This window comes from Homo sapiens, chromosome 2 (assembly GCF_000001405.40).
Source record: "Homo sapiens chromosome 2, GRCh38.p14 Primary Assembly".
In the NCBI taxonomy this organism is placed as follows: Eukaryota; Metazoa; Chordata; class Mammalia; order Primates; family Hominidae; genus Homo; species Homo sapiens.
The window spans coordinates 227949828-228238185 of NC_000002.12; the positions used below are offsets into that span (position 1 = coordinate 227949828).

The 288358-nt window shown below is 38.2% G+C and overlaps 1 protein-coding gene, 2 long non-coding RNA genes and 1 pseudogene across 8 annotated transcripts, besides 2 other annotated features; 2 read left to right on the forward strand and 2 right to left on the reverse strand.

The window, feature by feature from the left end:
* The first annotated feature begins 12774 nt into the window (after positions 1-12774).
* LOC105373918 (uncharacterized) lies at positions 12775-92267 on the forward strand. The gene is made up of 3 exons (XR_001739908.2): positions 12775-12920; positions 77154-77292; positions 92181-92267. It is a non-coding gene; the product is annotated as an uncharacterized LOC105373918 (long non-coding RNA).
* SPHKAP (SPHK1 interactor, AKAP domain containing) lies at positions 30128-231860 on the reverse strand. 6 transcript variants are annotated; one of them, XM_011511925.3, is made up of 14 exons: positions 231740-231860; positions 222567-222685; positions 198827-198905; positions 182153-182258; positions 159005-159112; positions 77657-77716; positions 75567-75701; positions 71884-72139; positions 66579-70329; positions 45682-45867; positions 43707-43793; positions 41447-41499; positions 41173-41357; positions 30128-32033 (listed from the first exon to the last, which is right to left on the reverse strand). In XM_011511925.3, the coding sequence occupies exons 3-14, from the start codon at positions 198901-198903 to the stop codon at positions 31890-31892; spliced, it is 5148 nt and encodes a 1715-aa protein (XP_011510227.1). In that variant the 5' UTR covers positions 198904-198905; positions 222567-222685; positions 231740-231860; the 3' UTR covers positions 30128-31889. The 6 variants fall into 6 exon arrangements, with proteins under 6 accessions (XP_011510227.1, XP_006712840.1, XP_005246927.1 ...); XM_006712777.4 differs by lacking the exon at positions 222567-222685; XM_005246870.5 differs by lacking the exon at positions 198827-198905.
* Positions 79752-80371: an enhancer, noted in NCBI's record as "OCT4-NANOG hESC enhancer chr2:228894295-228894914 (GRCh37/hg19 assembly coordinates)". NCBI's record gives its function as "activates a minimal SCP1, AML or CMV promoter by ChIP-STARR-seq in primed H9 embryonic stem cells {active_cell/tissue: H9 hESC(primed)}" and the evidence as "EXISTENCE:reporter gene assay evidence [ECO:0000049][PMID:30033119]".
* Positions 153165-153344: an enhancer, noted in NCBI's record as "active region_17204". NCBI's record gives its function as "activates an Ori minimal core promoter by ATAC-STARR-seq in GM12878 lymphoblastoid cells {active_cell/tissue: GM12878}" and the evidence as "EXISTENCE:reporter gene assay evidence [ECO:0000049][PMID:35858748]".
* On the reverse strand, positions 212140-219774 carry LOC107985993 (uncharacterized). Its single transcript, XR_001739909.2, has 2 exons — positions 213919-219774; positions 212140-212451 (listed from the first exon to the last, which is right to left on the reverse strand). It is a non-coding gene; the product is annotated as an uncharacterized LOC107985993 (long non-coding RNA).
* RNU6-624P (RNA, U6 small nuclear 624, pseudogene) lies at positions 219916-220022 on the forward strand (annotated as a pseudogene).
* Positions 231861-288358: the final 56498 nt, after the last annotated feature.

A 288358-nucleotide genomic window follows, 5' to 3' on the forward strand; every position in this document is an offset into this window, starting at 1 on the left:
GGCCCACACACAGAATCCCTACTGGGACACTGCCTAGTGGAGCTGTGAGAAGAGGGCCACCATCCTTCAGACCCCAGATGGTAGATCCACTGACAGCTTGCACTGTGCACCTGGAAAAGCCAGAAACACTCAATGCTAGCCTGTGAAAGCAGTGAAAAAGGGGGCTATACACTGCAAAGCCACAGGGGTGGAGCTGCCCAAGGCCATAGGAGCCCACCTCTTGCATCAGTGTGACCTCGAAGTGAGATGTGGAGTCAAAGGAGATCATTTCAGAGCTTTAACATTTGACTACCCCACTGGATTTCGGACTTGCCTGTAGCCCCTTTGTTTTGGTCAATTTGTCCTATTTGGAACAGCTGTATTTAACCAATGCCTGTAGCCCCATTGTATCTAGGAGGTAACTAACTTGCTTTTGATTTTACAGGCTCATAGGTGGAAGAGACTTGCCTCATCTCAGATGAGACTTTGCACTTGGACTTTTGGGTTAATGCTGGAATGAATTAAGACTTTAAGGCCAGGTGCAGTGGGTCATGCCTGTAATCCCAGCACTTTGGGAGGCCAAGACAGGCAGATTACTTGAGTCAGGAATCAAGACAAGCCTGACCAACATGGTGAAACCCCATCCATACAAAAATACAGAAAATTAGCTGGGTGTGGTGGTGCATGCTTGTAATCCCAGCTGCTTGGGAGGCTGAGGCAGGAGAATCACCTGCAGCTAGGAGGCAGATGTTGCAGTGAGCCAAGATCATGCCACTGCACTCTAGCCTGGGCAACAGAGCAAAACTCCATCTCAAAAAAAAAAAAAAAAACCAAAAAAAACCCAAAAAACAAAAAAAAACTTAGGAGGACTGTTGGGAAGGCATGATTGGTTTTGAAATGTGAAAGGGACATGAGATTTGGGAGGGTCCAGGGGCAGGTGGAATGATATGGTTAGGCTTTCTTTCCCCACCCAAATCTCAGGGGGGTTGTTTCCCCTATGCTGTTCTCTGATAGTGAGTGAGTTCTTATGAGATCTGATGGTTTTATAATAGGCTCTTCCCTCCTTTGCTCAGCACCCCTTCCTGCTGCCTTGTGAAGAAGGTGCCTTGCTTTCTTTTTGCCTTCTGCCATAATCGTAAGTTTCCTGAGACCTATCCAGCCATGCTGAACTGTGAGTCCATTAAACCTCTTGCCTTTATAAATTACCCAGTCTTGGGTGGTTCTTTATTGCAGTATGAAAATGGACTTTTCATTACCTAAAGTGGATTCCAATTTGAAACTTGCCATGTTGATGCTGAATACTCATTTCCAGTGATGCTAGGTAAGCACCAGAATGTAGTTACTGCTGGGATAAATAAGTGCACTGTAGTTCTAGGAAGATATGCTTTGTGGAGCATATTTCCACAAGTAATTATTAGTAAATATGTCCAAACTGGTCAGGATGAAAATATAGGAGAGCATTACATTTGCATTTTAGCATGTATGTCTTTTCTAAATAATAAAAATTTGTCATTTATGCTTACCACATTTATATTAAAAAAGGTTTAGCAGGAGGGAGGTGAGGGTTGAAAAATTACCTGTTGGGTACAATGTTCACTATTGGGGTGACAGGTACACTAAAAGTCCAGGCTCCATCACTACACAATATATGCGTGTAAGAAACCTGCACTTGTACCCCCTACATCTGCTTTTAAAAAAATAATCTGAGAATAATCTACTTTGGGAATAGGAGAGAATTATCCTTTTCCTTTTTAATTAAATTAGAACAAAATTTATTAGTTAATTATCTCAGGTTTGTTTGCTTCAATTTTGGAATGGTGTGACCAAATAAATCAATGCTCCTGGACTGTTGCATTGGTTTTCTAAAAATGGAGTGAAGAGAAGTAAGAGGACTTACATTTCTATTGCTTTAATTTTTTATGCAATAGTGATGTTGATTTTTCAGAGCATGTCTCCTCAAAATAGTCCAGATTTTCTGTCATTACAATCCTAATTGGAGAAAACTTAGAGTTTAAACATCTTTTTAAGTTTTTGATTCTGAGTGATATGGTTTGGCTGTGTCCCCACCAAAATCTCATCTTGAATTCCCAAGTGTTGTGGAAGGGACCTGGTGGGAGGTAACTGAATCATGGGGGCAAGTCTTTCCTGTGCTGTTCTCATGATCCTGAATAAGTCTCATGAGATCTGATGGTTTCAAAAAGAGAAGTTCTCCTGCACAAGTTTTCTCTCTTTGCCTGCTGCCATCCGTGTAAGATATGACTTGCTCCTCCTTGCCTTCTGCCATGATTGAGGCTTACCCAGCCACGTGAAACTATAAGTCCAATTAAACCTCTTTTTTTTTTTGTTGTAAATTGCCCAGTCTTGGGTATGTCTTTATCAGCAGCATGAAAACAGGCTAATACACTGAGGAAAGGGAGAAGTAAAGATATTTACATTTGCCTTTAAATGTCTAATATGTGGCAAGTGGTTTGTAAAGGTTATCACTTTTAAACTTCGCAGACTGTCTGGAATTTAAGAACCTAGCTAACCAACCCTAAATGACCCAACTAGTGATGACAGAGCACAGATTTGAACCCTGAAATGTCTGCCTTAAAATCTTATACACTTTCCAATATGCTGTACTACCTCCACTAGTTAAGAATCACCCCTCATGTTGAAATTTAATATAGATGGCCTTGAGATGCCAAAAATGAGATATCTATAACTATGTCTATATCTATAGTTTTTTAGTGTTTAATACATTTTTTCTTAATCTTACAACTTCTTGAGGATAGAGTCAATATTTCATGCTCTTTATGTCTGCTGCAAACATTGATTAGACTTGTCAGGAGCACAGTGCCTTGATGGTATCTGATAGACTAATTGCTTACAGTTCATTGTTAATCCCCAGGCTTCTTCATTTCCTTAGTTCAAATAAGGTCAATGTTAATAATAATTGCTCAAATTCCACTGCCTTCTTATCTTCACTTGTATTCTGAAGGATCTCAATTTAAAATCTCTCCTAATGATTTCTAGGGGCCCCTGGAGATGTTTCATGTCAATGCAGAGTTTAGTTAAGATGTTTAGTTCTAGACTGCCTTGATTATGTCCTTGGACTGAATCTGAGAAATACCACTCACCCTGTGATATGGTTTGGCTCTGTGTCCCCACCCAAATCTCATCTTGAATTATACTCCCATAATTCCCATGTGTTGTGGGAGGGGCCAAATGGGAGGTAATTGAGTCATGGGGACTGGTCTTTCCCATGCTATTCTTGTAATAGCAAATAAGTCTCATGAGATCTGATGGTTTTAATAAGGGGAGTTTCCTTGCACAAGATCTCTCTTCTCTTATCTGCTGCCATGTGAGACGTGCCTTTCACTTTCTGCCATGATTGTGAGATCTCTCCAGCCACATGCAACTCTTAAGTCCATTAAAACCTCTTTTTCTTCCCAGTCTCAGGTATGTCTTTTTCAGCAGTGTGAAAACTGACTAATACACTCTGCAAATCATTCAGTCACCTGGTATTTTAAATTTTTTTTTCTTTTTGATCCACCACTAAGAGTCATGGCAGCCAGTATTTGCATGTGTGTTTTTTCTTTTTCTTTATTTTATTTTATTTTATTTTTGAGACAAAGTCTCACGCTGTCACCCAGGCTGGAGTGCAGTGGCACGATCTCAGCTCACTGAAACCTCTGGCTCATGGGTTAAAGCAATTCTCCTGTCTCAGTTTCTGGAGTAGCTGGGATTACAGGCAAGCATCATCACATCCAGCTAATTTTTTGTATTTTTAGTAGAGATGGGGTTTCACCATGTTTGCCAGGCTGGTCTTGAACTCCTGACCTCAAGTGATCCACCCACCTCGGCCTCCCAAAGTGCTGGGATTACAGGCATGAGACACCATGCCCAGCTGCAGCCAGTATTTTTTAATGCCTCCATAGTATGTGATACAGGTACCAGTTACTGGGAATGGGTAAAGGGTAGGTTTTCCAGAGTTTCCAAAGCTGCAAGTCCTGATAAGTGGCCTTTTCCTTATACTCCTGTGTCTCATGAAACATGAACGTAGCTTCTTCAGCTTTTATCTACAACCTGCCCTCTTCAGGGCTTAAATACCTGTTTGTGAGAGGTAGAGTAAGGAGCAAGTATTTTACTATCCTCTATAAATTCCTCACTCCTTGCAAATCATCTCCACTAAAACTTCACCATTGCATCAGGTACTCTCAGACATGCTTCAGTCTCTAGGTACCTTGGTATCTAGGTTTTAGATATCTAGTATATTAGATCTAGATATCCAGGTATGTAGATATCTAATGTATTGCAAAGGAAAGGTTTCAACATGTTTGACTTGGGGCACCATATTGTTTTATACAATTAAGTTGGCATATGTTTTAATTCCCCCAACTCTCATTTAATATTCCTATCCAGCTTTACAATGTATCTGCCTTCTTCCTATTCAAAGTTTAGCATTGCCTTCATCTAGGAGCTTGTTAAAAATACAGAAATTTGGTCACTACTCCAGGCCTACTGAATTGGAATCTGAATTACTGTTGTCAATTCCACTAGTTAACATCAAAGTAATTCGTATTCATGTTAAAGTTAAGAGGTTATGATCTTTATTAGTCTACCATGCCCTGAACTTATTAGGTAACGATGAGCTAGGTAGTTTGAACAAAACCTCCAATGAAACAACTAAAATGAACTGGATAAAATATAAAATTATCTTAAGGAGGTCTCAGACTGAAAGATTTCTCATGTGCCTGGCAGAAGCAAACAAAAATTGCCACAAGAGAATGGTTTCATCATCACAGGACTAAAATTACTTGTATAGATAGTTTTTTTTTTTTTTTTAAATGTGAGCCTTTTATTAAAATAAAGAAATAAAACTTTACTAAATAAATGGAAATATCTTTCTAGATAAAGTTGTACAACACTTCAAAATGCAGAATTACCTTATTTGATTTATATTTTATAAACTTGCTTTGTATTTTTCAATGTAAAAAGGAAAAACAAACATGTAAACCAGTTCACACTCTCCCTGGCGGAACAGATTGGTCCAGGGATAATTGCTGATTATACTGGAACGAATAATTGTAAATACATTTCACTTTGCTAGAGATAGCAAGAAACCCAATATACTAACAGAATAATATGCTACAACCAAACAAATTATAACATAATGAAAGAAAAGTAATAAATATTAATCTAAAGAAAGTTAGAAAAAAATTAAGGTAAAAACACACCATAAATAATAACAAAAAATATTCATATTGTCAATAAAACACCCCAGCTTTTAAAAGCTTTATATTAAGCATATTTCTATATTTCTATCTAAAATGAGGTTTTTTTAATCTTATAAGATAGTTTATTCAGTTTATAAAAGAGAAATAGGCAAAATATATTTGTATGACAAATAACATTTATATGATTATTTCAGCACTTGGAATTGATTCAATAAAAGCTAAAGCCCTTTCCTCATTAAAAAAATTTCATTTAAAAATTAGATATGAAGCATTGTAAGTTTAACAGAATAATGATCACTATTAGCTGTTAAAACGGTCAGCTAACTGCTATACTAAGACGTTTGGATAGCAAAGGATTAAGCTTGGTCTCTGAAGATAGACACTGATCCTTTCCTTCTCACGTTCTACCATGGACCAGTTGGGTAAGCCTTAGCAAATTACCATATTGCAGTTCCTTCATCAGAAATATGTTCATAAAAACAGTACCTCCTCTAAGGGTTTTCTCCAGGATTAAATAAGTTAATAAATATAATGCTCTTAGGATAATCCTTGCTACATATTAAGTTATCTATAAATGCAAGCTTTTAGTATTACTATACTTAAATATAGAACTATCAGAGGTATTGCAGTAAAAATAGGAAAGAAAAAATTTTACTGTTACTGCTATAATTATCATACTGCTCACAGTCTATGATACTACAAATTTTAATTAAAGCTTTCAATTGAATAGGTTTTTGTTAAAACCACAATCACATTAAATGTATATAACAACTATAAGATTTCACCTATATTTCAAAAGTGTTAAAGTATAAGAAAGTACGTTAGGATGTAAATAATATGTTAATATTGGCCTGAAAATGTAGCAGGTTATAAAAAAATTGAATTGAAAGAATACATAATTGTTATTCTACGTCATATAAATTCATGTCTAGTATCCCAAGAAGACTAATTTAAAAAATGCGAATTAATAAGAGATAAGCAAATAGGAAAGTATATATTTGTAAAAATAAAAACATTTATAATAACTATCAGGCAACTATTAAAATCACATTTAAAATGCATTCATTCAATTAATATACTTTCCCATTATTATTTATTCATGCATTGTTTTATATAGACATATGTGTGTGTATATATGTATATATATATATATTTGTATTCATTTGACATTCTCTTACTTTACTAATACCTTTAGATCTGAATTTCAATTTTCTTTTTTTTTTTTTGAGTTGCACAAAATTTTTATTTTTTTTATTTTTTATTTTTTATTTTTTATTTTTATTTTTTTTAATTTTTTTTATTATACTTTAAGTTTTAGGGTACATGTGCACATTGTGCAGGTTAGTTATAGTTTTTAAAGTAGATATCTAACATGCTATCAAAGATACCAGATGCTCAGAGAACATAGGGGACATGAATGAGGTCCAGCAAAACAACAGGCCACAGCAATAGACTTTAGATCAAGAAATTATTAGACACAAACCAAAAGACAACTGACTATGCTTATTTGAAGAAATATTTAAAATATCTAAACTTGGGTTCAGCCTCCATGAGTCAAATCTGTAATCTCAGTACTTTGGGAGGCTGAGGCAGGCAGATCACTTGAGGTCAGGAGTTCGACACCAGCCTGCCCAACATGGTGAAACCCTGTTTGTACTGAAAATACAAAAATTAGCTGAGTGTGGTGGCGCACACCTGTAGTGCCAGCTACTCAGAGGTTGCAGTGTGCTGAGATCATGCCACTGTACTCTAGTCTGGGCAACAAAGGGAGACTCTGTCTCAAAAAAAAAATCTATACTTGGAAATGTATTTAGTGAATAGAGAGCTGTAATAAAAAGTGACATAATAGATTTTTTAAAGGACCAAATAGAACTTCTACAACTGAAAAACAGTAACTGAAATTTAGACACAATTGATGAGTTTAACAGCAGGCTAAGCTGAAGAGAGAATGTGTGAACTGAAAAATGGTCAGAAGAAATTATCTAGCATGGAGAGATACTAGAAGGGTGGATGAAACACTGTGGAAAAATCTGCCATGTTTAATTGGAGACATGGAAAGGAAGGAGAGAGTGAGAAGGGTACAGAAATGGCTGAGAATTTTCCAGAACTATTTAAGAAGCTAACCACAGATTCAAAAAGTTTATTAAATCCTAAGTATAATTTTAAAAAACCATATCTACACACATAGTAGCTGAAACGTATCAAAGAAAAATCTTGAAATCTATTCTTGAAGAGGAATAAAGGCAAATATTCCTGTTACTATGTGGCATAACACACCACTGAAAACATAATGGCACAAAAAAACAACCTTATGCTAACAAATTCTGTGGCTTAGGAATTTAGATAAGACAGAGCAGGGTTAGTTTATCTCTGATCAATGGCATGTGTGAGTGGGATGGATGACTTGAAAGACAGGCTTTCCTGTTTACAGTCCTAGCGAGCCTACTTGGTTTCTCCAACATGGTAGTTTCAGGCTGATCTGTTTGGTTTTGTTTTTTAAAACATGGCAGATGGATTCTTTCATGGTGAACACCCAAGAGCAACAGGCAGAAGATGTACTGTGTTTGATGACCTAGCTTTAGGAGACACATTACCTCACTTCAACCAAACACTTGTGTGTGAAGAAGTCAGAACCCCACCTAAATTCAAGCTTAGCGGACATAGACACTAGTCAATTGGAGAAGTGTCGAAAAATCAGCTGCATTAAAAAAAATCACCTTGGGCTGGGCACAGTGGCTCACACCTGTAATTTCAGCACTTTGGGAGGCTGAGGCATGTGGATCATTTGAGCCTAGGAGTTTGAGATCAGCCTGAGCAACATGGTGAGACTCCCTCTCTAAATAAAATAAAATAAAAATAAAAAAATCACCTTATCAAAACTAGGAAAAGCTGTATGCACACTAAGGACAAATCTCCTTAGTAGCATGAATTACTGCAATAACTTAACCAAGTTGTCTGATATGATTTTCATGGTGCTTTATTGAACACCTATTTTAATAGATTTATGGAGCTACCGGTTACTAGAGGAGATATCCCTGGCTTATGCAAATTTCATTCCGCAGCAAAATACCAAGACTTCTTGGAGAGACTTTTAATCACTTTAACTTAAGCTCCAATATTAGTTGAACTATATAAACAGATGGTCAGAATGATCTTCCCAATATTTAGAAAGAAATACATTTTAGTCCCAGGAAACCCTAATTCAATAGAACCATGTGAAATGCCACAAATACTTAGTGAACAAGTTAGAAAAATGGAAAATAAAAATAAAGAAAAAAGCCCATTTATCCTGACCAATCAATTTAATTAGACCACAATAGTCAACAAAATCTAGCCCAACCCTCTAGATTTGGTCATATGTTCACTGTTAAATCAACCCCTTGTCCAAAGAAATATAATGCAGTGACTGGTCTAATCTAGGTACATATCTACCCCTCTAGGCTGGAAAGCCATTAGTTTCCCTCTTAAGCAAGCAGATACATAGATGAAAATTAGCAGTCATTGGGATGTGACAAATAGACGCAAGTAGAGTCACCTTCAAGTGTCCATGATAGGAGAAGGTGTATTCCAGGCAGAGAAACAGCTTATGTAAAGTTCTGCAAGATCATTGATCATTTGGGGGAAAATGGCAAGGAAGTGTTATGACTGGAGTAAATAATATCTAACATCCTTGGCCACTGAAATCACAGGAACCAGACTATAATTATGTCACACTAAAAGGAGATTACCTAATTGTTTCATTAACAACACATTTTCAAAATAAACCAGAGACCTGTATTCTTATGGAACTGAGATAGGAGAAATCTCATAAATATTCTCTGGAAAAATATAGAGAATGAGAGGGTACAATACAACGTATTATATAAAGGCTTAACTCTTAAAAACCTTATTTATGTTATCTAAGATCTTAGTAACTCAGCTTCAAGCTAACGTTGACTACCCTCAATTATAGACTCTATTCATGGGTCCATGAACCTGACACTTGAAAGCTTCCCTTGAAAATTACCTGTCAAAAATATGCTTTATCCAAGTGAAAACTAGGTTTATAAATACTTCAGCCTGTTTTTAACTCTGTCTCTTTAGACTAATATGTCCTTTTCTGAGCAGACATCATTTAGGGTGACCTTTTCAAAATAGAGTCAAGGGTTCAGGAATCACACTGGCTTTGCACCTTGCTGCTTACAAAGTGTGTTTGGGAATGTTGTTGTATTGATTACTTACAACAACCCTGTAATTGAGGTATACTGATACCCCTTTTACAGAAGGATAAACTGAGGCTCAGGAAGGTCAGTAATTTTCTCAAAGATACACAGATGGTCAGTGACATATGAGGATCAAGGTCACATTTCCTACCCCAAGTCCAGCACTCCTTTGGCAGGTGCTGTTTCCTGTCATCAGTAAAGCAGATGTTAGCCAGGCATGGTTGCTTACACTTGTAGTCCTCAGCACTTTGGGAGGCCGAGGCAGGTGGACTGCTTGAGACCAGGGGTTCGAGACCAGCCTGGGCAACATGGCAAACCCCATCTCTACAAAACATAGAAAAATTAGCTGGGTGTGGCAGTGCATGACTGTGGTCCCAGCTACTTGGGAGGCTGGGGCAGGAGGATCACTTGAGCCTAGGAGGCAGATGTTGCAGTGAGCTGAGATTGTGCCACTGTACTCCAGCCTGGGTGACAGAGTGAGACTCTGTCTCAAAAAATAAAGCAGACATCACTAGAGCTTCTCATTTATCAAAGTACAATTTGAATCACAGAACCCACATCATATATTAAGCTACTCTATGTAACTGGAATTATGGCAATAGTTTGTCTATACCTAGAATACTAGAATAATAAAAAATACACATTACCTATTTTTATTGTATAATTGACCCTTGAACAATTCATGAGTCACCAGTGCTGACCCCCAGGACAGTCAAAAATCCATGTATAATTTTTGACTCCCCAAAAACTTTACTAATAGCATACAGTTGACCAGAAGCCTAACAATAACATAGTCGATTAACACCTATTTTGCACAGTATATGTATTATATATGGTATTCTCATAATAAAGGAAGCTAGGGAAAAGAGACTGTTGTAAGATAATCATAAGGAGACTTCACAGCCTTTAGAACTGTAAGAAATAAAGCTCTGTTCTTTAAAAATTAAATAAAAAGAAAATTATAAGGAAGATAAAATACATTTACAGTATTGTGCCATACTTTTTGATACAATATGTTTATGCAATCTGTTTATAAGATGAATTGTCTGTCTGAAATAGTGGGCAACCACAGTTGTAGACCTCCATCTATGACACATATCAAGAAATTCAACTTTTTCTTGTAATGTTATGACTTTTCTCTACTTTTTGCAACCACTTCCAGCATCACTAGTGGCACTTTATATGAGTCCCATGCTGTTAGTGAAGGTTTACAGTACTGAATTAAATACAATGAAAAATCTAAGAGAGATCATTTTTTACTGTGCTTTGCAATTTGCTGGAGAGATGAACTGCTCACACAGAGATGATTGGCATCACACGGCTTTTTAAGAGGCTACTTGCCACACTTGAGCTATTTCAATAACAACAGGAGGTGAACACAAAATTGTTATGGTAGCACAATAAATACTACGGTTATTTTTATGCGGTTATGATTCAATACTGCATCTTTATGTTTGTTTACATTTTTCTTGATGGTGAATGACATCACGTACAATCTGTGTGCGTAAGTTTTGATAAATTTTTTATAATAGGTTTGTGTATATTTTATGCTAACAAATGATATAACAAGCTAGTATTTATATATATTTTATGCATTCATAACATACCTGACTTCTTAATTGTGTCCATATTTCTAGGTTATGCAGTTTGCACGCTTTTTCAAATTGTAGCAAAACTCCAAAATAAATATATTTTCCAATATTTTTATCGCATGGGTCCCCGTATAAGCGGACCCATGCAATTTGAACCTGTGTTATTTGAGTCAACTGTAATTTTTAGTTGAACACTATAGTTTCAATAAAGAAAATTATCAAAACACATACAAAAAGCAAAGCAAAACAAAAACCACACAAGTGTGAATAAAACACTGCATTGTATGGATGGATCCTACGTTCTTAGCTGTTTGTTCAAGGCTGCCTACATTTAGACTCCAAGCACTTCTGAATCATGAGTCTTCCCATTCTCCCACTCTCTGTGTCCTATATTGTCTCAGCTTTGAGTCCCCCTACTGTGACTTACACTCTTTCTTTTGTATCTTCGCTACACCTCTTCCATTTCTGATTTCCTACATCTGACTTGAGCTTTCAGGCTCTAGTCATTAATAGACTCTAACAGTAACTAATAATAGACTCTAACAGTCATTATTCCCCACTAATCCCTCAGACTATCTCACTGTAACTCTATTTATGTCTAATCTTTGTCTCAGAATGTGTATGTGATGAGAGCAAGGCAGATGGCAGCTTCATGGTTTCTCTGGCGTAATTCATAAATTACCTTTTTATTTGTCTTCAAACCAAGCTTCTTGGCTTAGGTTGCAGAAGTAAGTCCAGCACTGCCAACCAGGCCAGATGATTCTTAATTGGTTAAATGTAACTTTCTATAAGAGGTATAAAGTTATTTGTTTACATATCTTAATAATGCTGCCAAAATGTCCCCCAAAGCTTTAGCATTCTGCATTTCCATCAGCATTGCATGAGAGTGCTTGTTTCCCTCTACCTTTGCTAGCACTGAATGTTATCAATGATTTAAATTGTTGCTAATCATATCTTAGTTTTATTTTTATTTGCATATTCCTGATGGCTGAAGAAGCAGATAATTTTTCTGCATGCTTTTTGGTCTTTTTCTTTCACTATTTATTAATTGTCATTATTATCTTCTGTCCAGTTACTGTGGAGATTTTTTTATTTATCAGTTGTAGAGCATTAAATAGCATGATTTGTTTTTGTACAATATGATATACATTATAAATATAGTGTTTTGTTACACAGTTTATAACATATTAACTAAATTTACCTAACTATACAATTTAACTGAATTTATTTAGTTAAATATGTGCTTATTCTCTTGTATCATTTAACAGGAGTACCTCTGACAATATAACTCAAATTTAAACAATAACTTCCATTACTTTAAAGATATTTGAAATATTTACATTTTATTCAATATTTTTCATTTTTTATGGATAACTGTGATTTGGTTATCAATTGCTGAGTAACATACTGTTTTACCCCCAAACTTAATGGCTTTAAATAACACCATTTATTTTTTCTCATGATTTGGTGGATGAGGAATTTGAGCAAGGCTCAGCTGATTAGTTCTTCTGCTCCATGTGGTATCAGCTGGTCACTGTGTTGGCAGCATTCAGCTGACAACTGGGCTGGACTGGGATGGAAGATACAAGAATGAGTCCCTCCCATATTTGTCACCTCGGTGCTCCTTCCCATGACCTCTTTTTTCACGTGACCAGCTTGGGCTTCCTCATAGTATGGTGGTCTCAGGATAGTAATACTGTTACAGTAGGTAGTCAGACAGAAGCAGGGCAGGAGACAGCCCCCCTCCCCCCACCCGACAACTCCAAGGGATGTCTGGCAACCATCAGGTGATGGTCAGGTGGTCGTTAAACTGCCTCTCTGAAATAATAGTTGGGTCACAGCTGGTGCCAGGGAAAGGTAGTCTCCCAATAGATAGAAACACCAGGAACGGATGATCAGCAGCTTCCAGATAAGATCTCAGGAAATGGGTGAGTAGGCTCAAGCATATGCACTAAGAGACAAAATGGCGGAGTTTAACTGGTAACTGGTAACTTGACTGGTAAGGGAAAAATGCCTCAAGGGAACACGTGCATAACTTCAGCAAGCACTGTGCACGAGGCCCCTCCCAAGTGCTAGAAGGCCACAGTGCATGTGGACAGCCCACCCTAAGGGGAGAGGCAGGGGAGAAGAGATGCAACCCCCTGCACCCATGCCAAGGTATAAACCACATGTCAAAGGTCAAACCGTGCACTTGATCTCTCAGGTTGCCCGCTTGGCCCTGTTCCAAGAATACTTTACTCCCTTTGATTCCTGCTCTAAAGCTTTTTAATAAACTTTCACTCCCACTTTAAAACTTGCCTCAGTCTCTCACTCTGCCTTATGCCCCTTGGTCAAATTCTTTCTTCTGAGATGGCAAGAATTAACGTTGCTGCAAACCCGTGTGGATTCACCGCTGCTGACATACTTTGGTGCTGCGTAACTCGGATACATTTCCCTAGTGCTAACAATACTTATATTGCTGCTAGTTTTCCCCAAGAGAATATGAAGATTGGCAGGCCTTTTGCAGGCCACAATCAGAACTGTGTAACATCATTTCCATTGAATTCAAAAAGTTACCTCACTGAACTGGTAAGCGAGGGACGAATAAACTTACATTACTTTGAGGTTCATTTTTTAGAGTAGTTAATGATACTAAAATATATGTATTTCTACTTATAAAACAATAATGAAGACTTTTATGATTTTATATAGGTAGACATAGGGCAGCTCTGAGCAGGGTAAGTTGAGGGTTTAGATCTGATCCTCTGTAGTTTTCTCAGCAGTACCCGTCCCCAAATTTTCAGTCTTGACCCCCTCTACGTACCCACTCATGCCCAGAGGAAACTGTTTAAAGGCATTTTGTTCTTTCTTGTCTTCCTTGTAGTTTGTAGATGAGCTGATAAATTATCTAAAATGTTATCACAAGTTGCATTTCTTAAATGTGGATATTGTCCTCAAACTGATTTCATGCATTTATAATTGGGTTTATTAAGCAATATGAACTCTGCAGGCTACAAACATACAAGTATTTAATTGTTGTCCACTTACCTTTCCAAACCAATTTTAAATACCTGTCTTACTGCCTCCTCTTATCACTCAGGTTTGATTATGGCCTGAAGGAACTATAAGGAGAAGAGGGCATGGTTTTATTTGTTCCTTTACTTTTCCACAGGCTTCATGGGTGTGCTGCCCGTGTAGCCACCTAGGCCCTACACTTTGTGAAATCATGCACTTGGTTTAATGCTTTGCTGTTGCCATCTTGAAATTCTTAATAATTTTAGAAAAAGGGGCCCTACACTTTCATTTTACACTGGGGCTTGCTGATTATGTAGCTGTGCTGTTTTCTTGGTTTTAAATTTCTCCAACAGGTTGGAGGGAAAGGGAGGCAGAAGAAAAAAGAACAAAATTCTACTTATCTAGCCAATTTTGAAACACTCTGTGTCACGGTTGTCACTGTTTCTCTGACCATTGACAGTCTTCTCTGAACATTGATCCTGTCGACCTAAGAAAGAAACTAAGGCAAAATTAATATAAGTAGAGGGTTTATTTGGGCCAAATCTGAGGACCACAACACAGGAGAAACAGACTCAAATTGCCCTGAATATATTGTCCAATTAGCAGCAGTTACAAGTGGGTGTTTAAAGGAAAAAATAAGGGACAGTTCTCACATTGATTCATTAAAATAGCATAAGCTATTGATTGGCTATACACTGTTCTTTGTATCACAAATTTCAGGAACATGAAGATAATGGGTGAGGGTCACTTTATGCAACTCTAAGACAATAAACAACAAATGCCTTTAAACAATTGACCCTAGGCATAGGTGTGTATGTGGAGCGGGTCGAGATTCAAGTCTCTTACTTATGCCACTCTGGGCATGATACATTTCTCATACCTCATGTAGCTCAGACTGCTTTGAGCTAATTTTCTTTTCTTTTTTTTTAATTTATTATACTTTAAGTTCTAGGGTACATGTGCACAACATGTAGGCTTGTTACATAGATATACACGTGCCATGTTGGTTTGCTGCACTAATTAACTCATCATTTACATTAGGTATTTCTTCTAATGCTATCCCACTCCTTGCCCCCACCCCACGACAGGCCCTGGGGTGTGATGTTCCCCACCCTGTGTCCAAGTGTTCTCATTGTTCAATTCCCACCTATGAGTGAGAACATGCGGTGTCTGGTTTTCTGTCCTTGTGATAGTTTGCTCAGAATGATGGTTTCCAGCTGTATCCATATTGCTACAAAGGACATGAACTCATCCTTTTTTATGGCTGCATAGTATTCCATGGTGTATATGTGCCACATTTTCTTAATCCAGTCTATCATTGTTGGACATTTGGGTTGGTTCCAAGTCTTTGCTATTGTGAATAGTGCCACAACAAACATATGTGTGCATGTGTCTTTATAGTAGCATGATTTATAATCCTTTGGGTATATACCCAGTAATGGGATCTCTGGGTCAAATGATGTTTCTAGTTCTAGATCCTTGAGGAATCGCCACACTGTCTTTCACAACGGTTGGACTAATTTACGCTCCCACCAACAGTGTAAAAGCATTCCTATTTCTCCACATCCTCTCCAGCATCTGTTGTTTCCTGACTTTTTAATGATCGCCATTCTAACTGGTGTGAGATGGTATCTCATCGTGGTTTTGATTTGCATTTCTCTGATGACCAGTGATGATGAGCATTTTTTCATGTGTCTGTTGCCTGCATAAATGTCTTCTTTTGAAAAGTGTCTGTTCATATCTTTTGCCCACTTTTTGATGGGGTTATTTGTTTTTTTCTTGTAAATTTGTTTATGTTCTTTGTAGATTCTGGATATTAGCCCTTTGTCAGATGGGTAGATTGCCAAAATTTTCTCCCATTCTGTAGGTTGCCTGTTCACTCTGATGCAGTTTCTTTTGCTGTGCAGAAGCTCTTTAGTTTAACTGGATCCCATTTGTCAGTTTTGGCTTTTGTTGCCATTGCTTTTGGTGTTTTAGTCATGAAGTCCTTGCCCATGCCTATGTCCTGAATGGTATTGCCTAGGTTTTCTTCTAGGGTTTTTATGGTTTTAGGTCTGACATTTAAGTCTTTAATCCATCTTGAATTAATTTTTGTATAAGGTGTAAGGAAGGGATCCAGTTTTAGCTTTCTACATATGGCTAGCCAGTTTTCCCAGCACCATTTATTAAATAGGGGTCCTTTCCCCATTTCTTGTTTTGGTCAGGTTTGTCAAAGATCAGATGGTTGTAGATGTGTGGTGTTATTTCTGAGGACTCTGTCCTATTCCATTGGTGTATATCTCTGTTTTGGTACCAGCACCATGCTGTTTTGGTTACTGTAGCCTTGTAGTGTAGTTTGAAGTCAGGTAGTGTGATGCCTCCAGCTTTGTTCTTTGTGCTTAGGATTGTCTTGGCAATGCGGGCTCTTTTTTGGTTCCATATGAACTTTAAAGTAGATTTTTCCAGTTCTGTGAAGAAAGTCATTGGTAGCTGGATTGGGATGGTATTGAATCTATAAATTACCTTGGGCAGTATGGCCATTTTCACGATATTGAGTCGTCTTATCCATGAGCATGGAATGTTCTTCCATTTGTTTGTGTCCTCTTTTATTTCATTGAGCAGTGGTTTATAGTTCTCCTTGAAGAGGTCCTTCACATCCCTTGTAAGCTGGATTCCTAGGTATTTTATTCTCTTTGTAGCAATTGTGAATGGGAGTTCACTCATGATTTGGCTGTCTGTTATTGGTGTGTAAGAATGCTTGTGATTTTTGCACATTGATTTTGTAACCTGAGACTTTGCTGAAGTTGCTTATCAGCTTAAGGAGATTTTGGGCTGAGACAATGGAGTTTTCTAGATATACAATCATGTCATCTGCAAACAGGGACAATTTGACTTCCTCTTTTCCTAATTGAATACCCTTTATTTCTTTCTTTTGCCTGATTGCCCTAGCTAGAACTTCCAACACTATGTTGAATAGGAGTGGAGAGAGAGGGCATCCTTGTTTTGTGCCAGTTTTCAAAGGGAATGCTTCCAGTTTTTGCCCATACAGTATGATATTGGCTGTGGGTTTGTTATAAATAGCTCTTATTATTTTGAGCTACGTTCCATGAATACCTAGTTTATTGAGAGTTTTTAGCACAAAGGGCTACTGAATTTTGTTGAAGGTCTTTTCTGCATCTATTGAAATAATCATGTGGTTTTTGTTGTTGGTTCTGTTTATGTGAATGATTTTGTTTATTGATTTGCATATGTCAAACCAGCCTTGGATCCCAGGGATGAAGCCCACTTGATCGTGGTGGATAAGCTTTTTGATGTGCTGCTGGATTCGGTTTGCCAGTATTTCATTGAGGATTTTTGCATCGATGTTCATCAGGGATATTGGTCTAAAATTCTCTTTTTTTGTTGTGTCTCTGCCAGGCTTTGGTATCAGGATGATGCTGGCCTCATAAAATGAGTTAGGGGGGAGTCTATCTTTTACTATTGATCGGAATAGTTTCAGAAGGAATGGAACCAGCTCCTCTTTGTACCTCTGGTAGAATTTGGCTGTGAATCCATCTGGTTCTGGACTTTTTTTGGTTGGTAGGCTATTAATTATTGCCTCAATTTCAGAGCCCGTTATTGGTCTATTTAGAGATTCAACTTCTTCCTGGTTTAGTCTTGGGAGGGTGTATGTGTCGAGGAATTTATCCATTTCTTCTAGATTTTCTAGTTTATTTGTGTAGAGGTGTATATAGTATTGTCTGATGGTAGTTTGTATTTCTGTGGGATTGGTGGTGATATCCCCTTTATCATTTATTATTGCGTCTATTTGATTCTTCTCTTTTTCTTCTTTATTAGTCTTGCTAGTGGTTCTATCAATTTTGTTGATCTTTTAAAAAAAATCAGCTCCTGGATTCATTGATTTTATGAAGGGTTTTTTGTGTCTCTATTTCCTTCAGTTCTGCTCTGATCTTAGTTATTTCTTGCCTTCTGCTAGCTTTTGAATGTGTTTGCTCTTGCTTCTCTAGTTTTTTTAATTGTGATGTTAGAGTGTCAATTTTAGATCTTTCTTACTTTCTTTTGTGGACATTTTGTGCTATAAATTTCCCTTTACACACTGCTTTAAATGTGTCCCAGAGATTCTGGTATGTTGTGTCTTTGTTCTCATTGGTTTCAAAGAACATCTTTATTTCTGCCTTCATTTTGTTATTTAACCGGTAGTCATTCAGGAGCAGGTTGTTCAGTTTCCATGTAGTTGTGTGGTTTTGAGTGAATTTCTTAATCCTGAGTTCTAATTTGATTGCACTGTGGTCTGAGAGACAGTTTGTTAAGAATTCTATTCTTTTACATTTGCTGAGGAGTGCTTTACTTCCAACTATGTGGTCAATTTTGGAATAAGTGCAATGTGGTGCTGAGAAGAAAGTATATTCTGTTGATTTGGGGTGGAGACTTCTGTAGATGTCTATTAGGTCCACTTGATGCAGAGCTGAGTTCAAGTCCTGGGTATCCTTGTTAACTTTTCTGTCTCGTTGATCTGTCTAATGTTGACAGTGGGGTGTTAAAGTCTCTCATTATTATTGTGTGGCAGTCTAAGTCTCTTTGTAGGTCTCTAAGGACTTGCTTTGTGAATCTGGGTGCTCCTGTATTGGGTGCACATATATTTAGGATATTTAGTTCTTGTTGAATTGATCCCTTTCCCATTATGTAATGGCCTTCTTTGTCTCTTTTGATCTTTGTTGGTTTAAAGTCTGTTTTATCAGAGACTAGGATTGTAACCCCTGCTTTTTTTTTTACTTTCTATTTGCTTGGTAGATCTTCCTCCATCCCTTTATTTTGAGTCTATGTGTGTCTTTGCACGTGAGATGGGTCTCCTGAATACAGCACACTGATGGTTCTTGACTCTATCCAATTTGCCATTCTGTATTTTAATTGGAGCATTTAGCCCATTTACATTTAAGGTTAATATTGTCATGTGTGAATTTGATCTGGTCATTATGATGTTAGCTGGTTATTTTGCTCGTTAGTTGATGCAGTTTCTTCCTAGCATCAATGGTCTTTACAATTTGGCATGTTTTTGCAGTGGCTGGTACCGGTTGTTCCTTTCCATGTTTAGTGCTTCCTTCAGGAGCTCTTGTAAGGCAGGCCTGGTGGTGATGGAATCAGTCTAAACAACATCTCAGAAAGCCAATCTTAGATTCTACAATAGTGATGTTATCTACAGGAACAACTGGGGAATTTACAAACCATGTGACCAAAGCCACATGACTCCTGAGACTACAGAAACTATGCCTACATTTTAGCAGAATTCAGGCCCCTTCCATAAATCTAATCTTGTGGCCTTTCACTAGTCTTACAAAAGCAATTCAGACCAGGCATGGTGGCTCACACCTGTAATCCCAGCACTTTGGGAGACCAAGGCGGGAGGCATCACTTGAGCCTTGGAGTTCAAGACCAACCTGGGCAACACAGTAGGACCCTGTCTCTCCAAAAAGAAAAAAGAAAGCCAGTCATGGTGGCACACATCTGTAGTCCCAGCTACTTAGGAGGCTGAGGTGGGAGAATTGCTTGAGCCCAGGAGATCAAGGCTGCAGTGAGGTGTGATAGCGCCACTGTACTCTGCCCTGGGTGAGAGAGTGAGTCTCTATCTCAAAAATAAATACATAAAAAATAAAAGGTGATTCCAGCCCTGGAAAAGGGAGGTAAATTTTTTTTAGGGAGGGACTTTATTATTCTTGATTCAAAGTTATACTATAAATTCCTCCCAAAGTTAGCTGGGCCTATGACCAAGAATGACCAAGGACAGCTTGGTGGTCAGAAGCAAGATAGAGTCAGCTATGTCAGATATGTCTGTCATAATTTTGCATAGGTGATTTCAAGAAAATGGATATCTTTCCATTCCTTCACCTTTTTGTTCTATTCAGGCCCTAAATGGATTGGGTGATGCCTGCTCACATTGGTGAGGTGGATCTTCATTATGCAGTCTGCTGATTACAATGCATATCTTTTCCAGAAACACTGTGGCAGACACATGAGAAATGATGTTTTCCCTATCTGCATATCCCTTAATCCAGTCAAACTGACACATAAAATTAACCATCACACTGTGCTTGAGAAGTTTTGTGGGTATCCTGCCCAAGAGGGCTGCCTATTGGGTATTGGGGGAAATGGGAGATGGGGATTGCTGGGTCATCAGCTGCAGGGATAAGGGGTAAAGCTGGAGTTGGGGTAGTGTCTCCCACATCAGAGAAATGGTAAAAAAGTGACCCCACAGAGCCCTCCACAAAATGCATACACATATTCATGAGATGGCAGACATTTCGCTTTCCGTCCCAAGGAGAACATAGCCAGCAATTGTATTAACCAGGGAAGCAATAATGGCTATCAGAGAATTGCAGTTGCACTTCCAGATAAAGAAAGAAATATTTGCTCTATTTCCCTTCTGTCCCCCCAGTGCCCAATACCAGTGGAAATAGAACTAGAGAAGGCAGGAGAAGAACAAAACCACAGACACCGCCCCTCTTCCTATTTCGAGCTCCTCAAGCCAAAGCCAGCCAGGTGCTTAGGAAAGGGAGACAAGAGCGATAAGCTGCTTGCAAAAGCCAAGTCTATAAATTGGATTAGACTGACTGAAGATTTTAGTAATGCAAGTGACCAGAAGATATGGGATCTGCCATAGATTCATAATACAATGGCAGAAAAGAGATTTGACAGAATACAGTTGGCCTTATAGTTGGTGAGATTTAAAAATGCATCATATTTTTGTCTGCCTCACATAATTCGAGTTGTTTAATAAACCATTTACATTTGCAAGCTGACTGCTGAGGAAATGATTCCCTGTTCAGTATTCCCAGGGAGTTGGAGCAAGAGGGGAAACAGAGAGAGAGAAACACAGAGAGAGAGAGAAAGAGTGAAAGAAACAGAGAGAGACAAAGAGAGAGAGAGGGAGAAAGAGCAAGAACCTTCTGTATGATTTCTTCCCTTCAGATCGGGGCAATTTAGGTCCTATGTCTATTTCTGGGCTAAATGCTCTGATAAGGGAAGACTCTGGTGGGCTTGGTCCAGCCTGCATCCACCCTGGGAGTTGGGATACAGTCAGCTTCTCTTGCATCACATAGGTTATGTGCAGGAAGGTGGATGCCTACCAAAAAAAAAAAAAAAAACGGTAAAAAGGAGAGAGAGAAGGCATGCTGCTGACTAGGGGACAAAAAGCCTCTACTACACGGTGTCACTGTATGTGATAATCATCTGCTTCCACTTTGGCCATGACCCATGTGGCCCTTGGCAGTGTAACCAATTTTCTTTGGATTGCTTCACGCCAAAGATCCCCTCCATCACTCACAGTCACTATGAATGCCCAGATTGGGACAGGACAGTTGTCATTTTCAGTGTATAATTAGTGACCAACAGGTCTGTGTACTGTGGTGACGTTGTGCATACCCTCTTTCCATCGGCCTGTCTAAAGGGAAGATTCCTCTAACTCCTAGACGTGTAATGAATTCACGTTGGCATTTGTTACTTTGAAAAATAACCTCCTGTTACTTTTTCTCTTTTCTCGTTGCCTCCTGGAGTCAAGTTTAAAAGGAGAATTTGAAAGTCATCTCCCAGTGTGTTTAGGATTCGTTCATTCTTCCCATGCTGAGTGTTTGGCTCGCGCACGCTCCCTCTGCGATCCACTGAAAAATTCTGCTTTTTGGTTTGCTGCTTAATTTTCCATTTTGAACAGACGAATGGCACAGCATTATTCATTGAGTATTTAATATAATATAGCGTTTTAAAGGATACATATAATATAGCATTTTAAAAATACTTCTAAAAGCATTATGAGGGAAGCCAAACATTTTTTTTTGGTGCCTTATGAAGAAACTTTTATTTTAAATTGTAAATTTCAAAGTTTTGGATAACATAACCTGGTGTTCTTCCAGATTGTGGGCATCTTTACATGTTGCGGTTAAATGCAGTGTTTGCCTGGAGGCAGCTTATATGAATGGTCTAGAAGTAGAGGCTCCTCCCCAGGGATGCTCTCAAACAGTCAACCCAACCATATAAATAGCCATCAGCTCCACTTTCCCAGCCTTAATTGTGCTCAATGTCAAGTAAATAACACAGTTTTATTCACTGTTCTCTCTTCTTACTTTAGAAGAGTCACGGTGGCTGAGAAAATACATAATACAATCGAGAAAGAATGATTTGTGGGTTATGACTCTGCTTCTTTTTCTCTCTGCATTGTCCGTCCTCTGACCTCCCTTGCTTTTCATGCCTCCAACTTATGCCAATTAACAACCTTGCAGCAGAAGCTAAGAGTGCAGCCTCTGAGGCTCATCTGCCTGGGATCGATCCTGCTCTGCCTGTTTCTGGCTCTGTGACCTTAAGCAAGCCACTTATTCTCTTTGTGCTCCAAGTTTTTCAGTAACGAAGTGGTAATAATAATACCTATTTCAGGGAGTTATGGCGGAGAGTAAATCAGTCAATGCACGTACAGCACTTCAAATCATGTCTGGAACATGGAGCAAGTGCTCACATAAATGCTAGTTGTTGTTGTCTCTGCTTCCTTGCTCAGGTCCTCTCAAATCTCTGCATCTTGATTTGCTTACCTATAAAATTACATTCAATTTTTTCCCCCACATTCAAATAAGTACGTGGACCTGAACAAGGAGCACAGAGGAAGAAATCATTAATAAAACACTGGCTAATTAGCATTGGTAAGCTTCTTGTCAAGGCTGTCCTGCTTTCCAGAACTATTAGAAGTTGACCCTTCTCGGACTTCTGTGAGATACTCATTAGCGGATGTCACTGTCTTAACTGAAGGGCTGGCCAAAACCTCCATGCTGAGTCAGGAAACTTCATTTTCTTCCATGAATAAATTTATTTATTTATTTATTTATTATTTTTTTGAGATGCAGTTTTACTTTTGTTTCCCAGGCTGGAGTGCAATGGTGTGGATTCGGCTCACTGCAATCTCTGCCTCCCGGGTTCAAGCGATTCTCCTGCCTCAGCCTCCCCAGTAGCTGGGATTACAGACACCCGCCACCATGCCCAGCTAATTTTTGTATTTTTAGTAGAGACAGCGTTTTACCATGTTGGCCAGAGTGGTCTTGACCTCCTGACCTCAGGTGATCCACCTGCCTTGGCCTCCCAAAGGGCTGGGACTACAGAGTGAGCCACTGTGCCTGGCCAAATTTGTTTATTTTAAAATGATGTTTATTCATCAGTCAGGGTAGTTCCAGCGATGATGGTATTGCCCTTGACATTCTGAAGGATGAGACCCCATGACTCAGGCAACCTGCGCTTCTGTGTCACCCACCCATGTGGCAGCGCAGGACAAACGAATGCAGCATGCAGGGACAGAACGTGCTGGAGACAGCTGGAAAATGTCAGGAGAGAATAAAGGTGGGAAAAATACATCACCAAAGAGACATGGGGCTGAGAGGAAAAACTGTCCAAAGAATAGAGATGTATTGGCTCCGTGTACACTACTGTCCTTTGATATATAGTTTACTCTTTCAACCCCGCTTCCAGCATTGTTCTCACGGTTATAACAAGCAAGCACAGACCCTCTCAGTTGATGAGGTGCAGGCAATAGCTGGCTTTCTCACCACCTCTTTACTTGGTACCAATAATCGCATGCTGAGATTGACTAGTGAGTCAGTCCTCAGGGACCATCTCAAGTGTCACTCTTTGACTTCTTCAAAAACTTTCACATTTACTCAAAGGCCCTTGGAACCACTGAGGGGAGGCATGACCTAAATGAACACTTTTCACTACCCTTTAAACCTTACTCTGCTTTTAAATTAAAGTTTTTTTTCTAGCATTTTTTATTGTTGCTATATGCCCAACTAAGTTTTATATATTATTAATATATTTTTGTTATGGCTCATCATTTATGTCCTTTACTAGAGTGGAAATTCTCAAATGTTGAAAACCCTCTCTGCTCTCCATTGCATTTCTTTGTGTCATCTAGAACAGTGCTCAGCATGCTTGGTGTTGAATAAGTATTGGTGGAACGAGTAGCTAATGAATGGAATGAGTTTTTCTCCACAACCTTGCCAGCATCTATTATTTTCTGACTTTTTTATTTTTATTTTTTTGAGATGGAGTCTCACCTTGTCACCCAGGCTAGAGTGCAGTGGTGCAATCTCGGCTCACTGCAACTTTTGTCTCCTGAGTTCAAGCAATTCTCCTGCCTCAGCCTCCCAAGTAGCTGGAATTACAGGCACGCTCCACCACACCCAACTAATTTTTGTATTTTTAGTAGAAACAGGGTTTCACCATGTTGTCCAGGTTGGTCTTGAATTCCTGACCTCAAGTGATCTGCCTGCCTCAGCCTCCCAAAGTGCTGGGATTACAGGCCTGAGCCACCATGCCCAGCCCTGACTTTTTAATAATAGCCATTCTGACTGGTGGTATCTCATTGTGGTTTTAATTTGCATTTCTGTAATGATCTTCATGAGAACATGCTCTACACACACCAAAAAACAAAAACCTTTAAAGTAGCATTACTTCTGGTCAGAATCTGAGTTTTTTGATCTGCCGTCCTCATAAATGAGGGTGGGTTTTCTTCAAACAAATAAGAATTGACGATAGGAACCAGAGGCAGGGTCTGGAAGGTGAAAGCAAATGAAGAAGACATGAGCCCTACTATTCAGAAACTAGAACCGAGTTATGTAGAAGGCTTGAACAGCTCCCTGAAGTTCTACCAATAACCCCTAAATTTTGTGTATTTGCAGCTTTCCTCAGGTTTTCAAAAGAGCCTTGATATGGTTTGGCTGTGTCCCCTCCCAGATAATCTTGAATTATAGCTCCCATAATCTCCATGTGTTGTAGGAGGGACCTGGTGGGAGGTAATTGAATCATGGGGGCAGTTACCTCCATGCTGTTCTCATGATAGTGAGTGAGTTCTCACGAGATCTGATGGTTTTATAAAGGGCTTGTCCCTGCTACTTCACTCTACGCATCTCCTTGCTGCTGCCATGTGAAGAAGGATGGGTTCTTCACCCATGAAGGATGGGTTCCACCATGATTGTAAGTTTCTTGAAGCCTCCCCAGCCCTGCGGAACTGAGAGTAAAACTTCTTTCCTTTATAAATTACCCAGTCTCAGGTATGTCCTTATAGCAGCATGAGAAAGGACTAACACAAGCCTATGCCATAAAAATGTTAAGAATTATAGCTACATTTTTTCTTTGTCTCACTCAACACTCTCAGAGTTTTCCTCACCTCTTTGGGAATAGTTGTTCAAAATTTGATTTCTCTGCCTCTTGCCAGAGGCATTTAGAAAACAAAGAAACAAACTGTTCCTGGATGTTTAGGAGCAAGCTTCTTCTAACCTTCACGTTGTTTAGACACCGCACCCCAGACAATTGCTTTGTTCCTTCCTTGGTATCATCTCTCTGCTAGACAGCAATATACAAAATGTTCAGTTAGAAATGGTCTTATATATCAGATTATTCACGACTTGTTATATTAAAACATACATTAAAAAATGAAGTATCAAAAGCATTTGGTAAATATATTGGAGAGCCGGAGAGCCTAGAACTCTCCAATACTATATACCTGCAATGAATATTTAAAATAAGATTCTGCTGTCAAAAATGCAGAGGGTAATGACTGATCTAATTCAGTGAGGTGGGTTTTTTTTTTTTTTTTTTTGGCATTTCCGTGCATTTCATAAAAGGTCATCATGTGGTCTACTGCCCTGATTAGTAAAAATATTGCTAGGTTTAAAATAATTGGGTCCTGTTGCTTGACACAGTCGGCAAGAGTATCCTTCACAAATGTCACACATGGGCCTGGAGAAGGATCCATGGCACTTAAAGCTAGAGGCTGTCTTGGTTTCATCCGCCTTTATTCTGTCTCAACAAAGAGCCATTAATTCTACTTTTCTCTGTAAGAACAGAAACTCTTGTTTCTGTTTTATCTGTCCTGCATGTTGTTGTTTGTGACATACTAATAGAGAGACAGGTTGTGTGTGTATAAATATTTGGGCCAGATGTTCAGCCCAAGGACATCACGATTTGCCATAAAACAATCTTTGCACCTGGGTTTTGAGTGCTCAGAGCATCATTGTAAAATCCGGAGTCCCTACCATGTTCTAGATCAGAAACTGGCAGAATGAAGGGTATAGTAATGGGATGGAGTTCAACAAAGTGGTGGGAATCTTCCAAAAAGGAATAAAAACATGTTGATAATTGTTTAATGGAAGGCCATCTCCAAGGAATGGAAGGGCTTCCCTTAGCTTTTTGCAGAAAGGAGCTGTGAACACTGAACAGAAGAATGGGAAATTAGAGGACTTTCAAGAGGGCATTTTTGAAGGAACTATTCAGGAAAAATTTAGTTGGTTAAAGGATCTTTGCAACAATAAAAATAGATTAACATTTTGTGCACAAACAAGTTTTGCTGGGAGCAAGGGAGGCTCAAAGAATGTTTTTCTTCCTCTGTTAGTTTCATTCGAACCTGCCTGCACTTGATTGGATTCCAAGTTCTGCTGGTAATGTCCTGGATATCACTTAAATTCATTCTAATACCTCTAAAATAGTCTCAGTTTTGTGGTATTAAAATATTTTACGTCAAACATTCTTATACAATTCCAACAACATGCAAATGTTTGTAGAACGCTTCACTTGCCTGAATCCAAAAGTAATTTCATAAGAAATTCTGAGCAGCTTTATATGCCAGGTAGCAGTCTCTAATAAGCTAAGAAGAGCATAAAAATAAAACTGTAGTTTTAGAATTAATGGCTGAACTTTATCAGATATAAACCAAGGCCTCAGTTCCCCAAGGTCTATTAGTTTTCCAGGTCTACATAACATCCGCTATTGTGCTAGGGACTATGGCAGAATTCATAGACGAGTAAAATGTGGTTTCATCCTCCAGGAATTCACAATCAGCAACAGAGACCACCTGTACGCAATGTGCCATGCTAGAAGGCAGATGGTGATAAGTGCTTGGGCAGGAAAGGGTTAACTCATGATGCCTGGGTTGTTTCAACCCTGCACATTCCCCAGAGAGGTCTATTTCCAGGACTGACTTTTGGCTGGTTCCTAAGAGCTAAGCATTGAGCCTTGGGAATGTTCTGCCTGGTAAGAGTGTTTTGCATGCCTGAGGCCTTGGGCCATGCTGTACCACTTTGGCCACATAATTTACTCTAATAATGGGATGTATCATAAACATCCATTTTTGGTGTGTAGTGGGGGCTGGAGCATGAGTAGCCAAGGTCCGTCACGTGGGTGCTGCATGCCTACATGACTGACCTCCAGTACCAAACCCGGACACTAAGGCTTCCCTGGTTGGCGACACTTCGCGTGTGTTGTCATGTATCATTATTGAAGAGTTAAGTGCATCCTGTGCAACTCTACTGGGAAGGGACACCTGGAAGCTTGTATTTATTTCTCCCGGACTTTGCTCTATGTGCCCTTTTCCCTTGCTGAGCTTAATTCATTCCTTTTTGCTGTGATAAATCATAACCATGGATACATGGCTTCTGAGTCCTGTGGGTCCTTCCAGCATATCATTGAGTCTGAGGTTGGTCTTGGAGACCCCGGATGCAGAGTGCTGTATGAGAAGAAGAAATCATATCATAGAACTGTGGGGAACCCCTCTACCCATGAACATGCCCATGAACAAAGCTGTCTTCCATGGCATTGTCTCAAATGTAAGATAAAACTCAGTGGCCCACACATGTATTCACATATATAATTTTTCTTACATGTACATCTGATTTTCTATCTCCTTTGATTAAAAGGATTCGTGCTCAAATAATACATTTTGGGACAAATAGAGGGGCTTATGCTTGTACTCTCTGCACTTTGGGAGGCTAAGGCAGGAGGATTGCTTGAGGCCAGGTGTTTAAGACCAGCCTGGGCGACATAGCAAGACCCTGTCTCTATGGGGGAAAAAAAAAGAATATATTTTGGACTCCTTTGCATAGATGGGGAGCCTCTTAAAATGTGGCTTTGATTTCTATTCCCAGCTTCACACCTGGTGACTCCCTCAGCTCATAGCTGTGTTACAATTACATCAAATTTCCAGCCGTGTCTCAGGCTGCATATCCAGACTGCTGCTAATTATCTTTCTGCTCTGAATGTCTTCTCTTCAGCAGTTTGGGGTCTCTTCTCCCTACTTATTAAATGACTCCTTCATACCCCAAAAGCTGAGCTGAAATATTTTCTCCACCACATAGCAATGAATATTCCCCAGTGTTCCCTGCCTTGCCAGTCCATATAGAGTTGCATTATAGCCATTATTATATTGTTCTGTTAGACTTTGATGTGTACATTTCCCCTATAGTCTGTGAGCTCCTAAGTGCCATGCCGCGTGATTCAGCTCTTCATTCCAACTGTCTAGCATGGTGCCCAGCACCCAGTAGTTCCTAGGAAAATGTTTATTAAATGAAGGGACATGCGCTTACACTGTGAAAGGAAGACAGTGGGCCCCAAGAAGATGTCAAGGACAATGGTTTCCTAAGGACTATCTGCTGAGTCTTTGATATGGACAACTGAGATGCTGGTAAACAGCCATGGTTAGGGAAATTCCCCCAACCAGTATGTTCTAGAAATAGCTTAGTGCAAGGAATGATCTTTCCACAGACGACTTAAGACTCGTGGATCACTCTCTGGTTTACTTCTAACAAGGCCAGACACAGACCCTCCAAATTTTCGTTTTTTATCTCATAATTAGCCAAGCTGTATCTATTGACCAACTGGAACAAAGGTTTGTAACTAAACTTTAGTTAAGCTTCTCTCCCTTCCTTGGTTCCCTGAACTTTGGCCCCTTCTCAGTATAAGAAGAGACCCCTCCTGAGACCAGGCTGATCTCAGGATAAAACATTCTCTAATCTACTGTGCGATCACTGGCTCACCCTGTGCATCCCATTCCCCACACCTGGTTCATTGTAGCCTTATTTACTCCTCTTTCTAACAAAACAAAACAAACAAACAAAAAACTCCTTTTTGCCTAACCCTTAACACATTTGCAGATCTTGTGGTTGGAGCATTCTTGTTATTGCAATAGTTCTATTCTCCATTGAAAGAGTCCCCCAACCCCGCTTGCCATAACAAGAGACCCCTCCTGAGACCAGGCTGATCTCAGGATAAAACATTCTCTAATCTACTGTGTGATCACGCCACCTCACTGGCTCACCCTGTCCATCCCATTCCCCACACCTGGTTCATTCTAGCCTTATTTACTCCTCTTTCTAACAAAACAAAACAAACAAACAAACAAACACAAAACTCCTTTTTGCCTAACCCTTAACACATTTGCAGATCTTGTGGTTGGAGCATTCTTGTTATTGGAATAGTTCCATCCTCCACTGAAAGAGTTCCCCAACCCCGCTTGCCATAATCTGTTTAAATAAAGCCTCTCTTTGCCAATGTCCAGAGTTTGTTTTTATTTAACAATATCCCCTGACTGACTGGAGAATTCAAAGCATGTTCATGCCTCCTTATTAGTGAATAAAACAAAGTGCCCATGATTCTCAATGTTCTATTTGCATATATTCTAATAGTTTATTTCCTGAATTCAAAGAGCATCATCCACTTACCTCTATCCCTGATGAGTTTACTTTGAGTTTACTTGAGTCTAGGTTAGTTGATCCCCAGGTTTGTAGACTCCTTGTCTGTCTTGTGCCTCTTTCTCCTATTCCCCAGATTTAAGGTAAAAGCCACACTCCATGGGCCTTGGGTAGGGAAATGCCCGGTTTTCAGGCTCCTTATGGGGATTCCCTAGGCGGCTGAAGGCACGTCCTCCTTTAACACCTCATAGAGACTCAGGCCCTGGTCCTTCAATGCATTCTTGACAACAGTGGTCCTCAACCAGTGATGATTTTGGCCTCCAGGGGACATTTGGCAAGGCTGGGAATATTTTTGGTTATCACACCTGTGAGGGGTTAGTTACTAGCATCTAGTGGGTAGAGGCCAGGGATGTTGCTAAACATCTCACAATATTCAGGATAACCCTCTGCAACAAAGAATGAGGTGGTCCCAAATGTCAATAGTGCCAAGTTTGAGAAACTGATTTCCATGAATATTACTGATTTTAACAAATTAAGCCAAGAACATTTACTTTTTCAAAAAAATGAAAGCAGGACAACAAAACTTTTCTAAGGGATATATAGGCCTTTATACAATTGTACTGGGACTGTTTTTTCTATGAGGTGCTTAAAGCTCTTCCAGAAAAAATAATCAACAATCTGACAACAGAGATTTATTGATTAATTTGCAATGTTAGGTACAACATAGATAACTTCATCACATGGTTACAATCCAGTATTTGAGCTTTGTAAGATAAGTAAACATTTATTTGAGCACAACAAAAGTCTACACACAGTATTCTGGGATTGTTTAAAAAATAAGTGTATTCTATTCCATTTGATAGCACAAAGAAGCACATTTCAGCGTGAATTGATGGATATATTTTAAAACTGGGCATTTAGTTAATGTGTCAAATTAAGCATAATAACCTAAATTTGGACTATCTGAATAAGAAATGCCTAATGAGCACTGGGCAAGTATCCTAGGATGGGAGTGGGGAAGGAAGTATGGCTTACAAGGGAGCTTTCTTTGCATTTCAAAATGTGGATGATAGAGAAGGTGAGGCCAGCATTCATGGTATGGGAACCTGTTCACATTTAAAATTACTTTGTGATCTTTAAAAATAGAGTAAAAGTATAGTTATCCAGAAGTCCTTAATAAACACCTCTTTGATCAAGAAAATAAAAGTCCGTGTAGGTCATTTAGTTGGAAGGAAAGAAGACTTATTAGGGAGACATTAGATACCTTTATTTTTCAAAAGAGTAAATCTCTGTTATTAAAATAACTAAAATGTGTCAAAGTCTTCTTTTCCCCCAATTCAAGGCTAATATCTACGAGTCAGGGAAAGTCTATGATCCTAACTGATCATGTCAAACACAAGACCATTACCCTGCTTCTGTCATTATAAATGTCACTGGAGCGGCATGTCTGCTGTACAGGTAGCAGCACATACGTGATGAAACAGGCCACTGAGCTCAATGTCAATATGTGACTTTAGACAACAATCTCTTCATATTTTAGGAAGCTTGAAGCTAACTCAATATATTATTTAAGACAATAATCTCTTTATAATTTACAATAAAATAAAGTGAAAGTTTGTATTTCATATTATTCAAGACACAAGCAGATTTTATCTGAAAAGACTTTTTTTTAAATATGAAAGCTTTCTCTTAGGATAAGAATTATGTAATCATGTTACACAAGTAATACAGTGATGGAAACAAGACAATCTTTTATCTTCCTCTTCTTCAGTTGAATGACAATAGTTTTCTGCTTAGCTGGGAGTCCACATACTATTTGGGAGAAGTGAGATATTTATCAGTGGGCTGCAGGGAATAAATGAAATCACCTCAGTAGAGGATGCTGCTATACTTTTATCAATGTCTACTGACATTGATTTGAAAGTGGAAATCTTTTGTATAAAAGTCTGGGGATTTCTCACCCATATCTTAAGTATTTCTCCGGGCTGGCAGCCCCTTAATATAATCAGAAAAGTAAAATATAGGTTACGGAATACTCTTAAAAATTATTTTGACCACTGAGTTTGTTTCTAGTTGATTCATCTAATTAGAGACATTACAAATCATTTTATATGATTAAACTTATGTGAGTGTTGTTTTCCTGGAGATTGGGTCTCATTATAAGCATTCTAATTTGGGCCCCATTGAATTCTCTCTTTGTCCAGCCCTTCTAATCCAAGCTCTTTGGAACTCACCCACAAGTTGTATGAATTTGGACAGACCTATATTTTGCTTTTCCTCTGACTTATTCTGTATGCAGTGGATCTGAGTAGCAGATTTTTTTTTATAGTTCTGCTAATGTGATGTGATGTTTTGAGAATGTTTAGAGCATTTAGAACAAACCACTGTAATCTAAGTTGGAATAAAGGGAAGGAATGATCTATACGGCAGACTGCCTTATTATCCCAGTTCCAAGAGCCAGTCAAAGAGACTCAGTCTCCCATCCTTCTGCTCCTCATGCATTTTGCAGTACTGGACAACTGCATGGAAGATATCACCCACTTTCCAGGACTTCCGATGAACCAGCTGCACGACATCTAGAAACTAAAATAAAACGGAGAGTTAGGGCTCACAGAGCACAGAGGGTCCTCAAAGCCACCTCATTCAACCACCCTCGCGAAGCCAATGGCTCTCCAGTCTCTGTTTAAATGTCTCTAGTGTCAGAGGACTGTTTTCCGGGATAATCTATTTTCTTTTTAAGAATTTCAGATTATTACCGAACTTCATCAAGTGAATTTTTTTTTTTTTTTTTTCACAGCAGTTTGCCATTCATTGACTGCAGAGGATTAGGTGGAATGAGACTAATTCTTTTTTTTTTAAGAGCCAGTCTTTTAGATATTTAGTGTTTTCTTGGGTCTGCTTTTTTCTCAGTTAGACTTTCTGTAATAGGATTGTGTATTACAGCTCCCAGTCCCTTCTATTTCTATCACAAATAAGATCTCATTGGGTGTGTAAATTTAGGCCAAATAAATCAAGTGGTAAACTTTGATGCAGGACCACCTATTGATTCTTCATTCCATCCTGAGAAGCAACTCCCTCACCCTCCAGGCTAAAATCAAGGATCAAGAAAGCCTGGCTTTCCACAGCCACAGGATCAGGAAAGATGGAGGAAACACCTTAGATTTGTCACCTGGGTATTGGTACCAGTTCTATTGGCCACAGCCTAGAGAGAAAGTCTGGACTGCAAGTGAAATTGAGGGCTTGAAGGGAGGAAAAATGGAGAAATAATTATAAGTCATTCTCTTCATGGAACTGATGAAGTCCAGTGTGAAGGACTCTCTAACTCCTTAGGTACTTTTTTGAGGAAAGATGTAATGAAAGCCAGGAACTGTAGGAAATATTTTAACACATGTAACCTCATTCAATTCTGTCACAACTCTATGATGTGAGCATTTGCAATGAAAAAGATGTGGGCTTGAAAGATGAAAAATTGTCAGTAGGATCATGGTCTTCTAACACTTCCGTACAATGCTCTTTCTATCACCGCACCTTTCTGCATTTTGGTGGCAAAAGAACTATGCCTGCACATAGTAGGGGCTCCATGCATATTTGCTGAACGACAGAAGGGTTGCAAGACCAAGCGTGAGTCAAATACATTCAAAGATCTCAAGAAGACTGTTGGGAATATGGATAAGTAAATTCTATGTTCTTGATATTTACTTGGAGCACTGGGAGAAAAAATAGGCTGGAAATTTGGCATTGTTTTAGGAGGAGGAGAGCCTTAGTTGCTAAAAAGATGAGGATTGTGGTTCAGTTACTATTTCTTCAATTTTTTTTCTAGGATTTTTTAAAATTAATTAATTATTATTATTTTTTGGTATTTGTTTGCTCAGACTTCAGAGATCAGCCAGGAACTGGAATGCTAATTTCTTTCCAGTTTGAGTATGTTAATTCACTTCAGTTACTGAGAAGTTGTCTCATAGAGATCCGCTGTTAAATGATGTTTCTTCTCCCAGCTGTGATGGTACCAACTATTTGCACAGTTACAGTAATCAGTGCTTTATTGTACTCATTTGGCTTGTATTGGCTGAATCAAAATAAAGCAATTTCCTAGGCTGGAAAATGACATCCTTAACTTTTAATACCTGGAAATATAAACATTGTCTTAAAGAGTGTTAGGATGTTGTGAAAAGGGAGACAGATGGGAGGCAGATGGCAACCATAGACAGCAATCTCCCAGCAGAAGGACATCTTAGCCATCTTTTCATATCTCGTGCCTGCACATAGTAGGTGCTCCATGCATATTTGCTGAATGACAGAAGGGATGCAAGACCAAGCGTGAGTCAAATACATTCAAAGATCTCAAGAAGACTGTTTGGAATGTGGATAAACATTTAGCATCATTGAGGACGAACTTTCACTAAGTATTCATTCTTGAGTTTTAGGTAATGTATTTTCGCATATATAATTTCAACAGGCATATCTTGAGGCTGTTGCTCGATAATTTTCTACTGCAGGAGTGCTCCTTGAAAATGACTGGAGGTTATAGATCTAGGAAAAGGCTGAACAGAGCCTGGAGTAGGAGAGTGGTGGGCAAGCAGCAAAATAAAAGCTGGTCATGGGGCACGTTTCTTATCACGTGGTGACTGAGTGGGAATATACGTTGTGGGGGTGAGATGTGGGGCTGCTTCATGCTCATGGTAACAGCCACGGTGGGCCAGCTCATTCACTCCCATCAGTCTCAGTGTTAGAATTTCAGAGAGGCTGGGTTCGGTGGCTCACGCCTGTAATCCTGGCACTTTGGGAGGCTGAGGCAGGCTGATCACGAGGTCAGGAATTCGAGACCAGCCTGACCAATGTGGTGAAAACCACGTCTCTACTAAAAATACAAAAATTAACCGGGCGTCGTGGCATGCACCTGTAATCACAGCTACTCAGGAGGCTGAGGCAGGAGAATCGCTTGAACCTAGGAGGCGGAAGTTGCAGTGAGCTGAGATTTCACCACTGCACTTCAGCCTGGGTGACAGAGTGAGACTCCATCTCAAAAAAAAAAAAAAAAAAAGAAAGAAAGAAAAAAATTTTCAAAGAAAGTATTCATTGCCTGGGACCTCTCACCACCCTTCTTAGCTTCTTGTCTACCTGATTCTTGACATTTTAGGAACAGACTACAAACCCTTTAGGTTAAGGCTTTGCTAATGAGGAAAATACTCTTGGGAAGGGGAACATTTCAAGCAGCTATTAGTGATTTATGGAGATACATAAAAATAATTTTGTGAGCTGTTACTTATATCTAAGAGTGTATGTAAGATCCAAGCCATGATTTTGATTGAACAAAGGGATGATGACATGCGGCTTCGGAATAGCGGTCTTGAAGGGAATGAAGGGGAGAAAGGCTAAAATGACAGCTTTTGTATGATTCCACTAAGCAGGCTTTTCCTCACTCTCCAGCTCTTACTGGAAATCTAGAAAGTAGAGTTCCTGGTGCAGAAGGCCTGGACATTGAGTTTCTGAGGTCTCACTGGGAGAGGCTCACAGGTTGTTGATTTGTTTCTCGAGACTTCTCTAAGGTATCCCCAGTAGTCTTGGTGCCTCCTTTCACTTAGCAAGTCTGTAAAGATTCCACTGATGGAAACATGACATTTGCCTTGGCTCCTTTCTGTAAACCGTGGCTTACGGGACCACCACCTTATCCCCAACTTTTATCTCTGAGTCATTTTCTGGGTGGGGGAAGAATCAAAGCTCTGGAGCAGATGCCAATATTTGCTAAACTCTTCCCAGAATTCTCTCTGCCTCATACCTTTCTGGAAGCCCTAACACCAGCTTCTTTCCATCTATTTGGGGCCTGTGAAGGAGAGTCTCTCCAAAGTTGTCAAAATAACTCACCAGCTAGGCCACTCTGTGTATAGTTTGTGGTGTGGTCACAAGCTGGAATCTGTCATAATTTCTAAGTCCAGGCTGATATCCCAGTAAAGTGGCATTTAAAAATGGTCTGGCCCCACTAAATAGAGCATGCTCTGAGGCCGTGACGACTTAATCTTGGATATTGAGACCTGGAAACATCTTTGGGGCTGATGAGCAAGAAGAACTCTTCTTTTCTTTTCTTCCATTAAAAAAAGGTAAGAATGAAAAAAGATTGTGAAGAAGTCAGAAAAGGACATTCTAGTTCTTTACCGGGCTTTTAAAACCATGTTTTATTTAGCAGAAAGTCCTAGAGCTCTCACTGTGCCTGTTCATGCTATTGCCTGGGTATTTTCACAATCAGCTTTAGCAAGTCACGATCTGAGTTTTTCTTTCCGCTGCATTGAAAAATAAAAATGAAAATAATTTCATTTTCTGCCATTTCACAATCAGTAATAATTAGGTTCCCTACCCATAGATCATAGTTGGCATTTCTTTGAGCAAATATTTTGTCTTAAGAAACTATATGATGGTATATCATCTGTAGACTCATTTGAAGAAAAGTATAAGATAGGAGATAACTTTTATATTCTTAGGTGCATTTAATAAATTAGATTAATTGTTTACAAAACTATATCATGAAATCTATGGGAGTTGTTGCAAGTTGTGCAATTTTTTGGAAACAGTCAACTTAGATTTCTGAAAGCAACTACCTTCTTTTGCTCCAAGGCAGAATTAGATTGCATTAAGCATAAGTGAGTTGGTCCCTATATTGCTCTGCAATTAAGGCCTGTAGAGCTATCAGTCTGAGCCTTGGCTGCACTCTGGAACCCCAGGCACCTTTACAAAACCCTGATGCCTGGGCAGCATCCCCAGAGAAGATTCTGATCTAATTGGTTTGAGCATTGGAGTTCGTAAAACCTCCCCACGTGACTCTAACGTGCACTAAATCTGACTAAAGGACTCAGTTTTAAGGCACTTTCCTATGATTACAGATGAAGCGCCTCAGTATCAAATTCTTCTAATTTTCCCCTTCCTTTCCAATGAGTTTCTTTGAAGCTGATAACCTTAACTGTAGTTTTTTTGTCTTTGTATTTGCAAAGGTAAGTCAAAAGTCAATACCATCAAATTGGAGACTATTATTCTAAGTTAAGTAACTCAGGAATGGAAAACCTAACATCGTATGTTCTCACTCATAAGTGGGAGCTAAGCCATGAGAATGCAAAGGCATATGAATGATATTATGGACTTTGGAGACTTGGGGCAAAGGGTTGGAGGCAGGTGAGGGATAAGAGACTACAAATTGGGTTCAATGTATACTGGTCGGGTGATGGGTGCACCAAAGTCTCACAAATCACCACTAGGGAACTTACTCATATAACCAAATACCACCTGTTCCCCAAAAACCTATGGAAGTAAAAAAATTTGTTAAAGTCAATACCATCAACATTTTCTCCTTCATTTTTCTTCCACCACTTTGTATGTAAAATAGAATAAGAAATTAGAGGGAGGCACTCCTCTTCTGACGCCCACTTTCTTAGGAAGGTAAGCACATACCCATTTCCTCCTTGGGCACATTCCTTTCTCTGCACTGCCCCCATAGAAAGGAAATAATTCTCAATGCAGGCTCAAAGATGAGAAAAATACCAATTTACTGTGAGAGGCAAGTCATCAGCTACCCCAGCTCAGAGAAGCTCACTGAATTCAAACAGAGAAGAGCTGGAGAGCAATGATCTTTGGATCTAAAAAACCAGGACCATTAGCCATGTGCGTGTCTTTTATTGGCCTTGGATTAATTACATTCAAGTTAACTGATGTCAAGGTTTACAAAGTGTTTTAAATTATTGGATGTAGGATTTTCAGCAATCTTTCCCCTGGGATTTAGGATACTTTAAGGCCACCTCAAATTCTGCTGCTTGTCTAAGATATTTCTCTGGAAGGAGGTCTCAAACTTCAGTGTTTATCAGAATCACATCACTTGTGGGAAATTGTTAAAAATGCATATTTCTAGGCTCCACTACCAGAAAGTGATCAGGTCCTAGAAGGGATCTAGCAATCCAATTTGTGAATAAATGTCTGTCCCACATGACTGTTTCATGCCCACATGGCTCATGGTAACAGTTTGAGAAATACTGTTCTCCGTGTGCTTCTTATTTCCCTTGTCCAGAAAAAGTCCCCATCGTATCTCAAGGTTGCTATTTACAATCTGAGCTTCTCTCCGTTTATATTCTTCTTACCTTTGGTCTGTTCTAAATTAGAATGTAAAATCTAAGAGGGTAGGAAGTGATGTCTCTTGCTCACTGTATCTCCAGGGTGTATAACAGTGCCTGGCATTTGTAGATGCTTAAGACCTGATGAATGTTCTGAATGTACGATTTTCAGGTGCATTTAGCTTTTTAATAATTAGATAAAACACAAGTGAAAGGGAAAATTTGAAAATGAAGTACCATTTGTCACGAGAGGAGTATATTGGGCACTCAGAATGTTTGGAATTTGCCTTTTAAGTTGAACAAAGGATGGAATTAGTGGTGAGTTGCCTTTAGGTGCCCCCAACTCCAAGGCCAAGTTCCTGGGCAGTGGTGGGAAAGATGAGCTGTTTCATTATGAATTCCTGAGACCCTGTTCCCTAGCACATACCTCCCTTTTCACAAGGCAAGAAGGTTAGTAAATTGGGAACACAGTAAAATAAAACACATAGACTAATTAGCCCAAAAAAATTTTAGGATTCACACAAATTAGGAACTCAGGGATTCATCTGTGAATATTGTCCAATACCCTAGTGACAGTGGGAAGATGACATTTTCTGGACTTTGTAGAGACTTTTCTTTAACCTTATCTAAGCTGATGAGAAGCTAATGAGACACTGCTGTTCTCGTATGACACAGCCTCCATGGAAGACGAGCTCTCTTTCGTACACCACTTGAAAATGGCCATTTAACTACCTGGCTAATTCAATAACATCCAGAATAAGGTCCCCAAAAGTACTATTGATAAAAGAAAGATTATCAAAATGTTGCTTAAGGGTTTTTTTTCTTTAACCAGTTCAGTCACAGACAACAAATGGTACTCGTATTCGTGGAAAAGCCACTATGTGCAGAGAGTCTTAGATGACTCAAAAGAAAAATTAGGAGATTTTGTTCCTAAGATTACATTATTTAGAATTAAGTTTCTTGAGCTGGTGCTAATTGAATGAGTGAAATATCATTTAATATCCTTCTTGATAACATTAGCGGAATGTCTATTTTCTCAGAAAAATAGTTGTATCCAAAAACAAGCATTCTCTTTGAGAATCGAAAATCAGGTCGGGATAAACAAATACCAAGTCAGGGCATGATTTGTGTAACTCAGGTGTTTGTGAGACACCTCTTACCCTTGTACCGAATGGGGATTTATGAGACATATATTCACATAACATTGTTTCTTCAAGAAGATACATTGTACAAACATCTATTCCATTCAGATACCACCTGAAAATCTACCATGTCATGCTCTTATTCAGGGAGTGGCAGGAGATAGAGTTGGAACCAGCTCCTCTTTCATTTTCCCATGAGCCTGGGAATGTATTCCTGAGAATGTTTTTCCCTCCTCTACATAGCAAGGGGTCTTTGGGACAGTGTATGGCATGGGGGTAGGGTCACACATGATTATGCTTTTTTATTGCACCCTTTGCTGCTGAGTTGTAAGGTCAGAGGAGAATTTATCAAATAGTGAACCGCTCAACACCTTGTAAATGAAAGTATGACAAGTATAGGAAGGTGCCTAGAATAATTTTGGGTAGAACAGCAGGCAGACATAGGCATGAAGGGAAGTGTTAATTACCAGTTGGAAAAAGGTTGAAGTGAGAAAGGGTATGAAAAATGAATTAGGTCTCCTTTTCAATTTTTCCTGTAGTCGATCCCATGGACTAGTGATGCAGAAATAGAGAAGCTGTTCTAACTACTGTAAGCAGGGACAAGAAGGTAAAGAACATTTCATTTCAGGCTGCTAGATTTTGGCACTGAGAATTAAAATGCAATTACACAGTTAAAAAAATCCAGATTGTAAGCCCAAGGTCATTTAACTTGAGAAAGATCCTTTTAAAATAAAGAACTACTGGGAAGTATTTTATGGAGAAAACAGGGCACAGGGGCTTGGCCTGGGAAATCGCTCATGTACCCGATTTGCTCCTAGTCAAAAAGGGACAATAATATCTGTTCTGTTTTTTCACAGGCTTGTTGAGAAGCAAGTAGGATGAGGCACATGGAGGCACTTTGTGACAATAAGACATGAAAATCCTACCTGGTGGCTTGATAGGCAGGATCCTAAAACAGTACTCAAGGTTTTTCACCCTAATCCCTGGGACCATGAATAGGATGCGATATCATGCCCTTATTACGCTACCTTATATGGCAAAAAGGATTTATCAGTTACCTTTGAGTTAATCAGAAACCTATCAGGTGATTATAATCTAATCACACTTATTCTTTTTTGAGACAATGTCTGACTCTGCCACCCAGGATGGAGTGCAGTGGTGGAATCTCGGCTCACTGCAACCTCCACTTCCTGGGTTCAAGCGATTCTCCTGTCTCAGCCTCCCGAGTAGCCAGGATTACAGGTGCCTGCCACCATGCCTGGCTAATTTTTGTTTTTTTTTTTTTTTTTAAGTAGAGATGGGGTTTCACCATGTTGGTCAGGCTGGTCTTGAACTCCTGACCTCAGGTGATCTGCCCACCTTGGCCTCCCAAAGGACTGGGATTATAGGCATGAGCCACTGCACCTGGCCTAATCACACAAACTCTTTAAAGACAGAGCTTTTTCTGGCTGGTGGCTGAAGGTATCAGGGAGATTGACACCAAAAGGACATAAAGGAGCCATGTGACAGAGAATGTAGGTGGCCTCTGGGCACTGAGAGCAGCCCTCTGCTGACAGCCAGCAGGGAAACAGGACCTCAGTCCTACAACCACATGGAACTGAATTAGCACAACAATCTGAACAAGCTTGGACTCTTTCTCTTCCCCGGAACTTTTGGATAAGTGCCCAGTCAGGCTAATGCCTTAATTTCCACCTTGTAAAACCTAAAGCAAAGATTACAGTAGAACTCACCCTAACTTTGGACCTACAGAGCTGAGTGCTGTTTTAAGCTGGTAAATTTGTGACAGTTTGTTACACAGCAATAGAAAACTAGTATGTTATTATTAATTTGAAATCTTTTAAAACGAGTCTACTTTTAAATTATGGAAAATTGAGCTTGAAGACATTGGGAGACAGATTCATGCCTTACTCTTAATAGCTAAGATTCTACCGCAGTTAATGGTAGGTCTTAGAGATATAGAATTAGAGTGATAGTTACTATTAATTTTGATGTTGGCCAAGGATCTCTTCCCTAGCTTTATATTTCTGGTAGGTGGAGAATAATAAATAAAAAGTCTTCCTAACACGAACCTGTTTGGAAGGGAATTAAAAATGCCTTCTCTTGGCCTGTTTTAGATGTCAGTGTGGCCTCACTTTGGTTTCTGTTATATATCAGGTTCTTCTTTCTTTCTTTTATTTAAAGGATCACTATCAAGAAGTTTGTCCCAGAGCAAGAAAACACCAAAAAAATAACAGACTCTAAAAAAGTTCCCATCCCCTCAATTTACTTTTCTCACTACCACCTACTAGCCAAGACAAAGTAAGGATCAAAGAAACGCTAAGTATATTATATTTACACAGGTGGAAGATTTCAATGTTCTAGCCGCAATTTTAAGATCAAGAACAGTCAGGATCAAATAATTCAAATGGACAGGGGTTTACTGAGCATTTACTGAGTTTCCAGTGGTGATGAAAACACAAAGCTTTCTTGTTTTCCAAACCTGGTACATGATACCTTTTCAATTCTGTTTTCCTGAGATTTCTTAAAGTAGATGGTGGGAATCCCCAGTTCAGAGGCAGCTATCCACTGCAGAGTGGCTCGGAGCTCGGCATCTGGACACTCTGGCTCCAGGTCAAAGTTGATCACCAGCAGGCTCCTCTGGGGGCTGGCTGTTCCCGTAGGCGGTCCAGATGCAGGTGCTGAGAACAGACACAACCACAGCCTTATCCTTCTTTCCAAAGGGACAGCCCAGGCAATTGTGTGTCAAAAGTATGGGAAGGTGGCTTACCCTCTGTGCTTTCTGACTGTCCTTTAAGAATCTTCTTTTCTTCTACTAATTCACTTTGGGAGAAAACAACAGTATATGGTTGGTAATGTTTAGAAGAATAAGCTGTAAATGAAAGATGAGGCGATGGGTCTTACTGATCTAAAAGCTTCTGAAGTTCATTCTGGATTTATTGTTTTTGTAGAGTAGAGTAATGCTGGGAAAACACCAATGTGGCTATTATGTAAGATCACTGGGTCTGCAATAAATGTCCTCCTCCAACAACAACAACAGGCCAGATAACTCAAGTTACTTTAGTTAGGATAGCTGGTGTGGGAGACTGAGAGATGCAACCTTCTCTTCAACCTCCTTACCATAAACTTTCATAGGTTTAAACAATGAAAGAGAGATTTTGTGGGTAACTAGTTCTGATTTGGAGATTTATTCTTTTGCATTTTACTTTCATCTTAATGAATCATATGTTCCCATCTTGTCACAATTTTTTTTCTATACTACAATAGCAACATAGCTTTTATTTTATTTAAAAAATAATTTTACATGTATATGGTTATTTGATCTGAAATAAGAAAAAAGACAACCAACAAACTGCAGAACTTAAATTTGACAGCAAAATATCACAATTAAAGTTTTTCTTTTTCTTTCTTCTTATTGGGGAAGTGTAGCAGGCTGGGTGGTTTAGAATGAGGGACTCATAACTGAAGTATTTCATTAGATATGGTAGAGTTTAATATTGGAGGTGTTTTCATATGGTGTGTACTTATTACAGAACCTTGCATGTAGTGGGAGGACTTGGTAAATGTTTCTAAAGTAAGAACATATGGCCAGCAGCTGAAAGGAAGTGGCTATCCTGGGAAGCCTGTGGTTGTCCTATATTTTTGTCGTGTCTAGAAATTAGAGTACAGGAGCCCTCAAAAATGTGTTGTTTGACGATAGATGATTCTCTCATTCTGCTACTGCTAAGATATGGCTGAAAAATTCCATTGTGTTCCTGATGTTGAGAGAAAGAGTATAGTAATTCTTTCATTCATACTTATTTATTTGCAGAAATGCTAATTTTTCAAGGATCTAGATTTTCTTCTAGATCTCTATGCAAGTGACATAGGGGGTATGACAAATGGGAGGCACAGTTTCTGCTGTTTTGGAGCTGCAGGATGCTGACCATGGAGGTGATTGCTTGGCTTCCTCAGAATACAGATTTTCCCTGGGGTTGTAGGGTCATAGGCTCATATTGCAGAGAAAGTTGGGAAAAGTAGCTAAATAAATGTTTCCTGAAAGAGAAAAATAAATTTACCCCAAGGTAGTTTTTGTTTGTTTTGGTTTTTGGTTTCTCCTTAAAACAAAAGAAAAGAAAACAAAACAAAACAAAAAAACAAGATAATGTGTATGCTCATCTCTACTTGTGAATAATGGCTGTGTGGAGCCACAAAGGAACCACTGTCACCCTCAATCACTGAGGAGCACAACTAGTTAAATGGTGAAATAAAAGTGCTGTAGTTATAGATAGTGATTGAGAAAATAGGTCAGGGAACAACTTTAGCCTATACTTATTTATCATTGCTCTGAAATTTCAGAAATCTCCAAATCATAAGCTAAATCACAATGGTCAAAAATAGATTTCAATCATTTTAATTTTCCAGAATAACCACATATTCTAGAAGTAGTCCCGACCTCATGCTGCCCTCTCTTTTTGCGCCATATTTTAGGATGTATGTACTTCCTAAAAGTACCTGTCCTTCTCTAAGTCCTTTTTTCCTTCTTAAGGAAGTCCCCATATTGTGGAGAGCATAGTCACGGGGTGGGAATGACACATATCCATCATGACAACCATGTAATATTAGACACATTTAGTAGTGATAATCCCAGGTTTCTACATGTAAAGGAAAAGCCATTCACATTTGATTTTATTGAAATGATTATGTTTTATAGTGAAGACTATTGAGTAGTCCTCTTTAGATGGCATGGTATAATTTAAATGGGTTCTTGCTTCTGTTTCTAGGTAGGTAAAATGACATACACTTCAGATTATATTGATAAGTTTTATCTGAAATGATTATTTCACAGGGGGCAGATTTGAAACCCAGAAAGCAGGTGGTGGTAGGGCAGGGCCTATTCTAGGCTTGAATTCTTCCTCCAGTGACATGGAACCACAGCAGTACAGACATGATGAGGTCAGTGGTTGGGCACAACCTGAATGATCAAAATGGATTGCCAGATGGAATTGGAGTAGTGGTCTCACAATCACTGCATCTCAGTGGCTACTTACTTAATCATGGGAGAAGATGGCATGCTTTCCTGATAAATGTCCAGATCCATAATGCCAAGACTGCTAGTGGCACTACTGTTGCCATTGCTGACAAAGCAAAAGTTTACATATTAATGCCCGTCTCCACCCTCTAACATGCTGCTGACAGTGATGTTCCATTGTTGTACAAGCTCCTTCCTTTGGTCCCCAGAAAAATATCGCTTTGTGCCTAGGACACCTCAATTCATATTTATTTCTGAACAAATTAAGAGAAATCATAATGAGACATAGGCCTAACCAGCTCAGCAGATAATAATAATACTACTAATAATTTGTGAATAATAATAAGTTGTGATACCACTTTCTGAAGTGGTATCACAACTGGTAGATCACACCTAGGGGGTAACAATCAGTCTGCCTCTTTTCTTCATTCTAGTTACGGTGAAGGTATTTATCTATCGGCAAGAGATTTCTTGCTGCTGGGGACACCTGCAGAGATGAAGGAACTTCTGAAAACATGGGCTGGCAGGAACCAGTTTTGACAGAAACCAGTGGACTCATGTTCTCCCTTTGACATTTGGGGGATTTTCTCAGGGACATTCCATAGGATTTCATAGGCTGAGCATCTGGCTTGCTATTTTCCCATGAGACTACAGAACCATAAGTACAAAGCTGGGCAATGTCAATGTTTTATCACTCCTTTATCTTACAATCTTCAAGAAAGAGCAACACCTGGTACCTTTTTTACTGTAGAGAGGGAGGACCACAGATTGCATCATGTTCATAGGCTGCACAGTCAACATATGGTCTAGTTACTAGCCTGGAACTTACTGACTGAAACACAGCAAAGTTGAGCCAATTTTTAGGCTCTGTTTGTGCTTGTGAAATGAAATATATCCAATTTTACCAAACCACTCAGTCTCCTCACACCTTCTCTGTTTCCAGTGATGTCTCTTTCAAGCAAGTCTTCCAAAGGGTGAGTGGTGGTGCGTCGTGTAGTGGGACGGCTTTCTCCTGGATATACCAAGAGTAGATGGTACTCTAAAAGTAGAAAATATCAACTGGATGCCCTCGAATTTAAATTCTTGTCTTAGCTTTTGAGGGGGGCACCAGGCATATTCATGTATTGAAACCTGATGGCTCAAAATTGCACTGGAGATAATCAACCCTATAAACCTTATTGTTGAGTCCAAAGATTCGAGTTCTCTTTGCTTTTTGTTTCTATCTTGTAATACTTTCCGCTAGTTTTAGAAGTTTTGACAAACTCTTTAACATTGTGAAATGTTAAGTCTAAACAGACTAAACTCCCAGAAATAAAACTTTCCAAGAGTCATACATACACCCAGATGCTGATCCCATTTTCCATTTGGCCTCTGTGCAAAGTTTGTGGTTCAGTATCAAATGAGATTTTGGGCAGAAACACAGGGAGTCTTTTAGAGGTTCCACCTCAGCAAGGAATAGATTTTAGTTAATGTCTCCTGACTGGCTTGAGCCCTTCCAAATCTGATGTCTCTTAATCTCCTCTCTAGCTTTTTGGGAGGAACAATACAGAGGGCAGGGGAGATAGAGGGAGGAACAGTCAGGCCAAACAATACAACACAGTGTGGAAACACTTGCCTCGTGTAAACCCAGCCTGTGTTGCATCTGAAATACAAATGAACCAGAGACAGAGTATCAAACACACCAGGTGTAAAAGCAGCTCACCATTTAAAAACATTTACAGTTGTCATCATTGAATGTTCTAGCTGGGGCTTGCAGGGAAGGGAACACAGCTCATTCTTAATCACGGCCAAAGTAATTTAAGCCATAACTGGATATTAAGATACCTCTCAGCACAAATCATGACAGGCAGGCCCCTCGACATAGTGGGAACTTTCCTTTTTTTGTTCTCTCCTTCTCTCTTTATTAGGGACCCTTTGCAGAGAACCATTAAAATGCATTTTTAGAATCTGTGTTGAGACCAATTTCCCTGGGAATTCAAGGGAAGAGCAGGTACCTCATGGATCGCTCACTGAGCTGGAGAAAGCTACTTGTGTCATCTGGGTTGTCTTCCTCATTGGCAAGCTGGGTCCAGCTGCCTGTGCTCTCCTCGCTGCTGCTTGGAGGGTTGGGGGCCTCATCGGGGGCTCTGGCTTCTGTGGAGGCTTCAGCCTCTGGTACATCTCTGGTATCAAGGCTGTCACTGTAGAGGGCAAGATATTATTACCAAGAGAGGCAGCACACACACACACACACAGAAACTTCACAGAGCCACTTTGTAGAGTCCCAATAAACAGGATGTCACTGGACACAGGCAGAGTCTCCCTGGGCTGATCCTTCTGCTGGTGCCCTAGGTCCCATTTGCCTTTTCAGGATTACTCCCCATCAGCCAGCTTTTCCATCTCTTCTATTAATCTCTTTCTACTGACTCCCTCCAATCATTTGAAAAACAGGTTGAATGTATGTAGCCTGGCCTACACACAAAAGAATTATTGAGGGACAATGATGTTTAAAAAGAAGATACACAAAGCATTCACCCGAGAGATTATGATTCAGTGTTTCTGGAAGGAGGTCCACAAATCTGCATTTTTATCAATCACTCCTGGTTGATTCTAATGCAAGAGGATCATTAGAAAAATACCTACCCCGTTTCTGGTGCTTTTTACCAAGTCATTTTGCACTGACTTGGTAAAAAGCAAGACGCCTCTATATTTTGATATGCATGCCTCTGTATTTTGCACTTGCACTATATTTTGTGCTGTATTTTACCCTATCTCCTCCCTCTGAAACCCCTGATTTATATCAGCACCACTCTTCTGGATGAGCACTTGCATTTTTAGACCAAGGAGCTCTCCAGAGCATTTAACCCTTGATCTGACAGGCCTTTGTTCTTGAAGCTTCTCCTCCCTGGCCTCCTGTGAATTTCTGTCTCTCTGGTCCCTTCTTGCCTGGAACCCAGTTGTCTGTTTTTCCTTTAAGTGTAGCTATAGCTGGCTCTGATTGATTTCCTGTCCTCCTTTCCACAGTCGGTTCCTAAGCAATCTCATCCACTTGCCTGTCTGTGAAAATAGCTTCCAAGTCTGGATCCCAGCCAGGACCCTTCTTCTGGATTCTGGGCTCCTTTACAAGCGGGTCTTCTGCATATCTCATTAACATCTCAAAATCAATACATCTAAAACGAATTCTAATTGCCTTCCCACCCTCTTCCTGGGCTTCTTATTTCCATTGACTTTTCTGTGTGCCTAGGCTTAAAATCTTGCAGTCTTCCAATTTCTCCTCTTTGCCCTTTACATTCAATAAATTTCTTTGTTCATTCAGTTCCAACTCAAAAGCTTTCACAATTACTTTTAATGGCAAAACCCTCAATTACTGTTACACCAACATACTTTAATTTGTCTTTCTAAATTGCTATAATTCCAGATTTGGAAGGAAGATTTCCTGTAGATGAAGATCCAGAAGCCCAGTGAGATTGGAGGGCTTATCCTGAAACAGGAGTTGGTACTAGACATTTAGACCTTGTGTGCTTGCCTGGACTATAGTGCACCAGCCTTCCAACGGTTGTGCTTCAACTAGTCATCCACTTTCAAAACCTTCTTAACCCTGGTGCCAGATTAAAGTACCTAAAGCATATTGTTGGTTGCTCTTGTCAGGAGCCTTCAGGAACTTCCTGAAGCCAAACTCTATCCGTTGTGGGCTCCCCCTGCTTATCAAGTTTCATGTGCCTCAACCCTAATCACTATTTAACAAACAAAACTATCTACTGTTTTTCAAAACTGCAGGGATTTCTTGCCTCCCAGCCTTTGCCTAGTTGAGTCTTCTGACCAAATGGTGGAGAAGTGTGTGCTTCGAGCATACATTCTGCCATCCAACTGCTGTAGATTCCTGTTCCACGACTTGTCACCTGTTCAACTTAAGTTAATAAATCTCTCCAAGAAAAGTAACAACATCTCATAAAGGTTTTTGGAAGACATAAATTAGAAAAAAAATCATTTAATGCATTTAGCTTAGTGCCTGTATATAAGTATCCAATAAGTATTCTTCTTTATTAATAAATTATATAATTCATTAAGTCTAATAACATGCTTTTGTTAAGAATCACGTCTAATAACACGCTGTTTTGATCTTTGCTTCTCACTACCCCTCAAGCCTCAGCCAAGACACTCCCACCTCCCCAAGGCCTTTCTTAATCTTTTTAGCTGGAGCTCTCTCCCTTGAATGGTTGAAGCAATCTATTTTTCTTTCTTTTTGGTGAAATGGAAGGCTTCCTGAGTCACATTCTAGTACATATAGTTATTTGTGTATATAATATTCGTTATTAAGAGTGTTTGCACTTGTTTGTATTTTAAGAACAGAGCTGTGAACACATAAACTATTCTTCAGATGAATATGTTATTGCTAAAAGTGTCTAGTTTCATAAGCAGAGCCACACTCTTAGTCTAGAGAGCTCCACTTGTTAAGTTGTAAACTGTGAAAGATCTGAGATGTGGCACTACTTGCAAGCTGGTAGTTTTTTGTTTGTTTGTTTGTTTGTTTGAGACAAAGTCTTGCTTTGATGCCCAGGCTGAAGTGCAGTAGCATGATCTCAGCTCACTGCAACCTCCGTCTCCCAGATATAAGCAACTCCCCTGCCTCGGCCTCCCAAGTAGCTGGGATTACAGGCATGTGTCACCATGCCTGGCTAATTTTTTTATTTTTAGTAGAGATAGGATTTGCCATGTTGGCTGGGCTGGTCTCGAACTCAAGTGACCTGCACTCCTGGGCCTCCCAAAGTGCTGGGATTACAGGCATGAGCCACTGCGCCCGGCCTTTAGGGTTAATATTCAATCACCCTTTAATTCAGGTATGAGTGCCCTTTGCTCAGGAAACTCTGATGTACAGAAATGTAAACGTGTTCATGGAAATTTGTCTGCAGACTACTTACAAGGTCATCAAAAACTAACAGTATTTATGTTTTTGACATTAACAGACATAAATGACTACAAACAAAAAGCAACAGCATATTTTGCTATTGACAGTAAAAACAGTCACTTGATCTAGTAGATGCTGGATTGTTTTACTTCAGGCCATGGTACCCTGACTGTGGAGAATACAGGCTGCTGACTGTACACACTGGGAATTACCCTCAGTGAAGGAATTGCCTTGCCAAGGTTAGACCCTTTCCCGGTGAGGATCCTAATGTCTGGCTAACATAGAGATACAAAATCCCACTCCTTGCTTCCATTTGCATCAAAACTGACAGACCATCCCATCTTCCGGGTTTCCTGCAGGATGTGCCGAGGCCTCAGTTGCAGACACACTTGGGAAGGACCTCTCCTCTTGGCCAATCCTGCCTTTCCCACTTCCTTACATGGGTATGCATATATTTCTGCAGAGAACTCCCTGACAAATTATCTGCCTGCAGCTCTCCCTCTCAGAGTCTGTTCCCAGGGAATACAACCTAAGACAGGTGGCCTCTTTCATTTAAAGTAAAATATTGGCTGCAGAAAGGTCTATGTAATTTTCCTCAATCTTAGAATTAGTACTGTTATCCGTTCTCTGAGAATGGTTATATTTTAAAAATTTAAAAAAGTTCTCATATAGAGAGCAGAGTTTCAAATGCATAACTTTTTGAGTGTGATTAAAAATCTCCTTTTTGATGTGTGAACTTGTCACCTAAGGAATTTTACAAAAGGCTTTGGATGCTTGATCCTGACAGTCCTTCTCACAGTGTTCTGGGTAGGTTTGGCATTGAGGTGTGGTTATTTCCAGTATGCTATGCTGCTAACACTTTGTGAAAGAAGGTCCTTGCTTGGTTTTTCTTGTTGAAATATTGAGATTTTTCCAAATCATGTAGGGAGGAAGGAGGAGAATGGTGCAGCCAAAGAGGCAGCATGGACTTAAATTCAAATGAAAAAAAAGTTCATTGATGACAAATGGAAATAATACATATATCCCCAACACAGTGCAAATGAGCCAAGAACCAGATACAAAGGAGAAGATTCCCAAACCATTCACTTGCCTAGGTAAAAAGTCATTTCCTGGACCAATTTCTTATTAAGTTAGAATCTCATGTTATTAGAAACATTTATTCCAGGCTATTTCTTACTAAAGAAGTTAAATCTCAGTGATTGACATCCAACATCCTTATTAAAAAATGAGTCTGTCAGTGTATTTTACTTTATCTCAACTTCATGCTCTATTTAAAGTAAATCTCACATTCCATGTCACATAACTAGGAGTTCAGAATGAATAATCATTATCCACAACACTAGTTTTCATTTTGAGAGAAATTGAAATTTACAGTTCTGCTCATTTATTTATGAATAATGCACAGAGGTGTTGTGCAGATGCATGCAGATGGCTTCCCCCTTCTTATCTTACATGTCATCCACAGAGATTCAGAAGACTATGTCATATCAAATTCCATCATAGAATCTAATCTCTCAGTTGGCAGAGATTTTAGAGACCATCTAGCCTGTAATTTCCATTAGGGTTCACTCTTGATGTTGCATGTTCTATATAGGCTTTGACAAATGTATAATGACTAATATCATACAGTATAAGTTCACTGCCCTAAAAATCCTCTGTGCTCTACCTGTTCAACCCTCCTGCCCTCTAACCTCTGACAACCACTGATCTTTTTATTGTCTCCATAGTTTTGCCTTTCTTGAGACTGTCATATAGTTGGAATCATATAGCATGTAGCGTCTTAAGATTGGCAACGTTTGGCCAGGAGCGGTGGCTCACGCCTGTAATCCCAGCACTTTGGGAGGCCAAGGCGGGTGGATCACCTGAGGTCAGGAGTTCAAGACCAGCCTAGCCAACATGGTGAAACACTGTCTCTACTAAAAATACAAAAATTAGTCGGCCGGGCACGGTGGCTCACGTCTGTAATCCCAGCACTTTGGGAGGCCAAGGTGGGTGGATCACGAGGTCAGGAGATGGAGACCATCGTGGCTAACATGGTGAAACCCCATCTCTACTAAATATACAAAAAATTAGCCGGGCATGGTGGTGGGCGCCTGTAGTCCCAGCTACTCGGGAGGCTGAGGCAGGAGAATCGCTTGAACCCATGAGGTGGAGGTTGCAGTGAGCCAAGATGGCGCCACTGCACTCCAGCCTGGGAGACAGTAAGACTCCATCTAAAAAAAATAATAATAATAAAAATAAAATAAAATAAAATACATAAAAGATTGACAACATTTAATAATATGCACTTAAGGTTCCTCTGTATCTTTTCATGGCTTGACAGTTCTTTTTTGTTAGTGCTGAATAAAATTCTATTGTTTGGATGTACCACAATTTATCCATTTACCTACTGAAGAATCCCCTGTTGCTTCTAAGTTTTGGCAATTCTAACTAAAGCTAGTATAAACATCTGTGTGCAGGTTTTTATATGGGCATAAGTTTTCAACGTGTTTGGGTAAATACCAAGGAACAGGATTGCTGGGTCGTATGGTAAGAGTATCTTTAGTTTTGTAAAACACTCCCCAAATGTCTTCAAAAGTGGCTGCTCCATTCTGTATTCCAATCAGTAATGAATGAGTTTCTGTTGCTCCACATCTTTGCCAGCATCTGGTTTTGTCAGTATTTTGAATTTTGGGATTCTAATATGTATGTGGTGGTATCTGATTGTTTTGATTTGCAAGTCCATAATGACATAATGTTGAACATCTTTTTATATGCTTATATGCTATCCATACATGTTCTTTGGTGAAGTGTCTCTTCAGGCCTTTTGATCATTTTTCTTTTATATAAACATATATATATATATATATACACACACACACACATATATAAATATATCTATACATATATCTATACATATAAATATATCTATACATATATAAATATATATACATATATAAATATATATACACATATATAAATATATACACACATAAATATATATACACATATATAAATATATATACATAAATATATATAAATATATACATATATAAATATATATATGTATATATACGAATATATACGTATATATAAAAATATATATACGTATATATAAGTATATATACGTATATATAAGAATATATATACATATATATAAAAATATACATATATATAAAAATATATATACACACATATATATTTATTATACTTTAAGTTCTAGGGTACATGTGCACAATGTGCAGGTTTGTTACATATGTATACATGTGCCATGTTGGTGTGCTGCACCCATTAACTCGTCATTTACATTAGGTATATCTCCTAATGCTATCCCTCCCCGCTCCCCGCAGCCCACAACAGGCCCTGGTGTGTGATGTTCCCCTTCCTGTGTCCATGTGTTCTCATTGTTCAATTCCCACCTATGAGTGAGAACGTGAAGTGTTTGGTTTTTTTTCCTTGCAATAGTTTGCTGAGAATGATGGTTTCCAGCTTCATCCATGTCCCTACAAAGGACATGAACTCTTCATTTTTTATGGCTGCATAGTATTCCATAGTGTATATGTGCCACATTTTCTTAATCCAGTCTATCATTGTTGGATATTTGGATTGGTTCCAAGTCTTTGCTATTGTGAGTAGTGCCACAATAAACATACGTGTGCATGTGTTTTTATAGCAGCATGATTTATAATCCTTTGGGTATATACCCAGTAATGGGATGGCTGGGTCAAATGGTATTTCTAGTTCTAGATCCCTGAGGAATCGCCACACTGACTTCCACAATGGTTGAACTAGTTTACAGTCCCACCAACAGTGTAAAAGTGTTCCTGTTTCTCCACATCCTCTCCAGCACCTGTTGTTTCCTGACTTTTTAATGATTGCCATTCTAACTGCTGTGAGATGATATCTCATTGTGGTTTTGATTTGCATTTCTCTGATGGCCAGTGATGATAAGCATTTTTTCACGTGTCTGTTGGCTGCATAAATGTCTTCTTTTGAGAAGTGTCTGCTCATCTCCTTCACCCACTTTTTGATGAGGTTGTTTTTTTTCCTGTAAATTTGTTTGTGTTCTTTGTAGATTCTGGATATTAGCCCTTTGTCAGATGAGTAGATTGCAAAAATTTTCTCCCATTTTGTAGGTTGCCTGTTCACTCTGATGGTAGTTTCTTTTGCTGTGCAGAAGCTCTTTAGTTTAATTAGATCCCATTTGTCTATGTTGGCTTCTGTTGCCATTGCTTTTGGTGTTTTAGACATGAAGTCCTTGCCCATGCCTATGTCCTGAATGGTATTGCCTAGGTTTTCTTCTAGGGTTTCTATGGTTTTAGGTCTAACATGTAAGTCTTTAATCCATCTTGAATTAATTTTTGTATAAGGTGTAAGGAAGGGATCCAGTTTCAGCTTTCTACATATGGCTAGCCAGTTTTCCCAGCACCATTTGTTAAATAGGGAATCCTTTCCCCATTTCTTGTTTTCATCAGGTTTGTTAAAGATCAGATGGTTGTAGATGTGTGGTATTATTTCTGAGGGCTCTGTTCTGTTCCATTCGTCTATACCTCTGTTTTGGTACCAGTACCATGCTGTTTTGGTTACTGTAGCCTTGTAGTATAGTTTGAAGTCAGGCAGCGTGATGCCTCCAGCTTTGTTCTTTTGGCTTAGGATTGACTTGGCAATGCGGGCTCTTTTTTGGTTCCATGTGAACTTTAAAGTAGTTTTTTCCAATCTGTGAAGAAAGTCATTGGTAGCTTGATGGGGATGGCATTGAATCTATAAATTACCTTGGGCAGTATGGCTATTTTCACGACATTGATTCTTCCTACCTATGAGCATGGAATGTTCTTCCATTTGTTTGTGTCCTCTTTTATTTCGTTGAGCAGTGGTTTGTAGTTCTCCTTGAAGAGGTCCTTCACATCCCTTGTAAGTTGGATTCCTAGGTATTTTATTCTCTTTGAAGCAATTGTGAATGGGAGTTCACTCATGATTTGGCTGTTTGTCTGTTATTGGTGTATAAGAATGCTTGTGATTTTTGCACATTGATTTTGTATCCTGAGACTTTGCTGAAGTTGCTTATCAGCTTAAGGAGATTTTGAGCTGAAACGATGGGGTTTTCTAAATACACAATCATGTCATCTGCAAACAGGGACAATTTGACTTCCTCTTTTCCTAATTGAATACCTTTATTTCTTTCCCCTGCCCGATTGCCCTGTCCAGAACTTCCAAAACTATGTTGGATAGGAGTGGTGAGAAAGGGCATCCCTGTCTTGTGCCAGTTTTCAAAGGGAATACTTCCAGTTTTTGCCCATTCAGTATGATATTGGCTGTGAGTTTGTCATAAATAGCCCTTATTATTTTTAGATACATCCCATCAATACCTAATTTATTGAGAGTTTTTAGCATGAAGGGCTCTTGAATTTTGTCAAAGGACTTTTCTGCATTTTTGAGATAATCATGTGGTTTTTGTCTTTGGTTCTGTTTACATACCTGATTACATTTATTGATTTGCGTATGTTGAACCAGCCTTGCATCCCAGGGATGAAGCCCACTTGATCATGGTGATAAGCTTTTTGATGTGCTGCTGGATTTGGTTTGCCAGTATTTTAGTGAGGACTTTTGCATCGATGTTCATCAGGGATATTGGTCTAAAATTCTCTTTTTTCATTATGTCTCTGCCAGGCTTTGGTATCAGGATGATGCTGGCCTCATAAAATGAGTTAGGGAGGATGCCCTCTTTTTCAATTGATTGGAATAGTTTCAAAAAGATTGGTACCAGCTCCTCCTTGTACCTCTGGTAGAATTCGGCTGTGAATCCATCTGGTCCTGGGCTTTTTTTGGTTGGTAGGCTATTAATTATTGCCTCAATTTCAGAGCCTGTTATTGGTCTATTCAGAGATTCAACTTCTTCCTGGTTTAGTCTTGAGAGGGTGTATGTGTTGAGGAATTTATCCGTTTCTTCTAGATTTTCTAGTTTATTTGCGTAGAGGTGTTTATAGTATTCTCTGATGGTAGTTTGCATTTCTGTGGGATGGGTGGTGATATCCCCTTTATCATTTTTTATTATGTCTATTCGATTCTTCTCTGTTCTTTATTAGTCTTGCTAGCGGTCTATCAATTTTGTTGATCTTTTCAAAAAATCAGCTCCTGGATTCATTGATTTTATGAAGGGTTTTTTGTGTCTCTATCTCCTTCAGTTCTGCTCTGATCTTAGTTATTTCTTGCCTTCTGCTATCTTTTGCATGTGTTTGCTCTTGCTTCTCTAGTTCTTTTAATTGTGATGTTAGGGTGTCAATTTTAGGTCTTTCGTGCTTTCTCTTGTGGGCATTTAGTGGTATAAATTTTCCTCTACACACTGCTTTAAATCTGTCCCAGAGATTCTGGTATGTTGTGTCTTTGTTCTCGTTGGTTTCAAAGAACATCTTTATTTCTGCCTTCATTTTGTTATGTACCCAGTAGTCATTCAGTAGCACGTTGTTCAGTTTCCATGTAGTTGATTGGTTTTGAGTGAGTTTCTTAATCCTGAGTTCTAGTTTGATTGCAATTTGCTCTGAGAGACAGTTTGTTATAATTTCTGTTCTTTTACATTTGCTGAGGAGTGCTTTACTTCCAACTATGTGAATTTTGGAATAGATGCGGTGTGGTTCTGAGAAGAATGTATATTCTGTTGATTTGGGGTGGAGAGTTCTCTAGATGTCTATTAGGTCCACTTGGTGCAGAGCTGTATTCAATTCCTGGATATCCTTGTTAACTTTCTGTCTCGTTGATCTGTCTAATGTTGACAGTGGGGTGTTAAAGTCTCCCACTATTATTGTATGGGTGTCTAAGACTGCCTGTAGGTCTCTAAGGACTTGCTTTATGAATCTGGGTGCTCCTGTATTGGTTGCATATATATTTAGGATAGTTAGCTCTTCTTGTTGAATTGATCCCTTTACCATTATGTAATGGCCTTCGTCTCTTTTGATCTTTGTTGGTTTAAAGTCTGTTTTATCAGAGACTAGGATTGTAACCCCTGCCTTTTTTTGTTTTCCATTTGCTTGGTAGATCTTCCTCCATTCCTTTATTTTGAGCCTATGTGTCTCTGCATGTGAGATGGGTTTCCTGAATACAGCACACTGATGGGTCTTGACTCTTTATCCAATTTGCCAGTCTGTGTCTTTTAATTGGAGCATTTAGCCCATTTACATTTAAGGTTAATATTGTTATGTGGGATTTTGATCATGTCTTTATGATGTTAGCTGGTTGTTTTGCTCGTTAGTTGATGCAGTTTATTCCTAGCATTGATGGTCTTTACAATTTGGCATGTTTTTGCAGTGGCTGGTACCAGTTGTTCCTTTCCATGTTTAGTGCTTCCTTCAGGAGCTCTTGTAGGGCAGGCCTGGTGGTGACACAATCTCTCAGCATTTGCTTGTCTGTAAAGTATTTTATTTCTCCTTCACTTATGAAGCTTAGTTTGGCTGGATATGAAATTCTGGGTTGAAAATTCTTTTCTTTAAGAATGTTGAATATTGGCCCCCACTCTGTAGAGTTTCTGCCTAGAGATCAGCTGTTAGTCTGATGGGCTTCCTTTTGTGGGTAACCCGACCTTTCTCTTTGGCTGCCCTTAACATTTTTTCCTTCATTTCTTCTTTGATGAATGTGACAATTATGTGTCTTGGAGTTGCTCTTCTCGAGGAGTATCTTTGTGGCGTTCTCTGTATTTCCTGAATTTGAATGTTGGCCTGCCTTGCTAGGTTGGGGAAGTTCTCCTGGATAATATTCTGCAGAGTGTTTTCCAAGTCGGTTCCATTCTCCCCATCACTTTCAGGTACACCAATCCGATGTAGATTTGTTCTTTTCACACAGTCCCATATTTTTTGGAGGCTTTGTTCATTTCTCTTTATTCTTTTTTCTCTAAATTTCTCTTCTTGCTTCATTTCATTCATTTGATCTTCAGTCACTGATACCCTTTCTTCCAGTTGATCGAATCGGCTACTGAAGCTTGTGCATTCATCATGTAATTCTCGTGCCACGGTTTTCAGCTTCATCAGGTCCTTTAAGGACTTTTCTGCATTGGTTTTTCTAGTTAGCCTTTTGTCTAATCTTTTTTCAAGGTTTTTAACTTCTTTGCCATGGTTTCAAACTTCCTCCTTTAGCTCGGAGAAGTTTGATCGTCTGAAGCCTTCTTCTCTCATCTCGTCAAAGTCATTCTCCGTCCAGCTTTGTTCTGTTGCTGGTGAGGAGGTGCGTTCCTTTGGAGGAGGAGAGGCGCTCTGATTTTTAGAATTTTCAGTTTTTCTGTTCTGTCTTTTCCCCATCTCTGTGGTTTTATCTACCTTTGGTCTTTGATGATGGTGATGTACAGATGGGGTTTTGGTGTGGATGTCTTTTCTGTTTGTTAGTTTTCCTTTTAACAGTCAGGACCCTCAGCTGCAGGTCTGTTGGAGTTTGCTGGAGGTCCACTCCAGACCCTGTTTGCCTGGGTATAGCAGTGGAGGCTGCAGAACAGTGAATATTGCTGAACAGCAAATGCTGCTGTCTGATTGTTCCTCTGGAGGTTTCGTCTCAGAGGGGTACTCAGCCGTGTGAGGTGTCAGTCTTCCCCTACTGCGGGATGCCTCCCAGATAGGCTACTCGGGGGTCAGGGACCTACTTGAGGAGGCAGTCTGTCCATTCTCATATCTCCAACTCTATGCTGGGAGAACCACTACTCTCTTCAAAGCTCAGTTGGAAATGCAGAAATCATCTGTCTTCTGCATCGCTCACGCTGGGAACTGCAGACTGGAGCTGTTCCTATTCAGCCATCTTGGAACTGCTTTTGATCATTTTTCAAGTTTTGTACTATCCTTAATGGACAAATAATAATTACATCCATTTATGGGGTACGATACAATAATTTGATATATGTATATACTGTGGAATGATTAAATTGGGGTAATAAGAATATCCATCATGCCAAATATTTATATTTTTGATGAGAACATTTAAAACCTTCTCTTTTAGCTATTTTGAGATATATCATACATTATTATTAACTGTAGTCACCTTTCTGTGCAATAGAGCACCAGAACATGTTCTGTCTAACTATAGCTTTTTACCTATTGACTAGAATTTTCCTTTCTCTGTCCACCTCCCCCAGTCCCCAGCCTCTGGAAATCATCATTTTACTCTCTCCTTCTATGAGTTTGACTTTTTAAGATTCCATACGTGAGATCAGACTGTATTTGTCTCTCAGTGCTTGGCGTATCTCATTTAACATAACATCCTCTAGGTTCATTCATGTTGTCACAAATGACAGAATTTCCTGATTTCAAAATATATTACAAAGCAATAGTAATTAAAACAGGATGGCAATGGCATAAAAACAGACACATTGACCAGTGTAATAGGATAGAGATTCCAGAAAGAAACCCACATATCTATGATCAACTGATTTTTGACAAAGGTGCCAAAAACACATAATGAAGAAAGGATAGTCTCATCAATAAATGGTGTAGGAAAACTGGATAGCCACATAGAGAAGACTAAAAATGGACCCTTTTCTCACCTCTTATATAAAAATCAACTAAAAATGGATTAAATACTTAAATGTAAGGACTAAAAGTATAAAACTACTAGAAGAAAACATAGCTGAAAAACTCCTTGACTTAAACTGATTTAAAAATGAGTTTTTAAAGTTTTTATCTTTATGTTGTTGAGTTTTAAGAGTTCTTTGTATATTTCAGGTAATAGTCCTTTATTAGATATGTATTTTAGAAATATTTTCTCCCAATCTGTGGCTTATCTCTTCTCATTCTCTTGTCAGTGTCTTTCACAGAGCAAAAGTTTTTAATTTTAATAAAGTCTATTTTATCAAGCCTTTCTTTTATAGATTGTGCCTTTGGTGTATCAAAAATGTCATTGCCATACCCACAATCCATCTAGATTTTTCTCCTACATTATCTTCTAGGAGTTTTTTTTTTTTTTTTTCCTGCGAGAGAGTCTTGCTCTGTCACCCAGGCTGGAGTGAAGTGGTGCAATCTCAGCTCACTGCAAACTCTACCTCTCAGGTTCAAGAGATTCTCCTGTCTCAGCCTCCCAAGTAGCTGGGATTATAGGCACACCATCACACCCAACTAATTTTTGTATTTTTAGTAGAGACAGCATTTCACCATGTTGGCCAGGCTGGTCTCAAACTCCTGACCTCAGGTGATCCACCCACCTTGGCCTCCCAAAGTGCTGGGATTATAGGCTTAAGCCACTGCTCCCAGCCATTCCAGGAGTTATATAGCTTTGTGTTTACATTTAGGTCTGTGATCCATTCGTGTTATTTTTTCAAATGGTGTAATGTGTCTGGATTCATTTTTTTTTTTTTGCATGTAAATGTCCAGTTGTTTCTGTACTGTTTATTGAAGAGACTATCTTCTCTTCAATATATTGCCTTTGTTTCTTTGTCAAAGATCCATTGACTCTATTTGTGGGTGTCTATTATTGGGCTCTCTATTCTGTTCCATTGCTTGATTTTGCCAATACCACACTCTCTTGACTACTATAGCTGTAGAGTAAATCATCATGTCAGGTAGTCTCAATCCTCTAACTTTGTTCTTCCTCTTCAATCTTGTGTTCAATATTCTTGGTCTTTTGGTCTCCATACAAACTTTGGAATTAGTTTGTTGATATCTGCAAAATAACTTGCTGGGATTTTGATTGGGATTGTAATGAATCTATAGATTCAACTGGGAAGAACTGACATCATGAAAATATTGAATCTTCCTATTAACGAATAGCCTTTATTTTTGAAGGAATTTTTGCTGGATAAAGTATACTAGGCTGACAGTTTTTTTCTCCTTCAGCATAGTATAGTTGTCATACTTTGTCTTTTATCTTACATTGTTTCTGATAAGAAATCTGCAGTTTTATTTGTGCTTCTTAGTATATAATGTTTCTTTTTCTCTGGGCTGCTTTTAAGACAATTTCTTTATGATTTGCTTTTAATAATTTGATTATCATGTGCCTTGATGTGATTTTCTTTCTGTTGATCCTGCTTAGAGTTATATTTCTTAATTTGTGAGTTTATAACTTTCATCAAGTCTTACATTCGTGTGTACCTTTAAATCTTTTGGCATATTTATAAGAGATATTTAATTTCTTTATCATGTTTGTTTCCCTTCGTTCAAAGTCCTTGTCTGCTAATTTCATCTTCTCTGTAATTTCTGGATATGTTTCTTTTGATGATTATACTCCTTATAATGAGTGATATTTTTCTTCTTCTTTGTGTAGCATTTTTTGCTTGGATGTTACATTGCAAGTTTATGTTGTTGAGTACTAGATTTTGTTGTCTTTTCTTTAAACAATGTTGAACTTTATTCCAGGTTAAATTAGTTTCAGTTCAGCTTGATATTTTTGATGCTTGCTTTTAAGTTGTGTTAGAACAAGTGTAGATTAGCCTTTATTTTTAGGGCTAGTTTAGCTTTAATTCTATGATGTGATGTTTTTAGGGTCTCTACTAAGTACTGTGTGTATGTAACATGGATTCTTCACTCTGGCTAGTTGGGACTAAACATCTTCCAGTACTATGCGAGCTTGTGGCATTGTCCAGCTTACAATTCTCTAGCGTCATGGGGCTGTACCTATAGATTCATGCCTCAGTGTCCAGCAACAGGTCAAGAGGCTTCCTGTGCAGATTCCTCTTCTTTCTCTGCATATCTCCCTCTAGTCTGTGTCTCCTCACCTCATTGTGCCCACTGAACTCTGCTCAGGATTTCCCTCTTGGCATTATTGTCTGAAAAGGCAATCCAGATACAAAGTGAGGGCAATTATAGGGCTAATCACGTTTGTTTCCCTTCGCTCAATGTGCTGCTTGTTGTACAATGTATGAAATCAGTTGTTTAATTCTGACCATTAAAAAAATTATTCATGGATGGGCCAGGCACAGTGGCTTATGCTTATAATCGCAGCATTTTGGGAGGCAGAGGCAGGTGGATCACCTGAGGTCAGGAGTTCAAGACCAGCCTGGCCAACATGGTGAAACCCCGTCTCTACTAAAAATACGAAAGAAAAATTAGCTGGGTGTGGTGGCATGTGCCTGTAGTCCCAGCTACTCGGGAGGCTGAGGCAGGAGAATCGCTTGCAGCTGGGAGGCAGAGATTGCAGTGAGCCGAGATCGCACCACTGCACTCTAGCCTGGGTGACAGAGCGAAACTCCATCTCAAAAACAAAAGAAAACAATTGTTCACGGATGGAGGGCAAGTTGAGTTTCAATAACTTCATTGTGAGTAGAAACAGAAGACCTTTCACATTTATCTTTAAAGCTCTCTCTGTAGGTATGCCATTGTGGTTTTGATTTCAATAATTAATACGTTTTTCTATCTAGTGGTTTTTAATTTCATTATACTTTTCGTCTTTGTGGTAGTATTTTATTGATTTTTATATCTACCTTATTCTATTCTGATGGTAGTTTGTTTCTTGCTCCTATTTTGTATGTCTCATTTTTTCCAAATATTAAACATAAGTACTTTACATTCTGTATTTAATAATTCCAGTGTCTGAGAACTTCGATAGGGCTAATTCTGCCTCTTCATGTTTGTGCTGAGTCTTTCTTACAGTGCCTTGATTCCTTGTGTGTCTTTCAGTTTAAGACTCTGAGCTTATACTTGATGGGGCTTTATTTGTTGAAATCCTTTAAGACTGGGCTTAACTCTCCAGAGATTTTACTTTTGTCTCTGCCAAGCTCTCACAGGGTTGTTAACCTGAGATTGCTTTAAGGTAACTTACCAGCTTGGGATTTCCTGGACCACAAGTATAATGCAAATTAGAATGACAAAAATGCATTAGGGTAAGCTGTGGTTATAAATTCTCAAGGGGATTGTTTTCTCCTCGTATCCAGAGCTTGAACCCTCAAAGATGCCTTTTTTTTTTTTTTTTAATCAGTTCACTCTTCTGGTGGGTGAACTTTTTCCATAGTTCACACCTTTACTGAGGTTGTAACCCTTCAGGATGTGGAAGTCTGCCTCAGTTCCAAGTCTTCACCATTCGCAGACCCTCATTTCCTGGTTTCCACTAGCCTTTAGAAAATGAATTTTTAGGCTACAGAGACTGGTAGATGCCCTCAAGGGCAAGCACAGAGTCAGCTTTAATTTACTACCTTTTCAAATTCTTTCCTTTTTTAACCTCTGAAATTTCTATAATTACTATTGTTAAGATTAGCCTTGCAAATAAGGGTAAATAAAATAATTCCTGAGAATATAGAAATGAGGGTAAATCATAAATGGCAGACAGCATTCTGTTTCCATCTCTCCAGATAAGGGTTCTTAGGGGCTGCTGTTTTAGACAGGGGTACCAAACATCCAAATCCATGGGGAATATATCACACTTGCTTGTCAATTTTTTTAATTGACAGTAATTGTATCTATTATACGGGGTATACTGTGATGTTTTCATATAGTTTTACTTTGTGGAATGATTAAGTCATGCTAATTAAAAAATCTAGCACCTCACATACTTATATTTTGTTGTGGTGAAAATATTTAATATCTAATCTTTTAACAGTTTTGAAATATACAGGCCAGGCCCAGTGGCTCACACCTGTACTACCAGCACTTTGGGAGGCTGAGGTGGCAGGATCACTTGAGCCCAGGAGTCTGAGACCAGCCTGGGCAACAGAATGACATCTCCATCTCCACAAAAAAATTAAAAAATTGGGCAGGCATGGTGGTGCACACCTATAGTCTCAGCTGCTTGAAAGGCTGAGAAGGAAGGATTGCTTGAGCCCTGGAGGTTGGGGCTGCGGTGAGCCATGGTTGCACCACAGCACTCCAGCCTGGGTGACAGAGACTCTACCTCAAAAAAAAAAAAAAAAAAAAAAAAAGAAAGAAAGAAAGAAATATACAATGCATTGTTATTTATTACATTCACCATTCTGGGCAATAGATCACTAAAGCTTATTTGCTTGTCTTCCTTGCTTGTCTTCCTTTAAAAAAAAAGATCAGCTTCATACCTAAAAGGATGTTTATTATACTTAATCCAGGATTTCTAGGTGATTCATAGTGGGAACATTTTTCGGGCTGGCTAGATCACCATAATGCTTAAAATGCAAGTCTTTCACTCTAGTTCTTCTCACGGCTGGCACCTTCTCTTCGTTTAGGTCTCATCTCAATGCCAACATCCTATCTAAGTAGCCACTTTCCCTACCAGTCATTTGCTACCACATTATTTTTTATTTTTTCTCATCACACTGTACAATAATATTTTTTTGAAAGGTTTTCCTATGTACTCTCCCTGTCTCTCCCACTAGTGTGTAAGAACTATGAGAGTAGATATCAAGTCTTTCTATTTTCTTCTGTGTTTTCAGCCCCAAGGCCAACTGCTTGTCAGAATAAGCACTCAAATATTTGTTGGATGAATAATTTTTTTTCTTGAAGCAAATATAAATGGATACAGCACCTAAAATATGTTTCTAAAACTTAAGATTATGTCAGTAAGTATAGCATGTGAATGCTCAGAATTGTCAGTTTGTTGTTTATACTTTGTGGTCTCAACTTATCAAGAAGTCCAATAAATTCTGAAGTTGTTATTCTTTTATCAAAAAAGTAAGAAAGTGATTTTTATTTCAGTATATTGAGCGTAAATAACTTTTTTTAAAGTAAGAATCATGAAAACATGCCTAAAGAAAGTAGCCTAAAATTATTTTCAGGACATGACACCTCCCCATCTCCAAACAAAATTAAGAGTGCATATGCCACTTACCTTGTTTGTGTATAAGGGAGTAGAACTGTTTCACAGAGAAGTGAGTTTTGTACTTAGCTATTTGACTAATCAAATCCCATAACATCTCTGAGCTTAGAAAATGTAATCTAAATATGGTTAATTTTCCCTCTAGCAAATCCTGGAAATCCTCGTTTTAATAAAATCTTCACAGTGTTTGTAAGATATTCCTTTTTCTTTTTTTTGAGACAGAGTCTTGCCCCGTCACCCAGGCTGGAGTGCAGAGGCACGATCTCGGCTCACTGCAACCTCCACCTCCCAGGTTCAAGCAATTCTCTGTCTCAGCCCCCCAAGTAGCTGGGAAGGTGCCCTCCACCACACCTGGCTAATTTTTGTATTTTTAGTAGAGACAGGGTTTCACCACCTTGGCCAGGCTGGTCTTGAACTCCTGACCTCGTGATCCATCTGCCTCGGCCTCCCAAAGTGCTTGGATTATAGGCGTGAGCCACCATGCCCAGCTTTTAAGATACTTCTTTCGGAAAAAATTTCCTGGAATAAGGGTAATCATATACCCTAACTCCAAACAGCAATGACAACAACCAAAAAGCAAGCATTTATTACAACAGGCGAGGCCCTGAGTTGAGAGATTTATGTGCATTTCCTTATTAAAACCTTAAAGATCCTCTTATAAGATAATTATTATTCCTACCTATAGGTGAGTAAACCTTGGTAAACAGAGAAGTTGCTCATAGTTACAAGGTTAGTGAAATCCATGTTCTTTAATAATTCTTTATATTGTTCCACAAAGAAAAGCATTTTCAATATTTAGTCCTTATGTTTTGGAAGCAGATGTAGGTCTTGAATTTCTAGGGTGGATGACTCCACATTCTTTCCTGTTTTATTGGTGGAAAACCAAACCAGAAATCATGATTTGAGAGGGTGTGTTCTTGGGCCATTCTATGTAATACAAACCTAAGTCATTTGGGGACTTTATTCATACATATTTCCAGTATATTTTGGAAAAAGCATTGAATTGTACCTATTTTAAGGATAATATCAGTGACATTTAATTCATAATTGTATTATGAATTTTATTCAACTTCAGTGACAATTGCTATTTGATCTCAGCCTACAATCATAAATCTTGTTGAACTACTATTTCATGAACATTCCCTAACTAGCCACTCTTTGGTTAAAAATCTTAGCTGGGTTTAAGATATCTGTGTTAAAGAAGACTCCAAGTCAGGCATCTGGATTCTCTAAGAAGGGTTTTCCATTTTCTTGTATTTCAGGTTAAGGGAATTCTAAAGAATTACACATGAGCTAATTTGTTTTTTTAACTCTGATCACTTTAAAAAATTTGTAATTCTCCAAACGACCTAGATAAAATGCTTTGATAAATATTGTCTATAACTGGAGAACTACTGATGTATAAAAATGTGTCTTTTTGGTTAGCTCTGCCTACCTCATTTGATTTAGCTTTGTGTTCTTTTGCTTTTACGTTTTCATGCTTTCTCCTTATTCTTCCAGGATTTCATCCAATTGGAAAGTTAAGTTCTTAGTACTGAGTGGCTAAAAAAGAAATATTTAAATCCACCTAGACACTATGTACCAAATACACTCAACCATAACCACACCAGTAATGATGTCCTCTAATGGGGAGCACTGGTACCTGAGGATGAATCCCTTCTCCTTCCCTGGTGGAAGTGGAAAAGTATCAAGAATTTTCAGAAAGCTGCTGAAATTTGATGAAGGCTGTGTTCAACTTGTTGGCTGCCACTCTTGGTAAATAATAAACAATATAGGCATATGTCTCTGAAAAGACTTCTCCAACTTAGGTTTTCCAAGCCCAGTAGCTTAATTTTTTATTTTGTTTTCCTGTTTTTTAAATTTAATTTTATTATTATTATCATACTTTAAGTTTTAGGGTACATGTGCACAAAGTGCAGGTTAGTTACATATGTATACACGTGCCATGCTGGTGTGCTGCACCCATTAACTTGTCATTTAGCATTAGGTATATCTCCTAATGCTATCCCTCCCCCTCCCCCCTCCCCCACAACAGTCCCCAGAGTGTGATGTTCCCCTTCCTGTGTCCATGTGTTCTCATTGTTTAATTCCCACCTATGAGTGAGAACATGCAGTGTTTGGTTTTTTGTCCTTGCGATAGTTTACTGAGAATGATGATTTCCAATTTCATCCATGTCCCTACAAAGGACATGAACTCATCATTTTTTTATGGCTGCATAGTATTCCATGGTGTATATGTGCCACATTTTCTTAATCCAGTCTATCATTGTTGGACATTTGGGTTGGTTCCAAGTCTTTGCTATTGTGAATAGTGCTGCAATAAACATACGTGTTCATGTGTCTTTATAGCAGCATGATTTATAGTCCTTTGGGTATATACCCAGTAATGGGATGGCTGGGTCAAATGGTATTTCTAGTTCTAGATCCTGTTTTGTTTAACTACAAACCAAAGCTAAAGAAATGATACAATGGTCTCATATTCAAGAATCTTATAAATTTTCTACAGAAAATATAAGGTGTAAAAGGAATGGAGAGTTCTTTAAGCAGCCTCAGAGAAATTATTACCTTGCGTCAAATTCAAAATGGATTGTCAACTATGTCATAATTTTCTGGAAAAAGCTGTTTAAATAACAATACTTCAGTGTTGCTTTGCATTTACACTGCTAGAATTATACCAGGCATCTAAAGGGCAGCCCTTCTAGGACACAGTGTCCTTGGCAAGATCTTTAGAAAAAGACAAAAAACAAAAACAGAAAGCAAAACTTGAAAGGAGAGACTCTATGGAGAAGAAAAATGAGAGGAGAGAAAAATGATGCCAAAATATTTAATGTCAAATGCCAAAACTAATATTTATTTGACTGTTTTCAAATGAATAAGTTGCATCATTTATTATTAATATTATTGCATCATATACTATTAATATTATTATTTGCTTAAAAATTGCCATGAATGAATTTTAAAAGGTAGGAAACCGTAGGAGATTAATTTTAATGGGAGGAATGATATCTTACTTCTTTGGTTATATAGATGAGTTTAGTTAGTTTTGGAGATTTTAAGAAGAGATTTACTTTCAACTCTCTATCATAAATGCATATTAACCTAGGAGATCATTTTTTTTTTATTACACTTTAAATTTTAGGGCACATGTGCACAACGTGCATGTTTGTTACATATGTATACATGTGCCATGTTGGTGTGCTGCACTCATTAACTCATTTTTTTTTTTTTTGGTCTTGAAAATTTAGTTCTTGCACCAATCAAATCCTTTATGTCTAAAATTTAGACTAAACACTGATTAAGACGCAAACTCCAGTCACATGCACCCTATGTAGTCTGAGACGATTCACTCACCTATGGATTTGACAAGCGCTCACGGCTGTGTCTCCACCTCTCACCACATCTGGGATGTTTTTGTCATTCGAATGCCCTTCTGCTTCCTCTAGGAGGCTGCTTTTGGAAAGGAAGGGTTCAGGTTCCCCAGCACAGGCTTCTCTCTGATCTGTTTCAATCTGAATCAAAGGCACTTCCCTCGAGCAAAGTGATCGCCTTTTGTGGTTTATTGGTACAGGGTCCTGGCACGAGGAAGTTTCTTTTTTAGAATCTAAAGGGCTGTGGTTTGTAAGAGAAGCAGTTTTGCTCAAAGATGACACTGGGGGCTGTTTACATTCGGTAACAGAGTCTTTCCTCGGGCAATCGAGAGACTCCTGAACAAGCAGAGTTGGCCCACTGCACATCCTGCTCGCAGCTAATCTATTTGCACACTTCTCTGCTTGCGAGGGAGAGCCACCAGAAACAGGCTCAGTGTCAGCTTCCTCTGCATCATCCACAATGATTTTGTTCTTGCGCATGAGAGCCTCAATGGAGCTAGCCCACGTTTCATGAATTAACATGTTGGTGATGTGGTCAGTCCCACCTCTCCGATACAAGCAAGAGTCAGATTTGCAGAGACCGGATGAGGACGCGCTACTGACCGGCTGCACGCTTAGGAAATCTTGTGGGCAGTTCTGAGCAAAGCCATCTAAAGAGTTGGCTTTGATGGGCACATTCACTGTCAGCCTGGAGCATGGGGATCTGCTGTCTGGCATGGACGACTGTCTGTGGCACACTGGGGATCGCAGAGAAGGAGACAGCAGGCCGGCTGTCCAATCCTGGCTGCTCCGTCTGGAGGAGGCACTTTCTCTGCTGTCTCTTTCGATGTCCCTCAGCATGTACCTGTAGAACTCCTCAGTGATGCTCTCTGTGCTGGACTGCTTAGAGGGACAGCTAGGCCTCACACTGAGGTGGTCACTTTTCCGGCACGCCTGTTGCATGGCTGAGTTCAGAATGCTGCTGGCGTTCTTGCCAGCATAGTAATCCAGCAGTAACTCAAATCCTCTCCCTTCATTTTCCATCTGGTTCACCATGAACCTGGAAAACTCATCGGTGATGCTCTCACAGCTCGACTGCTTGGAGACAGAGCTGGCCCTGCTGACCGGCTGGCTCAGCGTGCTCATTAAGCCCAGGCTGTTGACATAGGCCCTGGCCTCGGAGTCTTCCTCAGGAATGCTTTCGCAGCTGGAGGCCTTCAGCCGGCTCCACCTGTCGCCACTCAGTAACCGATTCCGGGGATAGCCCTGCGCCTGCCACATGCCGTCCACCATAGAGAACTCCGTTAGGTTCATGATCTTGGCTGCCACTTCATTGGCAAAAAGATTGACAGAATCTGGGACATCTTCAAGGTTCATGGACTCATCCACAACCCTGTTCATCAGCTTTTCTTTAAGCTCAGGGTGCTCGTCCGTCTTCCTCTTGATCTCACTGAGCCGGGGAGGCTTGTGTTTCCTCACAGCGGTCCCGCTCCCCTGGCTCTCTTTCTTCCTCTTCAAGGATCGGCAGGGTACGTTGGGTGTCATCAGAAACTCACTCCCTCTTTTCCATGCACAAAACCAGGGTTGTTTTCCACTGGAGTTGTCAAGGCAAATCGCTGCAATTTCAGTTGCCATGGAGACGACCGTGTCTGCTAATTCTTCCGCAAAGTCTGTAATGCAGTAGATGTCTGGATGCTTTGTTTGAAGCGTGGATTGAGCAGGAAGCAGCAGGTCATCCCCTAACAAGGACAGGTTGACTTGAACTTCGTTGATGCGAGATGTGGCACAGTTGTACTTTTCTTGGGTGTTTGGGTGGATACTCTCCTCAGCCTCCTGGGAACCACTTCTGGACTGGCTGACCGTTGGGGACCTTTGTCCTTCGGAAGAGGCTCTGCATTCATTCTCACTGTGATGAGGGCTTTTTGTATCCTCTCCTGCTATTCCTTTCAGATATATTTCCTTGGAGGATGTTGTAGCAGTTGAAGAATCGGGCACTCTGTGACTACGTGATAATTGTGACTGCAGCGTGGGGTTCTTGAAGAGGCCTGGCCTCACTCCACCCTTGTCTTGTTTTGAATACATGCCATCCACAAGATTGTTGATGACAAGACTCGTGTTGTGTGAATTGCTAAGTGGAGAGCTGCTGGAGGATTCAGTGGCTTTTGTCCAAGCTTGACTAGCACCCGGATCAGATGGCTGGCAGCTTGGTTCTGTCTCCCTCCTTCTGATGGTCTCCTTAGAAAGGACAGCAGGACATTCACCAAGCCGTACAATATGACTCATCTTCTTGAACGTGAAGCATATCACATCTAAAAGCAGTTGATTTGTACTTTCCATTAAGGTGTCCAGAATTTCAGATGAATGCCTGTTGTCATTGGGGTCGATTATCATATTTTTGTGGTGAACTTCATCAATGGAATGCCTCAGGATAACATTGGACAGGGTATGTGCCAGTTCATTCCTGACGACATTTTCTGAGCACAGGGTCTGAGACTTTGAAGCAGTTTCCATGATTCTCCTGTTCATGGAGTCCAGAAAGTCTCCAATGCTGCTGTAGGTATTAGGCCTTGTTAAAACCAGAGCAGCCTCCTTGAGCAATCCCTTGGCAATGGCTTCCTTGCCAAGCTCCATGCTTGCTAAACCACAAAGTGGGGGCATGGCTTCAGAAGCCTCAGCTGCAGGCGGGAGGCTACCACTTGGAGCCACTGAGCATGTCACCTCTTCTCTTTCACCCAGACCACAGACAGCCACGGCACTGGCCACCTGAGTCATGCCACACAAAGCAGATGGAAAGGAGTACTCATTGATGGAAGGTTCCTTGAGTCCTTGGGGTGCTTGAGTTTGCAGTGCACCACTGCTCCCTGGGGGAAAGTTCGAGACCACTTGCTCCATTTTGAGTCTTTCTGTGGCCTGTGGACTGGAAATAGTTCCAATCACAGTGGCTGCACAAGCTAACGCCACTTCTAGAGCACTCTGGGGTTGTCTGCTGGAGTTCTCTCCAGAGAGGATGCTTGAGGTTTCAACAGAGACTTCCATCTCAGGCCAGGAGGAGATGCCTGGCTGTGGGGCAGCATCACTGCCATCTGGACTCTGAACAACGACGATTTTGGGGAGCTCATTCCATGACCGAGAAACCACTGTATCTTTTGTGGAATAGCAACTGGGAAGCAGAGAACTTCCTACAGAAACACTGACTGCAGATTCCTGGGGTAATGTGGACTGAGATTGAGATAATCTAATAAATGCATCCTGCAGCACGGATTCTGCTAAATTTGTAGCATACTTGCCAGTGGTGACTTCTCCATCTTGTCTAGGAGGGAGAGCGTTTCTTGTGTCTTCATGGTCTCCTGGGTTTAGGTTGCTTCTCTGCTCTGCCACAGCACATGCAGAAGGTACATCTTTATCCATCATGGAGAAATAAGCATCTTTTGGAATATACAGTGCCTGTGATTTTTCCATTTGACCTTTAAAAGCTTCTGAATGATAATAATGTGTGGCTTGTCTCCCATTCCCCACAGCTTCTCTTTTCCACTGTGATGGCTTGGCTGAGGGATCTAGACTCTGCAAGGCTGTGTTCTTTGTTAGGTTTTCTGGAGATCGTTCTGTTTTAATCAATGGTGTGGGATATTTGTTGATGTATTTGTCTTCCAAAGCATAAAGCCACTTTTCCTTGTTGCAATTCCATTCCACCTGGGTGGCTCCCTTTAGCTGTTTACTTTCCAAAACATTGGCTGAGACATTTATATTTTCATAATCTAGTGAGGAGAAAATGAGGGGCACTATTACTTTTTGGATAGCAGGTTACCATAAGTCTTAAGTAATAATTACTTTCTAAAAATAAAACATCAATAAAGACACATGCACACATATGTTTATTGCAGCACTATTCACAATAGCAAAGACTTGGAACCAACCCAAATGTCCATCAATGATAGACTGGATTAAGAAAATGTGGTACATATACACCATGGAATACTATGCAGCCATAAAAAAAGGATGAGTTCATGTCATTTGTAGGGACATGGATGAAGCCGGAAACCATTATTCTGAGCAAAGTATCACAAGGACAGAAAACCAAACACCGCATGTTCTCACTCATAGGTGGGAATTGAACAATAAGAACACTTGGATGCAGGGTGGGGAACATCACACACTAGGGCCTGTTGTTGGCGGGGGGAGTGGGGAGGGCTAGCATTAGGAGATATACCTAATGTAAATGACAAGTTAATGGGTACAGCACACCAACATGGCACATGTATACATATGTAACAAACCTGCATGTTGTGCACATGTAGCCTAGAACTTAAAGTATAATAAAAATAAAATAAATAAATAAAAATAAAGCATTGACTTTTTTTCCCCCTTCAAGAATAACAGTTTGAATGGTTTTCCTCAAGAAAAATGAATCTGAAAAGGCTTTCAAATTTCATGATAGAATGCCACCCAACAAAATGGCTTTCCATATGGGATACAAATGCAAGTAGGAGATGTTTGAGGGCTGAGGGCTGCCACCATTTTTCAGGGGAAAGCAACCCAGACAGTTGCATCTTAGAGCTTCCCAGTGGGTACAGAAGGAGAAGGGAGGATGTTTACGGCAACCTCAGTAGTGGGACTTGCTGCAAAGATTTGTTCTAAAGTTTGCATGAGACTTGTCCCAGGGACAGTGGCAACAACATCTGGGGTACCCCTTCCTCTGTGGCTAAAAGTGGGGAGGAGGAACGCATTGTTCATTGAGCTCTGTGAATGGGTCAACAGGAAGAGCTGAATAAATGGGTACTAAGCACTTTCCTGGATTATCTCTTTCTGTCTTCACAAAAATCATTAGCTATAGGCATGATCGTACTCCCAAATTAGACAAACAAACTAGGCTAGGAAAGATTAGATAACTGGCGCCAGATCTCACAGCCTCAATGTGGCAGTGCTGGGATTCAAATCCAGGCTGGTCCAACTTGGCTTCAACTAATATATGGCTTTTATGGAAGTCTTAGGGAAGTTAACTTTCCTCCCAGTGATAGCCTCCATCTCTTGGCAGGCAGGAGGATTTTCCTTTAAAGTACACAAATTCCCTTCAGTATGCCTAAGGCATCTTTTGGGAGTCTGGATCCATCCAACCATTAAGTCCGCTAAGTGAGTTTGTCAGTATCTTCACCAGTGTTCTCATATCCTCCTTCCTTCCTTCCTTAAAATTCAGCAAGTAAAGACTGTGATGTGTCAGCCAAACTGATGTGGCCTGGAACTTTTCTGAAATCTCACCAAGACATTTTTATACGGGGACTAATTTCAGGAGGCACTAATTGGAAAGTTCTCACCGTTCCTAGATTCATCCACCTCGCTTTCCTCCTCCAAGTGCTCAGAAGCGGTGAGAAAGTCTTCCTCGATTGAAGATAAGGAACAGTTCGTGTCATCCTCCAGTTTCAAGATGTTTGTTTCCAGGTGGAGCTGTCGCTCCTGCACCAGTTCCAGACCAATCAGAAATTTGTTGATTTCAAAGATGATGCAGTTGGTACTGTTTGGTCTGTTCCCTCTTGCACATTGGACCAAGCAGATATCTGGCAGCCAAGGGCACTAAAAGTGGAGAGAAAAGAAGGCATTTATTCAAAAGGGAAAATAAAAGACTATTGCCTCTGAGCTTTCCTTTTCCACCAAGCTCTCCTGTTAATAGGAGTGGGGACCTTTAAAATATTTGAAATGTCTTCTGGAATTATATTAATAAACTGCTTGAAAAAAATTCAAGTGATGTTTGGAACACAAGGTACCTAGGAGAAAGCCTGACTTAGGGAAAAATAGATCGGCTGTATCACATATTTTAATTTCCCTTGGTCAAAGCAAAAATTCAACTGGGTAAAGTTAAACAGGCAAAGAAGATTTTTATTTGAGGCTATTAAAATAGGGAAGAGAGGCCAGAATTAAGTTGGACCACAACTCCACTGAAACAAAAGGCAATAGGGTTTTTAAGGGCTAGAGTGATGGGGGAGATCATAGGTCATCTGTGTTTGATAATTGGCTTTACCCAAAGAAACAGTAAACTTTCTTGTATCTTTATGACAGGAGGTAGTTTTACAACCTGGAGCAAGATGCCCAGTGAAGTTAGGTTCTCATGCTCCCATAAAGACTGGGGACTTTAAGGGAACTATCTTCCTTGATGATTACATTTCAAAGAGACAGCTCCCAGGTCCTTGAGAAAGACATTTCTGGGTATAAAGCTGGCAAGAGGCTTTTACAAAAGGATTTACATCTCAAAAAGGCACAGGAGGAATTTACAATTATAAATTTTCTAGATTAAATGCTCTAAGAAAAGGGAAGTCAGGGTCTAGAGTCAGGAAGGAGCCTGTCTAAATTTTGGTCAAGCTGAAGGGAATGTCAACGCTGTCTTGGTTACCTCTCTTGATTAAATTGAGTCCCAGTTTCTCAGATCAGTATCTTTCTCTGCCTTGAAGATACTCAGTAAAACCTCTACTACTAGTACTTCAGATGTACAGTAAGTGTTCTATCAACTACAGTTAGATTCTATAATTTGTATTGCTTATCTGAAGAAGCAGTCAACATGAAATTAAATGAAATCCATAGGAAGTGAACTAATTATCTCTAAAAGACCAGCGTATGGGAAAAACAGTGATAAAGAGGCCCAAATTATAGAATCATGTACTAGTCAGACCTGTTAATTCTGTTCCGTTCTAGGGTTACAAACCATATCCTCATTCTCCACTACACATTGTCACTATTCATATTATTTATTGCTCATTGGAATCGTAATAAAAGGTTCCAATAATTCTAGGAGAGATGATTATAAAATGAAAAATTCAATCCTTCTCCAAGGGGTTTAGGAATCCCCTGGGGGCTCAAAAATAAAATTCCCCTAAATGCATATGTGATTAGGTCTATTTTTCAAAGAAGGTGGTCCATTGCCTTGCTTTTCTAAGTGTGGGTATGGACCTGCAGCCATGGCATCACCAGGGAGCTTGTTGGAAATATTTACTCTCAGGCCTCAACCCAGATCTACTCAATCAGAATCTGCATTTCCAATGAATCTGTTGGAGATGTGTACATGCATTAGCATTTGAGACCCACTGGTCCATAGCTTTTATTGAATTCACAAAGTATCTGTGATCCCCCGAATGGAGAGGAACTGCTGTTGTAGAGTAAGCAGAAGTTGGCTTAATTTTCTTTCCACTGAGTTTAGACACACTACACTAAGCTGAAACTTACCCAGTATTTTCCGAGTGCCTATTGCATGCAAATTATGCAAGGAGGTGCATTTTCCGAGTGCCTATTGTATGCAAATTATGCAAGGAGGTGCAAAAATGAATCAGACAATTGCTCTGGGGAGAAGGGCACACTATACTATCAGTGAGTCAACCTCAGCAGAGTCCAAGTGATTCACACGGAGTTGATTCACTTCCAGCGCCAGGGGTGATCATGTGACTTAAGCCTGGCCAATCTGAATAATGCATTCCTTGGGTCATAGTGATTGGTTCAGAAATGGGCATGTGACATATGAGAGCCAATAGGATGCAATGAGACTTCTGCTGAAAACCACCTGGAAATGACGTCCCATTCACTCTTTCCCGACTTGAACCCAAAAAGATATTGCTTCCTTGTGGGAGGAGCTTGTCTGATAATGGGGCCAACGGAAAGAAAACAGGAAAGAGGCCACAAGAGAAAAATCCATGTGTTGATGACATTGTTTAAGTCTCTAATCTACTCCTGGATTTTTCTGGTTACATGAAACAATATGTTCTCTTTTTGCTTAAGCTTATTTTCTGCCATGTTAAATTAAGAATCCTAACTGGGATTAATCAGGGTCTAGTAAGTTAAACTCAAGGTCAAGTCCAATTAATGTCAATACCAATTTTCATAGAGATATTGAAAGAAAGCTGGAATTTCTCAGTAATACCTGTACTTGCCAAAAGCTAGGAAAAGTGTTCTATAATGCAGAGGCAGTTTTTTTTTTTTTTTTTTTAAATCTGTGAATTCTAGAAAGAAAACGGGAATAAAATCTTCACTCTCAAAGACATAATGTACAATTATTTGACAAGCCACAAATTACCTAGGATTCATGTAAAACTTATAGGACACAAGCCTTGTTAGTAGCTACAAAGTCAGGGAGATGTGATTACCTGGAAATAAAGCCTCCTCGTTTATTAATTGATTTATCACACTGTATTATGTTTCTTGAAATTTGGAGACTTTTGGGCTTTTTGAGATTTTGAAGAGTTGAAGGATAAAAGAAGACTTTAAAAATTGACAGTGAAATTAAAACCCAAGGAAGAACAATTTGTGGAAAACAAATGCTCATCATTTTAATCTGGAGCTGTTACATATCACTGTAATATACTTTATGTGTATTTTTCTTGTAAATTAATTAATTAAACAATTTTACTTACATATCTTTAAATAAATAATGTTATAGTGATTTATATAATAGGAATGAACATGAGTGCACGGAATGATAATAGTAGTATTTTAGTTACTGTTTATTTTTAATAACGTTTGTTTTGGAGGAGGGATATTTTATTTATTGGGCCCAAGACACTCTCTTTCCATCCTTGAAGCTGCCATCCTGGATTTACTAGCTTGGCTAGTTTGGTACCTCCTAAGGAATACATAACATCTGAAAGATGATATTGTGGGATTCTGAAATAGAATTTTCATACTGCTCCTAAAAGAGAAGATGATTCTGTTTTTGTTTATCCAGTAGATTTGTAGAAAACCAAGCTAAGTAACCAATGCCTACTCTATCTGCTCTAGTTCAAATACAACTTAGGAATTTGAGAAGATAATAGAAATTAGGAGTTGATGTAAGAAAAGCTCTGTCAAACTCTAAGTGGCTCTATTTAAGAGAAATACAAATGCAGACTTTTCTCAAATATAAAGACACTTTGATTCCTATGTTACAGAAGCTTATGTGTAGCATCTGTTTGGGGTTTACACTGATCTGTGCTGAGCTAACTATAGATGTAAGTAAATGGCTTATCAAGAACTTATGTCTTACCTGTGAAACTTCAAAATCTGCCTGGAGATTTCCAGAGGCTAACCCACTTAGGACAACAATTTCATTTTCTTTTGGTTGTTGGACATTCATGGAACTGATAAGTTTTGGAAGATCTGGTGAAACGTTGACCAGTTTCTGTAAAGCAAGAATCTTTATTAGTTTAGCTGATTTCTTTTCACCAAATACTACTCACAAACTACTTTACCTTCAGAAATAATACTCATAACTGCTCATACATATAGACTGCTTAATCTACCAAGATTCTTACTAGAAGAAATTTTATAAAATGGAAGCATGCAAGTTTAGATTGAAAGAGAAAATATAAGCTTCAAAAACTCTTTAGTTCTACATTTTACAAAAGTAAACATTTTACAAAGTAAACATAAAGTAAACATTATGATAGTAATTACTATCATACCACAGGTATAAACAGTAACTTGGAAAAATTTTCCCTTTTAAGACCTTGCATAAAACATTTTTTGTTTTAACTAATAATCTTCCGATATGGCTTGGCTCTGTGTCCCCATCCAAATCTCATCTTGTAGCTGCTATAATTGCCACGTGTTGTGGGAGGGACCTGGTGGGAGATGATTGGATCATGGGGGCGAGTCTCTCCTGCACTGTTCTTGTGATAGTGAGTGGGTCTCATGAGATCTGATGGTTTTAAAAAGTGGGAATTTTTCTGCACAAGCTCTCTCTTTGCCTGCTGCCATCCACATGAGATGTGACTTGCTCCTCCTTGCCTTCCATCATGATTGTGAGGCCTCCCCAGCCAGGTGGAACTGTAAATCCAATAAACCTCTTTCTTATAAGTCCAATAAACCTCTTTCTTATGTAAATTGCCCAGTATCGGGTATGTGTTTATCAGCATCCTGAAAATGGACTAATACCTCTTCTTTTCTAATTGTGAATAATAATAATTATAATAAAATTGTGACTAGCATTGATTTTACTCTGTGTACTAAGCACTATGCTAGAGCCTGTATATATGTTAAATCTGACTACATTTAATCTTCACAATAACCCTACATGGATTAGGTACCATTATTCCTTTCATGTTATACACAAGCAGCCTCAGGACCAGGCCCAGTAACTTGCACAGTTCATATAGCTAAATCAGTGCCAAGGTGTCTGCATGCTCTTAGCCATAGCAGACAATTATTTCAAATCACTCACGTAAACTCTTCAAACACACTACTCTTAGATACCAACTTGCTTTGGCCCTCCCTGCTCTTTGATGGACTCTGCACCATAATTCTATCAAATACAATTGTATGTGTAATTTCTTTTGAAAATCCCATAGTACTACACATATGATGATATTTGGGGCTCGGTGAAAATTTGTAATCAATTAGCTGTGTGGGAAACTGGGTTTGAGAAGCTTGAAGTGCAGCATTGTCAATATGGGAATAACTGTCAGTAACCGAGTAATTGCAGGTCTACTGTTCTGTGAAAATCAAGTGGCAAATCGTGTGCTGTTATACATTAAACAGTATTACACCAAATGGTAAATTCAAACCATTGTCAGGTTTTAGCATGGAATGGCAACCTTATTACAGCACTTAATTCTTCCCATTGTATCAGCAGGCTCTTGTTCCAGAGGACTGAATAGATCTTCAAGTCCTTGCATACTGTCAAGCATTTACATCAGGGCCCTCACTGCCTTGGATGCACTTGGAGAATTTTAGCTGCAACAGGATGCAAAAAGTTCAAGCCAAGGGTACAGGTAAAGCATTTGATGAAAGCAGCAGGAAGAAGCAAATCTGAGAGACAGAGGGGAGGGTTGGCTGGTATCAGCAGGTTTTGGAAAATTCTTAGAAAAGTCATCTACAAATAGTCATTTTAAGGCACTGATGGGCAAGAGGATGTGTGCCTGTTTGGACAGTTCTGCCTACATGGGAGAGCAAGTTTCACAAATGTAAAAAGGGCAAACGGTAGAGGGTAAGTGCTAGGGAAAGGGTCGGGGAAATGGCCTGTAATGAAACTATCTAACTAAAGAGTCTCCTACAAAATGAGCATTATTTACAGATGAAATCAAGTTGAATAGTCCTTGTAATGACCTCCCGGTCAGCTTGAGTTTCAAATGTTACCTGTTGCAGGTGCTCTGTGCTGCATTCATCCTTGTTCACATCAAGATTCACAAAGCAGACCTGGGAAAAGAGGGCAAAAATAGTACGTTAAAGTCAAAAACCTGACTGTCTTTTTAGAAGAAAGAAAGCAGGAATCAGTTGGGGCAAATGCTTTGGGAGTCTTCCACATCTTAGACAGTTTGGCATAGAAATAGTCATTTCAGGGCGGGCGCAGTGGCTTATGGTTGTAATCCCAGCACTTTAGGAGGCCAAGGCGGGCAGATCACGAGGTCAGGAGATCGAGACCATCCTGGCCAACATGGTGAAACACTGTCTCTACTAAAAATACAAAAATTAGCTGGGTGTGTTGGCACGCGCCTGTAGTCCCAGCTACTCGGGAGGCTGAGGCAGGAGAATTGCTTGAACCCAGGAGGCGGAGGTTGCAGTGAGCCGAGGTCATGCCCACTCCAGCCTGGCGACAGTGTGAGACTGCATCTGAAAAAAAAAAAAAAAAGAAAAAAGAAAAAAAGAAATAGTAATTTCACTTTTGAGCCTCCAAATAGCTCTCCAACACCCTGCTCAGCTTCCCACTGGTCACAACAAATGCCCGCTTCCTTTCATGGCCCAACATACTAAAAAAGTCTGCTTGTATTAGAGCCAATAGAACAGTTACAACAAAATCTTCAAGTTTATAAGGTGTTATCAGATCTCATGAAATAGGAAAAATAACTTTTTATGCTCTAAGCCTCTGTTTGTAATTGCAATAAATACTTTTCTCTATTTTCTCCTTTCCTCTTCTCATTTTTGCTCCTTTTCTCTACCCACTTTTAATGTAGTGCATAATAAGCCAGGACTCCTCTTTGCCACATTGTTTTAGTTCATTTTACTTTATTTAACCTTGTTATACAATTTGCCTCTTTGTTAGCTATGTTGGATAAATGTCTGAATGGGTTAGTCTAAAAACAATAGCCATAATATTAAACAATAAATCTGAACAACAGTGAAACATTGTTATAAAGTCATATGTTGCATAATGAACAACATTTTGGTCAAGAACTGATCACATATACAACAGTGGTCCTTTAAGATTATAATACCGTATTTTTACTGTTTTTACCTTTTCTATGTTTACATATGTTTAGATATACAAATACTTAATGATTGTGTTTCAGTTGCCTGTGGTATTTAGGACAGAAACATGCTGTACAGGTTTATAGCCTAGGAGTAATAGGTTATACCATATAACCTACAGGTACAGTAAGCTATGTCATCTAGACTTGTCTAAGTATAGTCTATGATGTTCAAACAGTGACAAAATCACCTAATCATGCATTTCTCATAACATGTCCCTAACAGTAAGTGACTCATGCCTGTAATTTAAATCCCAAATATACCACATAGTTAGAAAACTACTATGAGCATTCAGATGGGGTTGGAGAAAAGAAAGTTAAAGTTTTCAAAGAGGTTAGCTATGTTTTTGAAAGATAAAAAGACTTTTGTTGGGTAGGGAATGGGTGGGGACCATCACTAGTGGGTTGGACAGACAGCATGATTAATACTTTGAGGTGAGAAAGTGTAACGCTGTCAAGCCACAGGGAATAAGAGAATCTGACTGCAGGCAGGCCTAGAGGAAGGGAAGTGTTGGTAATTAGGTCTAGTTAGGTTTGGGCTAAATGAGAAAATGCAAATGAGGTTCTCTAATACTTTGCTAGCAATCATCCAAAGGTTTTTATTTCTAACTAGTTGATTTGATGTTACAAAACTGAGAACATTAATTACCTGGAATTTAGTTAGACATTTGAACTTTCAGATGCCTGCAAATATATGGGGCTTTCTGATCTTAGTTACTTTTTGGGATCATGGTTTCTTAGTCCATCTTTTTTCTTTTTGAGGTTAAAAAAATAATGGAAAGGTTTTGAGAAAGATCTTAAAAACTGAAATAGAAGTGTAAAGATCACTACTGCTTTAGTCCCAAAGAATAGGAGATTTCTTCAAGTTTCATGGACTCACAAGATCCTTGAAGTGCAACCCTAGGATGCACCATCTGCCTGTTAAGAATAACTTGATGGGCATTAGGGGGAAGAAAGGGCATGAAAGGACCCACACTCCCATTCAGAAGTTCTTTTTGCTCTGGGTTAATAAGATGGAAAAATAGGAAGAAATTGGCATGAGTCCCTTTGCAGACAGTGCAAATGGAAGCATAAATAGAAGATGGAGCTCAGAAGCAGTTCATGATCTAGGGAAGTTTGATAATATTCATATAATAATTGAAACTTTGCCCTTGGAAAACTAGTTCAATATCCATCAGTCCTCAGGGACTTTTAATAACATGCAGCTGGCACTGGTGGTATTGAATTGATGAGAAGATTTTCCATTCACCTTAAAGAAAGGCCCATTACCTTGCTCCTGGGCATGACAAAGCTTTTATTATCATGCATCACAGTGGCAGAGGGCAAAGCAGAGATCAGAGAGCAAAGAAAGGCCTCTATAGTAGCAATTTGTCTGCCCTCCAACATTTTCTTTAGTTTTCTGAGGATGAACTCTCTTTTCACCCATTTTAGGCTACTATATGAAACTCTACCTACACCTGGAGGACACTCTCCACATTTGCTACCTGAACCAAGATAAAAACAAAGCAAGACACAAACCAACTTCTTGCTTATACTTCTCATGCACATCTTGCAATATCTTCATAGTAGGGGATGATCCAGGCTTCTTAAGGCCTGATGTGCATGCAATGTGGGGAGGCCTTCTTTAAGAAATGGAATAACGGCCGCGTACGGTGGCTCACGCCTGTAATCCCAGCACTTTGGGAGGCCAAGGTGGGCGGATCAAGAGGTCAAGAGATTGAGACTCTCCTGGCCAACGTGGTGAAACCCCGTCTCTACTAAAAATACAAAAAACAGCCGGGTGTGGTGGCGCACACCTGTATTCCCAGCTACTCAGGAGGCTGAGGCAGGAGAATCGCTTGAAGCTGGGAGGCAGAGGTTGCAAGTGAGCCAAGATAACGCCACTGCACTCCAGCCTGGCAACAGAGCAAGATACCATCTCAAAAAAAAAAAAAAAAAAACAACAAAAAACAAAAAAAAAAAAATAAAAAAATTAAAATATTCTAAATTAGGTGTGAGACTGAATATTTACTTCTTTAGAAGGAAAAAAGGAATTACAAGAAAGCTAGAACTTAAAAGGGCTGGCAAATACTAAAAACATAAAAACTGCCAGGAATATGATATCTAATTGACTGCCCAATGCACCTCCATAATATTTTTTTTTTTTTACATTTTTGACTAACTACTCTTTGGTCACCTCTTCATGTGAAAGCAATATTGAAATATTGTCTTCTCTAGAGAAACTAGAAAAATAAGCTAGTTTTCCTCTGACATGGTTGACTGATTTTTTAACTTCCAGATTTTTATTGAAAATATGTTTTACGAGGGTGGAGCCAAGATGGCCGAATAGGAACAGCTCTGGTCTACAGCTCCCAGTGTGAGCGATGCAGAAGATGGGTGATTTCTGCATTTCTATCTGAGGTACCAGGCTCATCTCACTAGGGAGTGCCAGAGAGTGGATGCAGCGCACCGTGCATGAGCCAAAGGAGGGCGAGGTGTTGCCTCACTTGGGAAGAGCAAGGGGTCAGGGAGTTCCCTTTCCTAGTCAAAGAAAGGGGTGACAGACGGCACCTGGAAAATTGGGTCACTCCCACCCTAATACTGTGCTTTTCCAACGGGCTTAAAAAACAGCACACCAGGAGATTATATCCCGCACCTGGCTCAGAGGGTCCTACGCCCATGGAGTCTCCCTGATTGCTAGCACAGCAGTCTGAGATCAAACTGCAAGGCAGCAGCGAGGCTGGGGGAGGGGTGTTGGCCATTGCCCAGGCTTGATTAGGCAAACAAAAATGCCAGGAAGCTCGATCTGGGTGGAGCCCACCACAGCTCAAGGAGGCCTGCCTGCCTCTGTAGGCTCCACCTCTGGGGGCAGGGCACAGACAAACAAAAAGACAGCAGTAACCTCTGCAGACTTAAATGTCCCTGTCTGACAGCTTTGAAGAGAGTAGTGGTTCTCCCAGCACGCAGCTGGAGATCTGAGAATGGGCAGACTGCCTCCTTAAGCGGGTCCTTGACCCCCGAGCAGCCTAACTCGGAGGCACCCCCCAGTAGGAGCAGACTGACACCTCACACGGCCAGATACTCCTCTGAGACAAAACTTCTAGAAGAACGATCAGGCAGCAGCATTTGCAGTTCACCAAGATCTGCTGTTCTACAGCCACCGCTGTTCTGTAGCCACCGCTGCTGATACCAAGACAAACATGGTCTGGAATGGACCTCTAGCAAACTCCAACAGACCTGCAGCTGAGGGTCCTGTCTGCTAGAAGGAAAACTAACGAACAGAAAGGACATCCACACCAAAAACCCTTCTGTACATCACCATTATCAAAGACCAAAAGTAGATAAAGCCACAAAGATGGGGAAAAAACAGCAGAAAAACTGGAAACTCTAAAAAGCAGAGCGCCTCTCCTCCTCCAAAGGAACGCAGCTCCTCACCAGCAACGGAACAAAGCTGGACGGAGAATGACTTTGATGAGCTGAGAGAAGAAGTCTTCAGACGATCAAACTACTCCGAACTACAGGAGGAAATTCAAACCAATGGCAAAGAAGTTAAAAACTTTGAAAAAAAATTAGATGAATGGATAACTAGAATAACCAACGCAGAGAAGTCCTTAAAGGAGCTGATGGAGCTGAAAGCCAAGGCTCGAGAACTACATGAAGGATACAGAAGCCTAAGGAGCTGATGCGATCAACTGGAAGAAAGGGTATCATTGATGGAAGATGAAATGAATGAAATGAAGCGAGAAGGGAAGATTAGAGAAAAAAGAATTAAAAAAACGAACAAAGCCTCCAAGAAATATGGCATTATGTGAAAAGACCAAATCTACGTCTGATTGCTGTACCTGAAACTGACGGGGAGAATGGAACCAAGTTGGAAAACACTCTGCAGGATGTTATCCAGGAGAACTTCCCCAATCTAGCAAGGCAGGCAAACATTCAGATCCAGGAAATACAGAGAACGCCACAAAGATACTCCTCGAGAAGAGCAACTCCAAGATAATTGTCAGATTCACCAAAGTTGAAATGAAGGAAAAAATGTTAAGGGCAGCCAGAGAGAAAGGTCGGGTTACCCACAAAGGGAAGCCCATCAGACTAACAGCTGATCTCTTGGCAGAAACTCTACAAGCCAGAAAAGAGTAGGGACCAATATTCAACATTCTTAAAGAAAAGAATTTTCAACCCAGAATTTCATATCCAGCCAAACTAAGCTTCATAAGTGAAGGAGAAATAAAATACTTTACAGACAAGCAAATACTGAGAGATTTTGTCACCACCAGGCCTGCCCTACAAGAGCTCCTGAAGGAAGCACTAAACATGGAAAGGAACAACCGGTACCTGCCACTCCAAAAACATGCCAAAATGTAAAGACCATCGAGGCTAGGAAGAAAACTGCATCAACTAACGAGCAAAATAACCAGCTAACATCATGATGACAGGACCATATACACACATAACAATATTAACTTTAAATGTAAATGGGCTAAATGCTCAAATTAAAAGACACAGACTGGCAAATTGGATAAAGAGTCAAGACCCATCAGTGTGCTGTATTCAGGAAACCCATCTCACGTGCAGAGACACACATAGGCTCAAAATAAAGGGATGGAGGAAGATCTACCAAGCAAATGGAAAACAAAAAAAGGCAGGGGTTGCAATCCTAGTCTCTGATAAAACAGACTTTAAACTAACAAAGATCAAAAGAGACAAAGAAGGCCATTACATAATGGTAAAGGGATCAATTCAACAAGAATAGCTAACTATCCTAAATATATATGCACCCAATACAGGAGCACCAAGATTCATAAAGCAAGTCCTTAGTGACCTACAAAGAAACTTAGATTCCCATACAATAATAACGGGAGAGTTTAACACCCCACTGTCAACATTGGACAGATCAACGAGACAGAAAGTTAACAAGGATACCCAGGAATTGAACTCATCTCTGCAGCAAGCAGACCTAATAGACATCTAGAGAAGTCTCCACCCCAAATCAATAGAATATACATTGTTTTCAGCACCACACCACACCTATTCCAAAATTGACCATATAGTTGGAAGTAAAGCATTCCTCAGCAAATGTAAAAGAACAGAAATTATAACAAACTTTCTCTCAGACCACAGTGCAATTAAACTAGAACTCAGGACTAAGAAACTCACTCAAAACCACTCAACTACATGGAAACTGAACAACCTGCTCCTGAATGACTACTGGATACATAACGAAATGAAGGCAGAAATAAAGATGTTCTTTGAAACCAATGAGAACAAAGACACAACATACCAGAATCTCTGGGACACATTCAAAGAAGTATGTAGAGGGAAATTTATACCACTAAATGCCCACAAGAGAAAGCAGGAAAAATCCAAAATCGACACCCTAACGTCACAATTAAAAGAACTAGAAAAGCAAGAGCAAACACTTTCAAAAACTAGCAGAAGGCAAGAAATAACTACAATCAGAGCAGAACTGAAGGAAATAGAGACACAAAAAATCCTTCAAAAAATTAATGAATCCAGGAGCTGGTTTTTTGAAAAGATCAACAAAATTGATAGACCGCTAGCAAGACTAATAAAGAAGAAAAGAGAGAAGAATCAAATAGATGCAATAAAAAATGATAAAGGTGATATCACCACTGATCCCACAGAAATACAAACTACCATCAGAGAATACTACAAACACCTCTACGCAAATAAACTAGAAAATCTAGAAGAAATGGATAAATTCCTCGACATATACACCCTCCCAAGACTAAACCAGGAAGAAGTTGAATCTCTGAGTAGAGCAATAACAGGCTCTGAAATTGTGGCAATAATCAATAGCTTACCAACCAAAAGAAGTCCAGGACCAGATGGATTCACAGCCGAATTCTACCAGAGGTACAAGGAGGAACTGGTACCATTCCTTCTGAAACTATTCCAATCAGTAGAAAAAGAGGGAATCCTCCCTAACTCATTTTATGAGGCCAGCATCATCCTGATACCAAAGCCTGACAGAGATACAACCAAAAAAGAGAATTTTAGACCAATATCCTTGATGAACATTGATGCAAAAATCCTCAATAAAATATTGGCAAACCGAATCCAGCAGCACATCAAAAAGCTTATCCACCATGATCAAGTGGGCTTCATCCCTGGGATGCAAGGCTGGTTCAACATATGCAAATCAATGAACATAATCCAGCATATAAACAGAACCAAAGATGAAAACTACATGATTATCTTAATAGATGCAGAAAAGGCTTTCGACAAAATTCAACAACGCTTCATGCTAAAAACTCTCAATAAATTAGGTATTGATGGGACATATCTCAAAATAATGAGAGCTATCTATGACAAACCCACAGCCAATATCATTCCGGATGGGCAAAAACTGGAAGCATTCCCTTTGAAAACTGGCACAAGAGAGGGATGCCCTCTCTCACCACTCCTATTCAACATAGTGTTGGAAGTTCTGGCCAGGGCAATTAGGCAGGAGAAGGAAATAAAGGGTATTCAATTAGGAAAAGAGGAAGTCAAATTGTCCCTGTTTGCAGATGACATGATTGTATATCTAGAAAACCCCATTGTCTCAGCCCAAAATCTCCTTAAGCTGATAAGCAACTTCAGCAAAGTCTCAGGATACAAAATCAATGTACAAAAATCACAAGCATTCTTATACACCAATAACAGACAAACAGAGAGCCAAATCATGAGTGAACTCCCATTCACAACTGCTTCAAAGAGAATAAAATACCTAGGAATCCAACTTACAAGGGATGTGAAGGACCTCTTCAAGGAGAACTACAAACCACTGCTCAAGGAAATAAAAGAAAATACAAACAAATGGAAGAACATTCCATGCTCATGGGTAGGAAGAATCAATATTGTGAAAATGGCCATACTGCCCAAGGTAATTTATAGATTCAATGCCATCCCCATCAAGCTACCAATGACTTTCTTCACAGAATTGGAAAAAACTACTTTAAAGTTCATATGGAACAAAAAAAGAGCCTGTATCGCCAAGTCAATCCTAAGCCAAAGGAACAAAGCTGGAGGCATCACACTGCCTGACTTCAAACTTTACTACAAGGCTACAGTAACCAAAACAGCATGGCACTGGTACCAAAACAGAGATATAGATCAATGGAACAGAACAGAGCCCTCAGAAATAATGCCACATATCTACAACCATCTGATCTTTGACAAACCTGACAAAAACAAGCAATGGGGAAAGGATTCCCTATTTAATAAATGGTGCTGGGAAAACTGGCTGGCCATATGTAGATAGCTGAAACTGGATCCCTTCCTTATGCCCTATACAAAAATTAATTCAAGATGGATTAAAGACTTACATGTTAGACCTAAAACCATAAAAACCCTAGAAGAAAACCTAGGCAATACCATTCAGGACATAGGCATGGGCAAGGACTTCATGTCTAAAACACCAAAGGCAATGGCAACAAAAGCCAAAATTGACAAAGGGGATCTAATTAAACTAAAGAGCTTCTGCACAGCAAAAGAAACTACCATCAGAGTGAACAGGCAACCTACAGAATGGGAGAAAATTTTTGCAATCTACTCATCTGACAAAGGGCTAATATCCAGAATCTACAATGAACTCAAACAAATTTACAAGAAAAAAACAAACAACCCCATCAAAAAGTGGGCAAAGGATATGAACAGACACTTCTCAAAAGAAGACATTTATGCAGCCAAAAAACACATGAAAAAATGCTCCTCATCACTGGCCATCAGAGAAATGCAAAGCAAAACCACGATGAGATACCATCTCACACCAGTTAGAATGGCAATCATTAAAAAGTCAGGAAACAACAGGTGCTGGAGAGGATGTGGAGAAATAGGAACACTTTTACACTGTTGGTGGCACTGTAAACTAGTTCAACCATTGTGGAAGACAGTGTGTCCATTCCTCAGGGATCTAGAACTAGAAATACCATTTGACTCAGCCATCCCATTACTGGGTATATACCCAAAGGATTATAAATCATGCTGCTATAAAGACACATGCACACGTATGTTTATTGCGGCACTATTCACAATAGCAAAGACTTGGAACCAACCCAAATGTCCAACAATGATAGACTGGATTAAGAAAATGTGGCACATATACACCATGGAATACTATGCAGCCATAAAAAATGATGAGTTCATGTCCTTTGTAGGGACACGGATGAAGCTGGAAACCATCATTTTCCGAAAACTATCGCAAGGACAAAAAACCAGACACTGCATGTTCTCACTCATAGGTGGGAATTGAACCATGAGAACACATGGGCACAGGAAGGGGAACATCACACTCTGGGGCCTGTTGTGGGGTGGGAGGAGGGGGGAGGGATAGCATTAGGACATATACCTAATGCTAAGTGACGAGTTAATGGGTGCAGCACACCAACATGGCACCTGTATACATATGTAACAAACCTGCACATTGTGCGCATGTACCCTAAAACTTAAAGTATAATAATAAATAAATAAATAGATAAAATATTTTTCAGCTTATTGTCAAAATCAGTGGGAAACTACTGTACAGTTTCTTTCATATATGAGTTGTTATAGGCATACTCACTCTTTTTAGTACCTTTACAGTTTTGTACTCTAAAGACATAATTTGGATTGATTCTCTTTGGTGTGATTTCCATGAAAAAAAATGCATCATGCATTTCTGATTTTCAATGCTGTACTATCAAATGAATGCCCACAAGGAGAAAATTTCTGGTTGACTGGGCATCAAAGAGGACCCAATCTTGCACTTAAGTTTTACATGTCTGATGATTGGAAGAATTTTACACAGAATAGCTTCTGATATGTAAACCTTGTTTCCTCTCACTGCCTACATATTTTTGTATTGGAAACTGTAGGATATGCTCACACCATCCCTGACCTGGCACATTCATGTTGCAATGTCTGCTTGAGTTACCACTCTTGATGGTAGAAGCATTCCTGGAAGTCATTCCTATATGTGGATGGCTAGCAATCACTTAACTATATACGAAAGTGACCTGAAGCTACATAAATATATCTCATGTAAACAGAACCCCCCTCAATTTCCCTTAAGCCAGAGCCCAATAACACCTGTGGTCACTCCAATGACTCTCAGTTTGCGGGGAGATAAGAGGTAGTAGGAGTCGAAATGGAAAGAGATAAGCATAGTTAAAATATCTTACTTTGAATATTTTACAAAAACACATAACCATGTGAATACATTGATAGGCCCTGTCCCAAGGGCCTTGAAACTGGGGCCTATGCACATTAACAGCCCTGAAACCTAAATTTTGGTAGTTTTACAGTAAATCCACTTCTTGATGAAATAGACAATGTGACTGGATTGCTCTTAGCAAGTTTTCAATCTCTACAAGTTTGGGCTATTAATTGAGATTTAAGCAACCACTAATGCTGAAGTCCAAGTAGAGAATACAGGACCAGCCTCTGTCTAGTAGAGCTGGGGAGTGGTGAGCCTGGATTAGGAGGCTTTGATGAGGAGACTGAACGTTTGATGAGGAGATCGAATGTCTTCAAAGTGCTTGGTGTCAATGCTGGGTGCTGAGAAGACAAACAATACAAGGCATTGTTTTTGCTCTTGGGAGTTATGATCTGTCTGAAGGCAGGACATGTCCTTAAAGTGACAGAAACATCATGGGCCACGTGTGCTGGAGAAGGGAGTTGGGAGAACTGGATCAATCATGAATGGTATCCAGGAGAAGGCTGAATTTGAGGTGAGCTTGGAGGTCAGGGGACATGTTTACAGTGTTATTACAGGAGGAAACTTTTGGTAGTGGGAAGCTGAAATAAAGTTTTTATTTTTTTTTGCAGGGGCAGTTAGGGTGAATGTTATGTGTGACTAAAATGATAAAACCTGGAAGATTCTGCATTACGGTTGCATGAGCTGGAGAGAAACCTGTCAGTGGGGAGGCTAGGGCTGCATGCTGGAGCCACCAGCCAATGGAGAACAAGGCATAATTACTGTGCTCTTATTGCATTCTCTGTAAAATGCCTGCATGAGCAAATCCAAATATGCCAAATGACCTAGGAAAGGATTTTTTTAAGTATGTATTTTTACATAATTATCCTTTTTTCTTGAACATAGAAGTAGTGGATTTTCCTGCAGTCTTCACATCCTGTTAGTTCATGAGGGCAGGCCCTGTCCATCACTGGATTCCCAGTGCTCAGCATGGTGCCAGGCATCTGGCAGATGCTCAATAAATTCTCGTTGGTGAGTGCAGGTGACAGGTGTACAAGAAAGGGACATTTGTAATAATCATTTCCCTTATTTATAGAATGAATTCCAATGAATGTAGTCAATAAACAGTTTTCTTCCCATAAAGGTACAGGGAATACGTACAGAAGCTACAGGAGAATTAAATGAGCTAATAAACCAGCTATTGGCTACCATTTCCAGTACTTAGATTGGCTTCGTTTTCTCACAAAGAAGCATTTGCTAAAAAACAGACAAAGACAAAATGTTGAGAATCATAATTGGTAATAAAGACCCATAAAAGGTGCTAACATTTTTCTTGGAATGGCAGCTCCTTTCTCTTCACATAAAATACATTTCTTTTGTGTGTTTGTGCACGTGTCCTTACTGAGACCATCTGCAGACATACTTAGCTGAAGCAGATGGAAACACACATCATCCCGAAAGAACACGAGCACTTCTTCTCTTGCTTCCTGAACAGAGCTAATCTTGTGGTTGTACTCCACCTTTTACACTCTAATGCTGCTCTTCTATCACTATTATGGTTTTTAAACAAAACATTGCAGGAATAAATGTCACTGAGAAGATGATGCCACCTTATGATTTTGACTTTAATAAAATATTCCTCACAACTACTTACATACAATAAAATTTGAATGTCTATAGGAAATACACAGTTTTTTTTAGTATTATGGGTTATTAGCCAAGTAATCACAGTGATTACTCTTATTTATGACTCTCTTTTCATAAATGAAGTTCCATGTAGGCATTTGTAAAACTAAAATTTTGTTGTGAAATTTTATTAACTAGTGATATAAAATATATTTTTGTGAAAAGCTAATGTGAGGAAGAGGATGACATGAAAATCTAGTATTCAATACAAAACACAGTCATTTTTAAGTGAATTGTAATTCACAGCAACTTTTGCGAGGCAACTGTATTTTCTAAACAGTTTTATTTTGACAGATAAAGTCAGACAAAATCAGTGCTTTTATATAAGATAAAAATGAGTTTGACTTTTTGAATTAAACACATAGAAAGAACTGATGATGACAATTGTTGGGATCAAATCCATATCATAAGTGCAGTTTTATGTTTTCATGTATTAATTTTAGTCAACATTTTAGACTATTCTGATAGTGAAATGCAACCATCAAGAAATGTCATTGTATTCTGCGTCCACTAGGGGGAAATCACTGTGCAAGGGGTCAGATGACAGCAGGGTTTTAGCCTAGGAGGTGAGCCCTTTGATTTCCTCTGCTTGATTTTTTTTCATTTTTCCTAAAGTTAGCTAACATCTACTAAGAAAACTTTTTCAGAAAATATTAACCAAAAGCATGATGTCAAATTGCCTTAAAATCTAGGCATTTGAATGTTGAATATGACCAAATATTTACTAACAGTTTTTCTTAGAAGAAAACCAATTCCTTCTTTGAGCAGCTTCTAACAATGCAGCCATCTGGCCATGTGGGATATGACAGCATCTCTTAATTTGATGGCATCAAAATGCTGATTCACAAAGCGTCTAAAGAAAACATTGCCTCCTTTCTTTTTCTAACCAAAAGGCTTCTGTTAGATTCAGGACCCTGGACCAAAATTACCTTCTAAAGAATATGACATTTTCTGCCTAGTACTGTAGGCAATTTTTTCATCAACGGTGTTATGCCACCCATGCTGTGGACATTCCGGAATACATTCGACTGTTTGAGAAAATGTTGCATTTATATCCAGTCATTGCTTTGAAGTGATTGCAACAATTACACAAAATGAAATATAAAGTTTTATTTACATTTAAGACTGTCCAGCTTCTCTTTTTTTATTGTCAGCATTAAAAATAATTTTGAACTGCAATTCTGGGGGAAGCTCTTCAAGCAGTTTGTGATAAGAGATACAGTAAAAGGAGTACAAATATCTAAAATACTAGAGATCTTTTAACTAAACCTACCTGAAGCCAATTGTATTGACAGCTTAAAAAATAAAATTAAAAAAATAAGTATGCACTCAAGATAATTGTCTATTTTGCCATAAAAATTTAGTGTTATTGTCTTAGACATTTCATTTGAATCGAGGATACACTTATATGTAATGTCTGATGTACATTTACTAGATATGTAACACATTATATTTATTTTAGATTTCCATTTTAAAGAACTGCTAGTAGCAAGTGTTTCCTTCCTGAAAGTAGGCCCTAAGTAATTATGTGGACTAGAAGAAAACTAAAGAATCAGTAGAAAAATGTGTTTCTACATTTCACCTGCTTGGAAAAATGTGCTCTGGGCTATATAAAAATAAAGCGGTAATAGAAAATTAACATATTAAAAATACACAATACCATAAGATGTTTTCCTATATGATTTTTTAGGAATAGCTTTCTTGTGTTTTATCAGCCACTGGCAGTTTCTCTAGTGTGACTATTCTCTGTTTTCCATCAATCAGCAATTTTTTGTTGAATTCCACTACATGCTAACACTAGACTCTAAGTTTAAGGCAGATATTCCAGGCACTAATTTTTTTCTCGGGGCTAAACATTTTTACCTCCAAGGGCTCTTAGGAAAGTTAAATCAGGATTCTCCAAGTATTTGTTCAGAAGACAGTTCTGGGCTGGGCACAGTGGCTCACACCTGTAGTCCCAGCACTTTGGGAGGCCGAGGCAGGTGCATCACAGGAATTCAGGAGTTCAAGACCAGCCTGGCCAACATGGCGAAACCCTGTCTCTACTAAAAATACAAAAATTAGCCAGGCGTGGTGGTGCGTGCCTGTAGTCCAGCTACTCAGGAGGCTGAGGCAGGAGAATCGCTTGAACCCAGGAGGCGGAGGAGGTTGCAGTGAGCAGAGATCGTGTCACTGCTCTCCAGCCTGGGTGACAGAGTCAGACTCTGTCTCAAAAAAAAAAAAAAAAAAAGAAAAAAGAAAACAGTTCTACATTCTCTGAAATCTTATGATCACTAGAGGGTATAACCTTGTCTTAGAGTAACTGTATTACTCTATGTAATACAGTGCAGATTTGCTGAATGAATCTAGGTGGTCATGTGGAGCGGAGGACACTGGCCGTGGGAGGGGATGTGCAGACTCTGGCTCTGCTCTCAGCTCCTATGCTGTTGTGAGGAAAGGAGATGGGAGCCATGTCCTGTGGGTTGTGAATTGTCAGGTGAGTCTTAGAAACAGAGCAGCTAATCATCTTTACTAGTCGGCAGTCTTAAGGCCGAACCATAACTATGAGGACTACTCTTGTTTCCTGGAAAAGGGAGAAGAAAGTGAAAGTGGAAATTAAAGGGCCCAAGTAGGAGAGAGCAGAAGAAAAAGAAACAAACAAACAAGAACAACATAAAAACAAGCAATCGTGCAAACAAACAAACAACCAATGGAGCATCACAGGTACTGGCTTACTCCTGGAAGGAGCTGCATTTAGGTCTGAAGACCAATGGGCTCTGTGAGTAGGAGCACTTAACCTGCCTGCATGGCACATCAGAATCATCTGGACGGAGTTCTTACACTTGTATGTTCCTGCGCTCTGAACCACAACTATTTAATCAAAATCTCGGGTTGGGGCCTGAGGATATTTACTCAATTATTTATCAATTCTTACTATTATTATATATTTATTTTTTAAAGATAATGGCTTTATTCAGATCTAATTTACATACCATATGACGTATCCATTTAAAGTGTGTGATTCAATAACTTTTAGTATAGTCATCATTTCTAAAAGAAGCTATATCCATTAGCAGTCATTCACCATTTCCCCAAAATACCCTTTTCCCAGCCCTAGGCAACTATTAATCTACTTTATATTTCTATAGATTTGTTTGTTCTGGAAATTTAATATAAATAGAATAATATGTAGTTTTTTGGTGACTGAGATAGAATATTTATAAAGAACCGTCATTTCTGAGAACATAAAACAATTAAAATTTGGCTCCTTGCCTGTAATTATTTTTTCTGCCACCCAATTTCTATTTACTTGGCGTAAGTATTTATTTCTGTTTAATTATATAAATGTTATCTACTGACCTAAGACATTAAATTGCCTTTTCTAAACCTTTATTACTTATGTATAAGAACCAAATGTTATTTTGTTTTTCAGGGCTATGGAACATTTAATTAAGAAAAGACTTCCATCTTGTTCCCAGAGGTGTTTATGACTTAATGGATATAAATGGGTGCCAGCATTATGGGTGCTGCCTGTTATCATGTATTATAATACCAGGGAATGATTGCAAGAGATGCGCAATAGGTATCCAACTACATACATGAAATTACAAAAAGACTGCAATTTAAAACGGAAATATAGACATGTTAAAAATATCAACCATTTCCTAGTCATTATTGCTGATTAAATTTCAAAAATGAATAATGCTGAGAGAACTTATAGACCTGCAGACAACAGATCCTTTATTATTAGAGAAAAAAATATTGGATCAGAATGAGCAAATGCCAGCTTGTATGTACAGATCAAACCCGTGAATCCAAGGCATAATTTCAATTTCTCAACACAATGTATGAAAGGATATATAGGCTAGCTTTAATTTAAACATTTAAAAGAGTTAGTTGAGGATGCACTTTTTCGTTTCCTTTTGTTTTGAGATGGAGTCTCGCTTTGTCGCCCAGGCTGGAGTGCAGTGGCACGATCTCGGCTTACTGCAACCTCTGCCTTCCAAGTTCAAGCAATTCTCATGCCTCAGCCTCCCGAGTAGCTGGGACTACAGGCACGTGCCACCATGCCTGGCTAATTTTTGTATTTTTAGTAGAGACAGGGTTTCACCATGTTGGTCAGGCTAGTCTTGAACTCCTGACCTCAAGTGATCCGCCCATCTTGGCCTCCCAAAGTGCTGGGATTACGGGTGTGAGCCACTGCACTTGGCCAAGGATGTAGTTTTCATTGATGTTAAAAAGCTAATCAAATAATTGACAAAAATCTTCCTCAGGTACAATGAGACAACCTAACTTTGACTATGGTGTAAGAAAAAGTGCCACAGACGTGATAAATTGAACATAATATTGCATGCTTTACAATTTTGTAGAATTTTATGTTTTAACTCTTCCACTAAGCTTCCATTAAAGACTTTTTTCACCTTTAAAGTAATAAAACATAATAACATCTAGTGGTTGCTTTCTCCCTTTTCTGAAAGTCATACACATTTGCACAGAGAAAATATGAAAAAAGAAAAGGTAGAAAGTCATGTTTGTAATCTGAACAGCTCAATTATTTTAGAATAGATAAAAGATAATTTATATACTTAGAATCATGGTGAATAAGTGATAGTGAACTTAATTTAAAAATACAAATAGTTTATCTAAACCAAACATCTAACATTCATCTCTCATATGTTTGACAACCAAACTACTAAATAACTCCAAACTTAACCTCTCCAAGAAGCCTCAGGTATAATTGAGCAAACACTTTGTACATCTTTAATAATTAAGCATGCTGCAATCTCATTGGTATAGGTAAAATTTATTAAAAATCCCAACAACTCAAAGCAATGACTAAAGGCACAACTTGAGTGACTCTACATAGGGAAGTAGAAAAATATTTAGAGGATTTAGTCCTAAAATATAGTTGCAAATGCAGGAGAGGTGCTTCTTTTTTTAACGGAATTATCCAGATTGAATATCTATATTAATAAAAGACATCAAGTGGTTCTTAGTTTCACGGGTACTCTAAGAACCACTCTATTTGGCCTGCTCCAGGTCTGCATATGAAAACTTTAGCCCAAGGCATGTATCTGAATTACTATCCCTATAGATTGGATGCTTTAGGAACTCATTAATTTAAATCTTCTAACAGACTGCCAAGTGTTGAGAGGTAACTCACTTTTCAAAAAAAATGACCATTAAATTCAAGCCTTTGAAAAATGGAATTCTGCAAACTATAGTTGACACATAATGAATAAATACATAGAAAAAGTAATTGGAGAAAAACAAAACAAAATACAAGAGGGAACATCTATTACAGTGAGTAGGATAACAACTAGTTTTTCATATTTGTTTCCTTTGACAATGATGCTAATTAGTTACTAAAATAGAATCTGGAGAGTGAACAGGCAATCTACAGAATGGGAGAAAATTTTGGCAACCTACTTATCTGACAAAGGGCTAATATCCAAAATCTACAATGAACTCAAACAAATTTACAAGAAAATAACAAACAACCCCATCAAAAAGTGGGCAAAGGATATGAACAGACACTTCTCAAAAGAAGACATTTATGCAGCCAAAAAACACATGAAAAAATGCTCATCATCACTGGCCATCAGAGAAATGCAAATCAAAACCACGATGAGATACCATCTCACACCAGTTAGAATGGCAATCATTAAAAAGTCAGGAAACAACAGGTGCTGGAGAGGATGTGGAGAAATAGGAACACTTTTACACTGTTGGTGGGACTGTAAACTAGTTCAACCATTGTGGAAGGCAGTGTGGCGATTCCTCAGGGATCTAGAACTAGAAATACCATTTGACCCAGCCATCCCATTACTGGGTATATACCCAAAGGATTATAAATCATGCTGCTATAAAGACACATGCACACGTATGTTTATTGCAGCACTATTCACTATAGCAAAGACTTGGAACCAACACAAATGTCCAACAATGATAGACTGGATTAAGAAAATGTGGCACATGTACACCATGGAATACTATGCAGCCATAAAAAATGAAGAGTTCATGTCCTTTGTAGGGACATGGATGAAGCTGGAAACCATCATTCTCAGCAAACTATCGCAAGGACAAAAAACCAAACACCACATGTTCTCACTCATAGGTGGGAATTGAACAATGAGAACACATGGACACACGAAGGGGAACATCACACAGCGGGGACTGTTGCGGGATTGGGGGAGCGGGGAGGGATAGCATTAGGAGATATACCTAATGCTAAATGACGAGTTAATGGGTGCAGCACACCAGCATGGCACATATATACATATGTAACAAACCTGCACATTGTGCACACGTACCCTAAAACTTAAAGTATAATAATAATAAAAAAAAGAAAAAAAATAGAATCTGGAGGACATTATGCTAGATGAAATAAGCCAGGCACGAAAAGATAAGTACTGTATTAACTCATTTATACGTGAAATCTAAAAAAGCCAAACTCACAGAAGCAGAGAGTAGAATGGTGATTGCATGGGGCTGGGGGATGAGAAAAATGGGGAGAAATTGGTCAAAGGGAATAAACTTTCAGTTTTAAGATGAATCAGTTCTGGAGATCTAATGTACAGCATGGTGACTATACTTAATTGTACTATATTGTTTACTTGAATTTTGATAAAGAGCAGATTTTAACTGCCTTCATCCCACCCCCTACACACACACACACATACGGTAATTATGGGTGGTGATGGCTGTGATAATTAGATTACAGTAATCAGTACACAATGTATACATAGGTCAAATCAAGGTGTATACCCTGAATATATGCAATTTTTGTTTGTTCATTAAATATTTCAAAGTAAACTAAAACAATAAAAATCCGTGTTTCAAAACATTTTCTGCATGCTGAATACTGTTGTTATTCTTTTTTTTTTTTTTTTTTTTTGGTCTCTGTTGGTAAAAACGATGTATATCCTGATTTCTGTGTTCTTCATCTAATTTACTCCCTTGAACTTCACTTGTTTTAGGCAATGACTTTTAGGAAAATGGCCTTTACGATGCAAGCAGTAGCTTAAGCGAGCTCAGGGTGCTAAGTTGTGGTGAATAAATTTTGCACTTAAATTCCAGTTGTGGAACCAAGTATTAAAAATAAATAGGTGATTCAAAAAGCTTGCCAACACTTCATATTCTTTAATGCTACCAAAAATCATTGACAGCTACAGGATAGGGAACTGAGTTTTTTGTTTGTTTCTTTCATATTTCAATGTTTCTGACTTTATTCCCTGAAGCACTCATTAATCTGGCTTTAGTATATTCAGAAAACAACAACAACAAAAAGAATAAAGAAAAATTCTTTGTAATATCATTCTATTTTCCTGTCTGAGACTGAGAATTCCAGGAGGTAATTGAAGGATATGTGAACCCTCTATTCAGGGCCTTCAGAAAAGCCTCAAAAAGACCCCCCTCCTTGGGCAAGAAGAGACAACACTATCTGGGCAAGGGCAGCTGAGCATTGAAGTTTATCCTTTTGGCATTCCCCAACCTCATTATGATTCCACATGTTAACTTCTAGTTAACATTTTCCCACTTGAAAGCAGAATAAAAGCATAAAAAATATTCTTGGGCTTCAAATAGCTCTTGCCAAATACATTTTTAAATTTCAGTATCAGTACCTGAATGAGATAACAAACAAAAGTGGAATAACTCTCCAAAATATAAGTGAGTATATGTAGGAAAATGTGTTTCTTGTATTTTTATTTCAACATAAAATCACAGAATTTGACAACAAGAAGTTACTTTAAAAATTACCTGGTTCAGGCCAGGTGCAGTGGCTAATGCCTGTAATTTCAGCACTTTGGGAGGCCGAAGTGAGCAGATCACTTGAGGTCAGGAGTTCGAGATCAGCCTGGCCAACACTGCGAAACCCCATCTCTGCTAAAAATACAAAAATTAGCTGGGTGTGGTGGCAGGTGCCTGTAATCCCAGCTACTTGGGAGGCTGAGGCACAAGAATCACTTGAACCCGGGAGGCGGAGGTTGTAGTGAGCCGAGATTGCACCATTGCACTCCAGCCTGGGCAACAAGAGCAAAACTCCATCTCAAAAAAAAAAAAAAAACAAAAAACAACCTGGTTCAACTCTCTCATGTTATCTGTAAAGAAACTGAATTACAGATAAGTTAAGCAAAACATGCCAAGCCCCACAGCTACTTCATTCATTAATTTGTGTCCATTCATTCATTCATTCATTCACTTTACTCACTCACTTATCCCTTTAAAGAACACTTAAGGACAGCCCCTCTGTGCTCGCAGAGCTAGGTGTGGTATGCAGTGATGAGATGAACGAGATGGTCATGGTTCCTTGCAGTTTGGTGGGCTAAACTAGTCTAACTGTTTGATGATCTGAAACTTGAAATCAGACAGCTGTAAATGAAGACAGACTCCAGTGAGTGCTACAACAGAGGTACAAACTAAAAATTGATACTGAAGTCTGGACAAAAGAAAATGGGTGTGCTCTAAGATATGGAAATTCAGAAAGACCAGCTGGGGTTTTGAATGAGTTAATCTAGGATTCAACGTGGAAAGGAGAGTACACTGGGAGAGAAAGTTGGTAGGTGAAGAGTCCATTGTCTTGATAAGATTCTGTGCTTTCCGTTTTAAATACTGGGGAGTGACAGAAGATTTACTTCTAAAGACAACGAGGAGGAGAAAAAAGTTGTATCTTATTTTTGCCTAATTGTCCGCTGGGGCTGAAGGGGACACCATGCTCCTTGAAATCCCTTTTGATTACCTTTAATTCATCAGTTCGCTGCCACGAAATTGGAGCACCCTCAAAAGATTTCCACAAGGTTAGCTTGCTTACAGGAGATCAACCCTGACGTAAAACTCAGTCACTTCTTTGGTTTACATAGAAAAATAAATCATTCATTTCAAGTCTTTGAGTTTAGCAGGTTATCTGAATACCTTTTGGTGAAACGGGGGGGTGGAGATGGGTGGGGGGTATTTACCTATTTACCATTACCCTTTTCCTCTTTAATCTTTCAACTCCACCTCATCTCTCACCTACTCCCTCCTGGCTAGTCCTTGACCTCTAAATTCTCTTCTCTTTATCATGTAGAACTGTTTCTTTGCTGAAGTACAGTCATACACCTCATAATGACATTTCTATCAATGACAGAACGCATATATGACTGTTCCCATAAAATTATAATACTGTACTTTTACTGTAATTTTTTTAATGTTCAGGTATCTCTAGACTCACAAATACTTACCATTGTGTTACAATTGCCAACAGTATTCAGAACAGTAACCTGCTGTACAGGTTTGTAGCCGAGAAGCAATGGGCTACAGCATATGGCCTAGGTGTGTAGTAGGCTATGAGGATTAGTAATGTTGTTCATTTCTTCATATGTCTGTGGGCCACTTGTATGTGTTTTTTGAGAAGTGTCTGTTCATATCCTTTGCCCTCTTTTTATTGGGGTTGTTTTTTCTTGTTGAGGTGTTGCAGTTTCTTATAGATGTGTGTAAGCGCACTCTATGTTTGCAGAATGACAAAATCACCTAATGACTCAATTCTCAGGATGCATTCCTGTCTATAAGCAACACGCGATTGCACTGACACCAACCTAGACCGGGAAAGGGAGTGTGGGACGGTGCTTGAGAGCCCAGCTCCAATCCCAGCTCTGCTCCTATTGATTGTGTAAATTATGCAACCACTAGGAGGCTCCATATCCTTGCCCATAAAATGGGGAAAACAACAGTACCTATCTCAGGATTTTTGGAAGGGTTTAAACACATACAGCTTACAAAGTCTAAAACACAGGAAGTGCTCAATGAATACTTTTGTTGTGTTACTGTTACTTCTCCAAACACTTATCAATGTATGTTTAAACATAATTACCTTTAAAAAATCTGTGCTATTTAAAATCTTTTAAATAACTATGTAAGTAATACACATGCACAGTTTGCCTCTTAATGAAAAATATCTGCCTTCTGCCCCACATTTTCTAAAGTGTGATTCCCTTCCCAAACTAACTTCTCTTTCTTCCAGTATACTGTTGTTTATTGATCACAAATGTGAGACATTGCTGCATTATAAAGAATGAGGTTTTTAGCACTTCAAATTATTTATGTATTATTTACAATAATTTTGGCTTTTATTTCAGATTTAAGGAGTGCATGTGCACCTGGGCTTACTGCATGACACTAAGGTTTGGGGTATGAATCTTATCACCCAGCTAGTGAGCATAAGACCTAATAGGTAGCTTTGTGAGCCCTTGGACTCCCACCTCTCTTCCTGCTCTAGCAGTCCCCAGATCTTCCCATTTTTTATGTCCATATGTACCCAATGTTTAGCTCTTACTTGTAAGTGAGAACAAGTGGTATTTGGTTTTATGTTCCTGCCTTAATTCACATAGGATAATGACCTCCAGTTGCACCCATGTTGCTGCAAAAATATAATTTCATTGTTTTTTTATGGCTGCATAGCATTCCATGGTATATATGTACCACATTTTCTTTATCCAGGGTAAACAGAAAACCTACAGAATGGGAGAAAATCTTCACAAACTCCAACATCCAACAAAGGTCTGATATTCAATATCTATAAGAAACTGCAATAACTCAACAAGAAAAAACAAATAACCCCATTAAAAAGTGGGCAAAGGATATGAACAGACACTTCTTAAAAAAACACGTACAAGTGGCCCACAAACATATGAAGAAATGATCAACATTACTAATTCTCACAGACATGCAAATCAAAACCACAATGAGATACCATCTCACATCAGTCAGAATAGCTATTATTAAAAGGCCAAAAAATAGCAGATGTCAGGGCTTGAAGGAAAGGAACACTTAGAAACTGTTGATGGGAAAAATACATTAATTCAGCCACTGTGAAAAGCAGTTTGGAGGTTTCTCAAATAATTTAAAACTACCATTCAACCCAGCAATCCCATTGCTGAGTATAAACCCAAAGGAAAATAAGTCATTCTGCCACAAAGACACATGCACTTGAATGTTCACAGCAGCACTATTCACAATATTTCCTTTACCTACAATTTGTTCTTACCGATTTAATTTTTACCATATGCGGATGGAATCACCCTAGGTGCTCATCAATGGTGGATTTGTTAAAAATTTATTTTTACTGATACATATTAGATGTACCTGTGTTTAGGGTACATGTGATAATTTGATACATTCACATAATTAAATCAAAGTAACTGAAATATCTATCACCTTCAATATTTATATTTTGTTTATGCTAGAAACATTTGAATTCTTTTCCTCTAGCGATTTTGAAGTGTAGAATTGATTAATGTTAACTCTAGTCACCCTACTGATCTATTGAACACCAGGTCTTATTTCTTCTATCTAAGTGATCTAAGTGTATAATTTTACTTATTAATCAGCCTTTTATATTCCCCCACTCCACCTTTATTTATTTATTTATTTTGAGACAGGGTCTGACTCTGTTGCCCAGGCTGGAGTGCTGTGGTATAATCTTGGCTCACTGCAGCCTCAACTTCCTGGGCTCAGGTGGTCCTCCCACCTTAGCCTCCTCAGTAGCTGGGACTACAGGTGCCACCAACACACCAGGCTAATTTTTGTATATTTTGTAGAGACAGGGTTTTGCTATGTTGTCCAGGCTGGTTTTGAACTCCTGGGCCCAAGCAATCCTCCACCTCGGCCTCCCAAAGTGCTGGGATTATAGGTATGAGCCACTGCACCTGGCCACCCACTCCACTTTCTCTACCTCTTCTCAGAATTGTTATATCACAATTTTGGGCAAATGAATATTTAGTGTTTGCCTTGTTGTGATCAGGTAATTATTGTTCAGTAGGGACTACATTGTATATTGTAATATTTCCTTTACCTAAAACTTGTTTTTATTGATTTAATTTTTGCCTTATGCAGCAGATTGACTTATTGTTCATTCAATATTCATTCTTTTCTATATCCATAGGAAAAAATCTACTTTTCTGCCCCTTAACTTTGAGTTTGGCTGCATGACTTGCTTTGGCTAAGGGGATGTTAATCAATGAAATGCAAGCAAGAATTTGAAATATGCCTGTGTGGTGGACTTGTCCTCTTTGTGCTTATGCCTGCCATTGCCCTGATAAGAACGTGCTCTGAGGCTAGACCACTGGTTCAAGTGGGGTTGAAAGACACACAGAACACCCAGATCCAGAAACGCCTGCCTAGCCTAGGTAAGCTGCTCCCCTGACCCCACTGTAAAACAACCTGAAGACCCAGGTGAAGTACACTGCTGTCTACTGCTATTATTAGAACTCAATGGTTGATTCTTGTCTTAGTCTGTTCAGGCTGCTATAACACAATACCTTACACTGGAAAATATTTAAATAAAACAAATATATTTCTCAGAGTTCTGAAGGTTGGGAAGTCCAAAATCAGGACACTGGCAGATTTCCTGTCTGGCGAGGGCCTGGTCCTCATAAATGCCTTCTTGCTTCATCCTCACCTACTCACCTAGCAGCTCCCTTAGGCCTCTTTTGTACTGGCACAAATCCTATTGATGAGAGTTCAGCCTTCATGACCTAATCAACCCCCAAACGCCCCACCTTCTATCTCCACTGCCCTGGAGATCATTTTGACATATGAATTTTGGAGTGACACAAACATTTAGACCATACCAATTCTAGCCCAACAAAAGCGAGCTCCAATAAGTATTTTTCTCTATTTTCTGTTTCAATATAATAAAAGGTGGTGTGGATTTGAAGATTATGAGAGCCAAAAATGTAAAATTTAATTGAAGTATTGGAAGATAAAGTCAAGGGGGATTTTCCAGAAAGAACAAAAAGAAAAAAAAAAGAGGAAATAATAAAAAATCTAAAGCCCAATTCAAGAAATCCAACATCCAATCTATTTTCTACTGGCAATGGTAGAGTTAGAACATTGGAAATAGAGGGGACAGAATGAATAAAACATAAGAAAATATTTCAGATCTGAAAAGTTTTGCTTAAAAGAGCTCACAAAATAGGCCAATGCTAATTCTTAGCATCATGAAATTCTAGAATACCAGGGATAAAGAGAGGATTATCATGGCTTCCAGTTTAAACAACAGCCACACAAACAAACAAAAAGAATCAGAACAATATAACACTGTTCAATAGCAGTGCTGGAAGCCAAAAGACATCAGAGCAATATCATTGAATTTTGAGTAAAATAATTTTTTTTGCAACCTGGAAGTCTATACGAGTCAACCTATCAATCAAAAGTGAGGGTTAGAATGAGACTCTTTTCAAATAAGCAATACCTAAAGCTGTCTCCCATCCACACTTTTTAAGAATGATAAACATTCTAGATATTTCTTTATTTGTGGAGAGGTTACTTTTTTCCCTAAAACTTTTTCTCTTTCTTTCTTTGGAGTCTTGATGTTTTGTTTTATTCCTTTTATGTTAGAGAGTTTAAAAACTCTGTCCTTTGTTATACATTTATATTTAAGAATGATGAACAGATTTGAGGCCCCTGAGTGGTGCTTGTTAACTAATGGATTTCTCTCTAGGTTGATTGGAAGGGACCCAGTCATATCCTTAGAAGACTTCTTACTATAGTCTGTATAGTAAGAGCTAATCTGTTCAGGCTGCCATACAAAATATAATATATTAGATGAGCGGCTTAAGCAATAGAAATTTATTTTCTCATTGTTGTGGAGGCTAGATGTCCTAGATCAGGGTGCCTGCTGACTTGATTCCTGCTGAAGGCTCTCTTTCTGACTCGTAGACAGCCATCTTCTTGCTGTGTTATCACCTGGTGGAAAGAGAGCTCTTATCTCTCTTCCCCCTGGTGTCTCTTCTTCTTTTCATAAGGGCAATCTCCCTATAAAATCAGGACCCCATTCTCATAACCTCATTTAACCTTTATCACCACCCAAAGCCCCTATCTCTGTACTTGATCTTAGACAAAAAGCTGAGAAGCAATAGGCCCTATTTCCAAATACAGTCATGCTGAGATTAGGGCTTTAGCATATTAATTTCACAGGAATGCAAGCATTCAGTCTACAATGTATAGGTTGTACTTCCTGCAACAAATCTGTTTGTCCAGAGAGGAATTCTTTAATTTATTGCCTGGGCATGTGTGTTAAAATCTGGCTTACAGCATTCTTGGATCTTGGTGGTACACAGGGGCTGGGGGGAGTGTCTTAGTGGATAGATTTTCACTTAAACTCATTTTTCAGGCCTATAATTTCCCCTACCTTTCTCTGGATGCTGGCCAGCATTACTATGGAATAAACCTTTAGTCCCTCTGATTTATTGAAAAACTACTGGTTGAGTCCTGGTTATGTGCCTGCTACTTCACTAAGTCTAAAACCTATTTTCAAATTATTAGTTATTTCCTGGATTTTTAGATGTGAAATGACTTGGCATTTCCCTCTGAAGTCTTGTAATGTATTTAGCATTCTTATCTGTGCTACAATACATTTGGTTTCCATTTTCTGAAAATTTCACATCTCTCATCCATTGTCCCATTTTCTTTGTCCTTTGTGGTTTTATACATTGTTTGTTCTACTTTAAGTGTGGTTTCAGGAGGGAACAGAGATAAATTAATGTATTTAATCACCTATGTTTAGTGCATTGCTTCAAACATTTCTTTCCATCAAAGACAAGATTTCTTCAGAATGTAATTCTGGTGCCAGCTCTTAAGCTAATACATTTTTCCTCATTTATTGCATTGAAATGATTGTCTTGGCAGTGATGGGGAAAAAGAGTACAAAGGAAATCATTGGATATAGGCAGTAGAAGTGGCCAAGGTAATACAATAGAAGAGAGTAAGCAGACCTTTCAGAGACAACGTGGAGAGGATTTGATTATCACATGGTGAGAGAAAGGAAGGAGTGGTCAAAAAGTTCTATGCATTTGGAAAAATCCTGAATTGTTTCGATAATAATATTTCCCTTTAGATAAAGTGCATATGAGGGTGAGAATAGGGTATTTTCTCTGGTGGGAGAATCATGTAGATGACAATGGAAGAGCAAAATTTAAGAAAATGGTAGGGTTTGGGCAAGAGACATTGCAATGGGTTGAGGATTGCCAGGAGAAAGTGTAGAATGGTATAGAATAGAAGTATAGAATAACATTTTGAGAAGTTTGGCAATAAATCACTTAATTACAGACTTGCAATCAGATAATTTTAGGGAGTCAATAATTTAGTTGTCCTCAACTGGGGAAGGGAAGAGAGGAGATTCAGAATTCTCCAGGGAGATTCATAAAATACACACGTTTGGTTCACTAACCTCCACAATCAGAATTTCTAAAAGTGGGACTTGGGCATGAGAGCACCTTGGAAAAGGTCCCAGGTGACTCTGATGTGTATTTGGAGTTAAGAGCTTATCTGCTGATAGAAAAGCAAATGGAGGCTTTGAACTATTAAATGTCTTGCCCAAGACTCATTGAGTGTGGGGAGAGTTGGGACGGTTAATTAGTATACTGACGTCTTACCTACCATTCTATTCTAGATGGAGTGAAAACTTATGATATAAAAAGTGGTTTGCCTGTAATCTCAGCACTTTGGGAGGCTGGGCAGGAAGATGGCCTGAGGTCAGGAGTTCGAGACCAACCTGGCTAACATGGTGAAACCCCATTTCTACTAAAAATACCAAAAAATTAGCCAGGCATGGTGTTGCATGCCTGTAATCCCAGCTACTCAGGAGGCTGAGGCAGGAGAATCACTTGAACCTGGGAGGCAGAGGTTGCAGTGAGCTGAGATCATGCCATTGTACTCCAGCTTGGGCAAAAAGAGTGAAACTCCACTCCAAAAAAAAAAAAAAAAAGTGGTTTGAAAGATTGTAGGATCAAGGGACAGATAGAAGATGATTGAAGATAAAGCAAATTTAAGCCTATTTGTTTCCTAGAATGACCATGTCAATGAGGAGAGAGAAATGGAGAAGATAAGAAAGGGGATAAATAAATGGTAGAGTAATAAGAGTAACAGATAATGAGCATATTAAAACTAAATGGAAAACAAAGCAAAATGATAGTATGAGTATGAAATGCCAAGTAATTAACAGCATCACCACCTTTTCCCCCCTCACTGGGGAAGGTTCATTCCCAGGTCCTTGGTTCATGCCATTACTTCCCTTATATCTGTAGAGGAAGCCCTAAGCAATGAAGTGTCTGGTGGGGGAGACTCCAAAAACTAACTGCTGCTTCTGGCACCTTGGAGATTCTTGCTCCTCCCTGCATTCACCATGACTATAGAAAGTATTAACAGTGATGACAACAGATTCTCAAGTGAGAGTTCCAGCTCAGAGGTTAAGGGGAGCTGGCGACCCCTTTCTTAGAGAGTGCTATTGCATACTGATGACAGCTGATGGCATTGGGATTCCCAGTGATGGCAGCCTCAGCTGCCATCTAAAATCTACTACTCCCATGAAAGCTGTGCTTAATGGCAAACCTCCTCCTGCAAATTCCGACAGTATTTTTAAAAACTTAAGCATGAATCTTCAAGACACCAGGATTCCAGATTGCTCCTCCAGTTTCATTGGGCATATTGCTGCTACTGTCTCCAGCAATCCACAGATCCCAGGGGTGAGAAATGGCCGATGCCAGTTTGATGAGATAGTTCTGATGTTGCTATCAGGATGGATTTTTGTGTTGTGCGCAACAGATCCTTGCTCCATCTTCAATGACAGGATGAAGCTTAGAAACTGTGATGCATATATTCCTTCTCATCTTTCAGACCTTCTCTTAAGTGCTATGCCCTCAAACTAATCTTTCTGAATCACTCTCCTACTATTGTCTCTCACAGCAGCTTGAGCCTCTCCTTCATCACCATTATCACAATTTATAGAAACGGTTGTTTAATTATTTCCTGCTTTTTCTCAACTAGAAGGTGGACTCATGAAGAGAGGGGCCATGGTCTGTCGCTATGTGCCCAGCACCTATCAAAGTCATGGCACCCTGATGATCAGTAAATAACTGCTAATTGAAGAATGGCCAGGTCACAGAGGAACATGTAGAGATATTGAAGTGGCCATATCAAATGTCCCATTTTGGCCCATGTCTGTGTTTTTGGGACCATCCCTTCTGGTTGTCTTTGGTTGGGAGCTATGTTATGGTGAAGTCGTGGCATAACCTGGAGGTACCTGCTTTCCCTAGGCACTGAGCTAGCAATACTCATTCTTTCTGACTTGAGAGGTTCTTAAGTGTTTCTTTTTCAGTTCAAAATCTGAACAAGGGGATAAAGTAAATGAGCAAAAAAAAAAAAAAATGTATCTTTGTTCTCCAGGAAGTATGACATAATGTATGAGCACGAGCCAGAGGAAATCACACTTCCACAGGGAGTAAATGCAGTCAATAAAAGCTTGTTTATAGAGTATTGGCAAATGTGCTTTTAAACCAACTATCAGACAACTTTAAAGTATGGATAGATAGAATTACTTTTATACTCTTTGCAGCTTGTATTGGGAAGGCCTCTTTTCTTTTTTGGATGGTTGCACATGTATATATTCAGGCATAATTTAAAGTGGGTTGGCCTACCAGTGTTCCTGAGAGTAGCCTGGATGGTCTCCAGGTTTGGGAAAGGAAGAAAATCATGAATCACCAGTGCTCAAGAAAGGCATATCTGACTTGTTGAATGGACTGAGAAAATTGCATTAAATATCTGCATTTGACAACTTAAGCATGCGCTCTCAAATGCCACTGCACAACAAGGAAGCGAGGCATGGCTGAAAGCAAAACCTGACTTGACATTATCCCTCACTTCTTTCTTTAAAGTTCTCTTCTATACCACGAATGAAGAAAATGTGATGTCCTCTAGAAGTATTCTATAATACCTTAAAAGAGCATAGCATTAAAATCAGATACTATAAATCATACTTTAGCTAATGATTATTAAATAGTTCTTTGTATTCATGTAACTCTTATCTATTATGAACTGAAAATGCCTTGACATAATATCATTGAAGTGATGATATTTTTATTGAGGATAGTAGGCAATAAAATATTCAAATGTGAAGCAAAACTCTATCCTTTCCTGGGGTTCTGTGTTTCTACATGATTATCTGCATCTCAAAACTTATGCAGTGTTTTATTCGTCACTTGGGAAAATATCTGAATGCCTATGAGAGCAATAACTGAGAAATCACAACTACAAGAGAGAGTCTTCAGGGGGTGTGTGCCAGAGGACACTGAACGCAAAAAAGAGGAGAGGAGAGGAAAGTTTGAGCACAGGTTTGAGGGTCTTGGAGGCAAGGTGGGGGCAAGGACTGAGAAATGCATGGGGAGCCCATAAGATGGAGAGAGGTTTCCAGGTAGGGAACAAATAGCATTTGCCAAGGCTTTGTGGCAAGAGGGAGCATAGCGCATTTAAGAAATTGAAAGAAAGAGTGGTTGAATGCAGGGACTGAACAGAAGAATGGTGGATATTGAGGCCAGTGGGATGAACAGGTTTCAGATTTTGCTGGGAAATTTCCTACAAGGAAATTTGAAGAGCTTGTCTTTATCTTGGAAGCACTAGGAAGCCAATGAGAAGAAAGGCCCCATCGGTCGGAAGCTCTTATTTGGTTTGGAGCTTTGTTATGATGAATAGTGACATAATCTGGTGGTACCTGCTTTCCCTAGGAAAGTTGACATAATTGTGAGGGCAGTTTCTTTTCTCTCCACTCTACTCCTGTCCCCATCCCCAACAACCCATTAATAATTGGTCTTATTTAGTCTCAGTTCCTTGTACATCTACAGAGCTGCTGAGATAGGACTACATTTCTTTTTTTGTTCCTGCTGACTGCTTAATTCAGAACTTCATTCTGTGACCAGAAACAAAAGCCTCCAGTTGACATCCACCACTCCAGCTACCCCATTCTAGCCCATTCTGCATCCTGCATCTCCCAGCCTGTCAAGCTTCCATTTTTTTGGCAATGTCTAGAGAAAACTTAGCAAAGTCACTCTGCATGCTAAACGCTCATATGTACAATGTCTCATTATACACACATTAGGTTACATGTAGTATTTTTTAACCCTCAGGCTCATTATGCCATTATACCTGCATTATAACCCACATTATGCAATTGAATCCTCATCACTTCCAGTCAAGATAGGCATTAACATTTTACTGTACTCTGCTTGTCAACCCTGCACCTTAAATTATAGCCAAACCAGACCAACAGTGTTTCCTGAACACGCCCAGGGTTTTCTTTCCTCTGCACCCCGATCCCGCTGTTAACGTTGCTGGAGGGATCTGTTACCTGTGCCCCGCTCCCCGTTCACTAACCAGAACATGCATTAAGACGTTAACCAATGTGCTAACTTCTTTACTACCTACACACACAGATTTCCCAGCATTCTGTGCTTGCCTTAGCATTCTTTTCAAGAGTTTCTATGTAGCACTGTGGCAACAAATAGAAGAGTCTTTTAAAAGTAGGTCATAAATTCCCAAATAGAAGAATCTGCTTATTCACTTTCAATGTTTTGTTCCATTTTGAATTTACATGTAGCATAGCTCACCTTTTTGGGCAAACAGTTCTATGAGGTTTTACACTTGTATAGATTCTTGTAACCACCACAGTATACAGAACAATACTAACTCTCCCAAGAATTCTCTGATGCTTGCCTTTCATAGGCAGACCCTCTCCCTCACTTAACCCCAGCAATCACTGATCTGTTCCCTGTTCCTATAGTTTTGTTTTTTCCAGAATGCCATATAAGTGCGATTGTACGGCATGTAACTATTTTCATACTGGGTTCTTTCACCCAGAAAAATGCATTTGCGTTGTATTCATGTTGTGTGTATCAGTTGATTATTCCCCGTTAGTGCTGTGTGATATTCTACTGTCTGGATGCACCATGGTTTGTTTATCCATTCACTCATTTGTCTAGTCATTGCATGCAGGTGTTTGCATGAGCATAAATTTTCATTCCACTCGATTAAATACCTAGGAGTGGGATTGCTGGGTTGTGTGCTAAGTACATATTCAACTTCTAAGAAGTTACCAAACCGTTCACCAGAGTGCCTATAACATTTTTCATTCCCTACTTACTCACTTTTGTAATTTTTTAAATGTACTTGTAAATAAAAGGACTCTCTATAAACATTTTCTATATCAATTTCTACAAGTAGTGAAGCTAAGCTGCAGTCATGGTCTTGCAGAGGATACTGCATGGGTTGGCTGAATATGCCAGCCAGTGACTGCAAAGGCTGCTATACCAGGAGAGAGGGAGGGAAAGAAAGATAATTTTTTCTCTGAAAAACAGAATCGTAAAGTGGACTAGGAGAAGTGGGTTTCATTGCCACTTTATCCTCCAATTCTTGTCTTTAGGTAACACGAAACTTAAATACAGCAAAAAGCATTCATTCAGATGCTACTATATGGAAGTGATGGTACATTTTATCTTACCAATAAAGAATAATGTTTTCACAGATACAGAAGGCAGTCTGCTCAGTGTTACAGGGAGTACAAAGATGTAGAACATAGGATTCTTTCCTTCAGTGAGTTTGGTTGGCTTATCTTAGTGCCATCTGTGTTGATTATTATAGCAACAGTAGTAATAAGCTTCACAATTTATCGCGCTCTATGCTAAGTGCTTGTACATAACTTAGCTCACTTAATCCTCATAACAACCAGATAAGCTTGACCCTGACCCTGTACTTACACACAGATGAGGACATTGAAGGGCAGAGAAATTAATTCATTTCCCATGGCCACAAAATCAACAAACAGTAGAACTAAAAGTTTGAAGACAATTCTGATGCTATAGTCTGTTCTTTTAACCACTACATCACCATGGCTTCCCTATGAAAAAGGGTCTGAAAAGCAAATGAACAGATTAAATAGGATAGAAGGGATATGTCTACTGCTTGTTTGTGTAGAATAGACTGAATAAATTCTGTATTCAATACTGAGTTCATGGCTTTTTTGCTGGAAAAACTGTAATGGGAAATTATTAAACATAAAGCAAAAACAGCAACATTTCTTTTCACTCACGCTGGCAATTCACTCTTGGTTTGCTAAAATTATGGGGTCAGTGACAAAACTCATATTTAAGTTTAAAAAGAATAATCACACGGGTTCTTTTTCCCATAATTGCAATAATTAAGCAGTGAAAGAACCATTACTTGGAAATGAGAAAACAGAAATTTCCATTTGGTTTAAAGTGGACAAATCAATTTTGATGAGTGAAAGAACCTAGTCTCAAATGGTTACAGTGTTTTTAATTTGATTAATAATTGGATACATTTTCAGCATGTCTTTTTCTGTAGCCAAACAAGGGTGTTTTTCTTTGTAACTATGACTTAGTGATAGGAAAGTGATATTTACTGCCATGGTTCTGATATATTTGTAGTCAAATCAATGATGTTTGATGAGGAATGTTTATTCCATAAGGCATCTAATGTTGGGTTCAAATGGTGGTTTGGGAGAAAGCCACAGAGAGCCTGATGAGGGGCTGACATGGAGAGGCAGAGCTTGGAAGAGGCATTCCCCAGAGAAAGGGGGAGAGGTGAGGTTTTTCTTAGGAAGAAGCAAAATTCTCAGAAAGCTCTGTGAGTATAATGGGTGACCGAGAAAGGACCATGGAAATAGGTGGTTGAGGAACAGCAGCCCTTGAAAGGGGAAAGCGATGGCTTCATCTCTAAGAGGAGAACACAGGCCAAAGCTGGTGACAAAGGCTCCATGAATCTCACTGGATTTGAGGCCAAACTTGGAACCTTTGGGATGCTTTGAACTACTCCATTTCGATATGTGTGCTCCAGATGTAATATGTGTGGGTTTTCTTTTCTTAGTGTTAAACCCCCTCCACAGCATAGCATAGGAATTGGGGATAATAACAGCAGATGTGCTCTGTTGGTTCTAGACAAGTATACGTGAGGGATGGCAGGATCGGGGATAAGAACTTAAGTCAATTCACTTTACTATTATTATCATTATTATTTTATTTTATTTATTTTTTATTTTTTTGAGATGGAGTCTTGCTCTGTCACCCAGGCTGGATTGTGCAGTGGCGTGATCTCGGCTCACTGCAACCTTTGCCTCCTGGGTTCAAGTGATTCTCCTGCCTTAGCCTCCTGAGTAGCTGGAACTACTAACTACTGGTGTGCCACCATGCCCAGCTAATTTTGTATGTATTTTTAGTAGAGACGGGATTTCATCATGTTGACTGGGCTGGTCTTGAACTCCTGACCTCAAATAATCTGCCTGTCTTGGCCTCCCAAAGTGCTAGGATTACAGGCATGAGCCACCGCGCCCGACCTAATTATTATTATTATTGGTCATTATTAGTTGGATTCTCAATTTTACCCATTACTGGGTAAATAGACTTTACGATATGGAATTCAAACAAAGATTTTTGCTTGACAATAACTATAATATTTGGGCTGAGGTATTTATACTCTGAATATCCAGGAAATATATATATACACACACACACACACACATACACACACATATGTATATATATATATTTTGAAAACAACATTAGCTGTGGCCACTAAAAAAAACAAAACCAAAACAAAATAAAACTCTTTTCATTTAAAGACTAAGAGCTCTTCTAGCTACTGAATCCAGATTCTGGCTTTATTAGCCTGTGAGATAAGGAATATCACCCTATTCCTTTCAGAGGTTACAAACTGGTACCCTCAGTTTAAAATTAGCTGTTAACCAGCTTGGAAATATGTTTAGTGTGGAATAGGTTATGCTTTAAGCAAAATCAAGGTAATATGAAACAATTGGATGATTTCATACAAAGAAACCCAGATTTTTGGCTCAAGAAAACCCAAAAACCCAAAAACTGGGGACAATGAGCTTGCATTTCTGTAGGTCAACCACTCCCCTGACCTTTTTTTTTAATTTTTCTTTTTTTTTTTTTAAATCTTGTCTCATTGCAACCTCTGACTCCTGGGTTCGAACAATTCTCCTGCTTCAGCCTCCCAAGTAGATGGGACTACAGGGGGGTGCCACCACACTTGGCTAATTTTTGTGTTTTTAGTACAGACAGTGTTTCACCATGTCAGCCAGGCTGGTCTCGAACTCCTGACCTCAGGTGATCCACCTGCCTCGGCCTCCCAAAGTGCTGGGATTACAGGCAGGCGTGAGCCACCACACCCGGCCTCCCCAGACCTCTTTAATGTTGCATGTACTCCTCTGTTCTCCCGGTCTCCACCATTTCCTATCACATCTTGCACACTGAAGTCTCATGGCAAATGCTCTTTGTCATTGTTCTTGAACAGTCATTTTTTTTAAATAATAGAGAAATATGTCTCCATACCATGTCTCTATTAAAAATGGAAAAAAAAAATAAAATGCCAAAGCTGTGTATTTAAAAAAATTGGTAGAGAGCTTTTTTTATTTTGTGAAAGTAAGTCCTGGATCCACATATTGAATATGCAAACTATGTCTGTATTTAAAAGAAACAAAACAAAATCATAATATTAGAAATAATCCATCATGAAGAACCATACAGGTATAAAGAAAAGAAACATAATGAATCAACTGGTGATCTTACAAAAGAACTGAAATTTTCTAAGCATTTGTTTTGTATGTGAGTAAAATAACTGGTGCTATTGCAGAATTAGTTATGCATTAGGGAATTAGTAATGCATTAGAGAAAATAACTTGGTTGGTCAATTGCTTTTTACAGATGGTAGGTTTATTAAAGTCTATTGAGTACAGAAGAAATTATGTGTTCTGAACAGAAACAAGCTTTACAAATAAAGTTCTAGGTGAGAATACTGTTGCTTGGCATGTTAAGTTAGTGCTAAGATTTTACTATTTAATTTATATGGAAAAATGATTTGTGGCATCTGCTGAAAGCATAGATAGATCCCTATCTATCTATCTATCTATCTATCTATCTATCTGTCTGTCTGTCTGTCTGTCTATCTATCTATCTATTTACCTGTCTATCTACCTGTCTATCTACCTACCTATCTGCCATTCTATTACTGCCTAATTAATTATATTTGTTTTTGGTGTTGATGTCAACTTTGATTTAACCCAGGAACTTTTGGATATAACACTTCTGATTATATAATATGATGAAATGACTTATTTTGCATAAAGAGAGAGGGTGAATAGTTTACTGTAGACTGGTCAAATTAGTAAGACATAGTGTTGATGCTATGGTTGGTGTTAAAGTCTGATTTACTAACAAACTATAGAGTGGCTACATTTTGCAACAATGTAGAATTTTAGCTCATGTAGCACATTATGAACTAGTTTTTGTTTTTATCTTTTTTGTTAAAAAGTTGTAACTGGACAATATTATGAACATAGCAATGAACTCTGTGAGCTCACTATGCTTCTATAACTTTCATCAAGATGATACTGCTGAGTAAACTGGATGTGAAACACGACAGAGTTTAGGTGGCTTTGTTATGACAAAGTGTTGTAGAGAGTTTTAGCTGTTGAAAGACACTGACTTATTCATGCATCTGTGGTTGCAAAGATTACATTAATGATTTGACCACTTTAATTGCCAGTATGACTGGTCTAACCACTGAATTGTTACAGGAATGCATTATTTCAGTGGTCCATTCATCCTGAAATTATGTATTTTGAGATGTCATTTGGGAAGACATAAATTGGTCAATCTTTAAGTGCTAATATTAGTTACCCAAATGAAACTGATCTACATTCTCCATACTATGGTTTTGAGGGCTGATCTTTAACAGCATCACTCTGGTCAATGTTAAACTTCAAGTAAAAGTAGTTGATATTGCTCAGTTCAATTTCTCTCTCAATATTTAAATTGGGAAGGAAGAACTACCAATAGAGATTACTTAAAGTCAGAATCATAAGTAGTAGAATCTAAAAATGATAACATTGGAATACCAGAATTCTATCACTCTCCTAGGCATAGCGACCCTAAATGAAAACACATATTAAGGCTTGGCAGTTCTTGTGTTTGGGACCAGCTGTTTCCTTAATGGAAAGTAGTAAAAGTAAACATCACAACCAGGCAGAAGAATCACGACTCAACTTAGTATTTATTGCACATTGTAAATAGAAATATTAAACCTGCCATTATCATCGTGTGTAGAATAAAAAGTTTCAGATCAATTTTTAGTGACGTATAATGTAGCCATTTAATAATGTGATGTTTTTACTTTTTAGAGTCCATAATTTTAAATATTTGATTTGAAAATGTTATTTTCAGTATCACACATGTTTGTATTATGTTAAGTATTTTCATTTCTGTTCAGTAAAAATAACAGCTGAGGATTATATTTCTGGCAGTCTAGCTTTATTCCTGGGGCGTATCAGTCATTTACGTTACCTTTCTTGCCCCTGTTGGTATTTAGGTTATATTTCCTGATATAGATGCTAATTAAAGCATGACATCTTGATGGGAAAGAGTATTTCAGGAAGAGAGGAGAGGCTAATGCAGGACTCTTTAAATGGTGACATAAAGGCAGAGTAAGAGAACTGATAAAGAACACAAGTAGCCACAGAAGTTGCCAAAAAACCAGGAAAGTGTGGCACTATAGTAGATGAAGAAAGACACTGTTGGAAGGGGCAAATTGCCATGAGCCTTGAGCATCACTGGATGGCCTTGGGTCTGCCAAAAATTTCACATCTTGACTGCTTATTATCAGGGTCATTTCTCAGCATGGTGTTTGAAGCAAGTAGCCTTGAAGGATGGGGTACATTATTTTCCCACCTTCCCAAACAAAAAGCACATTCATTTATGGCTTGCTGTAAATACAGTGATTTCTCCAAGCTCAGGATTTCCTGGCTGTGGGTTGATTTCTCCAAACTCAGGATTTCCTGGCCAACTTAACTGTGAGTGTGGCATATACCTGGGAACCAGCTATGTCACTGCTGTGCTCTTTGGGAGGCAAGGGAAACCAACACAGCCAAGCTAAGTCTCAGGCTACTGTGTGCTGTGAGTAATAGAGTCCTTGGGTCCTTTTTCTCTGGCTCAGAAGTCTCATGTCTTTTTCCAACACACATGAAACAGCCACAGACTAGTTTATTAGCTTGAAAGTAGAGCAAAATCTCAGCTCCTTCACAGTCCTTGACAGAAAGGAGGTACCAGCATTGCCATGAGGTCAAGTAAGGCAAGGATTGAAAACAAGTCTATTGGTTCTTGATAAACTTGGCAAAGAGCAGTTTCTATGGACTGCTGAGAGCTGAAGCTTAATTGCAGTGGGTTTAGTTGCTGCAGTGGAGACCGCAAGTCTAAACTATTTCAAAAAGTTTGGCTATAAAAGGGGGCACTGAGAGTAATCTCTAAAAGAAGAAATGGGTTCAAATTCTATTTTTGACAGTCATTTTCTAGCCATTTCATTGTGCCTGGTCCCCTTAGGGTTTTGAGTTTGTGATTCCTGATTTAAGGCTACTACTGCTGATGGTTGTGCAAAGTGTGGGCTGCGGAACTCCAGCCAGCACCATTTATTTTCTAGTCATGGAAGAATGGCAGGGTCATCAGAATAATTTTCTAGAGAGAGACAGTGCATTGATTTGAGGGAAGGCTGCTTTTGGGTCTGTGGCAAGGCTGCCTCTGGACACTTAGGATGAATCCTTCACTGAGCAAACCAGCCCCAGGCTATTGAGATGAATATCCTGCCTGCACTCAACAAAATTATCATGAGTCAACTATGCACCAGAAATGGTACTAGGTAATGATGGTGCAGCTGTGCAAAAACGTGTCAGAACAATACAAGTGAGAGAAGCTAAGGAGCAGTGGGATGAAGCTTCAAATGGCATCCTTTATTCTGGGGGCAGGGGGCTGTGGTTTAGCTTTGAAGGATATGGTTCATGGTGGAATTTAATTATGTCCTTAGAGACTAAGAGCCAAGCAAAACCCTGTAGAGTTACCAGAAAGAAGAGAGGTTCAGCTATTTTTCTCTAATAATTATACAATGGAATAAGTGTCAGAGAAGCCCCAAATGGTTCTTTTTCATTTTTTAATGTTTTCCCTGTACTTTGTCTCCAATAGATTTTCCAACAAAACACGGTTCATTCTACTGTTGAAATAAGCCTGTGTTCTGAAACTTGAAAGAACTGTGATCCCAGTGCCCATGAACGTCTGACTTCATTGTCAGCCACAGGTCACATTCTTTTTGTACCTTCCAGCCTTGTCTCTCTCTCCCTTGGGTCTCACCTTGACACAAGGTAATTCATTTTCTAGAAAATGGTAATTTGTGCCTATTTGAAGTTTATCCTCTTTTAAAAAGGTTATTCAATTACCCTCTGTCCCCTTTCACAGTCAAGCTGTTAGAATCTGCAGATGCAAAGTTCCCCTTCACCTTCCAGAGAGAACACCCAGAGTCCCCTGAGCCCCCGGCTGCGTGGGGGCAGTGGAGCCAGGGCCCAGGGCTGTAATGAGCACAAAGCGTCTTGGTCTCATGTTGCTCAACAGTGACAAATCATGCTCATTGCAGTTTCCATGCAAAAGGGAACACTTTTCTCAGCTACTAGAGCTGTTTGGAGCAAAAGGAATATCCATTCTTCCATGATAAATTTTCATTACAGCACAAACTTATGGGATCACATAATCTCTTCAAATTTGCCTCTGGTTTTTAGCATTCATTTAAACTAAGCTCGTAAATGGAAGGGTAATACTTCGGAAACTGTAAATGTATTTTTGATGTACTGTTCAGTTTGTTAACCTTCTCTTCATTTCTTTATTCATGCATCCTGTTTCATTATGTTTACTCCTTAATGTAAAACAGATCCAGAATTGTCTTTCCTCACCTAGTTTGAAAATTCAGCTCCACCGACGTGACTAAAAAAGTGCAGATCCCAAGAATATATGTTGAAAGACTCAACAACCTTGGTTTTTTATGTTGTCGTTGCATGGTGACATCAGGGCAGAAAGCCATTCTACTGCTCTGTTTCAGCACAGAAGTGAAAAGAACTGAGAAATGACAGGAACATTTGCATCTTCTGTCTGAACACTGCAGAAGTCCCAATTATTTGAATTCTATTGACTCTCTGATAACTGCTAAAAACACTGATGACTGCTCTCAATTGCAACATAAATAGATCTATTTTAAAAAAATTATGCAATGAAAGAAAACTAATAAAATCTCAATATCAAGCAAACAGTTTACAAAATATAAAATTCAATATAGGCTACCTATACTGAGCTAGGAATCTGAAAAGGTGGGTACTTCATTTCATATGCTCTATTATGATCATCTTGACTTGTAAATTGATAGGCTCTCCGGAGGGCTGAACCAGAAACAGCCAGCCATCAGCAAGATCAGAGACATCTGTCATATAACTAGGGGCCTCTGGTTTAGAGCTGTGAGTGAATTTGATTCCAATCAGGGCTCTCAGCTTTCAAATGAGCACTTATGCATGTCTCTGTTTTCTCTTTTTTATATTGAGCAGGTACAGGTAAGATTTTTTTTTTAGGAAAGTGTTCTGCTGCTAGAAGAAAAAATGACACTGATCCAGGGCGTAATCAGAGTTTTATATGAATTGTTTACAAACATACATGCATAATCACTAAACATAAGTTATTAAATATACAGTTGGTCCTCTGTATCTGTGGGTCCCTATCACGTATTCAATGAAACATGGATTGAAAATTTAAAAAGAGTCCTAGCCAAAGCAACTAGAAAAGAGAAAGAAATCAAGGGTATCCAAACTGGAAAGGAAAAAGTCAAATTATTCTTGTTTGCTGATGATATGATCTTATATTTATAAAAACCTAAAGACTCCACCAAAAACTATTAGAATTGACAAATTCAGTAAAGTTGCAGGACACAAAATCAACACACAAAAATCAGTAGCAATTCTATATGCCAACAGTGAACAATCTGAAAAAGAAGTTAAGAAAGCAATCCTGTTTACAATAGCTACAAATAAAATTAAATACCGAGGAATAAACTTAACCAAAGAAGTGAAAGAGCTCTGCAATGAAGCTATAAAATATAAATGAAAGAAATTATAAAGGACACACTAAAAATAAAAAGCCAGTTCATGTTCTTGAATTGGAGGAATCAATACTGTTAAAACGTCCATACTATCCAAGGCCATCTACAAACTCAAAGCAGTCTCTATTGAAATACTGACATTCTCCACAGAAATAGAAAAAAAAAACAACACCTTAAAATATATATGGAACCACAAAAGAACCAGAAGAACAAAAGCCATCCTGAACCAAAAGAACAAAACTGGAGACATCATATTACCTGGCTTCAAATTATACTACAAAGCTATAGTAATCAAAATAGCATGATCGTGGCCTAAAAACAGATACACTGACCATTTGCAGTCAACTTGTTTTCAACAAAGGTGCCAAGAACATACACTGGGGAAAGGAGAGTCTCTTTAATAAATGGTGCTGAGAAAATTGGATATCCATATGCAGAAGAATAAAACTAGACCCTTATTTCTCACTACATACAAAAACAAAATCAAAATGGATTGAAGACTTAAATCTAAGACTGGAAAGTATGATGTGCTTTTATTTTCTAAAGTTAGAGGTTTGGAATTATTTCTTTTGTTTTAGCTCCCAGACTACAAAATTGAATCTCCATAGCAAATGCCCTTTATGCAGCTCATCTCCTGAAATATTTAGTTTTAAAAGAATGGTTTTCAGTTTTAAGGATTCACTTTCGAGTGGTGAGTAGGTTTTTCTAAGTGTTTTCTACTGTCCAAGCCTGGCCAGTCTGGAAGCCCTAGCATCTCCCTCACCCAAAAGAGGCAGTTGGGCTGGGGTTAAAACTGGGCAAAGATCCCAGCACTTTTGGAGGCTGAGGCAGGTGGATCACTTGAAGTCAGGAGTTCAAGACCAGCCTGGCTAACATGGCAAAACCCCGTCTCTACTAAAAATACAAAAATTAGCTGGGTGTGGTGGCAGGTGCCTGTGATCCCAGCTACTTGGGAGGCTGACATGGGAGAATCGCTTGAACCTGGGAGGCGGAGGTTTCTGTGAGCCGAGATCGTGCCATTGCACTCCAGCCTGGGCGACAAGAGCAAAACTCTGTCTCAAAACAACAACAACAACTGGGCAAAGACATGATGTAGGACTCCTGAAGCCACCTTCCAGAAATATTCTGACTTTTATTTATCATTAGTTTGTCCACTCCTTGCACTGTACCTTGTATACAGAAAGTGCCCTATTGACATTTACTAAATTTCTTTTTTTTCCTCTTTTTTCTTTCTTTCTTTCTTTTTTTTTTTTTTTAGAGATGGGGGGGTCTCACTCTGTTGCTCAGGCTGGTCTTGAACTCCTGGGCTTCAAGAGAGCCTTCTGCTTCAGCCTCTCAAAGTACTGGGACTACAGGTGTGAGCCACTGTACTGGCCTCTTTATTTAAAAGAAGTTTTTTTTTTTCTAAGAAAAACATTTAATTACTAGAACCATCAAGGTTCTTGTTTGTAAACAACTGAAATGAACTCTGGCTAACACTAACAGCAAATAAATTTAATGCACAGATAACGGGTACACAGAACCAGATGAGGGAAGCCTGAGGAACCAAGCTTGGAAAATAGGAGCCACAAGAAGCTATTATAAATGGCTGGATCAAATGTGGATTAGGCCATAGGAAGACTCTGATTAGGTCCTACTGCCATTGTCACACTGGCAGTTGTGACTTGCATTACTGCCATTCAATACATCGTGGTGTTGCCAGGACAGAGTAAGTTTTGTGCTGCCCCCACCTCACTGTGTCCCAGCTGGGATCAGGAACACGTGATTGGGCAAGCTTAGGTCAGATGCCTATGCGCTAGCTGGAAAAGGGGGACTTATCTGTCCATTTCAACTTCTAAAGGAAGTACAGTTGACCCTTGAACAATGTGGGTTAGGGATGCCAACCCCTGTGCAGTAAAAAATCCACATATAACTTTTGACTCTCCTGAAACTTAACTACTAATAGCTTACTGTTAACCAAAAGCCTTACTGATAACATAAACAGTGGATTGACACATATTTTTATGTTATATATATTACGTAATGATTCATATAATAAAATAAGCTAGAGACATAATTGTCATCTTCATGTCGAATATGCTGAGGAGGAGGAGGAAGAGGAAGTGTTGGTCCTACTGTCTCAAGGGCATTAAAGGTGGATGAAGTAGAGGAGGCGGAAGGGGAGGCAGGAAGAGCAGGCATAGTTGGTGTAACTTTGTGGAAATGCATAGTAAATTCTGTCTGACCTATTCACTTTTTCATTTCTGTAAAAATGTTTTGAAATGATACCAATTCTTCTTCCACAGTCTGTCTTAGTCTCGGTGCCTCTATCCTAGAGGGGTCCATGTCATAAAAGAAGTCAAGAGCAGTCTTGAAGAATAGGAACTCTCCTGCCACACTGTCTAATGTCAATTTGTTTTCTGGCACTGTTTCTTTTATAATACATCGTCTTTCTCATTGTCTGGCACTGGTTCAGAAGCACTCATCTCTGTCAAGTCATCTTTGGGCTCAATGGCTTTTACAGCTTTTTCAATAACAACGATGGCATCTTCAGTGGCGCAATCATTCCTGATTTTCATGAAGTTCTTTTTATCAGGATTCTCTTCCATAGCATTGACAATCCTTTCCATCGCATACCGTGTGTAATGAACCTCAAAGGTCCTTATGACACCCTGATTTACAAACTGAGTTAGAGACATTATGTTTGGGAACAAATAGACCACTTTGATTCCTTCGGTGTTGAACTCATGGGGTTCTGGGTGGCCCTGGGCATTGTTCAGTATCAAAAGAGTTGATATTGTCCCTTATTGGCAAGGTACATGATGATTTCAGGGACGGAGCATTGATGAAACTAATCCAGAAGAAGGGACCTCATTGTCTACACCTTCTTCTTGTACAACCAAAAGACTGGAAGCTGGTGTCTATATTTTTTATCCTTCTAGGCTTAGGGGTTAGCAGCTTTATAGTATGGGTAGTCCTGGTCAGAAATTCGACTGCACTTGCAGAAAACAGTAGTTTGCCTATCCCTTCCTGCCTTAAATCTTGGTGCTTGCTTCTTTTCCTTACTAATAAATATCCTTTGTGACAAGTTTTCCCCCCAAATAGGGCACTTTCATCTATATTAAAAACCTGTTCATGCAAATATTTTTTGTCAATGATTTTCTTAATGGCATCTGGGAACTTGTCGGCTGCTTCTTGGTCTGCAGGAACTGCATCTTCTGTTATCTTGACATTTTTTAAGCCAAGCCTCTGTCCCAAATTCTCAAACCATTCTTTGCTGGCACTAAGTTCTCCGGCTTTACACTCTTTGGCTTCCCTTTGCTTTAAGTTGTCATATAATGACTTCACTTTTTCTCAAGTCATATCAGTCTATAGTATTCCTTTCTTGTAAAAGTTGCATTTTCAATACAAAATGAAGAGATATTTCACAAAAAGTGCAAGGCTTGTTTTTTTTGTCTGGTGGTATAGCTGCAGTGATGGCTTCACAAATTTCATTTTCTTTCTTTTTAATAATGGTCCTTACACTGGATTAATTTACCTTGGAGTGGTGGGCAACTGCAGCTACAGACCTCTATCTATGGTACATATCAAGCAATTCAACCTTTTTTTTTTGTAATGTCAGGAAGGGGTTTCATATGCCAGTTAGCTAAAGAATCCCCAACAGCAGTGTGATGGTTGGTTTTATGTGTCAACTTAACTGGGCCACTGGATGTCCAGATAGCTGGTTAAACATTATTTCTGGATGACTGCCTTCTACGGAACCTATCTGTGTCTGTGAGTATTTCTGGAAGAGACTAGCCATTGAATCAGGGGACTGAGCAGCACAGATTGGCCTCCTCAATGTGGGTGGGCATTATCTAATTCATTGAGGACCCTAATAGAATAAAAAAGTGGAGGAAGGGTGAATCTGCTCTCTGACTGAAACCGAAGAGATGAAACATTGATCTTCTACTTTTTGTCACTCCTTGTTCTCACATCTTCACACTTGAACTGGAATCTATGCCATCAGCTCTCAGGCCTTTGAATTGCACTGCTGGCTTTCCTGGGTCTACAGCCTGCAGATCATGAAACTTCTCAGTCTCCAGAATCACATGAATTCATTGAATAAGCAGTTATCTATAATTGTCTACTATAAGTGTCTACTAATAATGCTTTTATCTAGCATCATAACTTTTTTTTTAATACGAAAAATTCAAGAAGGTGGGAACCCGAGAAGATGAGTTTTATTCATGCTAGACCAGACACATTGAGAAGCTACTTTTGCATGATGTGACACTGCATTTTCCAGAGGAGATGACCCCAGTGTACATCACCCCAAATCCGTGTTTTACAATGTACTATTGACACGTGTCTATCAGGAGGTGTGGTCAGGGTTCCTTCCCCTTTTCTCTGGGTGGGCTGTGTCTATACTGTAAATAGCCCTAATGACTTCTGAAGATAGGCCATAAAATGTAACATAGCTTCTAGCTGGCTCTTGGAACATGTACCTTGAGAATCCTGAGCCACCATATATGAAGTCTGGCTCCATTGAAGATGCAGTGCTGGAAAGAACACTTGAAGAGGCCACAAAGAGACAGAGAGAGATGCCTAGGGATGCCCAGCTATTTGAAGTCTCAGTTTTGCAGCCCAGGTGTCAGACATGTGAACGAGCAAGCTTCCAGTTGGTTCAGCCCGCGGCCTTCCAGCCAACACAGCTGATGCCCTGTGGAGCCAGGCTTTGAGTCTTCCAGCTGAGTTTCAGACAGTATGAAGTAGGAACAAGCCACCTGCCCTGTTCCCTGGCTGAATTCCTCATGCACAAACTGTGTGAGCATAATGAGAGGTTGCTTTATGCTACTAAATTTTAGGTTAATTTGTTGTTCAGCCATACTAACTGGAACAGATAATCAGATGGAAAGAAACTTTGAAAACATCTAGTCAAAGCAGTTTATTTTACAAATGAGGAAATTAGCTGAGAGGGGCAGAATAATTGACCCCAAATCTAACAGCTCATTAGTGGCAGATCAAATGTTCTTTCCCTCCTGATGATGTAAGGAGGGTGCTGGTCTGGCATGGAATGCCACATATGAATTACAGAATTAGGATAAGGGCTTCAAATTGAATAAGTGTTGGTTCATACAATTCCAGATACTTGATGAATAAAGTCAGGGCCAAAGAGCTCTGAGGTCACTAACAGACACTGCCTACCTGAAAATACACTAGGCAGAAACGGTCTAGAAAAACAGTAATTATACGGATATGTGCAAGTATGTGGGTGTTAGGTAGGGGATAGAAGATGGAGGAATCTTTCCACCTCTGATTCTGCCAGAAGTATTAAGTGGGTAGTCTTGAAAAAAATTGATCCTTAATGTACTGCCTGCCTCTCAGGAAGGGCTAAAAGACTATAACATAAACAGAGCCTGACACTTCAGGAATCTTTGTGTCTGAATGTATTGCTCAGATTTTAAACTGTGCTGCAACCTTTTCCGAATTAAATCAACACATCAATAATCACAGACTTTCAAAGCAGAATGTTCTGGTGAACCCTTAAACCACTGTTACATGGTCACTCCACTTTATCTGCTAACGAACAAATCTGCTGCCCTCAGAAGCACATGGACTGAGGGTTTACAAGCATCAGCCCCTCTGCAAGTGATTTTGATTATGTTACATTTACTTCTATCATCATTTAACATCTTTTTTTAAAAGCATAAAATCAGTAATTTTGGATCTAATTGTGTCACAGTGTCATGGGGAGGACCAAAGAAAAACTCCCAATGACCTATCAATAATTAGGAGAGAACCACACTGTGAAATATCAGAGACAATGTAGAAAACAATAAATTGAAGCAGGTTCAACATTCAGTTTTCAAAAGTCACCATATAGGTGGATAAGGATAAACTGCTGCAGACTTAACCTCAAGGTCAAAGTTTCCATAATGTACTCCAAGTAATTGTCTGCATTAAGGCAGATTGTATTTTTGATAATTTAAAAAGAAGTGTTTGCAATGCAAAAAATTACTGTAAGCATATACTGTGATTAAAAAGTGTGTTCAAGTACACAAAATTTACAATGGTTATAAATTGACATAATTCCAGATCCATGATCTGTACTTTACATTAATGCCCACGTATTAGTCTGTTTTCACACTGCTAATACAGATATACCTGAGACTGGTTAATTTATAAAGGAAAGAGGTTTAATTGACTCACAGTTCCACATGACTGGGGAGGCCTCACAATTATGGCGGAAGGTGAAGGGGAAGCAAGACACATCTTACATGGCAGCAGGCAAGAGAGGGAGAATGAGTGCTGGCAGGGGAAATGCCAGATGCTTATAAAATCAGATCTCGTGAGAACCACTCACTATCACCAGAACAGTATGGAGGAAAACACCCCCATGATTCAATTAACTCCACCTGGCCCCACCCTTGACACGTGGGGATTATTACAATTCAAGGTGGGGTGGGGACACAGAGCCAAACCATATCAGCCCACGAGAAAATTAATCCTGAATTATTTGAAGTCTTCTGAAGTACACCCTTCATAGTTTGTAACTCTTTTATTTCCTTTGAGTCTGCTTTTCTATTCTCCTTCCCTTCTGCCCTCCTTCCTTTGATCTTTCTTCTTTATAATTTTCTTCCTTCCTCCCCTTCTTTTCTTCCTTCTCTCTCTCTCCTTTCTCTCCTGTTTTCCCCAATCCTTCTTTCTCACTCTCTCATTACTTGACAACATGTATTCCTGCCAATCAAGTCTCAACACAGCATGAGATACCCAATGTTATAAAAAAGAAGGAAGAAGAGGAGGAGGAGGAAAAAGAGAAGGAGGAAGGGGAGGAAGAAGAGGGCATTCTATTCCAAGCCAAGAAAATTTTGGTTCTGAAAGGGCAGAGGGTATGTTTAGCTTAGTCACCATGGTAGCTCCAGGGAGTAGCACAATGCCTATTAAAGCAGGAAGAACATAATTATGAAAAAAATACAAATTATAGAATATCATCCCCAAAATGGACCTCAAAGATGAGAGGGATTTTATAATAACTGCATTATTTCTGTTGTGCCACAAATGTAGTAACATTTTAGCACATTGTCTTTTGGTATATACAGATGTGTTTGTTTCTCAAAATGAGTAACACCTTAGTTAGGCTCAGGTGTATATGCACCTGCCCTTGTTAACTTATATCCTGAAATCTGAGGCCCAGCAATAGGGAAATGTATACTCTGTTTACCCTTTCTTTGAATTACCAAAGGCTTGCTTCTTTTTTTTTTCAAAGGCTGACCAGTGTTTGGTCCTTTCTCAGCATTGCAAACCATGCATCGAATCTTTTGAGTAGCTTTTGAAATTTCTAGTAGGTTGTAACAGGCTACAGTAAAATGGGATGGCAAATTAGGGCTTATAGGACTAAAAATACTGTTAGTAATTACAGTTTAGAGAAAAAAAGCTAGATTTATGTAGGAACCAGTATCATTCTTGAAAATGATGCCGGATTACTCTTCAGAAGGAAAAGAAAAAGCAATGTTTCTCTCTCATTCTCAGATGTAAGTCATGCGGAAATGCTGCAAAACATGTAATTTCTTAGGACACTTTGAGTAGTTAAATTAGAAGCAGCTAATAGATGAAGGAAAGAAAGCCTTTACTAAAGTGAAACTACAATAGGAGGATATATACAAAATTGTTATGAAAAGGTTGTTTTGATAAAAATTTCAAAACAAATCATACACTTAAGTAATGGGAATCAGAGATGACATGGGTTGGCTGTGTCCTCACTCAAATCTCATCTTGAATTGTAACTCCCACAATTCCCTCGTGTTGTGAGAGGAACACAGTGGGAGGTGATTGAATTATGGGGGCAGGTCTTTTCTGCATGTTCTCATGATAGTGAATGAGTCTCATGAGGTCTGATAATTCTAAAAATGGGAGTTTCCCTGCACAAGCCCTCTTTGCCTGCTGCCATCCACATAAGATGTGACTTGCTCCTCCTTGCCTTCTGCCATGATTATGAGGCCTCCCCCACCACTGGAACTGTAAGTTTAATAAACACTTTTTCCTGTATAAATTACCCAGTCTCAGGTGTGTCTTTATCAGCAGTATGAATACGGACTAATACAGTAAATTGTTACCAGTAGAGCGAAGTGCTGCTGAAAAGATATCTGAGAATGTGGAAGCAACTTTGGAACTGGGTAACAGGCAGAGGTTGGAACAGTTTGGAAGGCTCAGAAGAAGACAGGAAAATGTGGGAAAGTTTGGAACTCCCTAGAGACTTGTTGAATGACTTTGACCAAAATGCTGATAATAACATGGACAATGAAATCCAGGCTGAGGTGGTTTCAGGTGGAGATGAGGAACTTGTTGGGAATTGGAGCAAAGGTGACTCTTGTGTTATTTTAGCAAAGAGACTGGGGACATTTTGCCCTGCCCTAGAGATTGGTGGAACTTTGAACTTGAGGGAGATGATTTAGGGTATCTGGTGGAAGAAATTTCTAAGCAGCAAAGCATTGAAGAGGTGACTTGGGTACTGTTAAAGGCATTCAGTGCCAAAAGAGAAACAGAGCATAAAAGTTTGGAAAATTCACAGCCTGACAATGCAATAGAAAAGAAAATCCCATTTTCTGAGAAGAAATCCAGCTGGCTGCAGAAATTTGCATAAGTAACAAGAAGCCAAATGTTAATCACCAAGACAACAGGGAAAATGTCTCCAGGGCATGTCAGAGACCTATGCAGCAGTCCCTCCTATCACAGACCCTGAGGTCTAGAAGGAAAACGTGGTTTTGTGGGACTGGCCCAGGGTCTCCCTGCTATGTGCAGCCTAGAGTCTTGGTGCCCTGCATCCCAGCTGCTCTAGCTGTAGCTGAAAGGGGCCAATGTAGGGCTCAGGTTGTTGCTTCAGAGGGTGCAAGCCTCAAGCCTTGGCAGCTTCCACATGATGTTGAGTCTGTGAGTGCACAGAAGTCAAGAATTGAGGTTTGGGAACCTCCGCTTAGATTTCAGATGTATGTTTGCTGTAGGGGCGAGGTCCTCATGGAGAACCTCTGCTAGGGCAGTGTGGAAGAGAAATGTGGGGTCAGAGCCTCCCCCACCCCCACAGAGTCCCTACTGGGGCACCACCTAGTGGAGCTGTGAGAAGAGGGCCACTGTCTTCCAGACCCCACTGTCCACGGACAGCTTGCACTGTGCACCTGGAAAAGCCGCAGACACTCAATGCCAGCCCATGAAAGCAGCCAGGAGGGAGGCTGTACCTGGCAAAGCCACAGGGGAAGAGGTGTCCAAGACCATAGGAACCCACCTCTTGCATCAGTGTGACCTGGATGTGAGACATGGAGTCAAAGGAGACCATATTGGAACTTGAAGATTTGACTGCCCTGCTGGATTTCAGACTTGCATGGGGCCTGTAGCCCCTTTGTTTTGGCCAATTTCTCCAGTTTGGAATGGCAGTATTTACCCAGTGGCTGTACCCTCATTGTATATAGGAAATAACTAACTTGCTTTTGATTTTACAGGCTCATAGGTGGAGGGGATTTGCCCTGTCTCAGATGAGACTTTGGACTGTGGACTTTTGAGTTAGTGCTGAAATGAGTTAAGGTTTTGGGGGACTGTTGGGAAGGCATGATTGGTTTTGAAATGTGAGGACATGAGATTTAGGAAGAACCAGGAGCAGAATGATATAGTTTGGCTGTGTCCCCACCCAAATCTCATCTTGAATTGTAACTCCTACAATTCCCACGTGTTGTGGGAGGAACCCAGTGGGAGGTGATTGAATTATGGGAGCGGGTCTTTCCTGCACTGTTCTCATGTCAGTGAATGAGTCTCACAAGATCTGATGGTTTTAAAAATGGGAGTTTCCCTGCACAAGCCCCCTTTGCCTGCTGCCATCCACATAAGGTGTGACTTGCTCCTCCTTGCTTTCTGTCATGATTATGAGGCCTCTCCAGCCACTGGAACTGTAAGTCCAATAAACCCTTTTTCCTACATAAATTACCCAGTCTCAGGTATGTCTGTATCAGCAGCATGAAAATGGACTAATAAAAGAGACCAGCCAATTAAAGTCTCAATGACTGTAAGTGAAGTACTTCAAACACTTGATGCAAAAAGGACCTGAGAGATTCCTCAGATTTAGCAAGAATAGTCTTGTGTTTGTCCATACCAAACCATCAACACAGAGAAGTAGTATTTATCTTTCAAAGTGTTGGCTATTTGCTCTAGAACAGATGTTGGCAGACTTTTTTTTTTTTTTTTTTTGTAAGGGACCATGTAGTAAGTATTTTCAACATACACACCGTAAGGCCTCTGGTGCATTTATTTAACTCTTCTGTGGTGGTGGTGTAGGAGTCGTAGACAATAAGTAAATTAGTGGTGTGACTGTATCTCAATAAAACTTTATTAACAAAGAGATGCCAACAAGATGGTGGAATAGGACTCTTTAACACTCCTACACCTACAGAAACATCAAGTCAAACAACTTTCCACACACAAAAATACCTTCACAAGAGCTATGGAGACCAGGTGAGAGATTACAGCATCCCCATGTAGCAGAGAAATAAGAAATAAGAAAAGACACATGGAACTGTGTAGGAAGGACAGTGTGACATTACTCACATCACCCAACTCCAGGCAGCATAGAGTGGAGAGAGATACCCACTGAGTAGGAGAATGAGAGGGAAGTGAGCACCAGCCTTTGCCTCAGACCTCAAAACCAGGCCCCTCCAAGTAAAACCCCCACAGCCCCAGACTCTAGGCCAGTACCCACGAACGGAGCCTCCAGGCACCCTCCAGAACCTGGCAGGATCCCCCAGCCCCAGGCTTTAGGCCTATGTCACAGACTCAGTGTTTGGGCCTCTGCATTACCAGGCTGACCCTAACGGCCACAGCAGTGATCCCCAACCTTTTTGGCACCAGGGACTGGTTTTGTGAAAAATAATTTTTTCATGGAAGGTCAAGGGGAGGTGGGGCTTAGGGGTGTGGTGGGAAATGGTTTCAGGATGAAACTGTTCCACCTCAAATCATCAGGCATTAGATTCTCATGAAGAGTGCGCAATCTAGATCCCTCGCATATGCAGTTCATGATAGGGTTTGTGCTCTTCTAAGAATCAAATGTTGCTGCTGATCTGACAGGAGGCAGAGCTCAGGCGATAATGCTTGCTTGCCTGCCACTCACCTCCTGTTGCATGGCCTGGTTCCTAACAGGTCACCAATTGGTATGGGTCCATGGCTCTGGGGTTGGGGATCCCTGGCCCACAGCACTAGGCTGGCGCCTATGGCCCCAGGCTTCAGGTCTGCTCCAGTAGACCCTAGTGGCAGGCTGGACCCCATGGAGTGAGGTTCCAAGACCACTCCTGCAAGATCCAGGCTGCAGGCCTAGACCTATCCCCAGGGACTCAAGCTCCAGGCCTTTCCCATCACTGGGCCAACCTTTGTGAACTCAAGCTCTAGGCCTACCCCGGTGGATGCATGTGCCAGGGCCATTCCAGTGCCTGACCAGCCCCTGCAGACTCAGGCTCAAGGCCCACCAGCTCCAGGTCAGCCCCTGTGGACCTAGGGTTCAGCAAGTCCCCTTGAATATAGGCTGCAGGCCCATCTTCGTATACCCAGGCTCCAAACCCATCCACACAAACCTAATCATCAGGTTCACCCCAGTGGATCCTGGCCTCTGGCCCATCCTTATGGACCCAGGCTCAAGGCCTACCTGTCTGCTGATTCAGGCACAGGCCAGCCAGCCCCTAAACGCTAGCAGCAAGGCCTCCCTCAAACCACGCCATGTGCATATCCACAGGCAAAATAATGAAATTAGACCCTTATCTCACACCATAGACAAAACTAAACTCAAAATGGATTAATGATTAAAATGTAAGACCTAAAACTGTAAAACTACTTGAAGTAAACAAAAGCATTGTTACTTGAAGTAACAATGTTTTTTTTTTTATATGAACCCAAGAGCATAGGTAACAAAAGCAAAAATAGACAAATAGAATTACATCAAACTAAAAAGCTTCTGCACCGCCAAGGAAACAATCAACAGAGTGAAGAGACAACATATGGAGTGGGAGAACATATTTGCAGATCATGCGTCTAATGGGGTTAATACCCAAAATATATAAAGAACTCAAACAATTCAATAGTAAGAAAACAAATAACCCAATTTAAAAATTGACAAATAATATAAATAGACATTTGTCAAAATAAGACATACAAATGGACAACAAGTATATGAACAAAAAATGCTTAACATTCCTAATAATCAGAGAAATGCATTAAAACCACAATGATGTCCAGGTGTGGTGGCTCACGCCAGTAGTCCCAGCACTTTGGGAGGCCAAGGTAGGTGGATCAGCTGAGGTTAAGTGTTTGAGACCAGCCTGGCCAACATGGCAAACCCCATCTCTACTAAAAGTACAAAAAATTAGCTGGGCATGTTGGTGGGCACTTGTAATCCCAGCTACTCAGGAGGCTGAGGCAGGAGAATCACTTAAACCCAGGAGGCAGAGGTTGCAGTGAGCCGTGATGACTCCATTGCACTCCAGCTTGGCCAAAAAGAGTGAAACTCTGTCTCAAAATAAAATAAAATAAAATAAAATAAAATAAAATAAAATAAAATAAAATAAAATAAAATAAAATAAAATAAAATAAAACCAAACCACAATGATGTATCATCTCACACCTGTTAGAATGGCTATTATCAAAAAGACAAAAGATAGCAAGTGTTGGAGAGGATGTGGAGAAATTAGAACCCTTGTACACAGTTGTTGGGAATGTACAGCTATTATGGAAAACAGTATGGAGGTTCCTCAAAAAATTAAAAATAGAATTACCATATAATCCAAAAATCTTACTACTGGGTGTGTATCCTCAGAAAGGAAGATAAAAACTCAGAACCCTATTTCACTCTGCCAAAAGGAAAAAAAAATATTAAGCTGAAAGCTGAGTCATGCAAGAAGCTGCCTTTCCTTTTGTTCCTAAGCCAACAGCTGCAGAGAAAAGGTTATATATCTCCACAGGTAGCTACTCTATGTTCACCTTATCTTATGTAAAGTGCTGAGTGCAAGAAATACACAATTGACTATTCTCCCACCTACTCCTTTTCTCTTGCAACACATGGATTATTGTACCCTCTCTCTTTCCCCTCCAGCCTGCTTTTCCCCTTTAAATATTGAAGCCCTCAAAATCATCTTTGGAGAAAGGCACAGACCACAGACTGTTTGATTCCATGTTCTTTTCTTCTAGGCATGTCCTTAACCTTGTCAAAATAAATTTGTAAACTGATAGAGATCTGTTTCATATACTTTTCGTTCACAATCCAAAGGGTATGAAATAAGTATGTCAAAGAGATACCTGCAATTCCATGTTTATTACAGTATTATTCATGATAGCTAAGAAATGGAATTACCCTAAGTGTCTATCAGTGAATGAATGGATAAAGAAAATGTGGTATGTATACTTAATGGAATACTACTCAGCCTTAAAGAAAGAAGGAAATACTCTCACTTGGGGCAACATGGATGAACCTGGAGGATATTAAGTATAAATAAGCCAGGCATAGAAAGGCAAACACCACTTAATTTTGCTGATGTGTAGAGTTTTAAAACGTTAAATTCATGTAAGTAGGGATTAGAATGGTGGTTACCAGGGGCTGAGAATGAGGGTGGGGTTGAGAAGATGTTGGTCAAAGGACACAAAATTTTAGTTACAAAGAAGGAATAAGTTCAAGAAATCTATTGTAGAAGATGATGACTGTAGTTAATAACAATGTGTCGTATTCCTGAAAATTGCTAAGAAAGTAAATTTCAAGAGTTCTCACTACCAAAAAAAACCCAACAATGTGAGGTAATGTGTATATTAATAGCTTAATTTAGCCTTTCCACAATGTAGACATATATCAAAACAGCACGTTGTACATGATGAATAAGTACGATTTTTATTTACCAATTTAAAAAACAAATAAATACTCTATTTACAAAACAGGCAGTGGCCCAGATTTGGTTCAAGGACTGTATTTTGCCAGCTGCTTTTCTAGAAAATCAAGGATATGAAATCATAAGATTTCATTTTCCCAATTAATCCATTAGTTGGCAGGTGACATGGCCGGGAGGAGATTGCTTGGCATTTGTAACTGGAAGACCTGAGTTCAGGCTCAGATTTCATCGCTTTATAATCCTGGACAAGCATTTAACCTTTCAACAACCATGCACATTTCTTCACTTACAATATGTATTCCAGCTACTTCATGGGGTTGCTGTAAAACCTTAGGGAGAAATATTAGTCAAAGTACTTTGTAAACTAAAGCATTATGTAAGTAGATAAAGTTGTTATTAACAGGTGATAAGTGGGCAGAAAAATTCTCAGGAAGGCATCTAAAATGGTAGCAATAAAAAGCATGTGCATTTGTGAAATCGCTAAACAGTCACTTTTATAATTAAGGGATCCTCTGTCTTTGTATAAAAAGGAACAAGGATATTGTTCAGTCACCACGAAGTCACAGGGCTAAAAATGGGTATAAATAGTGTGAAGACAGTGCAAGAAAGGCTGGGACACTGGACCCCTGGGTGGATTATTCTTGGCTCCACTATTTACTAGCTGTATGACTCAGTTGCATCATTCAAGTTAGCCTTCCCAGAAGAAAATAATACTCTTTACCCCTCAGAGATGCTGTCGGAATTAATGAATCCACCTAATGTGCTTAGGAGAGATTCTGGCAGACCGGAAATATTAAGTAAATATCAACTCTTTTTTTAATTGAAGTGATTCATGAAGTCACATAAATTAGGAGTGGAAGATTCCACAGAAGTCATTTAGTGCACCACCCTCCACCTCTGTGATATCATGGCTCTGTGTTCACTCTGCCTCTGTTTGAACAATTTCTTTATGAGGAAGCTCATTACTTCATACAGAACTTCTCAGTACAGATAATCTATTCACTATTTCACTTGTTAATATAGGAAAGTTGTTTCCTCAAAGAAAAAATAAACCTCTCAACCCAAGAAAGCTTACTGAAAAGCAAAATAAGAAAGAAAAAAAGAAAGCAATAGATGGGGTATATTACCTCCTTTCACTCTTCCTACACATTTCTAAGCCTGAGTAAAACAATGGGCAGTGTCTTGTCACCTTAAGAAATGATGCCAGAATGGCTGAACTAATTTATATTCCCACCAACAGTGTACAAGTGTTCCTATTTCTCCACAGACTCACCAGCATCTGTTGTTTCCTGGCTTTTTAATAATTGCCATTTGACTGGTGTGAAATGGTATCTCCTTGTGATTTTGATTTGCATTTCTCTGATGACCGGTGTTGATAAGCTTTTTTTCTATGTTTTTTGGCCGCATAAATATCTTCTTTTGACAAGTGTCTGTTCATATCCTTTGCCCACTTTTTGATGGTCATCTAGGATCTAGAACCAGAAATACCATTTGACCCAGCAATCCCATTACTGAGTATATACCCAAAGGATTATAAATCATGCTACTATAAAGACACATGCACACGTATGTTTATTGCAGCACTATTCACAATAGCAAAGACTTGGAACCAACCCAAATGCCCATCAGTGATAGACTGGATAAAGAAAATGTGGCACATATACACCATGGAATATTATGCAGCCATGAAATAAATGAGATCATGTCCTTTGCTGGGACATGGATGAAGCTGGAAGCCATCATTCTCAGCAAACTAACACAGGAACAGAAAACCAAACACCACATGTTCTCACTCATAAGTGGGAGTGGAACAATGAGAACATATGGACACAGGGAGGGGGATATCACACACTGGGGCCTGTTGTGGGGTGCAGGGCAAGGGGAGGGAGGGCATTAGGACAAATATCTACTGGATGCGGGTTTTAAACCCAGATGACGGGTTGATATGGGCAGCAAACCGCCATGGCACACGTATACCTATGTAACAAACCTGCACGTTCTACACATGTACCACCCAGAACTTAAAGTAAAAAAGAAGAAGAAAAAAAAAAAAAGAAATGATGCCTACTAGAGGAGGCTTCTAGAATGCAATGGTGTTTAAAAAACCTTCTGTCATCTGCCTCTCAAAGGAATGACTGGAAAATCCAAGCCCATTTCATCTTTCATAGGCAGTGCATGTTCATAATGGCCTCTTGACATTAATAATTAGTATTAAAAAGTTATATTCCAAATATTACTATAGTTAATAATGGTTATATCAACAGTAGAACATGACTACAAACCGAAAGGTCATCTCTGCACAACTGAAAATCGCTAAGTCTAAAGGCTGCATAAATTTTTCCTATAATTATTAACAAACTAAGAAAATAGATCCATTCACTTCATGTTTTTATACATTTATATATAAATATTGTTTATTATAAATGGTATAAGTTTTGTTTTGTTTTCAAACAAATGATGTGATGTAAATTTTCATGCACCACAGGAATCCATTAATTTTTTATCATCTTAAATGTCCTGTGGAGCTTTGTTTTAGGCCATCTCTGAAATGTTCACCATTGATTAATTTTGAGAAGTGCTTTCATATGCTAAAAACCCAAGTGAACTTTCCCTAAGCAAATTAATTTCCCCTTTTGTTTCCAGGCACATGAACAAGGCTTGAGTCCAGTGTGTTTTGGCCATTCCTTGTTCTTTAGATCAAAGGGATCTCTGCTTAGGTGAAGAATGAGAAAGGGCTGGATTGAACAGAGAAAAAATGCATCTTTGCAGACAAATTTACCAAAGGAAGAAAAATAGTCAATAAAATTGAGTTGTCATAAGAGTGGTTTGAAGCCTGTGGCATTGATTGATGAATTTCCTTTGCTGTTACTGAGATAAACCAAAAATACACCTCTAGTTCTTTCACCTCTTAGGTAATTCAACAGAATGCGTTTCACAGACTAAGTGCCAGAACAGCAGCGATCTGCTGAGTTAACAGAACACCATGCTGAAGGTCAGTGTAAAATGTATACATAAAGGCAGAAAAATCATGCTGTTCTCATTAATTAAGCAAAATATCACTTTCTTCTGACACTGCACTGTGAAGAACAATGAATAAGCATTTGGAAAGGGTCTTAAAATTTTGAGCTCACATAGTAAAGTCACTTGGGAATTTGTAGTAATAAATATCACTGTTAACTTTAATGTCAGGTTTATTTTTGTTTGCCTGTACCTACCTCACATGACTTATCGTTATTAGACAAGAATTGCAGTAAATTTTCTTTGATACAGATATATTCATCCATGGATTTCTGGTTGAAAATATGTAAACATTCTGATGACTTCAAGGATATAGGACTAAGCTCTCTTGTAGGCCAATGACATGATTATGTTGGAAAAAACGAACAGCATCAATAGACAATTTGGTCTTCTGTCCAGTTGGTACTACAGAGAATGACTCAATTTTAGCTATTCAACATTTAACACCCTTTGACAATTCTCCTTTAATGTCTAAGTAGCTTTTAGCTGACAATTGTATTACAGGTCAACACATGTCATATTAAGGGCAACATTTTACAAACAATTTATTTCATGGGCTTATCTTGAAATTGCATTTTTAAAGTTAAACAATCAATACTGTTGAAAAAGGCTTTTAATGGCTTCTCTGCACATTAAGTGACCTCCGTTACAGGTTTTCAGATTAAGACTAACAAAAGCACCTTTTGAAGTTGGACTCCATGTATTATAAGGAACCCTGAGTTTTTTTTTTCTGAGAGAAAATCTTGCCTCTTTTCACAAATACTCACTTGTCAACTTTATGCAAAAATGAGATGTTCTTCCTCATTGACATTAGATGCCTTAACTTTCATGAAAGAGGTCAGCCATATCCTCAATGAGGCTAAATGCTAAAGGATATTACACTACCTCTAACAGAAGACATGAAACTGTGGACTCTATGTTTACAAACCCTGCCTCAGTTATAAACCCAAACATCTCCAAAGGCCAGGCATGTAATATGAAGTGAAAAGAACTGGAAATGGAGAAAGTAGTGAGTTTCAGGTCTGGAGTGACAGTATGAAGAGCTCTTAGGACAAGCTTCCCAGTGAAACAACAAAAAAAAATTGGCAAAAATTATGAAAACAAGTATTATAATTATCTAGAAATTTCACTAAGGGCATATAGAAAATGAAGAAATATTTATTCAAGAAAATCTACTAAAACTCCGCTAGAAGAGATAGTCTGTGAAAGTTAAACCACAACCCACTCCCTTCTTTCCCCTGCCTCCCCTCTTCCCAGCACAACTTGACAGAAGCTCCATTTGGGCATCTAAGAAGGTGGTGCTTTCTCTCCCCTCAGCTCCCAACCAAGAATTACTGTATCTCACTGGGAAGCAGAGGCTACTCACATTTCTCATCCCTTTTAGCTCCAAATTGAAGATACTAAATTCTCAATGAGTGAAGCCAAGAAGCTGGGGACTCCTTTTTTTCATATAGGTCCTACCGATAAGATTGAGGTACCACCCTAGATATTTCAGGATAAGAATGCCATGACCACCCTCACTCAAATTTGCTCGAGGGAAGAGGTTCCACACTAAGAAAGTCAAACCGGACCTCGGAGGATACCAGTCTACCTCATGACCAGAGTAGTGGTTCAGAGAGTTTGCCCAGGAGGAAAGATAGTCTGTGAAAGAGATCTCTGAAGCTCTCCTCAAAGGAACTAAGTGTATTTGAAACGGAGTCTGGGAAAGTTCAAGCCTAAGGGTTCTCTCAAAAACAATAGCCCCAGTTAATTAAGAGCAGCAAATTAAGCCATTGGCCAGCTAGTGCCCTAAAGAGAACCAGGGAATGAAACAGCTAAGAAGAGCCCTCAGGGGGTCAGAACAAAACTCAAAGGCTAGCTCCAAAAGTAACCCTTGCTGAAATTTAATTGGATCAGACTGCTGAGCAATTTATAGCCCAGGGCATTGTTGAAAACAATGATAGCACAATCACCTGGCAAATAGTGAGGTCAAACATTCAGGGGCATAATACCAAATGAACTAGACAGCCAAAAAAGAAAGATGGAGGAAAGACAGTCAAAGAGACCCATGCTAAGACCAGTGTCATCCTAGGTGGTTGTACAAAGTTTCAAGGCTATGTCCTCTGAGGAATGATACCAAAGGCTTCACACTGCATTGGGGAAATAGACTTCACTAAAATAACCTAGCCAAATTACAAAGCAAATGAAAAATTAAGGAACAACAAAACAAGGCCTAGAGAGAACGGAATGGAGTCAGTACCCAGAGTTGTTAGATAAAGACAATATGTTATCTAAGATGTTCAGTTTTTAATCAAAAAAAATTATGAGACATGCAAAGAAATAAGAACATGTAACCCATATGCAAGAAAAAATAGCAGGCAACAGAAGCTGACTGTGAGATGTCAGCTTTAACAGACAAGGACTTCAAAATAGCTGCTACAAATATGTTCAAAGAACTAAAGGAAATGGTGCTTAAAGAAAAAAAGGTAAGTATGAGGGCGATGTTTCATCAGATAAAGAATATATAAATAAAAAGAGAGAAATTATTTAAAAGAGCCATATGAAAATTCTGGAATTGAAAAGTATAATAAAATGAAAAATTTAATAGGAGAGCTCAACAGTAGATTTGAACTGGCAGAAGAAATAATCAGTGAACTTAAAGAGAGATTGACAGGGATATGCAACCTGTAAAACAGAGAAAAAATAGAATGAACAGAGACTTTGAGAAATGTGGCATACTTTAAGTTCACCAACTACATACAATGGGAATATCAGAGAGAGAGGAGAAAGAGAGAGGAGCGGCAAATATTTGAAAGAAATAATATCTAAAACCTACAGACTTACTGAAAAATGCATAGTTTTCTTTTCTCAGCTGTTTCAAAAAGCAATATTTTAAAAAGAATATGCATAAGTTGTATTCTTAGACCTATAACATACACATTTCTATTGTACATTTCATATTACATTTCTATGTAATACATTTGACAAAAACATCACAAAGAAAGGGGATAGAACTGAGTTGTACTGCAGTGAAGAAAATGAGACCAGGTAAAATAAAATCACAAGAAAAGTGAGAGAGACCCACAAATTGTAAATATAAAAAATTCTGTAAATATATACTTCCTCTCTATTCTTTTCTTGGATTCTTTAATAGGCATAAAATTATAATAATGTACTGTTGAATTTGGAATATATATAGATGTAGTATTAATAACATTAAAAACACATAAATGAGAAGTAACATTTCTATCTTTCTAGAAATAAGTTTATATATATCTAAAGTGTTATGTATACCATGTATTTTGGGGTGTTAAATTGTAAATGGTAAGTATTACAGCAACCACTAAGAAAATATTTTAAAAATACAGTAAAAATTGCTCTAGAAACTAAAATGTTACACTAGAAAATATTCACTTCACACAAAAGAAAGAAGTTAAGCAGGAGTACAGGAACAAACATAATACGAGACATATAAAAATCAAGAAGTACTAAGCAATATAGTTTGGATGTTTATCCTCTCCAAATCTCATGGTGAAATGTAATTTCCAATGTTGGAGAAGGAGCCTTGTTGGAGGTGTTTGGGTCATGGAGGTGAATCCCTCATGAATGGCTTAGCACCATCTACTTAGTGATGAGTGAGTTCTCAGTTTATATGAGATCTGGTTGTTTAAAAGAGCATGGCACCTCCCTCTTCTCTCTTGCCATGTGATGCACTGGCTCTCTTTTACCTTCTGCCATGATTGTAAGCTTCTTAAGGCCTCACCAGAAGCTGAGCATATACCAGGGCCATGCTTCCTGTACAGCCTATAGAAATATGATCCAATTAAAACCTCTCTTCTTTATAAATTACCTAGTCTCAAGTATTCTTTTATGGCAACACAAATGGACTGACACAGAAAATTGGCACTAAGGAGTGGGGCATTGCTATAAAGATACCTAAAAATGTGAAAGCATTTTTGGAACTGGGTAATGGGAACAGGTGGGAAAAGTTGAGAGGGCTCAGAAGAAGACAGGAAAATGAGTTTGGAAAGTTTGCAAGTTCTTAGACAATTGTTGAGTGGTTGTGACCAAAATACTGATAGAAATATGGACAGAGAAGCCCAGGCTGAGGAGGCCTCAGATGCAAATAAGAAAGTTATTGGGAAATGGAGCAAAGGTCACACTTGTTATGCCCTAGCAAAGAACTTGGCTGCATTGTGTCCATGCTCTAGGGACTTGTGAAAGTATGAACTTAAGAGTGATGATGTAGGGTATCTGACAGAAGAAATTTGTGAGGAGCAAAGTGTTCAAGTGGCAGCATGACTGCTTCTAACAGCCTACAGTTAGATGCAGGGGCAAAGGAATGACTTAAAGTTGAAACTCATATTTAAAAGGGAAGCAGAGCAGAAAAGTTTGGAAAATTTGCAGACTGACCCAGTGGTACAGAAAGAATCCAAGCAGGCTGTGGAAGAACCACCTGCTAAAGAGATTAGCATGACAAAAAGGAAGCCAAATGCTAATATCCAAGGAAAAAATGCCTTGAAGCAATTTTAGAAATCTTTGAGGAAGCTCTTCCCATCACAGGCCCAGAGGCCTAGGAGGAAAGAAAGGCTTCAGGGGCAGGCACAGGGCACCACTGCCCTGCTCAGCCTTAGAATACTGCTCCCTACATCCCTGCCTCTCTGCACCAGCCACATCAAAGGGCCCCAGGGACATCTCTGGTTGCTGCTTTGGAGAATGTAAGCTGCTGTAAGCCTTGGCAGCTTCCATGTTGTGTTAAGTCTGCAGGTGCACAGAATGCAACAGTGAAGGAGGGTTGCCATCTTCCACCTAGATTCCAGAGGATGTATGGGAAAGCCTGGGTACCCAGAGGCAGAAGGCCTTACCAGAAGCACCCAGAGAAACTCTACTTGTGAAGTGCTGAAGGGAAATGTGGGATTGAAGTCACCATACAGAGTCCCCACCAAGGAACTGCCTAATGGAACTGTGGGAAGGGGGTTGCTGTCCTCCAGACTCAAGAATGGTAGAGTCGCCAGCGTCTTGTAACCTCAGCATGGAAAAACTGTAGGCACTCAACTATAACCTGTGAGAGTAGCCATGGGGGCTGCACCCTGCAAAGCCACAGGAGTGGAGCTGCCAAAGGCCATAAGAGCCCACCCCTTGCAGCAGGACATAAAATCAAGGATTATGTTGGAATCTTAAGACTTAATGCCTGCCTTGCTGGGATTCAGACTTACATGAGGCCTATTACCCCCTTCTTTTGGACAATTTCTCCTTTTTGGCGTAGGAATGTTTACCCAATGTCTGTACCTCCATTGTATCTTGGAAGTAAATAACTTGTTTTTGATTTTACAGGCTCATAGCTGGAAACAACTTGGCCTTGAGTCTCAGAAGAGACTTTGGACACTGGACTTCGAGTTGATGCTGAAATGAGTTGAGACTTTTGGGGACTATTGGAAAGTGATGATTGCATTTTTCAATGTGAGAAGGATATGAGATTTTGGGGGCTAGGGGCAGAATGATATAGTTTGGATGTTTATCCCTTCCAAATCTCATGTTGAAATGTAATTCCCAGTGTTGGAGGTAGAGTGTTGTGGGAGGTGTTTTGGTTTGGGGGCAGATTCTTCATCAATGGCTTAGTGCCAACTCCTTGATGATGAGTGAGTTCAAGTTCTCACTCAGTTCATGTGAGATCTTTTTTTTTTTCAAAGGATGAGCACCCCCTAGCTTGTTCTGTCTCTTATCATGCAATGTGCTGGCTTCCTCTTTGCCTTCTGCCATGATTGTAAGCTATCTGAGGCCTCACCTGAAGGGGAGCAGATGCCAGCACCATGCTTCCTATTTAGCCTGCAGAACTGTGAGCCAATTAAATCTCTCTTCTTGATAAATTACCCAGTCTCAGGTATTCCTTTATAATGACAGAAGAGCAGACTAATACATATGGCAGCTGTAATTCATCTATATTAAAAATAGTAGTAACATGCAGCTAGAGTAAACAGTCCAATCAAAAGTCAGAGTTTGTAATACTGGATAAAAAGTAATATGCTATTATGTGGTGTGAATAAGAGACACAGTGGAGTTTGAAGGATATAAATAGGTTGAAAGTAAAAGGATAAAAACAGATTAAAAATAAAAAACATGCAAAAAGCAAGAATTAGAAAGCTAGAGTGACTATACTAATATCAAACAAAATAAACTTTAAAACAAAAAATAGAGGTCAACTCAAGATGGATTAAAGACTTAAAACTAAGACCTCAAACTATGAAAATTCTAGAAGATAACATTGGAAAACCCGTTCTAGACATTGGCTTAGGCAAAGACCTCATGACCAACAACCCAAAAGCAAATGCAATGAAAACAAAGATAAATAGGTGTGACTTAGTTAAACTAAAGTACTTCTGCACAGCAAAAGGAATAGTCAGCAGAATAAACAGACAACCCACAAAGCGGGAGAAAATCTTCACAATCTATACACCTGACAAAGACTAAAATCCAGAATCTACAAGGAACTCAAACAAAATTAGCAAGAAAAAAGCAAACAATCCCATTGAAAAGTGTGCTAAGGACATAAATAGACAATTCTGAAAAGAAGATATACAAATGGCCAAGAAACATTTTTAAAAAATGCTCGACATCACTAAGGATCAGGGAAATGCAAATCAAAACCACAATGTGATACCACCTTACTCCTGCAAGAATGGCCATAATCAAAAAATAAAAAAAAATAGATGTTGGCATAAATGTGGTGAAAAGGGAACACTACTACACTGCTAGTGAGAATGTGAACTAGTACAACCACTATTGAAAACAGTGTGGAGAGTCCTTAAAGAACTAAAAGTAGAACTACCATTTGATCCAGCAATCCCACTACTGGGTATCTACCCAGAGGAAAAGAAGTCACCATACAAAAATGATACTTGAACACGCATGTTTACAGCAGCACAATTCTCAGTTGCAAAAATACAAAACCAGCCCAAATGCCCATCAATCAATAAGTGGATAAAGAAATTGTGCAACATATATATGTCTATATATGTATATATATGTGTGTATATATGTATATATACACATATATACATATACGTATATGTGTGTACACATATATACATATACATATATGTGTGTACACACACATGTGTGTACATGCATACACATGCATACACACATATATACACACATATATACACACATGTATACACACGTGTATATGTGTGTATACGTACACACACACGTGTATGTGCGTGTATACGTGCACACACACGTGTATGTGTGTGTATACGTACACACACACGTGTATGTGTGTGTATACATATATACACACATATACATACAGATATACATATATACATATATACACATATACACATATATACATATATACATATATGTATATATGTGCCATATATATGTATACATATATGTGCCATATATATGTATACATATATGTGCCATATATATGTATACATATATGTGCCATATATATGTATACATATATGTGCCATATATATGTGTATATGTGCCATATATATGTGTATATTATATGTGTATATATGTATATACATATATATGTGCCATATATATGTGTATATTATATGTGTATATATGTATATACATATATATACATATACATGTGCCATGTATATACGTGTATATATATATGTATATATATAACACTACTCAGCCATAAAAAGAAACAAATTAATGGCATTCACAGCAACCTGGATGGAACTGGAGACCATTTTTTGAAGTGAAGTAACTTAGAAATGGAAAACCAAACATCATATGTTCTCACTCATAAGTGGGAGCTAAGCTATGAGGATGCAAAGGCATGAGAACAATACAGTATTCTTTGGGGACTCAGGGAAAAGGATGGGAACAGGTTGAGGGATAAGAGACTACAAACTGGGTTCAGTGTATACTGCTCAGGTAATGGGTGCACCAAAATCTCACAAATCACCACTAAAGAACTTACTCATGTAACCAAATACCAACTGTTCCCCCAAACCTAGGGAAATTAAAAAAATAAAAAAGCACAATGAGTTACTTCACTCACTAGGAAGGCTATAAGCCAAAAGACAGATAATAACAAGTTTTGGTGAAGTAGGGAGATCGAAACCTTCCTATACCACTAGTGGGAATGTAAAATGGTGCAGCTGCTTTGGAAAACAGTTTGGCAGTTCCTCAGGCAGTTACATATAGAGTTACCATATGTAGTAGTACCAGCAATTCTACTTCTTGGTTTATACCAAAGAATAATAAAATTATATGTCCACACAAAACTTGTATGCAAATGTTTATAACAGTATTATTCATAACAGTCAAAAAGTAGAAACAATGCAAACCTTCCTCAACTCATGAATGAACAAAACCCACACAATGCAATATTACTTAGCAATAAAAAGAAATACAATACTGATACATAATATGACATGAATCACCTTGAAAATATGCTAAGTGAAAGAATCCAGACACAACAGGCCATATATTGTATGATTCCATTTTTATGAGTAAACAAATGTATGTAAAGAGAAAATAGCCAGGTGTAGTGGCTCATACCTGTAATCACAGCACTTTGGGAGGCTGAGGTGGGGGGACCACTAGGTCAGGATTTCAAGACCAGCCTGGCCAACATGGTGAAACCCAGTCTCTACTAAAAATGGAAAAATTAGCTGAGAGTGGTGGCGGGTGCCTGTAATCTCAGCTACTCAAGAGGCTGAGGCAGGAGAATCGTTTGAACCCGGGAGGCGGAGAGGTTGCAGTGAGCCGAGATCACTCCATTGCACTCCAGCCTGGGCGACAGGGCAAGACTCCGTTTCAAAAAAAAAAAAAAAAAAAAAAAAAAACAAAGCTATTGGGACAAGAAGTAGATTAGCAGTTGCCTAGGCCTAAGGAGGATGGTATGCCTGGGAAGTGATGACTAAGCAAAGTGGAGTTTCTTTTGAGGTAATAAAAATGTTCTAAAATTGATACAAATGTGAGAATCTTGAGGGTATTGAGAATAACCAACAATCTAAATATCTAGGTATTTTTTTATAATACTAATTTTAGGTTTTCAGCATGGATTAATAATGCAAATATCTTAAGCCTCAAATAAACATGATAATCTTATAATGAATAAATTGTACCTTATGAAACATTTTCTTAAAATTATAATATTTGGAGCGGGGAACCAACCGGAATATTTTAAAAGTGATGTATTCACTGCTAAGAGCTAGTGGATTTAAGCTTCAGGCCTGGCTTTACTACTAATTTACTCTGTGGCCTTGAGAAATCTCTTTTCTTCATTGCTGTTTTGTTTTCTCACCTGAAAAATGAGTAGAATGGGCAATATATCTTCTCAGGTTTATCATAGCTCTTGGGTTCTGCGATTTCACAAATGGAAGCTTAGTCACTTAGTTTGGCAGAATAGAAAAACACTTGTACATTCTATTTGTTTAGCATATGGTGCAAATACATTCACCAGTTGATATTTTATTTTGGTCCTATCACTAGGATCTGACAGATGATTATTGAAAGAGTGTTTCCAATGTCAAAATGTGCCAATGTCAAAGTGTTTTTCATTGGCCTGGCATTTTGCGTGCCGTTTAAAAAATTAGGATGAAGATGGTGAATCAGCTCCTTTGGAATTAATATCCAGTTCAACTAAAAAGTAAGAGCCATGGTCTTGAATTAGATACTAGATTGACTCAGCAGCCCCTGGAGGAATTATGTGATGCTGAGGGTGGCAGTTGGGAACTAGGAATGCAGTTACTCATACCACGGTAACCTTAAAATATATCTCGGAATTAGGTGCTGCAGAGGATTTTGGGAGAAAAAGATACCAGCGACTTTTTGAGGTTGCTGGGGTCTTTTTGTTTTTTTCTGTGTTTGTTTACTTTTGGTTTTTACATTTTAAATATTGAGAAGAAATATGTGGGGCTTTAAGCAACAAAATAGTGATGCTGGGGCTGAAAACACATAGCCAGAATTGCAAAATCAAAACAGCTTTGATAATCAATTTAAGATGAAGGGTGAGGGAGAAAGTGTGTTTCTCAGGATTATAGATTGGAAAAACGTGTAGATTCCGTAGATTCCAAAACTGTCAATAGAAATGGGAAATTTGAAAGACAGAACATATTTTTGGACATCTACCTTTAGTCATGTTGAAACAGGACATTTTGGCCACGTGCAGATGGGAATACCTAACAGGCACTTGGGCATCAAGTTTACAGTCCAGAGATGGTAGTTATGAAAAGATAGCCGTGGCTGAAACCAGGGGATATGGAGTGAGGGCAGTGAGCGAGAAGCAACCAGGCTTTTGGACAGATCTTTGGGAAACATCACATTAAAGTGCCTGGTGGGGAAAACAGAAGTTCAGGTTAGAGACAAAAAAGTAATGATCCCAAAGGCAGGAGAAGAATTAAAGAGAGACTAGTGTTTTTAAAGCCCTGGAGAAATAGCTAATTTTCAGAAGCTGTGTGGGGGTGTGAGTTCAGTTCTACCAAGAGCTAAGTAATATAAGCAGTGAAAACATGTCAGTAGATTTGGTGACACTAATAAGAGAAATTTCAGCAAAAATGGTAAGAAACGTGAGCTAGAGAGAAGAGATAGTATACTTTTTAATTTTTTTTTAATTTGGTAGTAAAAGAAGGGACATAGTGGCAGTTTGACAGGGAGTGAAGGTCAAGAAAAATATTATTTATTTTTTTATTTGCTTTTTAAAGGACAGTTGGAGAAACGTAAGTATTTGTTGGATGGAGAACTATATGCAAGAATATAAGAGTGTAGTGGTGAATAGCACTTTCATTAACAATGATGACCATTTGTTGTCTTTTGTGATAGAGCAATTTTGAAGGAGCATGATATTAAAGTAATTGAGAAACCAGCTGTCAGTTCCCAATAAAGTAAGGGCAGGAAATTACAGTAAGTTTCCAGGAATTAATCTGAATTTAAAAATTTGGTGTGTCTCTCACTGAATTGTCCTGAAGGAGAAATGCTTTAAAGTGTTAAGTAATGTTTAAAAATTTTGCATGAACATGGGTGGATTGAAAACATCAGCAAGAACTTATGGGGCAGCAAGTGGGTACCAGGGGACTTCAGACTAATAAAACGTGGGCAAAGGAACATAGATGTTTGAAGAATGGCAAGCATTCTAATGAAACCGGGAAAAGGGCAGTGACTGGGAGTGAGGGCTGATCAGGAGGCAGTATGGAGAGGGCAGATGTAGAAGACTTTGAATTGGATACTTGGGTGCAATTATACCTACTGGATTAATTTTTATCTTTTGGATCACTCTTTTGGTTGAGTTTTCATGAAGTAAACTGCTTGCTTATCAGAGTCACAGTTTCAACAGAAATATACACCAGTCCCTCAGTGTACGTTGCAGACTGGTTCCAGAACAAAACCACCACCCCGACAAGCCCCTCTCCCTGCCCTTGAGCACGCTAATATCTCCTGCATATTCAAGTCCCACAGTTGGCCTGGGAGGAACTTGCCCATACGAAAACTGCATCCCACGAGTACTCTATTTTCTATCTGAGTTTGGTTGAATGAAATCCACTTGTAAGTGGATCTGTTCAATTCAAACCCATGTTGTTCAGGGGTCAACTGTGTGTGTGTGTGTGTGTGTGTGTGTGTGTGTGTGTCTGCGTGTGTGTCCACTAACATTACAGATGCTGTGGTGCTGCTGGGTGCCGTCTGGAATATGAAATGAAAGCAGTCTCTGGTCTATAAAGAAGTGTAATATGTAAGTTTGCAAAGACAGAAATTTCCCTTCTGCTTTTAGCACTTTCTCATTTCCTAACAAACCACTAGAGTGAGCTTGTCTTATTTTTACAAAAGAAAGAAATCATACTCTGGAGTCTCTAAACTAAAAAAAACATACATCCTGGGGGTGTCACTAGTCAGATCCATCTTTAATTACTTCTATTTTAAAAATTTACCCTGAGAATCTAGGTGTTTTTCTTTTTTAAGCTATCACTTCTAACTAGTTTTCCTAAGATTTTGGAAGAACTGATTAAGACAGACATGTTAATCCAAACAAATAATTTTGCTGAAGAGAAATAGAAAATTATGTAGTCAGTATCCTTGAAGTTTAAAGGTATTTTAATGAGAAACATTGTTTATTATTGTTTTTCTTGATTGACAGGCTTTCCTCTCAGAGGATAATTGCTATAATCACAGGAATTGTATAAAATTTGAAACTTGAAGCTATTCTGAGCTATTTTAATAATGTACTCTTTTGTCAAAATGAATTAAAAAATAGTTGAGAAATGGTATAAAAACCCAAGTTTTAAAAACACACTTCGATTTATTCATCTAATTATATTTCTAGCGGCAAAAATGTCCAGATACATAAAACATTTCATTATATATTTGAAACTAAGGCTTACATCTCTTGCTATTTTGGGGACCCTGGGACATGCAGATTATTGACTGAGCACTTCTTTTTTATTTTTATTTTGGTGAAATGCATCATTTATTTTTTTTCAACTTTTATTTTAGGCTCAGTGGGCACATGTGAAGGTTTGTTACATGGGTAAATTGTGTGTCATTAAGATTTGGTGTGAGAATAATCCCATGACCCAGGTATTGCACATAGTACCTGACAAGTAGTTTTCCATCTCTTGCCTCTTCCCACACTCCATCTCTAGCAGTCTCCAGTGTCTGTTGTTCCCACCTTTATGTCCATGTGTACCCAATGTTTAGCTCCCACTTCTAAGTGACAACATGTGGTAGTTAGCTCAGGACAAAGGCCTCCAGCTATATCTGTATCTGCAAAGAACATGATTTTATTCCTTTTATAGCTGTGTAGTATTCCGTGGTGTATATACACCACATTTTCTTTACCCAGTCCACCATAGATGGGAATCTGGGTTAATTCCAGATCTTTGATATTGTGAATAGTGCTGTGATGAAGAGACGAGTACATGTGTCTTTTTGATAGAACGATCTATATTCCTTTGTGTATATACCCAGTAATGGGATTGCTGGATTAAATAGCAGTTCTGTTTTAATTTATTTGAGAAATCTCTAAGCTGCTTTCCACAGTGGCTGAACTAATTTGCATTCCCACCAGCAGTGTATAAGTTTTCCCTTTTTTTCTGCAACGTTGCCAACATATTTTTTTTTTAAATCTTAACAAATGGCCATTCTGACTAGTGTGAGATGGTGTCTTATTGTGGTCTTGATTTGCATTTCTCTGATAATTACTGATGTTGAGCATTTTTTCATATATTTGTTGGCCACATGTATGTCTTCTTTTAAGAAGTGTCTGTTCCACATGCACACATATGTTTATTGTGGCACTATTCACAATAGCAAAGACTTGGAACCAACCCAAATGTCCAACAATGATAGACTGAATTAAGAAAATGTGGCACATATACACCATGGAATACTATGCAGCCATAAAAAATGATGAGTTCATGTCCTTTGTAGGGACATGGATGAAGCTGAAAACCATCATTCTCAGCAAACTATCACAAGGACAAAAAACCAAACACTGCATGTTCTCACTCATAGGTGGGAATTGAACAATGAGAACACATGGACACAGGAAGGGGAACATCACACACCAGGGCCTGTTGTGGGGTGGTGGGGTGGGGGAGGGATAGCATTAGGAGATATACCTAACGCTAAATGATGTGTTAATGGGTGCAGCACACCAACATGGCACATGTATACATATGTAACTAACCTGCACGTTGTGCACATGTACCCTAAACCTTAAAGTATAAAAAAAAAAAAAAAAAAGTGTCTGTTCATGGCCTTTGCCCATTTTTTAATGGGGTTTTTTTTGCTTGTTGATTTCTTAACGGGGTGGTTTTTTGCTTGTTTACTTTTTAATGTGGTTATTTGTTTTTTGCTTTTTGATTTCTTTAAGTTCCTTATAGATTCTGAATATTAGATCTTTGTTGGATGTATTGTTTGTGAATATTCTCTCCCATTCTGTAGGTTGTCTGTTTACTTTGTTTATAGTCTCTTTTTCTGTGAAGAAGCTCTTTAGTTTAATCAGGTCCCACTTGTCAATTTTTGTTTTTGTTGCAATTGCTTTTGGGGGCTTAGACAAAAATTCTTTGTCAAGGATGATATCCAGAATGATATTTCCTAGGTTTTCTTCTAGGATGTTTATATTTTTAGGTCATACCTTTAAGTATTTAATCCATCTTGAGTTAATTTGTATATATGGTAAAACGTAGGGGTCTAGTTTCTTTCTTCTGCATATGGCTAGTCAGTTACCCTGCATCATTTATTGAACAGGAAGTCCTTTCCTCATTGCTTGTTGTTTTTGTTGAAGACCAGATGGTGGTAGATGTGCAGCTTTATTTCTGGGTTCTCTATTCTGTTCCATTGGTCTGTGTCTGTTTTTGTACCAGTACCATCCTGTTTTGGCTACTGTGGCCTTGTAGTATAGTTTGGAGTTGGGTAATATGATGCCTCTGGCTTTGTTATTTTTGCTTAGAATTGCTCTGGCTATTCAGGCTCTTTTTTTGGTTCCATATTAATTTTATAATAGTTTTTTTCTAATTGTGCAAAAAATGACATTGATAATTTGATAAGAGTAACACTGAATCTATAGACTGCTTTGGGCAGTACGGCCATTTTAATGATATTGATTCTTCTAATCCATGAGCATAGGATGATTTTCCCATTTGTTTGTGTCATCTATAATTTATTTCAGCAGTATTATGTAGTTCTCTTTGTAGAGATCTTTCACCTCTTTGGTTAGATGTAATCCTAAAATGTGTGTGTGTTTGTGTGTGTGTGTTGTGTTATTTGGCTCTCATCTTGAGTATTATTGGTGTACAGAAATGCTACTGATTTTTTTTTGTTTGTTTTTTTTGAGATGGAATCTCGCTCTGTGGCCCAGGCGGGAGTGCAGTGGCGCAATCTCGGCTCACTGCAAGCTCCGCCTCCTGGGTTCACGCCATTCTCCTGCCTCAGCCTCCCGAGTAGCTGGGACTACAGGCGCCCGCCATCACGCCTGGCTAATTTTTTTGTATTTTTAGTAGAGACGGGGTTTCACCGTGTTAGCCAGGATGGTCTCGATCTCCTGACCTCGTGATCCACCCGCCTCGGCCTCCCAAAGTGCTGGGATTACAAGCGTGAGCCACTGCGCCCGGCCCTGGAAATGCTACTGATTTTTATACATTGATTTTGTATCCCGAAACTTTATTAAAGTTGTTTATCAGCTCTAGGAGCCTTTTTGTGGAGTCTTTAGAATTTTCTAGGTATAGAATCATATCATCAGTGAAGAAAAATAGTTTGACTTCTTTTTTTACTATCTGGATGCCTTTTATTTCTTTCTCTTGCCTGATTGCTTTGGCTAGGACATCCAGTACAATGTTGAATGGGAGTGGTGAGATTGGACATCCTTGTCTTGTTTGTCTTGTTCCAGTTCTTAAGGGGAATGCTTCCAGCTCTTGTTTTTTCAGTATAATGTTGACTGTGGGTTTGTCAGAGATGGCTCTTATTATTTTGAGGTATGTTACTTTGATGCCTAGTTTGTTGAGGGTTTTTATCAGGATGGGATGTTGTATTTTATGAAAAGCTTTTTCTGCATCTATTGAGATGATAGTATGGTTTTCTTTTTAATTCTGTTTATGTGGTGAATCACATTAATTGATTTGTATATGTTCCACCAGCCCTGCATCTTAAAATTAAAGCCTACTTGATAGTAGTGAATCAACTTTTTGGTGTGCTGTTGGATTCAGTTTGCTAATATTTTATTGGGGTTTTTTTGCATCTATGTTTATCAGCGATGTTGGCATGCAGTTTGTTGTTGTTGTTGTTGTGTGTTTGCCAGATTTTGGTATCACAGTGATGCTGGCTACATAGAAAGAGTTAGGAAGGAGTCCCTACTCCTTTATTTTTTGGAGTAGTTTCTGCAGGATTTTGGCACCAGCTCTTCATTGTACCTCTGAGAGAATGGCCAAGCACTTTTTATAAGAGTGGCCCAGAGCTCAGCCCAAGCCGCTTTCTCTATCTGCACATTCTCCCTGGTTGGCTGATCTTTACTTTCTGATGGTCACTCTGAAGACCCTAAAATGTCTATCTCTTGCCCTGATATTGCCAATAACTCCAACTTAACACTCAACTATTTTCTTGACTTCTCCATTTGAATGACTAAAGGGCATCCAGCATCATCCCCACTTCCTAGCTCCAGCCCATTCTTCCCCTCCTTAGTCTTCCCCTTCCATACACTAGAAGCATCCATACACCTAGGAACTCAAGCCATAATCATTGTAGTTATTCCTGATTTCTCTCTTTTCTTCATGTAATTCATTAACATATGCTGTTTAACATACATGTACAATTTTGTAGCCTACTTTTTATATACAGTTACATTATTGGCCTTAATTTCCATGTGCTTAAATATTTCTTGCAAATCTAGTTTATGAAGGATGCATGAGTCTTCATGATGTAGATGTCCAAAGTTTATTTCACTATTCCTATACTGCTGGGCATGTAAATTCTCTCTTAAGTCTTGCCATCACCTGCTGTTAAGTATATTGAATACTTATCTGATGCTCACTGTGTGTAGGCACTCTTCTAGCATTTTACCAGTGATAACACACTTAATCCTTGAATCTATGAGGTAAATACAATTATTATCTCTATTTTGCAGATAAGGAACCTGAGGCAGAGAAAGACTAAACTCACTCAATATTACATAGCTGGAAAGGGGAGCCTATGGGGTTCAAACCAGTGGTCTGACTCCAGTCCCAGGTTCTAAATTGAACCATTCTGTTTGCTTAGACATACCATCTTGTACCATAACCATATTTTATACCAGTCTGCATGCAACTGTGGTCATTTCTTTAAAATATGTCTCTAGAAGTGGATCAGTAGTCATACATTTAAAATGCTTTGTGTGAAACATATTACAAAATTATCCTCCAGAAAGATTATACAACTTTATCAACTTATACTCCCCCTGTCAGTTGCTGAGTGTCCTCTGTACTGTGTGTACATTAACATTGGGTGTAGTAATTTCAAAACTCTTGAGCAATTTACTCAAAATAAATGGTATAATAGTTATAGTTGCATCTCTTTGATTACCAGAGAAGCTTATTTTTCTCATGCGTATGCTAACAATTGTATCTTTTCATATGGCTTTTGCAAACTTTGCTACTGGAATTTTCATTTTTTCATATTGTAGTACAGAAACTCATTATGTATTGAGATTAATACTTGAGTTTGTCAAATACATTGCTTACCTTTTTTTTTTAAACACACTTGTCATTTGGTTTTTAAATTATGTTTATGTTATTTACTGAAGTACAGACATTTTAAAATTTGTTTCTGCAGCTGCATGATACTTAAATAGTCATAGAGACAATCACCTATATTTCACTATAAATTAATTTTCATCCTATTAATTATTGGGAGTCTCACTCTACTTACTTAATACTTAGATATATATTGTAATTCTTTGAGCAAGTAAAACAAAGTCATTGATCTTAATTTTACATGTAGAATTCTACCTACAACCATAAGATCTAATTCGGAGTCCATTTTAAATAAAAATAAATTTGTAAAAACTTTTTCTTTAATAGTTTCAGGATCCAAGATGTTGATAAACGTATGGAGTAAGTCTAAAGCCTGCACTCCATACAGTATTTACTGAATATACTCTAAATTAATGCTGCATTGTTTGGCAATCCACTTCAAGTTTAGCCTTCAAGTTGTTTACTAAAAAAGTTCCTCAATTTTTTTTGTTGTTTGTTTGTTTTGAAACAGGGTCTCACTCTGTCACCCCGGCTGGAGTGCAATGGTGTGATTATAGCTCACTGCTGCCTCGAACTCCTGGCCTCCAGTGATCTCTCACCCCAACCTCCCAAATAGCTGGGACTACAGGTGCTTGCCACCACATCCAACTAATTTTTAAAATATTTTGTAGAGATGGGGCACTTGTTTCTTTTGCCCAGGCTGGCCTCGAACTCCTGGGCTCAAGCAATCCTTCTGCCTCAGCCTCCCAAAGTGCTACGAGTACAGGTGTGAGCCACCGCACCAGGCCCCACTCTTCAGTTTCATGTTTCACTTTTCTTGGTTTCTGTTTCTTCCACACAACCTTCACAGATGTTGAGTCACCTGGCTGCTGTGATGAGTGACTCTCTTCTCCACCGATGTTCTGTGTCATGCTTTTCCCCCAACCCCCCACAGAAACCTAATTCATTGTCTTCAAGTGGCTTGATAAAGTTTAGTAGAAATTTCATTTGACTGAAAGTCAGAAAGTTTCTTCTGGGCCTGCTGGATTTGCTGAGGTGCCTCAGGAACTGCTGCAAAGGGAAAGCCACACAGATGGGCTTGGGGTTTCCCACTCTGCCTCACTCAACTGCCTTGCTTTATTTGTTTTCTCTAGAGCTGGATTAAGGAGCAAGCCTCCCAAGTAGGTCCCTTCTGCACCCACGTAAGGGGGATGGACACGAAAATTCTTGAAAATATGTTAAAATGGAAGAAACAGAACTTATCCAAGGGTCTCTCTCAGAGCGTGGTACTGGCTGAAGTTGGCAGAAATAAGCCCTCTCTGGTGGGGGCTGGGAGCTGCCTCTCACTCTGCCCTCCGCAGCCTGCTGCTTGCTCAGGTAACTCTTGATGCTTAAACTGATTCCTAAAGTGAGTGGGTCCAGCCGAATACAGGACCTTTATTTTGCTCAGAGGCTGGATGACTTCTGCCATTAGCATTTGATAGGTTCTTACTTTTCTACAGACAGCATTTAGCTCCTCCTTAAAAACTGTTAAATAAGTATTTAAAGAATTAATTCAGTACCCCCTGTACAATGGGTACTGAACTAAGATTCCTGCAGGTCTGGGTTCAATCCTGGTTTTATGTATTTACATTCCACACTGAAGTGTGTAGAAATTAAGGAGAATCATGTCTGCAATCCATTCTCTGGTGTTTCCATTTAACAAAATTATATATGTACATTTTCACAGAAACACATGTACATGCAGAGAAAAGGATAAAGCAAACGTGGAAAAATGTTAAAATTTGAGGAGTCTGGGGATCCTCTGCACTCATTGCAATTTTTCAGTAAGTCTAAAATTAAAGAAGTAATAATTTTGAAACTTGATTTTTAAAGAAAAAAACACTAACAGCTTCTTGAAAACTTCATAACTATCTGCACTAGGTAATTTAAAATGTCCTTTCACAGTTCTATAATTATTATATTATATATTATATAATGATTAAATATTATATGTTATATCATTATATTATATATTATATATATCATTATATTATATATTATATATCATTATATCATATATTATATAATAATATTAATAATATAATATTAAATAATTTAATATTAAAATAATATTAAATAATAATATAAATATCATTATATTATATTATTATATAATATATAATTCAAATTATTCAAATATAATATATTGTAATATTTCTTTGATCACGTGAGTCTAGATTCTTCCATAGAACAACTTATCAACTGTGGTGTTTGTCAAATAGGGCTTAGGTATATTTGGAGAAATAATATAAAATACGAATTATATGAGATGTCATTTGTCATTGTTTCCACTGGATTTCATTAGCACAGAAGACTCACAGAGCAGCTATAAAACATCTCAGTTTTGCAATATCATGTGAGGAATGTTGAAGGCTGCTTGAGAGCTTTATTTGCTTGTTTACAAATTTAAGGCAGATACAACACATTTTTAAATACTGTGATTCATCAATTAAAGTGCATGCTAGAAAAAAGGTATAATTTGTTTGGGGGATGATAGCTGGTAGTCTTCAAATAACCAATACGAAAACAGCCTGACAGTAACTATGAATAGAAATAATGTGAATGGTCAAGGTAATGTTAATGAAGTATTAAACCAAAAGATGTTTTCTGAAAAGTCAAAAATTAAATTCTAGTAAACATAAAAAAACAGTGGAAGATTTTTAAAGAACTAATTTTGCTTGCTTTCTTTTCTTTCTTTTTCTTTTTTTTGAAACAGGGTCACACTCTGTTACTCAGACTGGAGTGAGGTAGTGGGATCATAGCTAACTGCAGCCTTGAACTCTTGAACTCAAGCAATCCTTCTGCCTCAGCCTCCTGAGTAGCTGGGACTACAGACATGCACCACTATGCCCAGCTAAGTTTTAAATTGTATGTAGAGATGGGATCTCACTATGTCACCAAAGCTGCTCTTGAACTCTTGCCTTAAGAAATTCTCCTGCCTCAGCCTCCCAAAGTGCTGTGATTATTGGCGTGAGCCACAATGCCTGGCCTAATTTAACTTTTAATTAAAAAAAAAGTCAAGAGTACTGACAAGTTCAATTCCTACCACTTACGTGAAGGACCTCTATCAAGATAATGTCTCAGCTGTTGGGTTTTGGAGATTGGCTTCCAATTCCATTATCCTACCCCTCATTTCCTTTCTTTTAAATAATGAGGTTTAAAAAATGCCATGAAGGTTAGTATATATTTTTTCAGAATAGCAAATTAGAAAAAGAAATAAAATTATATTGTTTGATAGGAGACTTTAATTAGAAACACATAAGCACAGTTTTTATATTTGATACTGATATGGTTTGTGTGTGTCCCCACCAAAATCTCATCTTGAATTGTAGCTCCCATAATTCCCATGTGTTGTGAGAGGGACCCAGTGGGAGATAATTGAATCATGGGGGTGGTTTCCCCCATACTGTTCCGGTGACGGTGACTAAGTCTCACAAGAGCTGATGTATTTATAAGGGATTTCCCCTTTTGCTTGGTTCTCATTTTCTCTTGCCTGCCACCATATGAGTTGTGCCTTTTGCCTTCCACCATGATTGTGAGGCCTCCCCAGCCACGTGGAACTGTGAGTTCATTAAACCTCTTTTTCTTTATAAATTACCAAGTCTCGGGTATTTCTTTATCAGCAGCATGTAAACAGACTAATACACATAGCTTTTGAAAAACTACTGAAGATGTCTTCAGGGGGCTTCTGAGCCAGACTTCCTGGATAGCGGTTCCTGTTCCGCATGCCTATCATATTTCTAGCTGCTCCAAACTGCTCTTCACTAAGACTTCTTATATTAACCGTGAAATGAGTGCGGTTTCCCACTGAAGAAATGACTATAACTCATCATTTGATGCTTGAGAACAAACAGGGGTACTGAAATATGCACACAACCCTCTCAATATTTTCCAAGTCTGAGATTGTTCCTCAATAAAAATATTATGTGGACATCTTGAATTCAGGAAACTTTGCTACCTCTAACATACTGAGATCAAAGAAACCACACATCTAAACACTAGAAGTTCATTACAGTGAATACCAAACCAATCACAACTGGATATGAAAACGTTGGCTACTAATTTAGGTCAGGATGAAATAAGTTAAAGAAGCAAGAATAACCTGGAGCTGGGTCCCCCCAGAGTTATGAACTGGTTACAAAGCAATAATAACTGAATTACTACAGGTTCCTCAGATTCTCTTGTGATTATATGTAAAGACATTTAAGTTTGGGATGATTTTATAAAACTATTCTTAAAATTAAACTTTAATGAGAACATTATTTTAAAATATAATCTATTTTCCCTCTTTAAATTATACTTTCATTTGCATGCTGGTGTGGAGAACTGGTTTTGAAAAGGAATTAAGTCCTTATTCCTTGACGATTTTGGTCACTGCTTCTGTGTAGCTATTTTGCTCATGAATTCCTTGTCCTAGTCCATCACCTCTGTGGTTTACTTCTATTTCTTCTGTAGGTAATAATTTCCCTCAGGAATGTGCAACTCTGGACATCAAAGTTTCTTCTACCCATCCTAGAAATATGTGCCAAGCCAGAAAGACAGGGGATTTGGAAATTAAGAAAAGCAACTACAGGACACTTTTGAGAGATTAGGGTTAGTTTTTCATAGGGACCCTGAAATTTCCTTTAGGTTTAGAGTCCTGGATACTTTTTAAAAATGTTTTAAGTTTTAAATTGACAAATAAAATTGAATATACTTATTGTGTACAACAAGCTATTTTGAAATATACAGTGTATACATTCTGGAATGGCTAAATTGAACTAATGAACATATGCATTAACTCACGTAGTTATCATTTTTTTTTTGGCTGAGAACACTTAAAATCCATTCTTTTGGCATTTTTCAAGAATACAACATATTGCTACTAGTTATCGTCACCATGTTCTACCATAGACCTCTTAAACTTATCCCTTCAATCTAAATTAAATTTTGTATCCTTTGACTAACATCTTCTCAACCTTCCCTGAATCCATTATCTCAGCCCCTGGTAACCACCATTCTACTCTCTACTTTTATGAGTTCAACTTTTTTAATTCAATTTTTCATTTTTGTGGAAGTTTCAGTTATTACAAACTATTGGGAGCAAATGAATCTTCCAATATGCCTCTTACTTTTGTATAGGTTTTTCCCATTTTAGAAGGATTAGGGAGAATCATAAAGGTGGGATAAACCAGCTGAACCACACTGATACCATCTGACACTATAAAGGGACTACAGATTTAAAGTTAGCATTCTCATTGTAGGTCTGAAATCCAGACCCCCAACATATACTCTTTGCCTTTCACTAGACAATTTTTAGTACCTCAACTTTAGTGAGTTCTCCTGAGAGACTTTTTATTAGGAGCTGTTCAAATCACAACTTTGACCAAAGCGTGTCTGCTGATAGCTTTTCCTCTCCATTTTACAATTTATGGCTGTGTAACTAGAGATCTGTATCTGCAAATGCCTGAATTTTCCAACTCATCTCAGAACTGAATTTGCAAAGAAGATATCACTTAAATTTTTGCCACTTAATTCTTTGTGTTTTCCCCAAGGAATCCTAGCCAGCAACTAATTTTCTGGACAAGGGATCAAAAGTACGAAAAGCAGCAGAATCATAAACTTTTGCCTAAACAAAGGGATTGACTTAAATCTATTGAATGGACTGTATTTCTGTGCAGTGTGAAATGTTTAACATCCTCTGTCTGCCAGTTCTGGTTCTTTAGTTCTGCTCATTATATATAAAAAGCCTTGCTATCCCATATTCAGCTTCCTTTTTTGTTTCTTTTAACAGAAATGCTGGCATGCAACTTACCTCCAGGAATAGCTCAGAGCTGATGCTCTCAATTTAGTCATGCGAATTACATTACATTTTTCTCCTCTTTGGAAACACTCTCCCCCAATCTCTGTAATCATGACCCCATTAGAGCTAGGTGATTTCAATCAAAATGAAACATATAGTTTTCTCTAACATATAGGAAGGAACATATTCTACAATAATATCTAATCACATTCCAAGCTGAAAGAATTATATTGTTTTTCTGGAAGAATATCTTTTCCCTTGGAAAAGAAAGTTTTGTATGTAAGGCTCAGCGTCAATATATTAAAATGTATGACTGTTTATTTTTTTAGGTTGAAAAGTTTTTTTCAAGGTTTTCAAATAATGACTGTAACATATAAGAATGATGGAACATTTGTAGACACTTTTCATATTAGAAAATACCTACTAGCAGGTGATATAAAATATACTGAAAAGAATACAAGAGAGTTGTTGAATGGCTTTCTACTTCTCATCATACAATTCTATTTCTGAATCTTTTTCGCAGTCATTTTTGTAAATATAAACATTTTTTCTATTAGATAACTTACCTGTTAAAATGAGCAAAATGGGGATACAAACATTAGCTCTGAATGCTATTTTGTTAACTGTCCATATAAACCCGCTATGTATTTTCAAAGGAATATTTTCTCAACTTGGTATTTAATGAATTATGAAACTTTTGGTCCTAAACATGGGTACATGTGCCCGCTTCCCTGCTTTATCAGACAACATCCCAAGAATTCTGTGTACTTACAGAAGCACAGTTTTCAGACTTGTCTTCTACAAAACCAATTTGGCAGGGCATCCTCTGATTCTGCAACCAGTAGTCTGTTGACTCCAGCAGGCTATTGCTGCGAAGAACCTGGAGGAACCCAGAAAAACTCAGTTCTTATTCGGCAATCCTTTCTATCTAAACAGCAGCTCTCTCTCTTTTTTTTTTTTCTTATAAAAAAACCTGTAGGTGTTTTCTTTTCCTCAGAGCTTCTGGGTGTTAGAAAAAAACTTGCAGGATGATAGCACCTCTAAAATGTATAAAATATCCAACCTAGAATTAGCTTGAGAGAAATACATTAATGTTAACACAGATGTTCTCTCATCAAATCCAACACCTGGAAATGTCAATTGTGTAGCTTTTGCATAATTTGCAATCAAATGATTGTTTTGGGGGTATGGCTATGTGGGCAATGGGGATCAAATTTCATTTAGTGCTAGTGTTCTTTCACACTCCATAAGTATTTTCAATTAACAAAATATGGGGTTTTTCATTGATGGAATATTGATTCTTCACTTCTTTGGTTCTGCTAACTTAGCTTTGAACTAGTGTACAATTTTTCTAGAACACCTAAGGTACTATGTTAAGTTTAAAAGTTGTTAGAAATAACTTATAAACAAATTACATTAAATACCATTTGCCATTTAGAAATAGCACGGTATGGCAAAAATAATTGGAATACATGAATTAACAAAACCAAATATGACTGACAAATATCTGATTTCTGGTCTTGGATTCTTAAAGCAAGGAAGAACAAGCATATTTTGGAGCTGAGATATTTTGAAGATGAAATATTATCAATAACTGCTAATGTCTTTAAATTATCCAAATATTGGCTGGGCGTGGTGGGTTACACCTGTAATCCCAGCACTTTGGGAGGCCGAGGTGGGTGGATCACCTGAGGTCAGGAGTTTGAGACCAGCCTGGCTAACATGGTGGGACCTCGTTTCTACTAAACATACAAAAAGTTGGCCAGGCGTGGTGGTGCGCCCCTGTAATCCCAGCTACTGAGACAGGAGAATCACTTGAACCCGGGAAGTGGAGGTTGCAGTGAGCTGAGATCACACCATTGCACTCCAGCTTGGGCAACAAGAGTGAAAATGTCTCAAAAAAAAAAAAAAAAAAAAAAGCCTAATATTGTATCACATTTTCTTCATCTTTTAAAAGATTCCCAGTGCTTTTCTGGTACCCTCTATTTTATTAGGGTACGTGTCTGCTAATACTTGACTACTACTTTCACTGAAGCAACATAACAGATTTAATCAGTTTGGTTAATGCCACTAAAATAGGATAGTACTTCAATTACATTTCATTCGTACAACAAAAGATTGTCTTCTCTTTTTCTGTAAAGACAGAAATACATTACTTTTAGTCTCTGAATACAGTTAACTAAATCTAATTGTGACACATTTTAGATGAGTAATATTACTCATCTAAAAATAATGAAAATTTATTAATGATAAATGTTATCATTTATAATAATATAAAATATAATCGCATATCAAAATATCATTTATTATATTAGTGATAAATTTTCATTAATAAATTTTCATCATTCTTTCTCAGAACAGTACAAAGAGACCCTTTGTGGATGAGCAAGTAATTGAATGATAAACTTGGATTATTACTGCAGACTGACGTTGGCTAGGGAACCTCTCAGTTCTCTTAAATATTTTACCTAAACTGGTTCTTAAAGCATGGGCTAGGACCTATCAGGGTCCCTGAAATCTTTCAGAGAGTGCAGCAATCAGACTACTTTGATAATAATACTAAGATGTTATTTGTTCTTTTTGCTCTTGTTGTCTCATGTATATTCTGTGGAGTTTTCCAGAGGCTACATGATGTGTGACAGCACAACAGACTGAATGCAGAGGCAGCTAGGACAGCTCAGCTGTCTTGTATCAAGTCAGACATTAAGGAGATTTGCAAACATGTGAATTGAAATCACTCTTCTCGCTAAAGGGTTTTGTTTTGTTTTGGAAAACAAATATTTTTCTTAAAAATATGTTATATAGGATAATGTGTTTATTATTATTTTAAAATTATTTTGTCAAATAACAAATTCTTATTTATTTAATTTAAATTCTGTTTTATTTGAAAATAAAATAAAAAATTTTCTTAGCTTTAATTTGTAATATGGAAATTAGCAATAAGTATAATCTCTCTAAACGAGAGTTTCTTGAGGTCCCTAATATTTTTCTTAGAGTGCAAAAGAATTTTGAGTTAAAAAACATTGAAAACCATTGACCTAGATGAACTTTATTTAAAGCAGAAAAAGGCTCTAAATCCACTTCACTTTATGCCATTCACATGCCTTTCCCTTGTATTTCAGGCATAGAATAGAGTTTAAGAGCATCAACATTACTGGTCTAACTGAGTTGAAATCCTAACTTGGTCATTAGTAGCAGGATGACCTCAAACAGATGACTTAAACCCTGAGGTTCAGTTTCCACAGCTGTGAATGCAGGTACTACTCATCTGGTGGGATCACTGAGGGTATTCAGTGAGATGATATATGTGAAACACTGTGCCATGGAAACGGTAAGCTATTCTCTCAGAACTTGGGTTTTACTGTTACTATTTGAAGGTGGCTGAAAAGGATAATAGAACATTGGATGCCTTCTGTCTGAAATGACAGGACTGAAAATATTTCAGATGTGTGATGGCAAATTTTCTTTAGCAAATATTCTGGTCTAAGGTGTAATTTTAGTTATGCATTTTGTAGTATTAATAGTTACAGCTACTATTTTTGCATGCTTAGAATATGTTGAAGTTGTGCTAAAATTTTCCTATATGTATATTTTTACTTTTTCATTTAATCTTTTTTGCAATGCCCTATGGTAGGAATTATTATAAAGATACAAATCTTTACAGAAATTTTCAGGTTGAAAATGAAGACCTTGAGTCTCAGAGAGATATGAATTTCTGCCCCAAATTGTTCAGAGCCTGACTTTGGATGTGAAATTACAGAAGAGGGCTGTCTTATATACCCATACAAATGGGTATGATTTGGGGTAGGTTTCCAAAAACTTATCTGCATCTATTTTTTTTTGTAAATAAAACTACATTTTCTTATGGACTTCCATTTTAAAGTTAGTTTTCCATTAATGAAATTCTGAGGTGACAATTTTCTTGAAAGAGAGGAAACTTTTTGTGATGTAAATTATATAATGTAATTAATCTACTTGGCAAGTATTATCAGTATTTTAATTTCTCAAAGGAAAGGATGCTTTTACACCTACTTGAGTTATCTTTAAGCCAACTGATGTTATCATGCTTCTGCTCCTTGCCTTTCTGTGATCCCTAGATTTTGGAACACCCATCAATAAAACAAAGCACTCATTAACTCTGTGTCATAAGAACATTAAAGATTTAAAATACAGGTATCATCGCTTCTTGGCCTTTTGGCTAAGATCAAGTGTAAAATACAGGCATCAAATGAATATACTAGTTAATAATGTCTTACAATGCAGTTTAACAAACATTCTGACTAAGAATCACTTCTTAGTCATTCTAGAGCTCACTACTCAAAATTATATCCTGCACCTTGTCTACATTCTAAGATATTTAGGACACATAATACCATGGTTACAACAAAATATTTCAACAGAGAAAAGCAACTGTCACTTATCGGTATCAGCCTTAGGAAGGTGACAGAGTTCGAAACGCAATTCACTTGGTGCTTTCAGAAAATTGGTGTGCTGGGTGGGTACATTTTCGTGGTGAAACACAGACAGGCAGAGGGGGACTTGCCAAAAGTCATCAGTCTGAAACCTCCCACTGCGAAGATTCCAGAGCTATGAAAGGGGCTGTCTGCAGACCAGGCTAGTTGGGAGAAGAGCTGGCTACCTGTGGGATTTCACCTGCACTTAACTTCTCTAACAGAGAAATGTGCACAGACAGATTAATCTGCCGAGTCCTCAGCAGATATTTTAAAGATTTTTTTTGAACCTATTTTAAAAATAAATAACTAAAAATATACAAAGATCTTGCTCTGTCCTATCCTAGAAGTGAGGAAAATGTGAAGTGCTTTAGAGACCTGCTCATTCAATGAAAAATTCTAGAAAGATTTCTCATTTGACTCTTCCATTTCCCTGGGATACTGTGCATCTTTCCTAAAGCACATCTTTGCTTTAGAAGAAACGGAAGCAGCAGAATAAGGAACTGGAATTTAAAATAAAACCTAAATCTTGCCGTGCTTAAGAAGAAATGTTTGGACGAGAGCTTCTTTGTTTGGTGAGAATATTCATTTGCCACATACATGCAACTTTAAAATTTTAATTTTATCATCGTTAAAAATTAGTTAATCTGATTATATCAGTAATTAAAATAAGATATATTTTTCCATAAATTTCATTAACATTTAGATGATTCATTATTAAATATTTATATTCTTTAATTATTGACCAAATAGTAGTACATTTATTGAGAACTGTCTGGGCTAACATCCTAACCTACACTATTATCTGAATTAAATTTCTAGGCTTGTGAGGTAAATTCTCAAGGCTAACATAGATAAGGTTCTTAAAACAGTGCCTGGTGCATCCTAAGTGCCCGATAGGCATTAGCTATCATCATAGTTACTATTTCCTTTGCCCAGGCTTAGAGGGATCAATACTTTATCTAGTTTTTGCAGAACGAGAATTTCAGTCAGGCTCCCAGACATTAGAGCCTCCACTAAGGCAGTGTTCCATTGAAATTATATAGCTTCTCATTTTCAGCTTCTACCAAATCCCAGTCTATGCATTTAGCCATCTCTCTCTCTCTCTCTCTCTCTCTCTCTCTCTCTCTCTCTCTCTCTGAGCTCAGGTGTGTTCAGGAGGTTTGAATTCCAGTCCTGACTCCTTGTTAACTGTGTAGTTAAGTCCACTAGCTCCCAGCCTCCCTTTGCCTTTGGTAAACAATTAAAGCAAATGATCTGAAGGCCACTTCTATACCAAATACCATGTAAGTCTCCTCCTCCCTTCCTCTTTTGCTCCTCCTCCCTCTCCCTTTCTCAAATAGTATGCATTGAGAGCCAAATAAGTAAAAGAGAATAAAAATGCAGACTTCAGTAAACCACTTAGCATCATATATAAAGCAATTTTAGCCTGTGAAAAGCTTTTAGTTTCATGGCTTGGACAAATCATTAGGAAAAGAAGAATGCTTGAAGGAAGAATATGTGCTTGAGAATTCAACAATTTTGAAGCTTTATGAATATATTCTCCCTGCTGAGAGAGTTGCTTTCTGAGAAGGAAAAGAGAAAAACTCACCAGGCTCTCAATGGCTCATTTGTCTGCTATTTTTAGTTATGGACTTATTTTAGATGAAGAGCTAATAATGAATGTTTTGTGTGTTCACAAATTTGAAATAATAATGGCACATTTTCTTTTCAAATTTCATGAGTTCAGCAAATAAGGTTAGGAAGATCCTTTTGCTCTACATTACAGTTACGTTTCTTTTTATATAGAGAACCAAGTTGAAGAAATTTAGTATTGATTAGACAGAGAGGGAGAAATAGACTTTGGACACAGCCCCAAACATGACTGAGCAATGTCTTAATATTTTTTAAGTAATTTAAATTGGAGAAGACAGTGACTGGTGATTAATCTTGGAGGTTTGGAGGCAGAACTGAAATTAAATCCCATTTCATCCTACTGAATGAGCTTGGGCAAGTCATTTAACTTCTGTGGGACTTAGTTTTTACGTCTATTACATGAAGATAATTAAAGACATTTCAGAAGTTTATTCTAAGGATCAAATGAGAACATGCTTGTAAAGGGCTAGCCTCAACAGAGTATGCAATTGATACGTGGTTGCTATTAGTATCAGAAATGCAGGAAAATTTAGACAATATCTGTTTCATCGAACATTTTCTTGGCCTCTTCACAACATTTGACAATTCCTCTTCTTTTATTTATAATTTGTGATGTGCCATTCTCATTTTTCTTCTCCTACTTCTCTACTCTCCTTCAGTCAATATCAGTCAACCAATGCTCATTGAGCTTTTTTGATGTCAGCACTGAGAATATTAAGAGCGATAACTCTTCTAGAGAAAGAACAAGCACTCTGACTGTGATAAAGGAAATCTGGTGCTTTGATCCAAGACAATCCAGGTCAGCTATCACCAAGGATGGACTGGTCAGTTCTCCCTGGAGGAGGGGATGGCAAAGGGCTTGGCCCTTGACTAGAGCGTTGAAAGGTGGATTTGTGTTGTCTGGATGTATCAGGGCAGGTGGAGAAGACATGTCTCTCTTTTCCTACCCAGGTGCCATAAATATAAGTATTCCTTATAGTTTGCTCATCAGTGTGTTGGTGTTTCTACTCCCATCAATCATTTTCCTTATCTCCTTATCGTTTGCAGAGTCTCAGGGAATTAATTACCACCTGGAGGGATGACTTGCTGATCTGTAGCTCCAGGTTTAACCTTTCTGTAGAGCTTGGCTTTTCGCACTCCTGTTAGTTATTACTTTTGGATTTCTTGCTGTCACCTTGGACTATTCATGTCTACACACAAACTCCCTCCTTCCCCACTTCCAGTGCCTGAAAGAAACCTGACTTCCTGACTTCCCTATTTGCAGTTGATATCAGGACAATTCTCCCAGTTACCCTGGCTTGAAAATTTGGTGCTATCTGGAACATCTCTTTATCTATTTCCTGTCTTACAGTCTGCTCTCCAAAGTTTAATTTGGAGAGCAAATTACTTAACAATTAGCAATTATTTAAGTTCTTTCAATTACTTAAAAAATAGCAATTTTTTAGTGCATACCATGGATTACTCTCCAGGTAATACAACAGTGAGTAATATGTAACCAGTCTCCATATTTATGGAACTTAATATCTGGCATGGGGGCCAAACAGAAAATAAGGGAGCATTGAAGTACACACTTAATTACACACTGTGGTGGGTATCATGAAGAAATAAACATAGTGCAGTGATAGGGAATAAAAGGGATGGGGATTGTTATGGTCTGAATGTGTCTTCCTCTCTCCCCACCCACCCCACCAACTCATAGGTTAAAATCGAATCCCCAATGTGTTAGCATTAAGAGGTAAGGCCTTTGGGAGGTGATTAGGTTAAAAGGGCTCTGCCCTCATGCATGGAATTAGTGCCCTTATAAAAAAAGGCTTGAAAGCTTTTTGCCCTTCTCCCATGTGAGGATATGGCAAAAAGGCACCATCTATGGAGAATGAGCCTTCATCAGACACTGAATCTGCTGTCACCTTGATCTTGAACTTTCCAGCCTCTAGAACTGTGAGCAATAAATTCCTGTTGTTTGCAGATTACACAGTTTAACGTATTTTGTGATAGCAGCTCTGACAAACTAAAACAGAGATGATACTTGAGAAAGGAAGTTAGGGAAAGCTGGACACACACAAAGGTCCTATGTGTTCGTATTGTAATTCTCTCATCTCTCTGTCTTCCTTATCTCTGAAATCCATCTAGCTCACTAAAACCAAAACAAAGAATAAAAATGTAAGCTTTGAAGACAAATCTGATTTCAAATTCCAATTCTTCCATTATTTAACTGTTCAACGCAAGGCAAGTCACTTAACTTCTTTGAGACTCAGTTTTCCCGAAAATGAGAGTGGTATTTCTACTCACAGTGAGGAATCTTTTGCAGACATTAGAAATAATGAATGCACATAGTATCTGATTATTTCAAGTGCTCACAAAGAGCAGCTATTGTTATTACTAATATTATTACTAATGTTATATAATTCTCTCATAAGACTTTAACTTCAATTGACTAACTGATCCAATAAATATGACTGAGGACCTTCTAATCCTGTCAGAAACTAAGCTAGGTTTTGCAAAACAAGACAGAGGGACAATATTTGCTGTGGGTGAGCCCAAAGTTTTATGGGCTTTTTGCCAAACAATAGGCTAGCATTCAAGACAGAACAGATTCTAATTCAGCTCTCTCTTGCTAATCTTTTGATAAACAGTGACTAAACTCCAATGTTTAAGATACTGCATTTTGCCCAATTTAGACATTTCCTAGGCTTTGTCTCAGATTATCTCCCTCCATAAATGCTCTGCTATAATCCACAGGTTTAATAAACAGCTCTACCATATAGCCTTTATGATGCACACATTTTTTTCATATCATTCCACCTGCTCCCTGAAGTTTTCATCAATGTTCTTCCCCAACCCTCAAGATATAACTGAAACTGAGCCTGTCCCAATATAAATATTTCTCTGTTCTTGTAAAGTCTTTGTAATACAAACAAAATTTCTTCCTCAGAATATTGGAAGGTGCATGCTTCCCACTATCTATGAGTATTATGTAAGTATATACGTATTCAATTTGTGTCCCACACTTTTCTCCCTACATGCCATTGGTACAGAGCAGCTGCTTGCTGTTAGACATCAAAATCTCTTATCAACATATCTTGAATACATTTATTAGACTCTATACTTGATGATAACTTTGGACGGTGTGATGTTAACTTTCGAATGAGACACAAATTATTAATGAATGTGTGCTGGAGATGTGGAGAGAAAAAGCTAGAGGAGCAGTAAAATAAAGGGAGCCAGAGAAGCCCATTGGAAGAGGCATGGGCATCACTCAGAGGAGACTCTCCAGGCTCCTGTTGTAGTTCTAGGCTCTTTCTAGGGCACTCAGTTACATTTTCTTACACAAGAAGACTGCGATGTGAGTGGCTCATTGGACTTGAATAGTGAATGGTGAAAATGGAGAAGAGATGATTGGAATGAAGGCAAGTACTAAGACACTTTGACCTATTTGCTTGGCAAGATAATGACATCTTTACTCCAGGTAACATTTTCTTGATAGAGATACCACATTCCTACAGAATTCACTTTTTATGTGTAAAGTTCTATGAGTTTTGAAAAATGCACATGATTGTGTAACCAGCAGCCGAATCAAGATATAGAACAGTTTCATCACCTTCCTCAAATCCATCCTTCTCCTTTTAGTTAAAGGTATCCTAAGTCCCAGCCCCTGGCAACAACTGATCTGATTTCTTTCCTTTCCTTTTTTTTTTTTTTTCTGTAGAAGGTGAATAAAGAAAATTGCAAAATTTTATTGGTTCATTGAAAAGAGGACCTGAATAAGTGAAAAATAGTGACAAATTAAGGGAAAAAATTGTGACATACTAAGAGATAAAAAGACAATATTTTAGCTTTATTCTAATTTATTGATCTGATTTGTATCCCTACACAATATTATAGCTTTATTCTAATTTATTGATTTGATTTTTATCCCTAAAATATTGCCTTTTCTAAAATGTTATGCAGATGGAGTCCTATAATACGTAGCCTTTTATGACCTGTTTCTTTCTCTTAGCATAATGAGTTTGAGATTCGTCTATATTATCATATGCATGAGTAGTCACTTGTTTTCTTTTATTGCTGAGTAGCATTCCATTCTGTGGAGATACACAGTTTTTTTTTTTTTTTTTTTTTTTAAGCCATTCACTAGCTGAAGGAAATTTGGGTTGTTTCAGTTTGGGGCAAATATAAATAAAGCTGCTATAAACATTTGCCTACAGGTTTATGTCTAAATTTAAGGTTTTGCTTTTCTTGGGTAAGTACCCAAGAATGAAATTACTAAGTCATATGGTAAATTTATAAGAAACTGAAAAAATGTCCTTTAAAGTGGGTTTACCATTTTCCATTTCCACCAGCGAGGTATGAGAGTCCAACTTGTCCCTATCCTTGTCAGTACTCAGTATTGTCAATTTTTGCTTTTACATTTATTTTAGTAATTCTAACAGGTGATAGTGGTATTTCTTTGCGGTTTGTTTTACTTTCCATTTTAAGATATCTTTTTTCTTTTCAAGATACTTTTAAAATAAAAAATTAAGCATGGATTCCATATTGGCTCATATCATATTCAAAAGTATTAGTTAGACTCTATATTTAATGTTAGCTTTGGAATGCTATTATAAAACAAGGATAATGCCATCCATATTAAGTTTTCATTCGTTCTTTCATTCGACTACTTGTTAAGCACCTGCTGTCTGTACTAGGCACTGTTTATTTAACTGGAGCATTGGTGCACAAAACAAGAATAACAACAACAAAAAAACCATTTTCCTTTTCATTCTGTTGTAGGAGGACACGTCATAATCACATAAATTATAAATAAGCATATATGTCAGATAATGAAACTACTATGAAAATAAATAACTATTATGAAAATAACTAAAGGGATAAGGAAATAAGGGGTGCTATTTTGTAAAGTATATCTTGGCAGGCCTTTCTAAGGATGACATTGAGCAGAGATCTGAATGAAGTGAGAAGCCAGCCACACTCCCATCGGAGGGCAGAGCAGCCTCCCAGGCAGAGATTACTGAGGAAGGCAAACGTTCATAGCAGGAGTGTGCCTGGTGTGTTTGAAGGACAGTAAATGGCTGGTGCAGAATGAGTGGTGGAGGAAGTGATGGGAAATGAAGGTTCCCAGTAGTGGGAAAAGAATCTTTTATCCTTCATTGAAAAGACATTCATTGCTGAGCTGGGCCAGATATTCTTTAATGTCTTGAAGCATTCTAAGAGTCTACAAAACATTTTTAGTATAATTTTGCAAAGTTTAGTCACTGGCTTAATTAATGCTTAATTGCTGACTTAAATATTTTATAATAGTTTAAAAGCCTAGTATACACACACACACACACTCTCTCTCTCTCTCTCTCTCTCTCATGCTGGACTAGAAGTCAGGAGGTTTCATGTAATTTTATACATTTAACTTCATGCTGATTTAGCTTACGCCATAGCAAACTTTCTGAGAATTCTATAGTCTTTTGTTTTCTACTCTGGGATATAAATACTTTTCCATTATTTCACAGGGAAACTGTGAAATGCCTATTTAAAGCACACTGAACTACTAAGAAGAAACAATAAAAGAAAATGGAAATAAAATTATTGTGTGAAAGAAAAAATTTGGCATCAGAAACTGAGTGAGTTAGTCTCCATTTCTCAGAAGGTTTAATTAAATGTTAGGATAACATTTTTCTCTTAATGATGATTTTATTGGATGACTGCCTGAGTCCTTGTGTATTATCCTCCTTTGACAAAAAGGAGAAATTGCTTCCAAAGTATGAATATTATTTTATTATTCATATGACATATTCTGTAATTCTATTTGGTTGGATGTAAAGCATTCATGCATTATACCATTGACACCTAAGAAAATTTAGAAATTTTGTAACTGATTATTTTAAAAGTGTTGTAAAATAATGGAGTTCTTTTAGCTCTTGGAACAAAATGATTCTCCGTTATCAAGAAGAATTTACCAGATCAAAGGTGTGATTAGTTAGAAGGGTTGGGAAGGAAATGGTTATTAGTGAGCCTACCATTCATTCTCTCCTTTTACTGTGAAGGGGGGTAGGAGGGAAGACTACCAGAGAAGAGAAAAGGTAAACGTGTCATCTTATGATAAACATACAAATGAGTGACCTTCAGATAAACTAATTGTGTTTTTCTAGTAGGAGAGTCCTTATCTATGAAATGCTTTTTGCAATATATACCTGGTCTAAGTTTGCTTCTGGTAAATAAATATGGATTACACTGTTTTATGGAGCATTTATCTCTGACAAATATCACATAAGGATATAATTTGAGCACAAAATGGAGATGCTTTATGAACAAAAGCCCTCCTTTCTTCGGAATTTATGTCCCCATATATGTAATTTAGAGACTTTGTATGTTACCCTGGGCCAGAACGCATCCTAAGATGGCAAGAAATGACCTGCATAGCTTCCACACAGTCTCAGATATCTCCCTATTTTTCTTGTGCCACTCAATTACTCATATTCTGGAAGCTACACTGTATCTTAATGTTGTCAAAAGAATAAGAGTACAGAGGACTAGTTAGAGCTTGGGAACTGATGAGGACTGGAAAAGAAGTATCAAGCCACACTACTTCTGTCATATCACACAGATGTCAGCTGGCTGAAGAAGGCTTTGAAAGTTGATCAGAGCTTTATCCATACGAATGCAGTAACTGCGTTTGAGTCTCAAGTATAAAATGCAAGAGTTACAAAAACAGATACACTCAGGAAATGCAAATATAGTATAATTTATGAATGATCAGCAATGGTTTAAGCAGAATCAAGTTAGACACATAAATAGAGGACAGCTGATTAATTGTTATTTAGAGTCAGCATAATGCTATAATATTTATACTATCAGTGAAGGGAATGTGATTTTAACGCTAAGTGAAGGAAAATATAAGAAGAAACACACATGTAGGAAAATATATGAAGTGCGTGAAAGCCTTCCATTGACTTTGGATTATTTTGTGTTGGTATGCAAAGTACAGGTAGTGAAGAATTTGCCACTAGACAAAGGGACAATGAATTTAATGGCCACGTATCTCTTGAGTATTGGTGCATGCCTTTGGACTGTGGCAATTAAAATACAAGTGATATGGCTGGCTGCAGTGACTCCGGCCTGTAATCTCAGCACTTTGAGAGGCCGAGGCAGGAGGATGACTTGAGGCCAGGAGTTCAAGAACAATCTGAGCAATATTGTGAAACCCTGTCTCTACAAAATAATAAAAACAAAAAATTAGCCAGGCATGGTGCCTTGCACCTATAGTCCAAGCTACTCAGGAGGCTGAGGTGGGAGGATCACTTGAGCCCAGGAGTTCGAGGCCACAGTGAGCCATGATCACGCTACTGCATTCCAGGCTGGGTGACAGAGCAAGACAAAATAAAATAATAAAATAAAATAAAAAAGAGACAGTTCTCTTTTCTCTGACTCTTCTCTTCTTGGGAAAAAGCTACAGGAAACAACTGCCTTTTAAGATGCATGCAGATGGGCACATAATCTGTGAAGGGATATATCTGTTTCTTGGATGCTTTCCATCCTGGAGAGTATGAGCCCTGATATGAGTCTTTCAGAGTGAGTTCCCTTCTCAAAAGGCAGAGATGTGCCTAGTGAATGTTAGCATGCAAAGGAGAGGGCTCATTGTAAGGGATCATGAGCCAGAAGGTCCCTTGTAGAGACATGTTCCAATTTATCTGAGCCATGTTATTCCTTCCCACTTTGACACTGGCAGGACTGAAAACTGGCACTTTAATCAGAAGGGTGAGTCTGGCAGGATATGAGAAAGATGGATGCTATGAGGACAGGTGGGGAATGCAGTGTCTACTCCAGGCTACTATGCTGGGAACTTTTCTTAGAGGAGGGACTGAAAGAAAACAGAGGAGACCTTGAGGCCAGTGATAGGGAGCAGGGTTGGCTAGTCTTTTTTTTTAAGTACCGAAAGATAAAAAGGAGAATTTTTAATGCCAGATTAGATATATTCAATGTAAACTTGTTGTGTTTCTGGACAGATATATTTAATACACAATATATAAAAGGCCTGGGGGAATGACCACAGGAATTCAGAAAAACAGATCACTTGCCTAGTTCCAGCAGTGCAGCATCAGCCTCAACTCCACAAAATGTTCTAAGCTATTTGAAGTTTTCAGAGTCCCCCCTTTTGATTTTTTTTTAAAAAGAAAAAAGTAACAGCCTGCAGGTTCCTTCCAGGGGCTCTTCACACACAGTGAAAATGATGCTCAAGGAACTGAGCTATAGAGAACAGAACAAGGTTGGCATGTTGGACTGTCACCACTGTACAGAAAAAATTGCTGGAGGCAACGAGAAGTGAGTGGAGTTCAGAGTCCAGAAGAGAAGTCCTCAAACAGACTGACTTCGGAATAAGAAGCTGAATTGTATTCAAACTGCAAAACAACCATAACTGGTGGCTTAAAATTTTCCCACCTAGGGTCACCACATTGACATCTTCTAGAGGATGAGCTGTCCATGCAACACAGGCAGTCCCACCTCTCTGTTTCTGCGTGGACCTGGTTGCCTTTAAGGCGAGAGAAGCCATTCTTGACCTGCTTTTGCTGAAGGAAGAGAAAATGAGCCCTTAATCAAAGGTTTTATTACTTGCATTCTGTCCTCAGTACAACCCTGATGTTGATGTGGCTCAGGGCATACAGAGGTTTTCTTAGATGGTGAATGAAATCGCCTCCAGAGGGAATGTGGTGGCTGGCTCTGTAGATGCAACTGGGCTGAATCTGAACTCATGGCTTCTCCTCTCTGTCTCCCAGTGCCCCCTTCCCAATGGTCTCAGATGTACCACCACTCATAAACATCTTAGCCTAAGTAGTCATTCTCCTGTTCAGCCCTTACGGCCAAAGAGTCCTCCTGATCTTGACTGCCAAAGGTATCTCACCCAGGTTTCTTTTTCTCTCCATCCACTACCCCTACACTGGTTCCACCTCCCCTCTCCTCTGCTATCCCTATCCCCATCCAGTATTCCCCTCCTGGGATCCCAGATTGCAAGCTGTCTTTGTTTTAAGGAATTCTCTTGAAAACGATCAGATTAGCTTTCCTTAAATGTCACTTTTAGTAGGATAATTCTCTATTTTTTTCTTAAAAATATCCCCATTTCTTCAATGCTTCTGATTACTCTTGCAGAATGGTGATAAAACAGAACATCCAGCTGTTTTGCAAAAACTGGCTAGGCCATTCTCTGGTATCAGAAATCAGCCTGAAGACCACTGACAGGCTGCTAGGTCAGAAGAGAGTGTTTGAGACTTGAGAGTTGTTTATACTCCAGGGGGAAATTCTTGTGTCTTCCTTCTATAGAGATGTGAATAAGCTCAATAATGCTGATCTTTCTTTAATTTTATTTATTTATACTTAAAGTCCTTGCTTCTTTGAGAGAAACAGCTTCTACAAATACAGAATATTATATCTATTTTCCATCATGTGAATATCTAGCTTTGAAACACAGTGAAAGTACTTCTTAGCTTCTCAGAATTATTGGTGGGGCTCTTGTCCAAGAGCAATGAAACTCTGACTAATAAAAATGTCTCTGTAGGTTGCCTGTTCACTCTGATGGTAGTTTGTTTCGCTGTGCAGAAGCTCTTTAGTTTAATTAGATCCCATTCGTCAATTTTGGCTTTTGTTGCCATTGCTTTTTGTGTTTTAGATATGAAGTCCTAATGGGAGAAAATTTTTGCAATCTACTTATCTGACAAAGGGCTAATATCCAGAATTTACAGAGAACTCAAACAAATTTACAAGAAAAAAATGAAACAACCCCATCAAAAAGTGGGCAAAGGATATGAACAAACACTTCTCAAAAGAAGATATTTATGCAGCCAAAAGACACATGAAAAAATGCTCATCATCACTGGCCATCAGAGAAATGCAAATCAAAACCACGATGAGATACCATCTTGCACCAGTTAGAATGGCAATCATTAAAAAGTCAGGAAACAACAGGTGCAGGAGAGGATGTGGAGAAATAGGAACACTTTTACACTGTTGATGGGACTGTCAACTAGTTCAACCATTGTGGAAGTCAGTGTGGCAGTTCCTCAGGGATCTAGAACTAGAAATACTATTTGACCCAGCCATCCCATTACTGGGTATATACCCAAAGGATTATAAATCATGCTGCTATAAGGACACATGCACACATATGTTTGTTGTAGCACTATTCACAATAGCAAAACTTGGAACCAACCCAAATGTCCAACAATGATAGACTGGATTAAGAAAATGTGGCACATGTACACCATGGAATACTATGCAGCCATAAAAAATGATGAGTTCATGTCCTTTGTAGGGACATGGATGAAGCTGGAAACCATCACTCTCAGCAAACTATCTCAAGGACAAAAAACCAAACACCACACGTTCTCACTCATAGGTGGGAATTGAACAACGAGAACACTTGGACACAGGAAGGGGAACATCACACACGAGGGCCTGTCGTGGGGTGGGGGGAGGGGGGAGAGATAGCATTAGGAGATATACCTAATGTAAATGACGAGTTAATGGGTGCAGCACACCAACATGGCACATGTATACATATGTAACAAACCCACACGTTGTGCACATGTACCCTAAAACTTAAAGTATAAAAAGAAAAAAGTCTCTAGAGATATGGATCACACTGTGAAAAAGCCTTCCGATTTGTATGCCTGTGCCTGAACACATTAATTAAATTGCTTTCATTAATTACATCTTATCAAAAAGATATGAGCTTAGATGAAAGTGTATTTTGCAGAATAAAATGAAACATCCGGGGACATCCATTCTGTCATTCTTCAGGTATATCTTTGCCACTGTTTACAGCAAATTTAAGTCTGTTTAAAGGGGGGAATCATGACCAAGAACGCTCTTGAAACTTCATAAAGCTGTTCAGATATCATATTAATATCAGACTCTGCCTCTGGGAACCTGAAGTGTTTTCAGTCTGCCACCTTTGGTAAGTCCAAGTTTAAGGTGCATTTAATTAACATGACATGAAAAGAGAGGGATATTCCAGGTGTTGATTTTTCTCCAACAAGTTTTTCCTCACATGAATCCTATGCAGAGACTCGGTTTCACTATATCCTAAATAGCAAACCTTCAGTCTAAGTGAAGCATAGATTGGAAATGCCCAGCTATTGTGGAAATATGACATTGAATATAATGCTTTCAGAGGAAAGGAAAATCTAACAGAAATTCAATATAATGGAGGCACATTGCATGCTACATTTACATCCATTTTTAAATTTCATTTAAATAAAGATTTCCCTTGTCTAAAAGATTATTTATTTAGAATGAACTAATATTCATTGAGCATCAATTATGTGCCAAGGGCATACACAAACCTTTTTGTATGTAAGTATCACACTAACCTTAGAGAATCTGAGTCAGACAGGTTACATCACCGGCCTAACCACATATAGTAAGAAGAGAAACCTGGGATCTAATTCAAGTCTCTCAATTCCAAGTCCAGATTTGATACACAATATCCCACCGCAGCCCTGGAGATAACAGTTTTTTTATTTATTATAAAGAGACTAGGAAGAATTTTCACCTAGTTTTAAACAAATATAAAAGAATGACACTTGTAATCATTTAGCTCATTTAGTGTAAAATCCCTTAGATTCAGTTTAGTAATGGTGGTTGTATTTTTCTTATAAAAAGGAGTGGTTGGGTTGGGCATGGTGGTTCATGCCTGTAATCCCAGCACTTTGGGAGGCCGAGGCGGGTGGACCATTTGAGGTCAGAAGTTCGAGAACAGCCTGGCCAACATGGTGAAACCACATCTCTACTAAAAATACAAAAAGAATTAGCTGGGTGTCATGGCGTCCACCTGTAATCCCAGCTACTTGGGAGGCTGAGGCAGGAGAAACGCTTGAACCCAAGAAGCAGAGGTTGCAGTGAGCTGAGATCACGCAACTGCACACCAGCCTGGGCAACAGAGTGATATGCCTCAACAACAACAACAAAAAGGAGTGGTTGTATGAGATGGGGGCATCAGACAATGCTTATGATAAATATAATTCAAGGGATTCTAGGGGGAGAACTTTAGGGCTCCCTACCCAGCAGCTCTTTTCCATTTTTTCTTATAATATTTTGTAATTCTATCATTTTAAATGCATTATTTTGGGAAATCATGTTGCATATGTTAAAACTGCCCCTGTGTCTCAGTGCACATTAATTAGGGTGACATAGAGGTTAGCTGACTTTCCAACCTGGATGGATTGAAAGTGTTTGTTTAGAGCTTTGTAATAAGTAGAATTCTGAGGTCATGTCCAGGTTCAATAGGCTCAATTATCAATGTCAGTTAAGGGAGGGGGTAATAGTAGTAGCAAACATAACTTAATTGTCACCACTCCATTAAGCAATCACTAAAACCTCAGTGTGAATTTATCTAACCTTCCTAGCTCTTAAAAAAGAGGGAGAGAAAAGATAATTCCGAAGCCAGAGATGGGATGACCATATAAGTTATTTTGTATACCAAAGCACTTTTGAGAGAAAATGGGGGTCTTTAACAAAATACCAGGACAATATATGACAATTGTCACTGTATGGTATGGTCATCCTAGCTCTGGGGAAAGGCCATCTCTCACTACCAAAAATATATATTGAAGAGTTCCTCCCTAAGCACACCAAAGTCTCTTTCCTGATGCTATGGCTTTTTCAGAGCTGCAGCTTCCAGGGACCATATTTCTCCAATACTGCAGAGGAAATTTGAGGAACACAAGCAATTGTGTCTGGGTAGGATTCCTGAAACCCTTAGAGATTCATTATGAAACATGTGAAAGAAATTCAGTCAATTTGCAATTTTTTTCAGAGGCTGATTATCCAACTAATGCATTGTCTTGACCCTTGTTTTATTTCTCTCACCAGTTAATTTAGCAATATGTCAGTTCTAATAAAAAGATTTGATGAGGAAAAAGATGACACGATTACATGAAATGAGTTTGGGGAATTGCCGACAGATTTCAATTATCCGTGTTACTCTCAGTGAAGGCTGATTGACTGTGAAGAGTGGTGGTTTATCAGGACAGCCTTGCTACTTCTCAGATGTAACTGTCCTTGTTCTTTTTGCCTTTTTTATACAGAACATACATTGCATGTGCATTTAACACACAGACCTTCACTTTCTCTGTTCTGTAATCTGTGATTAACAAGATTGTAAAGAATTAGCTTGCAATATTATTTAATAATAAAATAATTAATAAAGGCATAAAACCATTCAATGTTAAATGACTTTTTATTGGGTGCTTTTGTTCTGGATACAAAGAAGAAGAAAACATTGGTGAACTACTCTTTTGAAGAGAAGGTAAGCAATGGCAGCCCCACAGTGGCATACACAGTTACTAAATTGTCTTTTAAATGCAATTATTATGTAAGCTTGACAGAATATTTGAAATGAAATGAATGTGCTATAAATATTAAAAAATATATTACCAGGAAAGGTACTGACTTCTTCACTAATTTGCAGCAGCCCTTTCCAAGTTTGGGTGTATATTCTCTTTCTCAATTCAAATGTTGATCATCCTTCTGAGTACCTTCTGCTGAACTTGCCGATGTCTATTGCAGATCCAAGGATGATCTTGGCTTGTAGCTTTTAATGAAAACAATATCTGTTTTCTATGGATTTATATAGGCACATCTCAGAGATATTGTGGATTCAGTCGCAGACCCCCACAACAGAGCAAATATCACAATAAAGGGACTCACAAAATTTTTGGTTTCCCAATGCATATAAAAGTTATGTCTATATTGTAGTCTATTAAGTGTAAAATAGCATTATAACCAAAAAAGTATGTAGATTAATTAAAAATACATTGTAGCTAAAAAAAATGCTAGCAATCATCTGAGCCTTCAGCGAGTTGTAATCTTTTTGCTGGTGAAAGGTCTTGTCTCCAGGTTGATGGCTACTAATTGATCAAGGTGGTGGACGCTGAAGGTTACAGTAGCTGTTGCAATTTCTTAAAATAAGACAACAATGAACGTCGCCACATTGATGAACTCTATTTTCATGAAAGATTTCTCTGGATCATGCAATGCTATTCAATAGCATTTCACCCACAGGAGAACTTTCAAAATTGGAGTTAACCCTCTCAAAACTTGCTGCTGTGTTATCAATTAAGTTTACGTAATATTCTGAATCCTTTGTTGTCATTTCACAAACGTTCACAGCATCTTCACTAGGAGTAGAGTCCATCTCAAGAAACCACTTTCTTTCCACAAGAAGTAATTCCTCATTCCTTCAAGATCTATCAGGAGATTGCAGCAATTCAGTCATTCTTCAGGCCCTACTTCCAATTCTAGTTTTCTTGTTATTTCAACCACATGCATTGAACCCTTCAGTCATTCATGAGAGTTGGAATCAACTTTCAAACTCATGTTTATGTTAATATTTTGACCTTCTTCCATGAACCATAAATGTTCTTAATAGCATCTAGGATGGTAAATCCTTTCTAGAAGATTTTCTATCTACTTTGCCCAGATCCATCAAAGGAATGATTATCTATGACAGTTATAGCCTTATTAAATGCAGTTCTTAAACATTAACACTTGAAAATCAAAATTACTCCTTGATTCATGGGCTGCAGAATGGAAGTTGTGTTAGCAGGCATGAAAACATTATTAATTTCCATGTATATCTCCACCAGAGATCTCAAGTGACCAGATTCATTGTCAATGAGCAGTAATATATTTTGATAGGAATCTTTTTTTATGAGCAGTAGGCTTCAAAAGGGGGCTTAAAATATTCAGTAAACCATGCTGTAAACAGATGTGCTGCAATCCAGGCTTTGTTATTCCATTTATAGAACCCAGGTAGTAGATTTAGCATAATACATAGGGGCCCTAGGATTTTTGGAATAGTAAATGAGCATTGGCCGTCACTTAAAGTTACCAGCTGCATTAACCTCTAACAAGATGGTGTGTCCTTGGAGCAGTCAGAGCACATACATTTATTGATTAAGTTCAACATCTTATTTGGGTGCAGTTCATGGCTTCCAAAACAATTATCACAGTAACGTCGAAGATCACTGGTAACAGATCACCACAATAGATATAATAATGAAAAGTTTGAAATATTGAGAGAATTACCAAAATGTGACACAGAATCACTAAGTGAGCACGTTCTGTTGGAAAAGTGGTTCCAATGGACTTGTTGGATGCAGGATTAACATAAACCTTCATTTTATAAAAAATGCATTATCTGCTAAGTCCAATAATGTGAAGTAGAGTAAAACAAGGCATGCCTGTTGTTGTCTCACATAATAGTTTAACTTATGAATTATGATATGACTTTTTACAAGAGAAACCAGTATTATATCCCAAACCATGCTGTGAATTCATTAAGGGTGAGGGTCATTTATGATCTATCTTTGTATTTCTCCCCAAGATCTAACAGAGTTTTGAATGTATTTAGGTCGGGCCATACAAAATTGCCTATATTTGATCATTTGTGATCTGTAAAAAAGACAATTCAATATGGTTCAATTTCCCAGTAGTTATTCCAGAAATAATTGTGAAATGAGTCAGATTATGTTAAAATTTTACATTCTTATTTGTAAATGTATATATTTATGTATAAATATATACATTTAAACATATGCATACACACACAAATATATATATATGCTAATGAAGTCATTTAGAATTAAAGATTAGCTTTAGTTTTAATTTTTTTCTTTTTTTTTTTTTTTTGAGACTGAGTCTTACTCTGCCACCCAGGCTGGAGTACAATGGCGTGATCTTGGCTCACTGCAACCTCCACCTCCCAGGTTCAAGCAATTCTCTTGTCTCAACCGCCCGAGTAGCTGGGACTACAGGCACCTGCCACCATGCCCAGCTAACTTTTGTATTTTAGTAGAGACGGAGTTTCACCATATTGGTGAGGCTGGTCTCGAACTCCTGACCTCAGGTGATCCGCCCACCTCGTACTCCCAAAGTGCTGGGATTACAGGCATGAGCGACCGTGCCCAGCACCAGTTTTAATTTTTTGAGTAGACATCCAGGCCCAAATAGCCCTTTCAGTTCAGTAGCTTCTAGATGGTATTTTGTTTTTAAAGAAATAAATGTGACCACCTCTTTTCCAGGGAAATAACTGTAGCTGAGATAACAGATCATAAATCCCTAACTCTCTAGGAATGGTAATACCTATATGGAATTATTTTCTCTGACTGTATGCTTGCTGATAATATTCTTCTGTAGAGTAATATTAGTGATAGAGATCTTTATTTTGAGTGCATGAAGTGTGCCAAGCACTGCTGTAAACATTTCACATCTATTAATTCATTGAGTCCTTGCTTCAATCTTATAAAATACATAATACTATTTTCTTCATTTTTCACATGAGGAAATTGAGATATGAAGTAAAGTCATGTGCTCAAGATCGCACAAGTAATGATGAAACTGGCTGTTAAATTCAGGCAGTCTGGATTCAATTCTTCTTTTAAATACCATACAACCTTGTATCAATAAACATATATGTATTTTAAAAAATTAGAATAAGCTAAAAGTTATTTAGCCCTGTAAAATGTACAGCATATGATGAAGCATTTATAATTTGGAGTTATAGAGTTCAACAGAGTATACCTAAGGTTGGAGACCTCTTTTATAAATAGTTTTATAAACTATTAGCTCTTTTATGAATAACTTGAAATCATTTTGAATTATAGCGCCTTAGTTCCCTGCATTAAAAAGTGGAATTTATAGCACCAATTCCTTTGTAGGAATTTATAAGAGGAGAAAGAATAATAGATCATACAACATGTGTTAATAAGAATCCTTAATTAATTAGACAGTTTTTTCACATTTGGTTATGAATGAATGGATGGAAATACTTTTGTAAAATTATGTTTAATTCTACCTTTCTGTAATAAGTATATTTTTCAGTACAGATTAATTTCTCTAATACTTGAAAACTAGAAACTTATACAAAAGTCACACAAGCAGAGAATTATTAATGCTGCTTAACTGGGTATACATATATATATCTCTACACATATATATGTGTAGATATATATGCATGTATATCATGTATATTACATATATACACAATACATACACATAACAATATGCTTAGTAACAGCATTTGTGTTAATTTACATCTATAAGAATTTTTATAATTTAATATTTTTGCAATAAATGAAATAACTCACTGTGATTGCTTCTGAATTGGGATGAGAAGAAACATATACTTCCCTGGAATTCAGCAGCAAACAGTGACAAAAGCATTAGATGGGGAACCAGGATCGTGGACATTCTACTTCAAGTTTTGGGGCCTTAGATTTGATTGGCTGGGAAAATGAGGTAGTTAAATTCTATGATTTTATGTTGTTCAAGGGTTTTTGCAAGTATCTTAGAGCATAGTTTCTTTTTTTTTTTTATATCAGCTCTTAAGTCTATGTTCTAGAAAATACAATTCTGTTTTTCTTAATAAAATAAGCCCAGCATACCCTTTGTTTTATGGAAATATCAAAAGCAAAACAGCCCTAAAGTTTTCTTAGATACAGATTTAGTAACTTAATATAATATGTTGAGTCATTCAAAATGCATGAACATTTTTCTGAAAGGAGATGCAAGAAACTGTTATTCATGGCTAAGTTTAAAAAGAAGTACTGGTGAAAAGTCTTGGGTTGAGATAGTATGGCAGTGGAGGCTTATGATTTTCTATGCCTGAATTTTCTCATCATTTCCATGAATTAAAATTTTAATGTTATCAAGGCTTACTTGGGAAAGCAAACCGTGAGCCATTTTGTTGTTTGTTTTTATTGTTGTTTCTACTTTAGGAAGAGTGCTTAAAATTTCGAATTAAATGAATATTCAAGTTCAACTGACAAGAAGAAAGTGGCGTAAGGCAAGGTTACCTTCTTACAGGCTGTGATGGAGTTCCCCGGGCCGCTTCCTGAGCTGCCACAGCCTCTGCCCTGCTGCGGTTCCAAAACGTCATACATCCGTGATGACTCCAAGTTGCTGTTTGTGACCCAAAACACAAAAACACATTCCAGTGAGTCATATCTATATTTGGAAATAAATAATAAGTAAATCACAACATGGTGTATCAAAAATCATCTTTTTCAGATTGCATTAAACACTGCAAATCCCCCTGCTGAAATGGACATTTCTTTGTTGCATACACTTTTGTAATTGGCAGAACCACTACAGACGATCCTACTGTGACCATGAAAGTACAGCCCAATGCCTTCCACAGTGCTTTGATGGACATCATTGCATCTGTCTGACTACTGGCCTTGTTAGCATCTTCTCTTAAGCAAGCAGCTTTAAAACCCAAATAAATTTTTCTCAATTGCCACATTAATTCAGCTCTGAAAACACCAACACATAACAAAATATTCATTTTATTTTTTAAAATGGAGGTAAAATATAATTTTAATCTGGACTCAGAATAGTACCATTAAAAAGAAATGTGGACTTTAGAAAATGCAGGTAATGTCTTTACCATTCCTGCGGCTGGAGATAGCTCCTCAAATTCTCTATCTCCAAAATTATAGACTTATATCCCTCCCCCTGTCTCTGTCAAATCTTCTTAATGGGCTTGACTACGTACAGAGCTGCATAAATATTTTAAAAATATTTAAAATTGGCTGAGCATGGTGGCTCATGCCTGTAATCACAACACTTTGGGAAGCTGAGGCAGGCGGATCATTTGAGATTAGGAGTTTGAGACCAGCCTGGCCAACACGGTGAAACCCTGTTTCTACTAAAAATACAAAAAAAAAAATAAGCCAGGTGTGGTGGCATGTGCCTGTAATCCCAGCTACAAAGGAGGCTGAGGTATGAGAATCGTTTGAACCCGGGAGGTGGAGGTTGCAGTGAGCTGAGATCCCGCTATTGCATTCCAGCCTGGGTGAGACCCTGTCTCAAAAAAACAAAAAACAAACAAACAAAAAAGGCCGGGCATGGTGGCTCACGCCTGTAATACCAGCACTTTCGGAGGCCGAGGCCGGTGGATTGCCTGAGCTCAGGAGTATGAGATCAGCCTGGGCAACACGGTGAAACTCCATCTCTCCTAAAATACAAAAAATTAGCCGGGCATGGTGGTGCATGCCTGTAGTCCCAACTACTTGGTAGGCTGAGGCAGGAGAATAGCTTGAACCCAGGAGGTGGAGGTTGCAGTGAGCTGAGATGGTGCCACTGTACTCCAGCCTGGGCCACAGAGTGAGACTCCATCTCAAATAAATAAATAAATAAATAAATAAATAAATAAATAAATAAATTACTTCTACATTTTCAACACGTGATAAAAATGAAAATTATTATCAAACTTTTAAAATAATATGACTGGAAACTCAAAATTAAACCTCATGTAAATATAAAAAATTATCTAAATGTTATATGCATTTCTAAATATTCTTCTTCTGAAAATATAATAATTTGGACTTTTAAAATGTACTGATAGCTTAGGTCTATTGGTTTAATATTTGTTCTTGTTGACCACATAGAACATGCACAATTCACTAACATGTACTTTTGGAACATAATCTGATAGTTCTGTATAAAATTTTCAATGCAACATGTAGATGGTTTCTCTTAAAACAAGTGCTAAATAAAAGATCAGTTAAATAAACAATTTATTTCTAACTAACCTATAACTCTCATGTTTCAAGCACTAAATTCATCAATTTTCAATTAGCCATAAGTCACACAGGGCATTAGTGTAGCCTTTTGGCATTTCCATTATTATGGAATGACATTTTAAAAAATGACCACTGACTGTGCTGTGTAACAAATCATAGATTCAGGCAAAATCTGCACAGAGTAATTAAAATAAAATCTGTTTTGTTAAAATTTTTTATATATTACTTTTTGAGCAATTGTCACTTGAGGGCTAGAGTGAACCTAATGCACATGAAAGGATAACACCCATATTATCTTTGCTTAGCTGAGGAAAGATAAAAGAAAGGAAGGAAGGAAGAGAGGAAGGAAGGAAAGAAAAAGAGAGAGAAAGAAGAAAGAAGTAAAGAAAGGAAGGAAGGAAGGGAGAGAGAGAGAGAAAGAAAGAGAAAGAGAAAGAAAGAGGAAGAAAAGGAAGAGAAGGGAGGGAGGAAGACAGAAGGAAGGAGGGAGGGAGCGAGGAAGGAAGGAAGGGAAGGAGGGAGGGAGGAAGGAAGGAAGGAAGGAAGGAAAGAAATAAAGAAGGAAGGAAAGAAACAGAGGAAGAAAGCAGGAAAAAGAAATTAGCTCCATTTCCTGGCTGCCAATCCTGACCTATTCTGCCACCTAGCCTTTCTGAGTCTTAGTCTCATCATTTATAAATGACATGTTTGGACTAAAGTGTGTGGTTCCCTCATGGCTCTGGAAGTCACTTGGCGAAATATCAGAGATGTCCTAAGTTTTCAGCCCCTATCTTTACAGGTTTCCTACAATGTGGGCCTATAACTTTTTAGGCTGCCACTTACTTACCCAAGCGTGGACATCTCTTTGAATGCTTTCTTGTCCACAGGACAGTTTGGCTTTTACCAAAAGGCCGAACAGCTATTATTGTTAGGTTCTAAATAGTTTACATGTGGAAGATAAGGCCATGCACCAAGCTAACTTTGAACTTGACCTCTAAGTCAAGTTATATGACTCCTTCTAGGAGCCAGCCAAGGCCCTGTGTGCAGTTCAGAGAGACAGGATGTAGGGTCCCACAGCTCTGTGTCCTGTTGCTACTGTGTCCTCCAGGCAGCTCTGATGGGCTAGTAGATCCCTTTCATGCAGGCCATCCCTGGACTTATGCCCAGTACTAAGACATCTCCCATGACTTTTCGCAGGGCTGGAGACTGCAGGAGTAGGAAATGGGCAAACTGAGAAGAAAGGCTGACACAGACCTCAGGCCGCTCCTTCCAGATATGAAACGTCGTAGAAAGACCACTTCAAGGCCGGGTGCAGTGGCTCACGCCTGTAATCCCAGCACTTTGGGAGGCTGAGGTGGGTGGATCACCTGAGGTCGGGAGTTCGAGACCAGCCTGACCAACATGGAGAAACCCCATCTCTACTAAAAATACAAAATTAGCCGGGCATGGTGGTGCATGCCTGTAATCCCAGCTACTCAGGAGGCTGAGACAGGAGAATCGCTTCAACCCAGGAGGCAGAGGTTGTGGTGGGCCGAGATCGTGCCATTGCACTCCAGCCTGGGCAACAAGAGTGAAACTCTGTCTCAAAAAAAAAAAAAAAAAAAGCAAAAAAGCACTTCAACAGCCTCTGGTCACTCTAGAAAGAAATCACATCTAAATTGGGCAGAGATGGTTAGGTCCAAAATTGGGGTGATGTAAAAATAGAGAAAACTAAAAGGTCGGCCTTGAAAACTACTTATTTGCCCATGAAGCACTTTTATTTATGGCTTTAGATAGACAATCTGCTACAGTACTTTTTATGCACCCAAAAGTTTAAGAACTGCTGAGCTCATCTAATAGAAGGAAGTAATGGCAAGTCTACCTACAGATATCTTGGTATGAAAGTTTTTCTGCCTCTAAGGTGACTGTACAATCCTAGTTGAAAACGAAGTTATGGAAGGGAATTAGAAAGTTTTTTTTTGCTTGCCTGCAAGGCTGATGCCATTTGTTCTAATGCTAAGCCTGTATAGCATTAATAAATAAATTTAACTATATATATGCACCTATGTAGTTGTTCATTGTTGTGAGTATTAAACGAGGAAGTTGAGTCACATGGTGGGGCAAAAATTAATGCATTACTAGATGACAAGTGTAATGCAACTTCACTACACCCATATTTAAAGCAAATGCATCTTCTGAAACATATTGTATATCACTTTAATGATGCCTAATATCAAAGAAAATGTAGGTAGGCTTATGTTTTAAAGCATGTAATATGAGTGTGCATTTCCAATAGGTGACTTTACAACATGGCCCAGTCTGTTCCCATACCTTTTGGATGGAGAAAGAATTTTTAGAGTATTTACAATGATGCTGTCCGTGATCTCTAGAGAAGCAGAACATTTGCTGTTACAGGATGAGGCAGAGATGGCAGTGATATGAAACTCATACATTTATTAAAATGAGCTGAAATTGACATTAAAAGAATTGCTGTCAAGATACAGTACAGCTTTATAACTTGCTCCTAATGGGTAAGCCGGCAAATTCTTCCCTGGGAGATTTTCCTTTGATTTTGACAAGTGTTGACAATATTTATTAAGCACAACCTTTCAAACTGGTTTCATGCTGAAACCGTTAAGTGTGTTTCAATGAGGATGTACATAAACATGGGAAAGAAGGCACAAAACCAAATTTGAAGTAGTGATTTTAAACCAGACTTCCATAAAGCAGCTTTCTTTATAGAACAATTTCATATATTAATAAATGAGATGCTAAGTTGCCACTGTACTGCTACCACTGCAGTGACTCATGCAGTATGAAGAAGTAGGTCACATCAATAGTGAAAATAGCCTAGGGAATATCCAGTTATTTCCCTAGAGAGAGATGGATCCAGTTACTGGAAACTGAGCTGTCTATACATTGCAATGCAAAGTTTGGTCCACGGACCAGCAGCATTGGTGTCACTTGGGAGCTTGTTAGACACCCAGAAACTCAGAATTACTAAATCAGAATCTGCATATTGACATTAAACTCAGGTAATTTATACATCCATTAGAGTTTGAGAAACACTTACGTAACATATTAAATTGAATTCACCTTCCATTTGCCTGTGGGACACCATTCTGATACTGAGAAAAATAGATCAGAGTAAAAGAGATGGGGCAAACAGAGATAAAGAGGCTTGGGTGTAATATCCTCATGATATTACTTCATTTAGGAATATTCTACCTAGTCCCCACCTTCCCTTCTTGATAATTCCTACTCTGTCCTTTGGGTCTCAGCTTATAAATTACCTCTGGTACCTCCCTTCTCTCTTCCCCCTGCCAAGGAGGCCACTTCTCCTCTCCCACACACCTCCAGTGCCCCATGCACACACAAACACACTTACGCTCCTGCCTCGTTCCCACCCACATATTCCCACCCCACTCCAACCCAGGAAGTGAGACACTCTTCTTGTGTATTCCAACAGCACTCTGAGCCATATCTTGTTTTAGCACTTGTCCAAAAGGCATACAATTTTGTAATATTTGTCTCTTTCCAGTTTAGGCTGTAAGTTCTAAAAGGGCAGGGGATCACTTAGGACACAGGACAGCGCCAGTCAGTGGGAGATGCCCAACAAGCACTTATTGAAGTTGTATGTTCTTATCTTTCTGAGCATCCTGGTTAACCTCAAAAATTAGGCACAAACAAGTGTTTGAATTTAATGCTAAATTTTCTGCAGTGCTGACAGTTGGTGAGATAAGCCACATCTGAGAAGATAATTTAAAGAATTTCCCAGGATAGTTCTAATGAAAAGAGATTCTGCTGTTATGCTTGCTAAAATGTCAAGTAAACACAGTGTAAAGTTAAACCATTTTAACAGATTCTAAAAGATAAGATTCGCTCTTGTCTTCTCCCTCCTTAAAGAATGCTCTTGGTGAAATGTAGTAATTATAATTCATTTGATTGTCTCAACCCTATTAGGGATATCTACTCTTGAGCTTTATATTAAATCCTTTAATCCCAACACTAGAAAAAAAAATTAAAACTCAGAGCTACCAGAAGAGATCTTGAGCAAGGAATTGAGATGTTGTCATTAAAATCAATTTAACAACATATGACAACCAAAAATTGAGAGGATTTTAAAATTTGCCTTCACACAGTTCAAAATGAAAGTTTTCTCAAGTGAATGTTCTTATTTTACCCTCTTAAATTACCCAAAGTAATTTACCTGTTACATGAAGCCCAGAGGTTTAAGTCAATTTTTCAAAAACTGACTTGTTTTAAACATCACGTGAGATGTTAGTGTCTCCTATCTTCCTCTTCTAACCAATCTTGACAAAGACTCTTTTCTTGACCAAACTTTAGTCAAGCTCCTTTGAGACATCTTCTCAGCTAGGCCTGGACCTTGGCCTGCTGAGCCCAGCTGTAGAGAAGAATCCTGCTCAGTCAGTTTAGAAAGAATTCTCACATCCAAATATCTGATCAACTTCCTCATCCGCCCACTTTTGATACTTAAGTCCTTGGCCTGTCTAGTAAGCACCCCGTTAGGACAGTTTAGCAAGAATCCCCTGCTGTTGACATCCCCTCTTAGTAATTTTCTGTTCACTAACCCCTTCACTCTGCCTGTGGGGTATAAATTTCCACTCGTCCTTGCTGTATTAGGAGTTAACCTCAGTTCTGCACCGACAGCTCTCACTCCTGCTGCAATAACTTGCATAAAATCTGTTTTAACAATTTAAATATGTATCCAGTACAAAATTTTTCATTTACTGCTGTGTACATTTTTCTGGTTTCATCTCCTAGGTAAGAAGTTTATATTTTTTTTCTTTCTTTCCTAGGTTGGACATGTCATGTCATTCATGCAAATTAAATATGTCACCAACTCATTGGTAGCTGAAAGACCTACAAAATCCTCATTTATTCTGTAGGATTTTAGAAAATGTGTCATAGGAAACTATTACCAAACCTTGAAAATATTTAGAAGCCATCATTTTATGTTCTGTTTCAATACTTAAAGGTGGCTCCATAGCTGTAAAATAAATTCCAGACTTCTTAATCTCCTAGACCAGTAAAATAAAAATAACCATGGCAGTAATAATGTTATAAAGGGCCCAGCATTTTATTTTCCCAAATAAACTTCAAGAAAACCCCTTATAGTTCTGCTTTAACCATCATTCTTCAAATAAAGGGCTTTGTAATGGTGTAGCAAGAAACTGTGATGTATTATCCAAGAATGAAGGATATTTCTTTTCAAGAAAAGATGGGCTTTTTGTCTTCAGATTGGTGAAAATGTTGTTGCAGACCTGAGTTTGGGTTTCACTTTTTGAGGTATTGGTAAGTGGCAATAAAGAAAATATAAACAGGTCATTCATTATTAATCATAAAACAAGTGTCCCATTCTTAGAAGAAAGAATGGCCTCAAATTTAGCTATCCTCTAATTCAATCTTGATTATTAAAAGAAGATGAAAAGCAAAGACACTACTTAGTATTGTTATTTCATTTGAGATGTAATTTGTAAATATCAACAGCGGAAAAATTCCCTATTTTCAGTTCCGAAATCTTTTTTCAACAATAGCCAATATAATGTTTTCTCTAAAACACTATGTTGAATATTGTTCAATTAATGCTTTTTTATTTAGGCAACTCTAAATCTATCAGATATACACAGTAAAATGTGAAATCTCTTCTTAAACAGATACTATATAAAATATCTGGATTATATTAGAAAAGACAATCAAATAGTAAACTTCCTAATGTAAGAAAACAGCTGTACTTCCAAATAGAATGTTATTGGAGATTATATGACAATATAAAATAACACTTATTGAACAATCTGTGCTTTGTAAATTGATATATTATCTCTCATTAAGAAGACAATAACAAGTTATTTCCTATGGTTTGATCACTGCTGTACAGATTTACTAGTTTTATATCTTTAAAAGCTGTTTCACAATCTCAGGCTTTCCCAAGACCCCAACTATAATCCTTCATTCCGAAAAAGTATCAAGCAAGTGAGCATGATAACTTAGCCTTTTTCTCTTTTCTCTTTCATTTTTTAATGAAGGCTATGGGGGAATTTTTTCAAAATGTGTGCCCTACAAATAATGTGTATAAAAACATTATTTTAATGTAAGATAGAAAGTACACATTCCTGCTGCTAAGTTAATTTTGCATGAATATGTGCATATTTATACATGAATACCACTAGATGGTTACTATAGAAATATTTATCCCTAGAGTTCTTTATTTCTTTATTTATTTTCTTTCTTTCTTTCTTTCTTTCTTTTTCTTTTCTTTTTTCTTTTTCTTTTGAGATAGAGTCTTGCTCTTTTGCCCAGGCTGGAGTGCAGTGGCATGACCTCAGCTCACTGCAACCTCCACCTCCTGGGTTCAAGTGATTCTCCTGACTCAGCCTCCTGAGTAGCTGAAATCATAGGCACCCACCACCATGCCCGGCTAATTTTTGTATTCTGTATTGAAACATGGGGTTTCACCATGTTGGCCAGGCTGGTCTCGATCTCCTGACCTCAGGTGATGTGCCTGTCTTGGCCTCTCGAAGTGTGGAGATTACAGGTGTGAGCTACTGCACCCGGCCTAGAGTTATTTATTTCTAAAAAAAAAAAAAATGAGGTATATATTTTTCAGATAGTCAAAGCACACTATGTATATGACCGCATTCTGCTAAATCTAGACTGTAGTTCAGGGACATTCAGAATGTATGTTACCGTAATTGCTTCATATTCCCGTGTTCTTCCATCAAACCACTTGGGCAGGTGTCTCACTCTGATACTCTGATATATGATCTTCTTCATACTACTTCTAACAGAATTTACCCTCATTTAATGCACGGCAGGTACTGAGCACTCTATAGTGTGCTTTACATACTAATTTCATTATACCCGTTTTATAGAGGAGAAACTGAGGATTGATGAGGGTAACACGTAATCCAAGTGATATAGTTTGGATATGTGTCCCCTCCCAAATCTCATGTTGAATTATAATCCCCAGTATTAGAAGTGGGGCATGGTGGGAAGTGATTGGATCATGGGGGGGTGGATTTCTCATGAATGGCTTAGCACCGTCTCCTTGGTGCTGTCCTCACAATAGTGACTGACTTTTCGTGAGATCTGGCTGTTTAAAAGTGGATGACACCCCCCTCTCGCTCTCTTCTGCTTTTGCCATGTGACATGCCCACTCCCCCTTTGTCTCCCATCATGATTATAAGCTTCCAGAGGCCTCCACAGAAGCAGATGCCAGTGTTATGCTTCTTGTACAGCCTGCAGAACTATGAGCCAATTAAACATCTCTTCTGATAAATTTCCCAGTCTCAGGTATTTCTTTATAGCAAAAAAACAGCCTAATAAGACAAGATTATATTGCTGCCAAATAACAGACCTAAGATTTCAGTTGCTGCTCTAGACACCATACCATGTTATTTTCCGCTGTGATCTCTAACACTCCTTTAAGTGCTTTGCTTCTGTGACCGTGTCATCTAAGTGAGTCTAAATAAAGCCAGTTCCTAGTGTGTTGGCATTCAAGAATCTAAGGGCAAATTCCATTTCTACCAGTTACTAGAGAGATGGAGTTGGATCTATTACTCAACCCTCTCTAAACCTTAGTTTTCTCATCTGTAAAATGCAGATGATAATAGAAGCTTTGTCATGAGATGGTTGTGGTGGTTTCATGGTGCTATTTCCTGTAAAGGAGTCACGTAGCACCTAGCACAGGTAATTACTCAATATGAAACTGAGAAATACCACATGAAGCCCTGTAAATCTATTTACTCTTAAGAGTCTCCTTGATAGGTTTTCAGCACATTTTCATATTCAACATTAATATATGCACATTTTTGAATAAATTGCATAAATATTTATTATAGTGGCACTTTTCTTAGAGCTAGGATTTCAAAATATATACAATGAGAAATTTCTATTCTTCTGCTGACTATTAACTATTATCATTAGATTATAAAATGAAGAATAACAAAGGCTTTTTTTAAATCCAAGAGAACACAGAATTTAATCAATTATTCTAAGACAATACAAAGATGCAGCCTGTTCATGCGTACAATTTTATATCAATTATCATGGGAAAATATTGAGATCATTAAAGCAAAGCTCTAAAGCTTACAGAAGACTAATCTGATATTAGTGAAAAACATGAATTGAAAGTGTTTCCAGAGAAAAGTAGTGGTATTGCTAAAATGTTAGTTTTATTGGAGAAAATTTAATGGTTACATTAAAAATATATAATAACTATTTGTATTTAATGTATATTTTTCTTTTTCTGTTTGCCTTCTTAATTTGATTGGCAAATCCTTCCCTCTAGGGATTCCGGTAGTTATGGTTCTGTGGAGGCCCTGCTTCACTTATCACAAACACCACCAAATGGAACTGAATTAAGGAAATGTTACTGAAGGTTAGACATGGAATGGGACTCTGGCTTGAGACGCTCATGTTGATCGTTTACAGTTAAAGGCAGTCATATGAAATAGTATAATGAAGTGAAGGGGAGTAAAAGAGGAGAGAGAAGAAACGTAGTTGCATGTGAAGAGCATAAGTGTACACCATTCTGTTGTGCCCAGGGACTGCTGGGCAGAGTGTACATTTTAAGAAATCTTTGTTGTTAAATAAGTGAAGGGATGAATTTTGTTGCTCTCTGAAATTAAGAAAACATATAGTATTCTGTTAATTAAAATAAGGTGTTACTGGACGGGAGGCTAAGGCCGGAGAATGGCGTGAACCTAGGAGGCAGAGCTTGCAGTGAGCCGAGATGGCACCAGTGCACTCCAGCCTGGGTGACAGAGCGAGACTCCATCTCAAAAAAAAAAAAAGAAGGATTATATGTTACTGGGATATTATCAGCCATAAAAAAGAATAAGATCATGTTTTTTGTGAGAACATGGATGGTGCTGGAGGCTATTAACCTTAGCAAACTAACGCAGGAAGAGAAAACCAAATACTGCAGTTTACCACTTTTAAGTGGGAGCTAAATGACAAGAGCATACGGACACCTAGATGAGGACAACACACACTGGGGCGTTTTGGAGGGTGGAGGGTGGGAGGAGGGAGAGGACAAGGAAAAATAGCTACTGAGTACTGGGCTTAATATCTGAGTGATGAAATAATCTGTACAACAAACCCCCATGACATGAGTTTATCTATATAACAAACCTTCACATGTACCCCCTAACCTAAAATAAAAGTTAAAAAATGAGTGTTGCTTTGCATGTTGCTTCTGGGAGTACACATTCATATGACATTTCTGAAAACCACCTGCCCATACTTTCCACAACTCTTATCCGTGCATGCCTATTAGTCAGCCATGCTTTCCACGAGGAATCTATTTTAGATGATAGACACCAAACGAAAGACTTACACACTGAGATATTCAATTTGTTATTCTTAATTAAAAAAAACCCTAAACATTAGAAATACATTCACCAATAAGTACATTGATAAGGTTAGTATGCAGACATGAAGATGATGCCCCTTTGCCCTCAAAAATGTCATGGGAAAATGTTCCCATGTTAACTGAACACAGTTGGGTGCAAAATATTACACTATGTAACTATTGATATGAATGTATTATTTTAAAATATAAGACTGGGCCAGGTGCGGTGGCTCACGCCTGTAATCTCAGTGCTTTGGGAGGCCAAGGCAGGAGGATAGCTTGAGGCCAGGAGTTCAAGACCAGTCTGGGCAACATAATGAGACCCTGTCTCTATGAAATATATGTATATAGAGACAGGGCTGGATCCTGTCTCTAAAATAATAATAATGACAATAAAAACATAAGTCCATTCAGGTCATTTCTTTCTTTTAAATTTTATTTTTATTTTTAATTTTAATTTTAATTTTTGAGATGGGGGTCTCACTCTGTCGCCCAGGCTGGAGTGCAGTGGTGTGATCTTGGTTCACTGCAACCTCCGCCTCCCTGGTTCAAGCAATTCTCCTGTGACAGCCTCCCAAGTAGCTGGGATTACAGGCGCATGCCAAGCCAAAACACCTGGCTTTTTTTTTTTTTTTTTTTTTGTAGAGATGAGGGTTTCACCATGTTGGCCAGGCTAATCTCGAACTCCTGACCTCAGATGATCTGCCCGCCTTAGCCTCCCAAAGTGCCGGGATTACAAGCGTGAGCCACCATGCCCAGCCATTCAGGTCATTTCCGTTCTTAAGATCTTGCAGGAGCTCTGCATTTTATTTCAAGCAAAATTGTAAGTCCTTGCCACGGACTACCAAGTCCTGCATGCATGGACCGTCTGTTACCTCTGTGACCTTGTCTTTTTGCCTTCTGCCTCTATCGAATCACTCTGGCCACACTGGCCTCTCTGCTGTTCCTAAAACAGGCCAGGCACAGTTGCTGTCTTAGGGCCTTCCCTAACTGTTGCCTCTGCTGGAAATGCTCCGTGCGTTGAGATCTGCACATCTCACTTCATTATTTCTTTCAGGACTTTCTCAAATGTCACCTTCTCAATGAGACTTCCTCTGACTCCCCTAACTAGAATTGCCACACAGGCCTCTTTATCTCTGTTTGCCCAGTCTCTCCCACCCTGATCTATTTTTCTCAGTATCAGTATGATGTTCCAATGTTCTATAGAATGTATTTGTTTCCTGTGTTTATTATTTATTTTATGTGCCTCTCCTTGTGTGCTCCCACCCCATGCTCTATAGATTATAAATTTCATGAATGCACTTATCTTTTTTGGTTTTCCACGATGTAGTTCCAGTCCAAGAATAATGCCTGGCATATTGTAAATGCTCAGGAAATGTTTGTTGAATCAATGAGTTCATTAAAACAAATACATACATAGTTTCATATATAGAAACATGAAAATGTTAATAGCAGCTATCTTTGGATAATGTAGCTATTTGTGATATTTTTTCTTGCCCCTTTCTATATTTTTTATATATTTAATATATACTATTTTGTGACTAGACAAAGTTCTTTATTTTAAAATGGGTGATATAAAGGTATTTTGAAATCTAGTGCCTATAAACAAATAGGCATGTGAAATGAACAAACAGGAAATGTGAAATTCTATTACACTTAAGAGTTCTGAGGAAATTTTCTGATTATTAAATAATGCTTTCCTTTGAAATCAAATGAAATTTTCAATCTTAATACATAGGTTACTGCTTTGATGATGAGTTGTCATGGGTCCCACCAAAGATAACAGATAATTTAGCTGCCACAGTAAAGGGGACTGATGTGATTGGAAAAAGTGACAAAACCAATAAAGCCAGCAAATACTCCTTAAAGCCAAAGATAACATCCCACGGCAAAAGCTTTAGTCCTGACTGAGAAGGATCCTTTATCACGGATAATTGTTTATGAGTCTATGTGTTGCCTCCCCCATATCTCTGAGGGATGAGGCTGTCAAATGATTTCTAGTTGTATATGCAGATAGGTGGTGAAACGAAATCAAACTTGGACAATCCTATGGAGCACTTCACTGATTCTGGATAATGAGACTTAAACCAAGAGCCAAACCTCTTGGAGCCGGCTGGATAGTTTCTGACACAGTTTAAAACAACAACATCATCACACCACAAAAAGGAATGCTCTTAAAAGCAGTATCTTCTAATCTCCTAATGTGTAAGAATGGCCAATACTACTGGTTTCATTTTTCTTTAACTACTTTAGTGGACTCCAGGATTTATTGAGCCCTTTGTTCGATTTACTGTCCTTTCTATATTTTCTATACATTTAGTATATATTATGGGGACTATTTAGAAAATATTTAAAGCCTGTAGAAAAATTTTTAAAGAAGAACCAAACATGCAGCATGTTGAAATTGGATTAAAGAATATTCCTTAAGAAAGAGTTGGGAGGATAAGCTTGCCCAGGTGATTTTGGCTCCCATTTTGGCAGGCATATTAGGATTCAATGAATGGCTCTCCAGAATGTACCTGGAGTTTCTATCATTACAATTATAGATTATTTCCACTTAATTTAGGTAACAATTCCCATCATGAATGCATTTTCCAACTTGTTAGGTATTAAAAAATTATAAATAAAAATATAGTAAACTTAAAATAGAAGTAGTTTTATATCAAAAACATTTAGCAATGAGAGTATAAACAGAACTGAGAAAGCGGGAGCCATGTTGGCCTGCACAGTATTAAATATTTTAAATTAGCTGCCAACAATTGAAGACTGAAAGAATGTACCTAAAAAAGACTGAGTTTCTGTCTTCTCTGGAAAATGTGGTAAATGGGGCTACACTGGGCAGTAATTGGCAAACTCGGGACCCCTCTAAAGTGTGGCTTGTGGGCCTACTCCTTTTCATTACAATTATTGGCCTGGAAAATATTTAATTACATGATCCTCGGATAACAAACATCCCAGACATATTTTTCATCTTAGGTTTTCTCCCCTCAGATTTTTTTGCTTTTGTTTTTGCCTTTCACGTTAGAGAAATTGTTTGGTTTTCTTTTTTTTCAAAACTATGTTTAGAGCAATTTTAGGTTCACAGCAAATTTAACAGGAAGGTCCAGAGAGTTCCCATGTACCCCCTGCTCCTCCACACACATCCTTCCCATTGTCAATATCCCCAGCCATAGTGGTACATTTGTTACAACGGATGAACACCCATTGACACATCGTAATCACCCAACACCCACAGTTCACATTAGCGCTCACTTTTGGCCTTGTGTATTCTATAGGTTTGGAAAAGTGACACATATATCCACCATTATGGTATTAAACAGAGTGAGAGTATTTTCACTGTCCTAAAAATCCTCTAGCAAGCTACTTATTACTATTTTTTTTAACTTTTATTTTAGGTTTGGGGTTGCACGTGAAGGTTTGTTACATAGGTAAACTCGTGTCACGGTAGTTTGTGTACAGATTATTTCATCACCCAGGTATTAAGCCCAGCACCCAATAGTTATTTTTTCTGCTGCTTTTCCTCCTCCACCCTCAAATTAACACCATTGGCTGTTGTTTCCTTCTTTGTGTGCATGTGTTCTCATCACTGATAAGTGAGAACATGCAGTATTTGGTTTTCTGTTCCTGTATTAGTTTGCTAAGGATAATAGTCTCCAGTTCCACGCGTGTTCCCGCAAAAGACACGACCTTGTTCTTTGTTAACGACTGCATAATATTCCATGGTGTATATGTACCACATTTTCTTTAACCAATCTGTCATTGATGAGCATATAGGTTCATTCCATGTCTTAGCTATTGTGAATAGTGCCAGTAAGCTACTTATGCATCTGACAAAGAATTGGATATTTTCTTCCTCTTGGAGACAATATCTATAAAAATAAAATTCAGTAATTATATCTTCACCCCTCAATGTTAATATGTACCAATCTCCATCTTAAGGCACATTTGCATTTTAGATTGAAGGAAGGGGGATTTTCCAATTTAGGTGGAGTTGAATTAAAATTGCCATATTTTATTTCTAAATTTGTTATTTAGTTCTTGAGATGAAAAGAATATCTGATTCACTATTGAACTCCACAATATACTTAGTGCAATGCCTGACAATTAGTCAGTGCTCCATAAATGTGGTAGGGTCAATAATGGCACCACTTAAAAGATCTTGTGATTTATCTTTAAGTAAGTTAATAAAGATGATCTTTTAATTATAACTCCATGCTTTTGTCTGTGAGAGTCTATAGTCCTGAGATACCAATGTTAGTGAATCTATCAGATAAGTAGAAATCATACATATAAACCGTGAGTGGAAATCTCATAATTTCTGTTTTTTAAAAATCAATACAAGATGCATATAGTTTACAATTGCAATATTTAAAACCAGTAGAATTAATGAGGCAATGTATAACAGTATCTACACATTAAATACATATGCCACCTGAGAAGACTGGCAGTTAATATAAATATGTCAAAGTCTGAACATTTCTTATGCCATAAGGTGTGGTGAAGATACTACTATGCAGAAGTCAGAAGACTGGAACTTGGGTCCCGACTGTCACTTTTACGAGTTCGACCTTGGGAAAATTCCCTAATCTCCCTGAGCTTCAGGTTCCTCATCTGTGAAATGGGACTCATATGATTCACTTTACAAGCTTTGTTGTTACCGAAGGGAGATAACTTCAGTCAATGGTAATAAACATACTTTATAGAGCACCTATTTTGCCCCAATCATTGTGACAGGATTTTTACATTTGCCACTTTAAATCCCCACAGCATCACAGTAGGGGAGGTGCTATTTGACTATTACATTTCTAAGGAGACTGAGACTCAGGCTTAGCATTTACTCAGTTGCACTTAATCAAGTGCAACTTGATTTACTCAGGTGCACTTAATCAAGTGCAATTTGATTTACTCAGTTGCATTTAATCAAGAGGCTTAATTTGGAATCCGAACCTAGACGAAACTGACTCCGGCCTGTGCTCTTTCCTGGATGCCCTGTTGTCCTCACAGAATACAACGTGCTTTTGTCCCATACTAACTGTCTTTAGAACTGTTTTTCTTTGGGGTGCTCTCGTTTTATTGAGATACTGGAGCCCAGAGAAGAGCAATGCAGACAGGAGTGAGGGTTAGCATAAGAAGCTGCCTCTCTGGCTGCACCAGGTTGTATGGCTACTCTTGCTGAGAGAAGAGGGGTACTTGGGTCATTGAGGGGTATCCCCCAAACACACTGCCAGTCCTAGGTTTCCATGCAAGTAGAAAACCATCCTCCTTTTGACATTTGAGGAAAGAGGAATGCTCTGCCTAACTAAAAATGTCTGCCACCTGTCTAGTCTTGTGCTGAAAGCCCTAATTCCTTACAGTCATCTAAGATAGAAGAAGGTAGCAGGATCGGGAATTGGCCACAGAATGGGTAAAATTTGATGGTAAAGAAGAGGGAAGGTGTGCAGCACAGTTTGCTGTCTGGCTGAAGTGCCCTAAACAAGGACGCTTGCAAGGACAGGGCCAAAACCTGAGACCTGGGATCCCAGAGGCCTCATGGGATGCTGGAATGGAAGAGGAGGCCCTGATCACGACTTGGCTTTATAATCCCCTGGACCCCACACCCCACAACCAACCTGGATTCCTGGGAGTGTCTCCTGGTGGGCAAGGCAGCAGAGAGGCAGGTAGGTGAGTTTGGTTCAACTACCCACATGGCTGACGGAGAGGACCACACCCACAATAAGGGAGTTACAAACACCAGCAGATTTGGAGAGGAAGCAAGAGAGGAGAGGGTAGGGGGAAAAAAAGAAACACAAGTTTTAGTATTATTTAAGAGGAAAGATGCAGATCTCACCAGGCTGTTTTAAAAAGAACACAAGTAGCTAGATGGTGAAGATGTAATCATTTTGTTAAAACTCAGGAAAGAGTTGAAAGTTTGCAAATATATTTCCAGATAACATCTGTCTTGGGTAATACGCTGGATTTGTGTCTGATTGAGCTTCATATAATTGATGCATTAAAGAGGTAATTTACATCATGTGGATAAAACTTTCAGGACCTTCCAATTTGTTTTATGAATATCTAGATAAGAAACACACTTTGTGTTTCTCAGGCTTAATATTCTAATAGAGAGAATTTTAAGACCACATAATTTATGAACATTTATTTCAGCTTTTTTGTATGACTTGTTTACTTTGACTAAGTCTCTACACAATGCTCACCTGTAAGGCATGCTCTAGTTCTTTTTTGCAATGCAAATCATGCAGATCAATAGGATATTACTTCAAATCTCAAAAGCTAAAAAGTCATTATAATTATGAAAAAATAAAATCAATGATATCAATGTATATAGAAGCAAGAAGTGAATAAGATGTAGTCAGTGAAATTATCTTTACATCTCATTGCCTGATAGTCACTGGTAAATCATTAGAATTCAATACGATTTTACTGTGTGAATGAGAATGCTGGAGAAGAACTAAGGTAGTAAAATATCAGAGACATAAAGGCAGGATACCTGCCTTGTGTGGAGGGATTGGGGAAGAGAGCATTAGGGAAGAAGGAGCAACCATCTGTAGTCACAGAAGAGGATCTCCAATCTAAGCCACTTATAATTCTCTCTGGAAAGGTCTTGCATGCTTTTTTTAGATTTATTCCTAGAAATTTCACATTTATTGATAACATTATAAATGGTTTCCTTTTTAAAATTTTCCCTTTTTTTGTGACTCATATGAAAAATTATTTATGTAAATTTTCTGATTTATATTCAGCAAACATCCTAAATTTATTTATTCAGTCTAATAATGCATAATTTATCTGCAGATTATTTTTTTATTTTCTATGTACACAATCAAATAAACTGGAAATGCTCAGATTTGGTTTCTTCCTTTCTAAATGTTTTACTGTTTGTTTCTCATTTTTGCTTTACTGCTTTGGCTAGGACCTTCAGGAAATGTTGAATAGAGTAATGCAAAAATCCTTAAAGTTACACCACCATGTATTATGCTTGCTACAGGTTTCTGTAGATACTGTTTATTAAGTTAAGGAAGTTCTTGTCTGTCTGTGGTTTTCTAGTGCTTTAATTTTATTTGTTAATTTGATTGATTATAATAGTTGATTTTCTAATGTTAAACCAGGCTTGAATTCCTGAGATAAACTCAGTTTTATAACAATATTATCTTTTTCACACGTTGTGGAACCCAACTTTCTAATATTTTGGTTGGGCAGCTGTTCTTTTGATCATGAATGAGACTTGCTATATTTCCTTTGTTCCCCTGTCAAGCTAATTCAGGACATTTCTATTTTTCTACTTGCTGGGAGAATTTGTATACTATTGGAATTACCTATTTATCAAATATTTGGCAGAATTCTCCTGCAAAGCTATCTGGGAGTAGAAATTTTCTGTTAGAAGGTTTTTGATCACAGAATCAAATTAATGTCTGTAGACTATTCGTGGTTTCCATTTCTTCTTGAGTTACTTTAGTAAGTTATATTTGTACTCAAAATTGCCTGTTTTATCTAAATCTTATTTTTATGTATCAACATAACATTTTAATAATGTTATATTATTGATAATACTTTTGTCTGTAATATCTATAATGATGTTTACTTTTTTTTTCATTTTTATCATTGTTTTATGGGCTTCTACCCCTCTTTTAAAATTAAGGATACCAGGCATTTGTCAATTTGATTTGTATTTTCAAAGAACCAACTTTTGATTCATTTATTCTCCATAGTCTATGTTTCTTTTTTTGGAGACAGGGTCTCATTCTGTCGCCCAGGCTGGAGTGCAGTGGTGCCATCATGGCTCATCACAGCCTCGATCTCCTTGGCTCAAGCAATCCTCATACCTCAGCCTCCCAGTAGTTGGCACTACAGGTAAGCACCACCATGCATAGATAGTTTATTTATTTATTTATTTTATTATTATTATTATACTTTAAGTTTTAGGGTACATGTGCACAATGTGCAGGTTAGTTTCATGTGTATACATGTGCCATGCTGGTGTGCTGCACCCATTAACTTGTCATTTAGCATTAGGTATATCTCCTAATGCTATCCCTCCCCGCTCCCCCCACCCCACCACAGTCCCCAGAGTGTGATGTTCCCCTTCCTGTGTCCATGTGTTCTCATTGTTCTATTCCCATCTATGAGTGAGAACATGCGGTGTTTGGTTTTTTGTCCTTGCGATAGTTTACTGAGAATGATGATTTCCAGTTTCATCCATGTCCCTACAAAGGACATGAACTCATCATTTTTTATGGCTGCATAGTATTTCATGGTGTATATGTGCCACATTTTCTTAATCCAGTCTATCATTGTTGGACATTTGGGTTGGTTCCAAGTCTTTGCTATTGTGAATAGTGCCGCAATAAACATACGTGTGCATGTGTCTTTATAGCAGCATGATTTATAGTCCTTTGGGTATATACCAGTAATGGGATGGCTGGGTCAAATGGTATTTCTAGCTCTAGATCCCTGAGGAATCACCGCACTGACTTCCACAATGGTTGAACTAGTTTACAGTCCCGTTAACATTGTAAAAGTGTTCCTATTTCTCCACATCCTCTCCAGCACCTGTTGTTTCCTGACTTTTTAATGATCGCCATTCTAACTGGTGTGAGATGGTATCTCATTGTGGTTTTGATTTGATAGTTTAAAAAAATTTTTTTGTAGTGATGGGATCTCATTCTGTTGCAAGGCTGGTTATTTTTTCTTGTATTAATTTCAGGTCTTATTATCATTTCCTTTCTTTACTTTCTTTGGAGTTATTTTGTTGTTTTTAAAATCTCAGAGGATAGGTGCTTATTATATTTAGTATTATATTTAGCCTTTTTTTAAAAAGTACACTTTTAAGACTATATGCGTTTCTCTTAAAATGGCTTTATCTTCATTCTACAGGTTTTGAAATGTGGAATTTTTATTATCCTTAAATTCAAATTACTTTCTACTTTTCATAACAGTTTTGTAGCTCTGCATGCTAGTGAAAGGGTATTTTAAATTTGTTATCCATTTAGAAATTTTCAATTTGTCTGTATTTCTATTTAAATTGTATTGTACTCAGATAACATGTTTCACATGACATTAATCCTTGGTATTTGTTGAGAATTGCTTTATTCTCCACTATGCATGGCCAATTTCTGTAAATGTTACATACTTTCTAAAGGTTTCGGTTGTAGTATTCTATATAGTTGCATTAAGTTAAGCTGGTTGTGATATACAAATCTTCAAAGTTCTTTATAAGTTTTTGAATAATTTCTTCTTGTAATTCTGTTTGATTTTGCTATTTTTATTTTTGAGGCAATTTTATTAGGTGAATAGAAACTTAAAATAGCATATCTTGCTGGCAATGTAGGTCTTTACCATTATACTTTATTTCTAGCAATGTCTTTCCATTTTAAAGTTCCTTTTGCCCAGCTGCATGTTTTCTTTGGTTAGCCATTGGATGATATATATTTTTCCATACTTATTAGTATTTCATGTTTTAAATATATCTTATTTTGTTTAATTTTTTTAAAAATCCGGTTGATAATCGTTGTATTTTATTTGCAGCATTTAGTTCATTTACTGTTAATGTAACTGCTGATATATTTGGGTCCATTTAATGTCTGCTTTCCTACAATCCCATCTCTTCTTTATATTCTTTCTTCAGTTGCATTAGTCAAGTTTTATTATTTTTTGGCCTAGTGTGGAAGTTATACCTTCTTTTTTTTTTTTAGTAGTTATCCTAAAAATATAATATGTATACTTACCTTATTATGTTCTAAAACTAATTAACATTTTTATCCTCCTCCTGGTAAGTACAAGGATCTTAGAACATTTTAACTCCCCTAATATGGTTTGGCTGTGTCCCCACCCAAATCTCATCTTGAATTGTAGCTCCCATAATTCCCATGTCTGTGGCAGGGGGGACCCAGTGGAAGATAATTGAATCATGGAGGGAGTTTCCCCTATAACTGTTCTCGTGGTTTTAAGTCTCACGAGAGCTGATGGTTTTATAAGGGGTTTCCCCTTTCACTTGGCTCTCATTCTCTCTTGTCTGCTGCCATGTAAGATGTGCCTTTCCTCTTCCACCATGATTGTGAGGCCTCCCTAGCCACATGGAACTGTGAGTCAATTAAACCTCTTTTTCTTTATAAATTACCCAGTCTCAGGTGTGTCTTTATCAGCAGTGTGAAAACGGACTAATGCACCCTCCTAACTTACATTATTGCCTACATTTTTATTATTTTTGACCCCACAGGTTATTATTAATATTGTTTTATACAATCATTATTTGCTTAGATTTGCTGAATATTTAAAACTTTCTTCATTTTTTATTTCTTTTTGTATTTCACACATCATATCTGAGATTGTCTTTCTTTGGCTTGAAGTAAATCCTGTGTAATATTCTTCAGTGAGAAGTAACTTTCTCAGTTTTTGTCTGTATAAAAATATCTTTAGTTATTCTTGCAAGATCTCTTCACTGATATGGAATTCTAAACTGCGATTATTTTCTTTCAGCATGTTGAAAGTATCACTTTATTATCTTTGGAATTCCATTGTTGCTTTTGTGAAGTCAAGTATCAGTCTAGTTATTTTTTAAAAAGGTCATGTATCTTTTATTCTGGCTGATATTTAAGATTTTCTGTTTATCTTTGGTGGTCTGATGATATTTAGCTGGTAATTCCTTATTTTCTTATCAACTTTTCAATACTTTTAAAATGTTAAATTTTTTTTTGCAATTTTAGTCATTTTCAGCAAGAGGACTGATGAATAATTTTGTCATATTTCTGGAACAGAAATTCACAGGCATTTAACATTTATCTGACAGTGTTGGGAAAAACACAGAGAAGGACAGCGCCAGCGGGCTTAAAGAAAAATGTGGATAGCATAAGAGAGACTTAATAATATTTGTGAGCAGAAAAGACTAAATTAGACAGAACTGGCCTATTGCCTGAAAAGCTTCCCAGAAAGAATCAGAAGTAGTTGGATAGAGAAGGATGGCAAATAGGATGTCAATCTTTGATGACTCCTCACTCTCGCTCAGTTAAAAAAGCAACTTAAAAATGATCAGATTTTAGAATGAGATGCAAAAATGAAAAATAGAATCAACCATCTACTTTCTCTTTTCTCACATAAATTCACTCAACCAAAAGTAAATAAATAAATAATTAATAAAACGACAGACAAAATGCAAATCTTCATGTAAGTCCTAAACTGTAATGTTTAAAGACATTGCACTTACAAGGGGAAAATATACCTGCATTTTCCATTTCATGAAAAAAAAGTATGTGAGCCAAATCAACATTTAAAACATTCTTAACTTGTAAAGAATATTAGGGAGATTTTATAGAATTCCCCTTAGTTTTTATATTTGAAGAAAAAAATTAGTTAAAAATGGTAGTTTTAATTTGGACAGCACTTTAGAACTTAGAATAGTCAATATTACTTATTAAATTCTATTTTTGTACAATTTGTAAATAAACTCTCTCTCTCTCTCTCTCTCTCTCTCTCTCTATATATATATATATATATATTTTTTTTTTTTTTTTTTTTTTTTTTTTTTTTTTGAGATGGAGTCTCGCTCTGTCACCCAGGCTGGAGTGCAGTGGCACGATCTAGGCTCACTGTAAGCTCTACCTCCCAGGTTCACGCCATTCTCCTACCTCAGCCTCCCGAGTAGCTGGGAGTACAGGCGCCTGCCACCATGCCTGGCTAATTTTTTTTTTTTTTTTTGTATTTTCATTAGAGACGGGGTTTCACCATGTTAGCCAGGATGGTCTCTATCTCCTGACCTCGTGATCTGCCCACCTCAGCCTCCCAAAGTGCTGGGATTACAGTCTTGAGCTACCTTGCCCAGCCATAAATAAACTATTTTTAAGCCCATTACCCATTCAAAAGGGTTATTATTTAACTCACCCAAGAAAACCATTTTTAAAAAATGGTATAGCAACATTCCTCCTTTTTGTGTAAGTTATATTTCTAATTACAATGCATTTCCCAGGTACCATTAGGCATTAGCAAGGTGTTTAATTATACTTTTTCATCCAAGTTAACCTCAATTATTGTGGTTTCACTGAAAGTTTTCTTATTTAGTTCCTAGCTGTACCTTTGCCCAATTCATTTTCTTTCAGAAGATGAAATCAATACCTGAGATGGGACCAGTACATCTGTTTAATGGTTAACAATGATTACCCTTTTTATTCATTCAGCAGTTACCATTGTTCATTTTTTTTTTTGGGTGAGACAAAAGTTCGTGGAGTAAGAATTATTTGCTTTCTAAAGGTAGATCATTAATAAAGTAATTGAGTAATAAAATAATTGAAATGGAGATAATTAAACAGCCATAACCTATATGCAACTATTATTAATGGCAACCTGAAGCATTATGCTCCATATAAATCATAAAAACAGAAAAAGTTTACTCACTATAAAGACCATAAACCGGATATGATATAAGTATGTGTTTCAGGTTTTATAACTCCATATATTTCCAAATAGCCAAAGTTCAAGAAACTTTGACTTGCTCCTGGAAACCACATTTCATCTTTTCTGGAGGAAGCAGAGCATGAAATTTTCCCGAGGCTGAGCAGATGAGGAGTTTCCTCATTATTAGGACAATATAGCCATTGGCATAGCAGGTTTATGCTGTTGCCTCATTAGATGCCACTGAGAAAACTGAATTAAGAGCAAAAAGTGAGCAAGTCCAACTATGGTGATTATGTAAAGAGACTTCCAGATGTCTTAGTACTTTAAAACAATGCTTCTCTTATTCCTAAAATGTCCAAAAGTGCTATACATATATCTTTGAGAGAAATCCTATAAATGTAATATTTGTTGCAAATAATAGTTGCAAACAGGCAAGAGAGCTTCTGTGTGATGCAAGCAAAGAGGACAAAGCAAAATCTCAAAATTTAGGAGCTGGTGTTTGTTGTAGCTCAGGGAGAAATCTCAGCAGGTCATCCAGTTTATTAGCCAGCTTCTAGGCAGAGTGGAACTGAATGTGTCCTATATAGAAGAGCATTGTGGTTAGAAATGTCTTCCCTTGTGAAGGATTTAAACTAAAATGTGCCCACTAAGAGAAAAAGACTCTTATTTTTCCCTCAAGACCTACTTTGTAATAAGATCTTTTATGTATACTTTTAGTGTTTACATGATAATTGCCCCCCAAATCCGACATATATGTTTCACATGTAGTTACATTCCAGTTGTGATAAAATAGCCACAGGAACTGAGAGGATACTTTATTTTTATTAGTGTTCCTAATGTACTGGCTCAATTCTTCTCCACTGTAGATGGAATGAAGTTTATTGCTTTAAGCAAAATTACCAGTGCAGCAATAAATTGTCATGGTTATATGTCCCGGGCCTTCTTGTCACTGATTCAAATTTACTTCTGAGCTCCTCATTTTCTAAGGTAAAGTCTTCTATAAATACACAGGCATTTCATTTCTCCTTAAACACTCAATCAAAATGGGATATCTTTCTAATGATTTGTTAACAGTTCCATAAACAACTTAAAAGTACAACAATCAGAAAGAACATAATCCTTTCTAAGCAATTGTAAAACCAAGTAGAAATCTGTGTGCATGTTCATTCTTTTATTCTTTCAACAAATAGCTACTGATATGGTTTGGCTGTGTCCCCACCCAAATCTCATCCTGAATTGTAGCTCCTATAATTCCCTTGTGTTGTGGGAGGGACCCTGTGAGAGGTAATTGAATCATGGGAGTAGGTCTTTTCTGTACTGTTCTTATGATAGCGACTAAGTCTCACGAGGTCTGATGGCTTTATAAAGGGGAGGTCCCTTGCACATGCCCTCTTTGCTTGTCACCATGTAAGACGTGGCTTTGCTCCTCTTTGCCTTCTGCCATGATTGTGAGGCCTCCCCAGCCATATGGAACTGTGAGTCAATTAAACCTCTTTCCTTTATAAATTACCCAGTCTTAGGTATGTCTTTATTAGCTGCTTGAGAACAGATTAATACAGCTACTGGGCAGCAAGCACAGTGCAAGGAGCTCAAGATACTGCAGTAAATAAAGCAGACAAACATCCCTACCTTCGTGGAGTTTATGTTGTACTAGAGAAGAGAGACAGAAAAGCAATAAAATAAATAAAAGTAAAATATGTAAGATATGAAGGAAAATAACATTTGAATATTACTCTTATAAAGTAAATATTTTCACATAAGTTGATAGTTTTCTTTGTACACAAATAATAAGAATCAGGTCAGGAAACATTAATAAACACATTCAGAGTAGTCAACTAATTTTGCCAAAGTCACACAGTAGGTCATAGAATATGATCTTAAAACCCAGGTCTTTCAATTTCATGCCTTGGGATTTTTCCATTACAAAATACTGCCTACACAGCACCAAAAGTAAATTACATGTTTCCAGAGAGCTGTATATTGAATATCATGGAAATAAAAATTCAAATGATCTGAAAGATTGAATGTATATTTGAATATTCCAAGGTTTTCTACTCATAGCCTCAAAAAAGAAAAAGGCAGGACCCAATTAATAAGAATGGAATGGAGCAGCTGGATAATTAGCAATAGTACACCTGTTATTACTCCTTTTTAGTTGTCGTTTTTTTAATAGACTTCTCTTTCAGAGGGATTCTGAGTCTATTTGTCTCATTGCAGGCACTTCTACTACCTTGGTTTATGAGTATGGGGGTAAAGGAGGTGTCATTTTGCGGGGAAGCTTACGGAGGAAAGCTAAGGGGTAGTACATAAGTCTGTTTTACAGTTGCAGGAAATGCCTTCATTGGAGAGTTTTAGAAGTAAAACATGGAGGGCAAAATATTTTCAGACTGTTTAGGTGGCCACAGAGGTGTAGTAGTTGTTTTGTTCAAGTTGGATAATTATGAGTCTTAAAAGAAAAAAAAATGTCACCAAGGAAACAAGGCACCAAGTTTTAGATAGTTTTACTTTTTATTAAGCCATGGTTATTAGCCTGCTGTAGAATGCATGAGACCAATGTGGAAATGCCAAGGGCACAACAGCATGTCAAGCTTAATGAAGCTCACTGTGACTGACACACTTGGAAAAGGTCAAGAAGTGTGCAGCAGAATGGACAACACACAGATTCATTTCTTCCATGACTGTGCACTCAAGCAAAGCAGCATGGAGAATTGAGCCATTATTCAGTGAAATTCATCAGCATTCTGTTCAATGTTGACCATACATTCAAGCAACTCTAATTTACTGCCCAAATTGTCCACTATCTGCATTCTTTACCCACTTTGCTCTTTTTAAGACCAGAGAGGCTGTGTGGAAATACAATACACATATATAAGATAATTGTAATTGTAATTTACTTCTTTCTTTTTTTTTTTTTTTTTAGCACAGTCTATGTGATTTTACCCCTTACAATAGTGCCAAGAGAGCAATTGCATCCCAGCTCCAGTCTGAAAGTGGTTAAAGTAGCCAGGAGTGGGAAGAACCAGAGACAAGTTTAAATTGTGTCCTTGGGAGTATGAAAGGTCAAAGTCTGAGACACTGAATTCTCTGGCCAATTCTATGGAGTGAACTTAGGGCCCACTGGGAAAATAAGAAAAATATAAAAAGATTCAAAATTCAAGAAGAATAGAATTGGGAATGAAAAAGGGAGAGCTATTCTTAACTAGTTCACCCAAGTGATCCCATACCTCTAAGATTTTCAGTCTAGATTTATATTCTCACTGCAGATCTTTCTCTTGAGCTTCAGATTTGAATACCCAATGGCATGTTGGATGTCTACATCTACATATTTCACATCTATTTCAAATACAACTTATTTCAGTCTGCTCTGCCTTTCCCTAGGACTTTGCTGCTCAGTTTTTGGCATTACAATTAGCCCAAATTATCTAAACTAAAGAAAAATTGAATTTACCCTTGAATCTCTTTTCCCTCACCCCAATCAAATACCAAATACTTCCAATTTTGCTCTCCGAATATGTCTTGCATTCCGTCCCCTTCTTTCTGTTCTTAATATCACTGAATGGATTCAGTCCGTCCTTATGTGGCAGAGATGAAGAAACCAAGACTGAGGGATGAAGTAATTTACCAATGGGCGGTGATGGAGTCAGGGTTCCAGTCTGGACTGTAGGGTCCATCCTCTCCCGACTCTGAGCTCTCCCCTGCTGTCCCACCCTGCCTTTACCAACTCAGACACTGTCCAGTTTCCTAAATATGGTGTGAAGGCAAAAATTGTACCAAAGTTAAATAGATAAGAAAGACTTTATTTGAGGCTATTGCAATGAAGGAGAACTCCATTTCTTAAATAGGAAATGGAACTCATTTCTGCTTAAACAAAGAGCAGGGGAGTTTTTAAGAGCAGGGTTGGGGGTGAGAATGAAAACCGTAGGCCATCTGTGTTTGTTAACTGGCCTTATCTAAAGGAAAAGTAAACTTTCTCGTATCTTCATGAGAGGAGGGGCTTGCAAAACTGCAACTGGAAACAACGCACCCACAGAAGTTAGGCTCCTACCCTCCCACAGAAACTGGAAGATGGGATGCTATCTCCCTGCATGTTTGCATTTCAAGGAGGTGGCTCCCGGGTCTTTAAAGAAAGACATCCCTGGGTTATAAAATTGAAAAGAGGCTTTTAAAAGGATTTATGTCACAAAAGGTTAAAGAAATAACTTACAATTACACATTTTCTAGAGAAACTGCTTTAAGAAAATGGAGATCTGGGCCTAGAGTCAGGAAGTATATGTGAAGTTTGGCCAAACTGAGGGACATATTAAGGTCATCTTCTATAGACTACAGGGGGCTTCAATCATCAAGCCCTTCCCTTCGTCTCTGCTCTACTTTCTCACCACAGAGAACTATGTATTTTGCCTCTGTGTCATCATCACTATGTCTGTGGAACTAATTTTTATGTAAGGGCATCTTTGCAGTCTCCTTCCAGACCAATCTGTGGTTTGTTGACTGCTACTAGGAATCTGTTCTGGGGCTAGGAGCCTGGAGCCAGGAGCTTCTTGTTCATTTGGAGAGGAAGTCAAGGGAACCTGACATTCCCTATCCTCAGCTGCCAAACAAGATCTTTAACAGAAAAACCTCCATCACTTTGAAGAAGACAGAAATCAGCCAAAATACAAATTAGAGTGGAGGAAGTTTAGCTTAATTTGGAGTTTTCAATGAACATGAGAATTGATGCTGTCAGTGGAATCTGGCATGGAAGCAGGGGAGGTAGAATATTGTATCAATCATGTCCATCTTCCCCATGATTATACAATTTAAATGTTCTTTAGCTAGATCTATGAGTACCTTCTGAATGAAATACTTTAATATATTTACTTTGTTACCGGTAAACTTTTATATACCAATTGTATTAGTCTGTTCTCACACTGCTATAAAGAACTGCCTGAGACTGGGTAATTTATACAGGAAAGAGGTTTAATTGACTCACAGTTCCAAATGGCTGAAGAAGTCCTCAGGAAACTTACAATCATGGCAGAAGGGGAAGGAAACATGTCCTTCTTCACATGATGGCAGGATGGAGAAGCATCGAGCAAAGAGGGAAAAGCCCCTTATAAAACCATCAGACCTTGTGAGAACTCACTCACTATCATGAGAACAGCAGCATGGGGGGTAATCGCCCCTATGATTTAATTAACTCCCACCAGATCCCTCCCATGACACTTGGGGATTATGAGAATTACAATTCAAGATAAGATTTGGGTGGGGACACAGCTAAATCATATCACCAATCAAAGATACTTGATGGGACAATGACTGCTTTTAGGTGAACTTTTTCAACATATTTTAAACCTCTGCATATTTGTGAGTTAATAAATACTTATTTTCAGTGCTCTGAACTCAGTGTCCCTGTCCTTATACTGACTTTCTTGGCCTTCCAAATAAGATATTAGCATCTGAGTTCTCTGCGCTCACAGGTAAACTTGGCCCAGATAACATTTATGTTTCATTTATTTGTCTAACGAACATTTGTCAGATCTGACATTGTGTCAAATGCGATGAGGCACTGTAGATGCAAGAGTGACAAAACTTAGATGAATCTTCCTTTCAACAAGCTCACAGTGAGTGGATAAGGTAGGTGTTAAACAAATAATCACATAAACAAGTACAAATGTGTCACTGTCATGAACTGTGAGGCACTGATACTTAGCAGGGATTTGACTTAGTAAAGGAAGTCCAGGGAAAGCTTCACTGGGAGTCTGGCTTATAAAGGATGAATAGGAATTAGCTAGGTAAAGAGACCCAGTAGGTAGGAATGACTAAAAGTAGGTCAGTCTAGCTACTGCGTAGACAGTGAGAGAATGTGAAAGTCAGGAAAAGCCTGGATAGGAAGACAGGGTGAGCTCACATGAGACCTTTGAGGTGTTCAGAGCAGATGTAAGTGGGAGGCTACTGAGTTGGCCCAATCTAGAAACAATGATATTTTCATTTGCTGCATGAGTTTCAGCCATCAGTGAAGAAAAAAGTTCGTAAGATATTTGCTCAGAGAACAGAAAACCAAACACTGCATATTCTCGCTTAAAAGTGGGAGCTTAACAATGAGAACACGTGGACACAGGGAGGGGAACAATACACACTGTCAGAGGGGTGAGGGAGGGAGAGCATCAGGAAAAATACTTAATGCATGCTGGGCTTAATACCTAGGTGGTGGGTTGATAGGTGCAGCAAACCACCATGGCACACGTTTACCTATGTAACAAACCTGCATGTCCTGCACGTGCACCTTGGAACTAAAAATAGAACAAAATAAAATAAAATAAAATAAAATAAAATACATGTTTGCTTAGAAGTACAAATCCACATTGCATCTAATCCACTCTTACAAATTGCCCTTGATTGAAATGTTTGTTTGTTTTTGCCACCTCGGACTCCAAGCTTTTATGTCCTATTAAGTATGTGGTAATCAGTTGAAATGCCTTGTTTATAGCATTGCCAGTACTATATTCAGAAATATTCCTAGGCTTTCTATCTATTGCATTATTAAATCAGAGCATGGTTCAAGTTCATATTCCTTCAGAAGTACAATTTATTAACAAAATAATCATGGCCCAGAGGAAGGAGTCAATAGAAAATAGAAGGCATTTACCAATTACTAGGAATTTGCTTTGTTTTTATTTTTGATAGATGTTGGTTGTAACCTATACATATTCTTTGCTAAGAAATAACCCTTGAGCCATGTAGAGTCAGGAGTTGGGCCCCTTCAGAGGCTGAGGTTTGCTGCTTCTGTGTACTTTCCTTCCAAACAAATGAGGTTGGAGAAACAGGTTGATCTCCAGAATGAGAAACTCTTCAGATGCTTCCTGCCTTTTTATATCTGCATTTCAGAATCAAAAGAGCTAAATTAGAGAATTTATTAATAGTTAAATTTCAGGTATCAATTCTGATATAAGTAATATCTTGTGGAAATGTCTCTTATATTTGAAGTATTCTAACTGGCCAAATCAAGTGGATCCTTCCCCTTAATTACTGATTGGTAAGCTTTATCTTAGTTTAAACTTGAACAAGACCAGTGGTTTGGCAATTTTAAATAAATTATATTCATGCAGCTATTCAAAAGTTGTCAACATGCAATGAAAAGTGTTCAATGAAATTAGTTGTTAATACTGACAACAGGGATTGTATAGCACACATACATTATATATTGCTATATTAATCTGACTTTGAGAGGTAACAGGATGGGAGGGACACAGGTTGGCAGAATACATAGGAGAGGAAACAAAGCCCTTCTTTTTATTTATTTATTTATTTTTTTAGACGGAGTTTTACTCTTGTTGCCCAGGCTGGAGTGCAATGGCGCAATCTTGGCTCACAGCCACCTCCGCCTCCCGGGTTCAGGTGATTCTCCTGCCTCAGCCTCCCAAGTAGCTGGGATTACAGGCATGTGCCACCACACCTGGCTAATTTTTGTAATTTTAGTAGAGATGGGGTTTCACCATGTTGGTCAGGCTGGTCTCAAACTCCTGACCTCAGTTGATCCATCCAGCTCGGCCTCCCAAAGTGCTGTGATTACAGGTGTGAGTCACGTGCCTGGCCACAAAGCCCTTCTTAAAGCCAGTACCATGAGGAGGTAGCAAAACTGGGAGGAACAGCTTTGTTACAGCCACAGAAACAGAATTATTAAGCACTGGGGCTCTCAGACAAAATCTTGCTGTCCCACTTTTAAAGTGAGCAGAAAGCAATTGCATGTCGGTGAGCAACTGGATATCAGCAGCAACAATGACAGGCTGGGGATTACCAACACAACCCAATGTTTTTCTGGTAGGTTTTAGATTTTTGCACTACCCCAGTGAATGACTGCAATTATTAAGCCAACTGAGTGGCATGGGGATCCAGGGAGACAGAGAGATGAGAGAGAGAAAACGAGAGAGAGAGAGAGATTTAATTAGAATAAAGAAATAATATTTATTATACATGTATCAAATGTTAGGGGCAAAAATTTTTTGATTGAATTCCAATAGCTTTTATGTTCACTATGCAAGATGCAGACTAAGGTACTAAGTGACCCACTACCAGCTCCTCCTCCTCATCTTATCTGCATATTCTCTCTCTCGTTTACTCCTTATTTTATCCCACTCCATCCTTTCCTCAGTAATATTGAAGAGGAGCAATTGTACCTATTTATAACGTACACAGGTCAACATGGGTGTTTGCAGGTGTGGGCAGTATTTCCACCTCCCTTGCTATGTGCTGTTGAGAACATGGCAATATAGCAACAAATATTATGAAGAAGCCCTTTGGGATAGTCTGGGTTGCCTTCTTATTTGCATGACGTATGACCAACCTGTTGGGTGACTGTTTCCAGATGTCCTTGAAACTCAATAAGATGCTTTTAAAATGTCATCTTAATGACAGCTGCCACTTTTGAATAATCCTATTCTGGTGATCCTGTAATATTAGCTCTCCCCAGGAATGCCCCTGTGATGGTTAATATTAGCTGTCAACTTGATTGGATTGAAAGATGCCTTGATGGCTGGTAGAGTATTGTTCTTGGGTGTGCCTGTGAGGGTGTTGCCAGAGGGGATTGATATTTGGGTCAGTGGACTGGGAGAGGAAGACCCACTCCCAGTGTGGGTGGGCACCATCCAATTGGCTTGCCAGCACAGCAAAAACAAAGCAGGTAGAAGAAGATGGGATAACTTCCCTTGCTGAGTCTTCTGGTTTCCTTCTTTCTCCTGGGCTGGATGCTTCCTTCTGCCCTTGGACATCAGCCTGCAGGTTCTTCAGCCTTTGGACCCTTGGACTTAACACCAGTGGTTTGCCAGGGCCTCTCAGGCCTTCAACCACAGGCTGAAGGCTGCACTGTTGGCTTCCCTGGTCTGGAGACTTTCAGACTTTGACTGAGCCACTACTGGCTTCTTTCTTCCTCAGCTTGCAGATGTCCTATTGTGGGCCTTTGCCTTGTGATCGTGTGAGCCAGTTCTCCCTAATAAACTCCCTTTCATGTATACATATGTCCTATTAATGCTGTCCCTCTGGAAAGCCCTGACTAATACAGCCCCCAAACATTGTGGTATTGAAGTTATAGTTTCAACAGTGATTATTACAATAGTAACAGTTTCTGTTTATGAAGCATTTACAATATGCCACACACTGGGCTACAACCTTTATATGAATTAGGGCTTCCAGCCACCTCTACATTGAAAACCATCAGTGACATCACATTGTTTTTAGGAGGAATACCCAATGGTCCCCAAGGCTTAACCTATTCTGGCCCCTACCTTTCAGGTCTCATTGTCACTCATCTCTCCCTCATTTCCTGTACTTCAGGCACACACCTAGAGCTCTTTAAACGCTCAATTGCTCTCCTGCCTCTGGACTCTTTCAACTGCTGGTCTGGCTGCCAGAGCACTCTTCCTCATGAGAATGCACTCTGCTTTGCTCTCGTGCTTAAGTCTTGTTCATTGTCATATGTTCTTAAAGACCATGTTCCCTTTTCTTGGCGCACACATGTCAATTTGCTATATGTCCACTGATGTCATTGTCTTTCTCTCCATTGGTACCATGAGAAGGGGGTGGACTCTACTTGTGTTCATTATTGCATTTCAGCTGATATTATCTGATATACAGTAAAGGATCAATATTAGTACTGAATAAATAAAAGTATGAATGGATTCTGTTTTGCCAAGGCTTATATCTATTTTATATTAGACCTTAACTCTCTATAAAGAGACTTGTTTCTGTGGCAGCATTTTTTTTTTTTTTACCCATCTCACAGGCATTTGGAACCCACTACAGGGGTCAATGAGTGACTCGGTAACTCTGTCAGACTAGACATGTATCCATTTCCCCAAAGTCCTGGTCACTTCAAACACTGTTAGAAGTCCCACTACACAGTTCTAATCCAATTGATCTATGTGCTGTCTTTTAGACTTTGAATAACACTGTGGTCTTATCCAAAGGGAAGAGAAGGGTATTGATATTTATCAAGGGCCTGCTTTCTTCCTGGAACACCGTTTGGTGCCTTTCATACATTCAGTTGAAATAACTACCAGTGCATTAAAAATAGAATAATAATTTTAAGGTATTTTGGAAACATAAAGACCTCTGTAATATTAACTACTTTAGAACATTTCTTAGAGGACTGAGTTTTTGAAATATTCAACTGCACCTGCATTGCTTAGTGAGATAACTCACTCCTCTACAGATAACCTTTGTGAAAATAAAAATGATTTTTGGCAATGTCATTCCCTGGAGAAAATCTGATAAACTTAAAGTGATTGCAAATTATCCCCCAAAAGATCAAGTGTCCTTGTTATTGTTAAGCCAGTCTCTGCAATTACAAGATTGTGTAAGAAAGCAAGAGTTGTCTTAACTAATGTACTGAACATTTAACAATTAGTTTCCAGTAAAGTTCTCACCCCACCTACCTTGAATGTCTCTCTGTCCATTGCATCAACATATTTGGTGGTTGTTGCCTGTTGATTCTTTAAGAGGTTATGATTTTTATTTAAGTAAAATGCTAATCAACTGGAATGGCAAACTTTGAGGAAGATGAAGGATTTCCAAAAAAAGAAGAAAGTAACATTACGGAACTCTTTAATCACATGTCAAACTACCACCAAATGAGTCTGGCAGAGTGAGAACAGTTAATGTCAGAAGAGGAGAAAATCCACGAGGACTATGACATGATAGGTGCCTCAAAGAGACAGATCTGAGAATCAAAGAATTAAAGGGAGTACTGGCAAAATTGATGAGGCTGTTTATGAGGTGTTTATGATCTTGTGACACAAGGGCCATGTTTACATACAATTTTGAAGGGAAAATTATGATCTATTAATCAACACCTAATTCATTGTTTATTACATAATTCATATTTACTTAAAAACTATTGACAAAATGAACTAATTTCCCTTATATTATTTTGAAAGAGAAATGCCCAAACATATTAACCTTGTTCAACATTTAGTATGACACCTAGACCTCCTTGTAGTAAATTTACTTCACATGCCTTTTTCCAAGTTTTATGCGCCCACACATAATGAAGACTAAATTCAAGTCACTAGGTTTTATCTCTTCCTTTCAAATAAGTTAAGTAAGCTGTTCCCCTGATTTTTTGCCCACTCTCAATCATTCATGCCAGTCTTATATAATTAATTTTCAAGGTTAAAACTTGTATCATATCTTCTCCTTTCCTGCCTCATTCTTTATATATGTTCTTATTTATCCTGTGGAAAATGTCTTTGACACAATAGAAATACTGAGGAAAATGTTATCATTAATATTTTCACACATTTCTTCTGCATGATGAATGACTATGATCTATAAGAGCTGAGTGTTATTATGGTTATTGTATCATTCTTGCATTGCTATGAAGAAATACCTGAGACCTAGTGATTTATAAAGAAAGCAGGTTTAATTGGCTCACAGTTCTGCGGGATGTACAGGAAGCATAGAACTGGCATGTGCTTCCAGAAAGTTTTCTGGAAGTTTACAGTCATGGCAGAAAGCAAAGTGGGAGCTAGCACAACACATGGTGAGAGCAGGATCCAGAGAGAGAGGGGAGGGTGCCATACACTTTCACACAACCAGATTTTGGGAGAACTCACTATCACGAGGACAGCACCAAGAGGATGGTGCTAAACCATTCATGAAAAACCCGGCCCCATGATCCAATCACTTCCCACCAGGCCTCACCTCCAACACTGAGGGTTAAATTTCAGCAGGAGGTTTGGGTGGGGACATACATCCAAACTATATCAATTGTGATAACAACTTCTCTAGTTAGGATGTTCTCTGAATAGTGAATCTCTTTCTTGGATACTTTTTATAACGATCCATGTGATGAAACTGCAGCTAATTTTCTATATTACCTGATTCTCATGAAGTCACCACATTTTTTTTCACGTTTGCAAAGACAGAAATACTAATAGTGTAACAGAATGCCAGATCAGATCACCGATCTACTGATAATTAACACAAGTGAAGTCAACGTACCTTTTTAATCACTATATTGAAGCACTGTTGATTCATTTATTTAAAAAGTTGAAGTAAAAATTAAAAATATTCAGGATATATTAAATCCATGAGTCAGCAATGAACACATTATATGGGGCCAAGATTTTGCTTAGAGAAAAATGACTTCAATGGGTTCTTAATTTATTTTTATCTGAGTTTTATTTTTGGTTTGAATTACCCAGATAAATTCTTTAATGCATTTTTCTATGTAAATTAAGTGGAAGAATTATGTATTCAGGTGAAAATAAGTGGGTAAGTCTATTCGTATACGCAGTCTACCAAAAGTAATTTACTGAATTCTTTTTATGTTCTTAGTTCAAAATTATAGGCTTGTAGGACAAAAAGAAATAAGGTATGTTATGTAACTTACATTAACACTGAAGTATATAGAAAGGAAATAATCAATTCTCTTAGTATCTTTGGCAGCAGTACTAAATATTTTAAAGTTTCTACTGTATGATTTAATTCATTGTAATATCTGAGAAAAATACACTAAAGTATAAAATGTACCAACTGAAAAAGACATGCTCATACATGAATACCTTTAGTATACACTGATATATATGCACACATATTTAAAATGTATATGTAATATTACACTTAACGAATAATTTAGGAAAATATCTAACAAAACTTTAGCATTCTATCTTATTATATATTTATTTTAAAACAGCTGATTTACTTTAATGCACTAATCATTTCAAAGAAACTACTTACAACTTTTTATATACAGTTTATCATGAAAGGCAAATTAAATATGAATAGACCATAATTTTATGAGCTCCAACTTGCCACAAGAAAATTATTTTTTCTGTTGTTTTAAAGAAAATGATTGCTCTATAGACTAATTGATTTAATAATGGATATAGACAGACCTCATTTTACTGCACTTTACTATGCTCTGCAGATACTGTGTTATAAATGGAAGGTTTGTTGAAATTGTGCATCCAGTAATCCTATTGGCATCATTTTTCCAAACAACATGTGTTCCCTTAATGTCTGTGTGTTACGTTTTGAAAATTCTTGCAATATTTTAAAATTTGTCATTATTAATATTACAGCTATTATGGTGATCTGTGATTAGTGATCTTTGATGTTACTATTGTGATTATTTTGGGGCACCACACACCATGGCTATACAAGAAGGCAAACTTAATCGACAAATGGTTGTCTGATTGTTGTTCCACTGACTGGAAGTTACCCCTTCTTTTTTCCTCTCCTTGGGTCTCTCTATTCTCCAAGACAAAATAATATTGATGTCAGACCAGTTAATGACTCTGAAATGGCCTGTAGATCTTCAAATGAAAGGAAAAGTCACACATATCTCACCTTACATCTAAAACTGGGTATGATGAAGTGAGGAAGGGATATTGAAAGCTGAGACAGGCCAAAAGCTAGCCCTCTTGCATCAAGCAGTTAGCCACATTGTGAATGCAAAGGAAAAAGTGCTTGAAGGAAATTAAAAGTGATAATCCAGGGAATATACGAATGATAAGAAAAAGAAACAGCCTAATTGCTGATATGGAGAAAGTCTGAGTGTTCTGGACATACAATCAAGCCAACCACAACATTCCCTTAAGGCAAAGCCTAATCCAGAGCAAGGCCCTCACTCTCTTCAATTCTATGAAGTTTGGAAGAGGTGAGGAAGCTGCAGAAGAAAAGTTTGAAGCCAGCAGAGGTTGGTTCATGAGGTTTAACGAAAGAAACTGTCTCCATATATAGAAGTGCAAAGTCAAGCAGCAAGTGCTGATGGAGAAGCTGCAGAAAACTATCCAGAATATTTAGCAAAGATTATTGATGAAGGTGGCTTCAATAAACAACAGATTTTCAATGTAAATGAAAAATCCTTACATTAGAACAAGATGCCATCTAGGACTTTCATAGCTAGAGAGGAGAAGTCAATGCCCGGCTTCAAAGCTTCAGAAGACAAGCTGACTCACTTTTTAAGTGCTAATGCAGCTGGTGACTTTAACTGGAAGCTAATGCTCATTTACTGTTCCAAAAATCCTAGGGCCCTTAAGATTTATGATAAATCTACTCTGCCTGTGCTCTGTAAATGGAACAAAGCCTGGATGATAGCATGTCTGTTTACAGCACAGTTTGCTGTTTATTTTAAGCCCACTGAGACCTGTTGCTTAGAAAAATATTTCTTGCAAAATGTTACTGCTCATTGACAATGTACCTTGTCACCCAAGAGCTCTGATGAAGTTGTAGAAGAAAATTAATGTTGTTTTTATGCCTGCTTACATAACATCCATTCTGTAGCCCAAGGATCAAGGAGTAATTTCGATTTTCAAGTCTTATGATTTAAAAAGTACATTTTGTGCTTGCTTACACAGCATGTTTATTAAAATTAGAATGATACAGAGAAGATTAGCATGGGCCCAGCACAGGAATGACATGAAAATTCTTGAAGAATTCCATATTTTTGAAAATTAAAAAAAATTACAAGGGTATAGTTGCCATACATAGTGATTCCTCTGATGGATCTGGGCAAAGTAAATTAAAAATCTTCTGGAAATAATTCAGCATTCTAGATGCTATTATGAACATTCATGATTCATGAGGAGGCCGAAATATCAACATTAATGAGAGTCTGGAAGATGTTGATTTCAACTTTCATGGATGACATTGAGGGGTTCAAGGCTTCAGTGGCTAAAGTAATTGCAAATTTGATAGAAATAGTAAGAACTAGAATTAAAAATGGAGTCTGAAGATATGACTTAATTGCTGCAATCTCATGATAAAACTTGAACAAATGAGGAAGTGCTTCTTATGGATGAGCAAATAAATTTTTTTGTTTGTTTGTTTGCGATGGAGCCTACTCCTGGTGAAGATGCTGTGAACATTGTTGAAATGACCACAAAGAGTTTAGAAAACTTAATTTGATAAGGTATTCTAAATGCATAAACTTAACTGATAAAGCAGTGACAGAGATTGTGAGGATTGATTCTAATTTTGAAAGTTCTACTATGGGCAAAATGCTATCAAACAGCATAGTATGCTACAGAGGAGTTTTTCATGAAAAGCAGAGTCAATCTGTGGAGCAAGCATTTTTGTTTTCTTATTTAAAGAAGTTTGCACAGCCACCCCAATATTCAGCAACAATCACCCTGATTAGTTGGCAGCCATCAACGTCAAGGCAAGACCCACCACTAGCAAAAGATCATAACTCTCTGAAGGTTCAGATGATCATTACCACTTTTTTAATATAGTTTTTTTAAATTAAGATATGTACATTATGGTTTTACACATAATACTATCACACACTTTATATACTATGCTATAAAGTACACATAACTTTTGAATCCCTTGGAAAACCAAAAAAATTTTGTGCCTTACTTCATTATGATATTTACTTTATTGTATTTTTCTGGAACCAAGCCTACCATATCGCTGGGGTATATCTCCTTTCCATCTTGTTTCTCTAGGAATTTGTGATAGTTAACAGAAAAGGTATATGCAATAAAGCGGAAAAACACAAGTTAGAACTCAGAGTTAAGAATACTAGAAATTATAATAAGAGGTCAATATCATGGTTAACAACAACACAGATACTCAGGTCATAAACTTCTACACTGCTGTTATAATTGAGCTTTGAATTTGTTTCTAGGACTTCTGGCAGCTGAAGTGAAATAAGGAGGTGAGAAATTGTATAGACATTATTTTTTCTTATGGAAAAGTAAAGAAGGTATTTAGACGTGGATGATAGACATGTTTTTCTGTACCAGAACATTTCAAGTGCTTCCAATTTTGTTTTGGAGATTTATTATTATTATTTTTAGTAAATCCAGTGCAGTCTTAAGTACAATCTGTTGCATATCATTTTATTCTTGGCTTAACTTCTAAATATTTGTGTGATTTGAGTAATTCCTTTAACTTTTCTTGACTTTGGTTTCTTCATCTGTAAAGGAAGGGGACTGGGCAAGATGACCTGCACTCAAGTCCTTTGTAATTCTAATATCCCACATCCAATGGGTTCCCATTTTCCCAACATAGAGAATAGCACTTGCTATTTAAAAAGCCAAGTTTGCCTTTTTATAAGTTTGCTTATATTGTATAGGTGAGTCTCTTCTTAGGAAGAAATAGTTTTAAGTTAGGGGTCACCTGTCAATTATGTCAAATTCTCCTAAGAATTAAATAAGAGAAGGACTGATCAGTTTGGTTCATTTGCGAGAGATCACAAGAAATGAAAAGTTAATTTCAGAGTGGAATGAGTATCAACTTCCTGGTGTACTGGGTATCTACTTCCTAGCATGTCTCTTTACATCCTTTGATTTGTGGCCCCAGCTGTACTCACTGTGTAATTGGACCCACACACTGTTAATGTAAGGAAGGCAGGAACTGGGTCTTTCTTACTCCATTGAGAGTCTTGAAGGTGTCAGGAGAGAGTGTCTGCTCAATAAATGTTGACTGACAATTGACTCTTGAATCTTCTTACTCCTATTGACATGCTACCAAAATCAGTGTTTTGTCAACCCCTGAAGTCCTAGCACAGATGCATCTAACATGAGATTTAGCATCTAATGTCATTGTTTATCTTGAAAATTTTTGGAGTCAAAATAACCTTTGAAAATCTCTTAAGAGGCTTATAAATTATGGTATGTTGGATTTTGTGAAAAAATCTTATAAAGTTGTGTGTGTGTATATCCTATTTAAGAATGTATAATATATAATAAATGTACAAGTTAAATATGTTTACTATATTTTTAATCATATGAGGATGAAAGAGAAATGAAAGAATAAAAAAAGGAAAATGATAATGTAGCACCGTATTTGCAAGAGTTAAAAGCATATGATACAACACCATTCCATCCCTAAATAGCAGCAGCTAGATTGTGGACTATGAAATGGGCAATGTGTGAATTGATAACAGGATAAGTATGATTCCCAGTTCACACTCCATGTCTCTAGGAGAAGCCTACAGGCCATGGTATTTATTGTTATTATCTGGAGCTGGTCCATAGGACATACCTCCTGACTACTTGCACAACTGGTCAGGGTGAGACTCATTTCTCCCTTCTTCCAACTTCATCGTCATATCAATACATCCAGGAATATGTTGTTAGGTAGTGATAAGGGTCTTTGGAAGTCTAGAGCAAAAAGAGTTCTGTGAGATCCTTTGGAAATCTTCACAAGCCAATGCAAAGCCTATCTGATCACCCACCATTTCAACCCTGAGGGTAGCTGGGTCAGGCAGGATGGGCTAGGTTATACTACAATATCACACAATTCCAAAACCCCAGGGGATTAAGACCACAAAGCCTTATTTACATTTCTTACTCATGCTACATGTCCATCATGGACTGGCTTGGGGCTCTGCTCCAATTCAACCTCATTCTGAAACTCAGGCTGTTGGAACAGCCACAACCTGAAATCTGTTAGTCACCATGGCAGAAAGTAAGAGAAATGAAGCAAGTCACACATGAGATCTTTAACACTTACACTGGAAGAGACACATATCCCTTCTGTGCACTTTGCATTGGCCAAATCATATTATGTCACTATGTCTTATATCAAGAAGAGCAAGTACAATCCTGCCCTATGCTTAGAAGTACAATTGGAAAACTTGCTGAATAGCATTAATGACCACTGCAATAAACATGTGCCAAAGAGTGAATTTGGTAGGGTTTCCAGGTCCATCCTGATCTGGTTTTATGTTCTTGAATAATCTTTAGTTGTTTCAGCTCAGGCACACTGAATGACTCACGTATGGCAGAGGAGGAACAAATAGCCTTGTCCCTCTTCCTTTTTATTTAATAAAGAAAGAAAGAAGGAAACAAGGAGAAAGAAACAAGAAAGAAATTAGTCCTAGTAGAATTTCATGTGTCATTTGATGGCCAGAAAGATCAGTTTTTTGTTCAATTAATGCCTATGGTAGACTGAATAATTAACTCCCTCAAAGATATCCATATCTTAATTCCTGAAATCTGTAGTATATGTGACATTGTATGACAAAGCAAAATCAAGGTTCAAGATGGAATTAAGTTTACTAGCCAGCTGATCTTAATATAAAGATTATGCTGGATTATCTAGGTGACCTGATGTAATCACAAGGTTTATTAAAATTGAAGGAGGGAGGCAGAAAAGGAGGTCAGAAGTCAGATGGTGTGATGGGAGAAAAGGACTCAACCCTCCATTGCTAGCTTTGTAGATGGAGAAAGGTGGTCATGAGGCAAGCAATGTAAGCAGCCTCCGGGAGCTGGAAATAGCAATAAGACCATTTCTCCTGCGAAACCTCCAGAAAGGAATGCAGCCCTGGCGGCACCTTGATTTTATCCCAGTGAGATCCATGTCAGACTTCTGACCTACAGAACTGTGAGATGATAAATGTATTGTTTTAAGCCACTCATTTTCTGACAATTTTAAAAAGCAGCAATAGAAAAGCAATACGATGCCTTTATGTTTTTTGAACTAACTTGTACTTCAAAAACCATGGCTACTCTAACAAGTTCATACACTATTTCAATAATTTGGCTCTGTAATATGTAGTTAAAAGGAATAAAAGGAGGCACATTGGTCTGCATGTTATTGTTATTTTCTTTGGAGAAAAACTCTGTTAATCCATGTGGCAGAATATGTCACCTCTTCTACCTTAAGGAGAAATGTGGCTTGGTGTGCAGGTAGAGGCTTTAGTGTCTGAATTCTTAGCTCTATTGGGAACAGATACAAACTTTCTAATTCACATGCTAAACTTTGTTGGCTGTCACTCCCTGTGTTTCCATTGCTTCCTGTGGCTGTGTCAAAGCCTCTTATAGCATCCACCCATCTTTGTAGCTGCTTTTAATTCAGAGACCGTATTTTGAGAAAGACTGAATCAAAAGATATTCAGAAAGAAAGTGATATCTTGAGATTACATAGTAAGATAAACATAGGCAGGAACCTTTTTTTTTTTTCTCATATGCTTCAATGACGTTCTCAGAATTTGGGGTGAAAAATGTCTGAAATAAACAAAGCTATGTGGCATGAGAAGGTCTTGAAGGACTCCGGAGTGGAAATGTACTGGCATTAGAAAACTGAGAGGAACAGTGATGGAGTTAACATTAGACTTTGAGTTTGAAATCCTAGAGACCAAGTTCTGGCTCGGTCACTCACTACATGAGTAAACTTTGACAAGTCGTTTAACTTTTCTCAGTCTTCGTTCCTCGTCTTTAACATGGGAATATGACGCTGACTTCCAGTTTCCATTTGGAGATACTATTATTTTACACAAGATTTTTGGCTTTCAACAAAAAATTACCAGCCCTGTTGAAAAGCAAGGAAAATAGAAAAACACTTCCAAGGGATGAAGCAACCAACAGAACCAGACCTAGGTATGGCAGAGATGTTGGAACTATATGGCAGGGAATTACAAATCATGATTATAATTTAAATGGTTCTGATGGAAAAGGCAGATGGCATGCAAGCTCGCATGATTAGTTACAGCAGAGAGATAAGAACTGTAAGGTAAAACTAAATGCTAAATGGAAATGCTAAAAATGTAAAACATGGTAACCAGATGAAGAATGCCTCTGATAAATATATCAGTAGAATGAACTTAGCCAAGGAAAGAATCAATGAGCTTAAAGATAGGTCAATACAAATTATCCATCTGAAAAAAAAAAAAAAGGAAAAATAAAGGAAACAAAAACAAAATTATAAAAGAATATCCAAGAGCTGTATTCTAATATATATGCAATTAAAATTCTAGAAGGAAAAGAGAAAAGCAGAACAGGATAGGAAAACTATTTTAAGAAATTATGGCTGAATTTTTTTTCGGAATTAATAAGCATGAAGTCACAGATCCAAGAAGCTCTTTGGATAGAAGAGAAGTTAATACTAGGCAGAAACTTGGATCTATGCAAATGAAATGTCAGAAATGGAATAAATGAAGGTTTTTTTTCATATTTCTAATTATTCTAAAAATATCTGATGATTTAAAGCAAAATATATAGTGTGTTTATGACATTTGTAAAAATAAAATATGTGATGATATTAGCACAAAAGATCAGAGGAGATAATTTGGAATGTATACTTGTAAAAACCTCACACTGGATGTGAAGTGGTATGTTAAAATTTGAAGGTAGATTCTGCTTAATAAAAAACATCTAAATCCTGGAGCAACCACACACTTTTAAACAAAAGATAAATAATGAATCAATAAAGAAAGTAAAACAGAATCACAAACAAGTTCTCATTTAATGCAAAGCAGAGCAGAAGTTTTAAAAAGGAATAAAAAACATATGACACAAATAGAAAATAGCTAGTTAATTTATCCCTATCTACAATCTTAACAAATGCGAATGGTCTTAACACATCAATTAAAAAAAGAGATTTTTAGATGAGATAAAAAGGTAAGATACAATACCCTATCTATAAGAAACAACTTAGATTTGAAGAGATAGATAGATTTTTTTAAAAAGATAGAAAAAAAATAAGCCAAAAGGAAGACAGGATATCTATGCTAATATCAGATAAAGTCAACTTTATCTCTGAGTTATGTGAGCTATTCACCAGTATTAACTTAAAAAATCTATCATGAAACCATCATATTTAGAGGAGTTCATTCAGCATGATGGGAAGCAATGGCTAAAGACTCAGTATTTCTTGTACTTCATAATACTGTCTCAAGCCTCACATCCTTTTCAAATGTTTGAAGTAGTTTTCGCATTTCCCAGATGATGAAAATAAAGCACAGAGTAGGTAAGCATTTTGCCCCAGAGTGGATAACCAATCACTAATATGTGACAGAACCGGGATCTTAATTACCGTGCTATCTTCTTTACAAAAGAGTTTCTGTAAGTATAATGCTGCTTTCCACCTCTGGGGGAACATTAAAAACAATAAAGCCCAATTCTCGAAGACAAGCTTTCTTTTGGATGGGTGGGTATTGCTTCAGTTCTTTTAAAGGCCTTGATTTCACCCACCTCTTTCAAGAGAGTAAGACATTTATCTGTATCATACCCAAGGGAGAGTCCCTGCTACAATACAGGTTGTGGCATTATAGAAGACTAAAGTAGGAGTGACATAGAAGATAAGTATATCCAAGTATATCCATAGAAGATAAGTATATCCTGGACGTCAGCACATCCAGGAGGAGGCAGAGAAGCAACAGGTCAGGTAACTTGCCCAGACAGTCTCAGCCATTAATTTCAGAACAGGACTAAGCACCAGGTCTCCAAATATCAAATACAGGGCTGGGCACGTGGCTCACGCCTGTAATCCCAACACTTCGGGAGGCCAGGGCAGGTGGGTCACCTGAGATCAGTTTTAGACTAGCCTGACCAACATGGTGAAATCCCGTCTCTACTAAAAATACAAAATTAGCCGGGCGTGGTGGCGCATGCCTGTAATCCCAGCTACTTGGGAGGCTGAGGCGGGAGAATCGCTCAAATCCCGGAGGGAGGTGGAGGTTGCAGTGAGCAGAGATCGCGCCATTGCACTCCAGCCTGGGCAACAAGAGCGAAACTCCGTCTCAAAAACAAAAACAAAAACAAAATACAAAACAACAAAACAAAAAACCAAATACAATACATCACTGTTTCCTCTTCCCCTCCTTACAATTATTTGTAGCTGTAACTCTGTAACACCAAGAAAAAACTCAGTTCAAATGAGTAGCACTAGCCAAAGGAGACCACTTGTAAAACAAAATATATCCTAATCATTCATTTATGAGATGATTGTAAGGACCCATTTACAAGATCATGGAGTAAGGACCCATTTACAAGATCATGGAGCAAGGGCCCATAAAACTTGCCAGTATCTGAAGTGTAGTTTTAATGTTGGTCTTTTAAGCCTTTTTTTTTTTTTCTGTTGGGAATTGCCTTCAGAATTCCAGTCTCTTAACCAACTATCCACAACCCAGCAACAACGTGGACTCTCAGAGTTTGAGGCACCAGGACTTTCTAATTCCTAGTTCCTTTCTCTATAGGAAATTGTACCTCTTGGGCAGTGTTACCCTGAGAAGAGAGTGAGACTTGGGGAATGTGCCCACAGCTCAGTGCTGGCCTTGAGGACAGTATGTATTCCAAGACAGAGAATGAAGTTAAGTGTACTCTTAAGGCAGTATTTCGTACTTGTCCCTGTTCCTCAACTTAAGAGTAATGGATTAATCTTTTCTGAAAGTTTTTCATAAATAGGACAAAGAAATTTAAATATACTCTTAAATATCTCCTTTTGTGCAAATCTAAAATCAGTTAACCTTTCTATAAAAACTTGGTGATGGAAGATCATAGTCCAGTATACAGTATTGGGTTGTTTGTTCCATTTTAAAAAATCAATTTTATTTTTCCTGGAACTAACATACTGAGGGGTAAAATCTTGAGATTCTGATGAGTTTTAGTGAAATGTGTCTGCATTAAACTTTAGATTGGTTAAAACAAAATGACAGGAAGCCTATATACATTATTACACATGGAGAAAATCAATCTAGTTTTTTCAAAAGTTTACATTTGATGAGTTTTGATCTTATCATTCGAAATGCCATATAAAAATTTTATTATTAAAATAGAATCCAGTAAACCAAGCAAAAAGAACAAAACAGTACAGTATAACAATGCAAATGTTTAGAAAACAGGGAACTCTCTTAACATTCAAATTCAAGCTTAGATATGGCCAAGGTGACAAACTATTTCTATTTGCTAAAAAAGATTATTTTTAGCACTTGTTGGCTTTAAAAGATGGTCTCCTTGCTTTTAGGCTGCCCCCATGTGTTCTGATGGTATCAGTGTTTGTCCAAATTGTGTACCAGAAATTCTTTTTCCTTCCATTTAAAATAAAGTATGGATTTTCAATCAGTACACAAGAGAAAACTGGACTTGAAGGCAGAAAAATTTTGTGGATGACCTAGCTCTGCTACATAGAATTTATATGGATTTTTAAATACAATTATTTCCTTTATTTAATTTCCTTTGGCTTCAGAGTTTTCAGCTAGGAAATGGAGATGATAATATCTGTCATGATTGACTCACAAGGATGTGATGATCAAATAATTTAATATATTAGATAACACTTGATAACACCTTACGAAACACACGCTAGTTACCAATATAAAAGTGAGACTGACTTTTTTTCTGTAAGTGGAAACTACTGCATTGTAATACAGTGTACTATAGAACACACTGGATGGATGTCCTTTGATTCTTTTTTTGTTTTTCTAATATCTAATTTTGCGACTTAGCAAATCAAATCAATTTTCCATAAAATAGATGACTAAAGAACCTCTATCAGCGATTTTAGATTAAAAAAAAATCCCTCTTAAATTTTTTTTTTCTTGATGGACTACTAGTCAGAAAACACTTGGATTCCAGGTCTATAACGCAACTAACATGGAAACATTTAATCTCTGCACAGCTTGGTTTCCTTATGGACGATATCTTCCAGCTTTGATAACCAGTGATTTTAAGAAATCTGTGACGCAATCCACATAATTTACTGCACCTTTAAAAATGAAAATATTCATAGTAAAAATGAATTAGAGTTTTCACAGAAGGAAGGGAATACAGTTTAATAACTCAAAGAACCCAAAACATTTCCTTAAAAAAAAAAAACATGTTTTACAGTTTCTGAAGTATATGAGTCAAATTTAGTTTTAATATCAATCATCACAGAATATTGCTTGATTGAAATTTCAGTAATTTATATTTGTGTTTAATTGAAAATTCTAAGAAAATGGAAAAGCCAACATAAAATATATTCTATAATTAACTCAATGTTATTAAATCATTTTGTTTTCTCTAATGATTAAGTAGAATGTCTTAAATTGTTTTCTAATTCTTAAGAGAAACAGTGATTTATAACCACCAACTTAATTTTATTAGATACCAAAAATGTTTTCAGACTTGGACATCACAAGCCTTGACAATAGCAATTTGATATTTGCTGATCATTGTTGGTTTCTTCGAAAAGCTTATGTGGAATATTCAATAATCAATTCTTTAAAATGCAATGTTTTGTGAACAAGTAGCATGACTAATACATGATTTGTCTACACCATTAAAAATTTTAATTTTCTTTTTGCATCCCAATCCCTATGGCTTTCAATTAAGTCTTATAGAAAAGGAATGGTGTTTCTTGTATACAATGAAATAGAGGATTGAATCAACTCATGTACAGGAGTTAATTTACATGATTAAGAATGCTAATAAAATACCCGAAATTACTACACTGATTTGTGGATTAAGAAGGCTAATAAAATACCGGAAATTACTACACTGATTTGTGGAAATTGGTGAATAAAAAGTCAGGTTCAAAAAGCTTAGTTTGCTGCAGCTGATATTAAGCCTATATTAACATTTTGATAGGCCACTACAAGATACAGAGCAATATCATCAGAGTTGCTTTGCTCTTTATAAGGTCATTTTATAGTACTGAGACAGAAATAATTGTAATAAATTACTGGCACAATGTGTTTCTAGTAATTTAGAAAATGTTCCGGTATTTGAATAGAAATATAATCAGGATTCAGGCGCAGCTATATTGGTCTGTAAAACCGGATTAAAGCAATCAATCTGTTATCAAAAATCTCTGTCGGAAGATTATTAGGACCACCCAATTCACCGTTTCAATTCTAATGACCATTTGCCCTAGACAGTAGAATAGATAGGTGGAGAAAGTGAGCTTCCAATTTACATGACTTTCCAAACACCTTAATGCCTTTGCGTAAACATCACTGGCAATTTTTTTTAAGTTAAAAAATCGGCAAAATGGAAAGACAGCGGTGGTCCTTTGACCCTGTTCCGCTGGGGCAGGGATCGGGAGGGTGGGGATTGAGACTTCACTTAAGAGCTGCTTCAAGGAGTGCACAGAAACCACAGCGGGCCTTTTCTGAACCATTTGCTATCCCCGCAGCGAAGGGACGCTTAAGGAGGAAGTGCCTGTGGAGCTGAGAAAGCGTTATTTCATCGCGGAATACAAATAATTCAGGTCTCTAGATGGCAGCCTTCAATGCCTTTGGAAAGCAGTCTCTCTCCTCCTCCGCCACCCCCACCTCCCCTCCCACCGCATCTCGGCTCCTTGGCAATGTAGTATCACTCCATGTGTGCCCTGGCCAGTGGATATTGGGTTTTGCTGCTCTCCAAGAATCCGAACTTAAAGTGTTTATTCTAGGGCCTGGTGCTCTGCTCTGGAAGCTACCTACCTACCTGCTTGGGGAAAAGAGGGAGTAGGGATGGCACGAAGAGCCACGCTAAGCCGCTGCCCAGGAGAGGTGGGGCTGCGCCGCAGCCAGGACACCCTCTCCCTGGGAGCAACAGCATCCTTGGCTCCCGGCGCGAGCGCTCCGCGCCCAGCGAGCGCAAAGAGCGCAAAGGCCACCTGCCCGGCTGGGGGAGCAGGCCCAGCACCACCGCCCCGATTTACCCAGACATTTATGGGAAAGACATAAAAATCTCAGGTTCTTAATTTCGCAAAGGACTGAGTTAGAAGGAGTGTGGAACAGGGGCAAAAAAGAGACAGGAGAAAGAAACACACCCCGAAAAACACGTTACTCGCACCCGGCAGCGCCTGGGGTGGCGTCCGTGACCTACCCCGGTGTGGGGGACGAGCAAAACCAAAGGTGTTAAAGAAGGAACTCGCAGACTGGCAGGGGGTGTGGGGACGGTGGAGGACTGTGGGACTGCAGGGGACCTAGGTGTTTTCTGCCCTGTCTTAAGATCTCGCTTTGGGGGCAGTCTAGGTGTCGGTCGGGGGTGAGGGACAATCTTCCCCACCCCAGCAGCCCCAGACACCCGCCCAGGTCAAGGTGGAAGGAAAGCGGGGGTACTTTGCCCTAGCCCGGTTCCCTCCTGTTTTAGACCTTGGAATCTGTCTCTCCACAAGGTGTGAAACCTCTCCAAGCTGTGTCCGCGGAAAGTCCGGCTCCTGGCTCCACCTAGGGCAGAGCAGACCTCCGTCCCTGGGCCTTAGAGGCGGGCACGGGGCTGACCCCCAACCCGTGCCACTCCAGCGCACAGGCCCCACTCAGCATCGCGCCCTGTGGGGCAGTTGACAGGGTCCCCTGTAGCTCCAGCGAGGCTGGGCCGGACTTATTTACAAGTGCAGTGACCCCTGTCTCCTCGCTGGGAGCCCCGTGCAAACCGAAGCGCTCTGGGGCAAGTTGGTGAGCGACTCACAACGCGGAACGGAGTTTGATCGACATGGTATTGGGCATAGAAAGAAGCGGGTCTTACCTTGGTACCGAGAGCAGGGAGTTGCCATCCATTGTTGGTGGGCGCCCAGAGAAGAAAGACGGAAAGTGCAGGCGAAGGATAAGTCTGTGGTGCTAGGACCCAGCTCCCAGAGTGCCAGACTGGCGCGCGCCAGGAGAGAGGCGCGCAGGCTGGGGCGGCGGCGGCGCCCACGGAGACTAGCTCCTCCCTGGCCAGCAAGCTCTGTGCGCTGCGACCGCCCGCTGTCCCCTCCCGCCGTCCTCTCTGATCTTGCAGGAGCGCGTGGCCAACGCTCCCACCTTTCTGCCTGGCTCCTGCCTCCTGCAGGCGGGCCCCAGTCTCAGTTGCTCGAGGATCCTGCTCTATCGCTCATTCGTGCCCAGAAGCATAGGTGACTCCGACAAAATTCCTCTCTCCCCAACCACCATCGTCTCCCCTCCCTTTCTCGCTGGCGTACAGTAGGTCTGAGCCCTGAAGTTGTTCACGCACTTTCCCACATTCACGCCCTCACTCCTGGCAATGCCGACACTCCCCACTGGTTGCGCGCCACTCCTCTGGCTTCCTGTGTCGATTTCATTTTTGTTTGTGGTCTACCATGTTATGGTCGATCACTCAGAACGATGCTGGCTTTGACCTCCTAAGTCTTTTCCCTTTATTTGGACTTTCTCTCTTGGTTTTGGTTTTCACGTTTCTTTAACTCATTTTGCTTAACTGTGACTTAGTCTTCTCTCTCTTCTGTTAGAACCGTGTGCGCACATAGAAATCTCAAAACCTATGAGAGCGGCCATCCATCCGAGGACAGCACTCAGAACCTGGGAGGGAGAGCTGTCACAAACTTCCCCAGTTGACGGCTGGGTATCTCCCTGAGCAAAAAGGACAGTTTTCTTAAGAAGAAAGACACTGATAGTAGCAAATATCTGCTAAAATGAGGGCGCTGTTGAATCTGCTTCTTTTTCCAATTAAAAAACAAATTAAAAATAAAATTTGGGACTTCCACAAATGGGAAGGTTGAGCCAATGTACTTTTAGCTATTCCTCCTAGTAAGTACAACGAAATCCCCCGGATATTATCTCTGAAACAGGCATGAGAAAAAGGTGGACAGAAGAATGCAGACCAGCTAGAGATCCTGGGACTCAAGGCTTGGCATGATGATGGGTTCCTGAGGTTCTCCCAGACTTTGGCTGAAGAAGATGACAACCCGGAAATGTCAAGGGGCAGAGACAGGAAAAGCCTTGACAAAGGACTCCTCTTTCTAGCCAAAGGATCAGGAGAGAGGCAGCTTAGCAAGATGGAAAATTTACACACAATAATAGCTCCACTGTGGCCAAACACCATGAGAAAAAACCTGTGGACCTTTTTCAACTACACCATCAAAGGCCAAGTAGGGAGCCTACATTTCACCATCTGTAGGCTCTAAGGATGTAAGTCAGTCCCCTGGGCGAGGTGGTGTCAGAGGAGACTAAGTAGGGACCAGGACTTTCATCCCCTCCAAACACTGGCCGCACTCACCTCTTCATGTCTCGTTTCCCCCGTCATGGTGCCAAGAAGAGCTTGAACTTCCACATCCACACAGAAATAATGAAGTCCCCTTCCCATTCCACACATACAGGTGGCATTAAGGCAAAGTAGGGAGCCAGGACTTTTTAAAAAATATTTTTTATTTCCATAGATTTTTGGGGAGCAGGTGGTATTTGGTTACTTAAGTTCTTTAGTGGTGATTTGTGAGGTTTTGGTGCACCCATTACCTGAGCAGTATACCCTGAACCCAATTTGCAGTCTTTTATCACTTACCCCCTTCCCACACTTTCCCCTGAGTCCCCAAAGTCTATTGTAGCATTCTTATGCCTTTGCATCCTCACAGCTTAGCTCCCACTTACGAGCGAGAACATATGTTTGGTTTTCCATTCCTGAGTTACTTCACAAAGAATAATAGTCTCGTGTTCCATCCAAATTGCTAAAAATGCCATTAATTCATTCCTTTTTATGACTGAGTAGTATTCCATCATATATATGTATAGCAGAATTTCTTTATCCACTCGTTGATTGATGGGCATTTGGGCTGGTTCCATGGGATCCAGGACTTTTAATCCTAACAAGGAGTAGCAGCACCGCTTCTTCACCTTGGTATCAGTGGAGCTTGTACTTTCACATCCACAGAGCAGTAATCGGCACCCCCCCCCCCCCGCCCCGCCCCACTTCCACTCTACACTGAAGCAGTGTCAGAGGAATTGTTGTGGAGAGTCAAAAACCATAGTTCAGAAGTAATAAGGCCCTGTGTGTGTCCCCTGCCCCCCACTCCCAATCACAGAAGGCCACATGGGAAGCAGGAACTGGGTACTCCTACCACTCTTAGCCAGAGAGATATCAGTGCAGGCCTAGTGAGGACCCTGAACTCCCACCCACCCTTGCTTCACAGTAATGAATGCCACTACCTGTTTTTCAAGTGTCAACAAAAGCCAAGTGAGGAGCCCAGACTTCTAACCCCACTTGGTAGTGATGAGGCAGTGCTGCCCTTATTTTCCTTGCCTTACAGGAGAAGTGTCAAGAGAATCCGTCTAAAACAGCTCTTTAAATAAAATTCAGAATGTTCTAACATAATGCCCCAAATAAGCAGCCTTTAATAGAAAATTATTTGTCATATTAAGAATCAGATCTGAATGAGAATCAACACAAAACAAAACAATCAATTGATACTAAATAACATGGAAATGACAGGGATGTTAAATGTATCTGTCAAAAGATTTTAAAGCAGCCATGATAAAAATAATTTAATAAGTAATATAAAAAAAATAGAAAGTCAGCCCCTAAAATATCTAAGCAAATATAAGTAGAAGATGTAAAGAAAAACTAAGTGGAGATTTTAGAAGTGAAAAATACAGTAACCAAAATAAAACACAAACTGTTTTATTAGTTGGAGAGAAACATCACTTTACCCATAAGGGAAATATAGTTCAAAAACAGTGGATTTCCCACTAGAAGCCATGGAGGACTGAAGTAATTGACAACATTTTTCAGGTGTGGAGGAAGACAACTATGAACACAGAATCTTATGTCTAATAAAAATACTCATTAGAAATGAAGATGAAAATGGTATAGAATTCCAGCAGAGCTCTCCTAAAAGAATGATTAAAGGAAATTCTCTAGACACCAATGAAACTGTCTTTACAGTTTCAGGCATCTTAGAATATCAGGAAAGAAGAAAACAGTAAGAAAAATTTGAAAGATACAACAGAATTTCTTCTTTTGAGTTTCCTAAACTACATTTGAAAATCAAAGGAAAGATTATGACTTTGATATGCTTCTAAATATAGAGAAAGCATTTAAGACAATTATATTAAAGGGAGAAGGGTAAAGGGTGTAACAAGTAAAGTTTACACATTTTGCTCAAACTGGCAAATTGACAACACCAATAAACTATAAATTTATATATACATATACATACATATATACACATACATACATACACATATATATAACATGCATAGAAATTATAAAGCTATGCACATAGATATACTCAAAAATAATACAGGTTAAATCAATCAAATTGGTTTTATTGATTTAAAAAATTTTTTATTTTAATCATTTAAATGATTTTTATCATTTTAAGATTTTAAAAAATGTTTAACCCATAGTAAAGGAGGAAAAAGGAAACAAAAACAAAAAAGGGAGAAAACAAACAGAAACAAAATAAAACCAAAAAAGGAGAAAACAAACAGAAACAACAAAATAAAACCCTGTCAATTTTGAGCTTAATGTACCAATGAGTACATTAAATGTAAAGGGTCTAAATAGAATGGTTTAAAGACAGAGATTGGCAGTGTGGATTAAAAATATGACCCAATTATGTGCTCTCTGTAACAAACAAACAAAAGCCCCATAGGAAGATTGAAAGTAAAAGTGTGATAAAAGATATATTATGCAAACATTATTTAAAAGAAAGCACATGTGGCTATATTTATATAACATACAATAGACCCCAGAGCAAGGAAAATTACCAGAGACAGAGAGGGAGATTATTTAATAATAAGAGGGTCAATCTACCAAGTAGACACAGCAACTTTAAATGTATACACAGAAACAGCAGAGCTGCAAAACATATAAAACAACAGAATAATAGAACTAAAAAAAGAGACAAATCCAAAATTACATCTGAAGACTTTAACCACTTTTTCTCAACAGTTGATAAAACAACTAGTCAGAAAATTATTGAGACTACTGAAAGACTCAGCAACACCATCACCCAAAAGGATCAAATTGACATTTATAGAATATGCCACCTAAAAATAGAAAACACTTTTTTTAAGTGTCCATTGAACATACACCAAGATAAACCATATTTGGGGGCAAAAAGGAAATGTCAATAAATTAAAAATAATTGAAATCATATATGTAGTGTGTCCTCCAACTACAATGGGAACAAAAAGGAAATCAAGAACAGAAAGATAAGAGGAATATATTCAAATACTTGGAAACTAAACAACACCCATTTAAATAATCCATAGGTCAAAGAGGGGACCTCAAAGAAAATTTAAAAAATACATCTAATTCAATGAAGATGAAGATACAACATATCAAAATTTCTGGGACATTATTACGCTACATACTAAGAGGAAACTTCTGGAAATTAAATACTTGACAAAAGACTAGCATCTAGAATATATTTTAAAAGCCTCTCAAAACTCAACTGTAAAAAAAAAAAAACTGCCAGGCACGGTGGCTCACGCCTGTAATCCCAGCACTTTGGGAGGCCGAGGAGGGCGGATCACGAGGTCAGGAGATTGCAACCATCCGGGCTAACACGGTGAAATCCCATCTCTACTAAAAAAAAAAAAAAAAAAAAAAATACAAAAAAATTAGCTGGGTGTGGTGGCGGGCGCCTGTAGTCCCAGCTACTCCGGAGGCTGAGGCAGGCGAATGGCGTGAACACAGGAGGCAGAGCTTGCAGTGAGCGGAGATCGAGCCACTGCACTCCAGCCTGGGCAACTGAGTGAGACTCTGTCTCAAAAAACAAACAAACAAACAAAATCCAACTAGAACATGAGCTAAAGATATAAACAGGCATTTCACTGAAGAGTTTTTACAGATGGCAAATAAGCACAGGAAAAGATGTTCAACATCACTATTAGATAAGTTTTAATTTTGTGTTGTTTCTTGTTAGAACGACAATGATATTTCATTTTATACCTTTCAAAATGGCTAAAATTAAAAATATTTGCACAACCAAATGTTGACAAAGTTGTGGGAAAAATTGAGTCACTCATCCATTACTGGTAAGAATATAAAATATTAAAATCACTCTGAAGTAGTTCGGCAATTTCATAAAAAAACTAAACATGCTAGAAGAATACGACCACACAGTTGCACTCCTGAGCATTTATCTCAGAGAAATTAAGCCTGTCCGTGAAATATTCTTACTCCAATGTTTATAGCCATTTTACTTGTAATAATCAAAACCTAGAAACAACAAAGACATCCCTCATTGGCATATAGTTAAACAAATTGGTATAGCCATTCCTTGGAATATTACTCAGCAATTAAAAACAACAACAACAAACTATCAATACATGAAATAACATGGATGAATCTCCAGAAAATTATGCTGAGTGAAAATAGTAATCCAGGTGGTTATATAATTGCAAATATATAATAACATATATAAATATATGTATATATTATGTAAATATATATTATATATATTACGTATATTACATATATTACATATATATTACATATATTACATATGTATTATATATTACATATAATGTATAATATATATTATATATAATAATAAATAACATATATTATATATAAATATATACTATGTAATATAGTATATATAAATATATACTATGTAATATAGTATATATAAATATATACTATGTAATATAGTATATATTATGTAAATATATAATGATATATAATATTTGTATATATTATGTAAATATAATATATGTATATATATTTTACATATATATAACATTTGTAGAAAACAAAATTTTAGAAATGGAGAGCAGATTAATGATTGCTGGAAACTAAGGAGAGGTAGGGAAGAAGGGAAGTGGATGTGGATATAAAATGGCAACATGATTGATAGATCTTTGTGGTTATGGAAATACTGTATATCCTAACTGTATTAATGTCAATATCCTAGGTGTAATATTATACTATAGCTTTTGCAACGTGCTACCATCAGAGTAAACTGAGTAAAGGGTATATAAGATTGCTTTTTTTATTTCTTATAACTGCATGTGAAACAATAGTAATTTCAAGTAAAAATTGAATTAAAAAACAGAAAGAAAATATTGCTTTTATATTGTCAACTAGTATATTACATAGATTAAGTGCACAGCCTATACAAAAATTTAAAGATTTTTCTCTATATTATGCTGTCTTCACTAAAGAAAGAAAATGATTGCCTTCCAAGTAACCACAATCAATGGGAATTTAGAGATAAGTAGAAAGGGAACACACACACACCCACACACACACACACACACACACACACACACACAGGCTGATGCAAAGCCCTCTTAGCCACAGTGGAATAAAGAGATGTTGTAGCATAACTGCTGCTAATGAAACAATCATCAATATTTTAAAATGCTTTCAGTGCTTTAAAATCAATCCTGAATAGAATAATAGAATAAAATCAATCCTGACTATAACAATAATAGAACTGCTCCATTTTGTTGGAGCAGTTCTCTGAAAGATCAGCGCCATTGTAAGTTGAACGCTAAACGATCCAGGTCTGTTTCTTTCTTTTTTTTCTTTTTTCTTTTTTTTCCTAAGAGACATCTTGGCAGCAGAGGGGTGGAGTGAGGTGCTAAGTATACACACTGCACCATATGGGGACACTGGTTGTACTTACATTTCATTCTACTATATTTTTCTGATCTAAGGCTTTTGTAATCAGTGTATTCATTTTCTATTACTGTTATAAAAAATTATCACAAATTTAGTGGCTGAAAATAACATAAAGTTTATAATCTTACATTTCTAGAGGTCAGTTAATGATGGTTCTCATCAGACTATTACAAATTATCACAAATGTAGTGGCTTAAAACAACATAAAATTTGTAATCCTACAGTTCAGGAGGTCAGTTCATTATTGTTCTCATCAGGCTAAAATCAAGTTATCAACAGGTTATGTTGCTTTGGAAGTTCTAGGGAAGAATCCATTTCCTGGTCATTCAGATGGTTGACAGAACTCAGCTCCTTGTGGCTGTAGGACCGAGGTCCTCATTTTCTTGCTGGCTGTAAACTTGGGGCCACTTCCTGCCTCTAAAGTCAGCCGCATTTCTTGGCTCCTAGCCCTCTCTCTCTCCACTTGCATAGACAGCAATAGTGGGTGAAGTCTTTCATACACACTATATCTCGGGCTCACTTTTCTGCCTTTCTTTTCCACTTTTAATGGCTCACATTATTAGATTGGGCCACTTGGATAATCCTGGGTAATCTCATCTCAAAATCCTTAACCTAATCACATCACCAAAGCCCCTTGGCTCACATAAGGTAACATATTCACAGGTTTTGGGGACTGAGGCATTACTCTCTGACTGTCTTTTGGGTTCTGTTATTCTGCCTACCATGATCAGCCATTTTGCTGGGCTGGCATGGTGGGTAGGGAAGGAAGGCCGTATGTCTCAATTGCACAGCCATGCCAGGATTGTTGTTTCTTAGACATGCCCTGCTTTGCAATTATTCCTAGGTTGTCTCTGGGCCAACATCTCCGTGTTTTGGAGATTCTAAAGGATTGCACTTGTTGATTTCTTTCCCTCCTTTCCTTGGTCTATTCATGTTTTCATTATTCAACAATGAATACTCACTGTCTTACTCCATTTAGGTAGCTGCAACAAAATACAATAGACCAGGTGGTTTACAAATGATAGACATTTGTTTCTCACAGTTCTAGTGGTTCAGAAGTCCAAGATCAAGGTGCTGGCAGATAGAGTGTCTAGTGAGGGCCTGCTTTCCATTTACAGTGATACCTTCTTTCTGCATCCTCACATTGGCGGAAGGGATAAAGCATCTCTCTGGGACATCTTTTATAAGGGCACTAATTCTATTTATGAGGAATGACCTTATTGCCTCCCAAGGCCCCACTTTCTAATACTAATTATATTGGTGATTGGGTTTCAGCATATGAATTGTGTGTAGGGGTGAGGAGGGGAACAAATATTCAGACCAGAGAACTCACTGTGTTCCACGGTTCAGGTACTATTGTAGGTGATGTGCATACTGAGAGGTATTAAAAACAGGAGCAGCCAAGTCCTTGCCTATGCCCACAGACCATAGTTTCTTTCTTTCTTTTTTTTTCTTTTCTTTCTCTCTCTCTCTTTCTTTTCTTTTCTTTTTCCTTCCTTCCTTCCTTCCTTCCTTCCTTCCTTCCTTCCTTCCTTCCTTCCTTCCTTCCTTCCTTTCTTTCTTTCTTTTCTTTCTTTCTTTCTCTCTTTCTTTTTCTTTCTTCTTTTCTTTTTCTTTCTCTTTTTCTTTTTTACGGAGTTTTGCTCTCATTGCTCATGCTGGAGTTCAATGGCGTGATCTCAGCTCACTGCAACCTCTGCCTCCCGGGTTTAGGTGATTCTCCTGCCTCAGTCTCCCCAGTAGCTGGCATTACAAGCACCCACCACCATGCCTGGCTAAATTTTTGGATTTCTAGTAGAGATGGGGTTTCACCAAATTGGCCAGACTGGTCTTGAACTCCTGACCTTGGATGATCTGCCCGCTTCAGCCTCCCAAAGTGCTTGGATTACAGGCGTGAGCCACCACTCCTGGCCAGAGCTTAGTTTCTGAAGGAGAGGGCAGAGTAAATGGGAGACTTTTAGATAGTGATGTACAGTATAAATGACAGACAGCAGGGTAACTGTGGATTGGCTGGTGGGGAACATATTTCTCAAAAGAGAACATTTACACTCATTTCAGACAGAAAAAGCAAGATGTACACAAGTCTAGAGGCAAGTCTAGAGGCAAGAATGTGGCCAATAGGCAGAGGGAACAAATGGTTACTGGAATAATTTCTGAATAAGGCCTAACTTAAGGATGAACTTGATGTCTTGGCATTTACAAAGAAGGCTGGTGCATATTGTCTTTTTTTGTGATGGTTTCCCTCTTCCACATGTAGGATTTGGCCAGCTAAAGCTTGCACTTCACAATCCATTCTGAGGTTGAGTACAAATCTGAGAAGTGAGTATCATAGTATTCTTCTCATTTTCTCCCCATCATTCTCCATAAGTCTCATAGCATCCTCATGACTATCTCAAATAATAGTCCTGATCACTGACTAACACTGAGGTTTTTCTCCCAAGATATCTGACAGGTATAGTATATGCTTCTTCACTTAAAAATAAAGAAAAGAGAAAGAAAAAAAGTATCAGGAGAGAAATCACAGTTGTAGGGAAGTGGTTCAGTCTGTAATTTACATGTCACACATTAGAGTATAGTCCTTACCAAGAGACAAGGAAAATATCTACGTACATTCCAAGTCCTAAAAAATTTTTGATTACTGAGATTCAGAGCCTTACTTTACAAAACAAAATAGAACATTCTTGTGTTTCACAATTGCAATGATCACTGCACCTGCCAAAACAACTAAGCAATGAGGTTCAAACAAATTAATGGGAGATAGTTGCAATTTTTTGTGCAACATGTTAAAATAAAGTCGGAAAATTTATTTTTTTAAAAAAAGCAAGTGGAGAATAGAGCATTATGGAACACTTCAAATCATTAATTTGACTGAATTTTTTCTTCCCAGTTTCTCAGCTTTGCAAAGTTCGCAAATAGTCCCTGTGGCACTGCTCTCCAAAATGTAAGCTTCTACCAATTCTGAGAGCAGGAAGGGGTGGTGCAATTAGCCTGATCATTCTGGTTGGCAGCTGTCAGAATTTGAGCATCTAAAGGTTTGGGAGGGTGGCAGGTGCTTTTCTCTTAGTGTGGTCTCAAAACAGAGTCAGAAGTCAGTAGATTTCATTCTGATTTCTGGAAGAGGTATGAGGAGCTAGAATGTAAGAATTCTGAAGTTTCATATCAAAGATTCAATGATAGTCATAAAACTTGAAGGGATTACTGTACAGGGCCTGAACAGTTTCTAAGGGCAGGTGAAAATGACTAAGATTTACCTGTGTGGGCATAAGGAAATGCCTTACTTAGCTTTAAGGATATAGGCATAGAAAAGGAACAAGTGAGATGTGATATTTATTTAGCAGCTTAAGGAACCAGTATGCTCAGAGGCAGCAGTGAAATGGGAAGAAGCCCTTACATAGTCTAGTTATGGCTACTCTTGTCCATGCGGCCTCCTAATATCCCTCCCCAGTGTCTGCAGCATTGATGACACTGATCAAGTCAACAGAACACATCTGAATATGATCAACTTAGTAATCAACATTTAGCTTTAACAGTAAGCACCTGAATACGTTAACGTACGCTTTTGGAAGATGGCTTTTGAGCATGGCTGAACCATGTTTTTTGAGCCAATGGGTCTCAACCCTGTCTATACATCCATACTTAAGCCCTTCAAAGACTGACCGAGTTAGAATTTTTAGAGATAATGCCCAGGCATCTGTATTTTATAAAGGTTTCTGTGGTAAATCTAATGTGCAAAGTCTATATGAACCTTTACTAAATCTACATAAGACCTTGAAATGATATGTTTGCAAATATTTTATTTTATAGAGCAGATCACAGGCCTAGGGAAAAGACAACTTGCTTAAGATATTATGTAGTGCTGGGCCTAGAATAGAAATATTCTAAATCTTGCCATTTAGAAGAGGCCATGGCCATTCAAGCGAAAGTGCCAGGTCATATAGGGCAAATATAATTTTGCTTTTACAAGTCTTTAAGGGATTACTTTATACATCCTTATATTTCCTAGCAAACTTTATAGGTTTTCACAATGTTCAATAATTTATTCAGCCCACACATACTTATAGAGCTCCTTTTCAATAGCAGATCTTTTTTTAGGTACTTGGATTCCATTAGTGAATAAAACATTCACAGACCCTTGTCCTCCTGTTTTTTTTATATGTTCTCCTAGGAGAAGGCAGACAATCAACAACACACATAGAAGTACATGAATTGGTTTAATGGAAGGTGATATGTACTTTTAAGAAGGAAAAGTTGAGCAGAGGTGTTGAGAATACTGGGTACTTTTAGCATTAAGCAGAATGGTGGGGTTTGGCCCTACTGAGATAGTGATCACTGAGGAAAGGATGGTGGGAGTGAATATCAGAGGGAATAGAGAGAATGGTTCCAAGGGAAAGTTGCAGGATAGGAAGGAGGTTGGGGAGGAGCAAATCATAAAAGCCCTTGTAGACCATTTAAGGACTCTGATTTTATTCTCAATGAAATGGGGAGCCTTTGGAGGGTTTTGAGTAGAGAAGAGAAATGCGATTGATGTTGTCAAAAGATTAGCTTGGCTGTGATGTGGGAATAGAGTCCACAGAAATGAGAGAAGATAAGTGCTCCATCTATGGGGGCATCAGGGCAGGGGTAAGAACTAGGAACATTCTGAAGATATTTTGTTGTTTGTTTAAAGGTACATTTTAAAATTTGTTTAAAAACATTTACGCACAGTAGAATTCACTTTCTTTTGAGTGTGTAGAGTTCTGGGTGTTTTGACAAACTTATCAAGTCAGGTAACCACCACCTAATCAGAATACAAGATGATTCCCTCTTCTCCCCCAAACTTCCCCTATACTATACCTTTGGAGTCCTTCAACCATCTTCAACCACCCCTCACCCCTGGCAACTACTGATTTATTCTCCATTCCAAAATTTGTTGTTGTTGGTTTTTTTCCTCAGAATGTCACATAAATATAAGTATGCATTATGAAATCATTTGTATGGTGTCTTTTTCTTAGCACAATGCACTTGAAGTTTATCCAGGTTGTTGTATGCCATGGTTTGAATGTATGCGTCACTCTAAAATTTTTATGTTGGAATGTAAACCTCGAGGTGATAGTATTAAGAGGTGGGCTTTTTTTATTTTTAAAGGAAGTGATTAAATCATGAGGGCTTTGTCCTCATAATAGATCTGTGCTCTCATAAAAGAGTTTGAATGGAGTGTTCTAGTGCCTTTTGCCCTTCCATCCCTTCTGCCATGTGAGAACACAATATTCTTTCCTTTTTGCCCTCTTCTGCCATGTGAGGACATAGCAAGAAGGCACAATGTTGGAAGCAGTGAGCAGTACCCACCAGACATCAAATCTGCTAATGCCTTGATCTTGGAATTCCCACCTTCCAGAACAGTGAGAAATAAATTTTTATTGTTTGGAAATTACCTAGTTTAAGGTATTTTGCTATAGCAGCAGAAGCAGACTAAGACATTGTGTCTAACAATAATTCACATTTTTTAATTGCAGAATTGTATTTTGTTGTATGAATGCACCTCAGTTTATCCATTTACTTACTGAAGAACATTTGGTATATTTCCAGTTTTCTGACAATTAAGAATTTGCTGTTATAAAACCAAGGTGGAAGTTTTTGTGTGAATATACACTTTCATTTCTCTAAAGTAAATATGTAGGAGTGGAATTTCTGGGTCATATGATAAGTTTATGGTTTAACTTTATAGGAAACTGCCAAATTATTTTCCATAGTGACTACCATTTTGAATTCTTACCAGCAACTTAGGAGAGTTCTATTGCTCTACATTCCCATCAATATTGGATAGTATCAATTTTATTTTAATTTAATCATTCTAATGAGTATGTAGTGGTATGCCAACGTAGTTTCAATTTGCATTTAACTAATGATTACTGATGTTTAATGTCTTTTCTGTGCTTCTTTTCCATCTACACATCTTCCGTAATGATTTATCTGTTCAAAGTTTTATCCATTTTTCCTTTTTTTAGAAATTGAAACATTGTTGAGTTTTGAGGTTTTACACTCATTCACACACACATTCTAAATATAATACCAAATTTTTCAGATATATAATCAATAGATATTTTATTTACAGTTTGTAAGTTATGTTTCTATTCTCTTAACAGGCCTTTCATGGTAACAAAGTTTTTCATTTTGTTGAAGTCTAATTTGTCAATTTTTTTCTTTGATGAAGCATGATTTTGGTGTCATTTTCAAGAACTCTTTTCTTAGCCTAATTTTCTTATTTTTCTAAAGGTTTTATAATTTTACATTTAAGTTTATAATCCATTTTGTATTAATTTTTGTATAAAGAATAAGATATTGGTTGATGTTATCTTCTTCATGTAAATGTTTCATTGTTCCAAAACAGTTTGTTAGAAAGAATATCCTTTCTCCATTAAATTGTCTTTGCAACTTTGTCAACAATCACTTGACCATATTTGTGTATGTCTATTTCTGGACTTTCTATTCTGCTATACTCTTCTGTGTGTTTATCCATTTGTCACTACTATGACAGTCTTCATTACTGTAACTTTATAGTGAGCCTTAAAATCAGTTAGTGTGAGCCCTCCAATTTTGTTCTTCATTATCAAAGTTCTTTCGGCTATTCTAGTTCTTTCAACAAAAAAATTTTAGAGATAGCTGATTGATATTGTATTAGTCTGCTCAGGCAGCCACAGCCAAATCCCAAAGACTAGGTGGCTTAAACAACAGAAATTTATTTCTCATAGTTCTGAGGGAGTCTAAGATCAAAGTGCCGTCTGATTTGGTTTTTGGTGAGGGCTCCCTTCCTGGCTTACAGAAAGCTGCTTCTCACTGTGACCTCACACGGCAGAGAGAGAGAGAAAGAGTTAGCTCTGTGGTGTCTCTTCTAATAAGAACAACAATTCTACTGGATCAGGGCCTCATCCTTACGATCTCGTTTAACATTAGGTATCCTCATAAAGGCCGTGACTCCAAATACAGTCACATTGCTAGTTGGGCCTTTAACACATGCATTTTGGAGGTATTTAACACATGAATTTTGAAGAAACACAAATATTCAGTTCTTAACAGATCTCTATGGGAAAGCCTGCTGGTATGATTTAGGTTTGCACTGAATTTATATATTAATTTGGGAATTGTGGTTTTGAATGATTCATTCTCATAAGAAAGATATTATTTCTTTAGCATTTGGAATATTACATTGTCTTATGAGATGAAATGCACTTTGAATGTTTAATTCTATCAACTTCTAATTATTAGAAACACATATACATGTGCAATAGCTAAGGATATATCTGGTAGTGAGGAAAAAAGCCCTCTTATCTGTGAAGTAATTTCCATAAAATATTGTAAATCCAGATGGAAAAACTATGTAGGTATGATATTGATATATACAGAAAAGATAGTGAAAATATTTATATATTTATGTAATTGTTACCACTTCTTATTTATGCAGAATAATTAAAATAGATGTATTGAAAGTTCACTGATGAACACTTGATGCCATTTGTTTCCTCTTTCTTTGTTAGCTTTAATTTACTATTTTACAGATGTTTCATATAATGAAAAATGGCTTTTGTTGATTTTTAAAATCCTCTTTAAAAAGATTATTTGAAATAAAATGATGCATTCTATTTATATCAGATACAAAATCAACTCAAAGTGGATTAAAGACTTAAATTTCAGTCTTGAAACTGTAAAACTTCTAAAAGAAAGTGAGAAAATCTTCATGACATTGGTCTTGGCAATGATTTCATGGCTATGACACCAAAAGCATCAACAACAGAAACAAAAATAAACCAGTGAGATAATATCAAACTAAAAAGCTTCTGTACAATCAAGGAACCAACAGAATGAAAAGGCAACCTGTGTAATAGGAGAAATATTTACACATCATATATCTGATAAGTGGTTAATCTCCTCATTATGTAAGGAACTGCTATAATTCAATAGCAAAAAATGAATAACTCAGTTAAAAAATGGGGAGATTATTTGAATAGACATTTCTCTAAAGAAGACATGCAAACGGCCAAGAGGTATATGAAAAAATGTTCAATGTTACTTGTCATCAGGGAAATTAAAGTCAAAATCACTATGAAATATCCTCTCACACCTGTCAGGACAGCTCTTAAAAATAAAAAAATAAATAAATAAAAGACAACAAGTGTTGGCAAGAATGTGGAGAAACTGGGACGCTTGCACGCTGTTGGTGGGAATATAAAATGGTGCAACTATTATGGAAAATAGTGCAGAGGTTTTTCAAAAATATGAAGATAAAACTACCACATGATGTAGCAATTCCTCTTCTGAATATTTATCCAAAAGAATTAAAATCAGGATACTGAGGAGATGTTAGGACTTCGATACTCCTTACAGCACTATCTGCAATAGGAGAGATATGGAGATAGCCTAAATGTCCATTGACAGATGAGTGGATAAAGAAAATGTGTAATACACATGCAATGGAATACAATTCAGCCTTTAAAAGATGGAGATTCTCACGCCTGTAATCCCAGCACTTTCGGAGGCTGAGGTGGGTGGATCACCTGAGGTGAGGAGTTCAAGACCAGCCTGACCAACATGGTGAAATCCCTGTCTCTACTAAAAATACAAAAAAAAACAAATTAGTCAGGCATGGTGGCGGGCGCCTGTAATCACAGCTGCTTGGGAGGCTGAGGCAGGAGAATAGCTTGAACCTGGGTGGCAGAAGTTGCAGTGAGCCAAGATCACGCCATTGTGCTCCAGCCTGGGAGACAAGAGCGAAACTCCATTTCCAAAAAAAAAAAAAAAAAAAAAAGATGGAGATTCTGAAATATGGAAATATGCAATAACATGGATGAAACTTGAAGACATTATGCTAAGTAAAATAAGCCAGTCATGGAAAGAAAAATACTGCAAGATTCCACTTACGTAGGATATCTAAGATAGTTGTATTCATATAATCAGAGTAGAATGGTGGCTGCTAGAAACTGGGTGGAGGGAGAAAAAAAGGAACTCCTAATCAACAGGCAGTAAGTTTCAGGTAAGCAAGATGAATAATGTCCAAAGAGCTGCTGTACAACAATGTACCTGTAATCAACAATAATGTACGTTTACAAATCTGTTACAAGGTGAATGTCATGTTAAGTGTTCTTACCACAGTAAAATAGCATCAAAAGAAAAATAAAATACATGAGGGGAATTATGGAAGAGTAAATGATGTAGGAAAAGCATAAAAGCAGGAGCCAAGAGATTAGAAGCTGGGAGAATTTTCCTCTCCATATATGGTGTGCTGAATAACACTATGCAAGTGCACCTCCCACACAGACACGCCCATAACACTTGTGGGACTTTACTATAAAGTTACAGTAATCAAGACTCTTACGTACTAACAAATAGATAAACACACAGATGAGTACAGCAGAATAGAAAGTGCAGAAATAGACATACACAAATATGGTCAACTGACTGTTGGCAAAGTTACAAAGACAATTTAATGGAGAAAGGATATTCTTTCTAACAAACTGTTCTGGAACAAAGAAACATTCATATGAAAAAAAAACCTCAGCTAATATCTTATTCCTTATACAAAAATTAACACAAAATGGATTATAAACTTAAATGTAAAATGCAAAATAATAAAACCTTTAGAAAAATAGAAAATTAGCTAAGGAAAGAGTTCTTGAATATGACACCAAAATCATGCTTCATCACAGAAAAACAAACATCAAAACTGTAACAATGGAAACACACAGACCTTCTGTCCCAGTGGCAAGCTACTTAGGGAGCTGTTAAATAAAGCACGTTCGTCGTTGTTGTTGTTTGCTTGTTTTTTTGTTTTTTGTTTGTTTTGTTTTTGAGATGGAATCTCACTCTGTCACCAGGCTGGAGTGCAGTGGTGTGATCTCGGCTCCCTCCAACCTCCGCCTCCCGGGTTCAAGCCATTCTCCTGCCTCAGCCTCCGGAGTATCTGGGATTACAGATGTGCGCCACCACGCCTAGCTAGTTTTTGTATTTTTAGTAGAGACGGGGTTTCACCATGTTGGCCAGGCTGGTCTCGATCTCTTGACCTCGCGATCTGCCAGGCTCGGCCTACCAAAGTGCTGCTGTTACAGGCGTGAGCCACAGTGCCTGGCCAATAAAGCTCGTTTTATGTCCTTATTTGATTAACATACTTTCATAAGGTCAGAGAGGCCCGATTCTTGTCTTCCTAGAAGGTTCATAAGCAACCTTGGCAGGCGAAGGGAGAGCTGGCGCTGTCGCGTAGACTCTGGCCCCTTCCTCAGCCCACTCTCCTTGCTGGAGAGCCCATCGTTTTCAAAATCCTGTAGTGCTGCCTTGTGTGTACTGTGCGGGCTGATTTGCCAGAGGGCTTTACTCAGTGCCTTTCCACCTTCGCATTTGCTTCTTCCCTTGGTGCTGTGCTTCTCACTGGATGTCTCTGTGCTCTTACAGCTATCCTAGTGCCATTCCGCTACTACTTTATACTCTACACGTTGCTATTTCGGTGGTGCAAGACAGGGAAGGAGGACATTCTCTTAATTCTGATTAAGTCTCAGTCTCAGGCAAGTACTATACTCCTGGGTAAGGCTTTCTCATTGCTCCCTCCCCTAGCTGTAGTCCTGATCCCATCACGGAATTCCTGCTCTCTCTCCAGGGGAAAACAGTTGTTCTGCTTACTTTCCCAGCTGGGATGGGATTTACCCAGTGCCCTGAAGATGACAGTGGTGCCCTCCCCCAGCCCTGATATTAAGGCTTTGTTTCTTTCTTTCTTTTTTTTTTATACTTTAAGTTTTAGGGTACATGTGCACAACGTGCAGGTTTGTTACATATGTATACATGTGCCATGTTGGTGTGCTGCACCCATTAACTCGTCATTTACATTAGGTATATCTCCTAATGCTATCCCTCCTCCCTCCCCCCACTCCACAACAGGCCCTGGCGTGTGATGTTCCCCTTCCTGTGTACATGTGTTCTCATTGTTCAATTCCCACCTATGAGTGAGAACATGCGGTGTTTGGTTTTTTGTCCTTGTGATAGTTTGCTGAGAATGATGGTTTCCAGCTTCATCCATGTCCCTACAAAGGACATGAACTCATCATTTTTTATGGCTGCATAGTATTCCATGGTGTATATGTGCCACATTTTCTTAATCCAGTCTATCATTATTGGACATTTGGGTTGGTTCCAAGTCTTTGCTATTGTGAATAGTGCCGCAATAAACATACGTGTGCATGTGTCTTTATAGCAGCATGATTTATAATCCTTTGGGTATATACCCAGTAATGGGATGGCTGGGTCAATTGGTATTTCTAGTTCTAGATCCCTAAAGAATTTCCACACTGACTTCCACAACGGTTGAACTAGTTTACAGTCCCACCAACAGTGTAAAAGTGTTCCTATTTCTCCACATCCTCTCTGGCACCTGTTGTTTCCTGACTTTTTAATGATCACCATTCTAACTGGTGTGAGATGGTATCTCATTGTGGTTTTGATTTGCATTTCTCTGATGGCCAGTGATGGTGAGCATTTTTTCATGTGTTTTTTGGCTGCATAAATGTCTTCTTTTGAGAAGTGTCTGTTCATGTCCTTTGCCACTTTTTGATGGGGTTGTTTGTTTTTTTCTTGTAAATTAGTTTGAGTTCATTATAGATTTTGGATATTAGCCCTTTGTCAGATGAGTAGGTTGCGAAAATTTTCTCCCATTTTATAGGTTGCCTGTTCACTCTGATGGTAGTTTCTTTTGCTGTGCAGAAGCTCTTTAGTTTAATTAGATCCCATTTGTCAATTCTGGCTTTTGTTGCCATTGCTTTTGGTGTTTTAGACATGAAGTCCTTGCCCATGCCTATGTCCTGAATGGTAATGCCTAGGTTTTCTTCTAGGGATTTTATGGTTTTAGGTCTAACATGTAAGTCTTTAATCCACCTTGAATTAATTTTTGTATAAGGTGTAAGGAAGGGATCCAGTTTCAGCTTTCTACATATGGCCAGCCAGTTTTCCCAGCACCATTTATTAAATAGGGAATCCTTTCCCCATTGCTTGTTTTTCTCAGGTTTGACAAAGATCAGATAGTTTTAGATATGTGGCATTATTTCCGAGGGCTCTGTTCCGTTCCATTGATCTATATCTCTGTTTTGGTAACAGTACCATGCTGTTTTGGTTACTGTAGCCTTGTAGTGTAGTTTGAAGTCAGGTAGTGTGATGCCTCCAGCTTTGTTCTTTTGGCTTAGAATTGACTTGGTGATGCGGGCTCTTTTTTGTTCCATATGAACTTTAAAGTAGTTTTTTCCAATTCTGTGAAGAAAGTCATTGGTAGCTTGATGGGGATGGCATTGAATCTATAAATTACCTTGGGCAGTATGGCCATTTTCACGATATTGATTCTTCCTACCCATGAGCATGGAATGTTCTTCCATTTGTTTGTATCCTCTTTTATTTCATTGAGCAGTGGTTTGTAGTTCTCTTTGAAGAGGTCCTTCACATCCCTTGTAAGTTGGATTCCTAGGTATTTTATACTCTTTGAAGAAGTTGTGAATGGGAGTTCACTCATGATTTGACTCTCTGTTTGTCTGTTATTGGTGTATAAGAATGCTAGTGATTTTTGTACATTGATTTTGTAACCTGAGACTTTGCTGAAGTTGCTTATCAGCTTAAGGAGATTTTGGGCTGAGACAATGGAGTTTTCTAGATATACAATCATGTCATCTGCAAACAGGGACAATTTGACTTCCTCTTTTCCTAATTGAATACCCTTTATTTCTTTCTCCTGCCTAATTGCCCTGGCCAGAACTTCCAACACTATGTTGAATAGGAGTGGTGAGAGAGGGCATCCCTGTCTTGTGTCAGTTTTCAAAGGGAATGCTTCCAGTTTTTGCCCATTCAGTATGATATTGGCTGTGGGCTTGTCATAGATAGCTCTTATTATTTTGAGATACGTCCCATCAATACCTAATTTATTGAGAGTTTTTAGCATGAAGGGTTGTTGAATTTTGTCAAAGGCCTTTTCTGCATCTATTGAGATAATCCTGTGGTTTTTGTCTTTGGTTCTGTTTATATGCTGGATTACATGTATTGATTTGTGTATATTGAACCAGCCTTGCATCCCAGGGATGAAGCCCACTTGATCATGGTGGATAAGCTTTTTGATGTGCTGCTGGATTCGGTTTGCCAGTATTTTATTGAGGATTTTTGCATCAATGTTCATCAAGGATATTGGTCTAAAATTCTCTTTTTTGGTTGTGTCTCTGCCAGGCTTTGGTATCAGAATGATGCTGGCCTCATAAAATGAGTTAGGGAGGATTCCCTCTTTTTCTATTGATTGGAATAGTTTCAGAAGGAATGGTACCAGTTCCTCCTTGTACCTCTGGTAGAATTCGGCTGTGAATCCATCTGGTCCTGGACTCTTTTTGGTTGGTAAACTATTGATTATTGCCACAATTTCAGAGCCTGTTATTGGTCTATTCAGAGATTCAACTTCTTCCTGGTTTAGTCTCTGGAGGGTGTATGTGTCCAGGAATTTATCCATTTCTTCTAGATTTTCTAGTTTATTTGCGTAGAGGTGTTTGTAGTATTCTGATGGTAGTTTGTATTTCTGTGGGATCAGTGGTGATATCCCCTTTATCATTTTTTATTGCGTCTATTTGATTCTTCTCTCTTTTCTCCTTTATTAGCCTTGCTAGTGGTCTATCAATTTTGTTGATCCTTTCAAAAAACCAGCTCCTGGATTCATTAATTTTTCGAAGGGTTTTTTGTGTCTCTATTTCCTTCAGTTCTGCTCTGATTGTAGTTATTTCTTGCCTTCTGCTAGCTTTTGGATGTGTTTGCTCTTGCTTTTCTAGTTCTTTTAATTGTGATGTTAGGGTGTCAATTTTGGATCTTTGCTGCTTTCTCTTGTGGGCATTTAGTGCTATAAATCTCCCTCTACACACTGCTTTGAATGTGTCCCATAGATTCTGGTATGTTGTGTCTTTGTTCTCATTGGTTTCAAAGAACATCTTTATTTCTGTCTTCATTTTGTTATGTACCCAGTAGTCATTCAGGAGCAGGTTGTACAGTTTCCATGCAGTTGAGCAGTTTTGAGTGAGTTTCTGAATCCTGAGTTCTAGTTTGATTGCACTGTGGTCTGAGGGACAGTTTGTTATAATTTCTGTTCTTTTACATTTGCTGAGGAGAGCTTTACTTCCAACTATGTGGTCAATTTTGGAATAGGTGTGGTGTGGTGCTGAAAAAAATGTATATTCTGTTGATTTGGGGTGGAGAGTTCTGCAGATGTGTATTAGGTCCACTTGGTGCACAGCTGAGTTCAATTCCTGGGTATCCTTGTTAACTTTCTGTCTCGTTGATCTGTCTAATGTTGACAGTGGGGTGTTAAAGTCTCCCATTATTAATGTGTGGGAGTCTAAGTCTCTTTGTAGGTCTCTTTTTAGGTCACTCAGGACTTGCTTTATGAATCTGGGTGCTCCTGTATTGGGTGCATGTATATTTAGGATAGTTAGCTCTTCTTGTTGAATTGATCACTTTATCATTAAGTAATGGCCTTCTTTGTCTCTTTTGATCTTTGTTGGTTTAAAGTCTGTTTTATCAGAGACTAGGATTGTAACCCCTGCCTTTTTTTGTTTTCCATTTGCTTGGTAGATCTTCCTCCATCCTTTTATTTTGAGCCTATGTGTGTCTCTGCACATGAGATGGGTTTTCTGAATACAGCACGCTGATGGGTCTTGACTCTTTATCCAATTTGCCAGTCTGTGTCTTTTAATTGGAGCATTTAGTCCATTTACATTTAACGTTAATATTGTTATGTGTGAATTTGATCCTGTCATTATGATGTTAGCTGGTTATTTTGCTCGTGAGTTGATGCAGTTTCTTCCTAGCCTCGATGGTCTTTACAATTTGGCATGTTTTGCAGTGGCTGGTACCGGTTGTTTCTTTCCATGTTTAGTGCTTCCTTCAGGAGCTCTTTTAGGGCAGGCCTGGTGGTGACAAAATCTCTCAGCATTTGTTTGTCTGTAAAGTATTTTATTTCTCCTTCACTTATGAAGCTTAGTTTGGCTGGATATGAAATTCTGGGTTGAAAATTCTTTTCTTTAAGAATGTTGAATATTGGCCCCCACTCTCTTCTGGCTTGTAGAATTTCTGCCGAGAGATCTGCTGTTAGTCTGATGGCTTCCCTTTGTGGGTAACCCGACCTTTCTCTCTGGCTGCCCTTAACATTTTTTCCTTCATTTCAACTTTGGTGAATCTGACAATTATATGTCTTGGAGTTGCTCTTCTCAAGGAGTATCTTTGTGGCATTCTCTGTATTTCCTGAATCTGAATGTTGGCCTGCCTTGCTAGATTGGGGAAGTTCTCCTGGATAATATCCTGCAGAGTGTTTTCCAACTTGGTTCCATTCTCCCCATCACTTTCAGGTACACCAATCAGACGTAGATTTGGTCTTTTCACATAGTCCCATATTTCCTGGAGGCTTTGTTGGTTTCTTTTTATTCTTTTTTCTCTAAACTTCCCTTCTCGCTTCATTTCATTCATTTCATCTTTCATCACAGATACCCTTTCTTCCAGTTGATCGCATAGGCTCCTGAGGCTTCTTTCTGCATTCTTCACGTAGTTCTTGAGCCTTGGCTTTCAGCTCCATCAGCTCCTTTAAGCACTTCTCTGTATTGGTTATTCTAGTTATACATTCTTCTAAATTTTTTTCAAAGTTTTTAACTTCTTTGCCTTTGGTTTGAATTTCCTCCTGTAGCTCAGAGTAGTTTGATCTTCTGAAGCCTTCTTCTCTCAGCTCGTCAAAGTCATTCTCCGTCCAGCTTTGTTCCATTGCTGGTGAGGAACTGCGTTCCTTTGGAGGAGGAGAGGCGGTCTGCTTTTTAGTGTTTCCAGTTTTTCTGCTCTGTTTTTTCCCCATCTTTGTGGTTTTATCTACTTTTGGTCTTTGATGATGGTGATGTACAGATGGGTTTTTGGTGTGGATGTCCTTTCTGTTTGTTAGTTTTCTTTCTAACAGACAGGGCCCTCAGCTGCATGTCTGTTGGAGTTTGCTAGAGGTCCACTCCAGACTCTGTTTGCCTGGGTAACAGCAGCGGTGGCTGCAGAACAGCAGTTTTTCGTGGACCGCAAATGCTGCTGTCTGATCGTTCCTCTGGAAGTTTTGTCTCAGAGGAGTACCCGGTCGTGTGAGGTGTCAGTCTGTCCTTACTGGGGGCTGCCTCCCAGTTAGGCTGCTCGGGGGTGAGGGGTCAGGGACCCACTTGAGGAAGCAGTCTGCCCGTTCTCAGATCTCCAGCTGCGTGCTGGGAGAACTACTGCTCTCTTCAAAGCTGTCAGACAGGGACATTTATGTCTGTAGAGGTTACTGCTGTCTTTTTGTTTGTCTGTGCCCTGCCCCCAGAGGTGGAGCCTACAGAGGCAGGCAGGCCTCCTTGAGCTGTGGTGGGCTCCACCCAGTTTGAGCTTCCCGGCTGCTTTGTTTACTTAAGCAAGCCTGGGCAATGGTGGGCACCCCTCCCCCAGCCTCGCTGCCGCCTTGCAGTTTGATCTCAGACTGCTGTGCTAGCAATCAGCGAGACTCTGTGGGCCTAGGACCCTCCGAGCCAGGTGTGGGATATAATCTCCTGGTGCGCCGTTTTTTAAGCCCATCGGAAAAATGCAGTATTAGGGAGGGAGTGACCGGATTTTTCAGGTGCTGTCTGTCACCCCTTTCTTTGACTAGGAAAGGCAACTCCCTGACCCCTTGCACTTCCCGAGTGAGGCAATGCCTTGCCCTGCTTTGGCTCGTGCATGGTGCGCTGCATCCACTGTCCTGCGCCCACTGTCTGGCACTCCCTAGTGAGATGAACCCGGTACCTCAGATGGAAATGCAGAAATCACCTGTCTTCTGCGTGGCTCACGCTGGGAGCTGTAGACCGGAGCTGTTCCTATTCGGCCATCTTGGCTGCCACATGGGAAAAATTTTTAAAACAAATTATATGTAGATGTTTAGAATGGTCATTATTTTTAAAAACACTTTTCCTAGTCACAAAAATCTTGATCAAATATAAGTAATCAATTATATTTTTCTGCATTTCAGCTCTAAAACCTGAAGTAATTGTTGAGTCTTCTTTTGTAGATATAATTTTTTCCTCTAATGGAGGTTATGATTTCAAGAGCATATTGGAAAAAAATTCTGTGGAATAATTACATAACCCACATATTTAAATTTAGATATTAAATATTCATTTTTATTCCATAATTATAAAATTAAATTTTAAAATAATAAATTTTCCTCTATCTTAAAGTGTTTTTTGTTTTATATTTTTTAATATTTCAGTTATAAAACTACCAGCTGTGCGACTGTATACTTTGTGTTCCCAAAGCACCTTGTAGGTCCTCTAGGATAGCTTGACAGTTACTGCTGATATTTTAATATTATTGCTTATTTGATGTCTGTCATCATTGTTACATTGTAAGCCTCCATGGAGGCAGCATACAAAGCTATAATATCTTGTTCATCTGGGTACCCACAGTGCTTAGTCAGGCTTTGGAATGCAGTAATCATTAATGAGTATTCAGTGAATGAATTAATATTAATGGTGACTTAATTTAAAATATTTTTATTTCCATTTATTTCTTAAACTATTAAATCTATATTTGGACTTTAAGAGGAACTCCTTTAAAAATAACTGCTGTGTTTATTAGGTTCTGACTCTGGCTTTGGTGCTATTTTTGACAACAGCAAAGTAATAGCTGATTGATTTATGGGGGAGATAATGGCCATCATTGGTGATGTTCTGTAAAATATCTTCTGAAGTGTCATTCAACAGAAGAGGTGGCATGGGCAGTAAAGAACTCTATTATCTAAGATTTTAGTCACAGGATCGATTACATCTTATGTCTCTCATACAAATATTATCTTTGATGAAGTGAATAGCCCACAGAGTAGCCCAAACATTGTCAATGGTGCTATTTCAACTTTGAAAGTCTGTAAGACAAGGTTGTCAGTTTTCATGTGCAAAGTGCAATCTGTGCTGTGGATTTTTGTAAGAGATGTAGATACATTGTCTTCCTGCGAAACAAATTTTTGTAATTAACCACAAAAAAAAAAAATGGTTTTTGATGTAAAGTGATTTGTCACAGAATCTGTATGTTGGTGAATGATTTTAGGTTTGGAAGCATACACTGACATAATTATATTGATTTGGTTTGTTTTACTCCAAAGTTATTCTCGATGATCTATTCTCTTAGATTTAGTCCTTTAACAGATTTTCTGTGTTTGACTTTTGGCATCAAACCTCAAACTAGATCATAGAAGGAACAAGAAAAATAATCAGAGGCAGCTTCTTTAGGCATTAAACCTTAACCTACGTATTTGGCAAACTACTGCCTTCACTATGACTCCAAGCTAGATTTGTGCTAGTTATGTATTGTTTTTCTTCATTGGAGAGAGTAGGATGGGATGTGGCATGTTGGTGAAAAGGCACACACAGTCTCTTAATAGATATATTTTATATGTTATTAATTTAGTATTAATTAGTAAACCATTAAAATTAACATATATAATTAATATGTATCATAATTTGAATAGCAACTTTTATATACTAATTTGCAATAAAATAAGTATCAGGAATAAAATATCCCCTTAAAAAAGTTATGCCATAGTTTGTTTGTTTTTTTGTTTTTAGGTCATATTTGTTTATAAAGAAAAAAGCTGCATAGTGCTAATATATGATATCAGTTTTTATCCTTCCTCATGTACTGCAGCTTGTTTAGTGTTTTTTATTCAACTTTATATATTGGCCTAGTAAATTAGTAAATTGAGTTCCATAAGCATAAACTCACTTGGGGATGCAGTAACCAAGAATCTCTCAACCCATAAGAAGCCCTTGATTAAATGCATTCAGATTAAAATCATATGTACATCATTTCTTCCCACACTTTTTGTACAAATTGTGTAATTGATAGAAATGAGAGGTTAAAGTTTGAAACAAAGGCAGGAGTCATAAAAAATGATTTATCATCAATACAATGGCTAGTGGAAGCCCACCTTTTACCAGTGAATCCTTCTTTTTATTCTTCTCAACTGTTTGCCTCCATTTATTAATGGAAGAGATAAGTATGTGTGGGATATTGATGTGGAGAAAACAGTGTCTGCTTACAGGTATAAACATAACTTCATTCCTTACTCTATTACTTTCTAACTGGGTCACCTTGGAAAAACTCATAATGTTTTTGAGCTTGTTTCTTCACCTCAATAATAGGAAATACAACCCTGATAACAATACTGTGAGCTTTAAAAAGTGGGGGTTGCTTGTTACATAACTTACTGCATGCTTTCAAGGAGTAATTCTGAACATACTCTGTGAAGTGTTTGGAAGCCCCTGCAATGTGTAAAATAATTTACATGCTAAGAAATATACAATGGCTGCAACTTGTGAAGGATTCAATTATTTATTTATTTTTTTATTTTTGGCTATTTGCAACATTTGCTATAGCTTAAAAGTTATTGGCTGTTATTACTAATGGATGTATTTTTTTTTCAGGTTTTCACAGAGGCCTTTGTGGAGAAGTATCTTCTAGACTAGGATTCTAGGAGTCTAGACTAGGAGTCTAGAAGATACTTCTTTCTCTTTACAAAAGTAAAGAGAAACATGATTTGTGGGAGGGTAATACATGGTTTAATATTTTTAAAAATATATGTTTCTATATTTTGAAATACTTGCCGTGTTTCAACTGCAACAGGAGCTTAGAAGTTGCTAGCTCAGATCTCTAATTTCCCAAGGGAAAAAGACGAGCCAGATGACTTTTAAAAGTTCCCACAGCTAGACAGTGTCAGGATATGGCTAAAATACTAGTGAATGCTCTTATGAACTTTGGTAGGCAGAATAATGACCCCCTAAAGGTGTCTATGTTCTAATCCCTGGAAGCTGAATATGTTACTGTATTAGTCTGTTCTCATGCTGCTAGCAAAGACAAACTCGAGACTGGGTAATTTATAAAGGAAATAGGTTTAATTGACTCACAGTTCAGCATGGCTGGGGAGGCATCACAATCATGGTGGAAGGTAAAGGAGGAGCAAAGGCCTGTCTTACATGGCAGCAGGCAAGAGAGAGTGTGTAGGGGAACTGACCTTTATAAAACCATCAGATCTCGTGAGACGTATTCACTATCATGAGAACAGCACGGGGAAAAACTTGCCCTCATGATTCAATTACCTCCCACTGGGGTCCCTCCCATGACATGTGGGGATTATGGGAGCTACAATTCAAGATGAGATTTGGGTATGGACACAGCCAAACCATATCAGTTATCTTATACAGCACAGGGAAATTAAGGTTGTTGGTGAGATTAAAGCTGCTAATCAGCTGGCCTTGAGATGGCAAGATTATCCTGGACTGTCTCCGAGATCTAATGGAATCACATAGATTTTTATCAGTATAAGAACCAGGCGAGAGAGAGAGAGTCAGAGGGACATCTGAAGACACTAAGATTCTGCCTTTGAGGTTGGAGAAAGGGGTCATGAGCCAAGGAATTCAGATTCCCTGTAAAAGGCAAGGAAGTGGACTCTTCTTTAAGTCTCCAGAAGGAATGCAACCCTGCCGACAACTTCGTTTTAGCCCAGTGAGACCCATGTTGGATTTCTGATCCCCAGAACTGTATAATACATTTTGGTTGTTTTTAGCCACTAAGTTTGTGGTGATTTGTTACAGCAGCAGTAGAAATCAAATATATCAAATTATCAATATATCAAATTATTTCCTGGAACATTTCAGTTCAGGAGCTTGAGTCTTTACAAGTTAATATGATCTGGCAAGCTGGATGTACTTCCCTTTTAGACATAACCACCCAAGATAGGCTTGTTGTTCCAGTAAAATTTTAAATACCATTCCAAGGATGTGTATAATACAATTATAGAAGATGTAAATACTGTTTAAAAAAAAAGAAATTAAACAATGGAAAAAGTTAAAGGCAGACTGAGTGATCAAAGATATATTTGGAAGACATTCTTAGGAAAACAGTACCAAGCAGGGGCTAAAAAGTTACTTTCTTAGTATCATAGAATAAGGATTTGAAGACAAGGCAAAGACAGAGGAAATTTGAAATCCCCCTAGGAGAGTTTCACTGTCACTGCTGTGAAGCAAGTTTTTACTGTTAGAGAGTTACTGACTGAATAAACCTACAGCCCAGTTCAGGATGGCTGCATGTTTCACAGATTAGCAAGAAGTAGAAACAAGTGACACAAAATCTCAGAAAGTGGGCTGATGGAGCCGAGAGAGGGCAATTTTGCATCGGGGTAAAAAGGGAATGAACAAGAGTCTGCAAGTTGGCCAGGTGTGGTGCCTCATGTGTGTAATCCAAGCACTTTGGGAGGCCGAGGTGAGCCGATCACTTGAGGCCAGGAGTTTGAGACCAGGCTGGCCAATATGGCAAAATTGCATCTCTACTAAAAATACAAAAAAAATTAAGCGGGCCAGGTGGTACATGCCTGTAGCCCCAGCTACTCAGGAAGCTGAGGCATTAGAATTGTTTGAACCCAGGAGGTAGAGTTGCAGAGAGCAAGATCACACCACTGCACTCCAGCCTGGGTGACAGAGCAAGACTCTGTCTTAAAAAAAAAAAAAAAAAAGAAAAAGAAAGAGACTGCAAGTTATATTGGAAGTGCATTAGTTGCCTATTGCTATTATAACAAATTACCACAAACTTAGTGGTTTAATACAACACAAATTTATTCCTTTGCAATTTTGAAGGTCAGAAGTCTGCTATTAATCTCATGAGGCTAAAATCAAGGTGTTAGCAGGGCTTGTCCTTTCCAGGGGCTTTAGGGGAGACTCTGAATTGATTCCTTGCCTGTTGTAGATATTAGAGATGGCTGTGGTCACATGACTCTAGTCTCCGGTTCTGTTGTCACATCGCTTTCTCCTTCCTTTGACCTTTTACCTCTTTCTTAAGAACCTGTGTTTACACATTGAGCCCACCCAGATAATCTAGGATAATCTTTCCATCTCAACATCCTTTACTTAATTATATCAGCAAAGCCCCTTTTGCCACACAAGATAACATATTCACAAATCCTAGGGATTAGGATGAGAACATTTTCTGGGAGGCATTATTCAAAAACCCACCACAGAAATGTAGTCACATAGAATTTCCTGTAATTTGGACATATAACTAAACTTGGGTTAAGAGGTGTTTTTGGTCATATTTCAAGTACTTTTTGAAGTCCTGCAAGAGGGGAATATGGAACCTGGAAACAGTCCATGTATTATCTGGAAGAATTCAGAATCTGTTACATGAATTAACTGTGAGGGCTGGATTTCCTCTAGATGGGGTTACTTCACATAGCAACATAGAAGCATTGCTGCAGATGCTGTCAGCATCTAGAAGAAAACCCTCAAGCTCACTAGTGAGGTTGCTATGTAAAGCACCTGTGTCTACAGGAAATGCAGCCCTTGCAATTCAACATACATGAGCAAAAGATGCTGCCACCGGCCAGGCGTGGTGGCTCATGCTTGTAATCCCAGCACTTTGGGAGGCCAAGGTGGGCTGACCATGAGGTCAGAAGATCGAGACCATTCTGGCTAACACAGTGAAATCCCGTCTCCACTAAAAATACAAAAAAATTAGCCGGGCATGGTGGCACATGCCTATAGTCCCAGCTACTTGGGAGGCTGAGGCAAGAGAATCGCTTGAACCTGGGAGGCAGAGGTTGCAGTGAGCTGAGATCACACCACTGCACTCCAGCCTGGGCGACAGAGAGAGACTCCGTCTCAAACAAAAAAAAAAAGATACTGCCACCATCAACATTCTTGCCATTTGCTGTCCTGTTCTCTATATCTGCAGTCACTGCCTCACTATACTTTCTGAAGCCAAGTGTGTGGAGTAGGAGTTTAAATTGCTCTAGCCATCAAGCAACTTATCAGCCTTACTGTTCATTTGCATGTAAGCACATGTATATCTGTGCATGTGTAAAGGAAACCATAGAAAATAATGATAACTGTCTAGAATGAACTTCTTAAATTTGAATGTTAATTTCAGTGATGACAGTTTACTGACGATTAGTATTTAAAGTGATCCATAACCCAATTCATTTTTGATAAATATTTCATATTTATTATAAAATTTGATAGCTGAAGTTATTTTATTTTTCATTCAATGTAAATTTGTCAATGTCTAGTATGTGCAAATACTAATTTACTCATCGATTGCAGTTGCAATGCACTTGGTACTGTGGATACATCAGTGAACAAAGAAGGTATAATTCATTTTCCTATGGAACTTTTGTCCTAGTTTGGAAGGCAGACAAACAAATCAAAACAAACCTGTCAAATAAATGTCTGTATATACAAATAAATATGTTGAAAAAAGTCATAGTATTAAAACTCATTTCCCATATGCTCTCAGATAAAGAAAATTTAAATTTCTATGATTATTGAAGCCATTAAAATTCAGCATGTAATTCTTGTTTTTATTCAATAAGTATGAAATTAAATCTTGTTGTAAATGTCCATTCTTGGAAAATACCTGTCTTAACTTTTCCCTCAGTTTTTGGTGTTTCTGTTTTTAAAAGAAGGCTGTTGGCACTAAGAGATTTCCATACCCCAAGCAGCTACTTCTCCAGTCTTCCACCTCTTAGAAAATGTTATCACAGTTACCGAATACTTCAAGCAAACAACCTGATTGTTACCCTTGATCTCTCCCATTTTTATCCTCTATGAACATAGATAGAGGGTGGTCAGTGAGCAAGGAGGCTCCAGATGGGGAGAGATGATGAAGAGTTGATCATTCCAATGCTATTTTCATAATTTCTTACAGCTCTGGTATGAATGTGCTTGGAATCTTTAAGATGACTATGAGAGCTGTGAAGGTAGAAACATTCTAGGTGTTTTTTATTCTGAGCGATTGCAACGGATGAGTAAGCAGGAAATTGAACCAGGATCAAAGACTTCAAGGAGACAAACCAATGCAGGTGTCTAGAAAGACTTAAAGGCATTGGCAGAGAGGAGGTGTCATCTAGAGGCAAATGGGGCTGGAAAGACTGAATGCGGTATCAGTGGATACGATGGGGGTAATTCAGCAGAGGCATCAAAGCAGAGTGGCTAAAGAAACACAGACTTTGAAATAAAGAGGTACTGCATTCAAATATTAAGTTTTCCACTTGAGATTTGCCTCTCGTAGTCTCATTTTCCTCATCCTAATGTGTAGATTATAATACCGTTTATCTTAAAGACTTGTTGTTTCGGTATTAAATGATGTTTTAGATAAGATAATGTACGCAGAGCACTTAGTATGTTGCTGGCATCCAGTTGTCACCAGAGCTGGAGTCACTGTGATGCCAGCAGATCGGAAGCTTCAGCGCCCCTCTCATTCGTGGTCTGTTCCATATCTGTGCAGAGGTCCTAGTAATGTGCTCATGTGGCCATCTTTCAGACAATATTTGTGAAAATAAAATATTTTGACTTCAATTTATTAAGTGTGTTATCTCTTTTCACTCTGACTACTTTTCTGTTCTATTACCCCTTTGGTTCAGAGGGAGAAAGGGATCCATGTGACTGCAGAAAAGAATTTTAAAAATAAATAAAAGAAAGTAAGCCATTTCAGAAAAACAAGACTCAAAAAATAGATTACCTAGAAAGCTTCAGAGCATACAAAGACTCAAAAAATAGATAACATGGAAAATGTAATAAGATACATGGAAGGAAAATAGAATAATAGCCAGAAGAATGAAAATTAGATAAAAGAAAAAGTAATATGGGTGAGAGTAAAAGTGGTTCAAATGGAAGCCAGAAAATGATGTTTCAGCACACATGAAATTGGGGTCTTTGAAGAAGAAAAAAAGCAAACCATTTAAAAAAAACAGATAATTAAAATAACTAAAAGAGTATAATTGATCATTTAAAACCCAAAGGATAAATGCTTGCGGTGATGGATACCCTATGTACCCTGATGTGATTATTATGCTTTGAATTCATGTATCAAAATATCTCATATAACCCATAAATATATACACTTATAATGTACCCACAAAAATAAAAAAAAGAGAACTAATATTGAAAACTAAAATCCAATAAAATCTTTTTGGAAATAAAAAAATGAAACTTCTAAAATTCTTACTAAAAGAGTTCATCTCAAAAAATTGATTTGACAATAAACTGAAATCTTTCTCAGTAAAGTTGTTAGTCTTTAAGGACAAAGAAAAAAATCCACAGGGCCTTCAAGCGAAGAGATCAAAGTACCTTATAAAGGTAAGAAAATTAGGCTGGCATTTGACTCTTCAGGAACTGAATGTAAAGCCAGTGTACTATAGAGCTGCATTTTCAAAAAACACAAAGATAGCATGACCCAAGAATATAATTTCCAGCCAGGCTGTCCTTGAAATATCAAGACTATAGAAAAAAACAGTTTTAAATATGTAACTACAAAGGAAATCCTAAATACATCAACCACTCTCCAAAATTCAAGTATATGGTGAGTTTCATCCTTCCAGGAGACAATTGGAGAAACTTCAGCCAGAAGACTAGTGGTGAACATTTAATATATTTAGTTGTAAAATTATGACTAAACTGAGAATGGTGACACAGATGGGAGAAAGCCAAGGAAACATTATACGTTCTAAAAAGGTGGAAGGAATACAATTTTAAAAATAGGAAGAAAAGGGAGAGCGAATGGGGAATGTTGCATAAGATCATTGAGTTTTATCATTAGCAAGTGAAAATCAAAGGAACTAGCCAGAACAGACAAACCAGATAGAAAAAGATTAAGTAAGACAAAAGAAGATTAACAACAGTATAAAAGGTTTGAATACAAAGATTTCTACTAAAATCAAAACAGAAATTTTCCTAAACACTAAAAGACATTTTGAAACATAACAAAGATGATACACCATTTAGAGAGAGACTTAGTAAATATTACACAATACACATAGTGACTGTATCTTAATATGATAGGAGGATAGCTTCTGGTTCAGATGAAGAATATTGCAATAGAATGTTGCTATCAGTCAAAGAATCAGAACAAGTTGGATGATGTATTAGTCTGTTCTCACATTGCTATGAAGAACTACTGGAGACTGGGTAATTTATAAAGAAAAATGGTTTAATTGGTTTACAGTTCCACAGGCTGTACAGGAAGCATGGCTGGGGAGGCCTCAGGAAGCATACAGTCATGACAGAAGGCAAAGGGGAAACAAGCATGTCCTACAAGACTGGAGCAAGAGGAAGAGAATGCAGGGGAAAATGCTACACACTTTCAAACAATCAGATCTCATAAGAACTCACTCATTATCATGAGAACAGCAAGGAGGAAATCCACCCCCATGATCCAATCACCTCCCATCAGGCCCCTCTTCCAACACTGGGGATTACAATTCAACGTGACATTTGGGCAGGGACAGAAATCTAAACCACATTAGGTCAGCTATATAATCATATGTTTTTCAAACTCCCAAAAGAATTGAGGACACAAGAAAATCTAAATGAACTTAACTTTAGAAACTAACATGATCTTAACAATAGAGAAGAAAAAATAGTTATGTTATGACTAAAGGAGTGTGAAGAAGGAAAATCCACCATTAGAAGGATGAGAAAACCAGCCTAATCCTTAACACACTTTTAACAGTTGCATTGGAGCTGGCATGACAATTTGACATTTCATGACAGGTCTAAGAATGGCCACTACAATATCTCTTAGAGAATGTGATGGCTAATTTTATGTGTCAACTTGACTGGGCTAAGGGATGCCTAGGTAGCTAGTAAGGTATATTTTTGTGTGTGTATTCCAGTGAGGAAATTTCTGGAAGAGATTGACATTTAAATCAGTAGGTTGAATAAGAAATATCTGCCCTCATCAATGTAGGTGGGTGCCATCCAATCTGTTGAGGGCCCAAATTGAACAAAAAGGTAAAAGAAGGATAAATTATCTCTTCTTGTGCTGAGACATCCATCTTCTCCTGCTATCAGACATTGGAGCTCCAGGTTTGGACTTGGACTAAATTACTAGTGGGACCTCTCAACCTCCATAATCATGTGAGCCAATTGTCATAATGTAATATAATAGAAAATAGCTATCTATCTATCTGCCTATCTGCCTATCTGCCTATCCATCTATCTGTCTATCTATCTATCTATCTATCTATCTATCCATCCATCCATCCATCCCTCCATTTATCAATTGTCTTTCGTATTGGTTCTGTTTCACTGAAGAACCCTAACTAATACAGAGAGCAACAAACTTCTATGAAGTACTTTTTCCTTCTGGCCTGATAACTGCCATTGTTAGTTAATCTTTTAATTGTTCAATGGAAAATGGGGTGATCTTGCTTCATCATAATGTGCGTGTAATGCTTTTGTCAAATCAGCTGGTTTTATTGCTTTAATGACACAAAGCTTATTCTCTTTCCTATTTTTTCTAGTCATAGTTTCCTATTGCCAGCCTCCTGACACAAGTTTTACTTTCCCTGTGGCTGTTTCATAGGAATGCTGTAAAGATGAAATGAGATAATGCGTGAAAAGAGTTTCCCACAGTTTTTGACATATAGCAAGTGATAACTACAGCAATAATTATTATTAGAGATTTTTTTTTTCCAAGTAGGAGCAGAAAGGAATATTCTTTAAGCTCATTCACCTCCTCTTCAAAACCTACATTTTAAGTTCATGTAATTGGAGCTTCCCTGAGGCAGGAAGCTTTCTGACTGCTGGAGAGAAAAACTGTCACCAGCAATTCACTGATTTTCCTTAAACCCCACAAAGCAAGGGCCTGTTTGCTGGATCTCAACTCAGTGTGGGGGAAGTACTTGGGCCAAACTAGAAACAATTGATTTAATTAGGACTGGAACATTTTATGTCAATAAATGACAACAGGAAGATCAGGATTGCTTAAGAGGAATGAGTTATGGGTGTTTTGTTTGGTTTGCTAAAAAGTGTTTTGATGGTTTAACTACTTTATAAAGATATATAGCCTAAATCATATTATTGCAGTAAAGACCTTCATATCAGCCCAGTGGAAATTGTGAGTAGGCCATGTTTGGTGTTCCCATTTCTTGTCTCTCATTCTTACTCTTTATACCATATCTCTAGGTATTCTGAATTCAATTTTATAAGCCTCTATCCTTAGCTGTCACTATTGTTTGAGTGTTCCTGTGGCAACATTGGGAGGTGGAATCTTTGAGAGGTGGGGCATAATCAGAGGTGTTTGAGTCATGGAGGCTCTGCTCAGGTAGTTTCGTGCTGCTCTTCTGAGATTAGATTAGTTCTGTCAGGAATGGACTAGTTTCAGTGAGAGTAGGTTGTTATAAAGTGAGGTTGCCTCTCGTGTTTGTCCTTACTGGCATGCACCCACTTCCCATTTCTGCTTCTTCACTGTGTTGTGACAGAGCATGAGGCCCTCCCCAGAAGCCAAGCAGATACTGGTGCCATGCTTTTTGGACTTCCCAGCCTCCAGAATCACAAGCCAAGTAAACTTTTTTTCCTTATTACTCAGTCTTGAGTATTCTGTTATAGCAACACAAAATGGACCAAGACAACTGCCTACTATCCTCCCTCTAAAGAGGTGGCTGATAAAGTTTTAGAATTGTTAATCATCTCAGTTACATTTGAACTGACACATATTTATAAAACAAAATGAAAAAGACAAGTTTTCAGTTCTGGGTTCCAGAAGGACACCATTAACACACTTGATTTACACATAATTTTTTTCTCTTTATTTTCCACAGAAAACTAAACACAACATCTAGGAATTTACATGTAGTTTACAGTAATTCATAACATGTCTCAGTCACATTAGAAAAGGTAATTAAATATAGACGTATGAACTCAAGCAAGTCTCTTACCTTCTTGAGACCATAGATTAATTCTTTGTAAAATGAATTAATGTCACAAAGTGACATTGAAGGCCACTCACATCCAATATTCTCTAATGAGATGGTCCTTAAAGATTCACCATCTTTAGATGACTATTTGGTGATCTGTACGCCAGAAAGATAAAGAATCTTAAATGCAAAACTTTTTTAAATGGAGAAAGAGAGAGAGAGGTTGCGGATGTGTGTGTGTGTGTGTGTGTGTGTGTGTGTGTGTTTGTGTATGAGATATGGTGAGTCATGAGGCCTGTGTGGTGTTGCTCTTACTGATGAAGAATCTTGCCTCTCATAGCCAGGCTCTTGCCAGTTTCAGCATCTATATATAAAATATCTAATGGCAAGTGGAAGGCTTTCTTAACATGACTTCTTAAGAATGAATCAAACCAAACTCTGGAACAAGAGCTACATACATGAATATGTGCAACTCTAAATGTGATATTATTTAATATTGTCTTAATTTCCTCCTTAACTTGGACCAGGTTTTCCCTTAGTGTAACTAAGGGGATAGTCTGGACATTCTCAGTCTCTTGAGAAAGTTCTAGAGTATTTAAACTTTTCGGACAAAAAGATTCTTTCCTGCCTGGAGACCAAGGTGAAAATGATTCTGCTATTCCATGAAGTGGCAATTTGGGACTTCAATGTTTAACTATTTCATGGCCACATGCTTGGAGGCTGCTCTTGCTTCAGGGTGTGTAAAGTCCTCTACATAGAAGACAGGGTGACTTAAGCATCTGGGAGCGATGGTTTGATAGCTCAGACGGTTTATATCTATTTCAGGATCACTACAACTATAAGAATCCCCCAGATCTTTGAATCCTGTGACAATTCCCCACTCCCGAGACTAGATCCAGCGTTGCTGAGAGCCTCTTTCTTGATCTGACCTTTCCACTTTAGCCTCTTGCTTGCCATCTCTCTCCCTTTATGTTCCTAGTTTCTAACCTCTCTGTTGGACTTATCCTTCAGTGCTTACTTTTATTTTTCAGCTACTGGCTTGGTATCTTTCTCACTCATTAACATTTCCTTTCCCTGCTTACTTCAGAATGAGTTAAAGTCACAGAGATGAATGATTCCTTGCACCTGAGACCCTCAGTTCCAGCTGTAACGTTTTCTGCTTTTAGCAGGTCTCTGTGATTTCCTTCTGGGACAGGACCCTGCTGCAAACTCTCAATTCCTAGCAGCTAAAAGTTTAGGTTTGGGGTCCTTATTCTTAGCTATTATTGAATTTATTTTATTGCTCTTTTTAATGGATTATGTCCCCGCAAGTTCCAAACCCCTGTACTCATATTGTAACATTATTTAGAAATAAAGTCATTGCAGGGAAAGGATTCCCTATTTAATAAATGGGGCTCGGAAACCTGGCTAGCAATATGTAGAAAACTGAAACTGGATCCCTTCCTTACACCTTATACAAAAATTAACTCAAGATGGATTAAAGACTTAAACATAAGACCTAAAACCATAAAAATCCCAGAAGAAAACCTAGGCAATACTATTCAGGACATAGGCATGGGCAAAGACTTCATGACTAAAACACCAAAAGCAATGGCAACAAGAGCCAGAATTGACAGATGGCATCTGATTAAACTAAAGAGCTTCTGCACAGCAAAATAAACTATCATCAGAGTGAACAGGCAACCTGCAGAATCGGAAAAAATTTTTGCAATCTACCCATCTGACAAAGGGTTAATATCTGGAATCTACAAATAACTTAAACAAATTTACGAGAAAGAAAAAACAACCCCATCAAAAAGTGGGCAAAGGGTATGAACAGACATTTCTCAAAAGAAGACATTTATGCAGCCAACAGACATATGAAAAAATGCTCATCATCACTGGTCATCAGACAAATGCAAATCAAAACCGCAATGAGATACCATCTCACTCCAGTTAGAATGGCGATCATTAAAAAGTCAGGAAACAACAGATGCTGGAGAGGATGTGGAGAAATAGGAACACTTTTACACTGTTGGTGGGACTGTAAATTAGTTCAACCATTGTGGAAGATGGTATGGCGATTCCTCAAGGATCTAGAACTGGAAATACCATTAGACCCAGCCATCCCATTACTGGGTATATACCCAAAGGATTATACATCATGCTGCTATAAAGACACATGCACACGTATGTTTATTGCAGCACTATTCACAACAGCAAAGACTTGGGACCAACCCAAATGTCCGACAATGATAGACTGGATTAAGAAAATGTGGCACATATACACCATGGAATACTATGCAGCCATAAAAAATGATGAGTTCATGTCCTTTGGAGGGACATGGATGAAGCTGGAAACCATCACTTCTCAGCAAACTATCATAAGGACAGAAAACCAAACACCACATGTTCTTACTCATAAGTGGGAGTTGAACAATGAGAATACATGGACACAGGGAGGGGAACATCACACACTGGGGCCTGTACGGGGGTGGGGGGCTGGGGGAGGGATATCATTAGGAGAAATACCTAATGTAAATGATGAGTTGATGGGTGCAGCAGCCAACATGGCACTTGTATACCCATGTAACAAACCTGCATGTTGTGCACATGTAGCCTAGAAATTAAAGTATAATTAAAAAAAGAAAATGTAAAAAAATAAAAATAAAAATAAAAATAAGAAATAAAGTCATGGCAGATATAATTAGTTAAGTTCTGATGAGCTCATACTGAAGTGGGTGTGCCCTTAGTTAGGTATGACTGGTATTTGCATAAGACAACATAATACAGATATGTGCAGGGATCACACCATGTGAAAAAGGAGGCAGAGATTGGAGTGATGCATCTACAAACCAAGGAATGCCAAGAATCACTGGCCATCACCAGAAGCGAAGAGATAGGCTTTGTCATGGACTGAATGTTGCCCCTCCTCCTGCAAATTCGTATACTGAAGTCTTAACCCCGCAATGTCTCAGAATATAATTTTATTTGGAGATAGGTCATTTAAATAGGTAATTAAACTGAGGCCATTAGGGTGTGCCCTAATCCAGTTGACTGGTGTCCTTATAAGAAGAAGAGATTAGGACACAGAGAGGGATACCAGGGGTGTGTACACATGAGAGAATGACCACATGAAGAGGCAGCAAGAAGGTGACCATCTATCATCCAAGTAGAGAGACTGCAGAGGAAATCAACCCTATAGACACCTTGATCTTGGAATTCCAGCCTCCAGAACTTTGAGAAAATAAATTTCTGTTATTAAAGTCACCTGGTTCGTGGTGTTTTGTTATGCCCACAGCCCTAAGAAACTAATACAGGCATGAAATAGCTTCTTAGGTCTCAGAGCCCCCAGAAGTAATCGCCTCAGCTGATACCTTGATTTCAGACTTCTGGCCTCTGGAACTGTGAGAGAATAAATTTCTGTTGTTTAAGCTGGCATGAAACCATCCTCTCGCCATTTTTATCACCCTCTTCTTGACCCATATCTGTTGTCAGTCCATTCCATAATTTATTTGACAAGTATTTACAGACCTCACATATTATTTGGTGACCACTGTGTCTGTCTTTAGCAGGATATTTGAGACTAGACGAATAATGATTAGTAAGATTCTGTTTGTATTAGCTATCCATTTTTCGAAAGTCCTATATAACAAACAACCCCAAAATTCATGTCTTAAAACAAGAAACATTTATTTTTCTTTGAAATGATTAGTGAGTGCACTTGATAATGAAAGAAGATAAGGTACCATTGGAAGGATTTGAGTTTGCTTGCACTAGCATGAAGATTGCCTTAGTAAGAATATTCCTTCTGCTATGAATAGCTGAAAGAGCCTAATGTGATACCATGAAAGGATTGAATGTTTAAAATTCCTATCTATTGTCAAAACAAATTGATTTTCTAAAGCTTGGACATTTCTGCAATTCAATTCCAATTCCTTAGAATACAGGAAACTGTGACAATATAAAATTATAAGGCTTTCTCTAGAAAAATTCAAACTTAAAAGAGTACAAAACAAAACAAAAAACAGTAGTATAAATATCAAATACTTGAATGGTATTTTGTTGTTGTTGTTGTTGTTGTTGTTGTTTTTTAATTTGAGAGAGTCTCACTTTGTTGCCCATGCTGGAGTGCAGTGGAGCAATCTCGGCTCACTGCCACCTCCACCTCCCAGGCTCAAGTGATCCTCCTGCCTCAGGCTCCCGAGTACTGGGGCTACAGGTGTGCACCATTATGTTCAGTTAAGTTTTGCTTTTTTTTTTTTTTTTTTTTTTTGTAGAGATGGGATTTTTCTATGTTGCCCAGGCTGGTCTCAAACTCCTGGACTCAAGTGATCTGTCCGCCTGGGCCTCCCAGAGTGCTGGGATTACAGGCATGAACCACCACACCCTGCTTGAATGGTGATTTCAACTGTGAATGAGAATTTTCATGAACGGCTTCAGAGTCTAATTGTGCTTTTTTATAAAGATGCAGCAAATTGAGATGAAAAGGAGAATGATAATTAGAAACTTTTTTTTTTCTGGTACATTTGTATCAAGAGTTGTTTCTAAAGTCCATAAAGTAAATAAAAGATTTTAGAATGATGGGATCTTTCTATATTCTTGAGGTGTTAGGAGAAACCACGCGTGTTTACAAAGGCAGAGATGGTGAAATAGTTTTAACACAGAAGTCCAAATGAGTATGAAATATATCTTCATTGTTGATATGCTTATAGATACAAAGAAGAATATGATATAGAAAAAGTAAGCCCAAGTCCCATCTCTAAGAGTTTGTAATAAAAATAATAGTAGGTTTATATTTCCTGATCCTGTATCTCAGAATTGAAGAACTGGGGCTTTAGGATTTCCTGCCAAAGCTTCCATTAGATGGATACCTTGGTAACAAGATTTGTGTAATTTTTTTAATCTCCTAAAGCCCTGCATTTGGAATTTACTCCATATGTAAAATATTTGATAAAACAAAGGGAAAGAAAAGAAAGCAATGGTTTAACACATCAAAGCAGGCAATTTTAGCCTTTCTCTTTCATGGGTAAAATACATGGGGTCCTGTCTTATTATTAGTGATATTAAATCAGCAACAGTATTTTTGGTATGAAGCATTTGACAGCACACAATTTGCCCACTGATGCCAAACATAGCAGAGGAGGAAGAACCCACCAGAACCTTCAGTTCTGCTCAGTATGAGGGCATGTCAGATACCCTGGCACTTTTAGTGACCTATTCAGGTCCAACAAAGATAAAATTGAATTTAAAATCAATTATTACTCATTGTAAGGTAGAGATGAAAACAATAGAATTTATCTGTGTCCATTTTCTGTGAACATCTTCAGAAAGGAATGTGGAATTCTTGGTAGCCACTCTGAGATTTGGAAAGTGCTGTTAAATACAGAAGTCACTGATCGGGCCCAATAGCAGGAGCTGGATTGTGGGCTGTACTATTCAGAAGCCTTTCATTTTGGGGTTAGTGACAAAATGCACCATGATAACTTTTGAGTCAAATCATCTCTGCGCTAATAAATAAAACATTACTCCTTATTACTTTCCCATTTCCTTCTCTTGCCCGTGAGCATTTTGAAATACTTGGATTCTTCCAACATATTAAACTACAAATTTGTTTTGATTGAAATGTATTAGCCATTTAGTTCACACAAATATTATCTAAAATTAAAATGTATTGCTCAATAATGCAGACAGAGGATTTGGATAATGAATACATATAAATACAACTATTTTTCCGCACTCTTGATTGAAAATTGATTTTATACTCATTACTGATTTTTAACTATGCTTTCATAAGGACTTTCTCTATTTATCCTGACCCTTAAAATATTGTAGAACATATAAAACATGCTATAAAGAAAGTACACAGCAATAAAATAGAAATGATTTATAATCTCAACAACTGGAATTAGTAGTAAAAGTGTAAATCCTGTCCTGGACTAAAAGTGAAAATCAGCTTGGACTGAGAAAGAAAACAGTAGTCCACGAATCAGGACAGACATAAAGCCCACTGCAATGTTAAAAGGAAACATGGTTGCTCCTGGGTCAAGCAGCAGCTATGAAATGCCAAATAATTCCCTCTTTCAGTTTTTTTGAGCGACTACTACTTTCTTAACAATGACACCCCTCACCTGCCTTGCTTTCTCATCATTATATGATACCATTGCTAAACTACCCTTATCTCATGTGGGCACCCACTTCCTAATGGCTATGGTCTGAATGTTTGTGTTTTCCAAAAATTTATATTTTGAAATCCTAACACTTAAGGTGATAATATTAGGATTTGGGGTTTTGGGGGTGGGGGGTTAGATAAGGAAGGCACAGCACTCGTGAATGGGAATAGTGCCTTTATACAGGAAGCCACAGAGAAGCCTTTCATCCCTTCTGCCATGTTAGGTTACAGTGAAAATGTGGCTGTGTATTAATCAGAAAGTAAGTCTTCGCCAGAGCCTTTGCCTGGATATTGGACTTCCCAGCATCCAGAACTATGAAAAACAAATTTCTGTTGTTTACAAGCCACCAGTTTATAGCACTTTGTTACAGCAGCCTGAATGGACAAAGGCACTAGTTAACCCCTACTTCTAATCCTACTTCACAAACAGCAGCCACTCCAAAGTGGATTCTATTCTTTAGACTCACTGCTGAATCTTTGAGTAGGAACCCTGATATGGTTTGGCTGTGTCCCCACCCAAATCTATCTCAAATTGTAATCTGAATTTTATCCCCATGTGTTGAGAGAGGGACCTGGTGAGAGGTGATTTGCTCATGGGGGCGGTTTCCCTAATGCGATTTTCATAGTAGTAAGTTCTCACAAGATCTGATGGTTTTATAAGGGGCCTTCTCCACTTTGTTCTCTCTCTCTCCTGCCACCTTGTGAAGAAGTTTCCTGCTTCCCCTTCACCTTCCACCATGATTGTAAGTTTCCTGAGGCTCCCAAGCAATGTGGGAACTGTGAGTCAATTAAACCCCCTTTCTTTATAAATTACCCAGTCTCAGAGGAGTTCTTTATAGCAGTGTGAAAACAGACTCATACAAATCCATACCTGACAAAAATCACCTTCTTTTCCCTCTTCTTTAGTGGCATTTGCAGTTATCCTGGAGTTCCCCTTCTCACTGCATTAAGGCAAAACAATCTGCTTTTGCATCCTTTTCTTCTTCTGTGAAATGGATTCCAGGCTGATCTTCTATGACAAGATATAAATGACATAAATGACTGAAAGTTTATTGCGAATGTAAGGTAGATTCTTGACTTCACCATTAGGATGGTTTCTACATAAAAAGAAATCATACTTGATTTTTAAATAATGCAGCAAGGTAAGACCTCATTAAAATATCAAACAATAGTGCCACATATGGGAGATGCATATTTCTCTCAATGAAAAATATATGGTTGATCTTGTTATAAGCAAAGCAGTTAACAGGAAGGAATAACAAGAAATAGTATTACAGAGTGAGGACAAAGTCTATAGGATTGCTCAAGCCTGGATGTGAGTCACAAGTAGGAAACTCATTAACTGTGTGATTTTGGGTTCAGTTTCCCTTTAGGTAATATCTGCTTCTCAGGATGGATTGTGAAGCAGAGACTATAATGCCAGTCAACCATTAGGGAATTGATGAATGGTAGATGCTATTGTTTCTTCTGTTGTAACCACCAGGTTAGCAATCATTTGTGCACAAGTACACACATCTTTATGTGCATTCACATATATATATCCTCAGACATTTGTTCTCGATGATATCCTTAACTCAGCACACACACCCATGTTCATATCTTCTATCTGACATTTGAGGATATTGTTCTCATTTTTATAAAAGTTAACCTTTATGAGAGCCCAGTTATGTTAAAAAGCAGAGAGATGTGAAATAGAACATTCTGTTATATAGATTTTTGGGCTTCACCTATGTAATGATGTAAACTATGTGCAATAAGTCAAAAATCCCAGATGGTGCTGGGATCTCTATTTTTGGACTTGTTTTAGCACCTGGAAACCTACGCTACTTGCATAACAAGAACTCAACTTGCAATAACAGTAGCATTGTCAGTAAATATTTTTAACTAGATATGATCATATATTAATTATACATCAATTAGCATGTGGTCTTCACATTTCATATCCTGTTGACAATCGTTTAGTTTCTGTGAACCAATGTCTTAAAGTAAGTTTGTCTTTAGTCATAGGTGAATAGATACAATTCTCAGGGTGTGTGGGGAAGCATCTGTCTACCTCTCAGCATTGAAAATTCTTTTGCTCACTCCATATACCTGGTGCCTACAAAAAATTTGCTCATTTCCTTTAGAGTGTTGGACCCTTTTAAAATGGAAATGTTTGTGGGAAGATAACTCTATAATATGTTGGAAATTCTTTCTACATACTCTTAATTTGATATTGGAGAGTAAGCTTTAATTGGAGAAAAGGTGAATTAATGTGTGAAGATACTGGATATCAGAGAAAGGTGAACTGGTTCTCCAAATAGTAAAAGAAAAATTTTACCAAATCAGTATAGTAGTAACCCTGGAGTACAATCTTGACTATGTCATAATTTACTGGTGAAATATTGCTTCTACCCAATCAACACAGGCCTTGGATTTGCCTGTATGGCATACATATGTATTGCCTAATACAAGTGAATAGTGATTGTCTGTGTGCAATGCTACAATTGGTCCTCAGACACCAGCCTACATTGATTTTCATTGTTTAAAACTTCTACCAACATCATCATACTTACAGACAACATTTATTCAGTGTTTACTATATTACAGCCATTATAATCATCATGATATATATATATATCTTTTGTCAATTAAACTACTTCCCAACAGTTCATTGAGGAAGGTGTATGTTGCTCTTATTTTACAGATGTAGAACCAAATACAGAACATTTATATAGCTTGCCATTATTATTAGGACTACTAAGTGGCAGAACTAACCCAGTTGTGATTGAATCCATAGCTTATGCTTTTTACCACTTCAATGTACTGCTTTACCCGCTCGGATGACTTCCTTCAATTTGATCTCATCCGTTTTAACCTAAAGGTGTTTCTCAGAGTCTGTGCATGGGAGTTGGGGTCTGGAAGTCTATTGTTACCATGCAATCATGCTAGGAAGTCTACTTCATTCTTTTCATGACATAATGCTCTCAGACTTACAGGTACTTATTTGCATAAATGTTTTGCTTTCTAAATGAACAGTGGCAGGGACTGAGTTTTGTTCAAATGTGTCTTTCATCGAGAAAGAAGAGTTGAATATAGAAGGTGCTACAGAAATTCATTTCTATTTATTCATACATATTCATGTGAACTCCAATGACAAATGGATCTAGGTGAGCCTGAAATTTTACCTAGACTGAGGACACTATAAACATACAAAACCTTAAGCTTGATTACGCTCATCTTCCCTCAGGGAAAGTCCCCTAAATAGGATGAATGGGACTTGCATATAAGTAGACATAAAACAATAAATTATTTTAAGGTTCTTTTTGAGGGTAAGCCCAGAAACTGACAGTGAATTACTTTCAATTGAACTAACCAGCCTTTTATAGAATGCATTAACATTTTATTCTGGTAAAACTCAGAGTAATCAGTTGTTCTTAAGTGATTGCTAGAAAATTAAAGAACAAAGTATGCAGTGACTTTGCCAAGAACAATCTGTTAAAACAGACTTTGAACAAAACATAGTTTATGAGTGATATATCAGTGTAAAGAATATCATGAATATATTAGTTTGGCTTACAATGTGTCAAAAATTCTAAAAAAAGGATACAGGAGTTTTTATATAATCACATGTATTTACACATGTAATAATTTTATAGATAATAGCTAAAAGCCATTTGAATTGAAGAACTGGAAAAAAACAATTACTGTGATCTCTCAATTTTCAGGTGGGAAACTGAAGTCTTCAGATTTCAAAGACTGGACCAAGGTCATGTAATTACTTATGGACAGAATTAACATAACAAATCACAATTTCTGACCTCAAATTCCTTGTGCTTTTGGCCATAGCAAATCAAAGAGAAAATATTATGAAAGAAATGTTTTTACTTGTAGTTTTACTTTACTTTGCCTGTAATACATTTTAACTGTATATGCCATTAGAGTACTAATCTTATTTGTAGATAATTACTGAGTTTTCCCTTCATTTTGAATATTTCTTGAAAATGTGCTATTTACCTCTGGGTTTTAAAATCTGGCTTTTTCTTTGTGAACTCACTAAAACATTTTTTATAATAACTAATTATAATATTTTGCATTTTAATAATGCTTTTGGCCTTACAAAAATGCTTGTGCATAATATAACACTTGAGCAAGCAACAGTCCTGTTGGGAAGGTATGTCTTTTGATAAAGACCAATCTTGATTTTGTCACCTTCCCATTTAAAATGATTTAGATACTATTCCAGCCCCAGTATCAGATTATGTGAAGAAGCCAGGGACTGACCAAGCTTCCCCGACCCATCTCTCCATCTCTCTCTTTGTTTCTTCCCATGGATTTTCCACATGGCTGGCTCTGGGTTTCCTCGTAAATGGTAGCCTCAGGGTTTGGATTTCTTACAAGGCGGATGCAGGATCCCACAAACAGATGCTCCAAGAGACAGAAACTGGAAGCCACCAGACTTTTGAAGTCTGTGCGTTGGATCTAGCACCACATCTATTGTATTCTATTGGTCAAGCAGTCGAAAAGCCTACCCAGTTTCAAGGGAAGGGAAATCAACTCCACTCTGCAATGGAAGAAAGAGTTGAGCACACGGGGAGGTAAAAATCAATGATGGTCACCTTGTTTGAGTCACCATTTTATCATTAGTGTCTAGCACCATACCTGGCCTGGAGTAAATACTCAATGAATATTTGCTTGCTAAATTAATGAACAAATGAATAAATGAGAAAACTGCATATTAGAGCAGTTATGTGAACTGCACACCTGGCAAATGGTAGGGAGAGGAAAATCAGCCTTTTTCCTTTAAGTCTAGTGCTATTTCCATGACAATAAATTGTATGGCAAAGGAGTCAAAGACATTAAGATAATCTAAAATAATTTTTAAGTATTTTTGGGAGATAAAAGGTGGGACTGGGATTTACCTTAGACTGCCCAGCACAGGAAGAATAGACTAGAAAGAGGCCTGGAGAAAACTCGCGTTTCAGAGGACATTCAGCACAGTAGTAATTCCTTAACTTCCCCCTCTTGCACCGAAATTAGTGTGATAGTTACTACTCTGAAATTCCTCTAGATGATTTCCTATTCAAAGGAAATTAGTGAGATGTCATCTGTAAAACCGTTCAAGTCTTCACACTGGAACCCGGAGTGAAGACATTGTTCTCCACCACTCTAAGTAAAAGGATGTGTTACCCACTCTCAAATTCATATAGTGAGCCGTAAGCACAGTTGGATTCCAGAGGGAAGGAAAGAGTATAATATGCTGTTCTTACATGTGATGCATGAACTTAGGAGCTGTCTTTGCAGATTTTCCCAATTCCTTCAAATCTGGAAGTGTAAGAAACCTTTCCAAATATCCTGTCACTGAAAGATTTCCAGCCTAATTTATAAAAAGCACTTCATTTTGTGAAATTTTCAGCTTCATGAACATTTAACCAAATCGAATTTTCTCCCAGGAGATTATCTTGTGACCAATAAGGGTTCATTTTTCTCATGAAGTCTTTTGTTGGGGTCAGGGGAGGTGTGGATAGTAGACGTTAAGTGAACAGTGCTTGTAAATCACCACACTTGACACCTTGAAACCTCCTCTGACTAATCATGCCAGAGTTATTTACAAGATGCAAAAGTTAGTCTCTGTGAGCAGCAGAGTTACGTGGCAATAGAGGTCCGGAGAAGTTGCTCTAATTTGCTCAAGCAGAAACTCTTCTTAGTCTAAGCATTGACTGGGGAGCATTTTATTTTATTTTATTTTATTTATTTATTTATTATTATTATACTTTAAGTTTTAGGGTACATGTGCACAATGTGCAGGTTAGTTACATATGTATACATGTGCCATGCTGGTGCACTGCACCCACTAACTCGTCATCTAGCATTAGGTATATCTCCCAATGCTATCCCTCCCCCCTCCCCCCACCCCACAACCGTCCCCAGAGTGTGATGTTCCCCTTCCTGTGTCCATGTGTTCTCATTGTTCAATCCCCATTTATGAGTGAGAACATTCGGTGTTTGGTTTTTTGTTCTTGCGATAGTTTACTGAGAATGATGATTTCCAGTTTCATCCATGTCCCTACAAAGACATGAACTCATCATTTTTTATGGCTGCATAGTATTCCATGGTGTATATGTGCCACATTTTCTTAATCCAGTCTATCATTGTTGGACATTTGGGTTGGTTCCAAGTCTTTGCTATTGTGAATAATGCCGCAGTAAACATACGTGTGCATGTGTCTTTATAGCAGCATGATTTATAGTCCTTTGGGTATATACCCAGTAATGGGATGGCTGGGTCAAATGGTATTTCTAGTTCTAGATCTCTAAGGAATCGCCACACTGACTTCCACAATGGTTGAACTAGTTTACAGTCCCACCAACAGTGTAAAAGTGTTCCTATTTCTCCACATCCTCTCCAGCACCTGTTGTTTCCTGACTTTTTAATGACTGCCATTCTAACTGGTGTGAGATGGTATCTCATTGTGGTTTTGATTTGCATTTCTATGATGGCCAGTGATGGTGAGCATTTTTTCATGTATTTTCTGGCTGCATAAATGTCTTCTTTTGAGAAGTGTCTGTTCATGTCCTTTGCCCACTTTCTGATGGGGTTGTTTGTTTTTTTCTTGTAAATTTGTTTGAGTTCATTGTAGATTCTGGATATTAGCCCTTTGTCAGATGAGTAGGTTGCTAAAATCTTCTCCCATTTTGTAGGTTGCCTGTTCACTCTGATGGTGGTTTCTTTTGCTGTGCAGAAGCTCTTTAGTTTAATTAGATCCCATTTGTCAATTTTGGCTTTTGTTGCCATTGCTTTTGGTGTTTTAGACATGAAGTCCTTGCCCATGCCTATGTCCTGAATGGTACTGCCTAGGTTTTCTTCTAGGGTTTTTATGGTTTTAGGTCTAACGTTTAAGTCTTTAATCCATCTTGAATTGATTTTTGTATAAGGTGTAAGGAAGGGATCCAGTTTCAGCTTTCTACATATGGCTAGCCAGTTTTCCCAGCACCATTTATTAAATAGGGAATCCTTTCCCCATTGCTTGTTTTTGTCAGGTTTGTCAAAGATCAGATGGTTGTAGATATGCGGCGTTATTTCTGAAGGCTCTGTTCTGTTCCATTGATCTATATCTCTGTTTTGGTACCAGTACCATGCTGTTTTGGTTACTGTAGCCTTGTAGTATAGTTTGAAGTCAGGTAGTGTGATGCCTCCAGCTTTGTTCTTTTGGCTCAGGATTGACTTGGCAATGCGGGCTCTTTTTTGGTTCCATATGAACTTTAAAGTAGTTTTTTCCAGTTCTGTGAAGAAAGTCATTGGTAGCTTGATGGGGATGGCATTGAATCTGTAAATTACCTTGGGCAGTATGGCCATTTTCACGATATTGATTCTTCCTACCCATGAGCATGGAATGTTCTTCCATTTGTTTGTATCCTCTTTTATTTCATTGAGCAGTGGTTTGTAGTTCTCCTTGAAGAGGTCCTTCACATCCCTTGTAAGTTGGATTCCTAGGTATTTTATTCTCTTTGAAGCAATTGTGAATGGGAGTTCACGCATGATTTGGCTCTCTATTTGTCTGTTATTGGTGTATAAGAATGCTTGTGATTTTTGTACATTGATTTTGTATCCTAAGACTTTGCTGAAGTTCCTTATCAGCTTAAGGAGATTTTGGGCTGAGACAATGGGGTTTTCTAGATATGCAATCATGTGATCTGCAAACAGGGACAATTTGACTTCCTCTTTTCCTAATTGAATACCCTTTATTTCTTTCTTCGGCCTGACTGCCCTGGCCAGAACTTCCAACACTATGTTGAATAGGAGTGGTGAGAGAGGGCATCCCTGTCTTGTGCCAGTTTTCAAAGGGAATGCTTCCAGTTTTTGCCCATTCAGTATGATATTGGCTGTGGGTTTGTCATAGATAGCTCTTATTATTTTGAGATACGTCCCATCAATACCTAATTTATTGAGAGTTTTTAGCATGAAGGGTTGTTGAATTTTGTCAAAGGCCTTTTCTGCATCTATTGAGATAATCCTGTGGTTTTTGTCTTTGGTTCTGTTTATATGCTGGATTACATGTATTGATTTGTGTATATTGAACCAGCCTTGCATCCCAGGGATGAAGCCCACTTGATCATGGTGGATAAGCTTTTTGATGTGCTGCTGGATTCGGTTTGCCAGTATTTTATTGAGGATTTTTGCATCAATGTTCATCAAGGATATTGGTCTAAAATTCTCTTTTTTGGTTGTGTCTCTGCCAGGCTTTGGTATCAGGATGATGCTGGCCTCATAAAATGAGTTAGGGAGGATTCCCTCTTTTTCTATTGATTGGAATAGTTTCAGAAGGAATGGTACCAGTTCCTCCTTGTACCTCTGGTAGAATTCGGCTGTGAATCCATCTGTTCCTGGACTCTTTTTGGTTGGTAAGCTATTGATTATTGCCACAATTTCAGCTCCTGTTATTGGTCTATTCAGAGATTCAACTTCTTCCTGGTTTAGTCTTGGGAGGGTGTATGTGTCGAGGAATTTATCCATTTCTTCTAGATTTTCTAGTTTATTTGTGTAGAGGTGTTTGTAGTATTCTCTGATGGTAGTTTGTATTTCTGTGGGATCGGTGGTGATATCCCTTTTATTATTTTTTATTGTGTCTATTTGATTCTTCTCTCTTTTTTTCTTTATTAGTCTTGCTAGCGGTCTATCAATTTTGTTGATCCTTTCAAAAAACCAGCTCCTGGATTCATTAATTTTTTGAAGGGATTTTTGTGTCTCTATTTCCTTCAGTTCTGCTCTGATTGTAGTTATTTCTTGCCTTCTGCTAGCTTTTGGATGTGTTTGCTCTTGCTTTTCTAGTTCTTTTAATTGTGATATTAGGGTGTCAATTTTGGATCTTTGCTGCTTTCTCCTGTGGGCATTTAGTGCTATAAATTTCCCTCTACACACTGCTTTGAATGTGTCCCAGAGATTCTGGTATGTTGTGTCTTTGTTCTTGTTGGTTTCAAAGAACATCTTTATTTCTGTCTTCATTTCGTTATGTACCGAGTAGTCATTCAGGAGCAGGTTGTACAGTTTCCATGCAGTTGAGCAGTTTTGAGTGAGTTTCTGAATCCTGAGTTCTAGTTTGATTGCACTGTGGTCTGAGAGACAGTTTGTTATAATTTCTGTTCTTTTACATTTGCTGAGGAGAGCTTTACTTCCAACTATGTGGTCAATTTTGGAATAGGTGTGGTGTGGTGCTGAAAACAATGTATATTCTGTGGATTTGGGGTGGAGAGTTCTGTAGATGTCTATCAGGTCCGCTTGGTGCAGAGCTGAGTTCAATTCCTGGGTATCCTTGTTAACTTTCTGTCTCGTTGATCTGTCTAGTGTTGACAGTGGGGTGTTAAAATCTCCCATTATTAATGTGTGGGAGTCTAAGTCTCCTTGTAGGTCACTCAGGACTTGCTTTATGAATCTGGGTGCTCCTGTATTGGGTGCATATATATTTAGGATAGTTAGCTCTTCTTGTTGAATTGATCCCTTTACCATTAAGTAATGGCCTTCTTTGTCTCTTTTGATCTTTGTTGGTTTAAAGTCTGTTTTATCCGAGACTAGGATTGCAACCCCTGCCTTTTTTTGTTTTCCGTTTGCTTGGTAGATCTTCCTCCATCCTTTTATTTTGAGCCTATGTGTGTCTCTGCACGTGAGATGGGTTTCCTGAATACAGCACACTGATGGGTCTTGACTCTTTATCCAATTTGCCAGTCTGTGTCTTTTAATTGGAGCATTTAGTCCGTTTACATTTAAAGTTAATCTTGTTATGTGTGAATTTGATCCTGTCATTATGATGTTAGCTGGTTATTTTGCTCGTTAGTTGATGCAGTTTCTTCCTAGTCTCGATGGTCTTTACATTTTGGCATGAATTTGCAGCAGCTGGTACCGGTTGTTCCTTTCCATGTTTAGTGCTTCCTTCAGGAGCTCTTTTAGGGCAGGCCTGGTGGTGACAAAATCTCTCAGCATTTGCTTGTCTGTAAAGTATTTTATTTCTCCTTCACTTATGAAGCTTAGTTTGGCTGGATATGAAATTCTGGGTTGAAAATTCTTTTCTTTAAGAATGTTGAATATTGGCCCCCACTCTCTTCTGGCTTGTAGAGTTTCTGCCGAGAGATCCACTGTTAGTCTGATGGGCTTCCCTTTGTGGGTAACCCGACCTTTCTCTCTGGCTGCCCTTAACATTTTTTCCTTCATTTCAACTTTGGTGAATCTGACAATTGTATGTCTTTGTGTTGTTCTTCTCGAGGAGTATCTTTGTGGCGTTCTCTGTATTTCCTGAATCTGAATGTTTGCCTGCCTTGCTAGATTGGGGAAGTTCTCCTGGATAATATCCTGTAGAGTGTTTTCCAACTTGGTTCCATTCTTCCCATCACTTTCAGGTACACCAATCAGACGTAGATTTGGTCTTTTCACATAGTCCCATATTTCTTGGAGGCTTTGCTTGTTTCTTTTTATTCTTTTTTCTCTAAACTTCCCTTCTCGCTTCATTTCATTCATTTCATCTTTCATCACAGATACCCTTTCTTCCAGTTGATCGCATTGGCTCCTGAGGCTTCTGCATTCTTCACGTAGTTCTCGAGCCTTGGTTTTCAGCTCCATCAGCTCCTTTAAGCACTTCTCTGTATTGGTTATTCTAGTTATACATTCTTCTAAATTTTTTTCAAAGTTTTCAACTTCTTTGCCTTTGGTTTGAATGTCCTCCCATAGCTCAGAGTAATTTGATCGTCTGAAGCCTTCTTCTCTCAGCTCATCAAAGTCATTCTCTGTCCAGCTTTGTTCTGTTGCTGGTGAGGAACTGTGTTCCTTTGGAGGAGGAGAGGTGCTCTGCTTTTTTTTTTACAAAGTTTTACAGAGTTTCCAGTTTTTCTGCTCTGTTTTTTCCCCATCTTTGTGGTTTTATCTACTTTTGGTCTTTGATGATGGTGATGTAGAGATGGGTTTTTGGTGTGGATGTCCTTTCTGTTTGTTAGTTTTCCTTCTAACAGACAGGACCCTCAGCTGCAGGTCTGTTGGAGTACCCGGCCGTGTGAGGTGTCAGTCTGCCCCTGCTATGGGGTGCCTCCCAGTTAGGCTGCTCAGGGGTCAGGGGTCAGGGACCCACTTAAGGAGGCAGTCTGCCTGTTCTCAGATCTCCAGCTGTGTGCTGGGAGAACCACTGCTCTCTTCAAAGCTGTCAGACAGGGACATTTAAGTCTGCAGAGGTTACTGCTGTCTTTTTGTTTGTCTGTTCCCCGACTGGGGAGCATTTTAACTACGCCTTTTATGTTTACTGAAGACGTACAGACCCACCCATGGGAGATCACAAGCCCAATGTTTCTGCTTGGGACAACAAAGACCACTGGTAGCTCTAGCATCTTTGTAAACTACTTTCTTTCTTCAATTCACAACCCAGTTCTGCTTCAGAGAACAACCAGTTAAATCCTGGATTTAGATTCTTTCCTGGCAAACAAATAAACACCAGGGCATCAAACTGTCTTTTGTGGCTAAAGAACAAGAAGAAGACACAGGAGAGTGATTTCCATGAGGCAGGTGGATCCTAGACTAAAGGACACTTCCTCAACTTGCATGCAGTTTCTGATTTTCAATAGCTGCCTGAGATATTTCTAATATTTATAGTGACATGAATAGGTTGTATCGGGAACACCCTGCTGAACAATATACATAACTTTCCGCACAGATGGTAGTCTATTGGGCCAACAGTGGTAAAGCTTTTTACCTTGCAGTCAATTGTTAAGAGACCAGCATGTAAACATTTATGCTCCACACAGGCAGTCTTGCTCCTGTCACAGCTAGGCATGGGCATGCCTGCGAGATTGTGTCTTGATAGGAATATTTTTTAGTTTACGTAGAAAAAAAGGAGAGGAAATGAATGAATGTTTTCACTGGTTTATAGAAACAGCATTTGATTGATATGATGCAAACTTTAATATATCATTTTATACATTTTTAAAAGGCAGATGTAACTAAGGCGTTCCTTTAAATCATATTCTGTGGTGAAGAGGTGGGGAAAACAGAGGCTGGCTTTTGCAAATGTTGAAAAGATGCAGCAACTTCATAAAATATTTTTGAAAGTAAGTTCAGCACTGAAATGCCCACTGGGCATGAATAGCCCGGTTTAGTAATTGGCTGCACCAAATAATAGAGCATGAGTTGATGGCCTGGATGCTGTATTTAAAGTGATTGTGATACTTTTGCAAGTCTGTGAAAGGTTTGTGTAAAATCACTAAGTACAGGAGCTTATGGACTCCTGGAATTTTGTTACTGTGAGTGGGAGTCCTCTTCAGTGGCTTCAAGACCCAGGCACATCCCTTGTCAGAAACCCAACTGGCAGCATCAAGGAAGCCATTCTCCAAATTCAATGTCCTGGTTGCAGTGGACTTTGAGAGCAGCAGTGGCTTCAGTTATGAAGTGACAATGCTCAGCTCTCACTCCTTAGCCAGAATCCTCAACATTTGGACAGCTTTAGTAAGGAAGAGGCATTTCTCTGGTTTGCAGAGGTTCTTCTTACTTCTTTTTTAGGAAAGGAGGTACATATTTGTTTTCTAACGGAAATGAAAGATAACTTCAAGAGGTGTTACTTGTAAAAACAAACAAACAAACAAAAAACTTAGTGACAGTATTCATTTGAGATTTGAAGAGACCCTGAGGGATCATAAAGTTTTTAAGGCAATAATTTACTAATACTTTTCCAGATAACTTTTCTTTTCTCTGCTCGTGTTCCTCAGCACTAGTTAGAAATACACAGAAAATAAGTTTCTCTGTGTGTATTTGTGTGCATTTGTGGCGAGAGAGAGAGAAAGAGATATTTCTATTTCTGACTAGTGTCTGGTCTTTATAATCAATTTTCATTTTGGACAACTGAATCCTCACTGCTCTTTTTTCTTGCCCTTTTTCTCTAAAGATGAAAAAGATTGGCCAAGGAAGGTCCAATTATTTTCCCCCATGCTCATCCTTTTCCTTATCCAAGTGCATTTGTTTCAGGGACAAATCACCTTGTTAAGTCTATGTGCATGTGTTATCTGCTCAAGTAGAATCTTGATTTGATTAATGTGCGTATTTGCTCTGTGCCTACCATATTCCTTGGCAATAGCTGGTAATCAGTTTATACCTCTTTAACTTATTTAGTCAACTAATATTTATTGAACACTTAGTATATGCTGACTGTGTTATGATAGTTGCTGGAGGCTACAACGTGAATAAGATAAAGCTTCAGAAAAGACAGGGTTTATAGACTAATTAGAGCACTAAATGTGTTATAAATTTAAAGTTGAACATTGATGAGGTACTTTATAAAGTTGTTTCATGTATATTATTTCTTGTGATATTCACAACTACCTTGTAATGTTAGTAAAGCAGATACAATTCTCATTTTATGGATGAGGAAAGACTCAGAGATTAACTTCACTCGTGATGTCAGAACTGGAATAAAGATTTAGTTTTTCTTTTTGTCTAAAAATTTCCTCTACAAGTTTGTTGTTGTTGTTGTTGTTTTATTTTTTTTGAAGGAGTCTTACACTGTTTCCTGGGCTGGAGTGCAGTGGCATAATCTTGGCTCACTGAAACCTCTGCCTCTTGGGTTTAAGTGATTCTCCTGCCTCAGCCTCCCAAGTAGCTGGGATTACAGGCAACTGCCACCACGCCCGGCTAATTTTTTGTGTGTTTCTAGTAGAGATGGGGTTTCACCATGTTGGCCAGGCTGGTCTCGAACTCCTGATCTCAAGTGATCTGCCCACCTCAGTCTCCCACAGTGCTGGGATTACAGGCGTGAGCCACTGTGACCAGCTCCCGTCTTAATCTCCTACCTTCCCATTACCCTTCCAGGCCTCTGACAACTTTCATTCTATTCTCTATCTCCATGAGTTCTTTTTTTTTTTTTTAATCTCCCACATAAAAATGAAAACATATTTGTCTTTCTGTGCTTGGTTAATTTCACTTGAGTTCTTCCAATTCCATCTGTGTTGTTGCAAATGACAGGACTTGATTCTTTCTATGGCTGAATGATATTCCATTGTATATATATACCACATTTTCTGAATCCATTCATTTGTTGATGGACATAGGTTGATTCTGAGTCTTTCCTATTGTGAACAGAGCTGCAATAAGCATGGGAGTGCAGGTATCTCTTCTACATATTGGATTCACTTCTTTTGGGTATGTACCTAGCAGTGGGATTGCTGGATCCTATGGTAGTTCTGTGGTTAGTTTTTGGAGGAACCTCTGTACCGTTTTCCATAGTGGCTGTATTAATTTACATCCACACAATGAATAAGAATTTTCCTTTCTTCACACCCTTGCTAGCATTTGTCTTTTCAGTAATAGCCAATCTAACTGAGATGAGATGATATCTCATTGTAGTTTAGATTTGCATTTGTCTGGTGATTAATGATGTGGAAGAGTTTTTCACATACCTGTTGCCCTCTGTAGGTCATCTTTTGAGAAATGTCCACTCAGATCTTTTGCCAATTTTTAAATCAGATTATTTGTTTTCTACCTACCGAGTTGTTTGAGCTCCTTATATATTCTGGTTATTAATTCCCTGTCAGATGAGTAGTTTGCACATATTTTCTCTCGTTCTGTGGGGTTTCTCTTCACCTTGTTGATATTAGTTATTTTAATTACCAGAAAAGATAATGATATTACCTATAGAGGTTATATAGAGAATATACTTTTTTCAGACATAGTTATTTAAAATAACTTCTATTTTAAAGGTAAACTAATATCATAATAAAAATTTTTAAAATAGCATTGTATCACAAGCATATTCCTTAAAATTTGTCATCTTTATAGCTAAAAGTTTTTTTTTTTTCTTTTTTTTTTGAGATGGAGTCTTGCTCTGTCGCCCAGGCTGGAGTGCAGTGGCGCGATCTCGGCTCACTGCAAGCTCCGCCTCCCGGGTTCACACCA

Excerpts from the sequence above, each read along its gene's own strand:
- SPHKAP (XM_006712777.4), bottom strand. The coding sequence starts at position 231,767 with ATGGCAACTCCCTGCTCTCGGTACCAAG. Across the intron at positions 75,702-77,656 it reads GCACAGAGCACCTGCAACAG|AAACTGGTCAACGTTTCACC; the intron begins GTAACATTTGAA and ends CTTGCTTTACAG. Across the intron at positions 70,330-71,883 it reads GGTGGATGAATCTAGGAACG|ATTATGAAAATATAAATGTC; the intron begins GTGAGAACTTTC and ends TCTCCTCACTAG.